Source organism: Oculina patagonica, chromosome 7, assembly GCF_052425735.1.
Source record: "Oculina patagonica isolate OP01 chromosome 7, crgOcupat, whole genome shotgun sequence".
Taxonomy (NCBI): Eukaryota; Metazoa; Cnidaria; class Anthozoa; order Scleractinia; family Oculinidae; genus Oculina; species Oculina patagonica.
Window position 1 is genome coordinate 18,040,538 of NC_135764.1, and position 254,505 is coordinate 18,295,042.

Genomic DNA, 254,505 nt, shown 5'->3' on the forward strand with positions numbered 1-254,505 from the left:
CTAATGTGAACACTTTTCACAACGAAACATGTTTCATTCGTGATCAGACTAATCATGTTTCGGCCTAGTGTGAACGCAGCTTTACATTACGATCAGTTTTCTAGCAACAGCAACAGTAATCTTGTAAAGTTGCTTGCATTTTGACAGTTTTACCGAACAGTTGAACAAACCACTACCGGCAACGAGAGCGACACAAAACAAAAGGCTTATGAACAATGGCTATGCAATCTCCCAGTTTGTATGCAATTGCGAATTTGAGCGATTTGGGGTAAAACTATCCTAGCAGAGCAAGGATATATTTACCGTCTTTTAATGTCTTACTGAAAGTAAAAAAAATTAGTAAAAAAAGTAAAAAAAATTCTATCCTTTGAGACTGTGAGCTATGTGAAAGTTCTTTGTTATTACTACAGACTGTAACATTCGAATAACTGGGAACTAGCTTAGTTAATTTTTATTTTTATTGAACTGACTCAAGCTGACTTCAGTGAAAACACCCAAATTCAAGTATCACTTGTTTTATTTTGTCTCAGGGCTTGCATCGTTGCTGAAAGCATTGCCTTGCCTTGTAAAAGAAAAGAGGAAAGGAACTAAGTACCAGTACAAGCATTTTTTTCTAATATTATAGACTACATCAAAAACAGCAAAGCTACTGCAGATTCAGAGGTCAGTCTTGAAAATCATCAGCAAAATAATCAGGAATCTGTGCCCATGCATGTCCTTTTCTGCGATCAGAGGACGACCTGCAAACAATAGAACTGACAATTATACTAAACAAAATAATTTCTTCTCTCCACGACACCTTCCCTCCCATGTATGCAGACATACGTTTGGTTCATCATTCAGGCAGAGATAGTACATTGGACGCAAAAATCAATTCAAAACTGAAGTACCAGGGATACCCTTGTCCAAATTGTCAGTATGTTCGAAAGTTAGGGTTTTACGCCTTTAACCGTGCAAAAACAAGGACAAAACAAAACAAAAAAACAGGATGCTCATAGTAGTTAAAATCGCCGCCTTACTACGAGTAAACCAAAAGTCGACACGAAATACGAGATTTGTTTACCTAGTCTAAGAAGAACTGCACGTTATACAAAGAGGATTCACCTGCGAACGCATACATGATGCAGTAACCGTATCGATAAAGTGAAAAGAGTGAAATAAAGATATTCTAAATATTTGTAACACATACACGGTAGCAAACATTACTAGCCTTAGCTCGAGCTACTGAGTGAGTGGAATGGCCATTAAAACCTGGTGCATTAATGTGTATTCTCCCCAAAACTTACTTTGATGGGAGCTCCTGTTTGGAGGGCAAGTATGGAATTGGCTGAGGAGGAGGGGGATTAATTTCTCTTTCAATCTGAACTGACAGCTTCACCGATGGAAGATAAGATTCCCTGCAAATCACAAATAAAAACAGTTAACGCAAAAGGACATGAAACAAAGATGTGAAGCCGGCACATGTAGCAGCAACAAAATCACGAAATGATATACACACACAAGGAAGTGCAGCGGGGACATGTCCCAGGGACAACATAAATAAGCGAAAACATAAATTTACAAACCCTAAAAGCGAAAATATTAACATAATTTCAGAATTTCTCGTTTTTTTATGAAAACTTTACGGTAAGTTAATAATGGCCAATTTGCTTGCCTTCTGCGTGACCGATATCAGCCAACACGATGTTTTCTTTTTACAATTGTTTCAAATCATGATACGTTATTGAAACGATGCAAATTATTTGCTGAACGCAAAAAATAAATAAATTGATACATTCAAAACCCATTGACTCCCGGAGTCAATACTTGTTAAATAAATTCATACGCTTCTCAATTGCACTTCGTTTTAAACTGCAATGGTTTTATAAATACTTAAATAAAGAAATCTCGAAGTACTTTTGAAAATATTGTAGACGTGCTCTAGGAGGCACGCTTATAATTAAATCAGTGATATTCAGAAGTGTTATTCATATTAAGTTCATGTTTCCAGACTGAAAACTATAACAGCCTTTGTCCTTTGCGTGTTCCACACGCATGCTTCATGCATGTCCTTTTGTTTCTTTTCGCGCATACCACATGTAAGAAAGCCCCTTTGAAACGATGCTATTTACAACTTTGATTTTAATAATAGCTTATTCTACAACTTCACTTTTAATCTTTGCCGGTACGTACAAAAGCTCCTTGTATCCAATGCACAATACCCTACCGTACCGTAACACAAAACAACGACACAACTCAATCCACAAAATGAAGATTTTTTTCATCTTTTCGTTGCCTTGCCATGCTTGTGACAAAGTTCCATACAAAGTTGTGCCGCGGTTAGCTCGGGCACAAACTGGCAAACTATCGCTTATTTAACAGATAACCGTAAGTATGCGTTTTGTTGTAAAAGTAGTTTACAACTGCACGCAGCTCAAAACAGTGTTTACAGCTAACCTTATAGGTTTTAGAGTAGTTGAATTGATCAAATGTCAACTTTCAATGAAACAAAATACATAGCAATGAAAGTATAGAAATGGAAACTAACTTAGTGGCAGTGACCACTGTGTTTCTCTTTGGTTCTTGATCATAACTTCTACTGGAACAGTTGTAAAACACGGCAAGCTCATGGACAAGTCGTCGCTGATTTGAGTTCATTGGCGGAAATGAATGTGATCTTTGAGATGCTGACATCTGCAAAATGAGAAAAAAATGCATAACGAAGAAGACTATTAATTTTAGTCGTTTTTTTAATCTCTTTTTTATCTGTTTGTTTGTTAGTATAATTTTATATTAGTAATGTTACGTTAGTATACCTATAAGTAATATTGTTAAACGCTGTTGCTGAATCCATGTTTTGTGAATATATAACAAGAATTAAAACAATCCTGTGAAGCGAAATGTTTTCCCAAGCAGATTGTCATTCGAATTTGCAGGATGGTACCTTCACAGTGGTTTGCACTAAATTTTCCAGGGTCTCTTCTACGGACTTCACAAAGCCCAAATGTTGTCTGTAAAAGAAGCATTTCTCATCATTAAGAGAAAAATAACCAAAAATATGTCTTCTGTAATTAGATATCAATAGACAATGCTATATAGAATTTAGTTAAAATAAACAGGAAAGAAAAGAAACTTAAAACATCGTAAGTTTTCAGTCATACTATCGTTCGGTCTGTACTCACGACCGAGGTCAAGATTCTGTGGCCTATGGCCAAAGCTTCAATTAATTAAACGTAAATGTGCTTGATGTAGCCGGTTCACACTCCCTGACATTTTGCTTGCGAACGGACAGGAAAATTTCGTCAAAGGAAGCTCGAGCTCACTAGCAGGTATGTTTTTAATTTCTTTAACCTCTTTTATTAACTGACAAAATATTGCTACAAGCAATTAAGTCGATTTTTATTTATCGTTGTGTATCGCGTTTTAACACGATTAAAAATGTTGGTCTCTTCCATTTAGTTTTTTTAGCGGAAACAAGACATTGGTTTTGTATTTTTTGTTTTAAGTCGTTCGCAGCAAATGTAACAGCTACACCCATCTAGATGAACCTTGATTAATATTGATTTTAGCTAATCAAATTCGTGAATTCGGTAGTTCTCAGTCTTTGCGAGACACGGCTATATAATAACTGTACTATAGCGACAAGACTGAAAGGTAGAATTAGAGGGCTGTTGAATACTAATGAGCAAACGTGATTTTGGATGTTTTGTTTCATCAGACCTGTGAAAACTAGGTACTTTAGCCGCACTAAATTCCAAACTAAAGCCATGTAACAGTGAAAGAAAGCGGTCTTATAAGAAGAAAATAAATACTTCAAGTGCAAAGATAAACTTGAGATTTCTTCCACACCGATGTTCATAATTCTAATGAACCCAGAACACCATTCGGTCTTGTTACGTAGGCTTGTTAACTGAAGTGACTGTATGATGGACAGGTGAGAGTAGCTAGGTATGTAAGGTGAGATCTTTGGACTGCTACGTTGAACTTACTTTGCCTCAGCTATAAGAAATGGCGAAAAGCGAATTGTCGTCTCCGGTGACAAATCTGCATTCTCGATATTAAGTGCTTCGGCCAAACGTCTGTAAGAAGAAGTCAAGAAATATGAAATGAGCTTCTGTTGAATGAGAGAACAGAGGTCATTTAAATTAACGCGAATTGAACGGAAAATTAATTCTCAATAAAGGAACGGAAAAGACGGCTGGAGTCAATCTACAGAGTTAAAAAACACGATTATCAGAAAGAAACACAGTTCTAACAGCCAAATGCTTGACAAACAATGTTAGTAAACTTTTGCTTACAGCCTGTAGACGCAGGGGTCAAGAAAAGGGAACTTGGTCGTGACGTTATGTGTGCCATGCTTTGCCAACTATACCTGAGAAGTTATTTCAGTGTAGACGAAAAATTTAACGAGACCTTGAAATCTGAATGACCGTAATTGTCCAGTCGAGCGATTCAGGAAGTATGGCAATTTTGAATGAGGTCTCGTACTCCGTCGAGAAAGATTATGTTGATGATTGGAAAGTTGTCATGGCCAAAATGTCGAGACTTGGTCTTCAGAGAGTGTCCATGAAGCACAAATATCAATGTGAAAGATTGAAATAAAGTGCGTGGAAAAAAGAAAGCAATTATTTCCTATATGTCAAGAATGTTTTGAACGGATCGAGAATAGTAATGATAATCAAAGAGCTCTTCGAGCCACGACTGAATTTTTTTCACCAAGTTTTACGTTTAGTTTTCATACCTTGAATATATGTGAGCAGCAGGTGATTCAAACATTTCTTTGATGCAATTAAAAAAACAGAAATGAGGAAACATGCGTGACCTTTAGATCATCAGCAGTTTAGTCGACCCCAAAATGTCTATTACATTGATATAGGATGTATCCGTCTCGCACAATAAGGCCTGTCAGATTAGGTATCAGGATGGGATGCTAGAGGCCGTGAGTTCAAATCTCGGAGGTGGCATTTTTCTTTCTTTTCTTTTTTTCTTTTTTTTTACCCCGTAGCACTGAAATGGTTTGTTTATTATATCGCTCCGTAGGTATGCATTGCAGAATAAAAGCATTTACATGTAAGCCGTTCAGTAATAATGCTGTAAATAAATTTATTATACATTGTAGTAACTCACTGTCTTCTTATTGGCTAAGAGCCTACAGCTAATTCTTGCAATCCGCGCAACCTACAGATTAGTGGATAATCTGCTAGCAGATTGTTCACTAATCTGTAGGTTGCGCGCGCAATGCATGATTTCCAAGAGCAATGTGTCAGGCATCTGGCGGCGAAGGAAATTGAAGTTCGTCGCTTCGCTTTTTCAACCGAGAAATAATTTGATCTAAGTTTAAAAATTGCTGGAAAATAAAGTCTTAGAAAACACAAAATGACTAACAAAAATTGGAAAGGAACTATTCCACGAAATACTTTGAGGAAAAAGCATTCAGCCGGAATTAGCACAAGTTTTCAAACAGGTAGAAATCGTTTTTCATTATTTTCTTTATCAGAAAAACAATGTATAATAAAACAATTATTAGATTCGGTTTTTGTGATATCCGGAATAATCAAGGTCTCGGTAAGTGTTATCAGTTACCTTGCCTACACACTTACCTTGACCTTGATTATTCTGGATATCACAAAAACCTCATCCAATAATTGTTTAAAGGAGAAGTTCACTCCAGAATGGCCATTTATTTTCTTCACGCCAGTAAAAAGTTTATACAAAGATATGTTATTCACCAAAATTTTAGCCCCCAACGTGCGCTATAACCCTACGAAATCTTATCCAAAACTCGACAACTGGACGCCGCCATCTTGGGGCTGGTAATGTATGCGTGACGTCAATGAGCTCAGCCTGAAGTTTGGCGGGATAATTTAAATACTCGAAACTCCTTGTTTCTTCGAAGTGGCTTTCGTTTGACAAAATGCCTGTTTGTGCAGCTCCATTTTGCTCAAACAGAGCTCCAAGAAATACAAAAAACAAGGAGTTTCGACTATTAAAATTTCCCCGTCAAACTTCAGGCTGAGCTCTTTGACGTCACGCATACATTACCAGCTCCAAGATGGCGGCGTTCAGTTGTCGAGTTTTGGATAAGATTTCGTAGGGTTATAGCTAAAGTTGGAGGCTGAAATTTTGGTGAATAACATATCTTTGTGTAAACTTTTTATTGGCGCAAAGAAAATTAATGGCCATTCTGGAGTGAACTTCTCCTTTAATATCAGAACTTAGTATAATTTCCAGAGGTGAATTCAATTCTGATTGGTCGAGAAGCTCAAACTATGACGCAACAATATTCACCGCGCTAGGCGGTGAATATGGCATCCCAAGGTTTGGCTACTAAGCTATGCCACGTTTGCCATACAGGCCAGTGAACATGGCGGCATTTGCTGAATGAAAAGTTCTCTCATTTAAAAGAAATCACTCCAAGTCCTGGATATTTAAAACATTGGAAATTTTGCAAGTTGACTACCAAGGATTTTGGACCAAAAATTTTTTCCAAGAGATGGTTTTAAAGGCATTAGAATTGATCGTAAACATGGTGGTTTTGGAGTTCGCACGCGGTCATGTACCGGCTCAGTCAGATCGACTGGCAAAACATTGTTTAGTTCTCTTCTCACTGGAGCTAGTAATTTCGAGAGGATTCACACAATTGCTCAGCAGTCACCAACGATTAAACAAAGGTACCAGATATCTATCTATTCGTAGTGTTCGTTTTGTTCCGTTGCTAAAACTTGAGTGTAAATTACGATTTCAATCCATGAATAGGCCTACTCTTGGACCCAAATCACCCAAAGTCGCCCGTAATTTTGGATAAATTAAGCTAAAATCGCCTAAAGTTACGGCGACTTTGGGTCCTATTGTAGGCCTATGAATTAAACTTTCGGTTTACACGTATGAAAGCGAGCACTTGTTTTTGTTGTTTTCGTGTTTTTTATTGTTATTTTGCAGTTTTTGATATTCACCTTTTAAAATTATATTAAAACAATTATTCGCCTCAGGCTCAGTGATTATTCAACAATAATCACTGAGCCTGAGGCGAATAATTGTTAAATATAGACTGATTCAGGTAAAAATGTACTTGTACTTTTACATCTGAATAGCTTTTTATTTTCTTTCGAACAAGCAGCGACGCACTCGATTTAAGCCAGCGCTCTGGTTTCTAAATATATCCATCGTTGATGGAGCTTGTGTAAAACCCGATTTAATTTTCGAATGCTTCTTCATGTATGACGCTGGCTGTACAGATAGGTCAACAAAAATCATCGATCGACTAATGGCTCTCAATGTCTACTTTTTGGCGGTCGATTACTTTCTACACGTAATTGTCAGCCATATTTTCTTTTTTGCTTCTGGTTTTTCTTGTCAAACCCCTTTAAATTTAAAAGGCCGCCTTTTTACCGCCGCTTTTATACGGCCGCCTTGCTACACTCTTTCTACAAGTATATCTGCTGGTCAGCGGAGTTGCAAAGAAAAAGTTTACAGTTGATGGACCGACCATGTGAGTGACCAGGCTGGCCCCTAAACATCCTGAATTAAAAATTCAGTCGTAAAAATAATGGTCGACGAAAGAAACGCTCATAAAAATTGACGCGAAAATTGATTCTTGAACTCAACATGGCTCATTGAGCAATAAGGTTGGTCTTAGACTTTTAATAAAGTCCTACTTCGTCACTCGCACGGCCGCTTCGCGACCTAAAAGGCTCGCTTCGCTCGCTTATTCACTGTGAAAACTCGTGAGGTCGACTTGTGGCAAGTCTAGGTTGGTCTAAAGGTGAAGTCAAATTTAGAGAATGCTCTATAAGGGCTGAACCGAGTTATACCTAAATAGAACATAATTGAAAGTTTACAGCAGTTTATTCAAATAAATCAAGTACCTGTTTCGTTCGTAGACAGCACAGTCGCTGTTGCATTCAAGCCTTAAAAAAGAAAATTGTTATTATTTCTCTGCTAATGTCCTTTAAATAACTATCAACTTCCCTGGAATAGTATATATACTAGTGCATGTAGAATACGTGTCAAATACCATTGAATATTATCTATTATTCGTTGATTATTTTTAATAAAACAGTCATCACGTGATTGATTGTGCTTTAACTAATTACACTTTCATTTACAAGGCCTGCAGGACTTCATTCACTAGCATAGCTCTCTATATATATATATATATATATATATATATATATATATATATATATAGCACGAGATAGATTCATTTTAATCGTATACCCGCCCCCTCTCCTCCCCGGGATAATTATTCCATTTTCTGTGTAGCGTAAATTGCAATACATTTCTTTGCTCGATCATCTTCAGCTGCATTCTCGTGTTTTAAACAAGAAGGATTTGGGTACTTTTTCTTTGATATAGAAGCAATTCTAGTAACGGTGCCAATGGCTCGCGTTAGGTGCATGGTACATGATAAAAACTTAACATCGACTTTCACGAAACTTCCTGCGAGTTGTTGTGTTGCCGGTGTGAAATTCGGAGTTTTAGCAGCTGTGTGATAAGAAAGCCGTGTCCGATAGCCCTGTTGGGCTGTTGGATTTTATCCATCACTTGTCATCGGGCAAGTAACATTTTTGGACTTTTTTGTTGGCAAATGAAGCAAGGCCACTGAGAAAACCCTTCGGGGTAGCAAACAATGTTCCCAGTTTTCCCGAAAATCAATTTTCTTTGCACCCTTATCATAGTAAAAAAAAACAACTTCAGCAAATCCATACAAAAAAGCTGTAACTTCCTTTTGCACATTTCTCAATTTGATACATGAAATACATTTACCATTAACAAAGCTCGGGGGGTGGAAGAGGAACTATTGGAACTGACTTATTCATTATTCCTTCACATTTTTCACGACTTATTCATTATTAAACTTTTCTTGTTATTTATTATTCCCTATTGCCTAAATTGAGTAACCGTTTATTTTGTATGGGATTCGAATGGGATGGGGGTAGAATTTGATCGACAGTGCCTGAAAAATACATTTGCCCTCCTTTGTCATCAGATATTTTTGACCTGCTTGTATTGATACTTTTTTGGTATTCAACACTTTTATCAAGTCCTCTTCTCACATTTTTTTACTCGTTTGTTTGGAGTTTCATTCCCTAAATTTTCAAAATCCAAATTCAGCGAAAAATGTGGAAACTCCGACTCCATGTTTGATGTTTCAGTACTCGTCGGCAAACATCGCGCAATTGGCGAGCGCGCTCAAGTTTAGTTTTGGCGGGAAAGTTTTTCTCATTTTACGACCGGTAAGCACCAGCTAATTTAAAATACTCGTTTCTGTTTTATTGGTAAAACCTCTTTTCAATTCATAGTACGGAAACACTACTTTTTAAATTCAAAGTGACCGTGATATGGTGGCATATCAGGTCAGTGACTTGATATCGTTGGATATCAGGACAGTAGATCGCGCTTCTGATTGGCTACTTGCGAATTTGGGTACGGTAATGTAGTGTATTGATGGGACGTGATTGTTACTGTGTCGATAACTAGATTGTTGGTAGGATCGACTTAGCCTGCGTGGCCGGCGTTCAAAGGGGAAGGAGAAGGGGATCGATCGCGCTCGAACTCTCCTTCTCCTTCCCATTTGAACGCCGGCCACGCAAGCTAGGATCGACTGAACCCCAGAAACGCTATTTTAGGCATTCTTCTCTTAAGATGCCATCATACAACACTTAAAGGTAATTAGTTTGAGTGTTGCACCCTCTCTTTGGCCTGAAGATAAGAAGATAATGTTTGAGCACGGTGAATAACCACTATTTATTATTCATTTACTGGAAATGACTTATTCATTATTCCAAGCATTGAAACCTTAAATATTCCTTATTCATTTTCTGTTTTAGGTTTTAGTCCGTTATTCATTACTCCCCTTCCACCCCCGAAAAGCTATTGAAATTTGATTTATCTTTCTATTTGAGTGAGGGTTAAAGGGTTAAGCTGCTTACTCTCTTGACTTCTTATCATCCATATTCATAATACTGCTGATGTCCACAGACTGGCCAGATTGTAAATCCTTCATCTTGTTAGCTAGTGACTCTGTGGCAAGACTAAAAAACATTAAAATAGGTTGAGATACTCATCCTTTGCAAGTGAACGAGTTTCTAAAGAAAGTCAGTGGTTTGTTTGTTAATGAACCAGCTAATATTAAATAAATGTAGTAGTTAGAGTAATTTTCACTTGAATGTCAAAAGTAATTCGCGTTTGCATTACCACTATGCCATATAATGACATATTTTCATAAAGAGCAAGCCAGGTCGGCCTCGAGATAAATTCCATTGAAGTTGCATATCGCATTACGTTTTGCAATCTTTGTTTTTTAGGGTGGATTTCCCTCATCTTATGCTTCCGACAGAATAGGCAAAGTATTGGTAGTCGAAGCAGTTGTCGAAGTCATTGTTGTTTATAGTCGGGCCTACGCTTGATGCGTCACTTTCACTTTTAATTCTTCAAGCATCTTTTGTTCGCACTGTCGTTCCACATCGGGCAGATGAAGCTATAGTTAAAGCTCGCCGGGTTTGTAGCCGTAGCTGAAGCCGTAGGTATCCACAGGCTTGTGTAGTTTGCATTTACCGCACTTTCAGATTAACCATGAGTCGACCCCGGGTAGGCGGGTTACCCCACCTTGAAACGTTTACATGGCAAAACACGACCCCGGCTGGGAGGGTTACCCTACCCAGCAGACCGGGCAACCCACCTAGGCGGGTTACCCCACCTATGATGTTAATGCGATCGAAAAAAAAAATGAGATTTTATATGGACAGTCGGGTTACCTCACCTATCCGGGGTCCCCCACCTCCATGTAAACAGGCCCTTAGTGATTTGTCTAAAAACAACTCACGCCACTCTCTCGGCCAATAAGAAGTAAAACCAAAATATCGTCACTCTCTCGCACCGGCTATATGTATTTACTTCGAGATTTGATTGGTTGACTGGATTGTCTGTGTCCTCTGGGTGATTAATTTGGTTTTGGTTTTACGACACCCAGTCGAAAATCGATCTAGTGTACTTAATATGATTATGACGTATCCTACTGCTACTGAGAGCAACACTTGTACAATATTGTTATCAAAGTGAAGTCGGCAGGTACGACAGCATGAATTATATGAAATGAAAACTTTATTGTGTCAAAACCACATAGCTAGGGAAGATTCCCTCACTAATTTTGGGACACACGATTAAAAAAATACAAAAATGACAATTAATAATATTAAAAACTGTGTAAAATATCAATAGTAATATAAAAATCTAATACTAATCTAAGTGTAAAAATCGTATTGCATATGTGGTATTGTCTGCAGTGCCGAATTCTCACTACTGTGTTCCAATGACAACCATCAACAATAGCTCTCAATTAAGTATCTGAGTAGTATATTTTCCTATGAAGATGTACCGTTGATACGCTTGAGCGACAGCCACTTTCTCGCCTCCTTGTAGACAGGGAAAGTTTTCAGAACGTCTCCCACATTTGCATTTCACAGTCACCTGAAAAAAAAAACTTGATTCATTTGCCTTTCTACACCAGTCAAGAACCTCACCACAAAATGTAACCACTTAAGTCTGACTTCACATCTTAGTGAACATAAAGAAATAACACACTGATAAATAACCATATGCGAAACGTGTCACATGGCTATTTAAATTTCTTACTTAAAAATCTCGATGATTTGGTAAGTGCAGAATGCAATATGGAACAATTGAAAGTATGATATTTTATATATGTTCGTGTTTATTTGCTTTATTTGACTTTCGGAAAAACTGTTCACAGGCTACTTGTACTCTTTCCCAGGTGTTCCTTACGCTAATCTTTGCAAACGTAACACGACACTTTTGTTCGTTTGTAACAAAATACTTTTGTCTTCCTTGAAAATGCGATAACATGAAACTTTTGTTTTTTGTTTGTTTTACGGCGGCATCGATGACATTTGTTTAATTTAATTAAGTTACGGTTTAGACTGCACGAAAGACGATTCTCAAAAACTAAAGAAACAAATCTAATCAAAAAACATCTTTTTCGACAGGTTTTTTAAAACGCAGTACAGCTAGGATATTTGTTTCCTGGTTATCAGGTGTTCACGCCGAAAATCCCGGTGCAAGTTTTTGCATACCTAATTACGAAAGCGCTGTGAAATTCTCAAAATCTTATTTAATTAATTTGCGGTTTTTACTTGGCGCCACGAAGTCTGCAGGAATCCTACCACAAACACGCAATACAAGCGATGTTCATGAGAGTTCCAGCAAAAAATGTAGACTAAACTGCGCATGCGTTTGGCGTAAAGAACGTTGCCCTAGAACGTCGAGTAGTACCACAAGGAGAGCAAAGGGTTTTCTGAAACAAATATATACGTTTGAGATCTTCATATGAAAGTAACGTAGATGTGCTCCAGGTTTTACCTAGGGGTACGGTCAGGTGCTCCCCACCCCCACCCCCTCCACAAGGAATAATTAATTAATTGATATTAATTAATTAATTGCTGATTAAAAGTTTACACCATAGTGCTTTAGCGCTTGAGGGGTTTAGGGGTTTATCACACGACTGCCCACCAAACCATCACAAAAGTGCATTCTGCACTAAAAATGAAGCGATCGTCGACATTAAACGTTCTTTCGCAGTTCATTTGACAAGATACATTGCTTGAGAAAACTTCAGATACAGTGTGACTACTCCAACCTGAAAAAAAATCTGTGCAAGTTGATAAATGAAAGCCTTGGAAGTTAAGAAGAGACAAATAATCAATCTAAGCAAGCTGCAAACTACAGAAGCAATAAATTTATGACCTTTTTTTATCGTTTCAACACTCAAACACTATTGGTAATTTTGCAAAGAATTTGCTTGGGTGGCCTTGGTTGGAGTAGTTGCACTGTAATCTCTCGCGCTCGTACTCCTAAGTTTGTACTGTAATTATAAATAAAACATTTATTGGACGTGATTGTGATTGAAGTGTTGCGAGCACTTGTAAAACGAGCAAAAAAAAAAAACAAATCTGAGAAATTGCTAGTTGTGATTCAAAAGTTCATGCATGCCTTGTATTACTCGCTCCATGGTCTACAGTTTTGGTTTTGCTGACTTGCACAATAACATACCCTGACTTTACACGGTGATGGAGGACATTCCTTGCCAACATGGCACAGTGCTGCACATGGGTGGCCACACTCCTTACGTGCAAGTTCACATTGCTGTAAACAAGGTTCATTGTCACCCAGACATGGTGGCTGAATAACAAAAACACGAGTAAAATAAAACTAAAATTCCTTATGGTGGCCTGAAACAGAGATTTTATAATATTAACAAATTTCGCACACATTTCTATTCTGATTGTCTATAAACAGCTACTTGGCAAAATTTGATAAGTATTTTTTTTCGATACATCTGGGGAATCTGGGAAAGAGTTGGGTTATCGTCTTGCGCAAGCGCATTTGACTCATTGCCATGGAGGTTTGCCCTCGTGGTTTGCTTGAGTGTAGCTTTACTCTGTTTGCCATTTGTTTGCTCCCACCCACCCACCTCTTGGTTTCTGGCAGGAATTCCATTCAGGTATGTTTCCTTTGTTATCTTTATTCTCCATTGAGGGATCAGTGTGCCAGGTGCCAGGGGGAGATGACCCATGGGAGGTTGGCACCTATTGGCACGTACCCTCCATGTGAATATTGCTTATGATCGAGAAGTTTAACATACCAAGCGCTTGATTGAAGAAGTTTTAATCTTGAACATTAACTTTGCAAATCAATTTAGCATTTGTTACATTGCGTTGAAAAGCAATACGCTAGATAAATTTCGAAGTTAACGGAATTAAAAAGAAGCGCGCGCGCGTGCAGCTATAGGGAAAGCGTGAAAATATTGAAGGACCGCAGCCAGGATACAACATATTATAAAATTTAAAACGATCTCTGGCTTAAAAACTTTAAAAATACAAGCTTTCGGCTGTTAGAACTACAGCCTTCGACGGATAAAATGTAAAAAGGTAAAAATATGTAATGTGTGAAGTTGCGAAATAAAAATGCTAATAACTAAGAATATTTGTGAAAAAGAATGTTGTACTGTCCAGGTAGAGGACAGGAATTGTTACCCGAGAAATGTCACCTGAGAAATGTCAAAACCGCGGCATAAGGTTCGAGAATCGCTAATCACGTCTGGTCCAATGATCACGCGATTGACTTTGATAATGCATCTGTCATTGACAAAGGCGGCTTTAGAACAAGAAAAACTTTGGAAGCGTGGCATTCGAAGCTAACTCCCAATGCGGATAACAATTCCTGTCCTCTACCTGGACAGTACAACATTCTTTTTCACAAATATTCTTAGTTATTAGCATTTTTATTTCGCAACTTCACACATTACATATTTTTACCTTTTTACATCTTACCCGTCGAAGGCTATAGTTCTAACAGCCGAAAGCTTGTATTTTTATTTAAGCCAGAGATCGTTTTAAATTTTATTATAGGGAAAGCGTCAAATTGATGTGTTTGACCTATTGATTAAGGTCCGGCTTTTCCCACTTGATGTACATAGACTCCTTAAGCTTAACCTGGTACTTAGTAGATCCTCTCCCTGACAGGCTCCGTACGCGCATCGTGTACAAATTTTCTTGTGCAAGCTGTAATGCTCGTTACGTTGGCGAAACAAGCCGACATTTCTCCACGCGCGTGCACGAGCACTTGTCTTCGGACAGAAACTCTCACGTTTATAAGCATTTGCAGGCTTCAGAGTCATACCGTACCTCTTGTAATTTAGACTGCTTCAAGATCTAAGACTCTGCGCCTACTAAGTACCAGGTTAAGCTTAAGGAGTCTATGTACATCAAGTGGGAAAAGCCGGACCTTAATCAACAGGTCAAACACATCAATTTGACGCTTTCCCTATAGCTGCACGCGCGCGCGCTTCTTTTTAATTCCGTTAACTTCGAAATTTAGCATTTCAATTTGTTTATTGGAATTAAAATTTGCTTGTTTTGCAAGGGGAAGATAATGTACTAGCAAATTGTTCCCAACAGAACAAGCAAATACACTATACCCAAGGTACAAACAAATTCTTTGATGATCCATTCCAATGTACTCGCAGGACAAACCATTACCTTATGGCAAATCTTGGCACATTTGTGCCCACAGCTCAATTGTTTTCCACAGTTCTTTCCACATGAGACATCAATCACATGGCATGGAATGTTGTGACGAACCTAAAAGATATCGAATCAAATCTATCAGAAACTGTATGCATGTTGCTACATATACACAATATGTAGAGCAGCTAGTATCATACATGTAGGAAAAAAAACAAGACAAAATTCATAAACAAGGATAATGTCCCATGACCCATTCATCTGCAACTTATCTCAATCTCTAAATCTTGGAACAGTTTGCTCTGTTTCGATAGTGAGCATTTGCTGTTGAAATCTGTGAGAGCATTACAGTTGATCTTCACAACATTCTTCAGAACCCTTGCTCGCCATTGAGTCTCCAGTAGCTCAGTGGTTAGAGCATCCGTTCTAGGACACGGAGGGTCGTGGGCTCGAATCCCATCTGGTGCTCACAATTTTCTTCTGGGTATCCTTATGGTCGATTCTTGAACAATTTCTTATTTTTTATCCTTTCTATCAGCAGTACGGTTGGTTGGTGCATGGCCTCTCATTGGTGATACATTATTACCATTAATGTAGCTGCACGATGCAGCTAGGCCATTAATGTGTTACTAGTGATAGGACTGCGTGACTACGTGATGCAGTCCGTACGTCCAACCCACAAGAATAACCCCTGCTTGCCATCGAGTCTCCAGTAGCTCAGTGTTAGAGCATCAGTTCTAGAACACAGGTATCCTTATGGTTGATTCTTGAACAATTTCTAATTTCTTTCCCTTTTTCCCATTTCTTACTTCAGACCATTATCTAGCAAATGTTTCTAATCAACTTATTTTTGTTAATTGTCATCCCGTGCATGTAACTGTATGTCCAGGTTAAAACATTGGTGGAGTTTTAATACAGGCAGCGTACGTAGAGTAGGGTTGTTTTGAGATGATTATGGTGAATCCAAAACCAAAGCAATGACAATAGCCAATCAAACAACGTAAACAACACAAAGAACCAATTATTGAAGTCAGGTACATGAGGCTGGGGACAATGCCTAAGTTGCAACTAGTTTTAGTTTTGCATTTTATTCATTAAGTACAAGCTGTAAAGCAAAACCAAAGATATTTTGCCTTAGCTCAATGCTCAGTTGAAAACCATTCTAGAAGGGTCAAGTAATAATAGTTATGCTTAAGTCACCTTCATGTATAAAAGAGGTGTTATGTAACAGAGTAAGCTTACCTCGTGCTCTCCCATACACATTTTCTTGGTTAAAGCTGTACAAGGAGGGCATGTCTCTTCACTGTGGCAACTATGATTCACTGTTGGTTTCAAACAGTCACTTAGAAACTAGATTAGAACGATGTCAATTCAATCATAGACATTTATCCCATTCATTTATAACTGTGCTGTTTGTTTTAAAGATTGAATGGATGGGATAATCAACTAGGAGTAGTTCGAGTAGTTCTCACTAACATTGCCCTCGCTTTCGGCTAGTCCTGCTTTAAATTTGATTTTGCAAATGTCGTCTTTTTTTGCGGCTGCATGGAAACTTTTTATTAACCGTCCGTCTTTGGCGTGAATATGTGAAATTTTCTTGGATGTTTACTCTAGTGCTTTTATAGCCGTGAGAATGCTTATTAGGAAAAAGTTAACAAAAGGAAACAATGCGATTAGTGTCTAGCGGTATCGATTTGTGTAGTAACTTTTTCTCGGTGCAAATAGTCAAGTCGTATTCGTTTCTAAGAAAAAAATGATAATAACAACTATCGAACAACTGGAGCTAACTGTTTTCATTAAATTTTCTTGGCATGGAAGCGGAAACCACAGGCATCGTCTCGACAACTGATCGAGACTGACTTGTCAAAGATGCGGCAAAATGTTCTCACCTCTTTTGACGAAAACGTCTCGCGCGTCTCAGTACTCAATCCCTTTTGCAAAATCTTTTTTACAATTGAATATAATCTCTGGAGTGTGTTTCGTCGAGAAATGGCAAATCTCAGTTGTGAGTTGTAGCTGGGTAGTCTGTTTTGATTGTGACTAAGTCTTTCGGTCTGATGTGATTTGTGTTTGACCGATCGCGGTTTACAAACGAGTCTTTCAATTCCGCGAACTTATCTAACTTTGAGACGTTAGACTGCGTTGCAGCCGGACGTCTCACAAAACCTCGGGGTTTAATTCGTCTGCAACGCACGCTATGAGACGTTTGAGTCGCAAATCTTCAGCTTGTTGCTTGCAGTATGGCGGCGAAAACACCCAAATCACCTTGTGTGCTTGCCACAAAATTAACCGAGACCACCGTGCGCGCCTATTTTTTCAAATCGGGATCGCCTCGCATATAGACTTGCTCCAAGTCGCCCTCTGTAGGCGAGCGCAGCGAGCCAAAAAGCGTTGTGAAGCGACGCTCAGCAAGTCGCGAAGCGACGTCCGCAAGTGACAAAGTACACATACCAAACCGTGGGTCGAAGGACTTTGAGAAAGTCTACTTCGCATACTACCAGACATTTCTTGTATATTTCTTCATATATCTTCTATTTTTTAATCCCTTATATATATACACGCGGGGACTTCAATGATGCCTCCTCGGGTTTTGGCCTCTGGGCCAAAACCCTGCGGGGGCAATTAGCGAAACAGACATGAGCTGCATTTGTAAGTTTGCATATTTTTGGCAAAAAAATTGTTTCTGGCTTTTTAGTTTATATGGAAGCAATTCAAGCCACAAGGGGTTTTAATGTCTTCAGCACAAACCTTTGTTAATTGACCACAATCGGACAAAAAAGTAAGGAAACACTACCACTAATGAGTTCTTTCAATTGTAGGCTTTAACGGACGATATATAAGTCAGACACAAGTGTAGTGTGAATAACCAAGAATTTACTACTGCTGTGTAGCGACCCAAATAACAAATACAGGTAATGAACAAGGCAGCATGTGAATTTCACCTGAATGGGAGCATGCATGTGTCCTGGAGCAAGGCTTGTTACAATCGGGAGGTAAAGTTCCACATGGGATGGGTGGGTACAAAACTGCTGACCCACAATGACATGTCAGCTCCTCAAAGCCTGCACAAATAAATTAACATAGTTACGACGACATGTAACTACCTGTAAGCAATACTTATAAGTAAAAACCAGTTTATTGTTTGGGTGAAGAACTGAACCAGATGTTAATAGTTTTAGGCTTTGCTATGCTTTGGATATATGAGAACCTTGCACTTTATTAGTTTTGGTTGATGTTGTCAAGAAGGGACTGTCTAGTAACTGCAACCAAGAGCATTGTTAAGTTATATAGAAGCAGGTAGGAATTTTTGTAAGAAATTAAGAGAAATTATGAGGCACAGCTGAAAGCTTCTCGTACTTATTAAGTGTTCTTGAAAATACAATACACAAGGAGCAAGGATGCCACTTTCTAAAAAAGAAATTTGAGATGATCAAACTTGTGATATAGGCCTCTTTCACTTTAAGTTCAATAATGAACACGCATGACACAAGTGGTGTACATTATCAAGCTAGATAACAAACTCAAGCTTAGCAATTTTAGAATGTAGGGATGAGAACTTAACTTCGACAGGGCTTCTGTACAAAAAATGTAGAACAGCCAATAGAATACTGGACCAGGGCCCTGGGAATCGGGCCAAGGTGATGATGGGTGTGACAGGGCCTGGAATACGAACCTATGTTCTCACAAAATCACAAAGCAGTCAACATACATACGTGGCCATTGGTAAAGAGAAACAAAAAATGCCAAATTTGGCAAACAACACTTGAATGTGCATGTACATGTATGACATGATGTGTTACCTGACAATAGACAAGGTGGACAGTAGCCAAGATGGCAAGGTTCCAGACACTTGTGGTATCCACAACGCAGCTTTTTTCCACAGACAAACTCGCACTTGTGTACAGTGTCCTACAGTAAAGACATAGTCTTAATAAAGTTGCCATAAATTTAAATTGCTGTTGGCACCTTAGACACAAGAGCTGCTACAGTGTTTATTAAATATTTTGAAATTAATCCCAGCAACTGCGTATGGTTAAATAAACAAATAAAAACAATAATTTCTAAATAAACCAGTGTTTTATCGTGTTTAAAGCCTTAAGCCTGAGGTGAATTTTGGTGGCTTATTAGCTGCCTTCAGGTTAGTCAAATTATCAAAAACTACTTTGACAACTTTCTTCTAAATATTTTTAATTGGTCTAGAATTTTTAGTTTGTTTTATATGAGAAAATTGAGCTGAAATTTTGGCCAGATTTTTCATCAGATATATTTACTCATATGAAATGATAATGTGGCTGAAGCAAGTTGCAAAAAGTATTACCAATTGTTCAACAACCATGAAACTACTGTCCCGAGTGGTGCAGGGCTGAAAAACGTGGTGAATGGACTAGAAGTTTTCAAGATATATATCGCTTCACTAAAGACAATAAACTTTGTCAATTTTGTTTTCGTTTTTTGCATAGAACAATTGTAACGAAGAAAGAATTCAAACTATATCACCTAGCCGAAGACGATAAATGTATACCGTAAAATTCCGGTTATAAGCCCTGGCCTTATACAACTTCGTAAGGGGTTTTGTGTGGGCTTATAAGTGGAGGGGCTTATATCCGGGAGGGCTTATAAGCGGAATAAAAAAAACGTTTCGAAACGAGCCACGGGAGTGTTGATCGAAATACGTTTTTTAGTTAAAAACGCACAATGAGGCAACATTTAGCCCTGTTTAGTACTGTCGTCCGGCACAGGGGGGCTTATATCCGGGGGGGCTTATAACCGGATGTAGTTTTTTGTTTCCAGGTAGATGGGCCTATAACCGGGGGGGCTTATAAGCGGGGGGGCTTATAACCGGAATTTTACGGTATATTGTTGTAGCAGATTCAATAGAACATACATTTATTGACCGCAAGGAGACTGTAAAACTTTATTCACAAATTATATCATGGCTCAATCATCGTCAAGGTACTGACAGAGGTAACACTCTCAAAAGAACAAATTGCTTTTCACGACACATGTCAGGCAACTAATGTGCTCTCGGATCCCATAAAATGCAAGCTAGATTTGCTCATCATCTTGGTCAAACACTATATCTATTCTTCAAAATTTCTTCAGAAAGAATTGTCTCTAAATGAACTTCCCAATAAACTAATGGTACAATGGAAACTAGAATCAAAGTCTCTTCGAGATATCGACGTTTTTGCATGAAGTATGAGTCGAAGGTTTATCTTGTGCATCGTTCTTCGAACTTATCATTACAGTTTCATTGTAGTTTAGTTTAACAATTTCCTATCTTCGCGGAGGAAATGCAGCCATATAAGTTAATTTTGTCAAAAATGGCTCGTCCGCGCCGGGTATTTATACACATATTCCTTAACATTACACAAATTCCTTAACATTACACAAATAAACAGTGCAAATTTCACCGAGATCTGACAATTCTATACTTAAAAATTGCAAGGACCTTTCGAGGCAGTCGATTACGGCAGCGAAATTAGCAAATGAAACAGCAAAATATGCGTTCGACACTTTGTTTTTGCGACGCCATATTTGAATTGTTATAGGTAGACCGCTGTTCAATGTGTTCAAGGCCGTATCGTTACGATTGCTTCACGAAAAAGCACGAAAAAAATACAGATAATTCCGACTACTGTCGGAGAAAACATTGCGCATATAATTGCGGCGTAAACAAATCGTTACACTCAAGCTGCGTTTTGTCTAGGCTCTGCGAGGGTCGGATATCAAGACCCAGGATTAAACAAAAGCCATATATACAGTGAATGCTTTCGAATTATATTTGAAGATGAAATACGAAAGAATTTTGCTGTCTTTGACTGAAATTCCACTCGAACTGCGTAGATACGATCGCATGTTGTAAAGCCGATTCATGCAACATTGCTTTCAACGCGAGCTCTCGTCCCTAACGACCTAGGCTGATGACGAAATAGAATGGCGCTTGCATGTAGCGACCAAATTTGGCCTAATTTTTAACCGCTCCTAAGCTAAGAGAAGCCCCCATCTCCTGCATTTGTTTTAACTTCAATAATATCTTTGAAAAGAGCGAGTTTTTTGGTATGGTTTATTTTTGACGTTTGTAATTTTTAAACGATGTAAGTACTAGCACAGGCAGACCACCCTATGTGTTCGTGGTTAATAATTGTTCACTTAAGACGAACAATAGAAATATGTTGAAATCTATGAGAGTTACGAATAAAGCTCTGAATAAAGCTCTGAAAATTACATTTATAAATGAACCTCTTTCGAAATATTTCAATAAAGGTGACTTAAATGTTAATCTATTCATGTGTGGTGTTTTTTTCGCGATCTGGGCCGTATTAAGCGTTTTTTTTTTCGTATGTTACGTTCGGCCGGTGGTCGGACGTAACATACGAAAAAAACGCTTAATACGGCCCAGATCGCGAAAAAAAACACCACACATGAATAGATTAACATTTAAGTCACCTTTATTGAAATATTTTGAAAGAGGTTCATTTATTAATGTAATTTTCAGAGCTTTATTCAGAGCTTTATTCGTAACTCTCATAGATTTCAACATATTTCTATTGTTCGTCTTAAGTGAACAATTATGCTGTGGTGCTAGTGATTATTTATTCGTGTTTTAGTTACTCAATCCATTGTTTGTGCGACGCTTTTTATAGATCGCCTTTCAGACACACGTGCGTTGAGATAAGAAAGCTGACATGTCACTTTTAAAATTGTTATATAACGTTTGTAAATGTGACAAGTCACGTTTTTTCCACGAGATCGCAAGTGATCACCCACAGCGGAAAGTAATCCCTTGAGAAATTAAAACAGTCCCTTGAGAAATTAAAAAAGTCCCTTGAGAGTTTACAAATATGTGGTTCCAAATTTTGTCCGACATAGCCCCTATTCTACCATTTTAGCTTGTAAACAAGCAAAAACGTCGAAAAAATGTGCTCAAATGTAAAACTATTTATCTAAATAACAACTTTAATGGTGTATTAAGCTTATTAATAGTGCTATTACAATACAAGGTCACTGTAGCAAATTACAAAAAATGCTCTCAAAAAATATCAATAACGTAGTGTATTTTTTAAAAAAATTGTAATACTTTAAGCTAATGCATGGACTCCTTTTTGTACTTTTTGTGATTTCATTTAATTTGTCACCTCTTTTTTGTTTGTTTATCTAGTTGTCATATTTTTTTAATCATGTAAAAGAAAAGTTAAATAACATTGTATAATTTCCAATAGTGTATGTAAGTGTAAGTAATGTACATGTTTTTAAGTGTATCAAAAAAGTGTGTTTATCTTCCAAAAAATGAAATAATGGTTTTCAAAAGAAATTAATTATTTCTTTTCAACTTTCATCGTGCCTTAAAAAGGAGTTTTATTGCACTCACCACACAGCACTTCTGATTGCATCTATGACGTCCACACTGCCTTTTCTTGTTGCAGCGTTGCTCACATGAATATTCTATTCAAAAATGGAAAAAATAACCAAGTGCTTGAATCTCAATCACAATAACATTAACACAGACAAAAAAGCTGAAACATCAGCACCATTAACCTAACATAACTTTTAAATTAAAGAATGAAACATGCATTTTGTACAAATGTTGAGGTGGCCATTAGTTGAGGTTCCTGGTGTAATCACAATAAGTGTGGGTTTGGTGTTTGTAGGAGCTTTTTGTTTATAAAAATGCTGTATGTCAACAGCATTCAGTTAATCTGGCAACACCCAATCTGGAAATAAAAGAAATGAATTAAATCACCATCCCTGCTTTTTGACATCTTACACCAAATTTACAACTGAATAACACAAGCTCAGTCATCTCGGTTCTGCCATCTTTAATTTCAGTGTTTTTGTCCAAAAGAAAACAACACTGCCAAAGGTTATCCTAGTAAACACGCAACGAAGGTTTGTCTGTCACTTCGATCGCAGAGCGGTGTCCCCCCTTTACGCCATATATGGTGTGGTTTTTGTGTCTGATTATTTTAAGTGTTTTTAAGTATAACTTCATGTGAACTGTAACATTAATTATTATTTATTTTATTTAAGCTGTTAACTGTCATTATTTACCTTCTATGTTTCTCTCCACACAAGGAATCTCCTGTTACAGGTAAAACAACATGTATATTTCAACTTCTCAATAATAATTATTTCAAAGTCAATACTCAACAAATATCTCATGAGAATTACATGTACAGAAAAAAAAAATAGCTGAGGTTTAACTACAGTTGAAGTTGATCTCAATGCAACCACTCTCCTTAGTGACCTAGTAACCACTATTGTAAACGCCATTTGAATTATCACTCAAACTCTGTAATTAACTGCTCTTGCAAGTAACCACTCCTGTAAGGAGCTGTCGCCAATACTGAGAATTACAAACTGATCTTTTTTTTTTATTTTGAAACTCTTAAAAGCAACCACCCAACAACCTGCTTTGTGAAAAAAAAATCATCTATCAAGTCTTAGACTTAAAAGACTTTTGAGTGAAATCCATGTGGTAATCTATTATTTTTTGTGACAGTTGTTGTGACACTGCAATCATCTCAGTTAATAAGAGAATCGCATAGCTTGGAGAATTCTCGCCATCTGATTGGTTATCGAGGCGAGGTATTCAGAGTGGAATTGCGACTTGAAAGCGAGGTTGACCGATATTGCACCGAAGCAATGCGTAGCCTCGAATAGCAACGTACGCAAAATTAGAATCAATTTATGTTTTCAAAACGATTTTCTCCGTTTACAAAGCAAAAACCTGACCGAAGTGAGGAAGCAGAAGATTTTCCTCGTTTAAATTTCAATCACTTTCACCGCATGAGAGAAACGGAAAATAAAAATGTCTGTAGCGTATGGACAAACTCGCGAGTAAATAGCAGCTACGCTTACACGACCACTGTAAAAACGTTCGCTAAAAGAAAGAAATACAACAAATTTCTCGTGTAAAAGATTAACTGTTTATTTTGTTGAAGTAATACTGTTGATAGTTTGACAGTAATGCCGTGTTCGTACAATAACTGATCCACACGAAACGAAAGAAAACAATGACAATAAGCTTAAGTCTACTGCGTGCTATAAAAACAAGACAGTTTGATAAAAAATTGTTTTACAGTGAAAAGCTCCAAACTTTCGATAAAGAATGACTTCTTATATTCTTTAACTGATACTCATGATGCAAAAAGCGGTTTCTGGAAAATATCAACAAAACACACACAGCGAATCAATGTGCTTGTTAAGCGACCGGCTAATAGCGGGTTTTTTAAAAGCAGCCTTGCTCTTCCTCAGAAATTGTCTGCGATGGACTTAGACATTTAACTTATAAATGTCGAATTTTAATTGTTGAGTTATTCCAAGGTACTTACTTCATCGGTCCACGCCTCCTTCAAACCTTTACCTTGACGTTGTTGAGTGTTCAGTGCTTTTCACTATGGATGCGTGTTGTCTACTACTTACAGGCCGAAGAGATAAAATATTTCATAAGTTTTCCTTGTGCTGATGAGACGAAAACTTGAAATGGATGTTCGATAAACAAGAATGTTCTGTAAAATACTACCATTCCGTCGTTAAAAGGATTAAAAGCTTGGGTGGACCGTTGAAAAGCGATGGTCAGTGTCAACCGCGAGGTTCAAATGAAGTTTTGTGATCGATTTTAGATTGACTCCGATTCACTGGCTCATGACAGTTGATTTGGAATGGCTTACCTGACTCGTGAATTTCACGTTAAATTTCACGTGAAAAACCGATATCCCACGAATCGCTTGTGCGATATCGGTTTTTCGCGTGAAATTTAACGTGGAATTCCCTCGTCGGGTAATGGATTTTCCTATAGAATGAGTTTTCAATCTCTGTTGATGGATAACCAGCCAGTACATTTGAGAAACTCTTTACTGATAGGCAATAACTATAACTGTCTTTACTACCGACAATAATACTAATAGCACATCTAAAACTTCATTCTAAAAGCACTTGTTAGAGACCAGCCTCTATTGTTTCATTGTGTTCTCACTTACAAGAGCCCCGTCTTGTCAGAAGCCAGCTCTAGTTACATGTACATGTACAACTGGCCACTTTTCTGAAATCTGAGGTGGTCGTTTATGAGAGCTTTGACTGTGGTTGCCCAGTCAAAAGGTAGCTATGTAAGTTTACCTTTGTATTTGAACCACATCTACATTTGATCTTTGTTATTCCATCACAAGGACCACAGTCACCAAGATGGCACTCCTTTTTACAGCGATGCTCTGTGTTAGTGATGTGTCCATTACTTTCTGGTGACAGAAAGATTGTATTTATTACATTGCATTTCAGCCTGGTATTGACAATAGTTAGAGGCTTACTGAGAAGATAAAAATGTTTGGGTTGTAGCCAGGCATGTTAAAAATTTTATAGAAAACAAACTAAAAAGTTGACACTGGCTAAAAATATTGTTTTTGGACGTTTCGGCCACTACTGTTGCCTTCTTTGAACAGCAAGATAAAAATGCAAATGTTCAACGAATAATGCAATCTGTTCGCCCTTAATCAAAACTATTCCAGAATATTAGGCGGCACGTGCTGAGTATTTTGACTGTGAAAAGGCTTCTATAGGTCTATAATCCTTTAATTTATATTAACGAAAAATGCAAATAAAAAAATTCTGTCAAAATTATCAGTTGTATTAGTACACATTACACATTGTTGCATTAGCAAATTGAAAGCCCCCTCCCCACCCCCCCCCCCCCAAAAAAAAAATACAAACAAAGAAACTAGTGCCAATTTATAGCATTCTTCCTACAAGAAGACTCTACTCTTGACTTACGTGTATGACAATACAACAACAATGTGGTCAGGGTTTTTCACCTTTTCACCAAGAAAGATTTGACAGTTAGTATGTGAATAAAATAGTGAATTTTACCTCCAGGATATTACAAATCCTTCAAGGTATTTTGTACCAAGCAATAATTATTATCGGAGCATTTTTTAATGCTAAATGGTGAATTTCAGTTGGGGGAACACAAGCATTGAAAAGAAAAAAAACAACATTGTACAGTGTACTTGCATAAGTAGTGCCAGTCTCAAAAAGAAGCTAGAGTTCCAAGGCTGCAAATAACAGTCGGTCATCAGACATTGGCCAGCCAAAACTTGCTCATGTCCAAAGAAAACCCAAGTGTGGTCGGACATGATGACCGGACAATTTTTTGATTGTAAATCATTTTATGACAACGATGAATAAAAAACTGTCTGACCACAATTTTGTTTTGTCCAACCAAGTTGGTGTCTTAGTAGGACATATGTCCTTTCAAGTGAAAAAAAATTATTTGCAGCCCTGGAGTTCTGAATTTTTTTTGTCAATCAGAGATAACATAACCTTCTTCTTAATTACGGTATACAGTTTACCTTTAGAAGGACTACATGGAAGAGACTTGCCACAGGTTGATTTGCAGGTGGGTACTGGATCCAAGCATGATTTTCTTACGTCATTTTCACCAAGCAAATTAAACAGCAGTGATTTGCCACAGGGACAGCAAGAAACAAGTGAAGGTTTCAGTAGACATTCTGCACAGGCCCCACCATGACAAACTTCCTGACAGTAATGATTGCCACAATCCAGAACCCTATTATTGTTAAAAAAATAACAAATTTAATTAAATGCTATGGTACTTTACTGATATTTTTTAACATTTTTGGCTTGGAAGTTCATTCATAAGCTCAAATTTAATATCCATAATGTAATGCACAAGAAACTAAACTTTAATGTTCATGTGACTATACCAAGGCAAGTGGGAGATTAGCAACAACAATGACAGATCAATACTTCAAGCAGATGTATGGTGTAAGTGGAGAGTGGAAAGTGTTGAGAGTATCATAAGGGTAACAACAAAGGCAATTTCTAACAAGCAATGTTAAGATATCAAGGTGGTCCATTTTTGTGTGAGTAGGCTAGACCACAACACCAGATATGATATGATCATGATCTAAACTGAAGCAAGGTGTTGAGCACAGCCATCATGATGTAAGTGTAGAGTGTGAAGTGAAGTGGAAAGCACACTCTTGGCATCCACATCTGACAGCCAAATCAAGTCACTAGTCTGGCCAGTTGCTTGTTCTAATTACAATTACAGCAAGTAAAGAATGTTAACCGTAGAAACAAGCAGTTTTTATGGTGTGATCTTCTGGATAAGAGTAGACTGTTGTTGGCGTCTGTCCTTTCGACATTAACCTGAACAGATTCATCTTCACAGAAAAAGTCGTCAGTTAATAATGTTACAAATCTAGTCCATTGAAACTGATTGAACAGTTTAGCTGTGATGTTATTGGCTGTAACACTTGTGTAAAAGTTTGTCAGCAGTAATCGTTTAGTTTGATCCGTCTATTGTTAGCTAAATTAAGTAGTGCTGTTTGAGGTCTTTACGTCAAGAACACCTGTAGGATGGTTAGTGAGTCAATGACATTCAGAAATGTGACTGTTGGCATCACCATTTCTTGTGGCTTGTTTGAGTTCAGTCAGTCAGAGAGTGCATTTGATGCTATAAACTGGTCCCTGTCTCCCATTAGGTTCATTCCCGTCTTACATGTAAACAATAAACCAGTGCCCTCTTTGGCCAACAATTATTTTGTACAGGAACTGTTACTAGGTCTACTGCTTGGTAACCCCCCACAAGGAGTATATAAAAGTGTGACGGGTAGTATATCAAATTCCATTTTTCTTTATCTGACTAGGAAATTATACTGTAATAATTGTACATGTATGTTGACAATGAGCATTCCAAAAATGAACCTTAAGATTGGAATGAGGAAAGGCAACACCACTATTTTTATTTTCCATACTTTTTAAACAGCAGTAAAATACTTCATACTTCTGCTCTGAAAGCATGGTTTAAAGTATACCAGTAATATTTTTGGTAGGTTTTTAATCATGTAGGTTTTATTGTGAATTCAGCTAATGTTACAATAATTATTAACAACTACTAGAAAACATCTTGGAAGAAAGCATGTGCCGGCGTTATAATCGACCACTTTGGTCCACATCCGCTGAAGATGGCGATTTTGCAGCAAAATTGAAAATTCGCAGTGGCTTTTAAGCATGTTAGAACGGGATTTGTGACGATTTTTGGCACAGATCTTTGAAAACTACCTTTAACTTGCCCAAGCCTGAATGGGGAGTGATGCGTGGAATTGGGGAAAAAAATCCGGGAGGCTTTCGGTCTTGGCAGGCAATCGAAGTTGCCTGCCTTGTCTGTTTCTATTACTTTTTGTGGCGGTGACGGCTAGCGAGGAATTCATGACGCTTACATAACATGGCCTCAAATACAGAGGATTGTCTGCTGTGGTTGACCAACAGAAGCGTACAGTTTAGAATATAAACATTGACTAAACATAGAAATATATAAAACAGAAAACAGACAGTGTTTGCTTTAAGAAGTTACCAGCCTTATTGTGCTACCACGGGCATCCAAACAGATTGGACTATTAACACTAAGGGGATAATAGCCTAACAAAGTATGCAAGAGGAACAATGAAAATTTTTTGGTTGTAGTGACATGGCAGGAGGACACAAGAAAAAAATAGTTATTGTAAAATACCCACACACTTTTTGGTGCATTAATATCTGATCAACATTTCGGCCAAGTTTTGTTAAAATCCAACAAATACTTGGCATGTTAATTCATTTGAACAGAAGTTATTCATGAAAAAGCAAAGTCAAGTTTTAAGCCTCAAAAGAAGTTCACAGTTTGGCACTTTAAATTTAGCTGGGACTAATGCAGTCATGCTACTGACAATTAATATTGAAATGCAAAATAGAATCCCCGTCGAGTCTTGTGACCAAGACATTGAACAAGAAAATCTCGTCAACTTCTATTCAGATTATGACACTGTAAGCTACCTGAATTTATTATCAGTTCCCCTCAAAACATTCTTTTTTATGGTGTGGCTAAAAAATTAATACAGGTCTCAGTACAAAAAAAAGTTGGAGGTTGTTTGGTGACTACAAAAACAGACAACCTGCAAAGCTTTTTCTTGAGAAAAAAAAATTGTGCAAATTGAAAGGAGGCAAATAAATATATCTTGAAAACGTGTAAAGGAGGATTCCCAACAGCCTCCCCAAAAAACTAATAATGGTTCTTCCCTTAAGAAATTAAAGTTATCTTGAGCTTTTTTTTACTACTAGTTTGTGCCTACACTCATTTCCATCATTTTTAACTTCCTTACCTATGTGCACTAAACAGGAGAACAGACCCTACCCTAGAGGGGATGTGGTCATGTGATCAGTTCTCAAACACATGGTCAAGAAACATGAACTTGACCATCAAGTTACAATGTATATCCTTAATTGTCAGTATCCAAGCAATGCCCTGCACTTTAATAACTAAGCAGTCAAAACTATCACTGACTTTTCTCTCTTTATTTCTCGGCATATTAGCATATGTTTGCTAGCTAGGGGCCTAGTCAGCCCCCGTCAGATTCGAGATTGATTGATTGATTGATTGATTGATTGATACCATTTCAGTAACTGCAGCTTGTCAAAGAAATCAATGAAACTAAAACAGCCAGGAACTTCACTTTTGTTCTGACTAATAAGTTTTTGCATGTCAATGTGCAGTAAGATTAGTTCTCAGGTCTTTTCTGTTAAAAGAAAATAAGTTTATCAAATAGTCCCCTGTAATACAAATGTACTGAGCTGAGATCATGCCAATTAGCCTTCCATGTGAGCCAGGTACTGTGAAAACTGTGACCTATGACCTGTATTTTAGCCCTGCCCTTCTTTTTGGCATATCTTGGGTGCTTTTAGGGATTTTTTAAATTATTATCCTTTCGACAAAATTAATTTTACTTTACTTTAACCCACTGACTACTAAATAAGCCAAAACTGACCTGTAACCATGGCTCTTAATATGCTTCTTAATGCGATGTCATCAGTTTTTGCTCTAGATTCATGATTATTTTGATTGGCTTGGATTTATAAGGTAGAAAAGAGGTCTTTCGATGCACATGTAAGTGCCTCACCAATCCCCTCGCCCCCCCCTTCCCCCCCCCCCCCAAAACCCCAAAAGATTAGCCTAAAAGTGAAAGGGAATGTTAGTGCCCATCTTCAAATGTATTGGACTGTTTGGCTTCAATCTCTTACAGAAAAGAGCCAGAAATAAACCTAATGTGTGGATTGGCCTTTATGCCAATCCGCCGGCACACATTTTTAAATTTTCCAGTAACTGGATTTGAACTGATGCCATACCTTAAACATTTGTCTTGGCATGAAAAGTATCCTGATTTTCCATTCATATTCACAAAACCAGGTTCCCCTAAAATTTAGAAGAACAAAGAAAGTATTAATAAACATTAAGGGCCGATTATTTAAACGAAGTTTAGACCGCGGCTAAGAAAATCGTGATCTAAATCGGGATTTAGCCTGCAATTCCAATTATTTAAACAACGTTTATCATAAGCCGCGTTTAGACGAAGTTTAAACGTTGACTTACAAACAATAGCAAGTTAGACCTGCTCCTGAATAGGTTTAAACGTCATTTAACCGTTGATTTTCACTGATTTTAGCACGTTGCAGTCAACTTGTTTCTTGATTGTATTTTGTATGCGCTTCCTGATCCTCCGTGCTAGTTTAAAGAGATTTTTGATTCCATTTTTTTAATTTCCTTTTAAAACACAAGTACAATTTCTTGAAAAGATTTCCGCACAGCTCTATACTACATTTTGTATGCAGAACTTTTATAAAAAGAAAACAACAGTAAGACAATAGTGTTCCTTTGGGAGTACTTAGCACGCATGCATGCATGCATGATGTCAAAACAATAGTTTTTCTTGTTAGTCGTCGTCTAAATGTAGTCTTCATGAACTCCGACTTATCCGCGTTTAAATAATGAGATTTAGACTTCGGTTAGCCATGGTTTATGGAGTCGTTGTCTAAACTCGATTTAGCCTTAAACAACGTCTAACTTGGGCTACGTTTAAAGGAGAAGTTCACTCCAGAATGGCCATTTATTTTCTTTATGCCAATAAAAAGTTTAGACAAAAAAATGTTATTTACCAAAATTTCAGCTTCCAACGAGCGCTAAAACCCTACAAAATCTTTCTCTAAAGTAGCCCAAAATTCGACAACTGAACGCCGCCATCTTGGAGCTAGTAATGTATGCGTGACGTCAAAGAGCTCAGCCTGAAGTTTGAATACTCAAAACCCCTTGTTTTGTTTTGTTTGTCAAAATGCCTGTTTGTGAAGCTCCATGTTTCTCAAACAGAGCTCCAAGAGATACAAAAAACCTTTCACCGTCTTTCAATATCTAAAAGAAAAAATGCTCACGAATGGATTATAAGAATGGGCAGACATAAATATTTGTGTGTTCCGAAAACTATACGGAAGACTGCTTCGAAGAAGATCACAGATTTACTTTATTTCAGGGAGGATTTTTAATCAACCAGAGAAACTCTCTGTTGTTGGTGTTGACTTCGTCGTATTTTCTCGATTAAACGCGGGTCCCCGATTAAACGCCGGCTTCGTATAAACGCCGGGTCAAAACTGATAACTTTTAAATAAACCCTGGGGGCGTTTGATCGAGGTCCCGGCGATTATTTGTGGTCAAGCAAACAAGTAAATATATTCTTTTCATTAGCACTGCTACGACAAACTGGTACGGTCTGCTACTTTGGTAATTTTTTATAATGTTCACTGAAGGAAACGTCCCGCGTAAAATAACTAGGATGGATGCTGTAAACAAAACGAAACAGCAATGTTCGCGTTCATGTCGTCATGACTGACGCGAACAGTGGAAGAGAACGTTTATTACCGCGAAGGACATTGGCGACATTGCCGTTTATGGACTTATTGGTTGTTTATGTTCTGTTTGTCACAAATCTTGATTGCAACATGCACGTACCGTATGCAATACTGCAACATTGGTGACATGATCATCCTCGGAGACCCAGAGACAGATTGTCGAGTGGGACGACGAGAAAAATCGAGGATCTCGAAGGATGGGTAATAATAGATCATCCTGAAAAAGTTGCAGAAAATTGCACTTCGATAACGAACTCGGTCGGACCCCGATTTAACTCCGGAACAACTTTTGAGCAATTGTTCTTTAAATATTGAAAGACGGTGAAAACGGAAATACCTCTTTTTGTATTTCTTGGAGCTCTGTTTAAGCAAAATGGAGCTGTACAAACAGGCATTTTGACAAACAAAAGCCACTACAAAGAAACAAGGAGTTTGAAGTAATTAAAATTTTCCCGCTCAACTTCAGGCTGAGCTCTTTGACGTCACGCATACATTAACAGCTCCAAGATGGCGGCATTCAGTTGTCGAGTTTTGGGCTACTTCAGAAAAGGATTTCGTAGGGTTTAAGCGCTCGTTAGAAGCTGAAATTTTGGTGAATAACCTATCTTTGCATATACTTTTTATTGGCGTAAAAAAAATTAATGGCCATTCTGGAGTGAACTTCTCCTTTAAATAATCGGCCCTAACTGTTGGCATAAGGAAATGCAGTGTTAATGAAATGCCCACAGTATCTACCAAAATGTCATGAATTAAATCAGACCATTGAGATGGTGTACAGTACGTGCTTGCATGGTGTAACCAATGTCTTACTCTATGTACACAGTTATCCTAACCTGTTCCACAGATAGCCTCTCTGCATTGTTTTCCACAGTAACAAGCTGTCAAAGTTAACAAAGAGAAAAGTGGGTGGAAAATTAACATTGTAGGCTGATATGACATACATTGTATTAAATAAATTGCCATTCAGGCAAATGGAGCCAACTTACTCTGTTTCACTGTGACTTGGCAGAATCCACAGGGATCTGAAATCAAGGATATCATTTCACTCATCATCATTTTTATTTATTTATTTAAATTTCATTTACACACCACACACCATTTACAATAAATATTCACAATATAATTTTATGACAACAAAGCTACTAACTAGCGACAAAAACTTACTGACTTAAAGGAAAAACAGAAACAAAAAAGGAGGGAAAAAACATAACAACAAAATAACCTAGTTTACAACACTTTTTTTCTGTTCCATAATCTTAGGTGTAATACATAACAGCGACTAATAAAAAAACAATCCACAGGGATCTTAAATCAAGGATATCATTTTAAATTTCATTCACACACCACACACTATTTACAATAAATATTCACAATATAATTTTACGACAACAAAGCTACTTACTAGCGACAAAAACTTACTGACTTAAAGGAAAAACAGAAACAAAAAAGGAGGGAAAAAAACATAACAACAAAATAACCTAGTTTACAACACTTTTTTTCTGTTCCATAATCTTACTAGGTGTAATACATAACAGCGAATAATAAAAAACTACCCAGGACAAAAGCCGGCCCATTTTTTTATTAATTAAAATTGATTTAAATTAAATTGAGTTTTTTTGCATTAAAATGATGATTATTGACTCATCATCATTTTAATGCAACCCTCACTATAGTACACTGCAGTTTGGCACCATTAAAAGCACAAACTTGCAGAATTAAGTCTGGTCTGAGACTGGTCCATCTTTGTTCCTCCCTGAGAAGAGATGGCTGGACGCGTGAGTGGCCAAATATGTCTGATTTTTATTATTATTATTTTTTATTGCAACACACACAAACAAATACATCACAAAAAAGTGAACAATACAGCTACTTACAGACCAATTGCATACATGTACAATACTTAAGATAAAAATAACTCACACTTAATTTACACTTGTCATGTAATATATACAAAATAATACAAAGAAAAATAAAGGGAAATATATGTAGGAAATAAAGGAATATGAGGGCTATGCATTAGATTAATATTTGAACATATATTTTCAACTATGTTATTATTTGTAATTTTTTGTGCAAGCAAATTAAAGTTATCTATTTAAATTTAATTCATGTGTAGTTAATGGTCACTGGAAATGCCATCAGAAACCAAACACATGTTTTTCCTGCACCAAATCTGTTCAAATTACCTATCATGCTTTAGCACTGCAGATGTACTTTTTACAGCATATGCACTGAGCTCATGTTTTAGATGGATTTCTTTAATGGCTAAGACAAGTTTAATTTTTAGCAGTAAAACACCCACAATATTAGTGGATAACAACACGGCCAATTGCAACTGTTCCTTTGTATATTTGCATGTTCTAAACAATTTAGTGTACATGTAATATGTACATTGATCCCCTCCCCACCCCCACAACAGCAACAGCTCACAACTTGATGCCTTAGCACTTTGCAGACCCCTAAACTATTACAATTTACATTTAAAGATGTCCCAACTGTTGTCAGTGTTGACAGTGTCTTCCAGGAAATGCACACTGTTCTCAGAGCGAAGGGATATGGGAATTTAAACACGTATCTGCCTTTACTTGAGGAAAACAGCATAACCAGCCAACCTACACTGGTTGAACCATAACTGTAACAGTACAAGGGCTACTTCAAAAAAAAACAGAAATGACAACAACCCTTGGCACTCCCATGTATGAGCTATGTGCCGCTGTGAAGGGTATGGTTTTAAGTCTGGGATAGGGTATAGAAATCAGAAAGTTTTGGTCTAGAGAAGGGCATCATTTGAGGGAAACTGTTTTTGGTTTCCCTTCAGAGTTCAAGTTCCTGGGGTTCTAGACTGTATCTAATGTTACTCTATCCTTTGAACAGCACTTGCTAGTTTTCTAGTATACTTGATTCAAATAAATAAGGAACTTTCATAGTTAAGGACTAACTATTGTCTTTTTGTCAACACTTATAATCTTATAACAGTGGTTCCTTAAATCAAGGTTCAATGTTCTCTGATCAATTACCTTATTTACAAAATCCTACATTTTGCTGGAGGGAAATGTAATAAAATTGTACAAGCAGGCACGGCGGAACCGGGGGGGGGGGGGCTTTCCCCCCCAGAATTTCCGAAAAAATAAAGACTTACTAAGAGAAAAGTCCTTTAAGCCCCCCCCCCCACTTCAAGTCACTAGTCAGCCCCCCCACTTGGAAAATTACTCCGCTGTCCCTGACAAGAAGCATCTGTGTTCCTGTTGAACAATGCTTGAAACAGTTCTTTCTCTGCACGTTGTTGTTTTTTTTTCTCCACTCGGTCATGCTTCAGGTCATGCAATGTTTAGAAGCTACAAGTCAGTTACAAGTGGGAAATTTTCTTATTATTTTCGTCTTCACAAAGAATGTTTAGTGTGAAAAATTCAATTTTGAAGCGTTTGAATCAAAGAAAATACCTACTATAATTACATGCTATGAAAGAAAAATACGCTTTAATAGCGGGCCAAAATTTACATTTTATTTAAACACCATTACGTTTGTGTCGTGGAATGTGCTGGCGCTGCAAGTTTCACTTTCACAAAACATTGAAGACGATCGGTTAGAATCACACAATGTTTTTAAACCTATAAATCTGCTACAAAGGGAAACTTAACAAATCCTTTGAACTTAACCTGGCATGTCAAGTGTAAAATGTTCGATTTTTAAGCGTTATCTATTTTTCAAGCCATGTCATCTAGAGGATTTCAGAAATCTGTAGGTAAACCACCGAGACAAACATGCCCTGCTCTAGTGCTTCATGCTCTGCTTTAGTGCTCTAAAATCAAAGTCTCTTCGAGATACCGACTTTTTTGCATGAAGTATGAGTCGAAGGTTTATCCTGTGCATTGTTCTTCGAACTTATCATTACAGTTGCTTTGTATTTTAGTTTAACAATTTCCTATCTTCGCGGAGGAAATGCAGCCATATAATTTTGTCAATCAAAGTCTCTTCGAGATATCGACGTTTTTGCATGAAGTATGAGTCGAAGGTTTATCCTGTACATTGTTCTTCGAACTTATCATTACAGTTTCTTTGTAGTTTAGTTTAACAATTTCCTATCTTCGCGGAGGAAATGCAGCCATATAATTTTGTCAAAATTAAATGGCTCGTCCGCGCCGGGTATTTATACACATATTCCTTAACATTACACAAATAAACAGTGCAAATTTCAGCGAGATCTGACAATTCTATACTTTAAAATTGCAAGGACCTTTCGAGGCAGTCGATTACGGCAGCGAAATTAGCAAATGAAACAGCAAAATATGCGTTCGACGCTTTGTTTTTGCGACGCCATATTTGGATTGTTATAGGTAGACCGCTGTTCAATGTGTTCAAGGCCGTATCGTTACGATTGCTCCACGAAAATGCACGAAAAAAAATACGGATATTTCAGACTACTGTCGGAGAAAACATTGCGCATATAATTGCGGCGTAAACAAATCGTTACACTCAAGCTGCGTTTTGTCTAGGCTCTGCGAGGGTCGGATATCAAGACCCAGGATTAAACAAAAGCCATATATACAGTGAATGCTTTCGAATTATATTTAAAGATGAAATACGAAAGAATTTTGCTGTCTTTGACTGAAATTCCACTCGAACTGCGTAGATACGATCGCATGTTGTAAAGCCGATTCATGCAACATTGCTGTCAACGCTAGGTCTCGTCCCTAACGACCCAGGCTGATGACGAAATATCTTGCATGTAGCGACCAAATTTGGCCTATTTTTTAACCGCTCCTAAGCTAAAAGAAGCCCCCATCTCTTGCATTTGTTTTAACTTCAATAATATCTTTGAAAAGAGCGAGTTTTTTTGGTATGGTTTATTTTTGACGTTTGTAATTTTTAAACGATGTAAGTGCTAGTGATTATTTATTCGTGTTTTAGCGTTAGTTACGCAATCCACTTATAGTGCGACGCCTTTTATAGATCGCCTTTCAGACACACGTGCGTTTAGATAAGAAAGCTGACATGTCACTTTTAAAATTGTTTTATAACGTTTTTTGTACGAGATCGCAAGTGAACCCCCACAGCGGAAAGTAATCCCTTGAGAAATTAAAACAGTCCCTTGAGGGTTAACAAGAATGTGGTTCGAGATTGCCCAACTTAACTGCTATTCTCCTTCCTTTTGCTTGTAAACAAGCAAAAAAGTCGAAACCAGCTTTAGTGTTTTTCTCAAATTTGATTTAATTATTTACATCAATATTTCATTTTTGGAGCGAGTTATTCAACGTTTAAACAGGAATTTGATACAACACTGGATGCTGATTTAATAGATTTGTTGGCTTCACGGATCAGGATCGTGGGAATTCCATGAATTAAATTTGGCCAGCATTAGCATATAAGAAAAATAATTTAGTCAAACATGAAATGTCACACAAGGTGTTTTCTTACCATTTTGTTTGTCAGTCACAACATTGTTTCACACGGGTAATGGGGATGGCAGGGGGGTGCATTTTTTGTCCCCCCACATGGCTCCCCTAGGGTGGTCACATGACCAGCGCAGTTTTAAGCTCTAAGAGCTTCTTGTTTCAAGTTGATTAACTGCTTGGGGTTGAAAGTTTTTTAAGTATGACAGTAATACCTGTGTGACAAATCCTTGTACACCTGTGAGTGAAACAGTTGAGAACCTTGTTACACACTTGTTCACATAGTACCGTTGTTGCCTGGCCACATCTCACTCGATTCCTAATTCAAGTGTAAAGGAATTTACATCACAGAAAGAGAGAAAATATAATCATTAGAGCGGCCACTGAATGTTAGAGAAACCATCTGGAACTCAATTTTGCTATAACAGCAACTATGCTGTAACAGGAGACTGCAAAGTACATAGCAATCCTGTGAAATATTCCAAACAGCAGGTGCACAACAAAACCACATGCACCCTCTGGACTGAAAAAAATGTCCAGCTCCAGGGCTGTCATCATGACTACAAAATTATTGTGTTGAAACAAAGATAAGCTCGTGCGTTTTTAACATGAGCCCCTGGCTCGGGAGATTGGGCAACCACTCCCAACATTACCGACTTTAGATAAAATACCTACCTACCTCAGAATCAATAAACTTCAATACAATAAAGGATGACAAGACGCAAATGTACATACATGTACAAACTTTTAAATTACTGAAAAGCTGTGCCTAATTTTATGACAAAACTGTATCAGATCTTCCTGATGTTTTCAAAGTCCACGAAAAACAGTAGACAGAGTTGATTTCTTTCACCCCTCATGGAATTTTCTTGATGAGAGCAGGTGGCCATACACTGGCTATCATTACATGTAGTGCTAAAAAAGTATTTTTTTCAAGTTCATTGACAAAATGATGACTGATTACTACATGACTAAGTGATCCAACAATTCAAAGCTTGGCATGCACAGCCATTACAAAAAGATACTTTGTTTTTCCACAAGAACATGCTTTTGTTATCATCACTGGGCAACTGGGACAGGGACCAGGATGACACAACCTGCAGCAATACAACAACAAAGGCTTATTGACATGTTCAAATAATAATATTTAACAATTACTCACTGAAGTGGAGGCACGGTGAACAATGGCGAATATTTACCTCACACACAGCTCGGTAAATATCCATCACATTTACCGACACTGAGGTGAATAATTGTTTTAGTATATACCATACATTTTGAATAACTAACCGACCACAACATCACTTTCTGTAAACAAAGCAACACGCAAGGGCACTTTGTTTCTCATCACCTCTGAGTTAGCCAATCACCATCATGAAAAGCACTTTTCACTTGTGCAGGGCTGCAAATAACAGTCGGTCATCGGACATGGCCAACCAAAAATTTCTCATGTCCGGCAAAATCTCAAGTGTGGTTGGACATGATGTCCAGACAATTTTTTAATCGTAAATCATTTAATGCCAACAACAAATAAATTTCAACCTTTTGTTTTTGGTGATGTCCGACCAAAATTTTGTTTTGTCCGACCAAGATGGTGTCTTACTAGGACATATACAATGTCCCTTCAAGTGAAAAAAATTATTTGCAGCCCTGCTTGTGTGGTACAGTGTCTGTATATACTAACAAATGATTATATTTAATTTATGGGTTGATTATAGTTAAATTGAATGAAGAGCTAAATGAGCATGCATTGGGGATAACATCACTAGTGACATGTCAGTCATAAAAACAGCCAGGATCAGCACCTGACATAATTTTGTTGTTGAATACACTGTATTTAACTCAGCTCCTGTGAAGTTCTTGAAAAAGCACCCAACAAAATTAATTAGTAGCCCAAATTTGTTCGTCAACACATTAAGTATACATTAATTAAGTGAAATTTGCCAAACTGCCAAGAGTCATACTACAAATGTGCCATTTACAGTCAAAACCAGAAAGTCACTCAACATTATCTCTTAAATTGCAGTTCTCAGCGAATTTGTCTTAAATTTTTACTCTTATTACAGCTATTTCCGTGAGTGTATTCTACCCTAATAATCCAATATTATTATTGCAGAAGCTCAACTTGGAGCTCTTTGATTTTTCCACATGGGGTACAGAACTAGTGGCCGACAAAACTGACAAAATTATTTTGTTTTGTGAACTGGGCTCACCTCCAGGCCCAGTTAAAAAGGCTCAAATTGACTGAAAAGATATTTACAATTTAAAGCAAATATTTTTTTAGAGAAATGAATATTTCTTACTGATTACACCGATGTTGGCATAGCGAGTCTCTCTGTCTTCCACAGAGTTCTCCACAACCTACAAGTAAAAAAATAGATTACAATGAATCATATATACAAAAACACACAACATCAATAGCTGCATTCTACTGATTACTATTAGTATAATTTAATAACAGTTACTGAGTTTAATAAATGCTTTTGAATGCAATATGCTAAACTTTATTACCGGTAAGCCTCCAGTGGGCTGATTGATTTTTAACACCTTTTGAGGTGGATTTATTTTTACTTTTTACTGCTTACAGCTATATATGCAGCAAGGTTTGATTACATTGTATTTGGTATCAATTTTCAATTACATAACAAATTACAACTGCACGAGAACATTCCATCTGTTCTTTTGCTACAATGTCCATGTATATACAGTAGAGTGATTACTTACTGTGTGGTGTCAAACCTTCATGGCGTCTCCACTCAGGATCAACAACTTTTCCTGTTAATGTGATTAAATACACTTGCATGTTAAGATCTGGACAGGTATAGTATTGTATAATTACACCATGTATCAATTGAAAACACTTTTAATACCAGTGTGGTGCACTTGGTTACACTACTGTAGGCACATTCCGCAAAAGATTTGAGAAGAAGGACCATTTAAGGAGACGCTTGTTCATATCCCAAAGGGGCAGGAGAAAATAATTCTTATCTTTTGTGTTTTGTCAAATTTGCTTTAAAATATGTTATTTTTTTCACTGACATCAACCAACAAGCCCTTTATGTAATTAAAACTTAAGAAGGTTTCATCAGAATTTGATAACAGGTTCCAATGCTTTTAGAAAATGTAACAGCAAGAATCTCAGCTATTTTCTTATAAAAGATCAAAGTCTCTTCGAGATATCAACGTTTTTGCATGGAGTATGAGTCGAAGGCTTATCCTGTGCATTGTTCTTCGAACTTATCATTACAGTTTCTTTGTAGTTTAGTTTAACAATTTACTATCTTCGCGGAGGAAATGCAGCCATATAATTTTGTCAAAAATGGCTCGTCCGCGCCGGGTATTTATACACATATTCCTTAACATTACACAAATAAACATGTTGTAAAGCCGATTCATGCAACATTGCTGTCATTCCCCCCTGTCAACGCGAGGTCACGTCCCTAACGACCTAGGCTGATGACGAAATAGAATGTGGCCTAATTTTTAATGGCTCCTAAGCTAAAAGAAGCTCCCATCTCTTGCATTTGTTTTAACTTCAATAATATCTTTGAAAAGAGCAAGTTTTTTGGTATGGTTTATTTTTGACGTTTGTAATTTTTAAACGATGTAAGTGCTAGTGATTATTTATTTGTGTTTTAGTTATGCAATCCATTGTTTGTGCGACGCTTTTTATAGATCGCCTTTCAGACACACGTGCGTTGAGATAAGAAAGCTGACATGTCACTTTTAAAATTGTTATATAACGTTTGTAAATGTGACAAGTCACGTTTTTTTCACGAGATCGCAAGTGATCACCCACAGCGGAAAGTAATCCCTTGAGAAATTAAAACAGTCCCTTGAGAAATTAAAAAAGTCCCTTGAGAGTTTACAAATATGTGGTTCCAAATTTTGACCACATAACCCCTATTCTACGTTTTTAGCTTGTAAAGAAGCAAAAACGTCGAAAAAACCATGCATGCATCCATACCACAAAAGCATTTGTACACATTTGGAAGCCCTTGATTGATATTTTGACATCCTGGACATCGCCATCCACCATTTTCACCTAAAGTAGATAGAAACACAGTCAGTCAATACTACAGTTATTGCAATGTGCTGTTGTTGGTCAATGCTAAGATACATCTCATTTCTCTCTGCCTTCTAATCCAACTTCTTATCAAAATAATAAGTTTATGATTCTTTGTTTCATCGTCTGAGACAGTCAATGAACACATCTGTATGAAATTCTACCACCAACTTCTTGTGATTGCACATTGTAGTGTAAACTAAATGTTATTAATGAAAACGTCTATTCAAAAGGCTTTACAGAATGGATATAAAACATCTGAAAACTTGCTGAAAAATTTGAGCTTAGAAACCATTTAAGCAAGTTGAACACTGTCTGTAGATATGACACAATGACACAGTGCTATCTAGAATTATAGCTGAGTGCGTAATCAAAAGTGAGACAGCTGTATAATGTATAATAAAAATCAGCACCTTGTGTAGCTGCAGTAGCAGCTGACGATTTGGCCCACTTTCTGACACAACCCAAGTGAAACAAATGATGACAGCTGTAACAGTTCCACACTGCAGCACTGCATCGAACCCGTTCACAACAAACCATACACTCATATGTTTCATTCCTTAGCTGCTCTATTAAAGCACTGGCTTGAGATGACTGCACTGGATTGAGATGGCTAAGGGTACGAAGAACATCTTCCTTTTGACTTTTGTATTCTCTTTTAATAACTTTTGCTGTAGCTGCTTCTCCTTTGGGTCCCTTTTGCCTACTCCCTGTGTTGATGGGTTTGTATGTTGGCCTTTTTTGTATTGCTGGGTCACTTGGCATTTCTTGGTCATAACTGTATGCATACATAAAGTCTCTTCTGCTATCATGACTACTTCTTGTTCCCTCACTTTGCCCATGCATTCTTCTTGTACCTTGTGGATAATTTCTTTTGCTGATTTGCCCTTTAAAAGCTCGTGTATTTTGTCTAGTAGCTGTAGATCTCGCTGCATGTTTTTCACCAGTGTGATCATAATTCCCACCTATTTGAGTTGCTTCTGTTCTCCTGTGTTCTGATATAGCTATTGAAGGAGTGCTATCATGGTAACATGCACCTTGTTCTGAAACAGACTGCACAGTCTCTTGATCAAACTCATTGTTACCGGTAATCAAGTCTTTGCCTTTTTCGTCATGAATATTCTTTACCTTGTGTTGAGCCCTTTCTTCATTTCTAGCACCAGGATGTCTCCTACCAGATGTGGATGACCACTGTCTATCATTCTGATTCTTGTTGTTAAAATTTCCTCTATTTGCCCCTCTTCCTTTAAACTTCCTTTGTCCACCTGCTGAATGTGATCTACGGGCATTTGGTTGCCCTTCATCATCTCTGGCTGAGCTCTCTGATGTTAAGCCTGTAGCCAAACCTTCTTCTGACATGACAAATATCTCTGCCTGCAGTAAAGATAACATCAGATCAACAATCAAGAAAAAAAAAACATGTAAAAAGACAACTACTATGAGCAATTTAGATTACGATGTTGCTAGTGTGGAGTGGAAATGTGGTTCTAACAGTTTTCCTTTGTTAATTAGTCTTACGCTGATATGCTTAAGAGTTGATCTATCATTATGGTATAACCATAGTTCTTAAAATATTGTACATAGTTTTTCATATAATTTTATATATATTTATAAAATAATTGTACATTGTATATTCCATTATTTTTTAATTACTATTTAGAGAACACCATGGGGCCAACTTCTAATTTTCCTTTTTAAGATTTGTTTAATTTATAGTCAACTTTTTTTTTATAAAATTTTTATAAAATTCCATTAAAGGTCACTTTAACTTGAACCAGCCTTGTGGTTCTTGATGTTATCGCCTTTGATGATCAGGATGAATTGGGCCAGAGATTATAAACTGTGCATGAATTTGCCTCAAAATCAACTGAAAAACCATTGACACATTTTGTTGAAAATCTCCCCTTTCCTCAAAGTTTAGGGGAACTTTTTAAAAAAGTTAAAGCATAAACAGGCTAGTGCACCGATGTGTCATACAGATTACTGACACTTACATCAATACAAAAATTTTATTGAGTCACAAACTGACTTTTTGATAAGTTTGCTTTAAAAGAATTATGATCATGATAAAATTGTATAAATGGAACATATTTTATTGAATGTCCCTTTCAACATAGAAGTCTTCATAGAGCTCTACACCTCTACATAAACATTCAAACAACAAAATAAATCTGTCTTGATTAAAAAATCAAAGGCTCCTAAGAGCTACTCATTCGTACATACCACAAAAATTCTGGCAAAAATGTAATAACTTGTGGAGGATATTTCAACTCGCAATGCACCCTCCTTTCCCAATCAATATCGGGACTTAAATTGAAGGTTACTATTTGTAATTATGCCTTTATTATCAGAAGGAGAATATTGATCCTCTGCGAGAGAGCCTGGGGATGAGGTCGGCGGTGTGTGACGAGTAGGCCATATTGGATTTTGGCGTGTCGTTTCGTGTGGTTTCTTTGATTTCAGCTGTTCCTGTAGTTGCTCGTCATTACAGCAGCTGACAAAGTCATACTAGCCAACATTTCATTTGGCTGGAAGTCTGTGCAGGTTGCACATTAATTCAAGAGGAGCTTTTACGCTTACGCAAGCCAATATCGAGAGCCGCAAAAGCTATGTAATGATCGATCTCTTTCGCATCTGTCCAGCTAGCGTCGTACATGTAGGAATATTCGAAAACTAAATCGGGTTTCACATAAGCTTCATTAACGATGGATCTATCTAGAAACCAGAGCGTTGGCTTAAATCAAGTGTGTGGCTGCTTGTTCGGAACAAAAGAGCTTTTCAGATGAAACAGCACAATTTAATACATTTGTACTTGAATCAGTCTATATGGCTATATGTTCTGATATATGTAAATTATTCTGCAATACATACCTACCGTGCGATATATTAAGGTATCAGTGTACCCCAAAATTGACCATTAATTTTTTTAAGAAAAACATATTTTGGTATTTTTAGGTAGATCTCATTAAGACCTTTCATACAAAAGAAAGAGCATGGAAAAAGATTGACTCTACACAAAGTTATGAACGAAAAACTTTTCTTGCCATTAATTATTTGATATTTTTAGCTGTCAACAGATTGTCTAAAGAAGCGCGGCGATCTACCGTTGCGTGATTTTATATCACAGTTCTTGGTTTTCGACGAGATGCTTTGGGTGTTTTTCGCTGACAAAATGCATAGTTTTTCAGACGTGAAAGAAGAAACATGAATGCTGCAACAACGGAAAAAGACAAAAGATTTAGCTGATTCACTAGTAGATAGCAACAGCGAATTATTTTTCGCCGCTTGAAGTGGTAACGACGGTAAAACCACGACCCGGCATCACAACCAGTTCCTCGGATTACTTGCGACTCGATCCACGTTTTTGTTGGTTTAGATTTAACATTTCTAAAACCGTTGCACTAAGACGAAAATTGTTATAAAGCGAGCGGTAGAAATAAAATTATGCAACAGACTGTTTCTGACCAGAAGCAACATTTGACACTGCTTTGAACAAGTTATATTGTTAAAGTAAAATGAACCTTCATTCTATCGCTCAACGCGTGATCATTTTCACACGTCTTGTGTAATTAATCTCATTAAAGCGGAAGCGTGCCCCAAAATACATTTTCTCTCGTATCTCGTAAACAAAGTTTCGAAGAGAGAGGCACACATTTTAAGTTCGTTTTCAATGGGGTTTCAACAATTTTCGCTGAAATTTGGCAAGAATGTTGCCCGATAATTGAGCAACATAACTGTGTCGGCGAATTTTAACTTTTTTCTTCTTTCAAAAGTTATGGCTGTTTAAACGCAGACAATAGTTGTTCCTTACACTCTTAAAGTTTATCTGCGTGTCAAAAACAAACCAGACAAGTAATCAATATTCCCCGACACAGATTCTTAGAGAAATGTGTGAAGAACACATAGCGATGCTAATCGCTTTTTCCCACTCAAATTTGTCCGGAAACGAACCCGATTTATGAGCCTCGGTACTTTTGAAAATAACACGCTCTCTTTGAATAACATTATTATTTTTACTTAAAATAAATATATCTCCGTAATCTACAATTCCTAAGCTTTCTGAAAATATATACTTTGTTGGGGTTTGCGTTAATTACCAGACGGTAAGGCAGCTCCAACGCATGATGGTCATTTGGGGTACACTGATACCTTAAACAAACCATTTTAGTGCTACTGATCAAAAAAGAAAAAAAAAAAAGGAAAAAAGAAAAAAAATTGTCTCCTCTGGGATTGGAACTCGGGACCTCGCAACCTATCATTCCCCAGTCAGATGTGTGCCAAGTGTGCTACTCTAACATACTTAATGACGTAAGGTGAAAATATCTTATAACAATGTAATAGACATTAATTTTCGCTGTTTATCTGTTATCATGTGCATCAAAGAAATGTTTGAATCACCTGCTGCTCATAAATTTTCTTGGAATGAAAACTAAACTTTTAAATGATGTAATGGTCAGCATCCCGCTCTGCATGTATTTGCATCAAGCACTCGTACGATTGTGTGAAACCATTTACATTTTTCTTTGTTTAAATGATGTAATGTATATGAAATAATTCATATATGAACTGCGGATGGATAAGAAAGTGATAAATGATCATCGCAGTGAATTTCCAATTAATTTAAGCAATTGGAATAAAGAAGCCTGAAAAAAATTCAGGGCTTCAACGGGATTCGAACCCGTGACCTCCGCGATACCGGTGCGATGCTCTACCAACTGAGCTATTGAAGCCACACATTGGGAGCGAGGTCAAAAAGTAGCCTCAAGGTAATTGAATGTACTAAATGAATTCACAAAAAAGAAGAATCAAATTTGAAATTATCAAGCCCCCACACGTACGCATCGCGGACCGATTTTTAAGTTTCTTTCTAACTTCATTTATCAACATTGTGTAGTTCCACCCCCATGGAAGGGATTTTTTTCTAAGATCCCCCCACCCCTAAAGAAGTTGCAATTAAGCCTCGTACATTTCCTTACAGTTAAATTCAACCTTTGAGATCTCTCACAGGAATTTCCAGTCCCTTCTGTGGGGAAAGTATGGACATTTTCTGGAACAGCTCATAAACAAGCTATAGGAATCAAATAGATAAATATGCAACTACATACTTAAAAAAAAATAGGCATTTGCTAGCTATCTTCTAAAAAGATTTAAAAATGAGTTTTCATACTAAAGTGTTCTTTAGAAAGCGAGTACAGTTTGCATTAAAATCAACATGCAGGTGGAAGATACTTTCACAGGACTGGTATGGTTTCACACAAACACTTGTTGTCACTCTGAGGCAAGAAATAATTAATAATTATTTTGGAAATGGTCTATTCTATTGATGCTCTTGTACATTCATATGTTTGTGTTTACAGGTTACTAACATGTTTACAGGGGCATAGCCAGGGTTTTTCCAGGGGTATGCACAATTTGCTAATTCCCCCTCCTGTCTCCCTTCCCCTTAAGTCTCAAATCTTCCTTTTTCAATTGCAAAGTCCTAAATTTTCAGCGAGTCTCTTGTTACAACCACAGAGCTATAAATCTTATTTCTTTCTTCCCAGCAAAGTAAGATCAGAATGACCCAATTTAAAGTTCTTGTTAGCCTTTACAATATGTTTACGAACATGTGCCGCAGATAGTGTGATACATGTACAGTACATATATTTTAGTTTCTTTCCTTTTTAAAATAATTATATTTTCTACTTTTTCACATACGCATGTGCGTACAGGTGGCTACATCCCTGGTTTATTCTTCATATAAATAATACAAATTACCCCACCCACTTTCATTCAGAAATGCCTGTGGCTCTTATAATGCATTATTTGTTGGTTGCTTGAACTGCAGTGGAAACCTGACCTTGGTTTTGGCAGCAATCTAAAAAAAATAGCTTGTTTGTAGTATACAAGTTTCAAATTGTTTTTTCTTGTGGCAAACAATAATAAAATAAACTCTGCAAGATTCTTACATGTATATTAAACTGTGTTGGCTACAGGTAGGTAATTTGTATTTACCCCCATCCCCTCCCCCCCCAGTATGTTTTAATTGTTCTGATTGGTAGGACTAGGATTATTCTCTACATCACCAATGAGTGAGATAATATGACTTGACACCTATAATGCTTTTACACTGGAAGATTTCAATCTAGCTAAACCTGTCTGATTAGTAATGCAGTGCTCGAAATTAGCGGTTGTCTGGTCGTCCGAGACGACTAAAAGTTCGTTCAGGCAACCAGTTTTTTAGATTAGTTTTTTACATTTCCGTGATCACCCAACAGAATAAACCAAAGAAAATGTAAGTTTAAACATAAAAATAGCTCTCTTCTAATCGATGGAATTCATCACAATTCTTAGGAAAAGGAAAGCAAAGGTTGAAACAGTTAATTGGACGTTTGTCGAGCGCAATAAGCCGAGATAAGCTTGCCGTGTTGTCTTAAACACGTACAGACCTCGTTGAAATATTTTGACGCGTGTTGAAAGTGACTAGTAAAGGTGATTTCACGGAATTGCATTGCGCATCCTTGCTGCGCATAAGTTTTCGCGTCATTTGGCGTGCGCACGAGCCAAGCACACAGAACACTGCGAGATTCCCTTCAGGCTAAGCTCGGCAGGGAAATAAACGGTCGTTTTCTCTTAAACAAACACGGTGACCCCCATTTTTTAATTTACATTTCATACGGTTGTCTACAATATATCGCGATGTAAAGAAAAGTTTAAAATTTCACATTGAGATATTTTAATTTTAATGCCGTAAAAACACGTTTTTAGGTAGTGCCGTTAACATGCGCAAAAAGCAAAATCTTTCATTTCTTTCATTATCTTAATTCCTGTACAAAAAAATAGTTTTTAATATAAGATTAAAGTCTATTTTGTTGAACTAAACTAATACTTTAATGCAAAAATGATTTTTGCTAGAAACAATAGCTAATTGTAACCTGGACCAAGTTTCAGAAAATTTTTAATACTCCTTCTATTTCAGTGGAATCACATTAATTACACATGCAGATTTGCATGAATTCAAAATTCAAAATATCTTGGCACTTTGGAATGCATTTCTTGCCTTTACCTTAAGTGAAATTTAATTCTGAGCAAAGTTTAATTCAAGTTTCTTTCATATTTCAAACAAAAGTTCAGAATTTTTGGCTTTTTTAAGCGAACAGATTTGTGACCCATGTGTAATTGAGACGCATCTTGTCTGGCTGTTGTCTGGGAACAATATATATTTTAGCTGTTTTGAGTTAGGTGTGTTTTTGCGTGTGTAGGGATTTGTAAAATGACTATATCGCTTCTGAAAGTACAAAGAAGTATTTTCATTAACGTTTAAAGTTGGTGAAAGTGTTGTGTTCATTTACTATAAAGGAATTCTGCAGTTTTGTTTAGGATGAGCAGTTTCACACCATGTGAATTGTAAAATAAATGTTATCGTCTCATGACCTGAGAACAAAAATTGTAACAAAAAAATACAACACTTAATACGGACAACCAAGCCCTCAGCAGGGCAACTAAACTCAGGGTTTAGGTCGTCCGGCATTTGCCATAAGGACAACCTGGATTTTTTTCTAATTTCAAGCACTGGTAATGTAACAAACAATAGGTACTTTCTTGTGTTTAGGACTTTTGTCAGTTCTGTATGTATGTAATTTGAGGGTAAGTTTTCGCACTGACTGTTTGACTTGTCTACTCTTTTGCAAAATGTGTTTCAACTGCATTGCAGGTATCCTCAAGACTGCTTTGTCTCTTGACTTATAAATGTCACGGTGCTGGCTTGGATTAATAAATCGGTGAAAGTGAGATCTTCTAGTTATTTCTATATTTACCACTATCATCAACTTGACTTTGTGATTTATTTTTGTGGTACCAACAAATGGAAACAAACATTAAGTGTTCTTTGAAAACGATTACCGAAATGGCGTGTAAAAGCCAGGCAAAGACGAAAATTACTGCTAAAAAATAAGGCTGCCTTGTTGAAGGCACAAGTGTAATAACTGGTCACAAATGTAATAAAGTCACAAGTGTAATAACATTCGGTCACAAATGTAATAAAGTCACAAGTGTAATAAGGCTTTGTCACAAATGTAATAAATGTTCCACACAAAGGCACAAATGTGAACGACACCTGTCATTCAAACTTATGTTGACAGTCACTATCGCTTTACATCTAAACAAAATTTATATTGGAGAGCAAGTCTAAATGGACTTATTAATTATTTTTTCAGTTAAAACACGTCAAATCATGCACTGCTCTCAACTGAAAGCATGTTCAAATGGAATTTTAATTAGCTTTCGTATAGAGCAAAGACTTGATCACCATCCAACAAAAGTAGTAAAGTAGTATAAAGGCAATTAAGTCCCCTATGATGGCACCAAGCCTAAATAAAACCACATCTCTTGGAGTGTGGTCGGTTTGCCATAGATGGGATTTATTAAAGAAATGGCTAGTCAGCGTAGACTGGGTTTCATTTAACCATGGCTAGAGTTTAGTTCGAGTTTATTGTAAATACATCAACAGGCGAAATATGCTGGCCTAGTATTTGCTATCACGATAACACTTTTCAAAGTTAGTATAGTCGCATTGTAACTTGTGCGTTGAAGTTGCGTTTTAAGCTAAAATGACTCTCACTGGGTAAACAGACTTCTTAAACATTCTTGAGATCGTTGATTGGTGATGAAGTATTTTTATTGAAAAATTTTGTTCTTATCAAACCATAGGCAGACCACCCTATGTGTTCGTAGTTTGTAACAATTGTTGACATAAGACAGACAAAAGAGATATTTTAAAATTTATGAGGGTTATGAATAAAGCTCTGAAAATTACTTATCTAAACGCATCTCGGTGTGAATACCTCAATAAAGTTCAATAAAATGTTTATCAACTCATGTTGTATTTTTCGGCCTTCCTGGGACGTTTGAAGCATCTCTTTAATATAAAACGATCTTATAAGTGACTTATTTGTTCATTTAGACAAGCTCTCCAATATATATGTTGTGTACATGTATAGCGATGGTGACTGAAAACATAAGTTTTAATGATAGTTCTTGTTCACATTTGTGCCTGCGTGTGAAACAATTATTACATTTGTGACCAAACCTTATTACACTTGTGACTTTATTACATTTGTGACAGAATGTTATTACACTTGTGACTTTATTACATTTGTGACCAGTAATTACACTTGTGCCTTCAACATGCCTTCCTGCCAGAAAATATGGCTGTTTTGGCTAATGGTCAGCGGCTGTTCGCATATTCTTACGTCACTTCCGCTATTTCTGCTAACGCATCTACGCAGATTTATGCTAACACTGCTAACGCCGTTTTCTCCCTCTCCACAATACTCATTCCAATGAATGAGTAAAAATATGGCATAAGAAATTCAGCCACAGACATGCATAGTGCCTTTTCTTCCTGTTCTCACAAAGTGCACCTCCAACTTTCTTTGTTTCTACATTACATGATCAAGGTAGTGGTAAACAAATCTCTTCTAAAAATAACTACAGCTGCTCTTCTTCCTTTTCCACCCTCCCCTTCACGTTATTCTAGCAACTTCCTCATTTCAAAATCGATGTTTCTACAACTCTTTGTTTTCATTCTGAACTGTACTCTTCTATGGGTCTATGTTTTTATTCTAAACTCTGTGCTTCTACATGGCTGTATACTTTTATTCTAACTCAACACCTCTACAACACTACATTTTCATTCTAAACTGTGCGCTTCCACAACTCAGCGTTAACTTTTTCATTCTAAACTCTATACTTCTATGACTGTACATTTTCATTCTAAACCTTCCGCTTCTACACTTCTTTGTTTTTTGTCGAAATTTCAAGCTGTTTTGTCCCTTGCGCATTTATATGTATTTTTTTTCTAGTTGCTTATTAAATAGTCACATGATTTATTGTATTAATTCTTCTACTTGGTATTTAACAATATAATTCCATGGGCACATACATATGAGATGGTAGATAGCCAACGTTATTACATGGTAGGTAGATAGCCTGTATGCAATAAGCTTCATATATATACAGCACTGAGGTACATAGCGCTGAGTTGGCTATAACTATCACATATCCCACAAGCCTAAGTAGAATAATTGAATGGGAGCGTAACTGTGTAACACTCAGTGCACGGCTAGCCTTGATTGCTGTTTTCTTGTGGTTAGCTTTCACTCTGGTTTGCTTGCAGTTAGCTTTCACTTCAGTTTGCTTGCAGTTAGCTTCCACTCCAGTCTGCTTGCAGTAAGCTTTCACTCCAGTTTGCTTGCGGTTAGCTTTCACTCCAGTCTGCTTGCGGTTAGATGTTGTTTGTTGTTTGGGGCAACACTATTTTGATAAGTTTGCTCAATAAGCGGCACGCACAATGTCAAATCTACTTCTGTGACATGTGCACGGTTGATCCGATTTACACTGACAAAATCACATTCCGCCAGTTTTCCGATTAACATGCATCTTACTGTTGCTTTCAGTAAAGCCCTGTTTGCTCTTACTTCTCCAGTCCTTATATCATCACATTGCTGTTTGCACATACATGTACTACAAAAAAATATGGCTGCAACTAAATTAGTAACTACGGTTTTGAAATGCCTTTTACCTGCCCAGACAGTTAAGAAACCCTACAAGGAAAGATTTGTATGCGATGCGATGCGTCAAAAAACTCATACTGCGCTGCTGGCTGACTGTGGACAACGTAAGCTTGTTTTTGTTTTGCACTTGTTATTTCCGAAAAGCTCCCTGGCTGTTTCGCTGATACCGATACGTACATCTATTTGCGGCATACCAGGTTTTATGGTATATGAGCTCAGATACCATGGCCTGGATATCTGGAGTGTGCAACTGTGCCCAAAAAAAATTGGCCGAAATTATGAACCGGCGTGGCCCCCAAGGGCCCCCCTGGTTAATAAATCATCGGAGGGTTTTAAATCAAGAAAATTTCAAGAAGGAGAGTTTGTAGTTATATTGCTTGAGCCAGACGCGAACACAAAGTAAGAATGGTCGTAGAAAGATTCCTAATACCGTATTTTCTCGTTAAAACGCCCCCGGCATTTATTTCAAACTTGGCCTGATAGAGGCGGCGTTTATTTGATTCCAGGAGTTTGTTCAAGCCCTATGTTTCTTAGAAATGATTTTTATTTATTATTTTTAACAGCAATATATTTAGACGTTATTTCTAAAGCATGTTAATTGTTTAAGAGGTTTATTTTCAAATACAGCTTGGAGACCCGGCGTTTATTCGGGGCCCGGCGTTTAATAGAGAAAATACGGTAAGCTTAAATACAGCACTGTATATCTTATAGAAATAGTTTTAAGATAAGCTTAAAGATAGGGCAAACTTTTTTACTGCCGCCTGTACAGCTGTCTGTGAAGGTGCAGGCTAAACCCAGATAAATCTACACTTGTTAAATAAAATACCGTTAGCTTTCTTCCTCCTCAGTGTGCACCTTTCTTTATGGTCACATGGCTTGGTATCACTGGGTATTCACCATATACAGCATATAGAAACCACTTTCTATAACAACGTATCTCTTGCTTCTCTTGCGTCGTCTCTTGCAATCCTCTCTTCCTCTATCCTCCGAGTCTTCGGTCTATATTATCAGCGGAAAGTCAAACACCAAGTTGCTACTTCTTGTAAGGGAGCATATATTATACCCTTTTGTAGAATACCTTACCTTTTGTAGAAAACCTTATATATCTGAACAGACACACACCATTCGCCTCCTATACCCACTAGTGAGTTTGCTCACAGGCTAAATTTTTATTTTAGCATCACACACAAATAAAAAAAACGGAAGTTAAACAGTTAATTATTGGATTTGCGCTGGGTACCAGTCGCTTAAAGGTTGCGCTCGGTCATAATTAAAATGATAGACCTGTGCACCGACACGAACGATCGAACGTTCTTCTCGCGTAACTTCTTCTGCCAATTTGCTTTATAATTTATCGTGTGCTTGTACTTTAGAAACGGTATTTGATGATCAGTGGTTAAGGTTGTCTTGTAGCAAAGTACTGTAAACAAAACATGGAAGAACTTCAGCAGCTTGAGCAACTTTCACTCGTGTCTAAGATTTGTACCGAGTTGGACAATCACTTAGGCATCAATGATAAAGATCTCGGTGAGTAGCATGGCTATTTTGTTTGATACTTATTCCTTTATTCAACGAGTTATGACCTAGTTTTTTACTTATAAAGGAACTAAAGAAGCCTGTTTACTTGTACATGTGTATGATTCAGTATATATGGCGCGTTTATACAAGGAGTTAGAGTTCAGTAGGTTTTTGACAAAAAATGAAATAAGCTTAAACCTGTATTTATCATGAATTCGCAGTTAAGCTGTATACAGACAACAACAAGATTTGTTGGATGAAAAGTAGTAATAAATGGGAAAGCTTTGTGGGATATTGGTTTAGTTGTCAGAGTATAAACCTTTGTCTATGAACATTGCCAGGCCGGGTATCACTCTTATGTATCAGTCAATTCCAAGCGAGATCACCCCCCCCCCCCCCGGGCAAACCCCCGGGCATTTGACTTCTTTCAAAATGTTTGATCAAATTCCCCACTATGTGGGCCAGTTGCACGGTCAAATGCCCCACTAGTCGCGGCCGAAATTTCTTTGTAAGTCGGTTTTCTCGATGAATTGCGGTTGTTTCGCCTACGTGTACGAGTGGATTCGCTAACGACCAGTTACCTTCTTGTTAACACTTGATCTAAACGGACACTCATGCCCTATTTATCAGCCAATTTTAATAGGAAAAGATAGATACGTTGAAACAAGGTACTTTACATTAACATAACCAAATACTAACTTCAGGGGCTTGAGCTCGCTAGCGTTTTATAGTTTATGACACATTTTGTCGGCGGTCAAATGCCCCACCATCTGGGCTTCTATTCGATCAAATTCCCCACTATCTGGGCCTCAGTAGCGGTCAAATGCCGGGGGTTGCCTGGGGGGAATGATCTCGCTTGGAATTGACTGATACATTAAACCTGAAATCTTGTTTTAAGGGCCCACAACAGTATCTCGTTGCCAAGTACAGTTATGCAGTTGCTATGCAAGTGAAATTTTGCTTCCGGTTTCCTCATACCGTAAAGACTTGTGTATAAGCCGCACTCGTAGATAAGCCGCACCCCCAACTTTGAAGCTTGATTTTGAGAAAAAAATAAAAACTTAAAAACTTGAAATCCCAATATCTTTTAAAAAGGATGCTCGTTTGACGATATATTGTCTTACAGTAATTGCTAAATCCAATGTGAAAAACGATGAAATTTGAATGGAAATAGTATGAACACAACAGATTGAGAACGATACAAAACGATTGCTTAGTAATCACACAGTCACTTAAAGAGAGAAGTCTGGGGTCGAGTCACGTTCGATCGTTCGGTCCGGTAAACAACATAGAAAAGCCGTCACTGAAAGTTCGATTTCTAAACATATCTGCTGTGTGTTGATAAAAAGTTGTTGCTCAATGGGAGTTTAGCAAATAGGCAGCTTTGTGGAGGAATGGAGATTCCATGTCAGCTCAAGTGTAGCTGCTCAAACAAGGTGCAAAGAAATCGTTTGAAAGAACAACTGACGAACAATTCGTAACTGAGGCATAAACGGCTTCTTTAGGGGCCAGACCTTTTACCAAAAGCAATGATCGACAACAGTGGGTTTCAATATGTTAATAAAATATTTATTTACTCTATGTTTTTAGTGCTTTTTCTGTCCCCAGACTGTATTTTACACCCCTCAAAAGCAATGGTCTCGTAGATATGCCGCACCCACGATTTTGAGCCCAAAATTTCAGCAAAAAAGTGCGGCTTATACACGAGTTTTTATGGTATTTTTGTGGCGCTGCTTATCAGCCAAATTTTGCGTTAGTTTGATACTTTTTTTCAGTTATGCTATTTCCAATCACGGAAACATGTTCTATAGTAAAAGCAAACATAAGCATGCGTTTTAAGAAAATCCAAAAAACCCCTGTAGAAGTTGTGTTGAAAAACATGGTCAGCAGAACAAATCAAAGCTGCGATCTTAGAATAATTGCAGGGTGCCTTGAGTCTTCTGTAAGAAATCTTGGATGCCCAGCTCTTAAAAGCTTTCATGATAGCAAAGTTATACAAGTTGTCTAAAGATAAAAGTAAGTCGCCTGTGGCACCTCTACTAGAGCACAGCCCTGCACATTTATGTGCCTATTGTTAAAGTGTTTGTGCTAATGATAAACGCATGCTTGCAATTTTTAAGATCAAAGAACAGATTGACATGATACTACAAACTATGGATAAGACCATAAGTTTTTTGTCCAAAAATAATTTTTTCCCTGGGTCATGTGACATTAAGTGAGCTCTGATGATGTTATCAACAGGCTTGCACCCTTACCCTACAAAAACTACTGAGTCCAAATTTTGATTAAATTAAAGAGCAAAGTTTTGTCAAGTTACAGCCAATTGAATTTTCCCTAGCAACAGCCCAAAAAGATACTGTAATGGGGCCCTTAAAAACAATTACTCAAATCAAATCATAGGATGAGAGTTTATTTATCTTCAATAAATCTTTAATCCACAGTTGAGATTCAAAACTTAGTTTAAGAAATATAAACTCTCATCCTATGATTTGATTTTTTAAAACAAAATTTCAGGTTTAAGAGTTGGTTTAATTTCCAACTAGCAACATAGCCCAAACAGTAGTAACAGCACATAAAAATAATGAAATTGTAACAAACAACATTCTTTCCTAGATTTCCTTTCAATTTCTGATAATGAATATGAAACAATCAAAAATTAAAAATAAAACAGGTTTTAAAAATTTCAAACTAAAGATACACTGTAAATTTAAACCACATAATTATACATGTACATGTCGAACACATTCTTTTAACAGTCAATTTTTTCCCAATCAGTGTGGGTTTTCTTTTAATAACTTGTCACTTTCATTAACTTACATGTAGTGTTTCTTTTTAGTGCAGAATGCACTATTGTGATGGTTTGGTGGGTTGGCGTCTGCTAAACCCCTAAACCACTAAACCACTAAGCCGCTAACGCGGTGTAAACTTTTAATCACCAATTAACTAATTAATATTAATTAATTATTCCTGAGGAGGGGTGGGGGTGGGGAGCACCTGACCGTACCCCTAGGTAAAACCTGGAGCACATCTAGGTTACTTTCATATGAAGATCTCAAACGTATATATTTGTTTCAGAAAACCCTTTGCTCTCCTTGTGGTACTACTCAACGTAATTTACACCAAACGCATGCGCAGATTAGTCTACGTTGTTTTCTGGCACTATCATGAACATCGCTTGTATTGCGTGTTTGCGGTAGGCTTCCTGCAGACTTCTTGGCACCAAGTAAAAACCGCAAATTAATTAAATTAGATTTTGAGACTTTCACAGCGCTTTCGTAATAAGTTATGCAAAAGCTTGCACCGGGATTTTCGGCGTGAACACCTGATAACCAGGAAACAAATATCCTAGCTGTACTGCGTTTTAAAAAACCTGTCGAAAAAATATGTTTTTTGATTAGATTTGTTTCTTTAGTTTTTGAGAATCGTCTTTCGTGCAGTCTAAACCGTAACTTAATTAAATTAAACAAATGTCATCGATGCCGCCGTAAAACAAACAAAAAACAAAAGTTTCATGTTATCGCATTTTCAAGGAAGACAAAAGTATTTTGTTACAAATGAACAAAAGTGTTGTGTTACGTTTGCAAAGATTAGCGTAAGGAACACCTGGGAAAGAATACAAGTAGCCTGTGAACAGTTTTCCGAAAGTAAAATAAAGCAAATAAACACGAACATACCGTAAAGTTCCGTGTATAAGCCGCACCCGTAGATAAGCCGCACCCCCGATTTGGAAGCTCAAATTTTGGAAAAAAAAATATACAGACCATAAAGTTTGAAGTTCAAGTGAAGTTCTATTGGTAAACAAACAAGAGCAAACAAGCACGGTTTCGAAACACTGACACGGTGGTTGTTGCAATGTTTAATATAAATTAAGTCTTACGAAAGCTAAATTTCACTTGTCATACCTCCTTTTTAGTTTGAGTTCACAATATCTTAAACTTGGATGCTCTCTTGATATCATTTTTTCGAGATTATCACTTCTAAACACTTCTGAAACACTTGTAATTCGTTCGAATCGTTCGCGAATGCTTAGTAGCCAAGCTCTGAATTGTAGAGAGGAGTCTGGGCATTAAAAACAAACATGGCGGCATTTTCTTCGGAAGAAACCACGTTTTTATTTCAAGATTCTTGGAAACTGCTACCCGCAACAGGATAAAAACTTCATGCAGAATAAGAGTTTGTTAATCCAGCAGATGTATTTGCTGTGAAGGTCAATAAAAAACCGAAGCGGTCGGCCATTTGCCTTATGAGTATTTGCGTTTATCTTGGTGCCTTCTCGCACGCGGTGGAAAGACATGATTCGAAGTGACTGGCAGGCTTCACTGCAAACAGCTTTGCAGAGGAACTAAAAGGTAGTGAACAACAACAAAGTTTTCAGGTTGTTATATGTTTATTCAATGACGTCTTGAGAAGTTTTTATGAATATTAATTAGGCCTTTGAGAACTCCAACCAGAGATGTTTCCGTAGATAAGCCGCACCCCCGATTTTTGACTTGAATTTAGAGGAAAAAGGTGCGGCTTATACACGGAACTTTACGGTATATAAAACATCATATTTTCAATTGTTCCATATTGCATTCTGCACTTACCAAATCATCGAGATTTTTTCATACTGCAGTGAAACTCTCGGGAGCACTGTGTATTAACCCTCTCAATCTCGCTCACTGCATATGGTTATGCTGTAAATATACATTGTAAAATTAAAGTGAAAATCAAAGCCCAATCAGTTTAAAGTAAAACTTTTATTGATGAATTGAATTTAGTAAATTATTAAATACATGCATTTGAAGTATGATAAACACAGATTGAATTCACAGTAACTAACCGGATATTTGGGTATTTTACAAGTTTTATCCATATACACGTAAACCGCTGGTGTGACAGTAAATACTATGTATTATTTTAGTGCCCTTGTTGCATTATTTACTTTTTGTTGTTTCTGCTCATGTACATTTAGCTGAGTTTATAATCATGCTGGGAGAAAGAAATCCAACGCTTGACAAGTTTCAGGCAGCTTTAGCAGAAAATGGTGCCGAATTTCCAGTAAGTAAATGCTGTGTGCTTTTAATAAATAAAACACATTTTTATCTGCTTCTTTACCCGTATTGGGAAGGCATGTTTACACAACTTAAAAATTAATGGTTAATGAGCTGTCAGTAAAACAAAAACACTAGCCACTCTCCTTGTATTATGTTCTAATAATTATTCAAACTATTCTTCTGAACAGACTATTAACTTAGTTCTTAATTCATCTATTAGAAATCAGAAAGTTTAAAGTGCTAGTATGATGAATTTGGCATCTGTTTTATCTAACCCTTGTAAAAAAATTTACCGCGATTCGTGCCGCGTTTTTGGCCGCCGCGATTCCCGGCTCATAGCGTTTTTAAAATATGCAATTAGCAAAATGATGACATCATAAACATAACCAAATTTGGATCAAATACGAAGAAAGAGATACATTGTATGTCAATCAATTATATTGGAAATGTTTGATTCTTTTCAGTAACACTCTACTTGTTGTGTTCCGCAACATGAGCTTAACAATTTTGTTACCATGGCAACACACTGGGTACCAGATCCCCTGATGCTAAAGGCTTTTCTGGCCAATTTTGGTCTTCTCTTCTGATATTTGCCATTGATGCGTCATGTGCATGTTCTGGCAAGCATATAAATGGGTTGATTAGAAGTGTTGGATTGGTGGGGATTTGAATAGAGTGAGTTGCCATGGCAAGTTTCACTTGGACCTCTGCAGCAAATTATATAATAAGTAGCCCAAAAGTGTGACCACTGTTAGTTTATCCACATTTTTTCTTGAAGATTTAATCCAATCAACAGTCAACTGGAAGCTGTCCTCAGCTTCTGATTGGATAATGACTGCACAGTGGAATTAATATTCTTTATGATACGCCTAAAATTGCAAGGGGTAAAAATTTGATCATAGAAGCACTTAATGTATAAAAAATGCACATGAATGTACTTCCAGTGTACACGTAAATTATTAAATTACAGTACTTAATAAGTGTACAAAAATATCATTAATATATTTTTGTTTACATACATGTACAGTATTATAGATATTTAATTATGCACATAAATATATACAGTTTCTAACTGGGCTATTTTTTATATTTTATAATTATTTCTTCTGCAACACTAAAATCATAAACTTTTATTACTTCAATGCCACATATTTTTGATTGTTGTCAATCAAAAATCAGCAGATGACAGTGGCGGATCTATAAAGTGTAATTTGGAATCATTCTAGTCATCGTGTAGCTCTGTGGTAGGGTATTCTGATTACCGGTGCATGGGATGCATATGGTCACTTTGGATATATGTGTGGAAGATGTACTCTATAAACAAAACAGTTATACACATATGAACTTATTAACTTAAATGTGCAAGAATTATTGGAGGTACATTCAAGGATGTAAGTTTTCGATTAGAAAGTTAATCAGACAGATAAACCATGGTTGTACAATGTTAACCCTTTTTCAGTTATACAATGTACAGCTGCCTTCTGTCTGCCTTGTTTCTAAAATGGCTAAACATTGCACACATTTCTCTGATAAGATCTTGCAGCTGTGTTTATAACCATCTAATATAACTGCAATCCAGTAATCCCTGTAATTTGTTTGTCCAGGAATCATTTACATCCAACTTGTTACGACTGATTCAAAAGATGAAACCCAAGCTGGACACATCTGATGATCAACCAGGTTTGAACTTGACATTGCTATTTGACAAAAAAACCACAGGCAGACAAGTCTCTTTATTTGAGGCCGTGTGACGTAAGCGTCACGGTGTGCGCTATTTGATCCCATACATTCACTGTAATTTGATATCGGCGTTATGATCGACCTCTCTTCCCCACATCCTCTGACGAGGGCGATTTCGCAGCGAACTTGGAAATTCGTGGCAGCTTTTAAGCGTGTTAGAACCGAGCGATTGCGGTGATTTTTGGCACAGATCTTTGAAAATTACCTACCTTTAACTTGCCCGAGGCTGGATGGTGAGCGACGCGTGGAATTGGAGAAATTGGACGAAAACTGGGAGGCTGTCGATCTCGGCGGGCCACCGAAGTTGCCAGCCTTGTCATTTTTTCTTACTTTAGCTGGGGGCGGTGACAGCTATCGAGGAATTAACGGCCTCAAAACCCCATAAAAACACAAAAGATGAAAGTTAAGTGAACTATATTTATCTGGCTTACAGTAGATCAAAGTTTGGGATGAAAAGATACGAAATTCAGTATTTTATGGAGCAGTTCTCAAGATCAGTTGACTCAAGCGGAGGTCAATCGTTACAAATTACAGTGAATGTATGGGATCAAATAGCGCATGCATACCATAACGCTTACGTGATCACGCGGCCTCAAATAGAGACTTGTCTGCCTGTGAAAAAACATTCCATTTTCCGTGCATCTGTTCAGTTGTAGATCACAGATGACACATTAAACCATGTGTGAGAACAAAATAATGAAGTCAATACTAATTAGAAATAGGAAAGCAGACAATTTCTTTTATGGTCACATGCTGATCTTTGTCATCGACAAAGGCTCTTTCCGCATTAGAAAAACTTTGGAGGCTTGGCACACCTCTGCTACTAAGCATGCTGACAATAATAAGCCGATTCCAAACCAGTATTGTATTCTTTTTATAAAATAGTCACCAGCCCTAATTACAGGGCTCGAGTCTATTTTTTTAGCCAGCTAGCCTCTTGGCTAGTGACAGCTTTGATTTCACTAGCCAGAACCAATTTTTTATTAGCCAGAATTCTCAAGCTAACTTTGGTTTGGGCAGAGGCACTTTGCCATCTTTACTGGCTCTGTTAACATTATCTTTAGGGTAAATATTGTATGAGGTTACTTTTTGGTAATTTCAGCTTGTCCAAAGTTTAATAGTTTTATATGCGACGACAGTGTACTTGTGAGTTCTGTTCTCTCGGAGTTGATTTCGATGTATGGTTTTCTTCCAGTCAAATTCCTGAAATTTTAACTAGCCATTTTGGCTAGTGAAAGCACAGGGGGCCCATACAAGCGGCGTGACTGTTTGTATGTTCGAAATATAAAGAAATGTATAAGGATTTTGAAAGCGTCTTATTATCGTTAATTTATTGCGAGTAATGTCTATGTTTAAGTTCAAAATAAATGTAAACCTACCTCAACTGTTGTATTTTGTCGTTTCTGCGGCTCAAAATGGCGAATTTGAGCGATTTGGAGGGTTTTGCGTTGACTGTTGCTTCACGTAATAAGAAGAGAACAAGGGTGGAAAGCTCGATTTCGACTGCTCCAGCGCCAAGCCAATTTTCAGCCAGAAATCGGAATCGCCAGCAGGCTTCCTGATCAAACACCAGGTAAACTGAAAGATTGAAGCTTCTTCTCAGCGCTTTCAATCGAAAATCCATTCAAAATCCAAGCGCTAACCGCCGAATAATTTTCGAGAAATGCAGCTTTCGAAGCAATCAGAAACCAGGGACGTGATTTGGTGTTCCAGTCACGCTGTTTCCTCCGGCATTGTTTACCATTATCCAATCAGCGCAGAGCAAACAGCATGACGGTTGCTCACTGGAACACTAAATCACGTCCCCGGTTTCTGGTCGTTTTGAAAGCTGCATTTCTCGAAAATTATTCGGCGGTTAGCGCTTGGATTTTGAATTGATTTTCGATTGAAAGCGCTGAGAAGAAGCTTCAACCTTTCAGTTTACCTGGTGTTTGATCAGGAAGCCTGGCGATTCCGATTTCTGGCTGAAAATTGGCTTGGCGCTGGAGCAGTCGAAATCGAGCTTTCCACCCTTGTTCTCTTCTTATTACGTGAAGCAACAGTCAACGCAAAACCCTCCAAATCGCTCAAATTCGCCATTTTGAGCCGCAGAAACGACAAAATACAACAGTTGAGGTAGGTTTACGTTTATTTTTAACTTAAACATAGACATTACTCAAAATAAGTTAATGATAATAAGACGCTTTCAAAATCCTTATACATTTCTTTATATTTCGAACATACAAACAGTCACGCCGCTTGTATGGGCCCCCTGTGGTGAAAGCCCAGAACCTAATAACCAAAATTACATTTCTACTAGCCTGTGGCTAGTTGGCTACTGTTAGTCTCAAGCTCTGTAATTAGCACACTTCTTTTGTTCTTCTTCTTATTTTTCATCTTGCCTTTTTTGTATATATTATTTATTTTGCATTCCATTTTTATTTGTCGAAGGCTGTAGAGCGACAGCCGAATTGTATTCTTTGTACAATGTTAAGCCCCTTTTAAGTATTTTAATTTGTTATAATTACTTTTTAAGTAACTGTAGTATCTACATGTAGCCATAAAGAAATAAATTTTTTGTATTCATTTTCTTGACATCTTGAGCAAATAATGACTATTTTTATTGTGACATCAAGATGTTGTATAAGAAATGGTGTAGGAAATTTCTGTAAGGGATTTTTTTCTGAAGGTGCACCATCCAGTAGTTGTTTAATAGGGTTCCAAGGTATTGCTTATCCTGTTTGTGCTGCATAAGGACTTTATTATTTCACACAAATTCAAGTGGTCAGGTACCAAGACTAAAGGGGATGATAACTGACAAAACTGATTATCTTAAGGAAAATGTCCCGAGTTAGACTGAGACCTCTTCAAAGATGAGTAATAGATGTATGATCAAAACAGTCTAGGGTCAATTCTGTCGCAGGTACATCCATAGATGACAACAAAGAAAATAAGGTTACAGCAGGCGTGGAGAAGAAAAGAACAGCATTTCCTGGGCTTTGCATTCCAGATCAGTTGACTGAGGATACAAGCAAGGTAAGGGAAACAGTGAAAGTCTAACCCTTTCAATCCTGCAGGAAATACCACTGATATACGGAAAAAAAGGAAGGAGAAGCCATGAGCCAAGCGGCCCACACTGCCAAAGCTTATCCCGGTTTCCGTAGCATTAAGCGGCTAGGAATATTTCTACTCCCCCCTGAATGGAATCCTAGTCCATTGCAGGGTTTCCCCCCAGCATTATGTCACCGGTACCTATTTATACACCTGGATGGAGAGAGGCACTATGAGAGTAAAGTGTCTTGCCCAAGAACACAACACAAGTGACCCTGGCCGGGGCTCGAACTCGGACCGCTCGATCCGGAGTCCGGCGCTCTAACCATTAGGCCACCGCGCCTCCCACTGATATACAATGTAACTTAATTGTGAAACAGTGACTATGGAACTAAATAACCACATCTATAATAATATGTACAGTTTTATAATTTATACCATTTGGATTATCATAGAATGGTTTATGTAGTTTGTCATAGCAGATGTTGAAGAATGCGGTGCAATGCTGGGGAATGACCTTAATGTATGGGTTTTTCATTTGTGAGGTATAATTTTATAGTGAAAGAAGAAAAAGTTTCAAATGTCCCAAGGCTGGTTATAATGAGCTCTCTTATTGGGGGATGATTTCATGCTTTAAAAGACAGATCTGTCAGACCATTTTGCTGTCCAAATCTTGTGCCATATGGCATTCTTGGGAGTGAGAGGGTTACTACAGACTGCATAATTAATTTCAACTCAACTATTTGAGAGGCCAAATTCTGCCAACAAAGAAATACACTTGTTTCTCTGTGTATTAAAAATTTCCCCGTTTTTTTTTTTTGTCTTATTAATGAACTTTAACTTTCACTTAATTCAGAGCACTGAAGATGATGAAAAAGTGGCTTCAACAGCTCTTGGTGAGGTAAGCTGCATACTGGTTATTTAGGATTAATAACTTCAATTGTACACAGGTACACAATGCTACAGCAAATGGGCCAGCTCTTGACCACAAGAGTTTTGTAACAAATGATATCAAGAGGAGATAAAATATTCATTCCCACCTGTTGTTAAATATCTTGTTGTTTCTTTATGATTCATGAACCACACACTGATTTATAGACGCTTGACAGCTCAACTGACTGCTATAATTATACTTTTAAGATGACAATCCATTTAAAATACAGATGCTCAAATACAATATCTATTATTTATAAGATTCTCTTACTGACCTACTGACTGAGTGACACTTGCTACATCAGGGACTGACTTACTCAGTTATCAAACCTCGTCACACACATTAATTTGGATCCTTTTCCAGTAACTTCTAGCGACTCCAAAGGCTTAAGGCTAAAAACATGTGGAGAAAAGAGCCTTTGGTTTTGCACTGCTTGGGCTAAGATCTAGTGTTTCCACTGACATTGTTTAAAATACATTTAATTTAGAAGCTTACAATACAATTCATGTACTACATGCACCTTTAATTATTATTATTTTTTAATTTTTTTAAGAGACATTTTGACTTTTTTTGCAATTATAATGCTTTTTTTAACTTGCAGAATTTTAGTGTTGTTGTTGTTTTTTAATTTTTTAATTTCTTTTAGTGTGAAGTGTCATGGGCAATTAGTAGATTAAGTGCTCTATAAATATGTGATATAAAAGCAATTGTTAAACTGTTTACTTTCATTGTGGTTTTATCTCACATCTGTTGTCAAAATCAAATCCTGTTTTGACTTCCACGGTCAGTTGTCACACATTCTTGTCCAATTGTTCATGTTTCTGCTTTAATTGGGAAGACGTACATGTATTAAAAGCAATGACTGCTCATATAATAAAATTCTGTGAGACATTAAGTATTGGTTCAAGAAGCCCTCTGATTGTGTGTGTTGGTAAGTGTGATTAGTAACTGGTCCTAACAAGCATTCCGTACTCTGAAAATATTCCTGGACATCAGTTCAGGGCTTGAAAAAAACTTGAATTCCAGCTTGCCCTCTGGACAAGTACCTCTCAAATTTTGCTTGCCCACGGAGTTGCATGTTTGTCTTAGTATACTTTTCAGTATGATTTAGTTGGCAGACAACTTGTCCCACCCTTGCCCATTGCATAAGAAGTTACTTACCCCACACAAATATCTAGTTGGTGGACTGGACAGCACTTTTTGGGGGCAAGTACTAAAACCCGAAACAACAAAATGAAACCACCAAAACGAAACCACCAAAATGACCGAAACAACCAAAACGGCTGAAACGAGCGAAACGAAAAAAAATCACTGAAACAAGCAAAACTTCAAGAATTCTGCCACTTACCGTACTATACACTCCGTTTAGCCTCTTATGCACTCCTGTTAGCCTGTTTCCGTTTAGCTCTCAATAATGGTTATGGGTTTTGCTTGTTTCGGTGATTTCGTTTTGGGTCACTTGTTTCGGTTGTTTTGGCGGTTTTGTTTTGGTCGCTTCGGTGGTTTGTCTTGTTTCGTTTCGGTGGTTTTGTTTCCGTTGTTTAGTACACGCCTTTTTTTGAGCCCTGCAATTGGAATATGGGATGGACTATTGGAAAATTGCGATTCTTACTTAAACAAAGAATTACATGATTCAAAGAAGGACCCTTATCTACAAACTGGACAGAGAGTGCTAGTTAATGTTCTTACAGAACTCTTCAATGAGTCTGTAAGTATTAAATTAATTTAATAAAACACAACATGGAAATAACATTATTACAGTGTATAAATATTACAATACTAACCTTTGTATGTTACTCTGTCTTTCAGCTGGAAGCTCTGATGTCCAAAGCAAAACATTCATCTGCAGATGCTGATAGGTAAGGTGCTAAAGTAACAACATAGTGATATGTGTGGTTTTGTGTTCATGTTATGTCATGTGCCATTTTAGACTTAAGAAAAATCAATACCCTGTAAAACAGGTTCCAAAAACTCTGTAGAACTTTTGATTTAATTATTTGATAGCAAAAGCAAAACATGCAGGTCACAGAAATACTTGTGAAAGTTTGGGAGAACTTGTCAGTAAAAACATGCATCTATGAATCAAGTTTTCAGAGCATTTCATGTCCTCACATACACGTATTCTGAAACTCAGCAGAAACATAGCATTGCTCAAGCTGCATTTCTTTAGTTCTTTAATTATTTAGCTACGTAGGTACATACAGTGTAGTATTTTTTTAACTTTCTTCTTTTTACCTTTTATTCATATTGTATTTTTTACTTTAAATATATAATGCGCTTTTGATGATTTTTTTTATGGAATTAGTTCATACTTTTATAAATACAAATTATTATGCAGGGCTGTCACTAATTTTTCAAGTAGGTGGGGAAATAAAAAATGTAGCCGAGCGACAAGATTTTTCTGGTGTTGGCTGTTGATGGGGGGCGGGGGAGTAGGGTTAAGGAAACAACAAAATTGTTCCCAATACGAATAATGGTTTTTATGCAATTTTTACACCACTGTAACTAACTACTTTCTCTTTCTCTATGGCATTCGACAAGACTCTGACAGGTTTTGGAAAGTTATAGTTATTTTGGGGTTTGAACGGCCTGACTTGTGACTAATGGAGTGACAGAAAAGAGAAGTTAAGGAAGACTCAGGGACCGGGACCCGGAGAGGGAGGGGCTAGGAGAGCTTTAGCCCCCCCCCCCCCACTTTTTTACAGTAATAAGAAAAAATATATAATGAGTTAAAAACCAAACAAAAAATTACTGAAAATATTTCGTTTCTGGAAGCCATATTATTGATTTAGTTTATAAAGGACGAAAGTAACAGCAGTTACTATTGCCAAAATAGACTCGCCTTCAACTTAGATACATAAAAAAACAAGTAAAATTTTCCGCATTTAATGCGGAAAATTGTCTTAAAGGTTTTCAGTTATTATTGAAAAATGGTTAGGCTACTACAGGATTATGCCCTTTATTAAAAACTGGCTATTTAAGGGCAAGTGGACTTGTCATGAAAAAGGCCTGTTTCATTGTTGGTCAGTTTCGATCCGACCAAATGGGTTAAGTTTATTAGGCGATACGGTTTGTTTTCGAGTTCATGATAAAGGTAATTCATTTTGTAACATAAAGTAAAGTTGTCTTTTCTGTTTTCATTCGTTCAAGTAGCATCTCAGTTGCCAGTACTTCAACATAGGGAGAAAGATTCGTGAGTAGTCAGGGTCAGTGAGTAGTTTTATCGAACGTTTTGTAGAGCAACGTCTTTTTATCGCAACGTTTTGTCGTTTCAAGCAATAGTTTTACCAAAACTTCTTAAGCGCTGAATGTTAAAATTTTTAATTTCAAATGCATTTTCCGGTATTTTAATAAGTGAAATTGAATCCAAATTTTCCCGGGGGAGCATGCCCCCGGACCCCCCCTAAGTTTAGTCCCTCCAGGGTTCGACTTTAAGCCCCCTCACTCAAATTCTTCCTGCGCAGTCCCAAAATTCACACAACCAAACTTTCTGCACCTATGTAGAATACGTGGACAACCCAAATTTTTGTCAAACAAAGTAATACCGTAATGATTCGATTTAGCCCTCCTTCCAATAAGCGCCCCCTTCCGAATAAGCGCCCCCCTTCGAATGTGTTTTTGTCAATAAGCGCCCCTATTCCAATAAGCGTCCCCACTATTATAAGTGCCCATATTCTAATAAGTGCCCTTATTGTGGATAACTGTCCCTACTGAAGTCATCAACGTCGAAACAAATAAACTCATAAACATTCACTATACCCTACATGTATATATTTACTGCTAAAATGTACAATTCGTTTAAAAGTATTAACTGAACTTTTAACAATTTGTTACTGTTACAGCTTCTGTTATTGTTAGTTATTTTAATATTAATTAAATTTTTGTTTTCAAAATTTGGTTGTTTTTCAAAAAATTAAATATTAAGCGCCCTGTCCCGAATAAGCGCCCCCCCCCCCCCCCCCCTTGAGGTGCCAAAAGTAAATGGGGAATCATTACGGTAACTGGAATGCATACAAGCCCTGTATGACTGATCTGTGTTTATTGACATGCAGGCATAGCTGATTAACAGCATTAAAACGGGCAAGAGGAGGACACACATGCATAATGTTGCAAGTTTGCAGTTAACTGATTGGCGTCTTTTTTTGTGGAAATTAAGTGTTCATAGTTCAACTATGGCAAGTCTACGTCTTGTGCAAATTTGTTCACGCATCATGGTCGATTTGAAAGAGAAATGCTGAAGCCCAAACTGTTTTTTCTTCAGTGAAATGTTATCTTACCTTGAAGCAGAGCCAGAAGATAAGAAGGAATCCAGTTTTCTTTGTTTATTAAAATCACTTTTGCCCTCCATTTTTCCGATGAGTCAGACATTATTTTTCACACGGAGCCAGAAACTCTGACAACAAGAGAATCCAAATGAAACTTAAACACGTCATAAAATCATGCGCTTTCAAAAGGAAGATTGCATTGCTCAACATTTACGTGTTTTCAATCACAGTATTGCATAAATGGTAAATCGCTCTCTTTACAGTGCCACTAGTCCAACCAAGGCCACCCCGACAATTTTTTTGCAAATTGACCAATAGCGTTTGAGCTGTGAAACAATAGAATAGTCACAAATCAGCGTTACGAGCAAGGAGCGCACTCATAAAAATTTGTTGTTTCCTTTGTAAAATGCAACAGAATGTTTTCAAGAACTTCCTCTCCGTTCGTTAGCCCTGCAAGATACTTATTCATACTGGTAAAGAACTATTTCAAGCTGGTCGGAGGTTTCCCGTTAGCTCGCCACTTTTCTTCTCAAGATAAGTTGTAGACCGCCCGGTGCTATCGTTTACCACGCTGTGTTTATTTTGGGTTGCACTACCAGGGCCATCAACGAAATGTTTGAGCACGAAGGCCGGGCGAATTCTCTAATTCTGCGGCAAGCCTTTCGAGATTTAATCCATGCGAAATTTGGCGACAACCAGCTAAAACGTCCGAATTTCGACCTGCCATTTTCGCAAATGTGAGTTTTTCATTTTTCGCACATTTTCGCACATGTGAGCAAACAAACACGAAGGATTTCACATGCAAAGCACGAAAGGTTGAATTATTTTTAAAAAATTGCAAGAACAAAACACTGTGATCGAAGACAAAGACAGCAACAAGATTTTTCATGCGAAACAGCGTTTCATGACAGATATTTCTGTGATTTGTATTGTATGTTGTGAGTTATAACGAGTCTCTTGTTTGCTTTTTGGAGAGCACTTTCCTCAACGGCTGTAAAATCATTCAAGTGTGAAATCGCCTGAAACATGTCAAAATGAATTTTAGCAAATTTCTCAAGTTTTACAGTTAAGTTTTTTTTTTCTATCATAAATGAGTGTCTGCTGTTTTTGCTTTTAGTAATATTTTTCGAAAAAAATAGCTATAAATATTATAGTGGGACTATGAGACAACTAAACAGCTGCCGGTGGTTGTGTAAATATTTATTCATCAACAGTCACGTTTAACAACGTTTCATCCACGCACACACCAGCGTGAAGCATAAAAAAATCACAGAGCTACCGGCTGTTATGTATTACTGTCCAAACCTTCTTGGGATTGATCAACCATGCAAGTTGCTAAGAGCCAGTGCGATCGTAATTGGCTAACACATTCTGTATGGAACAGCCGCTTGTCTTGAGCTCGCTAGAAATTCCTCGCTGTTGCATTCCATTCTGGCTTATCTCAAGAACTTCTTAGGTTTAGGATAATAACGACCGTTGTCAAAGAGTTTTCCGGCTCTGTTCCTACAAAGCTGCATTTTGAGTTTGATCAAAACGTTCCAATTGTTGAAACTGTACAAATTTGAATTGGAATTTGTGACTATTCTATTGTTTCACCGCTCAAACGCTATTGGTCAATTTGCAAAAAAATTTGCCAGGGTGGCCTTGGTTGGAGTAGTCGCACTGTAAAAGGTGAATAATCATTTGTACAAATAAACTATTTGTTTGTTTTTCAATTCACAATTTTGTTATATGTTGTATTTTTCACTTTCCAATGTTTTGGTTTTGTATCAAAGTAACCAGGGCTCAAAGTCGTTGTAGCCGGGGAAAATCCCCGGCCCCCGGCCCTTAGTGACAGCCCTGATTATAGTTATTGTTATTGTTATTATTATATTTTTATTATTATCATGATGATGATGTGTAGCTGCCACGTCACTCTGTGAATTATTGTGCAGCACATAAAAGGTTCTTTCATTGAGTGAGTATATCTGGTTGCGAGGAGGTGATGCAAAATGATAAAGATGAGGCCTGCAATTCAAAAATTGTTGACCCTTTTTACCTAAATAGCAACCTGTACACTCATTCAACTGAAGTGTACATATACTTCCGCCACAAATACAGTCTTTTTAATTATAGTGTCAAAAATGAAACATGTAACAGATTCAATCCACTAACTGGGGGACACTACTTTTAAGACTAGTTAGGTGTAACAATAATGATGATGATGATAATAATAATAATAATAATAATAATAATAATAATAATAATAATAATAATAATAATAACAACAACAACAATAATACTAATAATATTAATAATAATAATAACCCTAGAATTTATGTAGAAATTTACAACTAATACTATTACAGAGAATAGTAACATAGAAAGTTATCTACAGTAGTAAACACTGAATCAACGAATGTGTTTTGTTATACATGTAAAACTATACAATACATTTGCATGTACATGTGTCACATTTTGTCAATATGATTTACTGTGCATTTTCATGTAAACCTGTAGCAAAAAAGAAAGCAGACACAAAAGACAAAGAAGTAGAAGCAGAAGCAAAGAAAGAGGAAGGTAGTAGAAGTACACTAAATTAGTTTTTTTTTTTTATTTTGTTATTGTAATAACTCTAAGTATACAGTATTTTGGACTAGCAACCACAGAGTGCAATCTTTCATGCTACATGTATATATATTGTTCTTGTCCAAAAATGTTCTTTAAAATGGCAAGACATGTTAGGTGAAACATTGCAAAGTTTGGTACATTGCGGAAAGAACAAACTTAACGTCAAGACCAATTTATAATTTTACATGAAAATGAATGAATGCATGAATATATAAATGCATGCATACACACATGCTTGGTCAGGCAAGCAAATCCATCAACCATAACAAAAGAAGAATACAAGATAGTCCTATTCTAATGTGCAAGGCTAATAAAAATCTTTTACTGCAATATGTCCAAGATCTTTTCTGTTTACATGAGAATCGCAAAAAAATATAAATAAATTATTTAAATTACATGTATGGAAAACACTAAAGCATTTTCTGGGGCCCATGTTGTGGTCACGTTATCAAAAGAAGGAAGTGCTGCTTACAAATGCTGAATAAGGAAACAAGAGCTGGTGGATTTAATTGGAGAAGGCAACTGTAAAAACTGTTATCTTTGTTATAGTTAATTCGTGTGATTTTTCACATGTGATAGGATTTTCATAAATTGCTTTTGAATAGCATTATTTTAATATTTTTAAATTCTAACATGTGTATATTTTAAGAGTTTTACATTTTTTAACATGAAATATTGTGACTGTTTTTTTATTTTTCAAACTTGTACTTCTGTAGTTAGTTAAATTTGTATGTAGTGCCACTAATGGGTAAATCGAGTGCTACAAGACTTGAGGGTTACGGTTAGTAAAGTTAGTTGCTTGCTTATGGAGATGGTGATTATGGTGTATTTACTCAGCAAATACAGTCAAGAATATCGAGGAACTTACATGCATTTTTAACAAGATAGTGTCACATTTGAAAATGATGGCAACCTTTAGGCTGTAATGCACTTTCTTGTTGCAGAAGACGACCCAGATCACGATCACAAAGCCCAAAACGAGACAAAGACAGAGACAGACGAAGAAACAGAGAAAGGGATAGCTACAGAGAACAAGAAAGAAGGTACATGTAACAGGTTTGACTTAAGACAAATGACATTAGCGAGCAGTATAATTTACTCGCTGTGCTATTGTTAGTCAATCAAAGTTTCAGTTATCAGACCAGGTTTTTATTATCAACAATTGCTTTCCATCTTGCTGCTGTGGTAAGACCAGGGTAGTGGCCACAAGACAAATTAATTGAGTTGGCCATTGGTATTCTTAATATGAACGCAGCCATCAGTAGCCTGCCTCACAGACCAACTCCACCACTAGTCAATTCCATACTTTGCTTGTGACTGAGTTCGTCTGCAAAGCAGGCTAATCCACAAACAAAATGAAGTGTAATTCTTTGCCACAAACGGAAAATTTGCAGTCGAATATAGATAGATAAATAGATAGATAAATAAATCGTTTATTTAAAATCCCAACTAGCGGCTATAAGCTGACTTACTTGTGTTATGTACATTTGGTAAAAGTTCAAACTTATAAAAATTCCTAACAATATCATAAGAACAAAAAACTATTATATAATAATAAAATACATCAAATCAAGTATAAAAATATACAGTCGAATATATAGTAGAACGTCTCCTTATTGACACCTCACTGTTACGGACTGTTCACTTGGTCCAAAAGTAACCAACATGTAAAAAATTATAATTTATGAAATTCTACCGCTGTGATAAGGGCACCTTTATAATACGGACACTCTTCCCTGTCATTTGGTTTTCGACTGTATATAGAAACTGTGGGTAGTTGTAATTTCTATTTAAACAGTTGCAGAGATGAAAAAAGTTAAGGGCCTTTTGAATGGGCCATGAACTCCGAATGAAGGAATTTAGAGTGCAAAAACAGCTAGAAGTATTATTTCTTCACTTTACAAATTGGCTTATGCTTTGCCCAGTTGAACAAGATTGATTTTTCTCAAGAAATACCTCATGAAAAATATCTTTGAAAGAGATTCTTAGCTTCTAGATTTCAACTTTTCTGGAGGGCATGCCCCCAGAACCCACTAGCAAGTTCTTGCCTCGTCTATGGCAAAGGTCTGGTTACGGCCCTGCACTCTCTACGATTAGTGTGTGGGTTTTTTTTACATCCCCTGCTGACCGTAACACTGAAGATGTAGGAAACAGGGACAATGGTTTATTGTCCTTATCCGAGAAGACTAGAATAGTATCTAACCGTTTGCTGATGTCAGTGCAAACGTGTATATTATAAAGAGTGACAACTGACGACATTTAATGATTTGCACAATAGGAGAAGCAGAAGTAGGTCAAGAAGCAGAGAAAGAGAGCGTCCAAGAGATAGACATGGTACTAGCCGTGTGGAGAAAGCCCCACCTGCCACTCCACTTGTTAACCAGGTAATCAGCTCTCATAATGCTCCGCTTTTTATTTGTGAATATCTGCCGAATTACAGTCGTTCAGTGTTAGAACTGTAATGTTTTATTCTGTTTTTAGATTTACAGTGGAAAGGTCACCACCATCATGCAGTTTGGCTGCTTTGTGCAACTGGAGGGTTTACGAGGACGCCATGAAGGCTTGGTGCATGTCTCACAGGTGAAGTTGTCATCACCTGTAACTTAGATTTATGTTTAGAAAACAAAGGGAAGATAGCATTTAGTTGTGCTGCAGTGGGGTTCAATGTCTGTGTAGTTGGAAGGTTGATATTTTGTTTAATTTTTCATACAGCTGCGTCGCGAGGGTCGAGTGGCTAACGTAAGTGATGTGGCTCACAGAGGTCAGAAGGTTATAGTAAAAGTTTTGTCTATGGCTGGCAACAAAATCAGCTTGAGCATGAAGGTAAGAGTATTTCTCCATCTGAATGTACGAATTCTAGCAATGCTTTCACGCATAATTGTGCTGGGATTTTACTGTAATCAAACGTTCACAGGATGTGGATCAAGATACTGGAGAAGATTTGAATCCGACCAGATCTAGACAGCATGCTGGAGGAGAGGTCAGCGACATGGCACGGAACCCAGACAGGTACGAATACAGCATAAAATCCACACGAGATAAAGTCAGTTTTATTGCCAGATAATGTTCCACATGTACACTTAAAATTTATCATGTTTATTCAGATAAGGACAGAACGTTTGCGTTTATGTATGACGGGTTAAACAAATTTAGCAACACAGTAGAAGTTTACAGACTTCACATGCATCTATTAACCTCTCTAAGTAGAAATATTTTTTCCTAAAGCGCAGTGGGGATTTAAAATAGAGATTTAATGGTTTACCGTAAATGATCTAATAAACGAACTCTCAAATAACCCCCTCTAATAAACGCCCCGTGTCTAATAGACGCCCCCTAAGAATCGCCTCGAAAACCAAGGAAACGCTCCATAAAGTGAAATCACGTAATTTATTTAGTTTTTGCTCTACTCGGACATCGAGGAGGCCAACAATGCCACCGTGGTTGACTCCTATGACGATGAAAACGTCGATATCGCCGTCTCCAGGCTTTGCATTAGCGCAGGTTGGACAAGTCTCCCATTCGCAATCTGATTTCTATATTATTCCGCGAGCAAACTACATATCTTTTTTTCGACTTGTTTGCTTGTTTGCAAGCAAAAGGAAGGAGAATAGCCGTTACGTTGGGTAATCTGGAACCACATTCTTGTTAACTCTCAAGGGACTGTTTTAATTTCTCAAGGGAATACTTTCCGCTGTGGGTGATCAAAGCGCGTGACTTGTAAAGTGTCACTCTATAGTTGTGCTTCAGCACTTCCGTTCTTGTAGAAAAAACGTGACTTGTCAAATTTACAAACGTTATATAACAATTAAAAACGTGAGTAGCCCAAATGTTACGTGACATAACCAATTAAGAATGCGAGGGGTTCAGCGCTCGAAGGCAGCGAAGTTTAACACGATTAAGAACGCAATTTTTACTGGTACAAGTCTTTAGGCGCTAATATTAATTTAACCTAAAACGATTAACAACGCAAATTTGTACTGGTACAAGTCTTTCACACACTAAAACGTTGCTAATAGTTAACCAAAGAGAACTCATTTCGTGACAATTGATTATTTCTGCTGAATTGCACAATTTAGAATTGCAACATTCAATGCAGGTGTGAAGTGATATTTACAAGTTTTTTTGTAGCCTGTTGTGAATTACTTCCGGTGGAAGCAGTAAACACTAAAAGTTTTTGCTTGTGTTCAGAAGTTAATGCATCGCCATTAGAAAAAAAAAACAGCAACTGTTTTACTGGAAATGTAGTCGTTAGAAATGGCAGTGTAGCCGTAAGGTAAAGAATAACGCCAGGAGAAGCGGCTTTTGGTAATATCCAAAGGAAAATTTACTTGTTAGATGTTATTAGGGCGATCAGTGTTTGACATAATAAAAATTTGGTTTTTATCTGATCTTAAAATCGGTTTAAAAATGTTGGAAAAACGTATAAAACTGAATTTTCGGTAACTCTCTGTTACCTTCATCAGAGTTAAAATTGGTTCAGTTTTTTGGGATGTTCCCAATGTTAAATATACTTGTGGGAAATGCACATGCTCATTCCCACAGTTAATGTCTTGGATAGTATGTAGCGCTTCTAGAAAAAAGCGTTGTTTCCTATTGTTGACAATTCTTTCTAAAATTTCTACATAATCCGGATGAATGTAAATCCTTCTCAATGTGGGGTTAAGATTGCGCGACGAGACAAAAGGCAACTCTGTCGTGCGTAAGCTTTATCGGGAACCCTGCATTAAGCCGAGTAGAAATCTTTCTAACTCGAAAGGAAACAACTATTTCGATTAAAGGCAAGCGTCAAAGTTTACCATTTTTAACCAAGCCAAAGTATATGAGTCGCAAAGCGCCCAGCCGTCGCGACTGACAAATACAGCATTTCCTCCGTGAAAATAAAAAAAAATGCTTGAACTGAAAGACGTTTGAATTCTTCCATGATATGTTCGAACAACAATGCCCAGGATAAACCTTCTACTCATACTAACTTCATGCAAAAAAGTCGATATCTCGAAGAGATCTTTGATTGTTTTGTTGACGTTGTTGCATTAAAATTGTAATAAACTCCTCTCTCTAATAAACGCCTCATATCTAATTAACGCCCCCCTCAGGGCGCCTGAAATCTAATACACCCCGGGCATTTATTAGATCATTTACGGTATTGTAAAAATGTTAATAGAACTTGCAAGTGACCTGCTTCCAGTGATTTTAAAGCTCCATCAGCATTTTCACTAAAACTGCTGAATTCTAAAAAAACTCAATTTGCGTTTAATAATATTTTCTTGATTGCATCTAGCCAAATGTATACAATATCAATTGAATGCAAACCTGTTATTGATCGGTTTACTGTGGCTTGTAGGCCTGCAGGTATCCCTGTGGTACCAGTGTATGAAGAAGAAGAACCAAACTCCAGGCGTAAAGTTCAGAGGATAACTTCACCAGAGAAATGGGAAATAAAACAGGTAAAAGGTGTAAAGGAACCATGTCACGGATTTTAGCCAAACGTAGGCATGGCAAATGGTCACCAAATGTTGTGAAAAAATAAAAATAACCGCTTTAAAGAGTGAAGGAACATTTCAATAACACAGCAAATACATTAGAAGGCACGGATGGCCAAAAGCCAAGAAGATTGAAACCAGCATTGCGGCATGGGTTTTTGAAAAATGGTCCGGCGAAACAGTTTTCAAAGTTAATAATTTATCGTTTGCTTTTAACTTTAAATTATAATGCCCGGGAGACACATTTGGTTGAAAGGAAACTATGTTTTCCTCATTTAGATCCATATAGAAGTAATTTCTTTGCAAACATTTAGTTTTGTAGCAAGTATTTGGCAAAACTTGATAGAATAAACTTAACTCAGCTGTAGTACAGCTCATTTAAAGGAACAGTGAGGAAAAAAAAACACAACAAAAAGGACGGAAATTTCATTTCCCGGGCAGATTCCCAGCTCAATAATGTTATTAATGACTGTTGTGGTAATTTTTTTCCAGCTGATTTCAGCTGGTGTATTAGACAAGGCCGACTACCCAGATTTTGATGAAGAAACTGGTGTGCTACCCAAAGACGACGACTCAGGCAAGTGACATGCAGGCCACACATCTAAGAATTTAAAAAGCAGCTTCAGTTTAACATGGAATGCAATGATTCTAGACTACCTTTCCTGTGGCATGAAAAAATGACAATAGCTGGAATTAATCGTGTTAAGCGCGATGCTGTTGGGCTCCAATTTTGTCTGTTGTAGAATACTCAAGTGTCTGGGAAATACTTGCGTCATTTCGAAAAAATTGAAAGCATTTCACTGAGATTCGCGGTGATGATTTGAGTAAAACTAAAGAAATAAACCCTCACCCCTTTCCCCGCCTTTCTCCCATTTTCCCAGCTTAAGATATAACTAGTTCTGGTAAGCTAACTCTGTGATGATTTCGAACAGATGAAGACATTGAGATTGAATTGGCTGATGAGGAGCCCTCTTTTCTGCGAGGACAGACTAAACTGAGTGTATCCATGAGTCCTGTCAAAATAGTCAAGGTATGATAACTAATAACATCTAACCTGAACTACATACATTCTTTGTTACGTATGCCGTTCCGTTTTGTTTACTGTAACAACTCGGTGTTTCGCCCCACGTAACGTTCTTCCTTGCAGTTTGTTTTCCTACCGCACCCAAATGCAGTTAGCTAATCAGAAACCGTTTTCTACCGCCGGACCTATCAAGTCACAGACCTGATATTTAGTAAATAAACCCCTTCAAGCGGCTGGTATATTGGAGGATAATGCCCGAGGCTGAAAGATTGTCGAAAAATGAACAGTTGGCCGAGAAGCGAAGCTTCGAGGGCAACTGTGAAATTTTGAGGACAATCTTTCAGCCAAGGGCATTATCCTCCAATATACCAGCAAGCCAGAAAGGGGGTTTATTTGTTTTATAACCCTCCGATTAAGTTCTACAACGCGCTTTATAGCCAGTAAACTTATAGGAAAAACCTACGTAATAAAACCGGCGTAATTGTGGTTGAAACAAATGTAAGTTGATTGGTTTACGTGATTTTTTAACTCTGTGATTATATTAAAAGTTAGAATACCCGATTCCCTCTATAGCGCGTGCCTGCAGGGAATCACGGTAGTTGTATTCATCAAACCATGCGCGAGACTCAGCAGCGTGTATCGCTGCTTCGCATCGCTGCTGAGTCACGCGCATGGTTTGATGAATACAACTACCGTGATTCCCTGCAGGCGCGCGCTATAGAGGGAATCGGTTATTGAATAAGGTCACTTTATTCGTTTGTTTTGTGCTTGCCTACAAAATCGGGCGACGGATATCAAATCGGACGGGGTATATTCGCTGATACCGGTCGTCCGATTTTGTATCACGTGATGCGTTTTACCCAATGAGCGCGCGCAAAAGTTAATGGGTGGGTTATAATTAACAATTATCCTGCGAAATCGCGCGGAATATCGCCTGATACTTAGCCGACGAGGCCGTAGGCCGAGTTGGCTAAAATCAGACGATATTCCGCAAGATTGAGCAGGATAATTGTTTTATTATTCAACAAATTGTCAATGAAACACATTTTGCAGAAAGAAAAACTGTAATTATGCAGCGCTTTACGAGATTTCGGACGAATCTTCGCAACCTACGTATATCGCAGGATATCTGTTATGTACGGATGACAGATATCGTTAACATTTTGACCATATATGGGCAGCGCGCGCATGTGTTGAATAATAATGCCGGATATCTGGCCGCATTTGGGAACTGTATATACCTTATCATACCTTTTTGCTACGCTTTGGTGATTTATCAGGCTCGTTTGATCACACCTTGGATAGTTTGCCTCTCGCCTGATATGCCGCTAAACCGAACCAAAAAGGTATAATAATTCATTATAGCAATTTTCTCTTGGGTATAGCTAGGCCATATAGGCCAAAAGCGATTAGCACCTGCGATCTGGTACGGCGGACTTGATTAGGTCACCCACTCCCAAGACTGCGTGACTTTAAGGTCTGACAGTCAAATTCTAAAACTGGGGTCTTGCTAAGAACTGAAAGCTTAGTGACTGTACTTTCATTCATTCATCCATCCATCCATCCTTCCGTCCACATATTAACGTGTGTGTGTAGCGTAGAGTATCATCAATCTCATAATGTTGCGAATCTTAATATCACTGTGAGCACTTCTTCAAGCTCACTGTCTAAAAAACCTTTCTATTAAAACTCTTATCAATCCGCGAACCTGTCTTTTCACATGTGTATCCACAGAATCCTGATGGCTCTTTACAACGAGCAGCTATGACTCAAAGCGCGTTGGCCAAGGAAAGGAGAGAATTAAAACAAGCTCAGAGAGAAGCACAGGCGGATAGCATACCTAAAGACCTTGGCAAACTCTGGGTTGATCCTGTCCCGGATGGTTAGTACATCCTCTCACTCTCGGTACTGGGACGAACATTGCATACATTCTTTTAACAGTGTAGGTTGTTAAAATGGGACTTCTTTCCAAACTGTTTACACATTAAAATAACTTAACTCCTGTCCGAGTTTGTCAAATATCCAAATTACACAAACCGAGGGGAAAAGTGCTGTGCACTAGGTACACTTACTCCCAATATCTTCACAGCAAGTAAATACCAGTTTTTGCACAGTAATTTAATAGCCTGTAGCCTGAGTGTACGTTACCGATATTAACCATGACTGTTTTGTGTCCTTCCTATTTAGTTAATGGTGATAAGCCAATCTTTGCTCAGGACATGAGGGGAGTCGGATTGGCAAATGAAGACATGCCTGAGTGGAAACGAGCCACATTTGGTGGAAATAAAGCTTCATATGGAAAGAAAACAAACTTGAGTATACTGGAACAAAGGCAAGGATTGCCCATATACAAACTACGAGAACAACTGCTCAAGGTTTGTTGACCACCATGATTGAAGATTGCTCTCATCTGATATTTTCTTTTTTCAAAAAACTTAACGATTGTGAAGTAACGCACATATATCAATAGGAAGAGGTTTATCATTTAAGGAAAAGTATGGCTTTTCAGTTAAACTATTTACAAGTTTCCGCTTTTTAAAGGTTTGTGCCCGAAAAACAACTAAGTATGTTGCAAAAGGCAAAACGGCCGGTTTCGTTGTCACAATAGACACCCTTCATGCAGGGTTACAATTGTCAAAAAGTATCATGCACGGGTGCAGTTCAGCTTTTAAGAGAAGCCTGTGACCGGGAACCTCGAACATTGGACCTTAAACAACTCTAGCTGTCTATCAACGAATCGATTACCAGAAAGCTAATGCCCGCTCAAATGCTATCAAGTCAGCGTTAACTTAACAGCTCAACTGACTGTGCTATTACTTGCTAACAATAGATTCAATCTGTTTTATCAGGCTGTCTATGAAAACCAAGTTTTGATTGTCATTGGTGAAACTGGCAGCGGTAAAACAACGCAGATAACACAGTACTTAGCAGAGGAAGGACTTCTTTCTGTTGGCAAACTTGCTTGTACCCAGCCCCGGCGAGTTGCCGCCATGTCTGTTGCTAAAAGAGTGTCGGAAGAGTATGGCTGTCGACTTGGGCAAGAAGTAGGATACACGATTCGATTTGAAGACTGTACTAGTTCCGAAACTAAGATCAAATATATGACGGACGGTATGCTGCTCAGGGAGTGCCTTCTCGACCCTGATTTAAATCAATACGCCATCGTTATTCTCGATGAGGCTCACGAACGCGGTATCAATACGGACGTTCTCTTCGGATTGATGAAGAAAACTGTGAAAAAGCGGCCTGATTTGAAACTAATTGTCACTTCGGCTACGTTGGACGCAGTAAAGTTCTCGACGTATTTCTTCGAGGCTCCTATATTTACAATCCCTGGACGAACATTCCCTGTGGAGATTTTGTACACAAAAGAAGCGGAGACGGATTACCTGGACGCCTCCCTTATCACCGTCATGCAGATCCATTTGACGGAGCCACCAGGGGATATTCTCGTGTTTTTAACAGGTTTCTACATTCCTCCATTTTCTTTTCTGCCTCTATGCCCGCCTTATATTAATCTTTTGGTTTGATCTTAAATTTCTACCCCCTAAGACTCAATGCGGCCATGCGTAACTGCACGTTAACTGTTCATTAACTCGGAAAAGAGTTGTAGTGAGCGAAGTGAATTTCACTCCTTCCCTCGTTTCCTGTTAAACATAGGTACGCAATGCGTGCAAGCGTTTTAAGGCCCCCAGAGAATTAGACCTGTTCTCTGATTACCTTCATTATTAGTTAAATAACATAATATTAATATGCTTAATCAACAGCCGAAATATGGAAATAATGTCAGTTTAACATCATTTGTTTTGGCAAATCTTTTTTTGTTCGTTAATTATTTTCGTTCTTTTTAATAAATTTTCCGAGTTTACTCAATACTGGTTTATCGCCATTTTTTCCCTTTTTATTGTTATTAGGTCAAGAGGAAATTGACACGGCTTGTGAGATTTTGTACGAGCGAATGAAGAGCATGGGACCCGATGTACCTGAACTTATTATTCTTCCGGTTTACAGCGCTTTGCCATCAGAGATGCAAACCAGGATATTTGACCCCGCCCCTCCTGGGAGCAGAAAGGTATACTGAGCCCAGAGTGCTCTGCTGTACTGGTTTTGTAGTTTATTGTTCAGGTTATTTCGTAATGGCATTTACCTTATTATAGGAAATTAACGCGTCATGAAATTAACGCGAATTTCAAAAATTCGCGTTAATTTAAGTCGCGTTAATTTTTGTTAACGTTAATTTCCGCACCATTAATTAAGTGGAGCGTTAATTTCCGTGACCTTAATTTCCATTATTTTGGCCCCAATTTTTCGTTACAGTCCAGACGTTCTTGACTCAAAGGAAAAATCATTATTTTATCAGGGTGGTCATCTACCACTTTCACTGATACTGCGAAGAACGCTCGAAGTGGGAAAAATACCATGAACATTGTTTGCGCTTAAGATTAAACGCCTACAAGTGTTGAAATGAACTTGTTCCAGTTGTGTACGTTGCGTTAATTTCCTTCATTTTGAAGTGTTACCCTCTCTTTCGCGTTAATTTCCTTTATTGGGAAGTAATTTTTCCTTCAATTCGCGTTAATTTAAGTCGCGTTAATTTCCAATACCTTAATTAACACAAGCGTTAATTTCCTATAATAAGGTATATTTCAACTGGTGTAATAAGGCTCCTGGGTGTCTTCAAAGAGGATCCAGAACGTCGACTTATCCAAATTTCAGGCTAAAGAGGGTCTTAAATACAGGGTGTCTAACCGGCAAATTTTAGCCTAAAAGGTTCTTAAATAAGGTTCTTACTCTCGGGTTTATACTGTATTGCAATTCCCGAGTTTTGATTGGTTTAAAGACCATGGTATATGAGCTCATATGCCATCGACTACAAATATGGTAGGTTTACGTGTCAGTGAGTCAGCCGGGGAGCTACAATATTGCAACCCTTTAGGCGTTTTTGATAAAACAATTATTCCACTCGCGTTTGTTGGATATGAGAAAGTTATGACCAACTCGGCGCTGCGCACGTCGTTGGCTATTACCGTCTCTCCAACGCACGCCCATGGAATAATTGTTAAATATTACGGACATTTTCAAAAAAAGACAAAGTTTGCACAAAGTTGCTGCTTTTTTCGAATTACAAATTCGATCATTACAGGAAAATATATTGAACAAGAGGTAATTAGTTGGACATTTACGAAGAAAAAGTTAGCCAATTTTCGCACCGAAAATTCTTCGTGGAAGGCGTGGTGGCCTAATGGCTAGCGCGCTGGATTCCGGATCCTGCGTTGTGTTCTTGGATAAGATACTTAATCAAGAGAGAGGTAACCCTGGCGGTAGTGACCCTGTGATGGATTAGCATCCTATCCAGAGGGGGAGTTGAAAGTCAAACGTGTAGAGATACTCTCAGTTGCTTCTTGCTACTGAAACCGTTGATGAACAAACATAGACCTTACCGACCGAACGTGCGCGGCTGCCTCGTCAAGTGCTACAAAATATGAAAAAGGGGAAATGGAATAAGAAAAAGCTTGGAGAAAAAAACCCAAAAAAACGCTACAAAATATCCGCAGCCGGTAAAGTTCGACGGCCTTTATAACGAGAATTTCAACCTGAAATAGTTAATTTTCAAAAAATAAACTATCAAGACAAAATTTATAAATCCACACCGACACACGGCACATTTTAACTCTTGCCCGTTTGGTCTCGCCTTGGGCATGGACCTAAATCGCCTAATATTTCGGAGAAGCGTACCAAAATTGCATGAAAAAGTGACTTTGTTCCACAATGTCGACAGAGCATAGCTACCCCTTCTCGTTTATGAAGGAGAGTCAAGCTGTTTCAAACATGTTGTTCCATTGTAAGTTTACTCTTAATTGTAATTTTAGTTTTTATTTTTTTTTTTCTTTTTTTATTTTTTTATTGGTTTTTAATTTTTTTTTTTTAAATTTTGCGCAATATAATTTTTTTTTTTTTTTTTTTTTTTTTTTTTTTTTCAACATGCAGCTATTTTCCTCAATTCAAGGCCATTTTTGGCCATTTGATAATGGAACGCTGCTTTTCAATAACAGTGGATAATTTTGTTTTTCTTCCTTGGCAGGTCGTAATTGCTACTAACATAGCAGAGACGTCGTTAACAATTGATGGTATTTACTATGTGGTTGATCCGGGATTTGTCAAACAAAAAGTCTACAACTCCAAGTCTGGAATTGACGCTCTGGTTGTCACACCCATCTCACAGGTTAATGTCGTCTTTGATAACTTTTGTTGTATACCTGACAAATGTAGAGGACTACCTCCTATGTTGGAGTTTTGTGGTATTATTGTAATAGAGCCGTCGGTATAGGAAAAGAAAAAAGCTTGTATAGAAGCTTGGTCGTGGTATCCGGGTTGGTCTAAACCACTCTATTACTAATACAGTTCAAGCCCGGCTAATAATCGGGTCCCAGACCCATACATTTTTAATCTCCCAATAGCAGATACCTCTCTTAAGTGGACAGTGAGTTATAGTCCCAGCCACATACAAACACTACATTTTAACCTCTTACAAGCAGACACCTCTCCTAGTGGACGCTAGCCTGCGTAGCCCACCCCCACCCCATTCTGTTTTCACTTCTCGAATTTCCTCAATCCTCCTTTTACCCCCTTCCCCTTTTTACGCCTACTACGCAGGCTAAGTGGACTTCTTCTTATCCCGAAGGTGACCGCTTACAGTAGGTTTGCTGTATTTAGATAAAGGTTAGTGATTCCAAAAAGGTGATCGAGATGGTCACATTAACAAGGTTCTCGTAAGACAGCGTTCCACTGTTGCTTAATCCATTTTAAAGTTTTTAATATAATGGCTCTTTAAAGCTTTGCTGATTAATAAATGTATCAACTGAAAAGCGATTTATCTGGTGGATATCGTTATCAAAACAACGCCCGGACATAAAGGGAAAACAGCAAAAATAGTAAAATTAAATACGTAAGCGCACCATCTTGGATGTCCTTATTTGGAGCCGAAACAGAATGCTCTTAGACTCTTGCCTCTTGAATCAGCACTAAATGTCTAATGTAACCTTGCTTCTACTGCATTATTTCAAGCAAATAGTCCTCATCATGAGTGAAATTGCCATGACGATATAATCAAATATGTCATGGCAAAAACCTGTGAACTGGAGAGATCGCTTGGGTTTCTAATGCACTGAATATTGCAGGCTCAAGCCAAACAACGTTCTGGCCGAGCAGGGAGAACGGGACCTGGCAAATGCTATCGACTGTACACGGAGCGCGCATACAGGGATGAGATGCTGTCGACCGCTGTACCAGAGATCCAAAGAACTAACTTGGCCAGCACTATACTGTCACTCAAGGCTATGGGAATAAATGATTTACTCTCCTTTGATTTCATGGATCCACCGCCTATGGAGGTAATTGTTTCCGAAAAAAATACACGGTGTTTCGCTCTCCATTTCAGTGGTGTGCTAGTTAAGTTCCCACAGTTGGTTTCGGTTTCAACTTGTTCTTTGTCTTATAATAATAATAATAATAATAATAATAATAATAATAATAATAATAATAATAATAATAATAATAATAATAATAATAATAATAATAATAATAATAATAATAATAAAAAATAATAAAAAGTATTTTTATAGCGCCAAAATCCACTAATTGCTCATGGCGCTTTACGCTTTAGTTGTGAATGAACTTGGATTGTTCAAAGTGTTTGCGTAGCGTCGGTGTCGGTTGGTTCGTTCGTTTGTGCATTTATTATTTGCTTTGTTAAAGTGAAAAGAAAACACGTCCCTGGAAATCTGTGTAGATCAAGAATTTAATGTCGATCATCTGAATGTATTCACAAGTTACGAATAACACTATAAAATGAAATTGATAACGATGATCGGTGAAAAAACGCTTCCGAAAACAGAATTTGTTAATGGATTTGTATTTTGTTCTCAGACCATGATATCAGCCATGGAGCAGCTACACTCCCTCAGCGCCTTGGATGATGAGGGCCTGTTAACGAGACTTGGCAGAAGAATGGCAGAGTTTCCTTTGGAACCACAGTTGTCCAAGATGTTAATTCAGTCTGTTCATCTTGGCTGCAGTGACGAGGTCTTAACTATTGTTTCTATGTTGTCCGTACAGAACGTCTTCTACAGACCTAAGGTGAGCAGGACTAATGGGAACTAAGGTACAAACTAACAGTTATTGTTTAGTTGTTAACCTGGTGTTAAACTGCAGTATTTATTAATAGTTTGGCAATACAAAAGACTACAAGTATTGACAGGAGAACTCTTAACAGGAACTACTGTACTTCCTTCACTGAAGGGTTTCCTAAAGATTACAATAAATAAGAAAAATGACAGCTAATAATGTTAAGGATGTTCTTAGTAAGAAACGCGTTCGTCGACCTTCACAGGACAAACAAGCAATCGCAGACCAAAAGAAAGCTAAATTCCACCAGGCTGAAGGAGATCACCTCACATTACTTGCTGTCTATAATTCTTGGAAGAACAACAAGTTCTCTAACCCATGGTGCTTTGAGAACTTTGTGCAGGCGAGGTCACTCAGGCGGGCTCAGGACATCAGGAAACAAATGCTTGGAATTATGGACAGGTAAGGGTTAAGACCAAACACTAAACAGTGAGCGAGAAATCAACTCAGTCAGCAAGTATATTTAGATTAGGATATTTAGATTTTGGTATTTTTCTTTTACTTTAAAGTTTCCCCATTTAGTGGTTTTATTACTGCTATTTCAGTTTTGACACTCAAATAAAGGTTTTATTGTTTTATTATTATTGTATTCAGTTCTGTCGCGTTAGCTTAGTTTGGTTGTAAAAGTGTAAAAATGTCTCCATAAATTCACAATTAATGTTGAATTGCAGTACACGTGCTATTCAACAATGAAAGCCGTGGCAAACAAACACACATTTATCGGACAAATGGCCCCGCCCTCGCCCGCGCGCGCAACATTTGTTGCGGACACAAAGTTTGTGTCCAAGACCTTTTTTTCTTTTTTTAAGGAACATTTTGTGTCCGCAACAAATGTTTCCCGGTTTGCGCAGTAGGGAACCAAAACATTTGTTTTGTGTCCCGCTCGTTTGCTCACCCAAGAAACATTACGGGCAACAATTTGTCCGCAACAAGGTGTCCGCCAGCTTGAGGACAAACTACTCGCTCCTCCTCAGTTTAAACATTCTATTTGCAGACACAAGCTTGACGTAGTGTCGTGTGGCAAGACAACATCCCGGGCGCAAAAAGCTATAACAAGTGGTTTCTTCCGCAACGCGGCAAGAAAGGACCCACAGGAAGGATACCGAACAGTTATAGATAACCAGGTGGTTTACATCCACCCCTCAAGTGCACTGTTTAACCGGCAGCCGGAGTGGGTGGTGTACCATGAACTGGTCCTAACAACCAAAGAGTACATGAGAGAAGTCACTACTGTGGATCCTAAATGGCTAGTCGAGTTTGCGCCCGCGTTCTTCAAGACGGGCAATCCCACCAAACTTAGCAAGCGCAAGAGGCAGGAGAGACTAGAACCGCTGTATAACAGGTGGGGACTGGTACTAGTAAGAAAGCAAGTCCAGCAGGCCTGTGAATTTTTTGTTCGTGTTGACCGACAAATTTGTCGCTTTGCACGAACACCCTAACGTACACAATGCCACTATACATTTTACCAGAAAGATCGAAGAAATGGCAAGATTTCTTTTCCTAGAGTGTTCGGTATACTGCGTATTTATTTGGTATTTATTCTGCGACAAAAAAACAAATACGGACGATGGACGTGACGAAAGTATGGGTGGGGCCTGGGACCTTTACTTCGTTTTGACGAAAGATATAAAACCCAAATTTCCCCTCCTTTTTTAGTTGAACAATAAACTGCACAAAAACAGGGTCCATTTTCACTCTTCACTCCTCGTCCTCTCCCCCTCCCCCCTTGTGTACCTCTTGTTCTACCACTGGACGGCAGGCAGACACATATCATTCTACGACTCGTCGACCCTACTTTGCAAAAGACTAAGACAATTAAGACTTTGACGAGTCTAGTAGATATCCGATAGATGTTTCTACAGGGACAATTCCCTACATTTAGGGCACTTCTGAGACGATCGCGCGAATCCTACAATCTTCAATATACTCGCAGGCCACAAACCTATTGCTGAGATTTATTACCCGTATGGCCCCCCGTGCTATTTTCTTGAAACACCATATGAAAAAAGGTCCCGTATGAGCCATACGTCACGATTTGGACCAGAAAAAGCCGCACAGCCCTACCAGAAATGCCCACGGCCCCGCGACTTCCGCGTGATAGCATTTAAAACCATTTGATTATACAGTTTTGAATTAAAAATGAGCAATGTTAAAGATCAGTGCGAAAACGAAGAACGTCCGACGGATGTGTTTAAACTCTACTATCTAGAAAGCAATATAGTTTGCACGTGTTCAAACTCGGCAAACGATAAAGAAGTGGATCAACTTATCCGAGGACAACGACAATAAAAGCTGTCGGAAGAAAAAACACTTGATACAAATGCCATGTTAATTCCTCTGCTGTGTAACTTGAACAAAACCAGACAGTGTCCTACTAGTTCGACATCCACCAACGAATTAAAGTACTAAGCAACAATGGCAAAGTCCACAATTCTCAGTGGTCAAGAAAATAGCTTAAAGCCGAAAAGAAACGAAGCAAAGCAAAATCCTCAACTGCCTGTACGATCCCTTTCCAAGTCATACCATATTTTCAGAGTTCAAGACCTATGAACGTTTTTAACATCCAAAATGCTAGATGGACTACAAGACAATCATTGTAACAGAGTTTAGAGTGTACGAGTCAACTCTCTCAATGATTTGTTTTACAGGTACGAGGAGCCAAACGCTTGGCGTATATCTCGGGCCTTCAGAAGAAGATGAAATACTGTCATTGGGATTGCCGCTGACCAGCTGTGGGCCTCATGATACTATGGAAGGAATCCATTGTTTATTAGTGAACTGGAAACTAAAAATGCTGCTGTAACTTTCGAACGCAGAACGTTTTCAGAATTGATGGATTGACTGCCGACTCATTTTTAAGTTCGTTTTAAGTTCTGAAACAATGACATATTTGAAAACGAAGTTTGACAGCGGTTTGTTTTGTTCTGCACTTTTGTTTGGCGCCAGTGACGTACAGTGTTTTACCAGTATTGTACCCCCGTCATCCTTAAGACTTGTTTCAGTGTATTTTTTTTTTATGTTCCTGGAGTTTGATATAAATCAGTCATGTAAATAAATATTCATAACAACAATTTGAAACGTATGGGGTGTGGTATGTGGTGATATTCTTGCCAACTGCAGCTTGATACTTGGCTTTTGCACAAATTTTAACCGAGAGTCACAGTCTTGACAGGAGTCCCCTGAACTTTCGGTCATGCGCTGTAAGGGAAGAAGGTTTGGGTTCGGTGGAAATGCTGCAATGCACAAGAAATATTCACAGCTTAGCGACCACTTCTGTGCTTTTGTTTAGTTACGCTCCATATCCAGGCACCGCTACCACCGTTACGGGCTTATGTAGTTAGCTTGATATCAAAAACAGGCTTAGGGCCTCTTCACATGAGCCCGGTTTACGAGCTGTCTCAGTTACCAGAACGGATTTTGACCTCTGTTCATATGGAAAATTTTAGCCCGGTTGACGGGGATAGAATTCAAGAAACGAAGGCAAAATGGCGATACATAAAGTTGCTCTTTCGCGACTATCGTAGCTTTATTGACCCATGTAACTTTATTAATAAAGCTAATTCGCATATTTATGAAGTGGAAATAGATACAAGGCAAAATTAAACCATTTGGACCGCCCAATTACGAAAGGGAAGCTATTTTCTCAAAAAAAGTTGCGTCCCGGCGAGCGGGCTGGAGCGTTCATATGGGAAAATATTCTTCCCGGTTGTCGAGATCTCGGTTGCAGAAACCGAGATATCGGTAACCGAGCTGGCCCACCTTCTCATATGAACACATCCAAAATTTTACAAGAAAATAGGAGTGAGCCGAGATCTCGGTAACTGGGCCAGCCCGGTCAACCGGGATCATATGAAGAGGCCCTTAGTTGCCCCGCTCCCGCCGGCCTTTTTTTTTGCTTCCGGCAGGGGTCTCCGATTTCCGAAAATCGTACGGGAATATTCCAAAAAATCTAAAATCTTAGCCAAATACAACAACTATCTTGATAATTTTAGCCGTTATCGAGTTTTTGAATCTTTAGCGACCTATGAGTCTCGGAAGGGATATTTAACAGAAAACCATTGATTGCCCCTGTTTTTATTTACGATGTAGGATGAATCTCTTTTGAATGGGTGGGTGGAGGAGTAATAATATAGTATTTTTAGAATGAAGTTTTAAACTTTTGCATGAAGTTTAATAGATTGTTCCTGAAATTGTTATGTCATTATTTAAAAGTTTGTGCAAGCTGCTTATTTTGAGGTTTTCTTTCTATATTTTCCCGTTCAACCCAATCATTTCCGAGTAATTACGTAAAGGAAGTGTTTAAATAGCGCCTGCTGCTAAACTCGATACCCAGCATTGACCATGGACTTCATCGGACGTCCATGCATGCATGCATATCATTGTGCATTTTTCCTTCCTGACCTTTATTCAGGACCACTCGAAAATTTTTTAAATGTTTTACTGTCGGCTGTAAAATAAGTAGATTATGAAATAGATCTTAAGAGTGGTAAAAAAGTTTATTAAATTAGTGTCATCAAAATGTTTCTATGAGAAATACAATCACTTGATTTTTTTGTCGTTGTCATCGGGGCAGTAGACCTCATTCTAACCCGACCCCGAAATAGCGATATTTGAGCTTCAATTCAGTGTGTTTACGTGCTGCACGCTTACCACTGGATTGGAGATGAAAGCTCAAATGAGATTTTGCATGTCCTTTGACCAAGACACCGGCACTAGCAGTCTTTGTGCATGCCTGCAGGGTGTCTATAACCTCAGTGGGGTATAGTGCTTTGATACTTGTCGACAGAGCTATGAGGCGAAAATGAACAAAACTGCATTGACTTGAAAATTGGCCTATATGGTTGTCCGTCACAACTTGAACATTTTCTGCATGATAGATCAGAGCTTCGAGTTCCCCAGGCTGGCATCAAAGGCCACCAAAGCCTGTTTTATAACTTGATAAAAAGATCCTGGAACTATTAAGCTGTGTCATGATATAATTTTTAAAGTGAAGACATACTTACCGGTTAACGCCTTAAAAATGTATGTTAACAAATACTTAAATAACTCCAGATGAGAGACTGAAGAAGTGAATGAAAGGCAAGTGTTCAGTGGCTCTTTATGATGAAACCTACATTGATAGTGTTGTATTAGTTCTGCTCTAATCCCGCTTGCCGGCAGAAAACTGACATGGCGTGGCTGATATATTGGTTAGTTAATAGCAAGGTGCAGAGGTTTCATTGCAAGCGTGGCTTGTGAAGTACGGTAAGCCGGTAAGTAGATAAGCAACTGATTAGTTTTATGACAAATTTGTTAACCAGTCAGGTGACATTACTGATCACCGTATTTACATGGAATTCCTGCACCAATATGTTCTGAAAACAGATATGCTGATATCTTTTTATCGTGTACCTGTGTGTTACAGTTCACAAAACAGAACTGTATTTTGCCCCATAATTGATATAATTCGTTCCCCTTTTAAAGAAGGAAACACTAGATCCTTCTTTTTTAATAAACAACCCAAACGTTATTTCCATTTATAGAGATTTATATATACGGTAAGAGGATTTAAAACAAAAGGAGAAGAAATTCTTTAAACTGAATTCATAAGTGCGCGCCTTAAATCCTTTCTCTCTGAGATTTATCGATCTCAAATTTATTTTATTACCAGCAGAGTATAATATATTCCTCCTCGGTGATGGAAAATTGACAGATATTGGGGAATAAAAGGATGTTTATATGTTTCGATATTGTCGACTGATGACATCTCAGACAACTAATCCCAGACTAATTGACAAGGTGCGATCGACAAACACTGAATTCGCCCTGATTAAACAAGCATGCCTTTTGTAGGCAACATAAATTGATGTATAAAAGTTCAAACGAAAGGTTGGGCGAAGATGCTTCGTCGTCAATGTTCCTGAGCGCTGTACTCTGCTTTTTCTAACCTGCATTAAGGTCTTCTTTTCCCCCTCTCTCTCAACAGCAAAGGTGCGCAGAGTCGTGCCAATATATTCATTGACCCTTCCCTCGACGGAGTAGTTTAAAACGGCATCCAGGTTACGTTCTTACGTTACGCCTGGGGACCGCTTTTTTCCTCTTGGTTCTGCATTTTTCTTGTTGATATTGAAGCAATAGCAGTGGAATGAAAGAAACAAAATGCAGAGAGTGCGGCAGTTGCGACTCATGCATGTAGAGTATTGTATCTTTTTACCAACTCGTCCATTTTCAATCATTTGATCACTTGAGAGGTTAAACAATATTTTCATTGGAAGAACATTTTGACTCCCGGGTAAAGGCCTTCGCAGTTAGTGCTGGCAATCGTCTTGGAATTAAGGGCTTTTGAGAGTTTCATAAGGCTCCAAGCCCCATCCATAACAAGCGTGTATGGGAATCTTTTCATGAAGAAAACCACCAAACAATAGGTAGAAACACTGAAAACGTGTCAAACGAACACCAAACGACTGAAATTCAACAATCAATAGTCGTGAACACCCTTAATCGCTTGATTAACAACGATTTTGTACAAATTCAGTGTTAACATATTATCCTTAAAAAGTCGAACCTGTACAGTTTTACGTCAGCCGCTCCATAATACAGACTGTCACAACTCTACCTTTATGATAAGAGTACCTTCCAAAAAAGGACACTCAGTTTGGCCCATTCGCTTTGACTGTGCAACATACAGCTAATATTTAATCATTTAATCAGCATTGGTCTGAAATGGTTTGTAAAGCAGTTCAAACATATTTGGCATAAATCAGTTGCAGTTCCACGAGAGCGATCGAAAGCCACTCTACCCTGGTCCCGGAGAGACTTTTTTCCTTCTTTCTTTTGCTGTCGTGAAATAACCGCTGTTGCGGCTGCGAGAGAAGAAAAGCTCGCTTTGCTATTTGTTTTCGGCGCTTCGTAGCTCAAATTTGATTGGAAAATAGAATTCGAAGAGCAAACCTCCGCAACCAAGGTAACGCCAGACTGGTCGCTTGTAAAATCACACCAAGCCGTAGAAATGGCGTTGCGGAGTATCGACATTCATCAACGACCAGAAATACAATATACGACATTTTTGTCTTAAAGTACAAACCATAAAATATTTGAAAGATGCTGTCAGCCGCTAGGAACAACTGAGTCTACCTATCTTGCCTTTGTTTTAGTCAAAGCCTGAAGTAATTAGGCGAAACAAAAATTTTGCTCATCCCGAGACCAAAGTTGTTATTTGTCTGGTACTGAACCGACGCTACAAGTCAGCAAAAACGCGATTATGTGAAGATCAGACATGAAAATAACACTAAGTCAAATTCCTCTTCTGTAAATCCTCTTCACCTAAACGGAAAAAGCTAAACGGGAAAACCCTGCAAAGATCACTTTCAAATAACAATGTTGGCGGATACTGTTCCTTTTTTAATCCGCTCTATTGTGCGGGGTAATTCAGTATAGATAGATGTAAGTCTTCAGTAGTATGGTTTGGACGTCATTATTGATAAGTATGAGTGGTTCTTTTTATATACATTAAAGTTTGACAAAGGATAACCTGTTTAGTTACCTTCCATCTAATACAGACGGAAAAACCTCAGAAACTCAGCAAGAGGACAAAAGTCGCACTAATTTGATCATCACTTACATCATGGCGAGGTTTACTGCTTGTCACTGGGTAAGAACATAGCCATGTGATTTTCATTACAAATACTTTCTTTTGGCAATGAGATTTACAAGAATAAAAATGCTGTGTTTAAGGTAGGTTCTTTCCTTAGCAACAAAAGTCACACGACCAACAAAGTCACACGACAAAGAATATGAAAAGTATCAATTGCAAATCTGGATTTCATGAAGCCAAAAGCTTCATTGTACATTATTCAAGCTTAGTATTCTTAGAGAAGTTGTAACGCTTGCACTTCGAATTAAACTCATTGAAATAATAATTTACTCCAGTGAAATAATGTGTTCGTGTTCCCAGAAAGGAATTTTCAATGATAATGAAATTTCTAGGTATCCTATCCATTGTTCATAATGTATGAAACCTTATCGTTGTCTACAAAATTCACTCCCTTTGCGAACTCCACCCTTTTTTCACAGTATGTGGCTTCTAAAGAACGGCAACAATTCCAAAAATAAGAGTAAAAATCCTCATTTAACCAAGCCGCAGCGGGCGTGACGGCGTCAATGATGCAAAGCCTGAAACCAAACGTTAAGTATGTGAAAACTCATGCGGTAATGCGTGAAAAGGAAATTTCCAGGTGTCTTATTATGATCCAATGGCTAATTATGGTGTCAGTGTCCTTATGTAGTTTATGACTGTCCCAGTACATTAAATTAAGCAAACTATACAATTTTTTCAAATGCTAAACAAACTGACAAGGGTAAAGAAGTTTGCCCAATCAGTCTGAATATATCTTTATAGAAACTGTTCATTTTACTGGCTAATGTTGCTATTTTACTTGCACCATCACTGGGTACAAGAGTTTCTCTGTGATGTAAAGCTCATTGAAAAGTTACGTCAGAGGTAAATTGGATTTGTTCAAGTGACGTGGATTTTTTTTTCTGAATTTTAACAAATGCGGAGCTTTCCTTCCTCTTCTAGTATCCGTATCAGCCGAGCCAGGTTTGTAGAGTCTGTCTCGTCAGCTGAACAAGCCAAATGAGCAGGTTTTGTTTAAACAGTAGCTAATCAGATAGCTGAAGTAAGTCAGATTTGTAATATTTCGGTTTGAGGCTCTATTGACCAAGAAATTTACAATTTATTATGGGCGTATTTAACTTTAAAGCCATTATCTTTAAGTCGATATATGTTTCGTGCACAATCAGTTTAAAGAATCCATTTAGACCGGACGTAATTGTATTACATTCCTTGTTATGCTGTCGAAAATAAGGAAACCAGACTTGTGGAAATCCCGCCGTGTTAAAATATGGCCAATTAAGGTCGAATTATTGCGAACACACCTTAATAAAAAAATGACTGGAAAAAGATACTTTCTCCTGAAGATTTAACTAACTGGCATCTCTAAATAAGAAACAGAAAATAGAAAAAGAAAACTTATAAGTTATCTGATAAACAAGTTAATGGCTCTTAATGACCAAGTTGCCATGATCGTTTCTTGTTTTCTGCGTAAAATTTGTTTCTCTCACCGCAACTTCCGGTCAAAATATTAGATATAGAGACCCAGCTCTACTCGTCTTGCCTTTTCCTGTCGGAAATTACGATAACCGGAAGTAAACAAGGACAGACACTTTCAGTCTAAAATTAACCTGACTAGTCAGCAGTCTTTGTAAAAGGTACAAATACCAAGCACCGAATTGTTGACCTCACAACTATAACATATAGTTACAACTGAGTTCTCGAGAAGGTAACAGCGGATCAAAGGAGTTGTTACAGTACTTTTGATTTTGGTTGGAATCAATACTGCTCAGAAACCTCACCTGTCCTGCACTGATTGATAGGATTAATTAGTCTTTAGTACGCAGGCGTCAAGTCTTCGGTATACTTAGAGTGGAGACCTTGTGACGGGGTGCAAAGTGACTCGACCGCCCAAGCGAACCAGTAAATTGCTCTGACATGGACTTCGCAAAGAGCTCGCAGTCTTTCGTTTGCTCTCTGTCTCCCAACAGAAATTCCTTTTCCATCAAGAATATTCTAAACCTTCGAGATGAAAGAGACGTGGTGGAATTTCCCCGACTTTCAGGTGAAGGTTTAGAAAATGCAAAATGTTCGATGCCGAGACCCACTGTGGCTCCAGTGGCTTGTGCTATGAGTGCGCCGCCATTGATGTACCCGTGTGCTAGTTTCGGCTTGCCACTGTTTGGCCCACCTTTAAGTTGGCCAACGATTGCTATGGAGCACGACATTCCCCCCTGGATTTCCAACTCGCATTTTATACCGAGGCATGAATTCTTCCCTGGTAAGTACAGTTATGTATCATTTGTAATCAAACCGTTTTCTTCTTCATCATCGGTGCTGAAAATTTAAAACGGACAAGAAAGGAGTGCGCCACCGAGTGAGACTTGCAGTTAAAGAGATTTTTTGGTTTCCGCACTTCTTTCGTTCACGATCTTATGAGGAATTAGAGAAACTGTTAACATTCTAACGCCTCCATTCGCTGCTGCTAATCGTGTTAAGTGCAAGTTTGACCTTGTTGAATGAGAGGATGTGACCACCTGAAGTCAAGATTTCTTTATGTTGTGTTTAGCAACAGTCGAACCTGTCGAAAGTTAAACACCTAGGCTAGGTCTTCGATAATTCACTGAAATAGCTCGATTAAAGAAACGGATGCATTTCATAGCTCTGCAGAGTCAAACGAAAACAAACAATTCTCTACGAATAACTGATTTTTCATCAGTTTTGGCAACTGTCGATTTTAGGGACTTGGTCTACAACTCCGCCATGTTTTTTAACGTTTACAAATCCCACAGTCTTCCTTTTTATTGCAGCTATGTTTGAGGCAAACTACCTTCTGCGAAGCTGTTTTTGTCTCTCAATTACATATCTTCGGTTTGCGTGTAAATGGCCCAGAGCCATAAATATTTCAAGTTTCTTGCTTACAGTTTCGCAAGCTTTCATGTTTGAAAAATTGCTGTCCAAGGTGTTGAAACCTTTAATTACTGGAACAAATTGCGATTCGTTCGTTACATTGAATGCTAGACAAAAGATAAAGCTCTGTTGCAGCTTTAATCCGAAGCAACTTTAATCCTTAGAACAAGCGTATGAAAAATGTGCTTGTATTTTTTTTTACTCTAACACTCAACACACATACTCGCTGGATACGCGCCACAACTGACTCACGGAAGTGCATGGCCTTTCGTCCTGAACTTTGTTACGGAAGAAAGCTAAATACTCTGTCACACAAGACATTAGTTTCCTTTCATTTATTGACCTCAAGCAGCAGTGATAGTAAAGCAGAATCAGTTAACTCGCATATCTGGACAGAAGGGAAGCACCGAACAACATACAATCGGAATTCCGAAGATCATCGAGGTTCTAGAAAGTGCAGATACACGAAATCACGTTTACAGTTGAGCTGAAGTTGATAAATTTAGTACTTTTATCAATAGAATTCAAAGAACTGCGAAGAACACGACATAGACTGTCAACTAAGTGAACGATTACTTAGGCAAGGGAAAAGTATATTAAATATGTCTTGACAAAGTAGATGCACGGAATGAAAAATATGCTTATATTGAAACACAAATCGGACTGAGTAATCATTTTGTTCTGTTGCTTGCCTTTCAAAAATGTTCAGGAAACCAAAAGATAATCTAAAGAAGAAATCGACTTAGTTATTTTGCATTTCTTCAACTCTGTCATGCAGGTTTTTTAAAAACTGGCTTGCATTTGCTAGAATTCTCTTTTTGTTATTGACCTGTCACAGTAATTACCGTAATCGAGTTAACTGTACTTTTTACTCATTTCAAGGTTTTGCACCATACATGAACCTCCGAAGAAGAAGAAGACTTTCGAGAAAGAAGAAACAGCGGCCACTGTTTTCACAACAACAAGTCCAAGCAATGGAAGACGAATTCACAAAGCATCGCTACATCACTGAAAGCAAACGTGCTGAGCTGTCCACCGAGTTAGGCCTTACAGAAACGCAAGTTAAAACGTGGTTTCAAAATAGACGAACCAAGTGGAGAAAAGAGATAAAGGACGAAGTGGCGACAACAGTAGCCCAAACAAACAAGAAGTTTCAAGAAAGATTGTCAGGTAAACCTTCTTCAGATGAAGAATCGTGCTTAGAGTCTCGAAGTGGTGAGAGCCATGCATTTGATTCTTGCGAGAAGAGAGGGATTATAAATAGCTCTTTTCGACCTCCTGCTGCAAGCCAAAACACTTTGACAGACTTAAACATGATGTTCCAAGCAACCTATGCTTAGAATATACAAGGGTGCGACATCATTTGACTGACTAGCTATCCAAACCAAGTCAGACCTAGGATTGTCCCTTTGAAGAAAGAGTTGTGCGTGTTGGTTATTGTTGTCACTGAGTCATCTTCCGTCACCACGTTGTTTAAAGGCAAAGTTAGATGCCTTCGGCTTGCTTTACAGAAAACGATTGCTCAGTAAGTTTTTCGTTCACAAAACTTAACTCAGGTTTCACTTATTCAAGTTTTTGTATAAATATCAGTGGTAAACTACAAACTGATGGTTTGTGAAAATAATTCACAGATTTTATCCAGCTATGCACATATAACCTGAAGAAGGCTAAGCCCTTTTGATAATAAGTGGTATATTAAGTCAATTTTTATATTCATAAAATTATTCCATTTAAATGAGCTTTCACATTTTTGTGTTGTTGTTGTAAAATTATACTATAAAAGTTGATGTGAGTTGTCAGCATTTGAACAACATGCATGCAAGAGTGATAAACAATATTGAGTTTAAAGGAAATTTATCAATGAACATTTTATACGAGAAGCATACCATTATGAACTGAAATACAGCCAAAACATTGGATGCCATGCTGTACTGTATATCACCGAGAGGACATCGCAGGTCGATTAACCTCTCAAATAATCTACACACCCCTGTATATTGGATGCGTTTGTACATATATGAGAAAATAAAAGTTTGTTGTAAAGCTCGACTTTGTTTGTCTCAGTTCAGTTTAATATAATGGACTCAGTGCTTCCAGCAAATTCTTGAACTGTTAATTGGGACGCTCGTCGTTGTTCAGTTTTAAATTCGCAGTTAATAGTTGCTCCTCGGAATTAAAACCTTGAAGTTGGTCTTCGAAACAACAGCTGCTCAAGACGGATTCTGGTTTAACAGATAATAAAGCCCAGTTTACCAAATTCCTCTCAAAGGAAATAGGAGTTTAGTTTTTTACACTATTTTGAATATAAACTCGTTCAGCAAAGAACGGTAAGCAGGAAACAAAAAATGCGTGCACCGAGCAAAGAAACGAAATACTCTTAAAAGCTCAACAATATTTAGAAAATAATTGCAGTATAAAGGAAAAATGAATTGTATTCAGGTACTTCGTGGAAATGAGGCAGCGATATATCTTGCAATTCTCCCTTGGCAAAACGTTCAATGATAAAAGAAGCAGATCGTACATTGGGCGGGTTTTAGCCGCTTTATCATGGGACAGAAGTCTTTGGCCCTAAATAGGCGAGGTGTAAATTGCCTCAGTTTTCGGTGACAAAGAAAACGAATGACTCTGATGCCAAAATTGACTTAGTTAATCCAGGAGTAGGCCATAAAATCTGCACATGTTCAAGAACTTTCATCATTTAGGAGCATGCATCAGGGATTAGAGTGCGCTGTTGTTTTTGCAACTCTGGGCGTCGCCAATGTTGACATTTGCTTGTCGATAGAATAGCAACAGGAAGCAAACTTCTGTGATATGCCAGTGCGGAAATTCTCGAAAAAAGAAAGCTTGCTGACGACTACAAACCACATCTTCACGCGAATTAAAAAACAGTGTTACACTGATGTGAAATCAGAAAGGAAAAGGAAGGATAGTTGCATACTGAGCACTAATGAAACTAGATGTAGAAGAGTATTGTTCATTGCGTTTATTGCTGAGCTACACTGTGGTGTCCTGACTAATAAATACTCGTGAAAGAGAGAAAAAGAACAGCCGATCTTGTAGAAAAGATAGCAGTTGAACGAGGTACGCCAGTATCGGATTGGAAACGGTACAATCATGTGAAGGCATTTAAGAGGAGACTGGGAAGTTGTATTCAGCTATGGAAAATGTCTTTCCTATAAACGGCATACAATCTGCTACTTTATTTTCAATCCTTTTGTTTATGCGTTAAAGGTAGTAAAACCGTATATCCCGACATTCAAGGTTCGTATTTTGGGGTTCCTAATGGTCCTGGCCTTGGCGCTGTAGAATTGGGTACACGTGAAATGCGATATTCTTGTTGGCTCCTGATCGGAACAGGAAAGATAACTGGTATTAGTGGTCACATGAATTCGTAACTCTTAAACCAATAATTCTTGGGTGATAAAATGTAGCTGCTGTTGCAGCGTTAGTAGTCATTTAATTCGTCACACGATTCGAACAGTTAGAGTTGGTTACTTCTTTGTCTGATAACGATGAGAATTTTTTTTAGCAAAAACAGAAAAAGTCAGTAGTGTCGAAGAGGAGCTAAGTCGATGAGAGAGTTCCAATGAGGGGAGGAAATACCAGTTGTTTATCTCTCGACAAAAAACCGCAATGATGTCCTAAACACACCGGCATTTTCACCCGGGCATTTTCACCGATATCAGGCCTAATGTGTTTATTAGCTGGTCTTACTCTGCTGCTTTATTTTCATGTTAAAGCTTGCTCTAAAGGCTCAGCTAAGATATCTTTACTTTCTTGCCGCCAAGTTGAAAAAGTCTAAGAGTATGAAAACTAGTTGCATTTGTTGAGTCAGTTAACAATTTTGAATAGTCTTGTGTCCTTTGCCAACACATTTTCATCATCATTATCATTATCATCACCATCATCATTACTGACCGCCGCTATCGTTATACATCATCTGTACTGTACCCGCTTTCTTTCTTCCGCAAGTTTCTTTTTTAACACCAGTTTTAGGCCTTGCTTTTCTTTCCCTTCCATTTTTTGACTTCCCTTCCTTTCGTATAGTTCATTTTTCCACCATAACGATATCTCAAGACAGCCTCATTTAATAAAGCTCATTTGCTTAGACCTCTGTAGTGTTCTGATTTTGATAAATGAACAAAAATTGCACATGTCTAGTGATTAGAGCAAGGTTCTGACTAACAATTCATTAATATACTGACGGCCATGGCTCTTTGACCTGGTTAACAAGTACGTCATATAGAACAATTACAGCGTTTTCTAAATAGGAGTTAAATAAAACTGAAGGTACGAGATTTTTTTTGAACCCTTATGATAAATAACTTTAAATAACTTGATATTGTGAATGTATTCATTTTTTTAACAAAGACATTGATGTTCTAGAAAAGGTAATCATGCAAATTTTATCTGTTCAAAAGCAATTAGATCCCGGAAATGCCTGCACTCAAATTCCATAATTTCTCAGTTTGACGAGTTAACATCTGTGTTATTTTCTCTGGTAATGTGCCACGTGTAATGGCTTCGGGAAGCCTCTTGAAAAACTGACAGACCCTAAACCGACTAAAAAATATTGAATACTCCAGTTGAAGAATTCAGAAGCACAGGCGGTCATACATAAACAAACGCGCAGTATGGCGGCGGCGGCCACAGACATCTTGGCGAGCGGCCACGGATTTAGCGAGAATCTGTCACTTATAGATAATTATCAGGAAGAATTAAAGTATTTCGTGCCATGATTGATGGCCTTTTTCTCACTTTCTAATAGATTTACAGCTCGTAAACACAAACGGCATAGTTATCTTCTTGGCGCGCGTATACATGAGTACAGATAACGTTTATCATGTGAAGGTGAAAGACCTACCGCACACTGTACCCTACACGCGTGAAGGACTGAAAGTTTCTGATAGCCTGCGTTGCAGAGGAATTCAATGAATTCAACCCAAGTGTGCATTTGTCAGCGACGCAGGCTAGACTTTTACGGACAGCTAAAGCAAACAGTACCAGCATTGATGTTTGTTTTTAAAGGAGATAAGATATAAAAATTAATTCTTAATAAAGACGATTGTTTTTGTTTTCGTATGATTTTTTACAAGTTGGCTGGCTGTGGTTTTAGGAGAACGCGAAGACTTTGGTGAACGACCATCTTATAAAAAGCGTTAAAAGTGTAGGCTGGAAGTCTCCTAAGTTTACTCGCTTGGGATACCTGCGGAATCACTTCCAATTTTGTTCAGCTTTGATCTCATGTAGCCTAACAAAATCGTTTCTATGATTTTAAAAAGGAGCGATTGCCAACAGCTGAGTGCACCCTTGATTTGAAGAGTTCTTCTGTTCAGTCACAGTTGAAGTTAGGATGCAATCTTTTTTTGTTACTCTAGAGCACTTACCAGATAATAACCAAACAATGTCTTCATTTAACTCAAGATATGGCTGAATAAAATCGATTAAGCTTAATCCATTATGTTATTTCGTTTTAAAAACCATTTAGCGTTGTTTTTTCTGACTTGGACTCTATTGACATAAACTCTTTTGTTCAGTGAAATGTAGACAAAACTTTTAATAGTTAGCAACTAAATTCATTACAGTTAAACAAGAAGCCAAAAAGATTGTCACAAAGCTGGTTTTCTAGATTTTATTAAAAAAACTCATAAAAAATCGACTTGGCAATCATATTCTAAAAGAAACTGATAGACACAACAAAACTCCCCCAAAAAACTTGCGAATTTAACATAGATGCTCATAATTTTCATCAGTTTTTCTCCTGTCTTTTATCCTTTTAATCATGATGCAATTGTAAGCGCATTGAGAATTTTAAATGCGCAATAAGAACCTTTTTATTATTATTATTATTATTATTATTATTATTATTATTATTATTAACATAAGAAAAAATGTTTATTAGGACCATCGCTGTTTTTACTTATGATTTAAGAGGATAATAACATGTAGGAATATGATAAGTAGTGGGTTTAAGTGGTAGTAATCTGTGCATACTCATCTAGCCGTTGCAGAGAGGCGGCTGCTGTAGAAAGGTGACCGTTACTCAGTAGATGTACAACTGTACTCGACAACAATGCAGCTATGAACTACGTACTCAATTCTTAACTTCTGTTGACTACTCAGCTTTTTGCAGATTGATTGAGTCTAAAAAAGCACTCTTCATTTTATATTGTTCAAAGACTGTTTTTAAATTGTATGATATCAGAATGTAAACGTCTAGAATAAGATATATAGATAGCCAGTGCATTTGCCACTTTTCTTTCATGTATCACTTTAAGGAGGGTCCTTCTTAACTACAGAGGTAGAGCAGTTGCTAAGGAATTGATTAAGATGGTTTTTGGTGGCAAGCTATTTTGGAGTGCTCGGCAATGCTTAACGGTAAATTTTTTGTGGGGATGACAACTGCATTGAAAAAATTGATATTGCGCGCGCGTAACTAGTGCCAGTCCTAAACCGCGCCCTTGAAGTAAAAAATCCCTAAAACTTTTGAGAAAAAGGTAGAGTTCCGATTCCTTTTAAAGAATTAGAGACAACATACCCGAAAGCCTGAAAATACGGGTCTTTATTACGCCAATGCGAATTTCATAAAAACAATACAAAGCCTTTAGCAGGCGCACGTTCTTAATCTGTTGGCACTGATTTTAATTTTTAGATCTATATACCCTTTAGTTGTAGGGTTTTTCTATTCCGGTCATGTGACTTGTCAAATGGCCGTGATTTGAAACTCTTGAAGTACTCTTCAATAGAACAAAGTCGTGCAAAACTCTTATCCTAATGAGGTTTGAATTTCAAAAGTTCACGGTCAGAAATCTTTCTTAGCAACAAATTTGTAGTTAAGAAGGCCCCCTTAATTGCTCAATTTACACTTATTTCGTAACAGGAAGATCTCTTTAAGCTCGTTAGACCTTTTTTTAAGGAGACTCCCCCCCCCCCCCCCCGAAAAAAATTCCAATCATTAGACCTCAATACAACAAACTTCGTAATCATGTAAATGTTTGATTTTCTGTTTTAATTTTTATGTTTCTGGAAATAAGGATTCAGCATACAAGTTTTGTTTTGTAGCCGGCATAGTAGGATTTCAGTGCTCCTTTTTTCATTCCAAATTTAAAATTGTGAGCCAAACATGTTAGCTAGATTTGATTATTAATATAATACATGAATACAAGTGATACCCAACTACATTCAACATTTTTTTCACTTTTTCATCGACTAGGTTTTCTAACAAAACTCCTGTTATGTTCATCGTCAAAAAGATTTTCTAACAAAACTCCTGTTACGTTTTTTTTTTCACCTCTCATTTTAGTCTGCTTTCCAGCGAAAGGAATGAAATCAAACTTTCTGAGCTATTTTAAGCTTATAACTATCCAAGTCTATAAACACTTGAGACTGCCGAGCAGAAGAACTGGTTTGACTGTTTGGCGTTGAAGATGTAGGCAGGCTTTGTTGTTTTTCGGCTTCGTTTTTCCATCGCCTCTTACTGTCCATCAAAGCAGTTTCCATTTCGTCCCTGGCTTCTTTTCTCCACTTTGTTCGTCTGTTTTGGAACCATGTTTTCACCTGTGTTTCAGTGAGGTTCAGTGTTGAGGCTAGTTCTGCTCGTTTCTCTTCTGATACGTAGCGGTGTCTGGTAAATTCCTGCTCCAAGGCCTGCACTTGCTGCTGTGTAAACAAAGGTCTTTGTTTCCTTTTTCGCACATTACGCCTTCTTCGTAGGTAAGGTGTTACGCCTACAATAGAATGAAGGGTCCATAAGTTAAGATTTGTTTGTTACCTGTAAAACAAAACCTGCTTATTCTTTGAACAGCTAACGAAATTCCAAATACGGGATATAATATGGAATCAAAGGTGAATACAGGCCAAGTAAACATAACTAAAGGTTTTTCAAAACTCTCTTTACACTTGCTGTTTCCTTCACGTCTTCAGTTAAGCGACAAAGTTAGCCAATTTTTGCCATCCACTATGGGGGCTTACATGGGATCAACACATCCAAAATAAATCAACATATATCTCATGGAAACTGAATATATCTCATATATCAGTATCTCATATCAACATATGAATCATGGAAACTGAAAGTAACTTGAGACAAGTTATAGAAAATAGCTGAAACATGTAAAAAAAAAATCTCTAATGCGCATGCTTCAAGTGCAAGTAGTCTCTCTTGAGTCATTTTCCTAGACTAAAAAAAATATTTGAAGAATTTTATTTTTTTCAACTTTCCAGGTGATGCTAATGATTTCATGAGCTATGCTGTACAGTGCTCATCTGTTTTGTTACTCTCAGCAGGAATTACAAGGCGTTAACTGCGCAAAGCTCAAAGAGTTGAACTGCTGAAAGGTGAACTGAGATGTCGGGAGAAATAAAAGAGTTAATTTAAGTTGTTAATACGTTCTTCAGAAAACCACTAACAGAATTCAGTGTCGAAAAAAGCTTTTCTGTGCCCTTTTGGAAGGTTGAACCCTGATAAATTTAGCATCGGCATCGTGATAGAGCTGGAGATGACACGTTTTAAATCAACGCTTTAAATCCATCAGTAATCCGTAGGAGAGAAACTTCATTTTCGCGTTTAATATAATTTGATGAGAGCCACATGCCATTACAACAAGAAGTCTCGTGCCCGGGTTTCATGTCTTATTTCAGGCGAAAAGATGTAAAAAAAGAAAAGAAAAACAGGGAAAAAACATCTCTACATCTTGCGTCGGATTTTGTAAATACAACTGAACAGCGATAACACAAAAGCCTGAGAGTGGGTCATTCTCCCGGATGATGTGCTCTCAAGATTAGTACTAAATTCAAATACATCTTCTTCAAAAAGGACAAAATTAACAAAAGAAGAACAAAAAACTTCGCAGTTGAAGTAGCTGCTTAACCAGCACGACAAAGCTTAGCTTTATGACTGCAAACTGGAAGCTGTGTGTGGTTTTGATGATAGTTTCAGTGTCTAGTTATTTGTCTCTGTTGCTAAAACTTTACACTTTTTTGCCATTAATAGCATTAAACACTACCACAAATAGAGATTTCTTTCCTCCAAGTTTTAAGAAGAACTTGCGCAATGCTTGTCAATCGAGGGTAAACAATGAAAGCTGCCTCGGCAAACTTATGACGTTCAACTGCTGTTCATAATCATCAACATCTGCATACCTTGGCCGGCGCGCTCTCAATCAAATTCTACTTCATCAAAAGTCTTGTTCGCACTCCATAAATCATGAATCAATCTGATTGAAATTCATTTTGTGTACAACAAAAGCTTGTGAAGACAAAGCACAGTCGACTAACAGCGCACGAACTACTTAATCCTGATAAATTATACACCTATCTGAGAGCGCTCGCACCTCTAAACTCGATTGAAGCTCTTACTTCTCTAATTCACTAACCTGGAAGAAATCTCATAAAGCGAGTACCAAGTAGCCAAGGAGGAAAATGACTCGCTGCATTCAACCACTGTGTTGTACAGTACATGGGCGGCAAAGCTCCGTCCATGTTGACGGTAACTGGTCTGATGGCTTGAGGGACGATAGGAAATCCAACCACGGAACAGTTTTGTTCGCAGTTCGACACTTGTGCACGTTCATCCCTACAAGGTTCTTCTGGAAGATTCAAAATGCTTTTTATGGAAAAGGAGTTAGATACTGGTTGCCGCGGCTGTACGGGCGGGAACTCCTCTCGACTCAAAGACGCCATAGTTGTTTGTGAATATTACAGGGCGGTGCACTGGTGTGAAAAGTGGCACTCTCGGTCGTCAGAGGGACTCCGTTAAAGCGAGACACAAAGCCTGTGTATTGTTGTCCAATTAGAGCTATTAGTCACAACTGCACTTGAAAATGTCAATTACTGCAGTGTCGATTTCATAGTCATTTCAATTTACTGAATAAAGCCAGAGCAAATATTTTCTCACTGCGATTTCACAAGATGCTCGATTTTCAAGAAACAGTTTTTAAAAGGATATCGGTTAAATGCCGAAAGCTTATTTCTTCTTTAAAGTCCGTTGACGTCAATTTTTCATGAGCCTTTCGGCGGAGAAATACTCTTTGACTTTTTAAACTTCCGGCTAAGATAATTTCCGGATCGGAAGAGGAAAGTTCACAGTTTTAACGGAAACTGGTGCGTAACGGCAAGAAAAAGGTGTTGCTTTTTTCTGAGTTTCGTGTCCTATCAGGGGACATTCTTATAATGCAAAGAGAACAGTGACAATTCTTCATGCAACCTTAAATCCAAGTTAAAATCACCACAATGAACGAAAGTGTGTTTTATAAAGCCACCCGAATTTGCTTGTTTTAAATCTACAGGGTATTTCCTTTTTACAAATATATTGAAACATTCAGATAAACTCATTTCCGCCGTGACTGCCATTTTCGCATTTTCTTGTGTGAAGGCCAATATTGTTCACAGGCTGATTTTGCTGCTTTGAGAGGTAGAAAAAAGTTGACTCAATCCAGTTGCTAATGAAAGGGTATTTTCTGCGAAGGGAAAACATTGTTAGTACGTCAGTAGCTGTTTGTAAAATTGCGAAAGATACAGTCGTTTTCAATTAAAACTATTCATTTAAAACATAATTGTCAGTTAAAATGAAGTTTTGTTCTTACTTATTAACACATCAATAGATCAAAATGTACTTATTTGGAGTTAATCATATCAAGTGGATGCATAATAGAGCCGAAGGAAACAGTTGTTTAGTCGTGTTCACAGCTGTCTTGCACGGAAACAGCGGAACCAAGACGGTTCCGAGGGGCTTGGGTATGAACACGAAACGTTACCTGTTTCGCTTTCAGTTCTGTTCAGAAGTGCTTAGCAATACACAGCCGCAGGCAAACAAGTGCAAAACAAAAAAACACACCAAGAAAAGCATGATAAAAGCGAAAGGATTAAGTGATAAAAAGTAATTAGGAAATAAACACCGGATAAAAAGGAAAGAATTGTAAAACAAAGTGAGAGTGATTTTATACATTAAAAATTCGTGTGCTGTAAATGATAGTTTTCTGTGCACGACATTTTAGGAGTATTCCATATTACATGGTATGCATATTTAAAGACTGCGTTTTTTTGGCATTAGAAATAAGTGAACGATATTTTGGATTCTCAAAAAACTCTTAATTATTGTTATCGTGATGAGCATTGTAAACTATGCCTGCTTTTTTGTCGTTTGCAAATTATTACAGCGCCATTTTAGATCCGAAATCAACCAAGAGGTCGTGTTGATGATGGCATAGTTGGCGGCGGTGCATTCTAGTAAGAGATGGCGATGACATTAATCTAATAAAGACCCTACTTATATTGTCTGCTTCAATAAAGAGAGTGAAAACACGTCAGCATGGTGTACTATGCTGTGCCCTTTAAACCCTCACCGGAGGCCTGGACCCCCCAGGGATGCTCGATTTAGATTTTTAACACCTGAACAAGGCACATGGCATGGAAAAACCATGTCATCATAGCTCTCTCTCCACAGTCCTTTCATCTCCCCATCAGTGTATATTAGTTCAACAACTGGATTTTTATTTGTATTTCAGTGTCTCTCCAATCCAACATTTGTTACAACAACTGTTAAAACAAGTTGATAAAAAGGAGATACTGACGAGAACACAAACCACTTGAAGTGTGGTTGAACATGACTTTGCTCGTACTCACACAGACACCTGTTAGCAAAATATTCAGTCGTCACGGGAAGGAAACTAACCTAGACGTTTCCGAGATCCTAGTTATGCTTCTAGCTACTCGAGAATAGTATAATTTTCTTTAGGTTTAAGTTTCAAACTTGTAAAAGAAATACACTAACCATCCGACAGTGATAACAGTCGAAGGATTTGTATATCTCAATAAAAAAAAACGTCATATCCGACGACGCCCTTAGTTTTAATTTAAAAGCTAATTTCCGATTCATTTTTCTTAATAAGAAAAATAATAAGTCTATTTTAGCTGAAAACGAAAATCTTAAGAATTCTTCGTTGACGAGTGACATTTCCGTGAGTGAGTGATACAGGAAATACTAGAATAACCACATAATAATTTATGTACAACTGTCACTTTTTCGGTTTCATCGATCACTGTCAAACACATAGGCGTTATAAAAGTTCATTTGTAAAATATCCATTTTGTCACGTGTTATATATTGCCCACGATTATTGACGCACCCCACTCAGAATCCGAAGTGAGCATGTCGACATTGTTTAACTTTTAATAAGTCACAGAATCTGTCGCTTCGCGGTTTTTTATATCGACACGAGTTTAGTATTAAACAAAACTACTCCTAAAATACGAAGCTACATCCGGGATCCTAGAGGCATTAATGACAACATTTCCCGTCTTTGCACGGTTGTTCGTGAAAAGCTTCCAACCACTATCATGTAAGGCATTATTTGCTTGCAAACTGGAAGACGAAGGGTCCGAAAGGAGAGTTCAAGAAATTCTAGCTATCAAACTGCAAGAGCAAAAAAGTTTCTTCTATCGATTAACTTCAGTGTTTGTCTGTATAATTAAAAAAAATTACATCAGCGACGGCTTGAAGATGTGAATATTTCATTAACAATTTCTAGTAACAAAAACAATATTTACTCATTAGCTGCGCTCATTTCTCTAAACTGAGCGAAGTTTTAAAAGACACAGTTCTGCCAAATTAAAACAATAATAGTTGACATATTGACCCCAAAATCCAAAACATTGGACACGCGAAGTATAACTGTGCAGTGATAGGATTTGCTATCAATGACGATAAAGTCGTGGAAAAACTGCACCGCTCTGTACCGTCTGACTGGCCATACTTTTTTATTGCTCTTGATATTAAACGATCCGCGTTAAAAAATTGTTTGAGAAGCAGGTTTATTTTAAAGATGCCATGTAATAAACGGGTAGTTGTTCGGCGCTATCTTGTTAGCACAAGCGTGGCTTCGGCTCATACCTACAGGGCTCCGTGCTCCAGAAATAATAATAACAATTAATAGTGATGATTTTCATCAAAGTTACAAAAATTGTTTGGTTGCTTAAAAGGTATCAGAAAACTAAATAGTTTGTAAAGCAGGCAAAATCGATACCAAATTTGCATAGGTCTAAAATATGTGAAAACAGCTTTGTAGGACTAACAAATCAGATTTTAAAATTTTGATGAAGTCAGAAAAAAACACATATTGTTCTGTGTGAAATATTGTGAATCGATAGCAATTTCTACATTTATCATAATCTTGACTGATTTTTTTCAGCGATCGGCTAATGATTTTTACTGGTATCAACAATGGACAATGGATGTAATTGGGTCATAATTAATAACTACCACATGAAATTGCTTTTAAAAGTAAAGTCACAATAAACTTCACTAGAATGATTCATCAGATCTAAGTTTTTTAAACACTAAATTTTCGGTGGCCTCTGTTCACCGTTATCAGAGTAAAATGATTTTACTCTGATGAAGGTGGACAGAGCCCACCGAAAATTTAGTCAAAAAACTTAGATCGGATGAATCATTCTAGTGAAATTAAGTCTACCGATCGCCACCGACAAAGTGTTTAACAATTAACTCTATATGTTGCCTAAAGGAATATAGTGTCCTCGAAGAAATAATGAAATACACTAAAACAGTTAAAGCCTCCTAAACATTCAACTGTTTCTTTAGCCGGAAGTACACTATAGTGGGGGGGGGGGGGGGGTGGAGGGGACAGGTAAGGAGGGTGTTGTTGTACACAAGTTACATTGGGAAAGAAGTAAAAAAATTCCAATTAAACATATTTATTGTGGTATATAAGGAGCTTTAACAGAAAAGGTCAGTGACAAGGACATGATAGGGAGAAAATCAAACGATGATACGGTTACAGTTCTCAGTTCAAGTTTGGATAAATGGCAAGAAACTGTGCACGAAATTCCTGCTGCTAGTACTTTGGATGTAAAAACTGAGGATCTGATCAGCCAAAAACTGAGTTAAAAAACTGAACAAGAAGTCTACCACAGCAAAGCAACGATGTATATTTCGGCTGGCCAGACCTGCATACTTCAGGTACATAAATTGAGACGTTACCAATAAAGTGTGGTAAAATGATATTTACTGTTTGACAGTACACTGCTTCACGCATCAGCCAGAAGACACATTTTTTGTTTTGGGGTTTATATCAGGAGGCAAGCGTGGCCGAGCGGTTTAGGGCGCTGGTGTTGTAATCTGGGGGTCCCCGGTTTAAGACCTGCCCCTGGCACTAGCTGTATTTGTTTCTCGGTTGTCCCGAGTTCAAATCCTCGACCACGCTTTGTATATAGCCAACTGGTCTGCCTCCTGCTAGTTGGGATTTTTAACCTTGTTACGTTTATTTGAAAATAATTATTTCCTCTGTTTCAGTGGCATGCCTGTAAACTAGCTATCTCGTAGAGATATGAAGCTAAGTGCATGACCACTATAAACATATATCTATTTATTTTTTATTATTTTATCTCAGAGGAGGAGATAATATCCAACATTTTCGCAGAGCCGAACCAAGAGAAAACGACAACTGACTGTCATTAATTGAAGCATGGTTTGCCAGGTTGGTATCACTGAACACCAGTTTCGAATGTGTACAAACTTGTAGCTGTTTTAGTAATAAAGTAATATCTGACAAACGGGTGAAAGTGTTTCATTTGTTATCCAAAGACAAAGAAACAAGGGAGTTTGGAAACGCAATGTAGTAAGAAGCAAGACTTTTTGAAATTACTTCCTGCTTATTTAGCTACTTATCATAGCGAGGTGATATGTGTGTTGAGTATGAAGTTGTATTACTAATTCCAAGGGAACGGCCAGGTACTCTTGTTGTGCACGTTGATTTCGACGTTTCAAAATTGCCTTGACTGGTGAATCATCAACATGAGAGTTTTCAAGTCAAATGAAAGCGAATTGAATAACTTACCGGATTAAGACGAATGTGTGCAGTGCAAATAATGACAGCCGAACAGTTACTTACGGTAGTCAAAATTAATTAAGGGAGTCGCAGTCTTATCTGTTGCTTATTTTTTCAGATAACAGTTGTGTTTCTGTAGTGGCGTCAAACTTGCTAATTCCAGCTGGGAATACATTTAGTGCCATGAAGACATAAACCAACATAATTGTTGTGTAAGTTTACCGTATTTATTCGATTAAGCACCCTGGGTGCTTATTAAATTTTTGGACCTTGAGAGTGGGCGCTTATTCGAGGCTGGGCGCTTATTAACTTTTCACCATTTTCAGCAAGTATTTAGTTTATTTTTGTAACAAAACAATAAATAATAACAAAACGTGAAGATGTACCAAAGCAGAATTTTAACTGTTGATTCAAAGTTTTTGTAAAATACTAAAAAACTTGGTCTTCGGGGAAGTCTCTTAGTAGTACTTAGTCAATTTAAATAATCAATACTCCTCTTGTGCACTTCACTTCAGTTTTTTGTGGTGTGGGGGTGGGCGCTTATTTACTTTTCCTACCTTCAGGGTGGGCGCTTATTCGAGTTTGGGCGCTTAATCGAATAAATACGGTATTTGGTTTATTATGGGAACCCACGGATCATTCGGACACATTCAAATTATGATGAAAAACTGGATGTTTTATTTGTAGAATGTCATTTCGAACTTTAGTAATATTACAGGAGGCTTAAGTTCGAAATACTAGCGTACTGTGTTTTTACACCAAAGTCGAAAAATAAGGATTTGTATGTGGAAAACTGCTGTTTCTTCAACCTTAAAAAATATGAACGAGTTCTGAATTACAAATACCGTAGAATTCCGGTTATACCGATATTCAGTGGCGATGTTTTGTTGGAAGTTCCGTGCACTTGAATAAACAATTTTTTTATGCTCTATTCTAAACCAAATAGAAGATAGTTTTTCTATGCCCTATTAAAAATAATGCACTTTTGAGGTCTAAAACAGCAGCTCGCCTAACGGCTCGTGCATCCACTAGCAGCATAATAACATTTATAGTGCACTTTCTTAAAACAAGCCTGAACATGAGATGACTTATTGAAGAAAGTAACGGTCAATGAACCTACAACCGAAGACAAGTTTGTTAAGACAGATGAACTCTCCCCTGCCCTCCTAATCAGTTGGCTTACGAGTTTTTAATAACAGAATTGCAATAAAGAACATTGCAGAGGAGGAAAGGGGGAACTGGAAAGAAAATATGTCAGGTGTGTAATCTGTTATTAGAGGGTCAGCAAATTAACTGATAGCTGAGAATTGGCCAAAATTTGAACTGTCAGCTGAGAAATGATTTTTTTAACTGTTGGCTGAGACCTGAAAAATTTACTGATAGCTGAGAATTAAGTACCCCCATGCAGACCATCTTATTCAAGAGTTGAATAAGTCAAGTGACTTCACTGAATAAGTTTAGTTTGGCTTGCAATTGATTGATTAAATTAAGAAAATCTATTCCCTCAAGAAAGGCCTAATGGAATAAAGCATCTGACTATGACTTGAACAGTGCGTCGACGTTTCAATGTGTTTTACCGAACGCCATCAAGTTGTGAACGAAATGAGTGTAACGAGTGTAACGAAATGAGTTCTGGGCCCGGTTGTTCAAAGGGTGGATAATGCTACCCACCGGATAAATCACTGTCCAGTGGATAGCGCAGTATGCTTTGTCAGCACCCATCCACTGGAAAGTGATTTATCCGGTGGATAGCATTGTCCAACCTTAAAACAACCGGGCCCTGGGCTAACTTTGCGTGCGGAAAAGCTGGTCACTTCCGGGTCAAGTCGTTTTATTCGACGACGTCTGGATCAGTTCAGTATAGACCTCTCGTGAGACAAAATAACATCACGTCCGGACACACCTGCAGCTTTGTACTGCAGTTGTTTCCTTAAATCAATTATAATCCAAGAGCTGCGATCATATTTAGTCAGAGAAAGCAGGCTGACTTCCCGGACTTGACTGGCGATAGGAGATGATGGACGGTGCTTTGACTTGTATTTTCACCTTGGAAGGTGTAGTAAAAGATCGCTGTGTAGTGCATTAGTAATGGAAAGGACTCGTGGTGGTCAAGAAAAGGTCTGGCCACACTTAGTTCCACTGATTATTGAAAGCCTTAAGGTACGTTAAAAACTTCTTAGTGTCCACAATGAAAATGTTTGCATAGTTTAACCTGTCAGTACACTTGTGCCTCCACTAGAAAAAAAATCCATTATTTCATATCAGACCTTTTATAGTAAAAAGTCGAGTCAGTGCCATCAAACATTTTTCTTAGATGCACAATTTTTTCTTCTTTTGCTACCCAAGTTAAATAGTTTTAGTATTAAAAAAAAACACTGCAATTCTATTCTAAAAATAACGCAATTATTATTATTTTTCATTTCTTATTAAAATTGATCACATTTCTAACAGTCAGGTCAACCGTCATGTAAGTTTGAAAGCAGTGTGAATACGGATTCAGCTCCTGAAAAAGCAAAATGCAATTTAAGTTTTGTTGGAATGTACGTACATACAGAAAAAAAGAACAAAATTTGTTCAAAAGTAGCATAACATATTTATTTTGATTACGGAAACTCGTTATGACCTGTGAAACACTAGGAGGACCCGGTGTAGAAAGTAGGCGATTTGTCTTCCTTGCTAATACTGTAGTTCAGTCGTGGATAAGTGCAATCTGTTCGAATAATGATTTGTCAAAATCATGGGTGAAAACCTCGGTACTTTATTGGTATTTTTTTAATACTGGTATCTCTCAACTTAACTAGATATCGTATCTTGGTTGGATGTTCAGCACTGAAGAACTCGAATCTGAACTCCGCAATTTAGTGGCTTTCCTTCACTTATCTTCAAAGAATTCGGCCAACTTTTTACTTCCTCGCGACTTGCTTGTGACACACGTCTTCTGCATTGCAGACTACATAGTATAGATGCCTCAGTTTGTAAGTTAGTCTCGGTTCTACGTTAGTTGATATTTCCTCCATCCTTTTGGCGTTTTATACTTTTTGAGTGAATACAGGCTGAGTATCACAGGGTTCAATTCAGTGTACAACCGAAATAGTTGCTATTTCACGGTATATTAAATCTTTGTTTGGTTATACAAGATTTTAAGACATTCCAAAATAATGGCTTACCAAGGTTGGAAAACTTCAAATAGGTTATAATGATGTAAGAGGGACATAAATAGTTAAGATTGAATGGAGTGGTTAAAAGAATGATTACGAACGAAAACATTGTAACTTTTGGCCAAGGCTTAAGAGATGCCCTAACCGTTACGTTCTGAATCGCTCTTTTGAATATGTAGGACTCTGATGGTATTCTCGTAATAACATTTTTATGATCTTTTTTCTGACTTATTTCATCAATGCAACTTGTAGTCACAAACAACATCAAACAAATAAGTCATATAAAAACAAGACACGGAAACACATTCTATTATTGGTGGTTTTATTGTACTATGCGATAACAATATATCTTTTTCAGCAATATATCTTATTGATTTGCAGTTAAAGCTAGAATATTGTAGTAACAAATATTTGAAGAGAAACACATGGCACTGAGGCAAAACAGTTGGCCTCCGATCGGACACTACTTATCCTTTTTTCTTATTTTTCGGAAATATATACAAAAAGCAAGGATATATACTATACAAACCATTTCCAGAATTTTTTAAAGAGCTGGTTTCTTTTTTCTTTGTAAAAAAAGGAACACAGTTTAAGAAATAACTTCATAAGTGGGATGAGTAGGGTACAATAATTTATAAGAGGAAACATCTTTGCAACTCACTAGCAGACCTCAAAAACAAGAAAAAGAAAACAGGCCCTAACAGAATTGGAATAAAACAAGAAGCTTAAAGAAGCTTAAAACTGGGCGGGAAATGACGTCCACATTAGAGATATCACATTGTTTGTGTTGAAATGAATTGGCCTTTCAGTGTATCGGTTTAAGACACTTTGAAAGATAATTGTAAAGGTATAATTGTGATTTTTCTGAATGCTTTCGTGTTCGTCCTGTGGCGAAATTTTGATATTAGTTATCTTCAGTCTGAAAAGGCGATTCTTTTTGGACGGAAGTCATTTCGTATATTTTTGTATAGAAAGGACGTTTCGGTTGCCGGTAAGGTGCGGTTAGAGAAAGTTTGAAAAACTGTTTTAAATTTTCTAAGTCATTTTCATCGACGCTTTGTCAAGTTATTCATGACGTCGTGAAGTTCTTAGTGTATTATACAGGTCTATATATACATGTATGTCGGTACAACGTGAAAATGGTAGGTTTTTTGGCCGTGGTTATTCTGTATATTCGATTAATATAAGGAGTTGTTTCAAAGGAGTAAAGACGGTTGTGCAAGTCATACAGAAGAAATGGAAAAGTTACTGTTGGTTTGCTTGATGGTGAGTGTGGTTGCGAGCTTTATGTAGGTAATCGTTGGCTGGTTTAGACGAGGGACAAAACCTGCGGTTGTGTGACTTGCTGGGAGAGAGACGGTATTTTTTAGGTTTGTAAAAAATTTATGGGGAAGATGGATTATTATCATGGATTGTTGTCAGGCACAGTTAATGGCTAGAGTGTGAAATATTATGGAAATAGCAATATATAAGTAATATATTATATACAGAGTACAATCATTGCTTTTCATTGTAATCACCAGCTGTGAGTACAGTTCATTGAGATTTATTCATTTTAAATAAATAAAAAGTGTATTTCATTATGTAAGTCGAGTGACGTTTGGGCCGTGACGTTGTTAGACAAATCACATGGCTCTAGTTAACTTCAAGTGAGTAGCAGAATTTACAAACTGAAGACTTTTATCCCTGAAACAGAAGTACGCGATTGCGTATAGTTCGTGTGTCGATTAAAAACATTTTTATTTTAAAGCAGAAGGCAAATGGACTGAAGCAAGAAGTGTAATTCCTCTACAGATGTGAGGTATTAATAACTGCACGGCAGTTTGTTCTTTGGCTTTTTGTTTACTTTGCTTTATATTTTAGTTGCTTCGCGAGTGTGATGCATTACTCTGTAGAGGTGAAACGTCAGATCAGCTGATAAAGTTGAGTCAGAATCCATTGGTTTTGTTTGAACTATAATCCTTCTTGATAATTGTGAGATGGTTCTTTCTTGTGGATCCATTTCGTTAGTTGTTGCCTTTAATTCTTGTGTACTTGACTTGTTGTGAACCATGTATTTTCTTGCTCTGCAACTGAATAAAATGAGAGAAAGATCCTTTTAAGTTTTAGAACGAAGATAAGAAGATAAGTTGAGTTTGTAGGAGGCTAGTAAATTTCTTTAAGATGAAACTGGCTGACATTTAATATTTTGGTTATCAAGGACTGGATAGCAAATTGATTTTGTTAACAATAGTTAAGTGTCTGAGAATTATGTTGGAGATATAGAGACCTAGAGTTAAGGAATGGAATGGTGTTGTTGAAGGATAACTGCGTTAGAGACGAAAATCCGGAGCCCCCCGCGCCCCCCGGAAGGCCCACACCGAAACAACATCCGGAGCCCCCGGAAGCCCCCCCCGGAGAAGACGAACAGGGAAGGCTGTGGAAAAGCGACACACCCCGAGGCCGTCGACGCGGCCCCGAGCCCGCCCCCAGAGGAGCCCAGGGAGGATACGTATTCCAAATATGTGAGGCAGCGGGGTATGCGAGGCGAGGCAGTGAGGCATGGGAGGCGTGTAATCCCAATAAAAGGTACAGTAAAATAGAATAAAAAAGGGGACCAACACAAAAATGTGGCGCTTATTAAAAAATTGGATGCGCTATCTGTATGGAAATTTTTTTGTGTCACCATTTGTCTACTCCCGGCACTTCCACAAAATGCCACTAAAATTGTAAGTAAGGCCTTCACAATGGAACTATGTATTGCAAGAATTCTGAATAGAGACCTTAAGGTAATTCCCTTGAAATAGAACTGCTCATAGATTTCCAACCAAACTTTGCCAGTTGGTTGTTTACCTGAAGGGAAGTTAAATTTTGAGATAAATCAAAGATCTCTTCGAGATATCGACTTTTTTGCATGAAGTTAGTATGAGTAGAAGGTTTATCCTGGGCATTGTTGTTCAAACATATCATGGAAGAATGCAAACGTCTTTCAGTTCAAGCATTTTTTTTTTATTTTCGCGGAGGAAATGCTGTATTTGTCAGTCGCGACGGCTGGGCACTTTGCAACTTTGGCTTGGTTAAAAATGGTAAACTGACGTTTGCCTTTAATCGAAATAGCCTTTGGGGATATACAAACAAGAAGAAAACATAACTGGCAACACGTGAACAAAAGCAGATTTTAGCGAACAGATGAAATGCTTCCACACACAACAAGAAAAATTTTGTTCGAAACAACACAATGTGCTGCCGCCCTCCCCTCCATGGGTGGCCCCCATAGTAACAAAAATATCAATAACTTCGAGTCCAAATCAACATAACTTGATCTATTTATCATGCTGGAAAACACGGTGCAAAAATGTATTTTTCTTGGCGTTTACTGTCTTTTTATACCACAGCTCTGTGCATAACTTAATTAAAATTGCAGATTTTAGGAATGAGAAACTCCGTTAGCCTATAGCCTTCTCAGCCAGCAATCACTACCAAAGAGCTTTATCAATTTCAAGTCTGAAGCGGCTTAACATAAGATTCCAAACAAACCTACAACAAAAATCGCACTTGACATCAGCTTCATACATGTACCTGAAACTTTTCGATATTAGTATTTACTCTGATGCTCTACCATTATCAAAATTATCAAGGGATGCAAAATTATCAATGTTGGTTCAGTGGTATCTAAAAGCATCATACAGTACTGCATTGGTAAGACCAGGTTCCAACTTTAAATCCCATCTCGAGTAATCCTTTTAACTTACTATTAAAAGGCTAACTTTATAGAATCACTGCAAGTACCCACAATTACTTATACAAATTTTACTCAACATAATGTTCGCTAAGACGTATTTTTTTTAAAAAAAGGTTAAAAGGCTATAATATGTACAAATAAAAACCGAACGTTTTTTACTATAACGTCTGTTTTCCACTTTTCTTTATTAAAGGAATTTTTTGTAACATTATTATTAATCATTAAGTGACAAAAAAAGATACAAAATCAAAAGTTCTTTATTTTATTGTTGTAGAAGTTGCACCACATCATCCCCGATGTTTGTTGTTGATAATTCATGATTGAGACAAAAAAATCCCTTCTATTACCCCACCAGAGACAACAGGAAACCAAGTGATCTTTGGGGAATGGGAAAGGGACACTGTGTGCATCTTTAGTTCTCAAAGGGCCAATTATCTCAGCACCTACATGTACCCTTCAACGGAGTTTACACCCCACCTTACCCACCCCTACACATGGTCTAACAAAGAATTCAAACAATTGTTATCGCTTTTTGCTTCAAGTTGAACATCATATTGTTTCCAGCAGTTAGAAATATTGACATCTGACACCCTATTTTTTTTATATCAGAAAATAATATTTTGCTTAACTGAAGAAAAATGATCCATAACTCCCTCACAGAAGGAATTTTTCCTAAGACCCCCCCCCCCCCCCCACCCCCAACCTGAGGGAACCCTCCGGAAATCCAATTTAGCTTCATACTTTTCCTTACCGTTTTGGCCTTTGAGACCCCTCCCATCACCAGGAATTCCCAATCCCTTCTGTGGAGGAAGTATTGACATTTTCTGTAAACATAATTGAGAAATAAATTATAACATAAAACAGCCTTGCAATTAAATTCGGCACATGTGACCGCGCAAAAATGCAACAGTTCACGCTGATATACTGCTAAATAATTAAGAGTGAGTAAAGCACTTTCTCTATGCAACATTTTGGTGTATTAGTTTAGCTCCACACTTCCAGTGGCAGTGAAAAAGCCAAACAATATTGGTTACCGTAATGATTCGATTTAGCGCCCTCCTTCCAATAAGCGCCCCCTTCCGAATAAGCGCCCCCCTTTGAATGTGTTTTTGTCAATAAGCGCCCCTATTCCAATAAGAGCCTCTATTCTAATAAGTGCCCCATTGTTATGAGCCTCTATTCTAATAAACCCCCCCCCCCCCCTATTGTGGGTAACCACCCCTATTGAAGTCATCGATGCATTCTCGTTCCCAAAAGGATTGCGGCCTCTGGGGACGAAAATGTCATCAATGTCGAATAGATAAACTCAGGAACATTCACCGTACCGAACATGTATATATTTACTGCTAAAATAAACAATTCTTTTAAAAGTAACTGAACTTTCAACAATTTGTTACTGACAGTTTCTGTTATTGTTAGTTATTTTAATATATATTTAAGTTTTGTTTTGAACGTTTGGTTTTTTCTCAAAAAATTAAATAAGTGCCCTGTCTCAATAAGCGCCCTTCCATGAGGTGCCAAAAGTAAATAAACCCCCCGGGTGCTAAATCGAATCATTTCAGAAATACTATTAGCTGTGCACTTATGAGTTATGCAGGTGCACTGACATGAAAAGTGTATGCCAAAGCATCAACCAATTCATATCTAACCATAAGTACTGCCGTCAATCTGTAGAAATTGTCCAACAGTTCATCGGCTTATTTGAACATACAGTAATACATATGGAAAATCTGCCATAGAAATGCATTTATTAATCATTATTAGCTGTTTTGATGTTATCTGCTCACTCACAAGAATTGTGATAGCTGTCATTTGCATACTGTAGTGAAGCAAGTAATTAACTAAGACACCTTTCAATACTAGTAGATATGAGAGGCTAATTTCTGTATTCTGAAGCTTGAATATCAAGTTTATAAATCATTTTAATGATTTATTAACTTGATATTCAATAATTAAAATTTTTAATGACCTTGACAATTGTAGTTAACACACCACAAGGTCAAATTATTTAAACAGCAAAGACACAGAAGCACCATTTATCCCATTGACCTCAATAAAAAAAATCGATTCAGCACTTGAAAATATTCAGTATAATTATTTATAAGGTGGTAAAGGCATGTCATTATCAACTTCACTGGTTTTGATCAGACGGACTAACTAATGGTGAACTTCACTTCCATTTCATCTCTCCCTTCAGGATATCACCTCCATATGATTGACAGCAATAATAATATTAATAAATAAAATATACCAGAAGATATATCATGTTAATTAATAAGTGTTGGATACATGAAAAAGTTAAAAAAACTTGTATTGAAAATAATTAACTGGTTAGTAACAGCGTACAATAACTGCTAGTAACACTTACCTGTTCCTGCCTCCTCCTCAGGCGCCTCGATTTTCTTTCTCCGACGAAGCGAGAACAAAGCGAGCGCAAAGCCCTTGCGCGCCCATGTCCCCAAACAAGAGAGAGGCGTCTGGGTACGAGGCCGTACCTGTTCTCCATTTTAAATAACGTTCCGGATAACAACTTTTCCATGGGTATCATGTGGAGCAACATGCCTGTGCTGTAAAGCCAAAATCTCTGTAAGCCATTGCCAACCCCATCGCCTGTATCTTCACATAAAAAGCAACCTTTTTCTCCCTTCATGTGAGCTAATACAGCCTTTCCAGATTTAGGTATGCAGATGATAGCAGCAGTGTTCCTTGCACCACTTTGTTCCCATCAGTTGTTGAAACTATTATAACTCCTTAAATAAACAAAAACAAAATTGAGTTATTGAAAAAACTTTTCAGTAATTTTCAGTAATAATAATGGGCCAAGTCCATTACCACCACCCCATTAATACAATCACCTACCTATAATAATTATAAAGCCCCTTCAAGTTGACCTGAGCAAATGCTCAGTATCAGTCATTTTCTTGTTTAAAGAACACCTAGCTTTAATACTGTCACCTTGTGGCTCATTGGTGGCCACATGAATGGAATTACAATGTATTTATGATGAATGAGATGACTACATTGAATATATCAAACTCAATTGACAACACTACAGTGTGTTGATTCTGTTCTTATCTAAGACAGCTAATTAATATATCTTTTTTGCCTGATCATGTGGAATTACCACTTCAGATAATATGCGTAGAGACCTAGAATTAGATGGGATTCCAGCTGAGATCCTGCCTAGAACTAGTTAGGATCCCAGGTGGGATCCCCCCTCGGATCAATGCACAGCTAAAATTCCATGTGGAATTAGCAGCAGGTATCTCGAGTGGGATCCCACCTGGAGTAATTAGCAGGATCCTAGGTGACACCCCACCCAGGTCATTTTAGAATCCTTTAGGCAGCATCCCACGTGGGATAAACATACAGCAACCCAAGAAGGACTCACACAATCTCACCTTGCATTTTTACATGAGTTCACCTGTCAAATATTCTTTTTAAATTTTCACAAGTCCAAATAACACCTTTAAAAAAACAAACGATTAAGTATAACTTAAATATCTTGAAAGCACCACAATTGAGAAGGTAAGATAAAGAATTCATTTTACAGCTACCAACAATGTTATCATCCCTTATCCAGGGCTGTCATTAAGGGCTGTAACACGTAACACCTGTTACGGCTGATCATGAGCTCACTCAATGTTACAGGTAAACATTTTGATTGGTGTTACTTTACAAGTTGCATTCAGAATGAAATGCTACGGGTGATAACTGCAATGTTTGGCTGCATAAAAACTTAATGACAGTCCTGCAAGTTATCGTCATCCACCTTTACACTTGATTGGTATAAGTATTTTACAAAGGAGTTCCATGGTGGGAGAACATAAGAGGCAGGGGAGTCCCCCCACTCACTTTTCTCCCAGGTACCTGGGATTTTACTTTATTTCACTTGCATAACAAGTGAATGGCCTGCTAATGGCTGAGGGGAAGGGAGGAAAAAAAATCACTGGTCACAGTGCATACAAACAAAACAACACTAAACAAGAAACCCACTAAATGCAGTGAATTTTTCCACACACGAGTACTATGTATACACATGAACACAACACCAAAAAACCTTGCTGTAGTGATCTACAATTTACAGTTCTGTTATACCCATATTTTGAACGACGACTTCCACCGGGTTAGTAAAGACAGTCTATTATAAGGGGTCATACAGCAGGTCGTCACAAAAGTGCGAGGCAGCAAGGTGTGCGATCCATTCTATTAAGCCAGCTAAATAGCAGATCAGTTAGCTTAAATATAGCACTCTGATTAACATTTTCATTTGGAGTAGGGATTTTTGCCTCATATACCTCGCTGCCATGCCTCACACGCCTTGCTGCTTGCACATGAGGGCCTGTTTACATATAGTTCCAGAATGACTTATATTTCGGAACAAGTTCACAATGAAGTTCGTTGACTGCATACATTCCACATGACATAATCGACCAGCTCAACCAAAGTCGTTTTCACGTGCGTAGTTTTCACCCAAGATCACAAGTTGACGCATGTTTTGCGCAAACATGTTATTTTTAATGCTCATGATGGCCATATCTGCAATTTTAACAAGCAATTTGACCATAGGGCTGCTTCTTCGGGCTAAACAGTAAACGCTATAATTTACATTTTTTTGCTCTGAGTTCAAACTGTGATCTCTGCATGTGGTTTCACAAGATGCGGTTTCATCTCGGAATCAAATTCATTTAAAAACCGGAATGAACTCATTCGGGAATGACTTGACTTTTGTCTTGGTATCATGTAAACACTCAGATAGAGTGAAATATATCGGGATGGGATTAACTTGTTCCGGAATGAGTCATTCATGAATCATGTAAACAGGCCCTAAAACTCTCCCAAAGCAGCAAACCGCCAGGTTTTTTCTTTTTAAAGAACAAATTGCTTGTATCGGTGTATGACCAATATTCAATAGGCTATCGGATTTTAAACAACTTCATTCCATTTCGTAGCAGATCTATATGTAGCGACTATAATGGGAGCATGCACCAACATGAACTTAGGCAACTATTTTTAGCCATGCAATATCAGCTTCATGCAGTTTCAAAAATTATTTCCGTTTTGTAGCAAGTTCCCCGAGCTTATAAACAGATTTGAAGCAAACGGATATCGGTAACAATTAACCCTCTTTATCTTTATATCACCTTCAATGTTGCACACAGTAGCCAAAATAACTTTGCCTCCAAAAAGCGAACAAAGGGTAAAAGAAATATGTTACTGAAGCTTATTTCAGTAATTTTCTGGCCAAACAAAACCAGATCTAGCAAACACAGCCAAAAACGTAAACCACGCATTTCTTCCAAAAATATACATAATGCAATGCCGATAAAATGCTCTTAAAGAACCAAAAACAATAACCCGATCAACGACCATTGCTTTGAGTATTCTTACTTCACTAAACAGTTCAAGTTGTTTTAATCGGATCGCCGGTCCAAAATAAAAGCGAAAGCTGGCAATAAAGGTCAATAAACATAGGAACGCGCAAACTACATTCTATTATAAACACATGTCATACCTGAACTCGTCTCTCATAACCGTCTGCCTTCAGTGCACAGCCTAATTCAACCTCCTCTCACAAGAAATTCTTCTTGTCATCCTTACAAAATTCCTTTTCGGTTCATTTGGATTCCAAACGCACACTCAGGCTGCGACTCGCCATTCTCGTCCCCAGAGTCCACGATTCCTCTAGTCTTCACCGGTCAAATATGTCCGCTATTATTCAAAATGGCGTTTTTTGAACAACTTTTTCAATCTTTTCGTCCCGAAAACTTCGCATTCACCTGCTTCCTCCCCTGTCATCCAACTCATTCCTAGCGTTCCTCCTAATTCTACACAACATAACATGACGTCTCTCCTTTTCCTTCAAAATATACGCAAAAAACAAAACCCTCATTAACGAAACAACAGGGAGAATGAGGTATAAATTGTATAATGAGCTACCGAATCTATGAACTGGACTAAACGCCCAGTTAATAAACCAGCTGTGTTTTTTACGTAAAATTGATACAGTCATAATATAATTATATAATTGGTCCTTAAACCATGTATAATCCGAATACATTGTCAAAAACATGGGGTGTATTTATTAAATTAACTATTAGAAAAAGTCCTAAAATATAATTGTAAATCAAAATCAATTTTATGAACGGCGATTATACCCGGGTTTTTCTAGACCCTGTTAATGCAGTTTTCATTGAATTGTTGTTGTACGTATAGTAAACAAAATATGGCTAAATGCTTGCTTTACAAGTTACGAAGCTGTACCTTATAACAAAACAACAATTATTTGTAGTCAGTTCAAATACTATTTTGTCCCATTTTCCTTTGTGAGCCTCTACAGTTCCAAACCTCTTTCCTAGCTATTTCAAAGAATGAACTCCTTAAACAACTGCGTAGTTAAGTGTAGCACTGAGCTCTTCCAGACCCAATCTATGGTTGTAATCGAAAGCACAGTTTTATAGCTTAAAACCAAGTTATAGAAATCCTACCTATTCGATCTCTGGGTGAATAACTGAGTTGAACAAGAAAGTTGAATCACTCTGTAATGATAAACAGAAAATAAAAATCAGCGATTCCATTTTTGTTACCAATGTTAGATTTAAATAAAGCATTGGATTGAAAACCATATGGCGACAGCTAGTGAGACGTCGTAACAGCACTATTCACATTCACATGTGTTTACAGGGGCCGAAATTGGAACAACCGCTTTGACAGAAATGGTTTCCTCTCATCGTTAAAGTAAAAGTTGTTCGATAATTTTCTGTAGCGTGCTCCATGTTTTCCTGGGAGGTTCTTCGTGTAGTTGCACTCGCTTCATCTCTCGTTTCCTTTTTCCACTTAGTTCGCCTGTTTTGGAACCATGTTTTGACTTGAGTTTCGGTCAGGTTTACCTCTGAAGCCAGCTGGGCTCGCTTGTCCTCTGTTACGTAGCGTTGTTTGGTGAATTCTTTCTCCATGGTTTGAATTTGATTTGGCGAGAACAGGGGACGTTGTTTCTTCTTACGCATGGGGCGTCTTCGTTTTTTCGGGAACACGTTGACGCCGACTAAAGTCAAGAATATACATTTGGGTTAACGAAAAGTAAAACTGTTTATTACGTAAACAATAAAGAGTGTAATGCTTGGGAATGCTTGTATGTAGCCAAATTAAATTTCAATTTATAATACACCCGCTTTGACATGCATTCAATTTCTTTACTGATTTGAGGTGTATGTCAGAATGAATAAATACTGTACAAGAAACATTACGCACGAAGTTTATAGACGTAACATGTTTTATGAAATAAACAACAAAACGATAAATTAAAAGTTACAACTTCAAACCGTGTCTACGTGTTTATCGTCAGACCTATGACAGCTTACACATACATACAATGCTCACCAGCATTTTTTCAGCAGTTTTAAAATGAACTTTTATTGTATTCCACATCTTAGGAACTGTCTCGATTTTATCATCAAAAACAAAACAGTTGGTATAGCTTGAAGATTCGTGCGATCAAAAGACTGTCCCAATGTCTTCGCTTGTTGTTTCGGTCACCCACCTTTAAAAGGTATTTCCCTTTCTGCTAACGTGCTCCAAACGTTTTGCTGTGGTGTGCATCCAAACTGCTGCTGATTTATGAGGCCTTTACACAGAGGATGACCGTTGTAACAGTTCACCATAGGCAACACCACTCGAGGAACGAGCGGAGGGCACAGCCAAACAGGGCTACTCGCTAACATGTCGTCTAAAGCTTGAGTGCACTGTTGGGATTTCTCGGCCTCTGGGAGATTCAAAATACTTCTTATTGAAAACGAGCTTGAGCTGTTTGAAGCAAAACTTGAATGATTAACACGACGAAAAGCCGAGCGGGAACATTGACCAATAGACGCCATGTTTTAATCGTGCTGCGGTTTCCTTGGGTATGTGAAACACTTGCTTATTCGAGGAACTGCATTGTTCGGATCGCTTTTCACTAAAATGCCGACTATGCTATTTCCAGTTAAATAAACACAGGCTTCTCCAAAATATCATTATGAATGTCTGGACCAGAATATCTTTACAAATATTTTATTACAGGTGGGCAGTAATTTATGCTCGATTGTTCAAGCGACCCTTCAGTAGACTCTACACTGATCAACACAATGAACGTTTCCTTGTATGTGTCTAACCATGAGAGGCCGTCTCTCCATTTTGACCTGTGGTTAGGTGGCCTTAGAACATAACGGCGGCGTGGGAACTGGTGCACTTTTGTAATATCGATCAGCATGAGCATAGACCTTGTTGCTCTTTCTAGCCAAGCAGACGTCTTAAGGATGTGGCTGGAGTGGCAAGGGTGGGCTACTCTCTGCTTCCCTCTCCCCCTATGCTGGCAGTATCACTGCCAGCATGTTTCTTCTAGAAATTTCTGCATGGTTGTACCACGTGATCAATTTTGACCTACAGTTGATCAATAGATTGATAATCGGCTGATATCCTATAGAATATCTATAGCCATGTATATTTTTATTAAAAGCGATGAAGATTTATAGCCGTCGGAAGTGTCTACAGATTTGTGACTCTGTGAAACGGATTTGCTTCAGGGCGGCGGAAGAGCGCAACATAATCTGAATAATACATGCTGATCATGGCTCATGGGACATCAGGCTGATCATGGCTCTCGAGGGACTGGGACCGTGAAATCTATAGCCAGTTTACCAAGCTGTTATCTGTGTTTTACCTTCATGTCTCATGGTCAAACATCTTGTTTGCCATTTCAGTGACTTTAGTTATCCATTTTAACTTAAGTGAAGAAAACTGATTTCCATAAAGTCTAAAACATTAACGACGTAAAAAAACAACCCACGGTATTCGAGCTACGTTGCATCAGTATCGGTTTGGCCTGTACTGGAGTAAATGAAAGTATGGGTTTGGACGTTATAATTACAAGCCGACGATAAAAGATAGTCGGACCTACAGAGATCCGTCCCCCCGAACTCCCGCACCGCCTCCACCCGATGACCACTCAGTCAACCGCCGACCGGATGACCCCCCCCCGAACGTGCCGAGTCCCCCGCCGAATCCGCGGCCACGGGCCATGAGAGCCGCGACCGGACGCCACCCCCGTCATTGCTCGCCCCCGCCCCCCCCCCTCGAACTTCGTTCCCCAGAGCGAACCGGGGTTCTACGTACTTGTTTCTGATCATAGCACTCAACAAAGGTACGTGTTTATCATCTCATTCTGGCTTTGCTGGCGGGCGGAGACACGAAAAACTCTCTTTCTCTCTCTCCTGTTTTTTTTAATCGCCACATTATTTAGTTGAACGATTTTTAGGGATTTAAGGATCAGACTTAATCCGTGAAAAAGGTGTCAAAGGCTATTAAATGTCTGTCACCAATGGATATGATATTATAATTTGATTTGTCATAGTTTGCAAATGTTTGACTGGATTATCAGGCCCGGAGTGTAATTGGCTTGTCTATGACTTAAAGTGGAGATGTAAATATGTGATAAACATTTATAGAATAGATGTCAGGTCATTAATCACACGGGTAAATTAAAGACACACATGGACATCCGCACGTCTTGAAAATAGAAAAATGATACCACTATGAATGTACAGGGCAGGTTAATATGAAATTTAGTATTATAAAAAGGCATTCCTTCCCCGGACAGTTTCTTTCACAGGAAATTACAATACTGCTCACAGTGAAAAAAAAGTTTCATAGATGTTTTATTTCTTTGATTACAATTAGAAATAAACAATTCGCCGGTATGAATTTAGAATGTTTTGCTAACAAACACACACAAACACCCTGCCCATAACTCGAACTCGCGGGACATCTCGATGCGCTCTCTGATAAGGCCACTCGCAAATATGAAAAGTCTCGCTTGAAAACAACAACAACAACAAAAACGAAAACGAAGAAGCCGAAAAAATAAAGTACAATTAAAACGCCATGTTCCGTGAAAATTGGTCAGTGTGCTAGTCCGAGACAAGAAACGTACTTGCCTCTAGTCTTGTTTTTAAGTTATTGGTTTACGCACAAATAGACCACTGCATTATTAAGCAATTTCACCTTATGTCTTGCCTTGCATCAAGGCCCCTGACGAACCAATTATTTGAACCTTGAAGATATTCACGTAAATGCTTTTAAACTTACTTGAGTTATTACACCAGGCTAAGAAAAACATCTACCAGCACTAACTTATCTATTTTTAAATATAAGGCAACACATCAGTGGAATACACATCCCTTTAACTTAGATGATGCCGTGAAAAACGCGTTTTTTGTGTTATGGGAGAAAAATGCAATGCCACATTTATTATTATTCTGAACGCAATTTTGTTTTTGTTTTCTTCGCTTAGTCAAGAGCCACGGTGACCACTGTGATATATATTTACTGTAGGCGGAAGCAAAGACTTGCTTAGGTAACCAAAGAAGAATTTTGAAGGACTTCAATGAGGACTTAAACTTAACAAGATTATAAAAAGACACTCTACGTATTGTCTTTCGACCAATCAGTGAATTTTCCGACCGGACGTCGCTGTAATTCGGAAACGGAAACCGAAGCCAACGATTCGGATTTTTTTTTCTTATATACTGATGAGGCTACCCGAGGTCAGAAAGTGAGGTCCAAAAATTGGCTTGGCGTCACCTTGAGAACACAAAAGCACCGAGTGATTAACAACGTTTTGCAATACCGCGCAGTAATGAAACCATAAGAAAAAACATCACAAAAATATCTTACTTCACATGTCACTGTTAACGACCCCGAAAAGTCAATGATTGGTGCATTGTGAGTGACAGGCAAAACGTCATTTGAGGAGTCCGCAGCCACCATGTCTTCACTTTACTATAGAGAAGCCTTTCCAAAGAGCAACTATTTCACACACCCAAGGTAACCGCAGCGCGCTAACAAGATGGCGTCGAGAGGTAGCAGTCTTTCGGCTTTTCAGCACGTTAACCCTTCACGCTGCGTTTCAAACAGTTCGTTTTCAATACGAAGTATTTTAGATCTTCCAGAAGAGACCGTAGAGAAATGTCATGGTTCTCTGTTGAGGAATGACTCACCTGTCGCTAGTTACTCCGTTTCTCTACCGCTTGTCCCTCGAGTGGTTCGGCCCATGGTACACCATTATGCTGATAGTGTACAATGTTCTTCGCTCAGGAATTGGCAAGACATAGGACTCGCACCTTACGGCCATCATTGGGGGCAGGGTGCTCTTTCTTTTAGGGAGCAAGCATTTCCAATAGGTGAGTGAATCAACAGCATTCAGAACAGTGGTATTTGTTTCAAATGACCATGTATATCATGCCTTTTGCTTAAACTGACAACCATGCGAACTACATTTACTGTAGTTGTAATTTGCAATCATTATATGACCTTTGGATTTATTTCTGACCTGTTGAAATGAAAATGAAGAAAGTGGAATTTTAAACCAGTTACGTTGGATGCAGAAATTCGTGAAAATGAAGATTGAACAGCCTTTCATTATTTTTATAGTAGGATCCTGTCTTTTTCAAAACATTTTTTATTTATTGTACAACATAAGAGATTTTCAGTTTAATTGTTGAGCTTTTTGTTTATGGATTAAGAAATCGCGAATAGGCTGTTCACGGCAGAACATAATATTGTCGGGAAGGATTATCGTTTTTCGAAGGCTTTCACACTGAAAGATATGGAGCATGAAATGGAAAAAGTTAATTTCAACCCACTGAAGAAAATAAAACGAGGCTATCTTATTGTCCTCTCGGTGATTCCCTAAAACAACTTCGATTGCCAGTCTGTTTAATGCAAGACCTTTCCATTTGAAAAATCCAACATATTTCAACGACACACGATGTTTTTATTCTTTAAATTTCAGGAAAAATTTCCACACCATGTGTGCAAATTATATTATTTGTCGATTTCAGTATCCTCCTAAACGACGTTTTTTTGCTTTACAATGTAATCAAGTGGTTACCAAATTGAAGGGAAAAACAGTTTATCCAATGTTGACATGTGGAAAACTAGACAATGTTTGAACTTGTATGATTTGTCTGGGAGGATGAGATTGAAAGGTCCCCTTTACCTTTGGAAAATACTTTAATATATTACTTGCTAAAGTGAGAGCTTGCCTCAGCCTCATCTTTAAAGGATGCCATAGAAAAACCTAACACTGAAGTATTTGTTGATATTTGAAAACTGTTTGAAGCAATCGAGTGTTTGTCACATTTAACTTGAAACTAATTCAACCGGAGAGTATAATTTGATTCCTGTCCCATGAAATTGAGAGAAAAATTGCTGCAAAACTGAAAGAATTGTTTCAGTTTAAAATCAAAAAACATTGTGGGTCGTCTCTTGTATATTTTGTGTGAAGTTGTAAAACATATTTTGTTTTCAAAACAATAAAGACATAATTTTGCACTGCATGGGTCGTAAGCAACTTACCTTTATCACTGAAAAACACGAGGATTGATGGCTAATCAGTTAGCTTAGCCTGAACATACTAAAATTATATAAGTACTGTTTCCAATCAATAAAAATATCTTAATTATACCCCATACTTTTACTGCTTCATTTAGGAATAAACATCTTTCCGAAGAAACGAAGACGTCCCATGCGTAAGAAGAAACAACGTCCCCTGTTCTCGCCACATCAAATTCAAACCATGGAGAAGGAATTCGCCAAACAACGCTACGTAACAGAGGACAGGCGAGCCCAGCTGGCTTCAGAAGTAAACCTGACCGAAACTCAAGTCAAAACATGGTTCCAAAACAGGCGAACTAAGTGGAAAAAGGAAACGAGAGATGAAGCGAGTGCAGCTACACGAAGACCCTCCCAGGATGACATGGAACATGTTTCACTCGCAGCCCAGAGGATGAATCCTTTTTGTCAAAACATTTGTATTGATTCACTAGTTAATCCGTTCAGAGTTGTGGCACCGTATTGCACAGCACCCATATTTTCCACTGTTGCCTCGAATCCTACATTTGTTTCGTAATTTACCCTTGAACACAAAACGCCATTGATGAATGTTGTTTTCAGCATGTGCAGATCATGTTTAGTTGTGTTAGCAAGTCATATTTATAGATCAGTGCTCGTTATCAATTGCGTATAAAGAAACCTCGTAGAAACACATACAAGAATAGAAACTTAGTTTTAACGCAGGTTTTGTGTATTTTCCAGGATATCCGTACCTAATATTTATCGATTCATGAACAGCGAAGTTCTCAGGTCGAAATTTAATCCATTGCAATTACGTATTTTTCATTGCAGAACATATAGCCACGCATTTTATATTTGAAGATTGTATCATTTCAGTTGCTGAACTAGTATCTGTATACCCTTATGATATATCAGCATAACTAGATATATTCACATTCAACCTTATAATATTTATTTCTGTACATTGGCTAAACAGACATTTGTTCATAATCAAATACATTCCTTTTCTCTCCAAGACACATATATTTTTGTTTGGTCTCAGGCAAGAGAGAATATGTTTTTAGTCCTCTCTTTTATCTTTTTGTACAGTGTTTATAATAAAGCGAGAAAACTTAATTACGTGAATTAAGACGTGATATAGACTTTTTTCACACCTACTTTACACTTAGCACCTTGCCAGCTGATTTAATCCATTCCTAATTCATTGTTGCCTTGAAAGAGGAAGCTTACTACTCAGATTATCAGCTTTATCTAAATAAGGCAACTAGTAAAAGCTGTTAAAAGAGTTTCAAACACTTCCACGGTCACGGTAGCATGTATTACAGTAAATTCATTAGACTATGATCACAGTATAGCTTCAGTACCCTGCACCGGCCAGTGCTCATGTAGTTACTATCGAAGGTTGAGTAATAAACCAAAGTTCATGTTTTACTAATTGTGGATTTCCTGAGTTTGAGGGAGAGAGGATTTGGATGCCTATTTCTGCATTAAAAACTTTTATTTGCCGATTAATCTGCTGGAAGAGGTAAAGTTTAGTTTTCACTCCACGACACTTAAAAATTAACAATAGTTCTAGGTCGAAAGCAATACACGTCGTTTTTTGTTTCATGTGCAAATTCTTTACATTAAGTTCTTATTTAGAAATTGACCACTTACTTAACATTTTTTGGCAAGAAATGCGGTGAGTCAGGATTCTCGCGCAACAGTCTGTAGCTTCCTAATTAATTATTGGAAAAGAGCCAGCAATAGTAATGGAAAATATGTTTCCGTAGATATATAAGTTTGTTTAAAGTGGCAATAATTAAAATGCCTGTAAGATCACAGTGCTTATCAATGATGATAATCACTTAAATTAACCCGCAGTTTCGCGAAACATCGACCTATTCAGACATCTTTATGCATCTGATCTTGTTTTGGCAGCGCTTTTTTCTTTCCAGCTAATTAAACAAAGAAAACATTTCTCGAGGCGAACAATGTTTTAATAAATGACAATGAGCCGAAAGGACTGATTGTCTGTTTACATAAGGGCATAATTCCTGTCTTACTCTCCATTAGCAAGATTGCCTAATGTCGAAAAGGAAATCGGCAACTTTGAATTTCATGTTGACTGAATTTCAAGTTGACTGGGAGATGAGAGAACCTCATATATTTAACATGGAATAGGGACTTCTTTTCATTTCTGCTGGGTATGATTACAATCTTTGGTTTGAAAGGTGAAAAATTCTTATGACAAGTAATTTTATGTTGTAGTCTGGCCTTTGTGGTTTAGAATCGATTTAGAGAATTAAAACTTGATGAACACACCCATTCATTTTTCGTAATAAATAGCTATATTGATTCTATTTCAATATGTTCAGATTGTTTATTTTGTTTATTCGACTCTCTATTAAATATCCTATAGTAGAACTTGTGAAGGTTGTGAAGATTTGTATGGGAGAAAACGCACGGAAGAGAATTCCGCAATTCCGAATCCAAAGTGAGTAAAACAAAATTAATAACTGAACTGCTCTGTTAAGTTGTCTCGAAAAAGTGTTTTCGGTACCATACTGAACATTTCAAGAGAACTCATATTCTTTTGCTTTTCAACCGTCTGCTCTTCATCAGATTAATATGAAAGTTACACTAGTTATTGCTCTTAGATTGAAGATTGGCAAAGTATATTTTTTAAAGAAATCGATATTACCATGACAGCGATAAACAGAAAAACTAGGAATCAGTAAAACTGAGAACAAAATAAAAAATAATTTTGTTTGTTCGATTTCAAAAAAATCGCAAAAACAGAACAAACCGTAGTTTTACATCATCTCTCGTTACAATTTTGAGTTAGGTATATCCTCAAAGAAGTATTCATTTTCGTTTCATCTACTATCAATATGCACAAAAAGACGGTTGGAAATGTTTTTGCGATTTATTATTGCATATTCTGTTGGTAATACACTATAGATTAAGATATCGCACAAAATTCATGTTTTTATGACTTTGAGATTTTCTATTTATTGTCAGTAGAAACTCACCCGTGTTCTATATTGGAAATCCGCGAATCTGATTGCTTCTCCCACTGTTTTCTCAGTATTCGCTGATAGAATATGATCGCGCGCTCGTTGCTCATTTAAAGATTAATTTTTCTTCATTTTTAGCTTGTAAGTACGTAAAATTGTAAGTTTTGGACTGCAATCCTTTAAGAGTTTCTACTAAAACAATTAGACTACTCGCCCTCGTTTTCTATGAGCGATATTTTAAACTCGGCTGCGCCTCGTTGACTATTTTAACAATAGAGTGTTTCTGTCGAGGAACTATCGGCTGATAGTGCCCCGCGGATTGATGTTCTTAAAACAAATATTAGCCCGAGAAGCGAAGCTCGAGGGAATATGTAGTTTAAGAACATCATTTCCAAGGGGACACAACTGAAGTTCGAGACAGAACACTCTATTTCTTTATTGTTCACCACTAAATTTTCTTCCGCGCGCACATACAACAGCTCGTGAATTGTTTTTACTTTTGAGGATAAAAAACTCAATTGAAAGCCAAAATTTAATAAACGAAACAAAACCAGACGAGAAACCCACTAAATGCAGTGAATTTAGTTGGATTTTTTTGTCTGTAGGCAGCTTGTTTACAAAAAACAGTCTCGGGCGGGCACTATCGATCCGGGCATTTTTTCACGGGAGGGCACTATGGGCTGATAGTGCCCTCCGGCGCGCGGGCACTATCGCGTCACGTGTTCAATTTAAACCAATCAGAATCGGAGAAAAATTAGTGGTGAACTATAATTGCTCATAGAAAACTCGGGCTCGTATTCTAATTGTTAATTAATAATTTATTTAATAAGACATTGAACCCATTGTACCTAAGGTAAATACTGATTACAAATAGAGCGTTATCCTTTTAAATTTCTATGCTAACGTATCTGAGCTCGTTGTTTCTATTTAATAATGGGCGGTTTTTGAATTGTTCAAGAGCAAAACTCCCTAAATGAATTCCACCAGTGGAAAAGCAGAAACTGGTTTCGCACACTTTTACTTCTCCGGCCAAAAGAACACTTTCTTGAAACGCAACGTCATAACCGTTACCGTCTCGACTCGGGGGAATATTAGATCTTAGCTTACACCCGCTTTCATCCATCTTTCGACGAGCTAAACAAACAAGACGGATCGAGATCCGCCAATCACAGCCCACTAGCTGACCTTCTGAGCTTGTGGGATCATTTGTATAAAACCAACACCGGTTTGCATCGGTTTTGATTAACTTATTTCAAGCAACACGTCGAAAGACGATGTCGAAAAATGGATGTAGAAAGCTAGCTATGCACGTAACACTGAAAGCGGGTGTAAAAAGTTTTAACGAGCAGCGTTGTTTCACCATGTTTGTCACTGCAGTGTGTGGGCTTCACACGGGCCTCCTGGGCATACGAGCTTGGGACTCAAAAGAAGAAGAAAAAGAGGAAGACGAGCCAAACAGGTTTCTTTGTTTGCCCCTCGAACAAAACCATTGCTCCCATTTTTGGAGATATTTGGTGGTAACAGATACTGACCTAGAAATCAATCGTAATGGCCAGCAACCTGTCGTTCGACTCTTGTACCATACGATCCACAAGTGGTAAGTACTCTGCGCCAGTACTACTTGGGCGTGTCTGCTGGCACATTGACACGGTGTTCCTGGGCTACAGGTATTCGCAGCATTCTTGGTTCTATGTTACATTCGGCTGCCAATCCCTCTGCGCCCATAAAGATCGTCCCAAACCATCGGGTCAGAAAAAGAAGTATAGAGAAAAACATCACAACGCCTATGCGACTAAAAATTACACGACTTCATCCGTTGCATTTCTTCTATAACGTAAAAAAAAAATCTGGAAAATTCTGGTACGCAGTTGCGTACTTCGCGTAAAGGCAGGCACGCCCCTGAAAATAGTTCAGTCATGTTTCAGAATTTCACTACATTAAGCTTATTGAGCACTGATCTTGGCAGTGACCTCACAGCATAAATAACGACGTCTTCCATCAGTCCACATGTGGGGTTAAAAAAAGCATTTGCAATGATTGGCACTGAAAATAACCGTCCAGCCAATTTCTTGTCATCTCCGACCTGTGTTAATAATGAACGTTCCAGTGAGTCAGATGCGCGATAGAGAGTGGAAAAATTAAACTCAATCAGTAATGTGGAACATTCAATATTTCAGGTGTACAGTTGTAAGTGGGACGTTTGCTTCAGCGGCAGCCTGCGGAAACCTGGCCTCGGTAAGTCCGGAACAACATACCATTTAAGTTGGAAAGTAAATGGAACAGTAATTAACAGGAAAATTTTGTTGAGAATTGTGGACTTTGTTTTGTGGAAGGTTGGAACAAACCGTCAAAAAGCAAAATTCTGTACCATTTTTTATTTCTTTCAGTTCCAGTCTTCCATAAAGGAATCAAAGATCTCTTCGAGATATCGACTATTTTGCATGAGGTATGAGAAGGGGAAATAATAATATTAAAAGCGAATTGCGATGCATTAAATCAACAGGTTAAGGTCGCACAGGACCCTTGCAATCATTAGAATGTATTTATTTAAAGAGTATGCACGAACTGCTGGACGACTGAAGCCGACAACAAGCGAAATATTCATGAGAATGTTTGTTTTTAAAATCTTTTGTACAAGTAATTACTAGTAATTGTTCTTAGCTTTGTGCACGTGCGATGGAACATAGGGAATTATCATAATTAGATTCACAGCTTTGAATATATCATATATGTTGTAAACATTGACTCGGAAGGTCTTCGGAAGCCTCAAAACCTGCAATTTTGTGTCCAAGTTTTCTCCGCCGATATAGAATTTCAAGAGTTGATTCGCGAGGAACATAAACTTGGTGTACTCTATTGTGCTATGACTGGAGCGAATTTTCAAATGAAGGTAGCACGTTTCAAAGTTTAGATTTCACATTTTTGCTCTCTTAGAAGCTATTAACTTGTAGCAGTTTTTGAAATTGAAAATTTCGTTCTAGTCATAGCACAAAAGAGGTTATGATTTATCACTAAGCTATATAATCATTTAATTTGGTGCGCTGTTTTAGCTGAAAACTTGGAAACAAAATCGCATTATCTGCAGTTAAACTTTTAAGGGCTTGTAACATCACAGACAACGATCATCTCTCAGTAAAAGGACAATCATTATGTAATTCCATCATCCCCAAAATATCCTTGTTAAATTTTCGAGGAATCGATGTTCACAATGTAGTGAATTTAAGATGGAATCCGCCAGGACTTCGAGTAGTTATTGGTACCAACATTATTTACACTTTATTGCAAGCTTTTGTGATACTGCTTCAAAATATCTTATCAAAAGAAATCTTTTCTAACAACACCAAACATCGAAAACACATTTTGAAGTTCCGCTGAATTCCACTGAATCTCTTAAAAGATGTAAGCTTTTGCCCATAGCTTGTGAACTTTAAATATCATTTTCTAAGACTCTGATAAGAAATTGTTGTCCCAAAATCATTTACACCTTATTGCAAACTTTTGTGTTACTGCTTCAAATATCTTATCAAAATAAATCTTTTCTAACAAAAACTTCCACTGAATCGCTTAAAGACGACTTACAAAATGGCTACACGTGAGATTTTGCCTATAACTTGTGAACTTTAAAATTCATTTTCTCATGCTCTGATAAGGAATTATTGTTGGTGTTATCACGGATAATTACTTACATCTTTACCTTTAATAAACGGTAGAAAATAAACGCAATAGGATTTAAATTGTTCTGGTAGTCGATTTTTGTCCAATTTAAATAAATATTACTCGACTTCCTGGTGGATTCCGTCTTAAGCTTAACAAGATAGCATTCCGTCAAGAAATTTAGCTAATGAATTTATTAATGAGCAAGGGTCCCGCACGACCTTAAAACCGATCTTAAAGTTTGACTGCCACTTTGCTCCTAAAGAAAGGTTATCAGTTGATTGATTTTCCTGATTATCAGCTGGCTGGGAATTCCCCTTGTCAAATGCCTGCTTAGCCATAAACCTGCTGCTTATTTGACCCTAATGTTCATTAAGCAAGGGTTTTTATTCCTTACTTTTGACAAACATGTATCTGGATAATTATACCTACAGCTCATTATACCTCGAGCTCAAATAAATACCTGCGGTGCCTTTTTCAAGCCCACCTTAGAGACCCGGCGTTTATTCGGTACCCGGCGTTTAATCGAGACGATACGGTATGCCTGCACCGCATCTGTAGATAAGGGAAGTCTTCCTCCGGCATGAACTCCGTTCATTTATTCGAAATCAAGTGACCCCTTCCGTACCCCTGATAAAATAAACGGCATGCAATGCATGCTAAGGCGGTGACGTTCCAGTAAAGCAAGTCGGTATGTTTGAAGCCCAGACAGAGGACTGAGAATAGACCTTTTGGGCTTCGTTAGTTTGTTGTCCCATGTTAGACTATGTGATGTTACGCCTGAGAATTACTTTTTTTCAAATTTAAACAATTCTCAATATACATTAAGATAGATAAAATGAAATTCTCTAGGGACCATCATGTGATTTGTAATAGGCACATACAAAGCTAAAAAGGTCTATTGTTGTGAGTGAAAAAGTTACCCCAAGAGATCTTAATGCTTTTCAGTAAAAAGTACTAAATTTGGCAAATAGGTCTTCTCGTACACAAAATGCACCTAGTACATCAAGATGGAGATATAAAATAAATTGTTGTTGAAGGAAGAAGGGGGCCATAATTATTTTTAGGTGTTTTTCCAGTCCACAAGGACAAAACTTGAAAAAATCAGCCTTATTTTTAAGTTGAAATCTAAAGTTCCTGATGGCATCACAATAATATCTAATATCACTTGTTTATTGCTTTAGTACACTTGCATGGTGATGATTTTTAACAAAATTGGACTACTATTGTAGTTTCCAGATGTTTTTAGGCTCTTAAGTTTTTGAAGTGAAACTGGTGACAGTGCCCCTTTAAAGTGTGATTTAAGTTGACAGTTTAGAGACTGACTCATTTGCTATCAACGAGAAAAAGGGGTTTGTCACTGAGTAAATAAAATTTTGCGATAAATTGCTTTCGGGTGGTGTTCTTTAGGCCGTGTTCACACTTAGTGCCCGAGAACTGGTTCCTGGGCGCCGGCAAAAAATAGCGTCGTGTTCACACACAGAATACCAAAGTACCCAAGTACCATTAAGTGCCCGAGTATTACGGCGTAGGCAGCGAGAATCATACTAGCTTAGGCACTGTGCCCAGGCACCAAGTGTGAACACAGCCTTATTAAGTTGTGCATTTCAGGGAAAGAAGATTAGTTTCTAACCAATGTTAATAAACAAAAGGCAAATATTAAGCTGCTTTAATCACAAAATTGATAATATTTTATCTTGTACAATTCTAACTAAATGTCTTTTATTGTGACTTTCTACAGTGGAATGCAACAAAATATGCAACTGTACTAGACAGCCGGGAAGCTGCCACACCTTTGGCAGAAAAAATATATCTTAAAATAATGTATTTTGATGTACTCTTGTTTAAATGCAGCGAAACTTATTATTAAATTTTGGAGGTAATACACACAGTACAAGTAAAGTCCAGGAAGAAAGGTTGATACATTTAAACAATAGTCCAAAATATTGTTATCATTTGTAGGTAATACACACCTACAGTACAAGTGGAGTCATGGAAGTAAAGTAGAAGTTTGCAGGCTATCTCTGTCAGAGGCAATGAAATTGCAACTTTTTTTGTATTTCAATTTTTTTATTATTTTGCTTAAATTACAAAACAAACTTGTAATTTATTGCATACAAACAATGTGATGCAATAAGTAAAATTATTATATGACTAGCTCCGTGAGCGGTCAAGATGAAACGAATCCCGTGCTCTGATTCGCTACCCGAACGGTCAAGATCAAGATGGAGCCATCTTGACCGCTCGGGATCGCCCGCTGTGTTCCCGCAAGCGGAAAAACTTTTCAGTTCCGTCGACGCTACTACAAAAAGCTTTTTCGTCTTAAACTTGAGCTATGAAACCATTTTCCGAAACAAAACAAATATTTTCTGTCTGTTTCTAGCGAAAGGGAGTCCGATAACAAAGAAATAGGTCTTGAAGCGAACGAGAACAAACTAATTAAACAACAAATGTTAACGAGTTCCGTGAATTTTATTTGCCACAACAACCAGCTCATACAAAAAGTTAAAACGCAAAGCGACTTGAAGCCATGATATCGGTTTTGTTCGGCGGAAAAGGGTGAAATGTCAGTGAAATACCTGAAGAATAAAGAATTCGGCAAACTTGTCGTTTGTGTAAATCTTGATGGAAATCTTGATGGAAGAAAGCGGACGGCACAACGAACCAGGCACTGTAAGCTTTTAAAACATCTTTTCACCGAAACCTCCTACGCTCACGTCGAATAAGGTCGGCTCGAACATTTAAATCAATAATGTAGGAAAGTTCAAGCCTTTCCCGTGAATTTGTAAGTCCCAAACCCTTTCAACAATCACAATTTCAATATTCAGCTCGTGTCACCGTGACGGCAGGTTAAAGCGGCAGAAGCGAGCAAATACTCTGCAAAACGTCCAATAATCAAAAGGCTGGCGGCCAGATGGAATGGACATTCTTGTTTAAAGGCTTCAAACTCAACGTTGATTCGCAATTTAAGCCATTTCAATATCCTTTAGAGGGTTAAAAAAAGAGGCGAATTTCGCTGTTGTCGTATCGTTTTACTTCGTCTCAATTCATTCAAGAATTTGACAGTCACTCGTTAAACTTTTAAACCAATGAAATGATTTAGCGTGCGCCATTGAATGTGCATGCAACTGGCTTCCTTTTCAGTACTCGAAAAGCTTGTTCGGTCAAGAAGGCAGGATATCGGCCTCGTTCTTTTTTTGCGTGGTTATGGACCTCGACTTCGTCTTGGTCCATAACCACGCAAAAAAAAGAACTTGGCCAATATCCTGCTATCTTGGCCTCACGCTTGGTCAATAACCCATATGTATTGACCTTCGTCAAACAGAAAGGCCTAGGATTAATTTGCATACCATTGGCGAGGTGAAACAGAAGATTGTGTGGCATTTGCGTGTGTAAGAGTCGCCGAAGGCGTCGTGTAAACAGTGTAAATTTAATAGTCTTAAATTCAAATCAACAGCACTTTGAAATAAATATTTTCAGTGCACATTCAAGCAAAACGAGGATTTTATAAAGTCCACCTTTTTAATCTGTTGCAAGGAACTACTATCGGTTGACCTTTTGGCCCGGGGGGGGGGGGGGAGGACTCGCATATAAAAGTGACGGGGATGCTCGTCGTCTCGCTTAGGGGTGTAAATTTCGGAATTTTGGTCTCGCTTAGGGTGTTCCGGGCAAAACGCCAATATTTTTAGCCATAATGGTCTCGTTTAGGGTTACACACGAATAAATATACAAATATAAATTATAGTCTCAGTTTTTTTGGTATATTTTAGGGGTCAAGAAAACCTTAAGCCACACCCAGATTGGTCTCTTTAAGGGGTTCTATTCAAAATTTCCGACGAGCATCCTCGTCCGTTTCATATAGGAGTCCCCTCCGGGCCTTTTGGTACAGGCTTCTACGGAATAGTTACGACACTAAACTTCTTGTCGATCGTGTACAGTGATGTCAGTGATTTATACGAACACCTCAGGACTGATGTACACGACTCGTGCGAACTCAGATTTATCCGCTGCCTGATAAAGTACAACACTGACTTCAGGCCTAAAAACCGGCTTAACAGCTGATGCTGTAGCAATGAAAATTGTAAAAGAGAATTATATTCTCACTCGCCACAACTCAAGATGGCGAGTCGCGTTGAAAGCAAATAAAATAAGCTTAAATATTATCGATAGCAATGCACGGCGCTCAAGCAAACAAAGATTTCAGATAGCTCACCTTTCAAATGCAATCTGATCGACAGCATAAGGCCGCCTTAAAAATGAGTTACCCAAACTAAAGGAAAATAAATACTCTGATAGAACTATTTACATCATCTAATCAAGTGGGTTTTAATAGTTTTCACGGTATATGTATTTTAGAAAAGCCTGATACTCGGGCTACATCTAGAGTGGAACGACCCAACCAATCAGAGCACGAGCACTCAAATTGTTTCCAATGAGGTTGAGAAAACAGCGAGCGGCTACTTTGCTCCCCTGCTCCGAAATCACGGCTACACGTTTTGTTCCTTTCAAAAACTTTGTCTTTAGAGAACTTTATGGAAACGCAAGCAAACAGGAATTCGCTAAGCAAAACCGAAAGAATACAGTAATGAGATGATAACGATAAAAATCATTCTTTAAAGGCAAAGACAAGCGAAGTGTCGATAAGTGGGAGCGAAGACAAAAATTCTCTTATAAACTTTCAAGATTAAGGTCTTGCAACGCATCCACGGACTTTCTACGAATATTCAAGCACTCTTGGGAACACCATGGTAAAGTAGATTGCATTTTTGAATTTGGATAAACGTCGAAATTATTGCTTAACTAACCAACTTCTTGTTTTATCACAATTTTGTTCAAAATTCGCCTGTGTGTTTAGTTGATTCGCTTGTGGCGACGCTTCCTCGATGCGACACCAAACGTTTTGCCTTTAAAAAGTAAGGCGATGTGTTTAATCAAATAAAGTTTTTTCCAGGCTTTGTACGGATTTTAATTCACTCGTTGCAAAACTTTGGAAAACTTACTCGTTCGCTGCTCACTCGTTCGTTTTTCCAAAGGTTTGCAACTTGTGCATAAAAATCTGTACGTCGCACTTTGTAGAGGGTCCTGAAGGGGTAAAATGGGAACTGGGATTTGCTTATTTTTACTGGGATTTGCATATGTTTTTACTGGGAAAATCGGATTTGGGTCACTGGGACTGGGATTCAAAACCAGAAAATGGGAATGGGAAGCAAGTCAGTACACGAAAAAAATGCATATATTTCAGGCTCAATAATATTCCTCAAGGCATAGTTACAATGTTGAAAACTCTGAACGAAACCAACGCCTGCACGCAAGTGTCTTTCAAGTGGCGGTCAATTTTCCTGTCAGTGATTTAGTTACTCAGCGGAACAGCTATGACTGAGCATGCTCAGACTAGCGTAATCCAATATGGGCGAAACACATCCTCGTACCCAGGGTCTTCGTTCCCTTTGAACAGCGGTCTGGAAACGAGCGAGCCTGGAAGGTTCTGATTGGAAGTCCAACAATATCGGACTTCTTCCGGTTGAATTGCGCATGCTTAGCTTTAAAAACCATTACTCAACGATCTTCTTGGTGTTTACTTCAGGCCATTTTATTGTTTTTAAAACCAATCAAAATCAATCTTGCAACGGAGCTTTTGAGAGTCGCTCGTGTCGTCAAGATTGCGCAGTATGGAACGAAGACTCGAGGTACGAGATTGGACGAAACATGTGACGGCAATTCCTCTTACTAACCTAGTAACACACACGGAACTAGCAGAAATAAAAACAGGATTTAGGACAATTAAAACAAACAACACAGTTACTGCACGTATAGTGCGTTTGAGCCTTGATTTATCATGCACTGGGATTTACCAAAAATTTAACTGCTGGGACTGGGATTTGAGCAAAAAATAGGCTGGGAAATGGGATTTAGGCAAAATTTTGGCTGGGAAATGGGATTTAGAACCCCCCCTTCAGGACCCTCTTTCTATGAAGTAAACTATATTGCTTCACCACCATCTCTATGAGCTCCCCCCCCCTTCCACATCCGAAAAGTCACGCAAACTTTCAATCATGCGAGCTAACATGAACATCACACGCGATTTGCATGTAAACTATTATGGGTTAGCACAACAGTGCAAAGAACGATCATGGCTGAACAACCTTTTAGCGTCGAAAAAATGCTTGATAATGACAATGTATACATGTGTCGGGAAAAGTTCTTTGACTCACCGAATCAAGCTAACATTTGGCTTGTTCAGGGTTCGAGTCAAGATTTAGTGATCGACACGGGACTGGGCTTGTGGGACCCGCCTGGCTTTCTCAAACAACAAAACCTGATCGGTGATAAACCAGTGACTGCAGTCGCCACTCACATCCATTTTGACCATTCTGGAGGATTGCATCAGTTCGAGAACTTTGCAATTCACAACCTCGAGGCGGAAGCCATTCGCAAAGGTGACAATTATGAAACTGTCACGATTTTCACGAGCACGGATGAGATCTCCGTGCCACCCCACGACGGATGGAACATTCGCGACTACAAAGTGAAATCAGCCAACAATTTTAAAGTTCTAGAAGAAGGCGATGTATTTGATCTTGGAGACAAAAAATTGCGCGTGCTTCACTTTCCGGGACACTCTCGTGGGAGTATTGGATTGATCGATGAACAGGCGAGGATTTTATTCTCAGGGGACACAATGTACGATGAATATCTCATCGACTGGGCACCTCACAGCGGCATAACTGCGTACGTGAAGACTTGCAGAAGGCTGCAAGAGCTATCCAGCCAAGTAGATAACGTCTTCCCGGGACATTATCACCATTTTGACGAGAAGTAGCTTTTGTCATTAGCCACCGGTTACATCGCCAGTGCGGGAGCCCTTCATAAGGTTTCGTCGACGTTTATGAAGGGTGTGACCTCTATGGTGATGCAAGCAAAGCACTCTGGTAATATCCCTGCCAAGGCTGTTATCACGCTTGTTGTTGCAGTTGCTGCTTCACAAAAATTTTGCAAACCTTGCTACGTGTACCAGACGAGCAGTAACTATATAAGTTACAAAAGTGGGTGGGTCTCACCTGTAAGTCACTGGCTTTCCCCTGGGGTTGACCCCAACAAAGGGGGTTGTAAAAAGGGTGAAGCAATCTTTATAATTTCCCAGGTGTAAAGGCAAGACTGTTGGTTTGGTATTTCCTTCATAGTCACACCAGAAACCCATAAGGGTTTCTGGTCACACTCAGTCTACAAATTCCCCTTCCCTTCACTGTGACTACCAAAAAGATCTAAATTTTCAATTTCCAAATGGTGTGATTCCTGTATGAGTCTGTTCAGAGGCACCCATTTCCTCTGTGTTTGTTGAGAGCATGCCAGAAAACTATAAAACTCAGGGAATTGCATGAATGCAAATGGAAGAGGATCTGGGATAGGGGGTTGCTTGTGGTTCACACATATGCTCACTCACACATGCTCACACTTGCACACCCCAGAGCACTTGCTGGCATGCCCACTACTAATCTCGTACCCAGATCTTCTCAACCCTCGGAGAGAACATATGGTAAAGTCGGATTTTGCTCGCGTCAAATGTGTCAGAAATGTGACACACAACGCGACTACGCATGCTCGGCAATTTAGTGGTGAAAAGCTCACTGGGCACTGTAAATAGCTCATGAACTTCTTTCCTATACAAGGAAAGACAAGTAACACAATCTTGAGATAGAGTTGAAGAAGAAAAAAAGCCGCTACTCATGTTTTGCTGCTAAATTAAAACATTCAACCCAGCCTTTAACGGCGGGGAAAAGCGCGCGCTGTGTTTGACGCGTACAAGCTAGCTGTACGCGTCAAATACGCGTCAGATTTGCAAAGTTTTTGACCCTTTTTTACCCACGATTATCGTCTTTTTAAAACATTTTGTGCTGACAAGTTTGAACTACAAACTATATGTAGTTAATTCGCATTAGCAGGAGCCCATCAACTCCTGGCATTAGTAACGTTCAAAACACGAACGCAAAAGCCTTCAAATCCAAATATTTTCTTACTAGATAACGTACGGTTGTTACGGTGCGCGCGTGCAAAACAAATTTTGCATCATCCGCGCGCAAATCCTGAAGCTGTTCATCAACCAATCAGATTGGCGAACTGAACGCACTTGCGATATTGTTGGACCCAAGCCCGGCCGCCGCCAGACCGCGCAAAGGGAACGAAGACCCGGGACGAGGATGTGTTGCCTTGAACTACCGTGGTAAGTAGACATCTGGGTACAAGATTAGCCCACTACAACAGAAAGAAAAAAAAAACAAACATCGTAAAGGTACTTTTTCTGTGTTTCCCAAAATTATCTCGATGTTTGAAATGGTCCAGAGGTCAACTTCAGAGTAAGCCAGTGGTATAAATTATAATTAGAGAAATGTAAAAATTGGACGCAGTAGATCCAACCTTCAGGCATTTTTTAAGCCTGGACTAAATGAGAATAAAAGTAGCCAGGAGATCATACTCTCCTGATGCTTGTTTTGCCACTAATTCTCTAGTTGCCTTATTAACTCTGGCTTACTGACATCAAATTTGAACCTGGCCCAATTTTTGCGAGGGTTGAAAAGTTTGCTGCACACTGCTTGAATTTTGTCAACTATTTTGAACTCTCTTCTCCTTGAGGCAGCGCCCTGGAGAGACGGGGTTCTTCCTTGTTAAAAAGGATGGGGACAGTCGATGTTGGATATGTTTGTACCTCTGAGTTTGTTTCTTCTGTTGAGCCTATTGTCCTTAATTATTAACTTGTAAATTCCAATATAATGTTATCATGAAATCGCTTGTAATTTATTCCTGTTTCCTACGTTAGTCTTTTTTGTTTGTTAATGTAAACTTGCAATGTGGGCTTGATAAGCAGGGTGGGAACCAGAAAATTCAGAAAGGGGGGGGGGGGGGCTAAAAAAGTTACAGTGAGAGTGCAACCCTGCCCCATATCCACAACACAACTCTAATTGCATGCAGGCTATCTGGGTGAGTACAGAACTGAAACAACTTTACAGCAGGCAGTAGGTTATATCTGAAACAAGAAACCCCAAGAAAACTGAATGAACTGAAATCGATAGTTTTTTTTATCCCTAATATTCACGGGCATCTTGATAAAATCATTTTGTCTCGGTTTACTGACCAGGCGTGGGAAAAGTCTTTATTTATTCCGCTAACAACTGGCAGTATATTTCACCTGTCTCAGAAAGTGTGAAATGTCGTACAGCCGGAATGCAGTGTGGCGCCTGCGGGTCTGCCTGGACTAACAAGCTACAAAACAAATGTGACAAAGTTTGCAAGAGAATTGTTTTGATATTACTATTTGCTCTGTTCCCAAACGCTTTGTTTCCTTTTGTCGGCTGAAAACAAAACAGCAACACACAATACTTGCGAAAATAATTTTCAAGCATTGCATGCGTCTGCTCAGGACGGTTCAAGTTGAGCGAGTGGCTACTCTCACAAGAACAGCATGAATAACGAACAAAGGCGCAACAGGAAAACAGTGAAAAGCATTAATCAATTTGACATTCTAGCGATGGAGCGTGATATATTCCAGGAACATTTATTTCACAATGTTTCATTTTTACAACTGCTCTCGTTTTATGTCCGTGAAAGTGACTTTAATAGACGAAAAAGACTTTAACCTTATCAGAGCGCGCAAAACGAAAGAGATCTATTTCCTAATCCGAAAATCAACCAATGGCGTGCGGTTTTCCTGAGGGATATTTAAACCAAACAAACGTTCTTGAAAGGTGCCGCCGCAATTAATCAAATTTGACAGATTTTATTAATTATCGCCATGGATAGGCGAAAATCTGATTAAATATGTATGCCATGACAGAGAGAATCCTGTGAGGCTGTGTTTTACGGACTTTACGGTAGATTTCTCTGTCTTTTATTCAATAGCGATGATCGAAGGGATTGTACTCACGGACGATTAGAACGGAAACGGTGGCAAAGCAATGCGCATGAACATAGTTAAAATATCCGAGCTGACTCGAATCATTCTGTACCTCGAGTAGATCCGTGGATTGCAAAACTTGATCGACACACGCAAAGGGAACGGGAATTTCTCGATAAGTAAGTTAAACTGTTTTGTTGTTGTTGATCAGCTTTTGTCCGTGATTTTTAATTAAACGGACATGGAAATGTACTGTACTTCTTATCTGTTCAAGCCACATCCAAATTAGGTGTTACCGAGGGGGGCTTCGATTTCCGGTAGCAAGGGAATCATTTGCTGGCAAATAAAAACATCATCATTATAAACGATTTTACCAATTTCTGAGCGATATACTTAGAAAAACATACTTAAGTTTAAACATGCTTTGGTTGCCCCTTCGAAGATTTCGTCGCCTCGTGTTCAGTTTGTTTTGGACTCGACTGTTGACCATTTGTCGCATTATCTTTTTCCTTTTAACAAATTTTGCGAAGAAATTGGAAAATAATGCAATATATTTGTGTTATTTGTATGAATTGGATTGTACCTCATTTTCTTAGTAGGCTCAGGATTTCAAAGCTTCTAAACTTCAGTTTGGCGCTCCAGATTTCGGCACGTAATAAATATTTATATTTAGTTCAAATCGGTTTCAAAATAGCTTTAGTCCATCATAATTTCGACACGCTTGTGCATAAATCTTTGAATAGCCAGTTTTTTTCTGACATTTTTCTATTCTATCGCCTATTAGAATGAATTACTACTGTGGTTACTGCGCCCGTAGATACATGTCTGTATTGCGCATTTGTGTAGAGACTATACTTTGCCAACGACGTCTATAAAATCTATACAAGACTAAGATTAGATGCATATAGAAATTTTATACTTTATTTAAAATTGTTTGTCACGATAAAGTTATTTTAACTCTTTCGTAGTGTATTTTGTCAGAGTATTTCTGATCAAGTCAAGCGGTAGAAACAAATCGAGTGCAGTGTGAAAGGTCGAGCTTTAGTTAAAAATTTTACTTGTCAATAAGATCACATTGCTTCAAAATAGAATTCGATTTTTTTTAATTACTTCAAAAAATCAAATTTTAAGTTATTAACAAGAGGTCGTCTGTTGCATCAAGTGAATTGCCGTATATTTCAAGAAACTTGTTAACCATTATGAAGCCAGTTTAGTTGAACAATCACCGAGAAAACCATTCAAATGACACCCCTGTGTCAATTGACAACGAAAATAGATTCTTTATGGTGTTGTTAGACTCCGTTTAATTTTGAACAAATAAAACAATACTGAGGGTCTTTTTTTTCACTTCAGACCAGTGACGAGAAAAAATACATTTGCATATCTTTAGTAAGGACCCGAGAGTAGCTGACTATTCAGTCGATTTGCAGTTTGTGGACGACAAGTATTACTTGTTGATACACGTATGTTGAGGCACAGTTCCGGACAAACGTTTCATCTGAATTTGTTTGACATATGAATAGAACAAGAAAAAAACATTTTTCAACATTGATTGGATCCCGTGTTATTAACAACAGAGATTGCACCATAATATTCTTTAACCGAGCAAGTTATGAGCAAATTAGTCCATTAACAACCTTGTGACTAAAAAATGTTTATCGAATGAACACGTTTACGTGGCCGAGCAATCACAAGCACCTATATCTTTTCATATTACAATTTTTCTTTCCTAGAGTGACAAACACAACTGCTTTTATAGTATAAGAAACAGCATAAAGCATGAAGCTGTCAAACATTTACCAGCGATCGTGCGACTCATTGAACATTGTTGTTTCGATTCGATTTTCCGAATATTTTATGGCTAGAAACCCCACCGTTTTAGTTTCTTCAAGTGTGAAGTGCCAGATTAGTTCTAAATTAAAAAGAATTACTGCTTATTAAAAGATGTTATTTTCACACCCTCCAAAGTTGCCGCAAGATTCCCAGAGCATTAAATTGTAGACACGCTGGCGACTGAGGTGCGAAAAAGATAGAGCAAAAATACACAGCCGGAGCTCAAGCGAACACTTGTAATACTCCTGTGTGGCATAAATGGTAAAGATAAATTCGCATTCAGAGTTCATCAATGCTTCTCATAAGATTGTGGGAATTTTAATAACATGTAAAAGATTTTAATATACTGCCTTGCGTTTTTCTATGCGTTCGAGAATCAAGACGAAGTGTACGGCACTAGAAGATAACAATGATTGCGGAAGAAATAAAGTACTGTTTTGGTTTAAGAATGGGATCAAACGCCATGACTTGCTGTTCATCAACGTCCTTCCTTGCCAAAACAATAGCGAGCACAAAGTACAAATTTACGTTATCACGTAAATATCCATTGGGTCATAAGAACAATTTGAACAAAACCGTTGAAGAGAAAGTACGTTTATAAGCCAACAATATGCCTTGCTGACTGTTGTCACCGACACCAAGACATTTCCACGTCGAGAATTGCCGTTCAAAAACTTCCATCTTTATCATCCCTGATAAAGAAATAAATAAAGAAATGTATTTCTCAAGAAATGTAGAGTTGATTATTTGTGCCGTATCTGTTCACATGAATAGGAATAGGGACAACAAGTTTAGGCGAATGAAGCTTCCTGTTGCCATGAGCTTGAACTCCACCGAGCGTTCTTACTCGCTTCCATTTTGCGCGTCTGTTCTGAAACCAAATTTTCACTTGAACTTCACTAAGCTTTAAAGTTCTCGCAATATGTGACCTTTCTTCTAGTGAAAGATATTTTTTTGTGTGAAATTCTCGTTCAAGTTCCAGGAGTTGCTGGCTCGTAAAAGCCGTTCTTTTCCGTCTTGATTTGGTTCCTCCCTCGGAGTCTGAATTTTGATCTCCTTGTTCGTCCTCTAGATCGTCACTTCCAGTGGGCGAATTTGGACTGGCTTGGCGTTCATCTCCTAGTTTACAACAATGAAGCGATGTTTCAGTATTTTGCGTTAAACTGATATTTCTAGATGCTATAAAACTGTTAGTGCTGGTTATAGAGAACGAGTAAATCAAAACGTAACAACTTGTATGATTCATCCAAAACTACTCCATAGTAAACATACTCGCAACGAGGAAAACCTTTTTCCTGGAGAATGACACGGTAAAACAGACCGTGAAAACACGCCATTTTGTTGTTAAGTGCCCATGAACGGTTACAAAAAATTTTCAAAGATCAATCTCAACAAATGCTGGCATCCTAAAGTAAGAGGTAGTCATGAGGGCTTTCTGCCTACACATTCCAATAGTTATTGAATTCAATTAACTCACTAGTAATTGGACTGAAAATTGTCAAAATGATACTTACTTGATGGCGAAGCAGAAGAGTGATTCATAAAATTCTCTCCGTGGAAACGTTTGTCCAATGTATCTCGCTCCATTTCAGATATTGGGACGGTCTCCTCCAAATAATTCAAACCACCCCGCGCTGTGAGCTCTACCAAATTCTGCATGGCACTCAATGGCCCACGGCTTGCAATTCCTTGAATCGCCTTACTTTCATCCTCTTTTTGTTTCGGAGGATCTATTCTGGAAATAATCGATTCTATGGAGAAAGAAATCGAATTTTGCATCGTTAATGTCGCCCCTCGTCTCTTTCGTATTACATCCACGAGCGGCCACGAATTAGTGACTGGCTGAGTCGGTATTGTTTCTTATCGGATTACGGTCTCTCTCTGGCAGACGTTACTAATTACAGGGGTTGAGATGTTTTACGTCAGTTGGGTCCATCCCATTGGTCGATAAGCTGTTAACTGACAGGCGTGAAAGGTAAACGCACTCAAGTTACCCATACTCGGAGCATAAGGGCAAAACGCAGTGATGCCATAGGTCCAGTGCAGAGTAAAGAAATAACTCGGCCCCGCCAAGCCAATCAAGTATGATTAATCATGTATAATAAAATACAATTTCTCTCATCAGTTTAAATGCTTAATTTACAATGCACTTTTATTCCTTGACTGCCCAGGCGGTATTTTTTTCGTTTGACCAATAGGAATTCCACGGTTCGGATTTGACGAAGGGGTTAATTATTGGTTGTTTGACTAAAAAACAAAGCCAAAGTTTGACAACAACCAGCTACCTTTATTTGTCTAAAGAGCGCGTTAATGAGGTTTTTAAAAGACGTTTTACAGCCTAATCATAGTCTTTCTTTAGTCCGTGAAAAGTAATATAGCAGCGAAACAGCATCAAAATTACAAAAGTACTGAACATCCGTGAAAAACGTAACACCAACAGAAAGGAAAAACAAATTCCTCGTTTGCAATCCGGTATTGCAACCAGTCGCGTTTGTAAAAATTTGTTGTAGGACAATGTGACGAACCTTTGCGTCAAGTAATTCGTTTAGTTGTGAGCCGAGATTTCTTCAGTTCCGCAAAGCCCCCAATTTTCGCCAGCTGTCCGTTGTCACCTTGTTTAAACTTCCGAATGTTTTACCAGAACAGACAAGAATGAATGATGTAATATTCCGGCTCACAGAGAAGGAAGGAGGCCAGTTCCGATTGAAATTACACTTATTTAGTCACTGGTAAGACGTTTCTATTACTGTTATGTCCAAGCTTGCTTCAGCCGCTTAAGTATAATTTTCTGGACAAAGTCTTAGATCTGAGACCTACAAGAAGGGCTGATGTCCGGCTGATGTGCACTGCCAATCAAACGTAAAGAATGAAAAGTGCTGTAATATTCGATCTTATTTTACTCCAGTAAATCATTCGAATCGCACCAAACTTCCCTGACACACGATGCACTTGAACATGTTGAAATTGTTTTACAGTTCGCTACCAAATTCAGTCGTCTTTGAAACTGACCAGTAATTTACGATCTGCCAGTGCAAGTGTGAAAAGTTCTTAGCAGCGGCGCCTTCGGGTCTGGTTGCCCTTTTACAAAGGAAATGAAATCAGATTAAGCGGTAACACGCTGTTTCTTTGGGTAATTACAAGAACTGATGACATGATTCATTAAAGTGTGCTGTGTACACAGCAAAAGACACCGACACCATTGATTTGATAATCCCTTAAGCTGTTCCAGAACAAATAGCAGTGATTTTGATACAGCTTCAGCTACCAGACATTGTTATGATCGCTTTTTCAAGTTTTGCGCTGTTAAAAACGAAATTCTATATTGGAACACATCGGCTGATGTCTTGTATTATGTATTATTGTTTACCTCAGAAAACAAAATAACTCGGCGGGGTTGACTAGTATCCTTGGCCTAGGATCCTTGGTCAAGGATCTTTGGTCAACCTTGGTTAGACTGTTCACAGCTCTCTTTTTTCTCGTATTTTATCTCGGCGATCGTTGAACGCGGGAAAAGAATCGCGAGGGAACTGGGCGCCAGCATTAGAAAATAGAGAGGCTGCAGGCCTGCTGTGGACAGTCTAGCCTCGGCGTTTTCTCTTTTTTTTTTCGGACTGGACTTACACACCTGAAGCCGTGTCCTTGTAATTAGAATTTACATATGGGCAAAACTCGATATACATTTCTACAATTTAGTCAATCAATCTTTTTATGTGCTATCTACATACTCCCCTATTTCAACTCTGACATTTTTAACGATCTTGAAAAAGACATTACCAAATCAGGAGCCAATTAATAGGCTCCTAACCAAATTTAGTACGGAAGGACTTATTATACTATCAGGTGAAAAAAAAAAACAGTTTGAATCTTCAGTTGGTCGCAATTCGCCAAGTTGCGACCAACTGATACAATTATAGGTCCTCTTCTTCTTTTTACTCTATATAAATGATTTGCCTAACTGTCTGTTTATTCACAAACTAGGATGTATTGGGATGATACGCACTTAACTTTTGCCAGTAACGACGTTACGCATTTAGAAGATAGTATGAATGAAGATTTAACTAAAGTCAATTAATGGCTAACTGCAAATAAACTCACTCTCAATAAGTCCAAGACTGCGTTTATGTTGCTAGGTTTAAGGCAAAGGTTAATTACTTTCATCAGACCACCGTCTTTTGCTATTGATAATGATCCTCTAAACCAAGTTGAATTTACGAAATCTCTTGGTGTATACATAGATGAAAATCTAACTTGGAATGTACAAATCGAAAAAATTTCCAAAAAAATTGCCTCTGGCATTGGCGTCTTGAAAAGAAGCAGGTCTTTTGTTCTCTTTGAAAAGCTTCTGTGCATTTATAATGCTTTAGTGCAACCCCATTTCGATTACTGTACTGTCGTATGGGGTAACTGCAACAAAACAAATGCTTTTCAACTTCAAAAGCTACGAAATCGCGCTGCGGGTATCCTGACCTCTTCTTCCTATGATGCCAATGCCGACGATCTCTTTTTGAGACTTGGCTGGATAAAACTAGATGTCCAACGAAATTAAAAACAGCTACTATGGTCTAAAAGTCATTAAATGGTCTTGCTCCAGAATATATGCGATCTATGTTCACTGACCGTAGTGAAATACCTACTTATTCACTAAGGGGCTCCGAGGGCAAACTAGCTGTTCTACTGCCCCGCACCAACGTTCTAAAAAACAGCTTTAGCTTTAGTTGTGAAACAGTTTACTTGTGAAACTGCGGCAAGCACAAACTCTCTCTAGCTTTTAATCTGGCTGCAGCGGTTTCTTTTCTAGTTTAATAGTACACGGCATTCATGGAAAGCAAGCATTTTAGTAATAGTTATTGTTTTAATATTCAATGTAATGAACTTTTATAATGTATAATAGATTATTGTAAGTAATTAATTTAAATAAGGGGCCTGATACTTCAACAGATTAAGCAGATCAAGCGGGTGAACTTTAAATGTCATCAAAACAAAACAAAACAATGTGCTGTTACCAGTATTTGTCGAGTATCCTCAATCCAATCAAACTCTTCTGAAATGGTTTCTTTTAGCAGAGAAGTCGTGGTATTATAAGTTTTCGGTTTTTAACAAAAATACTACATCCAGCCGATTTCTGTCAGATCGTGTTACAATGTTTACCAAGCCCGTGGAAACGATCGCTTCTGATTGGCCAGTTTGTGGTTGAAAAGTCACGTTAGCAGTGATTCTGCAATTTAACTAAACTTTAAAGAAAGGAACGGAAGGAAAGGAACAGAAACAGTCTCAGGCAGAAATAATTATTGTAGAAGAGATTGCGAAGAAATTGTTTAAGACATGCGGGATTTCGAATGCTCTCGACAATTCAAAAGACGATCACGTACGCCGACAAAATAAATAATATTCCAGAGCGAGCGGATGGACGACGAGTTCCAACCTAAATAGCGAAGAAAAGACGAATAAAAACTTAATTTCTAACTTTGCTTCATTAAACCAAATGGCTATTTAGGAGCTGCCACTAAAGTAAAAGGTAATGACCAAGAATAAATTACCAACGCTTGTTAATTTTCGTTTGTTGATGATCGCTCGGCTTATCGATGAATATTTCATTCAAATTCAACTCTTTTCTAGTACCATGGATTTTTTTTTTCGGAAATACTCGGCTATAAGCCGAACCCCCAATTTTGTTGAGTTTTAACCAGTTCTCAGTAAGATTTGGTGAAAAAATTAGAGAAGAGGTCTAATTCTCTAGAGGCCTTTTTTAAAACACTTGCACGCATTGCGTGCATATGTCTAACAGGAAACGAGTGAAGGAGGAAGGGTGTGAAGGATTAATAATAATAATAATAATAATAATAATAATAATAATAATAATAATAATCGATATTTTAACAGGGTGACCACTTCAGTCGCGGGACTGGTATCAACGGGGGCCCTGTGTAAAATAAAACAAAATTAAAGTAAAAGAGAGTATGTATAAAACATATATCTATCTATAAAAACTACTTTAAAAAGATACCGCTAAAATGCTAAAAAAAAAGTTAAAAAGTTTAAAAGAAGTACTAGTGTTCTCATAAAAATAAATAAATTACGAATTAAAAATGTTCTAAAAATAACCTAAGAATAAAAAGCAGAGATAGCTTGGAAACGTTCCTTACGATGAAGACGCCTAGAATTCCTTACGATGCAAATCTTAGACATACTTTTACAAAGCCTTTAAAAAAGTGAAATAAAAACATCTAAATTCCCAAATTAATGACCTGGTTAACCACAAAGACAGTCATAAATTTTGGGATTACCTCAAATTACTAAAAGATGGAGAAAATACTTTGTCTGATAATCATGATATTCCCGTTGACAAGCTGTATAGTCATTTAAAAGATGTACACTCTCCTATACTCTCCTTATTCTTACTTATTTCCGCGAGTACTAAATTTCACGATTTTAGCGATTTCAAAATAACTGCGAAATTTAATACGCGCGAAAAAAAAAAACATTGCGCGAAATTTAAGTTCCTTTTTTGCCGCTTTACATGTTTTTTTTTTATTATCTAGTTCGCTTTTTAAGCAATACAAAACCCTATGCTTGTCCAATAAATCTATGTTTAGGGGTGTTGTGTAAATATTTGGGCAGAAGTACATAATCTAGAAGTCTACATCTAGCACTGGGGCGTGTGCTATCAGATTCGCGTGTAGGCTATTTTTAGAACATCCTTGCGCGCGAGACGCGCGAGAAAGTGCTATGTGACCTTGCCACTCAGAAAACAAATTAAAACTAAAAAAATAATTCAAAAATAGTCCGAAATAAAGGCAAATCATCGACCAAATTTAATGTGGTCTGTGATGGAAAAACATCCGATTATAAGATGGAAAAAAGTAGCTTTCCGCTTACATTAATAAACTCCCTAAATTTAATATATGCGTGCTCGAAGGGCGAACAAAAATCCATAGAAAACGCAACCTTATTTATTTTTGGCTAAAGAAAGTATGTTTTGCTTTGCTGACCGTCTTTACATCAGAAAAATTATAGTGTCTTGCTCCTGAGCTACAAAAACAACCACGACTCGAAGATCGTTAGAGTTAACTCGTTTTCTAATTTTCGATAAATTGCTAACTGAAAATTGTTTGGGAATATTTTTGGAAAGTGAGCGATACAACAATTGAAAACACATCATTTTCATTGGCCATTCCCGTCGCCGGTTTCCATAGACGAGCTCACAAAACAGAGAAAGAGTTATGAACATAAGTACCTTAAACGTTCATATGGAAAGTATGTCCTTATTAAGTTTCGTCGTATTTAATTACTGAACAACAAATAGAAAATTTATAATTTATTCATTTGGGGCGCCGGCAGCAAGACAAGAAATAAACTAGCTGCACACTTTGAAGTATATTCGAAAAGCATGAATGAAATCATGATTGTTCAGTGAATTTAACTCGTATTTTCATTTGTATAGGTAATCACATGATTTTTCCCGTGCAATTTGGGATAAATAAGCACTCGTAAATTTTTCAAAGACTACAAATTGCACTCGCCCGTATACTTATTAATAATATTCATGAAAAAATTGCGAGAAAAAACAAGTGCAAATCTCGTACAAAAAATATTTATTCAAACTCGGCAAATATAATCACGCGTTCATTCAAAAGAAGGTCAAAGCCCAAACAACGTACAGGCCGGGTTTCTCAATGCTTTAAAAGTTTATTAGCCGAAAAATCTGGCTAAACAGTTCAATGAATTATCTAAATACAAGATTCTGAGTTTTACCTCTTGCAACTTCCGGCTTGTCGAGCTTTGCTTGAGCGCTTTCGACTCGACGACGGCCAGCCAAATGAAGCTGCTTCGCTTTTCATTTTAACACTTCCTTGGACGAAACAATTCTCTGTCCCGTACAGTTCTCTAATTACAGTGTTTTTCAAGTGATGTAGTCATTACTTTGAGGCTATCTGGTCCATAATCTTCGCCAATGCGTAAATAAATTCGTCCAAGCAAAGCGTGAAGCTTAGTGGGCTTGTAGCTTTGATTTCGTCGGCAATTTCCTTCTTAAGAAACCAGTTATTCCAAAACGAGAACCAAAAACCAATGCTTTTCAGTGCTATGGTTTTAGAGCTTTCTATTGGTCCTCTACTGTGCTCAAAACGCCAGCCATTTTTTTCACTCGCATCTCGAAGCAGATCCAAACTTCACGCCATTCAGGTCGCGTGGAAGCGTTTGATTGGCCCTCTGTGGGTGCCTTTGTTTATTAACCAATCAGAATGCTCTGTTTGTTTCCCTTTTTGCACCGAAATTCCTTTTTTCTGCATTATATTTCCTCATTTCTGCATCGAATTTACTAAAAACTGCATTTCTCTAAGCCAATCAGATTTGAGGAATTTTTTCATGTATAAACAAGTACATTACCTTAAAGTTCTCAGATTTACTTCTCGAAAAAAAGCTCCAATTTCCGAATCCGAAAAGCAGGGCATTAGGCTTGCATTTCTAAAATGCGGTACTCAAACTTCCCTTGCAATTGTTTGAGTTAATTCAGGTCTACAAATTATGCTTTCACCGCTCTGCACGCATAAGGTCGACAAAGACACCCTTTAGAACCACAGAAATAGTCACTAAAGTATTTCTTTTTCTTGTCTAGCCGTCCTGTCCTTATACTTCGAAAAAGAGCTTGAACGTGAAGCAGAAAGTTGTTGTCACATGAATCAAGTACTTTGAATTGTATATAGTCGTCGCGCTCGATTTTAACCGCTCCAGGGACAGCCAGAATTTTTCCACCATAGCCTGATAAACCTGTGCCAAGATGTAAAAAGACATCTTCAATATGTAATAGCTGTCTTTTTCTCTTGAGTTCCATTCATCTAAAGTGTCTTTACATTTTGAATTTGAGTCGAAGCAGTCAGTTTCTTTTTCGCTCGCTGCCATCTCCACTCTGATCTGAATCCAAAACACAACACATTCTACTGGATGCTCCGATTTTTTTTAGCGACTTCAATGCTGTGTCATCATCGACAGAAGGGGAGACCAGTGATTCGAATCCGGTAGGTTTAAATCCTCACTTAATGCACGTTTTGATAAATTAAACAACAACTTGAACAGTAAGACATTTCGTGGTGCCGTGCGCTTGTTTTCAGCAGTTCGGCTCTTCTTGCTCAACTTCAAAAATCTGTTCAACCAATCAAAGGCGCGCTATAAAAAATACTTTTACGCTATTGGTTACTAGGTCGCGGCAAAAGCCGTCTACGTCATTTTCTCGCGAGCCTCTCGCGCGAGGCTTGTTCTAAAAATAGCCTACACGCGAATCTGATAGCACAAGACCCATTACTAGAGATGTAGACTTCTGGATTATGTACTTCTGATTTGGGTGAATTTTGGGAGCAGATAATTTTTCTTAAAGAAATAGTAACATTAAGAGAAATAGGAAATATTGGAGATTTAATGTGATTTTAAAACTAGAATTTGAAGTTTAAAATTGGTAGACGGACGCCATAGTTACACTGAACCAAACCTTTGTGTGCTTCTAGTAGTTTCTTTTAGTCTTTGACGACTGAGCCATAAAACACTAACAAAATCGCAAAATTTAATACACTTTTGCTCTTATTTTTCTTGCAATCGCGAATATTAATACTCGCGAAATTCGCCTCCCGAGTTTTCGCGAAATTAATAAGTACGCGCGAAAATTAGTAAGAATAAGGTAAAAACTCCAATTTACAAATCGGGAAATAAAAACGACCCTGCCAACTACAGGGGAATATGCATAATTAGCTGCCTCGGAAAACTTTTCACCTCGGTTCTCAATGCCAGGCTGAAAAACCACGTATTTTCAACAAAATATATTACATCAAGCTCAAATAGGTATCTTACCAAATCATCGCACATCAGATCACATTTTTACTCTAAGAACATTAGTCGATAAGTACGTCAGTCACAATGCAAAAGGCAAATTGTACACTTGCTTTATAGATTTCAAGAAAGTTTTTGATTCAGTTTGGCATGATGGTCTATTTTACAAACTTTTACATTATAAGATAGGTGGAAAATTTTACGATTTGATTAAAAACCTTTATTCGAAAAGTCGCTTTCCGACTTTCCTGTCAATCAATTTAATTTCAACTTTCTGCACTGTTTGGGATTAATTGACGTCCCTCAGCCAATGAGCATGCAGAAATTTTTGTATGTATATTATTATTCTGCAAACGGCAATTTTAGAACCTTTTAGAGACTGTAAAACAAACTTAAAAGATAAAACAAGAAGAACTATCTTTGCTACACGTCAGCGATAGTCGGATTTTCCTAAATTGATTCTTTTGAATCTTTATTTCTACTGTACGGTTCAGAAGTCTGGGGTATCTACGATAAAGATTATTTTAATACTTGGGAGGAAGACGACATCGAAAAAACACATATATATTTCTGCAAACAATTTCTAGGAGTCAATAAACAATGTCCAAATGTTGCAACCAGAAATGAACTTGGACGACTCCCCATAAAATTAGCCGTTTAAACTTCCATATTACATATGTGTAAAATTCTGGATTCATCTTCAAAGCTTGCCAGAAAATAATATCGCTAAGCAATGTTTACAACTCTCTAAGGTGACGGCTGAAAAAACCCAGACGGGTCTGGTACATAAAATTAATCAATTATGCGGCAAACCCAACGGGAAACTCTTTCTTTCCCACATTAAGCAAAACATTAGCAAAACAGCTCATTAATTAAATTTAATTGCCACAAACAGTAAATTAGATTTTTATGCTTTATACCAAAAAATCCGGTCTACTGGACGCGATAAACAATCCTCATCACAGGACTGCTTTAAATAAATTTCGATTAGGGAATCATAAATAACGTTTCGAAACTAGTAGACACAATTCCCAAGACTCCTATAAAGTCTATAAATTCGAGCATCTGTTCTTTTTGCCATTCACATCAAATTGAAAACGAAATACATTTTTCATTCTCATGCAAATTATATGATAGCATACGCTTAAAATTCTTTAATGAAATAACCGTACAAATATAGTATTTTTTATGAGTATGATGTTAATGCAAAAATTTTGTTCCTTTGTAACAGCATTGATCTTGCTGATGTCGATCAACTGCTGCTTTTGTTTTTCATGCAACAGCCCTTAGGCACGACACTTTGTTTTCCAAATGAGAACATTCGTTTGCTTTTGTTTCATCTCTTATATATTTTTTAGTGCATGTTTTTTTTTTATATATAAATGTATATACTATATCCTAGTCGCAATATTTTGTACTGTCTTATAGACCTTTATAATAATAAGCATTACATGGCTGTCACGTTACGTATTATCCACTTGTATACTTAAATTTGAATTTTATCGAAATTTTAGGACTCGTCAAGTTTTATCTCACTCTAGCTCTGGCCCTGTAGAAGACTTGCCGAAACTGATCGGCCAAACCCAATTAAACTAACGTTACCTTCGTAAAAACAACGAATGATGTGAAGCCTCTCGAAAAATTATCATCAAAAAACAAACATCTGCAGTCCGTTACAGTAAAACGATGTCACAGAAAGTTTTCAAGTAATGCGGATCCGGATTTGAACGAAACTAGTGTAGCCACGGAGCCCGTTATTATTCGTTTTTATTTGTCGAGTCCTTTCACAGGTAGCCCAAGCTCGATATATGAGTACAACTAGTAATAGTTCTCACTACAGCTGCCCCCTCCTTTATATATTTTTATTTAGAGCAATAATCTAAGATAAGTGGAGTCCATATGATGCCTTTATAGTTATTGGAAGTCCATGGAATACACAATTAGGTGATTTTTATACTGTGCCTAGTACGTCGTGACATTTTCTGCTGCGCCGGAATTTTTCCTGTTGCGTGACACCGCTCTATCTGTCGCATTTACATGTTAGCCTGCGTTGCAGACGAACAAAACCCCGGTACCTTTTAAAGGTATATAGAGAGAGGAAGGCAATGGAACTATAACTCACTGGAATCGCGCTCAATCGGCTAAAAAAACACACAGCACACAAGGGAAACAGCAAAGGAGCTAAGGTGACTGATTTTTATTGTAATTCAACGGTTAATTTTTCGTTCTTTTCGGTCAAATTTATTTCCCCATACAAATCCTTATAAATATGCAAATCGATCGAATTACGAAACAATGAAAAGGTCATCTTTATGGTACTCATATATCGAGCTTGGGCTACCTGTGGTCCTTTGTTTCCGTTTTTGTCGCGCATATTTTTCTTGTAATTAGCCAGGCATAACTAATCGATGATCAATGACATCAATTGGTAATCAATGAGTAATCGATGAGTAATCGAAGCCCAAACATTTTGTGGCCTATCGATTACTCATCGATGACATCGATTACTCATTGATGTAATTGATTACCTATTGATGTTATTGATTACTCATCGATGACCCATCGATTACTTATCGACTATTATACTGCACACAAAAGACACAATCCTTGCTTTCTTGTACCATTTTTTCGTGTGTGATTTTTTTATAGTCCTATTTTGCTTTATTACTAGCATTCTTGTTGACGAAATTACGCCTTCACAAAAGCTCAAATAAGGGTACACTTTACCCAACTCTTTATTTAATAACAAAACAACTGTACAGCAAAACCAACCAGTCTGAAAATGAAACTAACAAGTACTCAGACAAGAAACAACTACGTGGTTATAGCTTTTGTTCGGTGGATGTTTGTCAGCAAAGTAAAACTGCTTCGGCTTAGGGAGACATCCGTCATAAGCAGTTACATTACGCACCGGAACAGCTGCAAGCACTTTTTTAATACTTTCTGTGCTTCTTTTTTCACGTGTAAACTTGATATTACTAGACGTTATGGCGTTGTACAAGCTTGAGTATTTAATACTTTTACAAGTTCCGGTTTTCAACCACGAGATAATATCGATGAGTTGATTAGTCATTAATCAGTTGATTAGTCATTAATCAGTTGATTAGTCATTGACTATTGCCGATGATCAATGAGCAATCGATGAGTAATCGATGACCAAAAATTTTGTGGCCTATCGATTAGTCATCGATTACTCATTGATCATCGGCAATAGTCAATGACTAATCAACTTATTACCTATCGATTACCTATTGATTACTCATTGAATTCATTGATGTCATTGATGTCATCGATTAGTTATGCCTGGAATTAGCTTTGTTAGTTATTTTTGGGTTACGTTACTTGTTATATTTTCGTGTGCATTTTTTATCGGCCATTTCTATTGTTTCGCTTAGCGTTTTCTGCGGTGTTTTTTAAGTTTTCGTTGTCAGTATGTTAAAGTCGCCGAAGTGTTCGCACAAATCTTGTAAGTTTCGTATTTTTTCCATTATTTTTTCGCTTTCTGTTTTAGTCTTCCGTTTGTTTCTTTCGCTGTAAGTTTAGTTTGTCTGTGTTGTTTGTTATTTCAGCAAATCGCTGGTTAAAGTGCGTATTTTTGAAGTTGTGCGTGTGGTTTGATTACATATATCATTTGAAGATTTTGTATGAAACTTCGTTATGGAACGCGTTATGGATGAGTTTGGTCGAAGGAGAATCCATTCCGCAGAAGCCCTCGACAGTCTTCGATTAAAGAATTCAAGATCGGGACATTTGTCGAGAATTACAACGTTGTATCGGGCAACTGAGGCCCTCCTTGTGGATGCGAGAAACGTTGAAGAAGTCTCGAAGAAACTGTTAGAAATTAATGAAGCATTTAGCCGCTTCGAGGAATCGCATTATTCATACATCGCATCGCTACCCGGAGATCTCGAAGAGTGGACAAAAGAAGGACGTTATTTCCAAGAACATTGTCAGAGAAAGGACCAGTTCGATCTAAACATCAAGCGAAGCTGGATCGATGATGTCAAAATTCGTTCTGAAACTCGTGAAGAAACGGACATCCGTCCTGAAGATTCCGTAAGCGCGGCTGGCTCTCGTCAAAGTCGCATCTCTTCTAGTGTATCTATTAAGCAGTTAAAGGCCAAGGAAGCGTTGGCACGCCTCAAAGTGAAACAACTGTTAGAGGAACAAGAACTTTTAAGAAAGCAAGAGGAAATGAAAATGGAGCGTCAAATTCTGGAGGCGAAATATGAACTAGAGCAGGCGGCTCTTCAAGTAAAAATCCTCGAAGAAGATCATTCCGTTATTGATGGAGCAATACCGAAAATGTTGAAGCAAACTGGTTCATCTTTTGGAGAACTTGGTTCACAGCGCGATGGCGGATCCAAAGTTAAAGATGTCGGAGTTGAGACCAAAACCAAAGACGACCTCAAAAGAGTTCCTTACGACAATGATGTTATATGTTCTCGGCTGAACCCGCACGCGAGGGAATTTACGTACGCCCCGCCGATTCCAGATAATGAACTTTCTCAGACTGATTCCGTGGATTCCGAATTTGCCATCGTTGAAGACGTGCTTGATAAACTGGGCTCGACAATAAGACAGGGATTTGCCTTGCCTAAACCTGACCTCTCCACCTTTGATGGCAACCCAATGGAATATTGGAGTTTTATCCGGTCGTTTGAGAACACTATTGAACGAAACGCAACGAGTGAAAGTGAGAAGCTCATGTACCTATTGCAATACACAACGGGCGAAGCGAAGAAGACGATTGATTGTTGCGTCGTTATGGATCCTTCAAGGGGATATCAGTCCGCGAGAAAATTGCAGAAAGAGCGTTTTGGCCATCCGTATACAATTGCGGCTAAGTTTATGAGCGAGATTACTGAGGGTCCTCCAATTAAGGCGTCTAATCGTTCGGGATTACTTGCGTTTGCCGACCAGCTAAAAAACTGTGAACACACCCTCGAGTCCATAGGCTACATTGATGAGGTCAACAGTTCTGACAACCTCCGAAGAATAGAACAAAGACTACCATTTCATCTTCGTACAAAGTTTGTCGAAGTCGCAGACGGTATCCAGAAATCTGGCAAGAGACCAAACATCAAGGACATCTCATCGTTTGTTGCAGTCAAAGCAAGAGCAGCAAATAATCCAGTATTTGGAGGCGTTATGGACGTGACAGCAAACGGGCAACTTTAAAACAAAAGCAGCCGAGTTCAAAAACGAGTGAACCATCGCCTAACCGTGTCACTACGCTTAACACCCAAGGAACTGTTAATTCAAGGGTGAAGACCCGTGTTTGTCCAGCTTGCAGCGGCAATCACATTTTGATGAAATGTCAGAACTTTGGAAGAAAGACCTTTGATGAACGTGTTCAGATTACGAGAAGGGCTCATCTTTGTCGCAATTGCTTCCAATATGGTCATATCGCACGGGGTTGCCTGTCCAGAGGTGCATGTCAAGTTGATGGTTGTACGAGAAAGCATCACACTCTGCTCCATCCTACCTATCAACAAGTTCCGAACGGTAACCATGCCAGTGGAGGTAACGCTACTCAAGCTACCCAGATACCGCAGGCTCCCCCAAGCTACTCAAGCTACCCAGAGACCACAGGCTCCCCAAGCTCCGCTCCCGGGCTCCCCAAACTACTCAAGCTACCCAGATATCACAGCCTTCCAAAGGTATCCAAGCTACACAAGCTACTGTTCCTACGCCTACTCAAGGTGCCCAAGGTGGACAGTTGAACAGTACCCAAGCGGGAAGTGGTAAAGTGTGCCTCAGGATCGTGCCAGTGAAAGTCCAATGTCAGAACTCGAGCGAGAAGTTGTTAACCTACGCCCTTCTTGACAACGGGTCGGATGTCTCCCTGTGTACTAAAGGCTTGGCAGCGCGGCTGGGGGTTCAAGGAGAGCAGAAAACGTTTTACTTAACAACGCAAGAGAAGGAAGACAGTCCGAAGTCGGGTCAAGAGATAAGCCTAACGGTTGAAGCCTTGGACGGGTCAGACAAGTTAGAAATTCAGAGACTTTGGACAGTTGACAAAGTAAATGCATCTAGCCACAGCATTCCAACCAACCAAGACATTAGCAGTTGGCCTCATTTGCAAGACATCAATCTGTTAAGCATCGAAGAGACTAACATCGAGCTAATTAGGATACAATGTCCCAGAGGCCTTTTGGGTATTGGAAGAAAGGCGTGGCAACAAAGGTGACCCGTACGCTATTCGTTCACCGCTGGGATGGACGTTAATGGGCCCCATAGACAGAATGGAATGTAAGAAAAGCCATCACTGTGTTAACTTCACGAGAATTGCAAATGTTGAGAAAGAAGATGTCCTCATGCAACAACTTGAAAGATTCTGGAAGACTGACAATGCTGGTCTGATCCCTGATTGCAAGGTTTTCATGTCCGTTGAAGACAAAAGAGCTCTAGCAATGATGGAGAGTTCAGCCAAGTTAGTTGACGGTCGTTATCAACTGGCTCTTCCCTGGAGAGAGCAAGTGCCTAACCTTCCTAATAATCGGGTTTTGGCGGAACGTAGGTTGATGTCGTTGAAGAAGAGATTCCTGCAAGATGCCGAACTGTTTGAAAAGTACAAAGCAACCATAAGAGATTACGTAGACAAGGGGCACGCAAAAAGAGTTCCAGAGAATGAGCTTGTACTCGAAGGTTAACCGTTGTGGTACTTACCTCATCACCCCGTGTTCCATCCTAACAAGCCCGGAAAGACGCGAGTGGTCTTTGATTGTGCGGCAAAGTTTAGAGGAATGTCTTTGAATGATCATCTCCTAAGTGGTCCAGATCTAACAGGCAGTATCGTGGGTGTGTTGACAAGATTTCGTCACGAACAAGTCGCACTAGCAGCAGACGTGGAAGCCATGTTCCACCAGGTGAGAGTATCGCCAAACGATTATGACGCGTTTAGATTTCTATGGTGGCCGGACGATGACCTGGATCAGGAACCTGTCGAGTACCGCATGGAGGTTCCCTTATTTGGAGCCACGTCGTCGCCGGCTTGTTCCAACTTCGCCCTCAGGAAAACTGCAGAAGATAACATCAATGAATTTGAAAAAGAGGTTGTGGAGACTGTAAAGAAGAACTTTTACGTGGATGAGTGCCTCAAGTCGGTAGAATCATCTGCTCACGCTGTTAACCTTGCGGGTCAACTACGAGATCTTCTCTCCAGGGGTGGGTTCCGTCTTCACAAGTGGCTCAGTAACAGACCCGAAGTTATGGAGACGATACCTGAAAGTGAGAAAGCTTCGTCAGTCCTCGACCTCGACTTGGACAAGGAAAGACTTCCTGTTGAGCGGACCTTGGGTCTAAGATGGGACATGCAGAAGGATATGTTCATTTTCAGTGCTGTTCTGAAAGATAAGCCCAACACGCGCAGAGGAATATTGTCTCTGACAAGCTCGATCTACGATCCACTGGGGTTCCTGGCGCCAATCATTCTTCCTGCGAAGAAATTACTTCAGGATTTATGCAAGCTAAAGCTAGACTGGGATGATCCGGTTGGCGAGAATGAAAGTCAGAGATGGGAGAAATGGAAAGAAGAATTGCCCAAACTTTCACAGTTAGCTGTCAACAGGTGTGTTAAACCTGCCGATCTCGGAGAATTGAAGACCGTCGAGTTACATAACTTCTCTGACGCCTCGCAGTTTGCCTTTGGTGCTGTCTCGTATGTAAGACTGGTGGACACGAAGGATAATGCTTGCTGCTCGTTTCTCATGGGTAAGTCCCGTCTTGCGCACATCAAGCCGATGACAGTTCCGAGACTAGAACTTTCAGCTGCGGTTCTGGCCGTCCAATTGGACAAGACCCTCAAGACCGAGCTTGAAATACCAGTGCACCAATCTGTATTTTGGTCAGATTCTACTACAGTGCTCCAGTATATTAGGAACGAGTCTTCCAGATTCCATACGTTTGTATCTAACCGCCTCACGGTAATTCACGAACATTCCGAGCCATAGCAGTGGAAATACGTGAACTCTGAGGTTAACCCCGCTAATCACGCTAGCAGAGGATTGACAGTTGATGGGATGATCTCAAGTAAATGGCTGTGTGGCCCAGAGTTCCTGTCGAGAGAAGAAGACCTTTGGCCTCGTGATCCTTCCCACCAACTGAAAGAACTATCTGCAGACGATCCGAAAATCAAACGAGATGTTCATACGTTCAGCCAGGCTGTATTAAATCAACCAGCAGAAGATTTTCTCTCAAGGTTATTTCATCAGTATTTCTCCTGGGATAAGCTGAGAAAAGCGTTTGCATGGCTGCTGATATTCAAGAATTGGTCGGTTCAAAGGCATCGTGGTCTTTCAGTGAACAGCAGTTCCTCCGTTAGTCAATCACCTCGAGGAGAATTGTCTGTCGATGAAGTTCGAGTAGCCGAAAGGGAGATAATCAGGCATTTACAGAAGCTGTCCTTCCCGAAAGTATTTGAAGCTCTTCGAAGAATTTCCAGAAATCAAGTATCAGCACGCCAAGTTAAACCCCATCTAAGGAAATTGAAGTCTGCCTTACCCTTACGCAAGCTCTGTCCAGTGCTTGATGGCGACGGAATTCTTCGGGTTGGAGGAAGGCTAGAGAATGCTGGCATCAATTTTGACGCAAAACACCAAATAGTTCTGCCTTATCGTCATCACGTCACGGACCTGATTATTCGAAAGTACCATCAAGATGCAGGTCATCTCGGACAAGAATACGTTTTGTCCAATCTCCGTCAACTATATTGGATTGTTAAAGGAAGATCGGCCGTGCGTCGAGTTCTTAGTGAATGTTTCCTGTGCAGGAAACTTGGTGCAGTCCGTGGTGAACAGTTAATGGCTAATTTACCCAAGGAAAGGTTGTCTCCTGGAGATCCTCCATTTACCTCTGTTGGCCTGGATTATTTTGGTCCCCTGTACGTTAAGCAAGGGCGTTCCAACGTAAAGCGTTACGGCTGTTTGTTTACGTGTTTAACGACCAGGGCCGTTCATATCGAGATTACGTGCTCTCTGGATACAGATTCCTTTGTTAATGCTTTGCGTAAGTTCACCAGTTTCAGAGGAAACCCAACGACAGTCTACAGCGACAATGGTTCCAATTTTCGCGCCGGGGAGCAAGAAATGCGTAAAGCCATAGAAGATTGGAATCAGAGAGCCATCACTGAGTTTCTCCGTCAAAGGAACGTCACCTGGAAATTTAACCCACCATCCGCATCGCATATGGACGGCGTTTGGGAGCGCGTGATCAGATCAATTCGCAAGATTTTGACGGCGTTATTAGGGCAACAACTGGTAAACGAAGAGATGTTGCGTACCGTGATGGCTGAGGTGCAAGGAATCCTTAACAGCAGACCTTTAACGCCGGTCAGCAATGATCCCAAGGATCTAGAGCCCCTGACGCCCAACCATTTACTGCTTCTACGAGCAAACCCTAACTTACCTCCTGGAGTCTTCGCAAAGGAAGACAATTATTGCAAGCGTCGTTGGCGACAGGCGCAATACATGTCAGATGTATTTTGGAGCCGCTGGCTAAAAGAGTATTTACCAACTCTTCAATTGAGGCAGAAATGGTGTACTCCTCGTCGTTGTTTTGCGGTTAACGATTTAGTCCTGGTCGCGGATGAAAGTGTTCATCGAGGCAATGCCTTTGGCCAGAATTGTTAAAGTTCATCGTGGAAAGGATGGATTGGTCAGATCGGCAAGAGTTCGCACAAACACCTCGACATTCGTTAGACCGATTTCAAAACTGTGCTTTCTTGAGCATGACGAGTAACAAGTCTACAGTGAACTGACCTCGTTTAGAGACTATTTCAGAGAACTTTGCGAGAACATTAAATTAGAACATTCATTGTTTGGGACTCATTTAAGTTGCGTATTCATTAATTCAGTTTCTTAAGGACAAGCTCGTGTCTATAATTATGTTTATCAGTTAATGAATAATTAGAATTTAATTGGTTCATTGGGGCCGGTATGTAGCCACGGAGCCCGTTATTATTCGTTTTTATTTGTCGAGTCCTTTGTTTCCGTTTTTGTCGCGCATATTTTTCTTGTAATTAGCTTTGTTAGTTATTTTTGGGTTACGTTACTTGTTATATTCTCGTGTGCATTTTTTATTGGCCATTTCTATTGTTTCGCTTAGCGTTTTCTGCGGTGTTTTTTAAGTTTTCGTTGTCAGTATGTTAAAGTCGCCGAAGTGTTCGCACAAATCTTGTAAGTTTCGTATTTTTTCCATTATTTTTTCGCTTTCTGTTTTAGTCTTCCGTTTGTTTCTTTCGCTGTAAGTTTAGTTTGTCTGTGTTGTTTGTTATTTCAGCAAATCGCTGGTTAAAGTGCGTATTTTTTAAGTTGTGCGTGTGGTTCGATTACAACTAGTGGCAGATCGACGGATTGGGCTAAAAACATGACATGGATTGGCGGATTTGCACAATTTTGTACGACCACGTACCCCTATTCCCCCCTCCCCCCCCCTCATGACTAGTGCTCCTCAGAATTTACCGTCTGCTCCAAGGCTAGACTTGCACCAAGTCGCCCTCTATTGGCGAGCGAAGCGAGCCGAGAAGCGTCGCGAAGCGACGACCGCGAGTGACGAAGTCGCGAGAGGGCGACTTGTCCCGCTTGAAGGATTTTGAATCAAGTTTCCCGCCAAAAGCAAGAGGTATCAATTATCAGGAGGCGGTGTTTCTGCAAGCGCGTGACTTTTCTAGCAGGAGTCAAGCTTCAAGAATTCTTGTTTGTGATGGCGGAAAGTAGCGCGGGTTCAACTCCGACCAAAACGATCACGCGAATTTCGGTTGCTCGAAAGAGCAAATTTGTATTCTTTGCGCTCAGGAAGTCGTAAAAAACGATTACAGACGAAGATTGATCGGCCCAGGTGGGAAAAAAACAAGGCTTGCTTAGACCTGGAAATCCTCGCCGGACGGCAATTCTCAGAACCTGAACTGACTACAAATATTATTTGTAGAAACTGGGCCGACAAAAACGAAACGATCGTGAAGAAAGCAGAAAAAAGTAAACGTTGTGAGAGATTCGTAGAAGGCTGGTCATGAAGCGATAGCTGAACATTACTTGAATACACAATAAATCGCTTCCTAAACATAGATTGCAAACACTTTTAATCGCCCGCTTCCGTGGGCGCAGAAACGAAAGCATTTTTCCGCAGAGATACGCTTCTATGGCCTGTTGATATTCTGTTAAATAATCGTTTCCCCTGACCTGTTGAGCAATTTTTCAACGCTTCCTTCGCTGTTCAGCATGATGTGACCTCGACGTGACAAGAAATGATCGATGCGTCGAGAAGCATCGATTTACATTTGAATGACACTTTCTTTGAGATCTCGACTCTGATTGGCCGCGGTTATAATTTATTCACCGACCCGTTTTTGGGTCGGTAAAATTGGCGCGCTGCAAGTTGGAAAAGTCCTTCGTACGTGACATACCTAAACCGCGCGTCGAAGGACTTTGAGAAAGTCTACTCCAAGGCACGCTACTTCAGATAGACACATTCAAAAGGTTGCTTATTATAATTTTCACATTATGCGTCAATTTCTACACGTACTATTTTCCTCGCGCCGTTTTTTTATCATCACAAATTGTCACTTTATAATACTAAATTACTTAAGATCAAAGATCTATAACTACAATTAGCCTAATTTCCAGAGGTGAATATAAGAATGCGACATTGTGTTTCTGACCAAGAAGCTCTGGTTTGTGACGTTATATATATTCACCTCGCTCGGAGATGAATATAGCGTTTTAGGGCTTGGTTTCTAAGCCACGCCAACTTTGCCATCCAGGCAATAACCTGCGATCAGGCGTTATTTTTCTCGCGGCGGTGTAGTCAATTACTTGTTGACAAATCAACAAGTAATTGTATCAGGCTTTCCTTTTTTTTTTCGCCCTCTCTCCGCCGCGAAAAAAGAAACCTGATCGCAGGTTATCCAGGCAAGTATACATGGCGGCATTTGCTGAATGAAATTTTCGTTCATTCGAAAGAAATCACGTCAAGTCCGGAGTATTCAGTTGGAATTTTGATAATTGGCTTCCAAGGCTTTTGAACCGAAAATATTTTCAAGAGATGGTTCTCGAGGCATTTGAATTGATGCTAAGGACGGTGGTCTTGGAGATGGCACGCGCCGCCACATGAAACTCAGTGGTAGATATCAGTTGACAAAAAATTTCAGTAGAATGATTCATCCAATCTGAGATTATTAAACACTAAATTTTCGGTGGCCTCTGTCCACCTTCATCAGAGTATTGAAAAATGAGTTCGTTATAATATTAGCGCGCGCTAGTCATGTTTGAATACTCCATCCAATTTTTAATTCAATTTTAATTCAATTTTTAAGACTCCAGATGAGAATCGCAAGGTATATCAGAGACTTGTTTGCACACCAACTAGGCGCGCTTCCTTGGTCTTTAGCAGCACTTAATGGAATCACTGCTGGCAAAGACAAACAAAGCTGTTTTGCCTAAGCTGCTGGATAAAAATGTTCCTGTGTTGCCCTCTTCACCACTTTCTAGCTTTGTTATCATTGATGCCATGGCTGTGATTCAAGCAATGACATATGTGCCAGACAATTTCAGTGCATATAGTGCTATTAGCCGGGCATCAGTACCCTGTAATTTCAATCAAAAATGCTGAAAGAAGCAAGCGCAGTCGGGATGGACAGACTGTGGAGATTAGTAGCTCACAGCAACGTTGCTCACGACAATGGAAGACATTTCTGAGCACTGGGAAGACTTGCCTGCTTTATTTCCTTGCTTGTGAATGAGCAAGACATTCGTATTCTCACAAGCTCAAAGGACGTGTTGTGTACGTCACAGATGGCTCCTTGTGTACAAGACTTACGGGAAGCGATGGTCGTGTGTTGTCAACAGCAGTCCCAGAGCTTTATACCGAGCAGGAAGAACTGGGATGTTTTGCACGTTCTGGATGCATTCACAATGGTCATCGGCAATTAAAGTGCTGGCAAGCCATCATCAAACCCAACGTCAAATTCAGAAAGCCTTAATGGTATATAAATCTTTAAATGGCTTGGTTCCTGAATACCTTTCGTCTAAATTTCTTAAACGTAATGGAACGCATTATTCTCTAAGGGATTCCGAAAACAAACTGGTTGTACCTCATCCACGAACTAACTATATGAAAAATAGCTTTAGTTACAGTGGTGCAACTCTCTGGAACAGCCTACCCTGCAATCTCAGGATGATAAAATCCTTTAATGAATTTAAAAGCAAAGTTAGACACGGCATTCATGGAAAACAGGATTAGTTTAATATTTAAATTAGGGATTTTTTCAATTTTATTAATTAGTATTATGCATGTACTGTTAAATAATAGTTTATTTTGTATTAATTTTTATTATAACTTACTAGAATCACCTGATGTTTTTACCGTGTATAAAGAATTGTTAAATAAATAAATAAATAAATAAATAAACAGCCCAGCAAGAATTGTCATCGTAAGTAGGACTCAGAATCATTCTCGAATCGTGGACATTTCCAGTACAGTCGCACCACCTCCCGCCACTGAATGTCTGCCCTCAAGAAACATATACAGCAACCTTACAGGCTTATATTTGGAGAAATGCTTTGGAGGCAAACCCGACAGCCCATAATTCAGTTGGTAACGGATGATATATAAAAGGACCAGGAACTGAATATTGATTAGACAGACCAAGCTCTAGCACCTGAGGCGGTGATGAAGCTGGTTTGTTGTGGCTTTAAGGTACAGTGCCGGAATCGGCGCTGATCCTGGAAAAGAAGTGGTATGCTTTGCAGAGATGCATGTCTTTGCGAGGACAGTAGTTGCACCAACTAGTCAAGCAAGGAGGACATAGACGGGGATAAGAGCGACCCCGAAGATACTGACTTTTAATTAGTTAATACCTAGAATTAATATGTGTAGAAAAACACATTTTTTTTTAAATTTGCGACTCCATTGGAAAGTTTGAAATTTTCTTTTTTATGTACTATTTTTCAAATATTGTGATTCTTTATACATCTTGTTAGATCTTTTTCTTTTCAGGACCTGTATTGATAGTAGTTTTTTTCTTAAAAATGATGCAGTAATCTTGTTTAAATGTGTTTTAATTATAATTATTGTTACCATTTTTATTGTTATTGTTATTTTTATTATTATTATTACTACTATTACTGTTATCATTATCATTATTATTATTACATGTTGAGTGTAAAAGAATGATTAGAGCCATTGTAGGCATTATCAATAGCATTTTGTATGTACCATGATTTCTGTAAATAGAAGCTGTCGTTTTGTTTGAATAGGAATGTGTTAGCGGTTTCTCCATATTTTTAACAGTTTCCTTATTTCTTCATGTTTCGTGGAATTTCAATGAGTTTAGGAACATATACAAAACTAAGATGGGTTTGTAACGTCAGTTTGAAGACTTTTCCTCGAAGCGTGGCATTCAGTCCGAGATGTTAATTCCATTACTGAATGAACACATAGCATTCCCGAACATTTATAAGAACCTTAATAATTTTTAATTGCATGCCACTCCTTATTTTTTGTATCCTTTTTATTGGCGTTTTAGAATTTCAACCTTTTTTTATTCAGCAATTCATTATCACCTTTTTCTACATTTTTTAGTTTTTATTCTTATAACATCAGAGACGCCGTTTGAAATTTACATATTGCTGAAAAAGGCTACAACAGTAGCCGAAACGTCCTCCTCGCATTTTTAAGCCAGTGTCAAGTTTTAATCAAATAATTTTTAAATTTTTATCATGCCCGGCTACAAACCATTAATCTTGTGTATGTCTGTCTGTATTTCACGCGCACATGGGCACACATGTTGCAACCTATGTTGAAAAAAATCAGAATCAACTCATGCGAGATACAAATATCCTCAGCCAAAAATCCAGAAAACAATCTGTAAGACAATTTTTCATCCCCTTAACGGAAAATTCGAGATTTTCTTACCTGTCCTGAAATTTAGAGATTTTCGTCGTATATTGTATTTACAATTGTTTCATTTTTTCTAGACTTCAAGGAGGTACTCCATATTAATTAGAGTCAAGATCCGACACACGATAGACGAAATAGTGCCTCCAAATACCACTTCACTAGGGTCTTTATCTTCCCGGCCCCCTGGAGCGAGAAAAGAGGAGGGGGCGAGGGAGAGAGAAAATCCCGAGAAAATTTCGTTAGGAGAGGGGATGAGATCCAAGGTCGCACACATAGATCACGTAGAACTGTTTTACAAGTAATATTCAGTGTTTTATCCTCCCTTGTGGTGATCGGCGGGCAGTTTTTATACATTTCAATTCCGTTCACTATTTTCGGCATGTCGGATGAAATTCCATTCGTAGAGAAAACAGCTTTGGAATGTTCTTCTTTTGTGCTTAGTAATAATATTTGAGCATTTTCGTCAATGTCAGTGTCAAACTCGCGCGAGATGTACTGTACATTAAAGCAAGTCTTGACCTGAAGTGCTTCTCGGATTTCCTGTTTCTGAGATACAACTCTTCCAACTTTCTACGCTGCAAATTAACAAATCTTGCTTTGTTAATGAAACACACTGATGATGACCTTCGAGTCGAAAACGTTTTGTTTTAAAGAACTTTATAACTTTTATCTCTTTTTAGCCTTTTTAAAATTATTTTTTATTTGATGGTAAGCATCTCCAGCTCCATGGAGGTTATTCCGCAATATTGCATTGCGCATCCCTACTGCACATAATTTCACGCGTAATTAGCGCGAGGCATTCTCGTTCCCAGAGCCCGCGTCTCCCTAGACCAGCGTTTCCTAAATCGTCGTTTTCTCGAAAACGAGTACGGTGACCTATCGTTTTTTTCTGTTGTTTTGAATTAAATAGTTACTTTCTTTCTGTAGAATAAAGATGGACCAATTCTCAATGTAGAATAAGAAGTAATCGTCGGAAACGAGTATTTAGCAAGCAATCGTAACTATAATCATGGTGATATTATAAGAATTTACTGGGTATAAACAAGGTGCTGTTGCTCCTAAACGAGCATGGGCACCCCCATTTTTGTTTCAAAAATTTAAGTTCCTAGAGAGACTGAGAGTTTTGGTCTAGAATAGGCTATAATTTCTGATTTTGGCGTCCAAAATTTAAATAAGCACCGCCCTCGAATAAAAGCTGCACTTGAGGCGCGAAAAATTTAATGAGCGCCGCGGCGCTTATTCGAGTAAAAACGATACGAGCATGTTTTTCGCTCGTTGGGTGAAGGAGGAAAGAGAAGAGAAAGAGATTTTCCTCTGAACCGAAATGCAGTTTTCAATTGGCCGTATCTAGGGTTTAACTCACTAACTGTCAAGGGCAACAATAGCTTGACACTTGGACTTGCACGTGGAAAAGCTATATTTGTTTATTCTGTCGTACCTATTTTGAAACCAACTGTTAAATTTAATACCAAATTTGTACGCGCAAAAATTTAATTTGACGAAAGCGAGTAACAACCTTCCCACCCTCGTTGGCTAACCATGTTCGATTTAGAGATAAAGCTTATACATGTGCTTATGAACAGCCTTAGAGAAGGATTTCGTGTAAACTTCACGCAAATGGTCGTATTGAGTAAATCTTTGCAACTGACATACAGAAGGACACTGCGCTTGTCGACGGAATTTTCTCTGTCTTTCAAGGAGTGTATTCACTACTCACCTCTTGTGTTGAGTGGGGTGATGCGAGTTGAAATCTAGATACTTGTAAGTGTGCCTTGGTTTTCGGTAGACTTTTTTTGGCCGTTCAAACCGAAGAAGTCCGAAGGTTTTCGGCCGAAACGTCTCTTAAAGAAAAAATGCATCTCGGAAATGGCTTATTCTAATTATCTGAATGTTTGTTTCTTTTAGCTGTTTATCTGGTAGAGGAGGCCCTAATAGGAACATGAAAAATTGTATGTTCCCCATAAAATCTTTTTTTTTTTCTGTCTCAAGTTTTGTTTTGCGTACGTGGGGAGATCTCGAGTAAACGACTAACTTTTATTGTTTTGTTTGGGGGGGGGGGGGGGGGGGAGTAAATTTGTAAGCAACAATTTATAAATGTCGAAAAATAGTTGAACAATACGTGTTATTGCTAAAATGCACACTGATGTTCTGAGCTGGTGTTTTCTTTGGACAGGAGACTGGATGTTTATACGGAAATCTTGCCAGCTAAAGCTTCATTACTTGGCTTTTGCTCAAATTTTGAGCGAAACTCGCAATCTTTGCAGTCACAGTTCTCCAAGCAGCAGAACTTTTGGTCCCGTGCAATACAGGATGCCGTTCTGTGCTCGAGTATGCCAGTTAAAACTACTTAAGTGCTGCGAATCTAGATATATATCTAATTTAAGGTTATTTTCGCGCCGATAAAATTAGGGCTGCAGCAAACACGGTGAGCAAAATATACTATGTTTGAATAAGAATCCGCTATAACACATAGAATTGCCAATTAAATATAAATTCGGCAACGTCAATGTTTTGTACTGGAATACTCATGAACTGAAGATGCCTGCAAAAGAGTTTCAGGGGGGAGTTTCTGGTCAAAGTCAGGAAAAACGTTAACAGTTAAATCAAGGAGCATTTTTTAGTAAAAGTTGGTAACAGGAGTTTTCTTAAAGTAATTTAAGGTGTCAAAAACGAAAATTCTTCTTACCAACGTTCATTTTGCTATTTTCAGACTTAAAATGACGTCACAAAAATGACATCGAATATGACATCATCGCAATGATAAATACGTGGAAATGGGGGGAAATGCCAAGCCATGTTTTCATGTTTTTCAAATATAATGTCAATTCACTCACAATTGTTGTCTCGTGGGGCAACACATGACGTCATTTATGATGTTACAGTATTCTTTCACAAAGAGAAACATGTTAATTTAAACTAGTCAAATTAAAACAGAAAACCGTTTCATGTGTACTGTTATTCTTGGTTCAAAGTGGCGTTTCTTTATTTAAGGTTTCTTTATTTAAGCTGTCTAGTGTGTAAACAGAAACGCGTTTCCAACAGCGCTTTCCTAATTTGCTTTCAGTCTCAGTGTCAGTCCAGTCGCTAAGCTGATCAAATTTTACGCGCTCACAAGATCACTCTGCAGTCATTGTGGCAGCTGCTGATGCCTTCCCTGCTAGATATCTGTCAGACATCGTACCCCTGCTTGCTCTCTAGAAAATGCTGGGTTAACATCTCTAAAAACATCAAGAGTCCAAGAGGAGCTCGACGCCGAATCTGCAGCACAAAGATCTTAAGAAAACGTCAATTTCACGCGCGTTTTGGTAGAACTACATGGAAATGGTATCTGTCCTCCTAATGTTCACACGGGTTCAGTCGCATGTTGCCATGTCTTTTCAGGTATGAGCATCTCAATTATGCAAGATAGGATTGGAGATGGAGCAGTTACCGCAGGAAGTCTTAGAAGATTTTAAGAAGAGCAACTTTGTTGTCAAATGGAATGCAAGCAAGTTCAACCAGGTCAGTCCTGATTATAGTCTTGAGTCGCTAAATGGGATAGGGAAAAGCAGAGGAGTGATTGTGGGCAGTACCAGCACGCCATAAGCACCGAGCAGATGGGCTCTGTCCTATAACCTTCGGTCACGGATTGCTGATATTACACACTACTGTCAGCTTGGATTGAACCAAGAAGTCCCACAATAGGTAGGAAATATTATGACAAGAAGGATGAATCTTCATTGCTCACCATTCCTAATAGTATGTTCGCATCTGAACATCAAACCTGTCTTTACAACATTGCTGCGAAAGACCTGGCAACAGATGAAATGCCGATGAGCTTGGTCACAAACAGGTGAAAGAATTTGTGGAGCAAAGGTTGCAAACTGTGTCTCAACAACGTCAACCCCCCCCCCCCATATCCTTCATATTCATGACTCATTACCCATAATACGGATGTTTGTAAATGAACAGAGATGAAGAGACTTTTGTCAAGACGAAAGAGACAAAAGATGAATAAATTTATTTTTAAGAAGTGAGAAATCAAGATTGATTCCCTTAGCAGGTCAGTGGATCTGTTGGAGCCAGGGTCAGAGCGTGAATTTATGTGCTATTCCTTATATAAATCACGACTCTTGTACATGCGTTTTAAATTCCACCAAAAACGTGCTCCTGCCATTAATCTCCTCTAACTCAGTACAGGCATTCAGAGTAGTATTAAAATATTAATTTATGTTTCGCCCAAATTTAAGTAAGCAACAGGCATGTTTGCTCTTCCTTCCGGATTATTTCATCAAAACGTAAGTTCGTGATGGAATGTTTTATTGTTCTCAGTTCTTGAGACCGTATGAAAATATAAAATGACTGATCAGCAGACTTATGTCCTGCTGCAGGTTGAGGTGTAAAGAAGGAAACATGTTTAAAAAAATGTTGATCATTCTTGTGCTTACAGCAGATATTTTTTGTGGATTTGATTTTCTTACAGATTTTCAGGTTAGTAGGTTTGACAAGTTAGTTATCAGTTTGTAGGATATGACCTTTAGTGGTTTAAATACAAAACCGCAAGTGTGGTGTTATGTTTAAATCAGGGGAAAACTCAGTTGAATAAATCGTTTATGGCGTGGCATAACTAAACACAAGATGACTGGAGTAGACTGTCCCCCGCTACACATACAGCTAATAAAAAAAGACAAAACTTTGTTAAAACTGACTTACGTGGTCCCACAAAACGGTGCAATAAGCTGTACAGTATATGGGTTTGATTATTTATATGTTTGTTTATTGATTTTAGTAAGCGAGTCTTCCAAAGAGCAATACAGCTCTTAACTTTTATTAATAACCTAAATAGCTCAGGTTGAAATATTTAGGTAAAAAATGACACACAACATCAATGTTGTGAGGTAAAGCGATGGCGTTGTTGCACGGCTTAAACGCCCTGGGTGGAAGAAAAACCTTTATTTGGCCTAGAGGGGAATTGTCGCTGAATAGGGTACATTTTTTCGAGACTTTTCCTTGCGTGCACGGATTACTGTAAGATTCCGAATAATAAGCGTTGGGTTCAGTCTTGTTCGAAAGGCCTTTAGGAGGAGGGGTTGGAAGGCTTTTAATTTATTATCAAAAGGAATTCTGCGCTTCAAAAACGTGTTTAGTGTATTTAAATGGGATCTTGCGAACGACAAAACAAGCGCGGGGGTACGGAATTTTACGATATGCAGTTTCACCGTTGAAAATCGCCTTAGACAGGGTAAATTCTGTCTTTGAGTTAAGTGCAAGTTTATCTTGAGTAGTCTGAACGAAAAAAGCTATGTGTCATTGAATAATTTGCACTGAAGCTGAGAACTACAGCTTATCGCGCGTTATGAATAAGTGCTTACTCAATTCAAGTCTTTCCATAAATTTCAGCCTTAGCCTTGGCTAATGACATTATACAGAAATGTCAGATTCAGCGGAGTTCGGCCTTCACAAACGGTCGCAATGAGAATAGCTGTTTCGGTGACTGAAGATCAAAGAAGACGTCGATTATACGAATTTATTCAATCCAGATCAAGCAAGAAACAAACTTGGAGTTATGAATCTGGGTCACTTAAAACTGAGTTCAGTCGATGTACGATCCGGCTTAGTTTGTGGGTACTGATGAATGGCAAGTTAGCTAACCAAAGTACTTTTGGCCCGGTGATGTCAGATACATGAACAATATTAAAGACAGGCTAAAAAAGCAATTGCTTTCATTAATAACACAACATGTTTTTCGTATTTTTCCAGTTTGTCTTTAGTATGTACGTCTGTCATATATAGTCATTTCGAAAATTATACTTTTCAGTCTGAAACTGGTTTCTCTTCTCCCAGACATTTTATTTTCTTCGTCATAACTGATGATAGTGATCTACCTAATTCAATTTATTTGCCTTTAGACTCGTTCAACTGAGGGACAAACAAGAGAGAAGTCTGCACCTTAGTCCTAGCCACCTCTGACATATCTGGTGTCGTGAAAAGATGCTTCGAATGATGGTCCAAAATGATTAGCTGAACACCAGTTTTCCATCATCGTTTTCTCAAAAGAAAAAAGATATCTTTCAGTGACTACTTTTGCCACTAGAAATTTTACTGAACTTGATTCGTGATATAAAAAAAAGTAGACCCTGCATTCAACAGTGACATGCATGCAATCCCGGTTGGTAAGCCAAACTACCAGTCATGCCGCCTTTCTGCATTTCCTTGCTGGAGCTATTAGTTAGTTTTGTTATTCAGGAGCTGGTCTATTGGAAACAGCTCAATTTTATTGCCAAAATCTAGGGAACTGTGCTAACAGAATACTGAACCCTTGTACAATTCATTCGCTAAATGAGTTAATTCGGCAGTATCGATTAAACGCAATAAATCAGCAAAACGTAGTTACTGTATTTGGCTCAAGTGTGCTTGAAAAGCTTGTGAAGGTTAAGGCTTTCCGCCGCAGTTCAGTTCAAACAAAAAAGAAAAAACCTAGATTCTAGAAGGTCCTCCCTTCCGGCTTTATCTTAAAGAAGCCTTTTTGAATAAAGGTTCGTGATGGAATGCTTTTATTCTTAGGCATGTGCACATATACTGCAGCTGGAATCATAAAATAGTTATACATTTCTTGTGCAGACGTTCAAATTGTCTTAATTTCTGAAAAGAATACCTCCAAATGAGTTACAAACCAACGCCAGTGTTTTGTCGACGCAATACGGCATTTTTTGATTTCCTGCAAAACCTCGTGTTTATCAACTGAGAACCAGAGAGATGGCGGCAAGTTACCCCGGCTACATCAGTGGTGTATCAGCAGTCACTTCTTCAAACGCCTACGATACAAATTGGTTTATTTTCGTATCACGAATTTGCACGTGTAAAAGTTAATAAAATCGAGTAACCATTTAGGTTATGTCTTGATATGTTTGACTCTAAACTCGGGTAGAGCGTTTTTCAACTTCTTAGTGCGGTTTCCCATGTAAACCTGCAGGCTACGATGCATAGCTTTGTTAAAACGTTTTTGCTCTCGATCGCAAATTATAATTCACTAAAAAAATTACATGCAACATTCTCCTAGCTTACAAACGTTATTTTTTTTAAAACTTTATCATTGTGTATGGGTGTTTTTCTTATGACTCCGTGTGCATATTACTATCATGTACTCTATAATGAACATGTGTGATTTACTTCGCTTCCAATACAGTAAAAACCTGCTAGTAAGAACCTAAGAACCTGTTAGGCTAAAATTTGCAATTTAGGCCCCATTTTTATAAGAACCTATTTAGCCTCAAATTTGGAAACAGGTTCTTATTTTCTAAAATTGATTGAAAATGTTTACCTACAGGAAATAAGTTTGGACAAAGCATTACTGTGCATGTATATAATGCCATATTCTATATGTCAGTGCTTTATTTTTACATAAACACTTATGTGGTATATAAATTAATAACAGGAATAGGCCAAATACAACTCAAAAGTTATATAAGCATCAATGTAAATTTTCTTCAGAAAATTATAACCTACAAACAACCCGAATAGCCTAAATTTGTGTTAACTACCATTTATATAAGAACCTGTTTAGGCTAACCTGGGTTCTTACTCGCTGGTATTTACTGTATTCCAAGTTCAACGATTCTCATAAGATACTCTAATATAAAGAAACTTCAAGACAAACTTCTGTCTTGCGCTCGTGTGAAAACGTTCAAAGGATGTACCGCACTCATGTTGTGTGCCAGTGAGACAAATTTATCAACTGCTGCCTTGGTGCCGCCTCGGTGACTCGATCGGTGTGGCATGTACTTTATACACATCAGCACTTGTTAGTTAAACCACAGGCGGCCCAGGCTCTCTCGATATAACCGACCAAGCGACGAATATGCTCAAAGAATTGAGATCTTCGTCCTAATACAAAAACTGTAACCAAAAATCACTACCATTTTTCTTTTGGGATCAGGGGGCGGCGACGCCCCCTACTAATAGTAGGGGGCGTCAGCGGAGGGGGACGCCCAAAACCTGAATCACACAGACAAACAAAATAGGTTAGTGATCTTTTATGCTTAAGTGTATTTAGGAACGAAAGACATCGTCTTTATGAAGCATATTTTTGATCGCTTGAGTCGAACCGACAACGACCGTTGCAAATAATTAACGAGAGAGCCTGGGCCGCCTGTGGTTAAACTGCCAACAACAGTTTGCTGCAAATGGAGACGCTGTTTTGGCAATGCCATCCTTTTCATAGCAGAAATCTTTTAAAATATTAAGGCTTTCGTTTGTGTAAGACCTGAGTTGCCTCAAATACAATGAAAGACAATTCTGATTAGAACATTTTCGATATTTAGCCAGAATAGCAACGTTTGCGGTTATTGTACATAAGTGACAATGACAGGTTCTCCATGAAAAAGTACATGAACACAGCCTTACCATGTCATCCCGCAAGAGAAGAGGTTCTGCTAGCCAGTCTTCTGATAATCGATCGAAGACAAAAGTTGGTTTTAGCAAGGCCTGATACTCAGGTCAAAGTTAAAGCCGGTGAGCCGTGGAGAAGACAGTGTGCTTTATGGAACACACCATCATTTAAGAACCCCATGGTGCTCAACGTGAGTTCACTTTTGTATCTGTCTTGTTAGAGCGTTACCTCAGTGTAATAAACATCAGCATACACAAAAAAGTTTAACCTTGTAGCTCGACGTTTTGTTTTATTTTTAAGCAGTATTATTCTGCGAAATAAAAATATAACAACTTTCCATTCGTTTCCGAATTGGATCACCAAATGCAATGCGCGCAATCCCCAAATGAAAAACAAATTAATTTGTCTCTATATTGATATCTTTTCAAATGCTTTGCGAATTAGGATTTCCCGTCCGGAAAATGGCAGAAGCAATGTAGTAACCTTGCAAACGTTTGTTTCCTTCTCAGAACATGAGAAGAGAACCGGAAATTTGCGGCATGCGCTTAAGCACGAAAGTGTTGTGGTCAAAAGGCAACGAATCTGGGAGTCCACATGTCACGAGAATTTAACCACTGTAAGCTCCTACACTCTTTTCTCTTGTCACTGAAGCTAAATACCTAATCAAATTTCACAGCATTGTGCATTTTTTTAACTTGTCGCAACAAGCGATGACAGAGTATTCCGACGAAAGCACGGGAGTTCAAAGGGAGTGGAGTTGTCTGCTTCCTGACCGCAACTATTTACAGTAACCTAACGAGCCAATTAAGTTACAGTACACCGTAAGAATAATTAGCCAGTTATCAAGGCGCGAGACTTCAGTCTCCAAAGTTACTTAAACTGGTGCCAAGCAGCCGAGAAGTTGATTGCATGTAAGAAGGTGAGCTGGCTGGAGATTCACTACAGTGTAGGCAATATGTCTTCCAGAGTGAAATATGGCTCCGCTTTTTCGCCTGTCATCCCTTCCAAATCCATCTTAAATCATCCTTTCTCTATTAAAAACTTGCTAAATCTCGACGAACAAAGAGGTGAAGACAAGGAGGACAATAAAACAACCACTGACCTTCCTACACAGGGCGACAATTTGCCAAGAAAAACACGCCCCGTAAAAGAGGACAAGGGTCTGAGTTTAGCAGCGGATAACTTGAACCTAAATTGTCTATGGCCAGCATGGGTTTACGCTACAAGATACTCAAGGCACGGAATTCCTGCAGGTAGGTTTTGAAATTATAAATTATTTAAAAGCTTTCTGTGACTTGTTAAAAAGATATAACTGCAGTAACTGGCCACACATGTATGTCATGGTTAGTGTGGGACTCCATGTGGAATCTCATACTATGATCCTCATGATATTACGATACAGTAGTATTTAGCAATCGCACCTACTTGAAATCTATTACTTTTTTTCACGTGATAAACAGGTTTAGACAATTTGATTTTTTAATATCGGAGCAATAAAACTAAGCTGCATTTTAACAACATATAGTCCCACAATTTCTGACTATTCAAACCATGATCTTTCTCTACGCGAAGCTTTGCTTCGAAGCAGTGAAAACAGATGTATTGAAGAATAATTTTTTTGAGATCGGGGTGGGATGTATTTTTTGCAGTTTGTACAAATTTTGAAATTATCTAGTACGATGCGTTTGCGTGAAACAGATCAGCCTTTGTATAACTGTCTCCAGATATAATCCTTGGCAAGGTTCCTCGTATATTCAAATAGCTGGTGAGTTTTTGCAGTTTGTTTTTTTAGGCGGAACTACGGGAAGTGCATATTCTTCGGGTTATCATAGGTGACATTTACCAACCGGTTTAAATAAATGCTTTGATTGAGGAAAAAAAGCCATAGGCTACAGGTTTACCCAAATTGCAAACAGCCCGTCTTTCGATCGTCGAAAGACCATGATGATCTGCAGTTGTTTCTGTAAACATTCCTTGGAAGATCCCCAAAACACAGATCCAAAGTGTAAATGATGACACTTGACCAGATAAAAATGACACAAATGTTAAGAACTATTGTCAAACCGATTGCGACAAACGACCGCAGAGGTGCTAACAAAATTAGCCAATTACCTAAACATGATTAGCAACGGCAAAATTATCAATCTCACTCGGAAATATTTTGAAAAGTTTTAACTGATTTCCTGATGCGTAAAATATCAGCTCAAGTGGACAGGAGATAGACAATGCCAGCAAAAATAGTATGACGTACAAACATCACACGCGTGTCGCGCGAATGCACGCACGCGAACACTTCATTAAAACCAAGAAAGAAAGAAAAATTGTCAAAACTAAATTTCGTGTCAAACTTGCTTGGAAGCCACAAAGAAAACTCCACCGAATTGCACTCGTTTAGTTTTTTTATCTTTGACTTTTAATGCTGTTCATCCAAGAAATCCTTTCAGTAGGCATTCGAATTCATTGTCATGGGATTATAAAGTATAAACAGCAGGCGACTCACTTAGCCTTTCTCGTGGCCTGGCAAATTTGACCTAGCTTGGATCATCTACTGCAAGGTCTTATTAGTGACTATGACTGAACACAAATTTAAACTGAGAACATCACTGAAATGCAGATTAACTGAGAGCAACGAGTGATTTTGGACGATTAAAAATCTAACTCGGCTTTGCATGCATTCAGAGCAGTGAACTGATGGTGGGTCTACGTAACTTATTTTCTGGTTGACAAACTTTCGTGTTAAGTTGTAACCAATCTTGTCAATGTGACATTGATTTCTAAAAATGTTTATTTTCGTCGAGTCAAAATCGACTTAAACCGTACGATGGCTTCTGACCATGTCGTATTAACTGCTTTCCTTTCGTTTTAATTACGCAGCTAACTACTCAAATCCAAGACGGCCTCGAAAACCCATCAAGAGACAAAAACAGCGACCACTGTTTTCGCCAGAACAGCTTCAGAAACTTGAAGAAGAATTCGTCAACGAAAAGTATATATCTAAGTCGCGGCGGTGCAAGTTAGCTTCAGAAATAAGCCTCACGGAAGCGCAGGTACGCACTTGGTTTCAAAATAGACGCACAAGATGGCGGAAAGAAGTACACGAGGAGGACGAAGATCCCCGTTGGAGCACGCACACTGGAATGTATGATGCTGCAGCCTTGGGTGGTAACAGTATGATAGTACGTGGATACTGTCCATCATGAGAAAACCTGAGCCACATTTGACTCAATGCGCTACTACTTACTGTTTTCTCCGACAAGACTAGTTAATTGTCAATAACTGACGAATGGCGGCCACGTCAGGTATTTGGATCAGAGTGAAAAGAGTACAGCCTGATCCAGTAAAACCGGGCTGATTCGCGTCTGAAAAATAAACTATGGAAGCAAATGATCATTTTTGCAGCCCGACTAGGTGAAATTTCCACTATAGTGATTCGATTATAGTCATTCCTCCATATCGATTCATTTCAAGACCATCTTGAATCTTCCATGTTTTCAATCTGTCTCTAGTTGTGGTTTTTGACGGTGATCGAATCCTTTTTTCCAAACCAGTTATTGCGTGTGCATATGTACAGATCTGTAGCATCAACAATATCACGATTCTAAGTAAAAACCATAATAAACAGCATGAAATAAGGTAGATAATGAATCCGCCAAGTGAGCATAAGCCTTCATGTAATTCGGGGCGTTTTGTTGAAAGTTTTGTAGCTTTTTTGGTAAACCGAGAATATGATAACATCTTACAACGTGACTCTGTCGTTTTCTAAGCGTTGATCAGTGATAAATTTTTACAAATGAAACAGGTAGGGAAGTAAATACTCAACTACATCCTCACAAGATGCAGCTAATCACGAACTTTTAACTGAATTGTATATACCCGCTTTCTGAGTCAGTTATGAGTTTTGGCAATGATGGATCTAAAATAACATGTAATGACTTGTTCGAACTTGTTCACAAAATGATTGTACACGCCATGTTTGCAAGTGAACTGGAGTGGCCTGTGTTATCGATGTTTTTTAACTCAAAACAAATCACGAACATAACTTTAATGAAATCGCTGTTACATGTTATACACATTATACTTAAATGCTATTTAAAATGCCGACATAATGACCAACATTACACCTGATTATAGCTCCAGAATATAAACATTGTAAATCATTTGACTATTTCATTGTGTTTGCTATTTATTGTAAAAAAATAAATTATCGGAGAATCAAATAAAAGCGATCAATTTTACATGAGGTTGAATGTGAAATTTCTTACGAGTTAAAATAGTTTGAGAAAGACAACAATCACCAAAACAACATTAAAGCAGCTCGTATTCATAGGAAATGTTTCAAAATTGTACCTATTGCACAAATCCGGTTTTCAAGAAACAACAACATCAAAATATTGTTTGTGTTTCTCTGCGTTTTATCCCCCAATAAAAACACATGCAATATTCCTTTAGCTTGCTCCTGTTCTATTTTAGGTCCACCAGCTATCATTGTACTGCGCATGCCATATTCACACACTTTTTTCCGCACTGAAGCTGAATTCCCGATCAGCTTAGACGTCTAAGGTACCACTGAAAACTATTTGCTCAGAGTCAACGGCTACAGTGGAACTGCAACTGTATTATATATATCACAAAAAGAGATTTTCAGTTACAAAAACTGCTCGTCCACCAAGATGACATGATGCCAAATATATCAGCATTTTTAGATTAAAGGAATTCAAACATAGCATATAGAGAAAGGGAATAAGGAAAAAATAGAGTATATCGAAACTGTTCGATAAAGATGGGGGAGGGGGAGTTGGAACGTTCAGAGCTCAATGTCAGGTCAATCATTGTCATTTATCATATTTGGTTTTAGATCCTTTTTACATTTGGGGGAGATTGGGAAATTAACGGTGAAGGGGTGATCATAACTATGTTAAACAGTGTTTTAAAGATGGCGGACTAAATAAAAACAGAAAACATGATGCCTTTTGATTTGGCGGGCGTTTAGCCATACATCATATGCACATTCTTCGGAAGTTCTCAGTAATTTCATATCGATTTGGGCCCATTGAGAGTACTATCATATCCGGCGAAAGTATAATGTTTCATAATCCGTTTGATCACATCTTGGAACAAGAACGCAAATGCATGTCCGTTTGGCCGGTGTAAACAATCATGTCAACAAACAACACTGAGGGGTGAATCTTCAAGTACGTATGGCTGATATAAAACTGATTACATTTCTGGGGCTGCTGCATTTGGCCATTACTGCTATTAAGGACTAACTAAAAAACAACAACAACAACAATTTATTAAGGTATTCCCACAATATTGCATGGAATTACCTATTTAAACTTAAGAAAATGAAAAACTAATATAGTAAATACTGCCAGTACAGTCTCCTTCATTTATAAAGAATTTCAAACACAGAGTCCGAGCGAGCACTTCCTGGTAAAAAGATATCTATAAATTACTTACAAATTCAAACAAACGTTCGCTTAAAGAGAAAATCAATCAAAAGTCAATCAATTAACTGTTTGTTCCGGTGCATATCTCCAAAAAGGCATGGCCGTTCAAACAGCTCGCATAGTACTGAATACAGGAAGCAGAAAAATGTTACCCACAGGATGTTTTATAGAGAAATTCACCGCATGCTATCAAAATCAAACAAGGCGCCACCGAGCACTACAGACTAACAGATTCTTTTTACTGATACGGTGAAATAAAAATAAACAGTACAACAACCATGTTTCCGGCGTATCCAATCGAACAAAATCGAACCAAAAAGCAATCGAACCCAATCGAACACCAATCGTTCGATTGGGTTCGGTAATCGAACAAAATCGAACATCAATTTTGCTGTGAGTTCGATTTTCGAACCAATCGAACTAATCGAACACAATCGAACACGATCGAACTCAATCCGTTTCGATTTTGTTCGGAATCCGTCTCTTGATAAGTAAAACACGCAGGTCTGATCAGGGGGACGGTGTACCGTACAAAATGTCCGCAATATTAACAAACAGGAGCTCGGAAATCAAACGTTCGATTGAGTACGATTGTCGACTATTCGGTAATCGAACGTTTGATTTTGTTCGATTGTCGACTGTTCGGTAATCGAACGTTCAATTTTGTTCGATTGACCAAATTTTATTGTGAGTTCGATTATGTTCGATTACCGAAACCAATCGAACGACTGGTGTTCGATTGGGTTCGATTGGATACGCCGGGAATGTTTAGTGTGTATGTTCATGTATTTACTGTTCATGTAAATCTGGCTCGTTCAGCCAGTAGCGCGACTTATATTATGGCCTGAGGTTTTATATCGTAGCAAATTTGCTGTTACTATTAAAAACATAATTTTCCTTATTTCATCAAGGACCATAATTACACTTTATTTCTGCCGTCCTTTTTCCTACTGTTGTTACTAAGCTTTCCTTCTGGTATTTATTCATGCTAATTTTCCGTTAGGAAATACCTCAAATATATCTCAAATACCTCAAAATTGAATGAATCCAACTCAGTGCCAATGAAAATCAGGGCCAAAATTTGTGCCAGCATCCGGGGCTTCAAATAAGCTTCTTATGACAATTTTGGTCTTGAATGCTTAATGCCAATGAAAAACAGGGCCAAACTTTATGCTAGCAGCCGGGATTTTAAAGAATTAGCGGCCTAATGAGGAGTTCAGTCTTGAAGTGTCATGTCACATCGACATGCGTTGTCTTGCCATTTCATGTCACCACAGTGTGTTTTATTTTTATTTTTATTGAAGTGGCCTTAGAATAAGAATGTCTTATCGTGCCGTTGATGGGGACGCATTTTTTTGTTTCTTCTGGTTTCATACTTCTTTAGCATGAAAGGAGGTAGGATCCGTTATTGAAATACACTTTCAAGGTTCATCTAAGAACTGATAACATGCAAACCGAATGATGGGAGTTTGATTTCAGGGCGATTTGTCCTACTTGAACGTGCGTAGCAAGTGTTTCCGTACAAACGAACAGCTACGGGAATGCTTGCTATGCATGCTACAAATGAACACGATGCGCATTTACGGTCAAAAGTGTGTTGTTATTCGTCAGCCGTACGTAACATATAGAATAAAGATAAAACTTTATTTACCCCGACAAGGCCAATCAGTTTGGTCATTAATGTATATTAAAGACTTCTAAATACACTAATAATACATTGGATATCCTAAAAAACTACTTAAAATTATCTAAAAGGTATACGTAGAAAACCGTCGTCGATAATAAAAAAAGAACGCCCATTTAATTTACACTGCATGAATGGACTCTCAGAAGTCTTGTAAAACGGTGCACTAGTGCTACCACAGTATTTTTAGTTGTGAAATGCATTTCGTTGTCGAATAATAATAGTCGAGTCGGTCCACTATTAAGTTGATTGAAGTACCGTAAAATTCCGGTTATAAGCCCCCCCGGTTATAGGCCCATCATCCTGGAAACAAAAAAATACATCCGATTATAAGCCCCTCCGGATATAAGCCCCCCTCTACCGGACGACAGTACTAAATAGGGCTAAATGTTGCTTTATTATGCGTTTTTAACGAGAAAAACGTTTTTCCATCAACACTCTCGTGGTTCGTTTCGAAACGTTTTTTTCATTCCGCTTATAAGCCCTCCCGGATATAAGCCCCTCCGCTTATAAGCCCACCGAAAACCCCTTACGAAGTTGTATAAGCCCAGGGCTTATAACCGGAATTCTACGGTATAACATATAGGACTTGAAATTTGAAAATCAGTGCAAGAATAAGTATAGTCCAGTCCCTGAACTCTCTCTTACGCGCGCCCTTTAGGGACGGACCATTATTTTCTTGGAGGGGGGGGGGGGGATGAAAAATTTTCCTCTGCAAACTTTTTTTTTTAGTTTATGCACCTCTGCAAACATCTTGATCATCCTTTAGTCCTGGGTTAGCGTTAACCGTCTTTCAAACAACCCGGCCCAGGGTACGAAATTACTGCCAAATATGTTTTTCCCCCAATTTTGGGGGAAAACTGGCGCATGCGCATACAAGTTATCAGGCAAGCGGAAGAGAGAGAGTTCAGGGACTGGACTAGAAGACTAGAATAAGTAGAACCTTTTGAAATTTTACCAGTCGGGGGAACAAGTGCCAGTTGATGGCGCGACATCACTTCTCCGAGAAGTGACTGAGCCCGCGAGTTTCGTCCCAGAAGTTGCTAAGCAACATAACGTATTTATACGCGCGACGGCTTTCAGAGTACTCGTGAGCGCTCGCGCTAGGTTTGATTGGATGAAATGATTCTGAAATCCTTCGAGTGCTTCAACGAAGATTTGCGAAAACTGGCACTTATTATCCCGACTACACGCCGATGGGATTTTATAAGCTGCGCTCCCGCGCGCAAAATTTTTTTTTGGGATCACTTTCTTGGGGAGCTCGGAAACCAGGCTTGATTTGGTAGCCGAGCCTTCTCCTCACAATATGAGCTCGTTTACAGACAACAGCGAAATTTTCACAGAATATCCACTGAAACTTCTTGAGAGTATCAGATGTTTGTTTAGAAATGTCAAGCGATTCCAAAAATTATTTTGTTTTTCTAGTTAACGAAATATCCGAACTTCGGTATACCATAAAATCGCTATGTTCTCGACAAGTAAGAAATATTGAAACAGCAAACCGATGTTTGTCTAGAAATGCCAAGCGATTCTTAAAATTCTTTTGGTTTCGAAGTGGACGAATTTTTTGAGGTTGTGCATACCATAAAATCGCTTCGTTCACTTACACCCGCTCATCTTTCGATGTGCTATAAACACGAGACGGATCGAAATCCGCCAATCACAGCTCACTAGCATGACCTTCTGAACTTGTGGGCTCATTTACATGAAATCAACACCAGTTTTCAAGCGATTCTTTTCGTTGTTGTCTGTAAACATGCCAAGTGATTCTTAAAATTATTTTGGTTCCCAAGTGAACGAATTTTACAAGCTTGCGCATTCCATAAAATCGCTTCGTTTTTGACACTTAAAAACCGGTGTTGCTTTCATGCAAATAAGCGTTTCCCGACCGCTGGTCAAGGGGAACACAGGCTCTGGGGACGAGATTGGTTACTACTGGTCTTACTACTGGTCGCGGACTCTATCTTGGCGCATGCGTTGCAACTCAAGATGGCGGATGCTGCTGGCAGCAGCGAAATTTTCTAATTTTCTTGTTGATCTTGATTCTAAAATTTGGTTTGCTTTAGCTTATAACCTTTTTTTGAGTAAACCAGCTTACAAAAGCTACACAAATGACATAATAATGTCATTAGATCACAATCCACAATGCTCGGCGTGCAAAATAGGAAATTCTTTGATGTGGAGGAGAGGAGCTAACGGCGAAGTTCTTTGTAACAGCTGTCATTTGAAGCGTGTTAATTCAAGTATTCGGACTCAAAGACAAAGCTCAAAGGAAAGTAAGAAGCTTATTGCAAGAATTAAGGCAGGAACAAGAAAGGGTTGGAATGGAAAGTCGGGTGAAAGATCGAGAGGTCGCCGAACACTTCAAAAGATAAAACGAAAGGTAGGCCTAAATAAACAGTAAAACAGTAAGATCTTACTGTTTTACTGTTTGTATTGATTTGTTGATTTACCGGTACTAACATTTAACAGTATGCAGCGCAATGGTCATTCACCTACAGATCTAGCTAGCGAACAAGCAGGGCAAACAATTTATTTTTCTTTGATATTCCCTATAGCAGCTCTATATCATGCTATTTTTGACGTGAAAGATGGGCTTATAGAAGGGTGTCTGCCAAGAAAATGCACATGTTTAATTAAGCAAGAGAGGCCATATGTTCCAGAGGGCACCAAGATAGAAAGACAACAAGCTCCTGCACTCAATTCTGTGCTGTAAATAAGCTTAATAACATAACGCTACAAATCATCTTCTCTGACCTTATCTCTCTTGCCTTTCTGCCTAACCACTTTCTTGTAATGCACCTATCAATGTTAAGCCCAAAGGGGGGGGTGGGGTGGGGATTTTGACATTTTCTTTTAAAAAAAGGCAAATTCCCCACCCCCGGGACAAAATAATTGGTCAAAATCCCCACCCGGGAGCAAGGGCAGGCTGTCAGATGTCCTTCAAACCTTGTTGCAGGGGATCATATATGACCAAAATCCCTACCCTGGGGACACCACATGCAATCAAAATCCCTACCCTGGGGATGACCGGAACGGTCGTGATTGCGTTACAAAGGAATGTTATATTTAGTAGATGATTGACAATTGAAGTTGAAATAAGAGACAAACAAGTATTGTGTAAGACTAGGTTTTTGAGATACGAACATGAGGTAAACAACACGAGGAACGCGAGGAGATTATTTTGTATTTTTTGTTTTATTTTTACATTAAATCCGGGAATTATTAACATCAAAGAAAAAAAAAAAAAATTACGGCAAGATTACGGCAAGATTGCGCTTACGTGCAAGCAAACGGACGAAGACCGCCTAAACGACCTTATGTCAACACTACAAGAACTTAAAATCGACCATGGAATTTCGACGCAGAGAGAAGTAAGGCAGTGGAAAAAGGACTTAAAGGCCACATACGCGCTGCTTCTGGAGATGAAAACCAAACTAAGCAAGGTTCTGGAGGAAAGAGAGAGAAACAAAAGTCAAAAGGCCGAGGAGGAGAAACTCAGAGCAAAATTCGAGCAGGAGGAGAAATTTAGACGAAGATCCAGCAACAAGAGAAGGAACTTTGGGAAGAGAAAATGACGGCGGAGTTAAAATTGACGGAAACGAAGATCGAGATGGAAAAAGCCGCGAAAGCCGCCCGTGCAAAGCTGCCGGAGCTCAAGATAAACCCTTTCAACGGCACTTCAGTTGACTGGATCAGGTTTGAAAACATGTTTATTTCGCAAATAGACAGCAAGCCATTATCAGACAAGGAAAAATACGGCTATCTTTTGGAGCTGGTGGCCCCTAAGGTAAGAGATAGACTACAGCCAATTTAAAGCCGGGTACGCTGGAGTACAAAACGGCGTGGGACAGGTTGAGAACTGAGTTTGGACAGAGCAAAACTGTCGTCGCTACGCATATGGAAGAGATGATCAATTTACCAATTACCATAGGATCAAATTACGAAAGGGTGCGCAAATTTTATGAGAAGTTAAGCAAGAATTTTGACGCGTTGCAAACTCTGGGGGAGGGAGAGATGCTCAAGGGTTTTGTGCTGTCTACCTTAAACAAGCTTCCCCATGTGAAACCCGATTTGGTGAGAACTGACGAAGGGTGGGAAGATTGGAACATGGAAAAGTTGATCGATTCTATCCAAAAATGGCTCAAGCGCAACAAATCCGAAGACAATCACAGAGACCAAACGGAGCCAAAGAAAAGGGAACGAAGTTATTTTGGCCAGAAACAACCCCACTGCCTGTTTTGTGGAAATAACCACTGGGGAGAATCGTGCCCGACGTACGACACAATCGCGGAACGGAGAGAGTTCTTTGCAGCAAGACGGCTATGTTTCAATTGCGCCCGCTCAGGACATACTGGGAAGGAATGTCAAGGCAGAGTGTGCTATAAGTGCAAAAGCAAACACCACACCAGTCTATGTGATAGGCCCAAAAGGAGCGAGACGCAAGATCCCAATGCCACGCTAAGCGGATACATGCCTTCTGTCGAGGAAAGATCCCTACCTGCCATAGTACTATTGAAAATCCAAGGGAGTACGTTTTGGGCTTACCTAGACACGGGGTCGGGAAGGAACTTTATCTCCAAGGAAGCAGCCAACAAGTTGAAGCTAAACCCAATACGTCACGAGTCGCGCCACATTGTAACGATTAATGGGATGAAGAAACAGTCTATGCCAATCTATGACGTGACAATCAACTCAATCGACAGTAAAGCAAGGGAGAAAATAGAAATTACAGGAAGCAAACTTGCAGATTTCACAACTATCAAGAGGCCCACCCTGTCAGAACTGAAGGAGAAATATCAACATGTGCAGGGAAAGATGTTTTACAGAACCGCAAGCGAAGAGTATCCAATCCATTTAATACTCGGGGATGCGACCTACTGCAAGATCAGGACGGAACAAGTATACAAAGGCAAACCGGAAGATCCAATCGTTGAGGGAACCACATTTGGCTGGATTGTTCATGGTGGGAAAGAATACGCAGACAGCAAATGCATGTATGTGAGAGAGACTGACGAGTATGAAAGGCTGTACTCCCTCAACGTTTTGGGAGTAGAAGATAGAGGAGAAGACGATCAGTTAGACATCTACAAGGAATTTCAGGAGAACATAGCGAAGACGAGTGATGGCAGGTACAAGGTGGGCGTGCCTTGGATTCCAGGCGCCAAGCTCTCGAACACGAATGAGGAGCCTAGCAGGAGACGCCTTCATAACGTGGAACGAAAACTGAAGAGAAACGAGGAGCTGAAGACTGAGTATGACAACATAGTTCACGAACAGATCGACCAGAACATTGTCGAGAAAGCACCAGAGCAGCCAACGGGTGAACGTGTATTTTACATGCCCCACAAGCCGGTGGTGAGAGAGAGCGCAACTTCAACCAAGGTGAGAATGGTGTTCGACGCAAGCGCAAAACCACATCCACTCGCCAACAGTGTAAACGAATGCATGCACATCGGTCCTCCGCTACAACCGCTGCTATGGGACATCATGATTAGGGCGCGAATGTCATCCGACAAACTGCTGGCGGACCTTCAAAAGGCGTTCCTGCAGATTGCAATCAAGGACGAGGACAGAGATGCGTTCCGCTTCTTATTCAACATAAATGGCAAGGAGGAACATTTACGTTTTACAAGAGTGCCCTTCGGAGCAGAAGCTAGCCCATTCATGCTGGGGGCTACCCTTCAGCATCATTTCAATGAGCAACCGCCAGAGTTAGAGGATACTGTCCAAGCGCTTAAAGAAAACACTTACGTGGACAATCTCATGAAAACCGGAAGTGGCGTGGAGGAACTAAAGGAGTTCAAACAGGACGCAACTGAGATTCTTGAAGGCCCCAGGTTCCCAGTACACAAGTGGGAGTCCAACATTCCAGAATTACATGTAGACAGTGGGGAAAATCCAAGCAAGTTGCTCGGCCTTGTGTGGGACAAGAGGGAGGATGCGCTAGAGATCCAAGCAAAGATACAGGGTGAACAAACACCAACGAAACGATCCATTCTCAGTCAACTCTCAAGTATCTATGATCCACTCGGCATAATTTCACCAACCATGGTAGAGGGCAAGCGAATTTACAGAGAGGTGTGCGGTGAAAAGATTGGCTGGAACACTGAAGTGAACAGTGTCAATTCGCGAGATTGGTTCAAGTGGAGCAGTCAGCTGAGGAACATCAAGGTGCCCAGGAGTGTAGCCAGAGACTTTAGCAAGATAAAGGCTGTACATCTCCACGTTTTCACAGATGCCAGTAACATAGCGTGTTCAGCGGTGACCGTTGCAGTAGTGGAACATTCAACAGGGTTTGTGAAGGGGCTGCTAACGTCAAAGTCGAGGATTTCAAAACGTAACACATCGATTTCAAAGCTAGAACTGGTGGGCGGTCAGATGGCCGCAAACATGGTGAAGAACTTGCTGACAGCGCTGAGGCGGTGGCCTATTACTTCAGTGAACGTGTGGATGGACAGCATGGTTGCGTTATTCTGGGTCTGCAACCCAGGAAGAGCATGGAAAACATTCGTATCCAATCGAGTAAGGAAGATTGCAGGGATCACTCAAGAAACCGGAATCCAGTGGAGATATTGCCCGACTGACAAGAATTTGGCAGACCTAGGGAGCCGTGGTGTCTCAATAGAGAAGATGCAGAAAGGGCAGTGGTTTGAGGGGCCGGAGTGGTTGCTACATGAGGAGGAGTGGCCCGAACAACCGAAATTAGAGAAGACAAAAAGCGTTAGTGAAGAACACAGACCAGAAAAGGAAGAAACGTTTTATTCAGCCAAGAAGGAGCCTGACGAGTGGGACTCACTCCTTACTAGAAGCAAACTCTGGAGAACCTTCCGAGTGACTGCGTGGGCGCTACGGTTCAAACACAACTCACTAAGTAAGAAACACAAAACGAAGAAGATAACGGGGCTGTTAACAACGGAAGAGTTGCGCTACACAAGAGACCGATGGATAAGGAAGGAGCAGGCAGGCGTGGAACCAGATTTGGAGAGCCCCGGCTGGAAGTTGGTAACAGAAGAAAACACCGGTATTCTCAAATGCAAGGGGAGGATCCCTGGTTACCAGCCGACGTACATTGAGGGAGGAGTATTTGCAGACAAGCTAATACGTCATGTCCACGATGACATAAAGCACCTAGGAGTCGCAAGCACAATGGCAGCAGTGAGAGAGGAGTGAAGGATTCCTCAACTGAGATCAAAGGTGAAGAAGATAATCAATAGCTGTTACTTGTGCAAGGTGTTTAGCACTCAACCATACAGGCCAACAGAAACAGCCGCACTACCACCGTTCCGCACAGAATGTGGAAGACCATTTGAGACCACAGGGATCGACTTCGCAGGACCCCTTAGTTACAAGATTTCCAAGAAAGAGGAGGGCAAGTGTCACATCTTGATATTCACTTGTGCGACATCACGAGCAGTGCACTTAGAGGTGACTAAATCACAAACAGCAGAGGAATTCCAGAGAAAGCTCAATGGATTCATCACACGCCGTACCAGCCCAAAACGCATAGTGTCAGACAACGCAGCCATCTTCAAAACCACAGCCTCCTGGATCAAAAAGATACGCAAGAGTGAAGAGCTACAAGACTTCTTAGCGCAACAGCAGATAACGTGACAGTTCAACTTATCAAAGTCGCCCTGGTGGGGAGGATTGTACGAAGGTAATTAAAGAGGGAAGAGAACCTTGTAAAGACAATGGGGAGAACACACTTAGAGTACGCGCATTTGAAGCTGTAGTGAGGATATCGAACGACATCTCAACAACCGTCCCTTGACATACATGGAAAGCGAAACAGGAGAGGAACAAGTGTTGACGCCCAACACAATCATGTGGGGTCAAGAAGCGTACACCATAGAAGACATAGAGTTGGACGGAGACGAAGTCACCAAATTACAAGCACGATTGAATGAGAAAAGGCAACATGTGTGGCAGAGGTGGAAGAAGGAGTATGTTCATGGCCTCATGGAAAGTCATCGAATAAAGAGAGGCGAGAGTGATTTCCCAGAAATCGGAGAGGTTGTACTCATTATCGGTGATGAGAAGAACAGAGGAGAGTGGAAGAAAGGTCGTGTTCTGAAACACATCAGAGGCAGAGACGGAGTAGTAAGAGGAGTTGATTTGCTACACAAGGGAAACCAAATCCAGAGGCCAATCCAGCTGGTATGTCCTCTCGAAATACGGAGCCCGCTTCAAAGGAACACGGAGGAGTTAGCAGAGACGAGAGTGCAGGGGAGAACCGTTGAGAGAAGAAGAGCAGCAGTAGACGCAGGAGCTAAAATCAGAATGATTGCCGAGGATGATTGAACTTTGATTCGTTTTTCAGCTTTAAGTGACATTGATCGTGATTAAGTAAAATTTAAGTGATACTCAAAATTTTAGGGGAGCGTTCACGACCGGAACGGTCGTGATTGCGTTACAAAAGAATGTTATATTTAGTAGATGATTGACAATTGAAGTTGAAATAAGAGACAAACAAGTATTGTGTAAGACTAGGTTTTTGAGATACGAACACGAGGTAAACAACATGAGGAACGCAAGGAGATTATTTTGTATTTTTTGTTTTATTTTTACATTAAATCCGGGAATTATTAACATCAACGAGAGACTCTTTTGTGTACCGTACAACTTCGGGACAGGGACACCACATGCAATCAAAATCCCTACCCTGGGGACCAACCTCACGATCAAATTCTTGTTTAGCCCGACCCCTTCCCCCTCAGGCTTAACATTGATAGGTGCATAAGCTCAAGGCTGGTTTGCACTAGCAATGGAGTCAGTGTAATAATAAGAAGCCCAGTGCTACAAATTAGTGAAAATCGAACCAATGGAGTTGTAAGCACTGTTCCGATTTTGCTTGTAACTCCATCACTTATGATCTAGTGAAAACTTGCGAGAGTCACAAACAGAAAGCGAGCACTTGGGGCCATTCCATTTTAAATCCACACCCGCCCTGTTGATGAGGTAAGTCAAAATTTACCCACTAAGAAAAAAAGATCAAAGTGCCAACATGATGCCCCCCCCCTTAGAAAAAAAAAATTTTTTCTTAACCCATCAGAAAAAAGCCAACTTTCCCCTAACCCCTTCAGAAATATTTGAATGATCAAAGAATGCTAACGGAGCTACCCCCTCAGAAATGACTTTCAAAAGCCCTTCAGAAAAACGCGTCACCCTCTTTTTTTATTGGATCAGAATTGACAGAGTAATAAGGAAAAATGGAAACATTCTGATTCTCTGTCTCTGAATCTGTCAAGCTTATGACTCCATTTCTGATTCCAGTTTTCACTGGGGTTTAGTGCTCACACGACTCGGATTACGGCTTCAAATCTGACTCTGTTGCTAGTGGAAACCAGCCTTCAGTTACCAATGAGATAGGACATATGCATGTGGGAAGTTATTAGATACATGTACCTATATATATATGGATCATTCCACTGCAGTATGAAATGGCAGAAAATATATAAAGAAGCTGTCAATTGACAGTGATGTATTTTGTATGTAATGTTCAATCCAGCTGATTTGATAAACTATGCTTAACCCTTCAGTTGATCTCACTGAACATGAATAGTTGCAGCTATTGTTATGTACTGTGACATGTAAATGCCTTGGTCATGAAGTGGCTATTGGGTATTCTGTAAGAAATCCCAAAGTTCTGTTATTGTTGTTACTGGTGAAATTCTAGCTGGTCCCACTTGAGGTGTATTTGTTACCGGTATGCAAATATGTAGAGGGGTTTGCTGGTTGACATTTAATTTATTGGTTGAGGTCACACTAGTGCTTTTTTTACTATAGTAAAGTCAAGTTTACTATAGTTAAGCCAATTTGTAGTGTGACCGGCTTTTTTCAGTTTACTATGGTTAAAGTTAATCGTAGTCTGTAGCGATAGCAACAGCGGCAGGATGAAAGCGAAGTTTACTATAGTAAAACGACCTGAAAAGGCATGGTTTATCGCGCGTTTATCTAAACTTTGTGAATTTAAGTAATGGATTGTCTAAGTTTTGACATGAAAGGTCTCAAAGCTCTGGAACCATGAAATAGTTGCGCCATTTTCATTCACATGCTCTATTCTTGTGTTCGGATCAACACAGAAGCAACGCTAGAACTTTTATTTCAGTTGTCCTAGAAAAGTCACTGAAAATATGTCTAACAAATGTCAAATGTCTGCTCTTCTTCGCCGCGCAGAAGCTTGTCTTCTCAGCATTCGCCTTGCGAGGAGAGCAGTGGGTAAGTTGTGCCGTCATCTGTTCGGAAGAAAATACATGTTCAGGACAATAAATCTGAATCTCTAAGCTTTCCGGATAGCAGCAATTAATAGAAGAAGAGCAATAATCGTAAGGACCACGCGTTCTGAATCCATGGCTCACTGCAGGCGACATGCAAGCGAGTGAAAGTGGAATGTCTGAGCATATTTGTTTTAGTCATCAAATTGCAGTTTGATTGACAACATTTAAACAAGAAGCCATCTGGGAAATGTAAAAGTCAACAACACAGTTTACCATAGTTAACTTTTGTTTAATATTTTTTTACTATAGTAAAAGCCCTTCAACACAGGAAAAGTCTAAGTGTGACCTCAACCATTGATACCATTTAGTTTTTTTAAAAAATAATTTATATTTTGTATAGTTGTTTTAATTACCTTATTGTCATTTTAATTGCAGCCATATAAGTCACCAGAGGGATTTGCAACAGTGGTTGCAGCAGACAGGATTTACTTCAAGGTAAAGAAACTTCTATTTAATACTGACAAAATTGTTATTTATTAGCTTCTCTTTACACCAACAGAACTTTCACTCTTTAGTTTTTACTCCCTCCAGGGCTGGAAATAATGGCCGCATGATCAATGTTCGAGATTTTCGACCAAATACGTTTTAGCTCGGTCATACTTCGTTTCTGGCCAGTCAAATATAACATAACATTTTCTCCTAATTAAATACACAATATAACCCCCCACCCCAATACAATATTGGTGCAGTCCATTGTTAATATAAAATATGCATATATATTAATGTCTACAGCTGTCAATAATCCAAACAAATGCAAACCCTATTTAACAATTAGACTACGAGCCCGAGTTTTCTATGAGCAAATAGTTAACGAGGCGCAGCCGAGTTGAACTATCGCTCATAGAAAACGAGGGCGAGTAGTCTAATTGTTTTAGTAGAAACTCTAAAGGATTGCAGTCCAAAACCTACAATATTGTGCACTTTGAAGACAAAAATCAGAGCTGGCCGGGAGCAGGGGAACCCAGCGCGGACAAAGAACACAGCTGAGTTTCTACTAATCTAGGTTATATTATTCTTTTTTATGCACTTTTTACCTATTAACATCAAGAAAACAAAACTAAATTCTGAAGTGTTACCTGAATTTTCTAAAACAAGAACATGCTAAATCAGGTTCTTATGTAAAGGGCACATTTACTGGAAAATCTAAGCCTCATAGGTTCTAAATCACTAGGTTCTTATATGTGGGTTTTTACTATACGATGATGTTGCTGTTACTCTATGCAGGGTATTCTTTATCAAGCTGGTGACATAGTATCTATTGAAGACATAGAGGGTGATTTATACTATGCCCAGTTGAGGGGATTCCTACAAGACCAATATGCACAAAAAACTGCAGTCATTACATGGCTTATTCCCATGGTTCCCAAACCAGCACACTTTGATCCTGCTCTGTTTTTACCAGGTAATTATTCCGTTATGCGTGTAACACTTACCAGCTGTGCTAAGGACGGACTGGTCATAAAGTCATTTACAAGTAATAACAGGGGTGTTGAATGATAAATGCGAGACTTTGCAAGACGGCGAGACTGAAATGTTGTTTTAATATGAATCGCTGATTTTATTTTAAAGTGCTTTACAAAATGTTCCAAAGCCTCTCTAAAAGAAGCAACAAGAGATAAAGAAGAAGTATTGTCTGTAGGATTGAGACCATAGGAGCAAAAGCACAAAAGAGTTTTACTATCATAATATCATTTAACGTGATACTTATTGATGTATTTTATTTTCCAGGGCCCGAGGAAGACACTCCTAGACCCATGGAATGTATGGAGTTTGTTTGCAGAGCTCCTACAGAACTGTTTAAAGCAAGGAGAGAACACCCACCTTTTGTGGTCCCACGACAACCTGACCTTAATGACTTAGCCACAGCAGCAGAACAACTTCTTCAAAATGAGCAATCCGTATCAACTTCAATTTAACACCAGTATGTTGCAGAGCAGCTTATCAAACTGAGCTACTTGGAACAAAGTTAACTGTTCAAACAATATCAACAGTAGTTCAGTTTATGTGTTTGACAAAATATGAAACCCAACAAAGTTACAGACCTCTTTTTTTAATAAGGGAGCTATGTCACTTTAATTTTATGTCAAACTGGAGGAATCCTCAAAAATAATTATAGTTTTTAATGTAGAAAAACACCAATGGAGTAATAAAAACCTAAAAATTAACAAGGATACGGGGACATAGCTCTTTCAAGACACTGCAATTGCCATTTTTATTCTTGGTAAGTTTTGAACAGTTTTCAATGGTTTCGGTTTAGTCATCACAAAACAAGTGTTAACCAGCTATTTTCTTCAAGCAAAGTAATTATTATTCAGTGACAATTTGCCATCAAGGAAGGGAACTGTAGTGTATTGAGTTTGATAGTATGAGAAATTCAAGTGAAACAAACCTTTATTTGCCTTAACTTGTTTTCAAAATTTGTTGTAGAATGTTTTTTGGCAGAAAAGTTGACATTTAACAGTCAGAGTTACACAAAAGATTCCCTCTTTACTGCTTCTTTTTTTCTAAACTCTTCAACATGGGAAACATGTACATTCAAACAAGGACTGGTATACAAAAATAATACCATTATTTTAAATAGTTTTATTGGTCTTATTATCATCAAAACATAACTGTGGATAAAAGAGAATGTTCAGTTATCACGGACTGCCAACATGCTATTTTGTGGAAAATTTTATTTGTTCTCATTTTCTACCCTTGTGAAAAAGGAACTGGAATCCCACCAAGATTCCTGGCAGGAATCGGGGCGGGATCCCACCAAGATTATGGCCGCCAGGATTATCATTCCTGGTGGGATTCCCACCAAAATCCCGGTAGGAAACAAAATTCTAGGTGGTCATAATCTTGCAGAGAAGCAAAATTTGTGGCGGCCTAAAACTAGTTAACTACCTCATTAACTAAGATCTCGAGAACTAAAACCTTGAAACCTAAGACCTGAAAAACTAAAAGCTCAAAGACTAACAAACCACGAAACCTCGTAACCTAAGTTACTGGATCTAAACGGTCCCCCCCCCCCCAAAAAAAAAAAAAAACAACAAAAAAAACACCATTCCGATGATCCTGCCAAGATTATGACCACCGAGATTTTTATTCAAGGTCCCTAGATTCCAAAATAATTAAAGCATAAAGCCCTGAAACCCAAGACCTCGAAACTAACATCTCGAAACCTAAGACCCCAAAAATTTCCCTTGAAAAAAAGAGACCAGGATCTTGGCTGGATCCAGCCAAAATTTCCATTGGGATTCATGCCTGGGTTCCCACCAAAATTATGGCTGCTGGGATTATGGCACCTGGCAAGAAGGAAAATTCCTGACGGGAACCAAAGTCTTCATCGGGAATCGCAATTCCCGGCAGCCTTGATAACTAAGACGTCAAAAACTTTTAGAAGAGAGTGTTCATTGTTTACCTTTGGGGAGGGGGGGTCAATGAAATCATGTGAGGGGGGGGGGCAGAAAAGTTTTGGGTGCATCCTTAGAGGGAGGGGTGGCACAGTGACCTAATGGTAAGTGCACCAGACTCCGGATTGAGCGGTTGGCCAGGTGTATAAATGGGTAACCAGTGAATTTACTGCTGAGGGGGAACCCTGCAGCAGACTGCAGCATCCCATCCAGAGGGGGAGTAGAAATACTCCTAGCCTCTAAATCCTGATGAACCACTTAGCTCGCCAGCAGGCGTTACTTTTATCTTTGAGCACAGGCAGCCCAAGCTAACAATAAGAGCCACAGTACTCTAAGACTCAATTTATAAGGATTTGTATGGAAGTGAAGCAATTTTCTTTTACGATAAAGAAATTCGAATGTTTTATGAATAAAGTTGACTTACACTGTTGCTGTGTAACCATGCTGAGATTGATTTTGTCGACCTGATGCCAATTTGTGTCTGGTTTGATGGGCTGTGCATAACAAGAAAAACAAAAATCGCACTTTGGAAGAATTTTCTACGCTTCACTAGAGCACTAGGTCCAGGGATTTTTTGGGGGTAATGTCGGAGGACTTACCGGTAGGGATTTTTTGGGGTCCTGAGTTTTGCCTCCATTTGATCATCCCCGTCATTTACAAGCCGGAGTACCCCCCTGGGGCACTCCCCCATATGGTCTATAGAGGGACATGCTGCTAGATAGGGTATGGTTTTTGACCCCTCAGGCCCTAAACAGGGTATATCATTTCAAGCTCCTTTGTCATAATCAGGGTCTGAAACTGTCCTAGACAGGATATGGTTTAGTCTGTAGGTTTTCTTTTCTGCCTCAATGAAGAGCATTTAGAATTACAGGTTACTCCTGGTGAAATAGAGCCCACCAAAGGATCTGGACATTTTCTAAGCTAGAAATTAATTCCAAATGCTGTTCTTGCTGAATACAAACATTCCCAATAATGCCACACCATGCCGGTTGTCAATTAGAATTTATTTGTCGCTTATTGGTATTTTATCCCTCGTTTTGTTGGTAGTCGGTAATAGCAAAGCTCTCAGCAGCCCAAAGGGCCGCAGAGCAGAGCCCCATACCCATAGAAAATTAACAACCATACTTTTGGTTTTTCATGGTCATCATGGCTAGTGGCATGGTTTGCGGCCGCGTGTGCCTAGCGATGACGTTGCCCCAACATGACGGCCATACTTCAGAAATAGGTTGGTAAGGTTAATCAGAGCATACAGCTTTGATATTTGATATCCATGTAATGGTCAATTGACAGCTGTCAAAACAAGGTATCTGCTGACCAGTATCACATGACCACATAGCGGGTCAGATATAGAACTCATCGAGGTCTAATGTTTTTTTAAGTTTACTGCTGACCAAGTAATGATTTGCATTGGATTGTGGGCTTATTAAGTGCTATATTTTTTCTGTTAACGGTCAGTAAACTCTTATTCAGATGTTACATAAACTGCTAAAGAGTACTGACCATTACCACTGTAGTAACCCACTGACTGACGGTATATATCAACTTCGTCACCGGGGAGCTTTTGGAAAAAGTGACCGAATTCCAGTAACAGAATTTGTGCACTTTGGGAGTATTTTTAAAATAGAAGATCAAAATTATTACTGAAATAATTAAAGTAAGACTTTAAATGTATACTTTTATTCAAGTGTAGACTATATCTATATTACCGGTAGACTATTTATTATAACTCTAGACTGGTCCCGAGGAAAACAGTTAATTTTATTTTTCAGAGGATCTCAATATTTCCTGAGACAGAGTCGAGGGAAACAATATAAACTGGTTTCCCAAGGGAAAAAGTATATAGCACAACAAAGACAAAGAAAAATGGCAGTGTGTCGGTCAACATGCGTGAACAGTGCACTGTTACTCTCTGACGTCATAAATTTTGCAATGTTGCCTGTTCATCATACCTGCCAACTCTCCAGATTTTCCCGGGAGTCTCCAAGTTTTTCATCTCCTGGTCTGATTTTTGGAGAGTATTCATACATTGTCTTAAATGATATCCTTACAATGCAAAGATTTCTAGACATCTCCAGATTTTTGTACCCTGGGGGTTGGCAGGTATGCTGTTCACAGACAGTCTTGGTGGTAAACAGATTTGTTAGATGTCATGTGACCTCAAAGTAATGAGAATGCATGCTGTTGAGGAAAAATTCCACCTATAAAGCAATACCTAATATTTCAAATTGCCATGTAAAACTTGCACTGATCTGTGTTTACTTTTGTGGAGATCAAATCTACACACAAGTCATTGCAAGTTTTTTACAATTGTTCCACCTAACGTAAGTCAACACAAGTCGAACTTTTTACTTCGAGTATTTAATTGCAGCACATACTGCAGTAGCATTGTAATGGCTTTTTTGACACTTTGCATGCACATGCGAGTAAACTCGTGCACATGGGAGTTAAGTCTGTTTGACCAGCAAACGCATGTCTGTATGCAAGTTCAACTTGCAATTACTTGAGTCCACTTATGTTACCGTTTGGCAAGGGCTTTAGACAACTACTGCCTATTGTGTTGTGTACATTTGTTCATTATTGGTCATTATTCTCTCAAGGAGGGCTGACTCCTGTTGGGTAACCATGGTCTTGATTGAGATTTTCTGCTATAAGTGTACCCGTCAATCTCCTCCGCGAATCTTCTGAATTACATTGCTGGTACAAAAATATCCCATGTGATCATGTACTAGTAAGTACCAACTGGTGTTCAGTGTTGTCTCTACCACTGCCTGTGTGTACATTTTGTGAGCCATGTCACATTATTTTCATGTTTTGCTTGAATTGAACATTGCTTTATTAAACTATCTCAGACACTGTAACTGATGAGACTCTCTCCCTGTTGTAACCGCGGAAAAAGGACTTGGAGCATTCATAAGTGCTGATCATGACTGCACATGCTGGGGCAACTTTCAGAACTCTTGCTGTCAAACCTAACAAAATAAAGTGGGCAAAAAATCAGTCATCTTTAAATGTGAGTAGCTTTTGCACTGCTGTGCTTATTAAGGACACTGTATATGTTTTTCTTGTAGGACAGGAACCTATCAAGAATCTGACAGGAGGAGGCTGAACAGTTGGCTATTTACATAGCACCATCAAGAAGTTGAACTTGGGACTACTTATTCTTGTTCCCCAAACCTCCGGTCCCTCTTATCTGGCAGAGCCAGCTGGGGCATGAGGAACAAGTGGCTCGGGGAACACATTTTGATTGGCTAGATTTAAATTCTTTCTTGTTAAAAATCTTGCCAATCAAATCATGCGTCCCCAGAGCTAGTTGTTCTTCGTGCCCCAGGCTCTGCTGGCTAAAAACAGGTGGTTCTACCGATGAAAATACGGACTACTGGTACAACTCCAGTAAGTGCCAGGCCTCCACTCTACCACCCTAGCTAGTGCCTTGATTTTTTTATGAAAGGGTTAAATGTCCTGCACCAAACTAGCAAAAAGCTTTACTTTATCATTTAAGCTTTACAAAATTGGATGATGACCCTGCAACTTAGGCTGCAGGCTTTTCAATTGATTCACTGAAACATTCTTACTTTCTCTCTCATATGCTTCATACACACTGTACATGGCACATGGTACATGGTGCACAGTATCAAAGCGATATTACAACACATTGTAATATCGCACCCAAAGTCAGGGTTGATCAGGGTTGGAAATATAATTTTGATTGTATCTAATATTTAGGCAAAAGACTCAGTCTTACAAAAATGTACTTAGTATACACAGATTAGTTTTTACTTGCCCAAAAGATAATTAAAAATTACAGTCATCTCGGACTGCCAATTTATCATTTGTTGGAAAATTTCATTGTTCTAATCTTCTAACATTTGAAAAAAACACAAAGAAATTTGTCATGGATCTACTGGGCATTTCTCATTGGATAGTTTAAAAACTCCTGGAAGATTTATTTTCAGAAGCCATCAAGAGAATAGCAGGATGTAGTTGCAGAAAATTCATGTTGATAACACTGCACAAACATTTCACCAGCAATGCTGTCCAGCAGGAAGCAATAACGATTGATGGTTCAATGAATACATTGTAATTTCTTAAAATCCCAAGGAAACACAACAGAGACACTTATTTTAACATAATAACATTTTATTGCTGAATCTCCACGAGATCGCAGCTGGTAAGTGCAGGTAAGTGTAGGTACTTGTAAGTGAATACATGTACTTCACAGTAAAAAGCACTGCTCATAAGAAACTTGTTGATGAATATCATACTGGCTAAAAGGGCAAGTGATGTGATTTGTATTTGTAACTGCCCATCCTCTGACACTTGCCTGGGTGAGGGGGGCTGTGGTAACAGCCATTCTGGTCAACTTACCAGCAAACAGACTCCTCCATCCACTTGTTCTGTACAGTTCAAACATCAATGAGAATGTGAAAGGCAACTTCTTGACAGCACTTGCATCTTCTGCAAAGTTTATAAAAATTTATTCCGTACAAACGTTTAATGGCTTTAATAAATGATGCCTTCTCGGGTTCCGGCCTCTGGGCCAGAACCCTGCAGGGGCAATAAACTCTTAAATTGTTTCAATGACTTCTGTGATACTCTTAAAAATAGCCGAACACAGCGATTTTCACCTTTGTTTCTTTCAAAAAGTAGGTCCATGGCAGGATTTTACAGCTGTCACAAAACTGGTGATAAGTTTTAAGAGTTTATATGGTTGTTGGAGACGCGGTCTCAAAATAAGAGACGTTTGTATGGATTTTAAATCATGTTTTAAAGTCCAAACTTCGTCTCTGTTCATCCCAAAAACATCAAACCTGGTCAAATGACCAATCTCACCCTGATCTTCCATGTGATGGTGTCAGTTTATCGATTGGTTGAAATTTGAACCTCGCCCCAGTTGCCTGCCCAACTTTGGAATGGCTAATAATGAGCAATGCTTCTGTGTTCAAGAGCAAGAGCGTATTTAAAAGTAACGCTAGCAAAGCTGTGTACATACTTAAGACAAGTTCTCCAAGCTCCATCTGCCTGTGTGTCTTTACCACATCAAATGGAGTTGTAATCAATGCTGCCATCTGTTAAAAGTAACAAATTTAAAATTTGTTTTATAACATAGCTAATAAAGCAGTGAAATCAAATTAATGATAAAATAATGTATGCTGATAGCATGAGCAAATCACTTCGCCAGAATATTTTTCCTCATGCATCTGGCCCATTTTAGAGTGGGGTAAAGTAATTAACTTTTAGGGAGCAGAAGAGAAATAACTATGCAAACGGAATACTGATATCAGGGCCAAAGTGCTCCACTGTTTTCTGGGTTTTGATTGTGCATTTCCACTGTCAATTTTATAATCCAATTGGTAAATGCGACAATCTGATTGGATGAGCTACTCATACACCGAATGCAAATATGGCGGACCACTCGGTCGGTGCCTGGGACGAGCTTCATGAAAGCGAGGCTAGTCAGGCTTCGGTGTTTTGTTTTGACAATGCTTTCCTACTAAAGTCTTGCTTATTCGTCGATCTGGTGTGTTTATTTTCGCTGCTCCTACGAGTTGCTGTGTTTCTGAATGCCAAAAGAAGTGATAGAAGTGTTCATCGTTTGCCTCTAAGGGAAAAATTTGATCAATGCAATCCGTTGAGACAAAAAGAAAGGAGTTCGCGATCGCCGCGGGAACTATTGAGGTTTGTTCGCTACATATAATTTCAGGTTATATAATTAGAAGATCTGAGAAAATTCGTTTAAATGACGAGCTTATGTGATGTCTGGTGGTGTTCCAGCACGGGTTGCATGGCCAGTACCTTCCCCAAGGTAAAGAAAAGCTCCACTTCCAAGACATCCTCTGTCTCAAAAAGAATTTGTTCATGTCCGACTTTGTTCGCGACCGATCCACTCGCACGGAATCGCACGATCAAATACTAACCAAGTGAATGAAATTCAACTGCCCCCACAGTTAAAGTTAGTGAAAGCATTGAGCCAAATAAGAACGACTTGGAGCTAAATGTGATCGCTTACACATTTTCTAAGGTCTTCTAACCTGAAATGTAGCGAACAAACTTTATAAAAAGTTCCCGCGACGATCGTGAACTCCTTTCTTTCGTCTTAACGAATTGCATCGATCCACTTTTTCCCTTAAAGGCAAACAGTGAACACTTCTATCACTTCTCGTGGCATTCAGAAACACAGCAACTCGTAGGAGCAGCGAAAAGAAACACACCAGATCGACGAATAAGCAAGACCTTTGTAGAAAAGCATTGTCAAAACAAAACACCGAAGCCTGACTAGCCTCGCTTTCATGAAGCTCGTCCCAGGCACCGACCGAGTGGTCCGCCATATTTGCATTCGGTGTATACACTATCAGCCATAAGTATACAAGATCCAAGAGCTCGGGATGTGTGATGATTAATTATACTTCATAATGCAGACAAGATTGGGAAATCATTAAGTAGAGCATATTTTAGTGGAAATTTTACAAAAAACTTGGTCTCCAAGATAATTCACTCTCAATTTGAAGTTCAGTAAGCACCCGCAGATAAGCAGCACCTTTTTTCCAAAAATCTTCACTCGAAATCAAGGGTGCGGCTTATGTGCAGGAACATTTGGAAAAGGTGCCATAAATTTTTGTCAATTGACGCTATAATGGAAAAGTATGTAGATAAATACCGGTAATACATAAAACAACAAAAGCATAAGGCTAGAGAATGAGATAACTTCTATATTGGTGCAAAGGTTCAAGATAATCAACTTATTGATTTAAAACTCAGGATGTTATTCACACAGTGCAACTCTTGGTGTACTCTTGCCCACCATGTATAGTAAATCAGCTTACTCATACATGTATTATACCAAATTAATTAAATATTACTGCAGTACAACAAAACCTGTAAGCATTGCCCACAAGAGTTTATATAACATCTGGGGCTGCGTAAAAAGCAGTACACACAAGCTCTAGAGGTTCTAGTCCATTTCAAATTAATGATGGACCAGGTTTATCTGAAATGTGAATTTGAAACTTGAGACTGTGTTTACTTTCTTCAAGATTATTAAAAGGTAACAATATATACAAAAGATGGAGAACTAAGAATGTATGTACATGATCGTCGCAACCCTAACTAATCTTGACAGTGACCAGCGGATTGCGTATTACGTGTACCAATTTCTAAAAGGGCCGTTCAATTCGGGAAGTTGAAAATTTCTTCTTCCACCAAGAACCATCAGAAATGCGAAAAAAGTGTCAATCACAACAGTTTGTCGAAACACCAGAAGTTGAAAATCTGTTCTTCAAGAACGATTAAAAGGCAAAAAATGTGTCAATCTTAACAGTTTGTCACATAAGATCAAGGCTTCTGTCACATGGAAGATTGGAAACATTATGTTTTGCAGATGTTGTTTCAGCGTTGGTTTTGAGAAGATTACGGTAACTGTGATTGTATCCCCGGCAGTGCTCGACACTAACGCTAGTACACTAGCCCAGGACTAGTAAAATTTCATGCTTGGCTAGTAAAAGTACTCTCCTACTAGCCCATAGACTAGTAAGATTCGTGAAAAAATAAATCAACTACAACTCTATAACTTAGGAAGTTTTTCTCCCAGAAACCTTCATCAGGATCTAGTTTCCATAGCTTGAGTAATTTAAACCAGAGCGCTTGCGACCCACATCGCTACGGAAACGACGATCACCGCAAACCTGACGCACGAAAGACCCCTGTCCGCCGAACAAGGGACGGGAAGAGAAAGGGCACGGGGGGGCGACGCGCGAGATGATCAGCGAACACACCACAAGAAAACGCTCAGGGCCGAAACGGAGCAGAAAGCACCAGAGGACACAAGAGAAGGAGAAGTGTGAAGGAGAACCACGAGGGAGAAGCGGGCGAGGAGGAAGAGACTGTGAGACACAAAAGGCAGAGAGCGAAACGGCGAAGGGGGGGGGGGGGGGGGCAGTGACGCCTGTGGGCGTGAAGACCACAGCCAATTGCCTAGTATCCAAAAAAGTTAGTGTCGAGCACTGCCCGGTAAACCACAGCAAAACGAATGATTCCAGCAACGGTTAATCCCAAAAATTCCTTACAACACTGACAACATAGCGAGTTCACCGACCGAGGAAAATCACATCTTAATTACACCGCGTGTTCGATTAAATCATGCATTCCTTGCATGCCGCGTTACTTAGAATAATTGTCTCTTGTCCAGTGATTTATCGACACCATAAATTTTCGCGACCTGTTGGAATATATTGCCGTGAAAATGAGGTGACTTAAGTTATTTGTTCTTCCACCATGAACGGTTACAATGCAAAAGGACCGAACTATGTCGTTCAAACAGGAAGATGAAAATTTTTTCCCTCCACAAAGAACGATTAGAATGCAAAGGAATGCAAAGTGTTAATCACAAATGTTTATCAACATATATCACAGCTTCTGTCACATGGAAGGTTAAGGTGACAGTGAAGGCTCTTTAAGTGTATCTAGGCCCGCACTTTCTAACCTGTGGTTACCACTAGTCTAGTAATAAAATGTACTCACAGCTCCAGACAATGCTCCAGATGAAAAATTAGCCATTAGACCTGGCTCAGCAAACTTTGACTTCAGGAGCTCATAGCCTGTCCAGTACACAGCTGTGGATACACATCAAGTACAAAGAATTGATGACCAAAATATAAAATGTCAATTTGCAAACAATTTAATAAATTTGATTCAAATTTTGTCAGTGAGTCTGTAACAGATTGTTATTACATATTTGAGCCCTAAAGAGCGCCCAGCTTTTATTGTCTTAAATTTTTAACTACATAAATTAATAACAAATTTTTGTATATTAAATATTACCAAAAATGAACATTTATGATGTCACAGTTCCATAGGCCGGGGTTCAAATGTCAATCGAAATCTCATCAACTATGGAAACTAAATAATGTGCCCTTAAAAACCATATATAATTTAAATTACCATGCTTCAAATTGTTTGTTATGCTGCTAATACCAGTAACAACAAGCATTCTTAGAAAAGCTTGGGCACACAAAAAAGAAACATTGAAGGGTTATTACCTGAAAATGGCACATCCCTTAATAATGTAGGCCCCAGTCCTTGCCAGAGGGACAACACTCCACCTTGCTTAATTGCATTCTTTATGACACTTGTAAGCTCTGAAGGCAAAGTGAAGCAATTTTATTTCAGAAATAAAACAACAACCAAACTTTACTGCATAGTCATTTGTAAGGTGCAGGTAGTTGCTGACATCTGTTGATCGGCATCTGTTCAGTTTGTGTACCAGCTTTCCAGTGTTAGTCGTTGAAAATAGTTAGTACTGTAGGTTAAGCATTCAGCAGGGTCCCAGTCAATTTTCAAAAATTTTTTTTTAATTTCTTGTTCATTGTGCGGCCAGCGCGTGTGTGTATTTGTAAACAAAACACTCACAACAGTCTCTAACCCACAAATAAATTAAGAAAATAAAATGGCAAACACAAGTTAGTATAACTGCTTTGTATAAGTTTGTCGTAACATTATGACAAAAAGTAATGCTGACTTCTATATAATAGTAAAAATCTATTATAAATACATGTAGTAAACATTCTCACTGCATACAATTGCCCTGACACGGGATGCTAAGTTATGGGAGGATACCCATGACTGCAAGGGCAACTGGAGTTTTGAATGTAGGTTACAGCTGTGATCGACCGCTACCAGAGGAGGAGGGAGGGGTGAAACTTTTACTGTCACTTTACCAAACTCCATTGAACTGACCACAATTTGACTAATACTGTGATAAATGATTTAAAGCAAAGATCAGAATGCGTCATGCTACTACTGTGCAGGTACAACACACTAGAATTTAATGAACTTAAGCCTTTCCCACATGACAGGCTAATCGAGAATAGGGTTTAATCTCAGATTGAAGTAAGTTTCAAAAAGTAATATAATATTTTTTAAACATTACTTTTTGAATGGTGTTATAAGTAGTACCTTTATAAGAGAACTGTTTCTTTGCCTGCATTTTGGTTCTGATCATCTCTATTGGTGAGATGCAGGTTATAGAAATAGCTGCAAATAGTAAAAAAAATGTAACATTGCTACAAGTCAACTGTTAAACTCAACAGAAAAATGACTTACTGACAAAGCGTAGTGAGCATATACTAAAACAAGAGTAATAAAATTTGGATAAAATTACACAAAGATTACAGCAACATTTGGCCCCAGTAGTCACGTTAACCTTATGTAGAATAGTTTAAAAAATGCTAAGGTAGGAAGTTTGCCTGACACAATCAGGTAGATTGTTCCACAAGTGTGAAGTAAGATGATGTCCACAATAGTGGCATGGTCAAACTGATTGTGCAATTTTAGAGTTGTTGTCACAAACATGGACTGCTCTTCTGTGTTCTTTGATTCTAGTAGCTAAAGCTCTGTCTGTCCATAGAAGTAGCTCTGTTTGCCATAGTCAGAAAATTTTGCATACCAGTAAAAAAATTATCGCTATTTTTATATTGCACAAACTATCACCATCACCCCCATTTTAGGTAGTCACCACCAACCTTTTTTTGTTAATATTTACATACCGGTACATGTAGATCTTAATAGGGTGGTCATTTAAAATAAATTATTTGAATTAGGAACCCTTTTTTAACTGACTTTGTGTCATGGATGTTTAAGGACGGTCATGCAATGCCCAAAATGAAAGAATAGATTTGAATTTCTATCTTTCTTCAATCAAGTTGGCTGTTGCGGTCTAACAAACTTGTTCCCTATGCATTACCACACTGTTACTTATTTTCGCTGGACTTAATTTTCGCGATTTTCACGATTTAAAAAAAAAAACACGAAATTAAAGACCCACGAAAAGAGGTTCTCGCGAAAAATGACAATGCGAACTTTAATACCCTTCTATATAATTTGTTGTGATTAATCAACGTTGCCTTAGTTGGTACAGTCAACAAACTAGCTCTACTTGTTACAAAGTAACATGTCAAACTGTTTTAAGTTTCGTTTTGTTATAATAGTTTTGTTCAGTGTCATTTGAAACTTTTGCTGGGGAAAGTTAAAATCAGTTGTGCCAATTTTGAGACTGACTGTTTGTTAATGCAGACCAGTATTTTGAAAATTTTCGCGAAATTTAGTTCCTTTAAACATATTTTTTGGTCAAATCGCGAAATTTAAGTCCCGTGAAATATGCCCGTTCAATTTTTTCGCGAAATTAAGTTTCTGCGAAAATAAGTAACAATAAGGTATTATAAGCCAAAAAATTAACATACTGCACAGATATATCTCACATACAATGCGGGACATTAATGATGGGACACTTAGCACATTTCTGTGCCAAATGACTGCTAACCCCCTTCCCCTCAAGCAATGTTGAGAATTGACCATCTTACACACCAAGATCAGGGAATATATGTTTGTCAACATTGCTTGGGGGAAGGGGGGTTAAGAAATGAACAAGAAGAGTGCCAAACCTGCTTTTGGACTACAAAAAGGTTATTTGGCATGATTAAGAGATCGCCTTCATAAGTGTCCCAAGTCTTTTTTACCTCCATTGTAGCTTCATACTCTCTTCTGTTTTCTGGGGTCTGACATAAATGACCTGCACTTCAACTTCACTTGATGAAAGTTGTTTAATCGGTAAGATTTCTTCATTGATGAAAGTACTATTAGGTCTTGCGATTGATTCCCTCTTTTTATATATATTGTATCCCTTTGGGGTAAGATGAAATTGAAGGTAGAGGATCAACACCCGTACCTACAAATGGCCAGTGTTAATGTGCAACCAGAGAAAGAAATCTCAAAACAATTTTTGTGAGTGAGTTCTTGGGGTCTAAGTTTTTATGACACGGGAGGGCAGGGTTCTCATTAAGTTTTAAAGTAGACGGCTGAGAGCTAATAGTAGACGGCCAGCAAATCGAGTGCCGAAGGCACGAGCCCCTAGGGGGGTCTGGGGGCATGCCCCCCCCAGGAAATTTTGAATATGTAGAGGCTCAGATATGCCATTTCGTGCACTTTGGCAACGCATTTGTGATTAAAAAAAGACATTTTTTAACAAGAAACTAAACAGATGAATTTTGCTAAAAATCTTTTTTCTAACAATTTTATTGTAACTCCGTAACTAACAAGGTCAGACAACACCCTCTAAAACAGCATTTATGTCCTCCTCAATTACATTTTCCTCATGCTCTCTATCCATGTGAACATCCACGTTCCTATCAACCAACGATTCCACGTTTGTTCGGGACTGTATGTTTGAAGCGGCACTGACCATCGATGATTCTACGTTTGAGTTTGTGGCTGCCGTCATTTCAAGCAAGTTTTCCTCGTCAGTTCTCTTCTTTTTTATAAAAGCCAACATATCATCGTTCTTTGTGGCATAGGCCGTTTCATTGAGTTTGGGTCCATTTTAATGGCTTCTCGCTCGTTTAAGTAATATAACACAACTTGAACCACGACAGTCGAACCGAAGCCTCAACCTAACACAGATGCATGATGGGAGTGGATTGTGATCGCGGGCGCACAAACTGAAAAATATGGCGGCTCGCGGATCGGCGGATTGACTCGGAGGAAAACACCAGGTGAAAAAGAGAGCGTTATCATTATCAGTGCTATGAAAGTACAAAATTTTATTGTGATATGTAAAAATATTTACGATAAAGCTGTCTTCATTATTTTTTTCGCACAAGGTTACTTTTTTATTCATATACACGACTTTCTGTTTCACGGTAGTGCTTAGTTAGTAAACCATATCATCAAAAAGTAGGCGGCTCAAAATTCGAAGTAGCCGGTTTTTTAGCCGGTTGCCGGCACTTAATGAGAACCCTGGGAGGGTAAAAGTTTTTTGGGTTCTGAGGTCTGAGTTTTCAAGACCTGAGTATTGGACTCACCAACACTGTGATGTTGCAAAAAAAATCTATAGGACCAATATATATATATAAAAAAAAATAGATTGTCCAAAACATCCCTCACTTGGTGAGAAACTTTGAAATATAACTTCCAGTATACCAAATATCATTACAATGCAAGTCATTATCTATTCTAACTGTTATCTAAAAATCTTACTTCGAGCAGTTATTCCAGCACACATTGGTGACCAAACATTTTCCTCTCCTTCTACGAAGCCATACATCACTTTGAGTTGATCATAAAGCGTAAAATATATCATAGTATTTGGAACAGCCATCACACTGCAAATGAACCAAATTTAATTTCTAAGTATATTTTTACCTATTGCAGGGATATATACCGGTATGTTGTGGTTCAAATTTTTTTTTTGGTTTAAAATTTTTCAAACCAGTTTGCTTTTCATTTTTCATTGTCTCAAATTACAATCTTAAACAAAGGGAAATGAAAATTAAACTACTGGTAGTTTGAAAAAAGATAAATAAATTTCAACCACAACAATGGTTTAACATATTATGTGCAGTGGCCTAATGGGTAAAGCACTGGTCTCTGGATCAAGCAGTCCAGGTTTAAGCCCTGACTGGGGCAATGTGTTGTGTTCTTGGGCAAGACTACTTTCATAGTGCTTCTCTCCACCAAGGCCCCAGTTGTACACAAAGGACAGATAATGCTATCCACCAGATAAATCACTATCCGCTGGATAACGTAGTTTTTTTTTTTTTTGTCAACACTTATCAACTGGACATTATCCGGGGAATAGCTAGCGTTATCCCCCTTTTACACCCCTTCTTATTAAAGTGTGAACACTTTAAATATGTCTGGAATGTTCTTTGTCATGTGTTTTAACCAATCACATGCGAGAACTTCAGACCTCAAAAACCACAGACAACGAATGGTTTCCATCAGTCACGGAACAATATTCGGTTCTCGTTTCACTTCAATTTTAAAGTAAACACTAATTGTAGTTCCTTCCTTTTTGAGAACATTTACTGCCCTACTGAATATGTTTGTTTTTTAAAGAAAAAAATTGAAAACCCGATGCGCCTGATGCTACGATTTGCCCCAGTTGTCGCTGATTTTCAAAAATTGTAACAAATTCGTATTTGCAGTTACCATTCACCTGATGGCATGTTACAATTTGTACTGAGGTAAGCTTGCATTTTCCGGTTTTTATCTCACCCCAACTGTTGTAGCAGACCTAAACACTGATAGGATGGAGGTTCGTTTCTTTGACAACAGAGAAACGAGATGGCAGAAAGGAAAAGCGAAAATCAAAGGATTGAGTGATTGAGGTGTTTACTTCGCACCAAACAAGCCAACATTTCGAATAATTTTGTCTGGAGCCTTTGCGGTTTGCAGTCTTACGATCATGGAACCTCTGATTGCCTAAGGGTTGAAATCGTTTGGCAAAATAAATCAAAACCCTTGCTCTACGGAAAAATCAACAAGGTTTACAATCAGTAACGAAAACTCCATGATTTCGCATTTTATATTCGGTAAAATCGTGTTTATTTATATCTTTTGTCCAGATGTGTCTACAACACACTGAACCATGTCAAAGGGATGATAATGTTGCTAAAGTAACCATCCTTTTTTTCTTTCAAAAATCCCTGAAACTATGTTCTAGATGTGGCCCTCGATACGAAAGAATAACAGTTCTTTAAATTCCTGAAAAAGACAGGGCGTGATCCTCAAATAAAATAAGAACTAAAGTTGCTCTGTGACCGATGGAAACCCATTTACTGTTTGTGGTTTCTGCAGTCTATAGTTCTCGCATGTGATTGGCTAAACACAAACATTCCAGACATATTTTGTAGTGTTCACGCATTTATAAGAACGGCTGTAAACAACTGAGGCCAGGTTTATAAATGGGTACTGGTGAATTAAATGCTGGGGGGTAACCCTGCAATGGACTGACCTCCCATCCAGGGAGGCAGAGAATAGAAATACTCCTAGTCGCTTAATGTTATGGAAACCAGGATATGTTCTGGCCTGATGGACTACTAAGCTCAAATGCAGACTTAACCTACCCATGAATGGATGGTAAAAAGCTAGTTTTTCAATGAAATAACAAATTACTAACTAAAAGTAATAATATTAACTGAATCCTGCGGGACTGCTAAAAATTTGAGTTAGCTACATTAGACTACCAAAACTATTATGATTATATATTGTTCTTTACAAGCAAACAGAAGTTTTTGCACCAGACAGCCTTATGACAGATGATCTTATAAGCTATGATAAACAACTATAGCATTCTTCTTACAGGGTTGGTGGTAGGCCCCTCCATAATGCAGACAAGCCTTCATAACGTGGGATTTTGATTAGAGCATCCTGGAAGAAAATGGTATATTCAGTTATTTACTTTTTAACATGTTAAGTGAGGTGCTTGGTGAGGCTACTTTTTAATGTTAATACATACTGTACATTGTGAAATTTGGAAGAACCCTAATCCTTCAGGAAATATTTCAGGCCCTGCCCTTCCAGAAAGAATGTTTAAAGAGCTGTTATAAAATCATACATCACATGTACTCATGTACACATGACAAGGTTGGAGTGAGACGATGCAATAGGAATGATAAACATACCACCGTTGAATTAAAAGGAGGATGAGGAGTATGAGGAAAAGGTCTGAATGGCGAGCCAAGCTGGGTGCACAGACACAGATGATCCATAAGGCCATTGCAGAACAAATAACATGGAGCTAAAAACAACAAGAAACAAACAAAATGTTCAAAAAACACCTATTTTTTACTGTACATTTTTAATGAACTTTCTAGGTTTTTCTGGCTGTTATTTCCTGTTGTAATTTTCAAACAGTAAATAATTGACTGATTTACATGTGTGTGCCATCACCGCTATGCCGTAAAGCAAAATGATACAATTCCACAGGTCACTTAGATATTTCTATATCATACTGTCATAACTGATCCATACCACAGTCATATTACGTATGTTCAGTAAAGTATCATTACATTTTGGAATAGGTTTGAGCTGGGCCTGCAGTCTTGTTTTTACCACATCTAAAGGAGTCACTACAAAACAAAAACAAAATGACACCAATTATTTAGATTTCATATGTTGTGTGGTACACGTACTAGATCTTATCCTTAGGAATTCTTTAATTTGCTTAAGCCTTCATAAATAAGCATGTCAAAGAATGCAGAGACAAAATTGATGCTTGAATCCACAGCTATCTGACAGTTCTGAGTAAAACATAAAAAAAATGAGACCAAGTTAAGTTATCATTGTAAAAACCAAGATTTGGTATTTTACAAGATGAGATGAGATGAAAAAAACATTAGTTCGGCTCTATTTCAAAGAAATAATCACAAAATAATAACTTTTACAAGTCCTTGAATTCATATAGCTTCTTGATCCCCACCATGATTCATATCAGGAGCAGCAAACGTAACCGTGAAAAACTATAAACACAAAATCCAACCCCCCACCCCAACACTGATGTCAAATTCTTGCCCTCTAGACACATTGATGTTAAAGTCAAATGCCTGGGATATACCCGGGGGGGGGGGGTTGGGGGTTGTGATTTTGATTTGATTAGTACATAATCTGAACAAGTCCATAGCCATGGCAAGATTGCTTAATGAAAACCCAAGCTACAGGCAAGGGTTCTATCAGCCATTCAAGGGACTGAAATGGCATGCTATGATCTTGACGAAGATACAAAGGGTTTTAATTCTTTTATAAAATTGCTATGGGATAATAAAAGCAAAGGAGTGAGGTTAAAAGAACACTTTTGTTCATGAATACACACATGAAAACCAGTTGATGCATACTTTGATAATTAAACTCATCGCCAATAGATAAGCTTGGGGAAGGTGTCTATGATAGTGAGTGGTGGTTCCACCGCGAAAAACGAGCTCGAGCAGGGCAAGCAGGTATCCATAGCAACTCTGAGAGCAGCAACCACCCACCAGACACTGACACACTGACCAAGTCAGTGGAAATACTTAGGAACCCTATACTTATCCATCAATGAGGGAGGAAGGGTAAGGGAGAAAACAGCAACTCACACACGTGTTTTGGAGCTAGAAACGAACTGCACAACCACATGCAGCTGGAACACATGCATGATATGTATGAATCGGGAAAACCAAGTACGGGACATGATGGCGCATGGTCCACTGATTTCAGCCTAAATTACATTTAGCCACATAGAATAGCCTTTTTATGATAAAGATACACGCGAAAATCACTGCTTTTTGCACGTGTTTCATATAAGACCACACAATCTGTGTATATTACATCATCCAGACCTAACTACTGTAATAACTTGGGGAGTCCTGTATTTAAGCATCGGAAAGCTTTGTCAGAGCAAAGGAAACTATAAGAACTAATGTTAAGTCTAGCAATCTAAAATAAGCAAAAGAAAATTGATAATTAATTGAAAACTTACCTAAGAAACTGGTTATCAGAGATCCGGATCCAGCAGATATCATTTGTTGTAGTGGCGTTATCTTTTCGCTGCTTGGCCTGGAACTGCTCATTATGATAGCCTTTTGTGAAGAGGTTTTAAGAACAAATGAATCATCAACTAGACAGATCGTAAAAGGGTCAAATCCATGGAAAGTCTCTCTTTAGCTGCAAACAGTAGCTGCATTGACTGCATCGTGGAAATTGTAAACTCACGGGCCGGAAGACTGGAACTCGCGCACTGTGACCGCAATGCATTGATGGTAGTCCCGTGTGCATGGTGCGCTCGCAGTGTACCATGGTCAAGGCGCCCTGATCATGGTACAGTCGGTACAGTCAGGGCGCTAGCGCTGGGTTGGCCAGGGTTTTTAGGTAGGGGGATTTTAAATAGGGTATTCAGCACTTTAACGCTAATAATGGGCCTTTTAAAGTTATGAAGTATACTGTGTTTTTCCAAATTTTGGTATTTTGCATGATTTTGAGGGGAAATTTTTCAGGTAAATTGGTATACCACTTTCCCCGTGCTAGGCATGAATAGATTGTGCTAGTAAATTCAGGAAAAGTTGCTTCACAATATACACAAAAGTTGCTCTAAACTCTGCTAAACTTGCTCAAATATCAAAAAGTTGCTACTAAAATTTAGAAAAGTTGCTTGCTCTAGAGTCGTTTAGTTTTTGATAAATACTCAAAACGTGTTTGTTTGTTTGTTGCCATTTAAACATTTTCATTAAATATTCTTACAATCATTGGATTTTTTTTTTTTTTTTTGGTTTTATTTTTTTTTTTTGTTTCCAAATTAAAAGGGACCAAAAAGCCATTGTTATATAAGAAATACAAATACTTTGTTGTAATCAATATACTCTTTAAACTCAACATAACTTCAATGATAGATACGTATTTTCTAGTTAAAGTTCCTAACTAGTCAACCTTACAAAGTTTACTTGGATGGGCATAATAATGTTTACTATAACAGGGGCACCCAATGGCCGAATCTTTTCTAAATAGGTAAGAAGTGTCTAAAATGGATTTCTCTATGCTTGAGAAGCCTGTTTGGTTAATTTGGAGCTGCCCTAAAAAATATTTATTTGTTCGGATATTTAAGGGGAACTTTGGTCTTTTCGAAAGTTCCAGGGGGCTTTTTTTCTCATCCGAAAGTTTTAGCTATCCTGATGGGTCTTGTCGAAAGTTCAAGGACACGGAGTAGCGGTCATTTGATAAGACAATTTTAGGGGACGTTTTTTCTTTATACGAAAATACTAGGTACCAGGATAGGAGCCGTAATGATTCGACTTAGCGCCCGGGGCGCTTATTTACTTTTGGCACCTCAACTCCTCAAGGGAGGGCGCTTATTCGGGACAGGGCGCTTATTTAATTTTTTGAGAAACAACCAAATGTATCTAACAATAACAGGAACTGTAACAGTTAGAAATTGTTAAAAGTTCAGTTACTTTTAAAATAATTCTTAATTTTAACAGTAAATATATACATGAACTGTACGGTGAACGGTCAGTTTATCTAGTTGACATCAGTGACTTCAGTAGGGCCAGTTATCCACAATAGGGGCACTTATTAGAATAGGGGTGCTTATAAGAATGGGGGCGTCAATAAGAATGGGGGCGCTTATTGGAATAGGAGCGCTTATTTACAAAAACACATTCGAAGGGGGGTGCTTATTCGGAAGGGGGCGCTTATTGGAAGGAGGGCGCTAAATCGAATCATTACGGTAATACAAACGCCCATCCGAATACGACCCACAGGGGGGACTTTTAGCAGCTTTTAGAATAATTACGACACACGAAAATTTTAGCGGACAAAAAAACATCCGAAAATTATGGGACATTGTAAAACGTGAGCCGAAAATTCTAGGGCAGCTTGTTGGTTTTCCGATAAACCTTGAAAATTTTAGGGGATCCTTCTGCGAAAAATCCGAAATTGTTAGCCAACCTTCCATCCGAACAGATATTTTAACGAAATATTCCGTTGGGTGCCCCTGCTATAACCAAAGTTTTAATAAAATCCTTCGAAATGAAACGACATTTAATGGTTTAGATGGTTTTATATCAATTTGTTGCTCAAAAGTTGCCAAGGAAGGTAAAAGTTGCCCTAGGTTGCTGGTACTACAAAAAGTTGCTCAAAACGCTAAACACCAATTTATGACGTCAAAAAGCTCAAAGCTCGTTCCATTCCAGCGCGCGGTCATTATGAAAACGTTTTCGTGGAGCCTTCGCAAATCTTCTTATTAGGGGGAGGGGGGGGGGTTTTTGCTGTTTATATTTCGCGCTTAAGGCTCAAAAAGTAAATTTTTTCTTAAATTGACTTAGTAATGAATAATTTTAGTGTTTTGGGTTGCAAAAAGAATTTCGAAATTTCGGCTCTTTTGACCTTTAAATTAACGGTATAAATTGAGTAAGTTTCGCTTTCGTGTTTGACACAACTTGGCTTTACTTGATCTTGCATATTTATAGCTTTTTCTGCACTTTGACTGACTATTACAAGAGAAAGCGACATGTTGGGATTAAACACGCTCGGAAGTCGTTTCTCGAATAGTATTGCACGGATCAAATCGAGAAACATCTTCTTCGGTTTATTCCAGAGATTTTTTAAGGCGCAGTGTGGCCCAAGTTTTTGCTTCCTATTTGTTAGAAATTTAGCTCTGAAAATGTCAGGGAAAAGGTACTGAACAGAAGTGAAAGCGGCAGCGCTTCAAAATTTAACTTCTTGCTCTTTAGTATAAAGGACATTACAAACGACAAACACAGCTTCCACATTTTACATGCTGCTGATCATACGTACTGCATGTACTCAAAATCATCGCCAGTGAAAAAGTCGAAAATCGACTGTGTCGCATATATAAAGCGCCCAGGCCCCAGGCCATGCGGACAGTCAAAAATAGTGTGCTGCTTCGCAGCAATAATATGCCATAATCAGCATTAATTACTTAACCTGGGACACGCGCGCTAACGCATATGCTCGTATATCATTTATGACGTGTTATTTAGTAAATAGTATTAACAGTAATTATTTAATTAACCCCTTTTCAGAGTTTAAGCCCGTACCAAGTAGACTGAGGAGAATTAACTTGTGGAATGTCTCTTTCTCGGGTGACCAGAGTACTAGAAAATCAACACGACAAAGAAGTGCAAGAAAGGCGAAAGAAGCACGCAAAGAGAAAATCCATTCCAGTGTTCTTCAGTGGGCGGCGTAACTCTTTGAGTGAATACTATGAACATAGCAAGCATTTGAACTTTATCGGCGTCTTCACAACCAGCTTGGACGTTCCTGATGTTCGATCGCGTTTTATTCGTAAAGTTATTTCCACGTTAAATTCTAGCCATCAGCAACGCGTTTGTGAATCCAAAATTGCATTCGACCAAGGATTTGTCAGGGTTGATTCGATCGAGCAAACGGATTGTATTCATATGAAGTACGCTTTAAAGGATGTCTGTGATTTCGGTCTGGAACTTAACTCTTTGACTAAGAGTGTTTTCTTTTTTGTTGTATTAGATGCCCTGAAACCGATAGCACTGTGTCATGTGTTTGTAGGTGAAGAAGATATGGACTTACGGAGAGTGTATCGATGTTTTCAAGACAGGGTTTCTCTGCGGTAACTAAGTTTGATTCACTGAGATTTGGGTACTTGGGAGTGTCATCTTTGATAGTCGAAACAAAATTCGACGGAATTTAATTATTTCTAACAACACATCTCACCGCAATAAAACAATATATTTAGCTTTATTTACATCTTTTGCGAGTTGTCTGTCGCGCAATCGGTCTTGGGAAAGTGCTAAAAAAACTCTACGCTCGCTGGTTTACGAGGAATGTATCTTCTGTTTTTTAAAAAGTCATTCTTTTGTGGCCACCGTGACTTGTCAGCGCAGTGATTAGTAGTTGAACATTTTTATCTTGTTATTTTCTCTTGCTTGTACATAATTTTATTGTCCCAGGGCCCCAATTTATACCAGCCTCGTTGCTGAATGGGCCACCCTGGTTAAATAAAGTTTCCTTTCCTCACCCAGTGCCAACACTGACTACCGCGGCCTTTCACATTCCTTGGTGCGGGCCATCGGAGGCTAAGAGGTGAGAGGTACAGGAGAGGTCATGGGTTTCTTGATTATTCAAGGGTAATCAGTAGCAGTAGCAGTAGCAGCATGCAGTAGCAGTAGCAGTAGTAGTAGTGGTAGTGGTAGTGGTAGTGGTAGTGGTAGTGGTAGTGGTAGTGGTAGTGGTAGTGGTAGTGGTAGTGGTAGTGGTAGTGGTAGTGGTAGTGGTAGTGGTAGTGGTAGTGGTAGTAGTAGTAGTAGTAGTAGTGGTAGTGGTAGTGGTAGTGGTAGTGGTAGTAGTAGTGGTAGTGGTAGTGGTAGTGGTAGTGGTAGTGGTAGTGGTAGTGGTAGTGGTAGTGGTAGTGGTAGTGTGGTAGAGGTAGTGGTAGTGGTAGTGGTAGTGGTAGTGGTAGTGGTAGTGGTAGTGGTAGTGGTAGTGGTAGTGGTAATGGTAATGGTAGTGGTAGTAGTAGTAGTAGTGGTAGTGGTAGTGGTAGTGGTAGTGGTAGTGGTAGTGGTAGTGGTAGTGGTAGTGGTAGTGGTAGTGGTAGTGGTAGTGGTAGTGGTAGTGGTAGTGGTAGTGGTAGTGGTAGTGGTAGTGGTAGTGGTAGTGGTAGTGGTAGTGGTAGTGGTAGTGGTAGTGGTAGTGGTAGAGATAGTGGTAGAGGTAGTGGTAGTGGTAGTGGTAGTGGTAGTGGTAGTGGTAGTGGTAGTGGTAGTGGTAGTGGTAGTGGTAGTGGTAAAAATGGTAATGGTAGTGGTAGTAGTAGTAGTAGTGGTAGTGGTAGTGGTAGTGGTGGGGGAGTGGTAGTGGTAGTGGTAGTGGTAGTGGTAGTGGTAGTGGTAGTGGTAGTGGTAGTGGTAGTGGTAGTGGTAGTGGTAGTGGTAGTGGTAGTGGTAGTGGTAGTAGTAGTAGTAGTACACTGACATGCAACGTAGATTTGTGATCATTGAAGGGTACTATATTTCGCTGGCAAAACCAGCCTTTTTCAGGTACAACGAAGAAGTACAATTGTGATCACCAATGTAAATTTAGAGCTGACAGCAATTTAGGCCTCCTTAGTCACTGTGATCCCACACTGTACACCGGATACAAAACTATCCATCACCATTAATTGCCTATGTTTAGCAGCTGGAAAATCGTTACATTTTATTTTTAATACACCATCGTCAGGACTTTGAACAGAGCTTCCTTTAGTTTATACACTTCGATCGATCGTGTCAATTTGACCACGTTTCGCCAATACAACAGCCGTCCACTGTCAATGAGCTCCACGAAAGCCGTCCTGAGGTCAGAAAAAACGTACGAAGAAATTCAGTTTCATGAAATGAATATATGAAATTCATATATTTGTACTGCGGATAATCTTATCTGCAGTACAAATATATATGAATTTCATATATTCATTTTATATCTTCTCCATCCACGGGTATATTACGAACTCACAAGTGACCAGCTCCCAGTTGGCTTGATAGCTCAGTTGGTTAGAGCGCTGCACTAGTATCGCAGAGGTCATTACTTATTACAACATTAACAGCAGGTCGCTGGCTACACGTTTTTTTCAGGCTTGCTTTTCTCAACTGCTTAAGTTGAGTACATTACTGCGAGGATCTTCCTTTGCTTAAAATTCAGTTTCTTTGTCGAAAAAGTACACCTCATTACCAATTACAACATTAACAGCAGGTCGCTGGCTACACAGCAGAGTTTCAGTCGTCAGATTTTAATCTTGATCTGCATGACCCGGCTCTGTTTAGGAGGACCAAAACCAGTAACCTTTCTTGACCTGATAAACCTGATATAAGGTGAGAACCTCACGAGCATAGGCGTACGGGCAAGTTTTTTGCCAGGGGGGAGGGGGGGGGGGCGAGACATTTGCCCAAAAAAATTTCGCAAGTTGCCCAAAGTTTTACGAAACAAACGAGAAGAAACGAGGGTCATTCGATGCATTAACATAGGCTTACAAATGAAGTGAGAAATTCTTACACAAGAATCTATCATATGAGCTCATAAAACACGTTAAAGAAATAGCTGTCTCTACCATTTCGACGGCCGAAGATAATAACAATACGATCCATGTCATTGTTGACTACAGAGTTGGAATATGCCCATCAAATGCTAATACAAGTGTGATGACAAGTAATAATTTAGGCCAAGTACAAAAAAATGTTTCTCGTCCGGATTTCTATAAAAAAAGAGAGCGGGTGGGCGCATTTTTTGTTATATTTTAATTTTTTCTTATTTTGTCACATTCCATACCTGTGTTGTTCGAATATCGATGTTTTTTCCTCCATCGTCAAATTCTCCAGGCCAGAAGCGAACTTCCAAAATAAATCCTGCAAGGTAATTGACCTAGCCAGTCGAACCTAGCGTAACAAGGATTTAAAGTTTTGGCCTTAGTTTGTATTAAAACGCAGACAAAAGTCATGTCTTACTCCGATACAAAGTGAAAGTAAACATTGTTGGTTTTTGTTCGTTCTAACTTTTCCAAAAACAAATAATAAAAAAGAGAGGCGACCCCAAAAAAATGAAGTAGGCGGGGACGAGAAACATTTATTTTGTTTTTTTACTTGCCCTTATTGACACGTTGTCGCGCCATCAGGTGCTGCGGAGGTAGGTTTTCAATCTGTGCAACGCACTGAATGATCGTTCTGCAGAACACGATGTAGCAGGTATCACTGCATGGGTATGAACCACGAAAGGAAACTCTGAAAACTTATCAAATAGATCATTCTCTTGCATTGCCTCCAGCATTTCTGAAACAGTCATGTAGCCTTATCCGCGCACACGACGAAAACTCGCGCGCATTTTCTGCTCGGCTTCCAGAATCTCGCCGTCGATTTTGTAAAATTTAGCAACGCGGAGAAGCTTTCTTTATCAGGTGTTTAACTGTGACAGATATTTGCAGTACAGTGCCCAACAGTAAAAAAAATTACAAATATGTATATCAACAAATGACCCCCTTCACTATCAACCAGAAACTCATCAGGTGCTTAGAAACCACTGTCTCATGTGAATTTAACTGGCTTTAACTCGCCGACTTCAGGTTAAAATAGAAAATATCTATCTCTTCGAAGAAAAAAACTTCTTTAAAACTGGCTGGGCTGCCCGAAATTTGGGGGGGGTGGGGTGAACCCCCCTGCCCCCCCCCCCCCGGCCCGTACGCCTGTGCTCACGAGATAACAAGTGAAGGTAACCTTGTCTTTTCCTTAAAACAGTCTTTTTTTTCAAGGCCTAGTAGATCATTAGTCCTTGCGCTTAACTGCCTCCGATATTTTTGATAAAAGAAGTGAAAAGGAGATTAATTACTCCCCTCCCCCCGGATGAAAAGCTAGTCCATTGCAGGTTACTCCCCAGCATTCTGTCAGGTTGCCTCAACCGCACTCATTCTTTACTATCAATCCAATCTGAGTAGCTTGATAACAAGATAAATTTATTTTGTTATTTTGTTCGGTACAGATTACACACTGTAACCATTTTGGTATCCATTTATACATTTGGGTGGAGAAAGACACTGTGAGAGTAAAGAGTCTAGTGCAAAAAAAAAAAAAAAAAAAACCAATGAACAAGGACCACTTAATCCCGTGCCACGGCGGCAGTCTTTCCTGTGGTGGTGCTGGTTGGCGTTAGATCACTTAGATGTTACCGTGGTTCCATAGAAACGATAGTCAAGCTTTGGAATGTTATCAGTTTTCTTGGAAAAACATTGTTTGAAATTCGTCATTTTAAAAATTCAAAATACTACCCGTTAAAACCTTTCAAAATCGCACTTTTTATCTGTTAGTTTGCTTCTTTACACCTTGCTCTTTTTCCTCTTCCAGATTTTTCATTTTCCTTGTTACCAAGCAACCGCGACAGATCAAATTAATATTTTTCTGACAATTTAATTTACAGGAAGGTAATTAATTTTCCCAAAAACATTTGCATGTCAAAGGTTTTTTCTATCTAATAACTCAGGCGCCACAATCACCACCAAGAAAATGTATCTCATATAAAGAATGCTGAGGACTTTTTCCCTGTTTTCCGTGACGAACCGTGGCCGTGGAAAAGAGAACGTTTCCTTGTTATGAACAGTTTCTCCCTACCCTCCCCACTCCTCTTAATCAGATTCACCGGCTGGTGTTTTGATTGGTTGAATTCAATGACGTGCCTGTTTTCAACCAATCGATTTCCCGGCGAGAATAGGGAAGATTTTCTGTAGGTTTGTAATATGGAGGAGTAATGGCGTTTTCCGCCCAGACAGATCATGGGCAAAATGAACGAAAGGACGCAGTTTTGTGTGAAATTGGTAAAGAAACATCGAAAGATAAGGGGAAGGTTCGTGTTTGCTCTATAGCTTTTTATGGCGCTCCAATCTGTGTAATTGGCAAGCTGTTTTTGTATGCAGACTGCGAAGGAGGGATTGTATATTCGCGTTCGGTGCATTAGCAGACAGAATCTAGGGCTTTCTGTGCTTTTTTTGTTCTAATATTCTTGTAATTTGTAAAGTAGTGCTATCAATGGAGAATTGAGCCAGTTATTTAATCTATTTTCCGGTTTTAAAACCAGTTTGTGCCGAACCCTGCTGCCAAGCCGTTTATACCTTCCAACTTGAATTCAACCTTGGGTCGCTCAAACAGGACATGGACAACTATCGAAGGACAACATTCTAAAGTAAGTAAATTGCAGCATTTTTCTTTTACTTGAGTTTAACAGTTGCATTGGACACCTTTTGAAAACAATACCAGTTGCTAACGTGATTTAGATTACAATGCGTCGACTTTCGGGTCACAGCGCAAGTACGCTTCGCTCCGTTTCAGGCTGATGTTTGTCAAGAAACGAGAGAGGGCACATAAACGGTCTAAGCCTTTCTGTATTGATTTCATTGCATGCTAAAGATGTAAGGGTTCAACTTATGTATTCGATGGAGGACATAAACTTGGATTAGTCGTTATCTATATGTTGTATTTCGATATACAGTTCATGGCAGTCAGTAATCATTCGGACCTGTAGACAATTTCGAAATGCTTGTGCTAACAAGAACGTATTGAATCAATCGATTGTAGCTGTGTTCAATTTTTATAAAAAAAAAATACCCATTGGCTGGGGTTTTCTCGATTTCCTGCATTCGCTTTCCATTTTTAGGCGCATTATTTGATAATTTTCTTTTGCGATAAATACATCAATAGTTGCAAAAATAATATCACGAAGGGGTTTATTTGCTGTTGTATGGCCGACGTCCAGTTGGTTTATAATGGATTTGCCCTGCGACTGATTTTTTTTCCCACTATTCGGATAATTCTAACCGATCTAAATTTCTGAATTAAATGTTTTATTTTTGTGGCGAAAAGATCGTTACGATTGTGCTGTATTTTAGATCGGATTTTAACAATAATTTCACCTAATGTATGTTTCGTGTTTAATATAGTCACTGTGTTGTTCTAATTATAGAATCGGCGAATCTCAAAAGCTAACGATCCATTGTAAATATCACCCTGGGTTCGGAAGTGAAAGATGCTGTTTCGTGCAAATAATTCTCATTTTGATTGCATGGGCTAGTTTTCCTTATTTTATTTTCTGGTCAAGCCTTGTATTCGTCTCTTTACCTCTGTGGTTTTTGTGGTTTAAACTACATGTTTCGAACCAAGCAAAATTAAACAAGTGCAAGTTTTGCCGTGTAGCTTTGTTGTGTATTGCAGAGTTTGGCTTATGGTTTTGCTAATGAGGAATTTAATTTTTGCCTGATTTGTGTTTGCCAAAGGCAATTTGATTTATAAAACTTTCCAAGCAATCTGCCTTCCTCAATTGGACTGTATGGGTCGTTTGAGTTTTGTGTATTCTATCATGTGACAAAGTTACAATACAAATTAATTTCACTTCGATTTATTCTTAAAAGTCTCAATATAATTTAACGAAAACCAAAACTTTTCCAAATAAAGTGAGATGTTTTGTGTTCAGGGAGATGGTGGAAGCCATGATGTGATCACACAACAAAGATTCACAATAATATCTTTATTGCCTTTGTTAAATATATCAGGTGCCATAGAAACAGCTTACATTCAAACAAAGTATTCAAGTCAAAATATGCGGCAAGGTTAAATCAACAAAATTACTGTGCAAATATTAAACAAGTTTGACTGAATCAGGAGAGTGAAGGTTCATCTTGTGCAATTTAAAAGGTCAAGTTGAAATCAGCACAAGGTCAACAACCTTTATAAATTTTGCAAGCAGATAAACTCACTGTTTATTGTAACTTTTATTTTCCTATGGCAAACAATTAAGGCTACATCATGCATAAAAATCTAGTTTTTTTTTTATTGAGGTCATCAGGTGGGTGGGCAGTTGGATAATTTGTCTCACTTTTTTTCAGTGCTAACCATCTTTCTTCCTTAATGGTTTCTTTATGTTTGCAAGCTCACATTGGCATCACAGTAGCTAATGTTTAGCATGCTGACTCTGGATCAAGTGGTCTGGGTTTGAAGTTGACTGCATTGTGTTTTTGAGCTGCGATGGACTAGCATCCCATCCAGGGGGGGGGGGGAGGCGGGGTAGAAATACTTCTTGTTACTTAATGCTGCTGAAATAGACCCTAATTTTGCTAACCATTCTCGGGCTACTGGGCTCACAGAGATGGCGAACCCTGTCTTTCAAGAAAATGTTGACTTGAGAGAGAAAAATATATTTCTCAAAAGATGCATGTGAACATAGCTTTTCAAATGCATCCAAATGCTACCACTGGAAGCAAACTTGTCTACCTGGAGAAATTAACTGTATTTGCATCTGCTATTGATTTTCTCCAACTGATAAAATTTTATTTTCTTGGATGGGAAGTCAGAGAATTAATTATCTCCTTTGTTAAATTTTCTGTGTGCTGGAATAAAGGATAGAGGTTCTCCCATTTTGAACAACAACCAAAAAAGAATATACATTGGATTATAATACATATGCATGTTACTCTCAAAATAATCACTATAATATTGTTTTGCTGTTCTTTAGGTATTTGGTTTGCCGGGTGGGAATATTGCCAATCTGAAGGCCGCAAGACACATACAGCCACACATGAATGTTCCATATGGTACCATTAACAATCATTCCCCCAGCAGTGGAATCCCTCAAGAAGAAGGTCCCAGAACCCCTACAACCCCCCAGTCAAACAACCACATAGCTCTTCACCTTGTTTCTAAAGTTCTTGAGGATGAGAGCATCTTTAATTTCACAAGCTTTGAGGAATCAACGAGTGTAGAGCCATTCTCACCTCTTTCTTGTATTCATCCTGATGGGTAAGGGTACAATTGTTATGACATTAATATCTGGGAATGCTGTAAATTTGTACCTATTTTCTGCCTCTGTCCAGCACGCCTCACCATGTAGAATCATAAATTGATCCAAGGCTTCAAAAGTCTAAGTATAAAAAATTGTCAAATCTGTTATTAGATTTTTCTAAATCAAAATGCAACGTGACCCAGAAAAACATACAGTGTCAACCTACTATAAAACTGTTAAAAAAATTTAAATTCACATTTTTTTTTATTAAAACTGTTGGTTGCACCAGTTATGACAAATATTATAGTTTGTTGATAGAAGTACAGCTTTTTGTATGTTTGTCGATTGCAGGTTTGATGGTACAGCTCATTCCTGGCCTCTTTCAGCTCCACCCAATGGTTCTATTCCAGTCCCAGCATCAACATCCAATGGCCGCAGTACAAGTGTAGCAGCTGGGAGTTTTGGTTCCTTTCCAGGACAGACCATCTGGTCAACTGAAGTGAATGCTCATACCACCCCTCCCTTATCACCTCTTGACATATCCCCACCATCCAGCCTGACAAATTCTTCATTAGGTACTACTCCACCATTCCCCCCAACTCCTTTAATACCTGCAAGCTCTTTAACTAATTCATCAGGCAGTGCATCACCTACGGTCAATGGTTATAATGATGAGCTTTCTCCATATCCATCCCCTACTGGACAACAATTTGGTTCACAAGACACATTGCCTCATGCTATGTTCATGCCCATTAAAGATTCCTCAACTGGAGGCAAAGGATGGAATTCTTCAGAATCTGGCTACTATTCAAGTAATGGTTCTTGTCGCCGTTCTCAACCATCTCCAAGCTCAGTCCCTGTTCATATGCAGTTTAATGGTTCTCCAAAGGCACGTCCACAGTCGCTTACATTTACCAATGGTCATCATTACAGCAGCTCACCCAGTATGTCACCTTCATCGCCACCAGGACCTGTTCATAGTCACTCAGCTCCAAAGCATTTAAATTCAAGCCATGATATGAATGGTGGGCCTTGGTACAAACATGCAGTGTCAGGCAGAGAGCGCATTTCACCAAGCCCTTTGCCAAGGGATGCCCAATCTTCCATTAAAGAGAATGGGCACTCAGGTCATGTCATTTTGCATCGCACGAAGAGTCCACTGACCAGTGACCTACATTACAGGCTTGAAGAATGTTACGAACAACTGCGTTGTCTGGAGAAAGAGAGAAAGAAGGTACATAACTTGCCACAATGTTCACTAATTTGATTGTGTAATGGGGGTGTTTCTAATAACATTATTTTGGGCACTTTACATGCAATAGCTTACAGGAAACGTTTTTCCTTTTGCTTACATGATTTACAATGTGTGTGATACCATGACCTTATTCACGTCACCCTCAAAGTGAGTTTAATTAAGTATTTTTTTAAAAAAAAGGTTTTTGCATTAATTACATCATTAGATTAAAACCCGTCATCAATTTTTCTTCCATTATTTTTATTATAATTATAATTGAATGTTAACTACAATACTACAGCTTTTAGTTTATTCAGGGTTATACATTATTTTCAAATAAAAGTACTTTATATGTTTTTGTGTAATACTAAAGTTTAAACCTCACTGAGAAATACTGTCAAGTTTTTTTCACACATGATTTCTTGGCATAGACTGAGGCAGAAATCTCCCACCTATGGTCTGGTCGAAGGCTGTCTTCTGGAAATGCCACGAACCTGAGACTTCCTCCTAATCCATCAAGAGTGGACAAGTTAATCGTGGAGCATTTGCGGGAGCATGCCAAGGTATGTTTGGCAATAATTCTAACTATACAGTATTTCTTGTTGCCACAAACAAATAGTTTAAAAATATGAATGGCATGTGGATTTTTTTACTTTTAACTCATTGTTGTCACAACAAAAATAATACAAAATTGACCATGTCGCACGTTTTACCAAAAGTATTTACAGCAATAAAGTCTCCAATATCTCATTTGAAAGGGCACAAAATATGCTTTCTATAAAAAATATAACCTCCTTCATGAATACTTAAAACGTTTCAAAAAAAGTTTTGAATCACGAAAAATCAGTAAAAATAAGTCACAAAATTTAGGCAGAACTGAAATCGTGCAAAAACGCTCCACTGTGTAAATTTTAAGGTCCAAGTAATCATTTTCCATGTTCTAAGACAAAATTGGTCCTGAAAACTGGAAAAAAAAGACCAAACAGGGAATTTACTATTATCTTTTTCTTACTTAAACAGAAGGATCGCATTTCAGTTTCTATGGCAACGACTGGTCAGAGCTCAAGTTATGTGCGGCTACTCAAGTCTGCATAATCCCTACAAAACAAGTGATTATCAAAGAAATTGAGCTTTACATTTCCAAACTTGACAAAGGACAAATTGTTTATGATAATTAATGGCGAGTTTCTAAACATAAAAAAAAACCGTGATCTGAAGGGTTTTTTGTTGCATTTTGAAGAACTTGCCCATATCGCGAGCAGACAAAAACATGTGAGAAGCAAAATAAAATATCATTTACCTCAATTTTTCGCTTCGAATTTCGAGCTAACTGTCCAAATAACTTTGTTTGAGACTTGAAAAACCTTCTGGATCAACTTCCTCCTCAAAAACCATCTTCACTGGCTTTTAAAAGCTGTTAAAAGTTCATTCCACTTCGGCCGCCATGTTGATTTATAATTCTCAGACGAGTCACACTTCAAGTGTCTTGGCCCAAAATCACTCTGTAATTGGCTAATCATATCAGCTTCCTGTTCTCCAAATTTGGAGAAAAATGGAAGTAAGGCAAATTTTCTAGGAATTTCCGCGCTACTGGTCCAAGAGGACCGGTAAATGGCCGTGTGTGACAAGAAATAGTTGAAGGGTTGCAACTTTCCAGGGGTTGGTACTTTTTAGTGCAGAATGCACTATTGTGATGGTTTGGTGGGTTGTCGTTTGCTAAACCCCTCAGGCGCTAAAGCACTATGGTGTAAACTTTTAATCACCAATTAATTAATTAATATCAATTAATTAATTATTCCTTGTGGAGGGGGTGGGGGTGGGGAGCACCTGACCGTACCCCTAGGTAAAACCTGGAGCACATCTACGTTACTTTCATATGAAGATCTCAAACGTATATATTTGTTTCAGAAAACCCTTTGCTCTCCTTGTGGTACTACTCAACGTAATTTACACCAAACGCATGCGCAGATTAGTCTACGTTGTTTTCTGGAACTATCATGAACATCGCTTGTATTGCGTGTTTGCGGTAGGCTTCCTGCAGACTTCTTGGCGCCAAGTAAAAACCGCAAATTAATTAAATTAGATTTTGAGACTTTCACGGCGCTTTCGTAATTAGGTATGCAAAAACTTGCACCGGGATTTTCGGCGTGAACACCTGATAACCAGGAAACAAATATCCTAGCTGTACTGCGTTTTAAAAAACCTGTCGAAAAATATGTTTTTTGATTAGATTTGTTTCTTTAGTTTTTGAGAATCGTCTTTCGTGCAGTCTAAACCGTAACTTAATTAAATTAAACAAATGTCATCGATGCCGCCGTAAAACAAACAAAAAACAAAAGTTTCATGTTATCGCATTTTCAAGGAAGACAAAAGTATTTTGTTACAAACGAACAAAAGTGTCGTGTTACGTTTGCAAAGATTAGCGTAAGGAACACCTGGGAAAGAATACAAGTAGCCTGTGAACAGTTTTTCCGAAAGTAAAATAAAGCAAATTAACACGAACATATATAAAACAACATACTTTCAATTGTTCCATATTGCATTCTGCACTTACCAAATCATCGAGATTTTTTGTTATTTTTTCATGGAGATGTGTTGTGTGGATTTGTTAAAATTAACACAAATGCAAAATTGTTGATTTATCATTAGGTTGAGGCCTTAGTTGGACGCATTGAACGTATTCGTCACTCCCCTCTCCACGTAAGCATTAGTGAGGGAGTAGATCAGTGGCAAAATGGGATACGTGAGCTACAGAATCGGCGCAAAGAAGAGCTTAGTAACAGTTCGAGGAGCAGGCTAACCTCTTCTATACGGCATCAAGATACTGCAGGTATTTGATTGTATGAATATAGTTTGTTCAATATTGCATTTTAATGAGTGGATGTTATGTTTTTGTCCTTCAGTTTTTAAGTTGACTAATCTTAAATTTATTGCAATTAACTTAAAATTTGTAGTAGGAAACGTTTTTGGGAATGAAATCTGGGATTAATAATTATTCCTATTATCAATGAGTGGTCAATAGTGTTGTCAGAGTGCTTTAAATGCTGTATAAAACAGATGTTAACCCCTTCATCAGTGCGAATAGTAAGGAAGACAAGAGCTTAAAGGAAATTGATGTCTTCTTTTTAACCGTGCGTAGCCGGTTTATAATCTGGCCGGCGTTTTTTGTCGTTTGTCGTTTGTTTTGTCGGTAAATCGTTCCAGACCCACGCAGCCCAGCCAGCTCCTTGGTCACGGTCAAGCAAGATTTGATGTTTACTAGCGATCACTCATTTAACATGATCACTCTGCTCTCTGTTTAGAGTGAAATGTATATTTTTCATTCGAGTGTTTTACCAGAAGAGAGGACAGAATAATCACATACCGAAACCAAAGGCCGCTTGGACATGTCCAAGCTATTTAAAAATACTACTACGTCGCTATAAATAATCACTCACCTATTTAAAAAATATTTACGAATACTCTGCGCTCTGTTTGTGTGAAATATTTATTTTTGTGTTAATCAAGTGTTTGGCTCGGAGCGAGTACAAGTCGTACAATTTACCCGGAACGTGTTGAAAATTGCAAATCAACAACTTGTTTTCTGGATATTCCAATTTTTGTTTTGAGTTTATTTTGGGAATCGAAAAGAAAATTGCAAGCTCATCAAGAATGCGTCAAGGCACGGGAACACGTCATCGCGTCAGGGGAATTACCTGCTTGTTTACCTTTATTTATACTTGCAAAAGCTTGTCAGAACGATGCTAAACGAAGAAATACAACGGGATGGCATTAGTCTACTCTCTATTTTGGCGTGAAATGGACTTCTTTTTTATGCCATTTATGAACTGGTTTGGGTTTATTTTATTGAACATTCAGAACAAAATAAATATTGACCAGGCATGTGGTTTAAAGCAAGAGATGACGCGGTGAAGGAAATTCATGTCACGCATACTCCGTGACTCACGCAAACCAATTTGTGTGTTTCTTAAGTGACTGCTTTTCTAAAGATTTTTTACTGTGCGGTGCTGTGCCTTTTTAGCCAAAGAACTGAAAGAGGTGGTCAAACATTAACCGCACGGTTATAAACTGCTTGAAGTTCTTGTTATCTACTAATACCATGATGTTTGTAAATTTTGTGTATGTTATCATCATTTTTAGTGCAGAATGCACTTTTGTGATGGTTTGGTGGGCTGTCATCTGCTAAACCCCTAACGCGCTAATGTGTAAACTTTTAATCACCAATTAATTAATTAATATCAATTAATTAATTATTCTTTGTGGAGGGGGTGGGGGTGAGGAGCACCTGACTGTACCCCTAGGTAAAACCTGGAGCACATCTACGTTACTATCATATGAAGATCTCAAACGTATATATTTGTTTCAGAAAACCCTTTGCTCTCCTTGTGGTACTACTCGACGTTCTAGGGCAACGTTCTTTACGCCAAACGCATGCGCAGTTTAGTCTACGTTTTTTGCTGGAACTCTCATGAACATCACTTGTATTGCATGTTTGTGGTAGGATTCCTGCAGACTTCGTGGCGCCAAGTGAAAACCGCAAATTAATAAAATTAGATTTTTAGACTTTCATAGCGCTTTCGTAATTAGGAAGGCAAAAACTTGCACCGGGATTTTCGGCGTGAAACTCCTCATAACCAGGAAACAGATATCCTAGCTGTACTGCGTTTTAAAAACCCTTTCGAAAAAGATGTTTTTTGATTAGATTTGTTCTTTAGTTTTTGAGAATCGTCTTTCGTGCAGTTTAAACCGTAACTTAATTAAATTAAACAAATGTCATCGATGTCGCCGTAAAACAAACAAAAAACAAGAGTTTCATGTTACGGCATTTTCAAGGAAGACAAAAGTATTTTGTTACAAACGAACAAAGTGTCGTGTTACGTTTGCAAAGATTAACGTAAGGAACACCTGGGAAAGAATACAAGTAGCCTGTGAACAGTTTTTCCGAAAGTAAAATAAAGCAAATAAACACGAACATATATAAAACATCATACTTTCAATTGTTCCATATTGCATTCTGCACTTACCAAATCATCGAGATTTTTACATTTTATCCATGCAAAGCCCATTTGGATCTTTTTATAAAATTGGCAACAATATTTAATTTAGTTATTATTGTAAGTTATTATAATTTATTATTATTATTATTATTAATTTTGTTTTTTATTCTTTTTTGAAGAACTCTCTGCCTTAATATCAGCTGTGAAGACTCTTACACTCAGTACTCGAACAACTCGTACAATAATTTGGTGTGCTCATCAGCTTGTGACAGCCAATTCCATGCCAAGCCGTAGCAGTTTTCATGAGGGAGAGAACTCAGCTGTGCTTTCCAAGGAAGGAACTGGTGATGTATCTTGACAGAGAGTTGATTGGTGATCACTGGGTTTTATCTTCCAGCTGTAGTTGGTGTACATCACATAATTTGAAATGCATCCCTTGGCATTCGTTAATGGTTCACTGCTTCTGGGCATTATCAAGCAGCAAAAATTGGTCAAGAAAATCTGGCATCCATGGCAGTAATGTCAACCACTTATGGTGGAAGTATGTGACAGTATTGCGGTGAAAATTACAAAAAAAATAATTAAAAGTGGCTTTCTTTATGGATTCACACTCAAGATACTTCACTATGAGAACAATAATTACATGTGGCTTTATTACGTCTAATTTTCTGTTGCGGGTTTTGACAAATCCAAGCTGCTGGACTGCAATGTTAAACATTTAACTAATGGATCACCTATTCATTACGTGTTATTGGAGTTAGTAGAGGAAGACTTAATAAAGCAAGGTTCAGGACAAAGCACTGGTGCTGGGAACAATAATCACCAAACATATTATTTATCAACCATTTAGTGGAGGGGTTTGCTAAGAACATTTGATATTCTAGGGCTATTGGAATGGATGAGCACTCAATTATAACTTTCACACTTAGTATATTGAAGGTGGGGTGACATGTTTTCTAGTGTTGCTAGGCAACAGACAATTTATTTCATAAAATGATACTTTCTCAGGCAATTAACCCATATTTTTTGTTCTTCGATCCAAACATTCGCAAGTATATACTAACAAATTAATGTTGTGCATTTGGAATTGGATAAAATTGTAAGTAAGAGTCTTGGCAGGCCAAGTCATACCTACATTGTCTAAAGTGCTGAAATAGGCAATGATGGTTAACTCTCTGAATATTGACAACACTCATTTCATTCTCTCGGTTATCCTTTTTCTGTGTAACTTAATGCTGTTTACTTTCACTGCATTCAATTTAGATTTTGAGAATTCCTAAAAGTAATAATCATATAAAAGGTCTAAGAAAAATTCATCTAAGTTGTCATTATCTTCAAGAATAAGATCCCTGCTAAATTCTAATTATTTTCTGGTTTACATGATTGTATTTAAAATATAATAATAATACAGATAGTCTTTGCTCCCTATCTAATTGCTAAGCTGATAGGCCTACTTTAAACAAAGTGTTTGCATTGTAGATCAGAACAGGGCACTTTGTACCAATTCACAATCCAACTCTCTTTTATGTGAACGTTTACTGAAAGTTTTCTGCTTTTGATAACAGTTTTCTAACTCCCTAAATAATTTAGAATGACAGTAATATTCTTTGTGCAAGAATGTAATAATAGTGTTGTCTTGAGAAAGTAAATTTGTGTCAAATGAACCGGTGCAAACAGAAACAAGTTCTACAGCAACAGCTAGTATCTTATTCATACATTCCAAACTGTTCATAACATTGTGGTAATGCTTGTATGGACAAAGTTATAAGTCAAGTCAATGCCTGTCACGAGCCTGTTCTAATGGCTTTGTCGCAAAATGCATCCAGACATCTGTCAGTGAAGATGTCAGAAAATAAAGCTCATCATTGCAGTTTGCTTGTGTGTTTATTGAAGTTGGTACCAGACATAAACTCAATAATGACATTGTGGAGTACATTACAAAGTTAAATAAGCTAGAAGCTGAGAAGCTGTGTACACAGAATATAAAATTCAACAGTCTATGACCACTTGGAGTAGAAATAACAGCCCTGCTACAAATTGCCAGCCTTCACAAACCTCACCTTCAAATCAGTCATGCTAATTGTGCTAATACCTTAAGGTTGTTATAGTTAGCGGCTACTAGTCTTAGCGATTTAAGGGAGTTAAATGAAAATTGCTAAATTAAATACTCGCTGGTAAATACCTCACAAACTATCAGCCGGTAGAAACCTCGAGCTTGCCATCTATATCCCTCTATGGAGGCATCCCTACTAAGGGGACGTTAGACTATATAGGTATGTTCTTTCTGGCAATGCAAATGCTTGTTCAAGTGAGTTTGTTCTTTTTCTAAATATTATCATTCAGGCGGAGACTGGGCTGGCCCGGTTCATAAATTGCCCGGAATTTTTTCCTAGTCTTGTCGGTAAATCGTTCCAGACCCGCTCTGCTGCTTCCTTGGCCAGGATTCAAATCACGCACTTTTGATATTTATTAGGCGGCAAAAATAGAAAAATTGCCCTTTGGCGCTGATAATTAATTGAATTTTATCACGGCATGCTGATTTCACGGCTTTTATTAGGATTCAAAATTTTTAATGCCATTCAAATGTTTCTTGGCCTCAACTTGAATCTTTTTTTCACATTTGGTTGGAATTTTTTAACAGCATCTGTTATCTGATACCCTGTGATCTATGATGCCCTTTTTAGTTTTTTTTTCGTTTGTTTTTTTTTGGTTTTCTGTTTTCTTGATTTTGACTCGTTTTTTGTTTTTTTTATGTGACTCGTTTTTTGAGAGGAGCCAATTAACTGTAATTTTCTGGTTTCCTCTGCTCTTTTTAGCGAGAAATAAATATATATTTTTTGTTTTTCATTCAAGGGTTTTGAGTTTCCGTCGCAACCGAAGGGCGATGGACAAATGACATGCAATGAATCACGCCAACAAGAACTAGCGTTTGCATGACTGCTTCCCAAAATGCAGCATATAGGCAGGATTTTTGATTGAAAAATCAACTTGATGTGAAGAGCTTGCCTGTTTGAAAGCTAAAAAGCTTTTTAATTTTGTTCTTATTCCAATTTTTTTTGGTGTGGTAGATTTTCAAGAACGCTTCTTAGTTTTTAACGAATTCTTTTTAATTGTTTGTCGTCAGAGATTACTTGTGGCGAAGGGGAGAGAAGGGGAGATATTTGAAGGTGAATGGCTAAGAAAAGGGGAAATAGGGGCAGGTGGAGGCTGAATAAAAATCTATGCTTAATTGTATCGCACAACCTTTGAATTTTGTTTTTTGTTTCATGGTTTTCTTATCAGAACAGCTGTTCAAAATTTTATGAGTAGTCTGCAGTTTGTTAAGTGCATAATAATAATAATAATAATAATAATAATAATAATAATAATAATAATAATAATAATAATAATAATAATAACTAGTGGTAACCACAGGTTAAAAAGTGCGGGCCTCGATGAAGTTAAGAGAAGGTACTGGGAGGGAAGTGTTTTTAAATCACTGGACAAAAGAAAATTATTTCCAGTAAGGTTGAGTAACGCGTCACGCTTAAGTCACGAATGTTTTTTATCGTTTCCTATTGCTGCGAACCAATCAGAGTTGTTTTTTTGATTGACAGTTTTGCGAAGTGTAGTCGAGCACGCGGTGTGAATTGAGATGTGATTTTCCTCTGTCGGCAAACTCGCTTTGTTGTCAGTGTTATAAGGAATTTCTCGAGAATAACCATTGTTGGAATCATTCACTTTGCCGTAGTTTATCTGTGATACAATCACAGCAGATCTTCTCAAAAGCAACACCTATAAAACAACGTCTGCAAAACGTATTTATGTATGCAAGACAGAAGCCTCGATCTAATGTGACAAACTGTTGATTTTTTGCATTCTTATCGCTCTTGGAGACAAGATTTTTCTCTTCCGGTGTTACGACAAACTGTCGTGATTGACACATTTTTTGCATTCCGATCGTTCTTAGTGGAAGAACAAAATTTTCAACTTCCGGTTAACAGGAGGGCATTTTGCGTGCGCATGCGTGCAACCGCTGTACAAAGACCGCGTGACATTGGGAATAAAAAATGGCGCCGAAGATTCAAATTGTGTTTTTTTGTTCTGTTTATCATTACAAAATTTAATATAGACGTAAATTTTGCTAAGGAAAAATGTTTTGTGTGTGGCAAGGCTCTAATCAAGCAGATTTTCTAACCTGCTCCGGAACCGTTGTTGCAAATTATGAAAAAATATGTGGGACAAGGGGACAAGTAGGAAAGCCTTCATCGACAAACGTCAAACAGCCCATAAAAAAATTATCCATGTAAGTGTGATATACTAGGATCGAAACTTCACATCATTCAAATCAATTGCTGTAATACATGCAGAGTACGCGCAATATTATAGCTTGTCGGGAGATTTTTCCGACTAAAAGGACGGCCACCAAAGAAAGGGTTTTCCCTGAGGGGAAGGACGTGTTTGGGTCTTCTGCACATGATAATGCACCTCACTGATGACTCCAAAGCAAAGCCAACTTGCCCTCGACTGGCAAACAGGGTTTCCTGGGACAGCCACTGCGGTTCTTTAGAACACATTTGGGCGACACAGAAGGAAAACAGTCGTTATAACAGAATGAACATCAATCTTAAAGAAATAAACGTTGAATGAAGATTGAAAATAACATTGTTTATAGTTAAAAAAAATTTCTAAAGACATTTTAAGCAGCAGTTATTAGAACGTTTCTGAAAAATTTATATATCGCTTGTTCGTTTCGTGCTATTTTTGGACTGGAGATCAAGGTTAGATTTTGATAAGGAAGCCAAAAATGCACTAATTAACATAGTAAAATGTAAACAAACAGTCTACCAGCAAAGAATTACCATAAAACTTTAGAATTAAGACCGATCGCAGTCGTTCTTTCCTTGTTCTAAGGAATAATTGTGGCATCATCGAAATGTGAAGTTATTTTGAGCAATGCTCAAGTTTAAGGAAAGAATCACAAAGGATAGTTCCTCTGTTTAAATAAACCAGCGAGAACGTACGTTAAAGAAAGCTAACAGTTTTCACAATTGGCCATTTTTTAACGCTACCTTTGCAGCATGTGATGATAGTTTAAGTACTTTAGGCTCCATATATCATCAGTAGACGCTGGAGATCAAGGCTAGATTTTGAGATTTTCGCATCGTGAGAACGATGAAATTGCAGTTTTATGACAAATCTAAAATAAACCATGACCGCTCGCCAAACCCGGGGATACTTGATTATAACATCATATAGTTAACAATGTTATATTATATCTTAGTACTAAGTTGCTGTAGCGCTTTGTCCGTTTAGATCTTCCGGCTATTAAAAACATGGGCAAGGCATTTGGGCTCTCGACATGCGGTCGCCATTTTGTCCACCCGCAATGTTTAATACACGTAGCCAAAGTCGATCTAAAGAACGGCACGCCGACACCAAGCTACGCTTGTTGTTGTCAGAAGATTAGGCAAGGACTCTTAGTATCGTATGCAGCAAATAAAACTTTAAAAAACGTTCATTCTATTCTAAAAATTAGGCCATAAATCGTGGCAAATATGTAAACAATCGATAGCAGAACTTCTCTGCTGGGCGCACTAGCCCATATCGACGCATGCGCGCGCAAAATGCCCTCCTGCTCTTCCGGTTTGCAGATAGCCTTTATAAACGTGGCGCGCATGCGTAATACGCAATCCTCTGGTCACTGTCAAGATTAGGGTTGCGGGCCTCTCTTGGGCCCGCAATAAAAATAATTACAACAATAATAATAATAATAATTATAATAATAATAGTAATGATATAACGTTAAGTTCCATTTCCTAAGGTAAAAACTAAAATCTAAAAATACCGAGGTTATGCAGTATTCAGAAAAAAATAAAAATTTGAAAGCCAAAGCAGGAATTTGTCCAAGCATGGACAAACAATCCACAGACTTACGTGGTACTCAATTAAATGGTATTTTAAAAGTTTTTGCTGTACTTGTCTAATCAAGTAGTTAAACATTAACCGCCCGGTTTTAAGCTTTAAGCGTCTTGTTTATTTCCATCTTAGCTGCTTGTTCATTAAATACCAATACTGGTTTACACAATATCACTAATTGTTTAGAATTGTCAGAAAATCGTGCGATGCTCAACGAGATTGCTGCCACCAAAACATGCTTGCGAACGGGACTTTGGGCGACTGTTGGTCGACAAACGGCCAACAGATGGCCGACAAACATCCGTCCGCCGACCATCGGCCAACAGACGACCGACAGTGGACCAACCGTCGGTTACGGTGAGCTGTTCTTCACAATTACCTATCATTACCAGACTTTGAGTGCGATGCTCAACAAGTTCCTTGGGAGTGATGAAGCCCTGCTTCAGACTAGACATGAACATTTGTAATTGACACAAACTGTCAGAAAATTGCTTAATTAAATAGTTGCCAAATCTCCTTAAAAAATCGCTAAAAATAAGAGCTGCTAACAGTAATAACCTTTAGGTTATTTCATACTGGATTTTAAAAATAAGTTACTTCCTTCCCAGAATAATAAATAATTCTAATTGTATTTCACTTTATCCAGTTTTACGTTAAAAATAATTTAGAACAGAAAATTAACATGCTAGTTGCCAACAGTTAGTAATACAAACTATGTGAGTTGTGTACGAGTCTTTTTCAGCTATGACTCTGGTATTTCTTTACTGGGAACTAACTATACAGGAATAATGTTATGTGAACAGGGATCAAGTTTAGCTCAACAAGAAATCGCCACAAAGCAAAATACTCCTGGAAAGTTAGAAAGGACTAATACAAGAAGTATAAATTATGAAAGACACGATTAGTTATATTTGGTGAGTTCTATTTAGATTCAGTCAACAGACATCTCTACATTATACAATGGGCCTGTGTAAAAATTATGAGACAGCATTTAATTGCCATGTATCATGATACAAGATAATGCAACTTTTGTTGAACAATCATTCAACATAAAAGTTGTCAGCTACTTTATATTAATTTTTTGACAAATTTCCTAAAATTATTTGAGATCATGGCTTCTGCATGCATTGCATGCCCTTTATTTCTATTAGCTGTAGTCTTTTTATTAAATGGGTTATATTCAATATAAGCTGTAATTTGTGAGCCAAACATGTTGTGTACATCTGTTAAATGTGGCATCATTGTTTGTGCATTAAAGCATGACTATGAAAATTGCCCATTGGCTTTGCTGTGACAAAAAATTATATGCTGACGAAGAGACAGAAGTCTTGAAATGTCTGAGAAATTTTGTATTTCAACGCATTACCAAAAAATTTTGTTTAATTTTTGGCATATCGTACATGCGCTACACAGTTTTTCCTGATTTGTGTTTTCCATTGACTTTGCTGCTGTCTTGCACTTTTACTTTACTTTACAATTTGAGAGTTGTGTGAAATGAATATACTGTGTTAGACAAACAATTTGGCAACAACAACAACTGTCGTAAGTTTGTGTTTCCCCTGATAACTGGTTAGTTGGGTTTTGAACTTCAGAGTTCGCTTGTTATTAAAAGGCACTGCAACTGCTGTAGTATCAGCATTGCTGATCTGCAATAAAACGTGAATGTCTATATTATTATTTTCAAATGAGCTATCTTATAAGTTTATTGTATTCCATTTCAATCTTCCCCAATCTATCACCAGGACTGTAATTACTTCTCAAGTTTAGGGTATGTTTAACATTATTGATCTTACTCTGGAATGCCAATTTCAGAATACACAGAATTTTGGTAAACATTCTGCTACTTCGTAATACTTAATTTTAATTCTCCCTCTATTTGTTGCAGCCTCTTTCAAAACCATAATATATTCAAGTTTTGTTATACAAAACATGGGAAATGATTGCATTGCTGCAACAAGGATGTTAACGTGCAACTAACCCCAGACAAAAAAAAAAATAGTGTAGCGTTTTTCGTTTCTCTTTATGGGTATCCAAAGATTCAAATTTTGGCGCTTTTTCGACTATAACTGGCCATGGTGATTTGACAGGGCCTCAAGGAGAGTAGTTTATAACCTGGCTGTGAAAATATTCCACTCTCATGCAGGGGAAGTGACTCTTGACTTCCTAAATTGCACAGGAACCCATGACTAGGATAATTTATTAAATAATTATAAAAAATATCCTTTTTTATACAGCTGGGTAACCACATCAGTAATAAAAAAACCCTGCAGCTATCAATGTACGTAGGCCCTTTAAAAAAAAAAAAATCTTGAAAAGATAAAAAAGTACACAAGGAACTTAAATCACAAATGGATTACCGGTAATCATTTTATTAGTGTATGGAATCACTATCTGGAATAATACCATTGGAAATATTTTTATACTACTAAAAGATCAAGCAATGCACCCTTTAACTTGGTAACCTTAAGTTCATAGTAGACTATATAATAATAATAACTATACATTACAAAAATGACTTGATATAATATTATAATTATAAAGAAAATTGTGCCTTGCCCTGTCACCATGAGCAATTTAGAATTTTTGATCAGCTAAAATAACTGATTAGCATTAGTATGGTAAGTCTCTTACAACTTGGATAAAATAGTGTCTGAATCAAAAAATACTACTGTTACAGTTATGTCATCTCTCCACATGCGTCGATACTGCTCTGGAACCAACAACATCTGAGCAACAAAACTGTGGTCATTACCACCCAAGGCATGGCGAATAAGATGAGTGGCTGCATTATGTTCCAACACCTCATCCTCAGTTGTGACATCACTGGTAGCCAGCTGTGTATCTTGTTTATCTTTACTTTGAGTCTGAAGAAAATTGGCCACCAAACCAACAGCTTGTTCATTGCTAAGTATGTCCCACAATCCATCAGTGGCAAGGATTAGGAATTTATCATGAGGTTGTAAATAATGATGTGTGATGACAGGTTTTGCAGTCAGATACGGTGGAGTTTTGTACATACTGGGTGGTACTATAGGACCACCATACACCTGTGTTAGAACGTGAGAATGCGTTACTTTATCCCACTTGTACTGAATGTCGCCAAAAGATCGCAGTGGCTGCAGTTGTCCTAAGAGACGGCTGTTCTTGATGACAAAGTGCTCCTCACCAGGGTGCTCTAATTGTAACCTTTGCACTTCAACTGGATTCTGTGCTGTCTGATCAATTGACAGTGGAGTGGCAAGCCATGATCCATCTGCTTTCATGCTTCCCAGAACTGCTCTGCAATCACCTGGGAACAACAACAACATAACATAAAACTTGTCAGTAATTCTTTAGGTGGTATTCCCTCCTTTACTTCTTGCTTTATCAGGAAAATGTAACTTTAAGGTGATTAAGAAGGATAACTGATCACTCCGTGGATAAGATGCTTGTAAATTATCAGTTAACACAACCATGAAAAATAGAACAACAATATTATAGTGGATTCCAGACTGTATCAGTTACAGTGAAACTGACAGCTCTATTATATTCAAAGCTACTATTTTAATATTTGAACAGCATTGTCCCTTTTCATGTTTAGTTCCAAGGAAATTTCTACTAAAGAAATTACTAACTCAATATGTTTTCTATGAAAACTATTCATTTATGCATAGTCTGTTAATAGGTTCCTTGGTGAAGAGAGCAAATAGAAAAGGCTGGGAGCAAAGTGACCCAATTTTCATTTGGACCAAAAATACTCATGAGAATGGATCAACTTTATGTGCTTTTGAATATTAACAAAACTTGAATATTTGTGGAGGAACTCTCCTGATATCACCAAACACATTGCCTGTAAAATCAAACAGCAAATTTCCAATTTTTGTAATAAACAAACAGGACAATGCTACTTTTTCATCAGTGCTGTCAATAACACCATATAGGACTGGTGCTGCCAATAACAAATGTCACACTGACCCAAAGAATGTTTGCTGCATTCTTGGACTCGGGATCATCTGACAGGTTTGTGACTGTTAAGCAATACCATACTCGAATAAGCGCCGCCCCGAATAACCACCTCCCTTGAAAAAGCGCTGTATTTGGGACAAAAAAGTTTATAAGAGCCGCTCCCGATGAAGCACCACACTCCCAATGCGGCTCTTATTCAAGGAATTAAGTTTGACTAAAAACAGCACTACAAAGCAACTCTAAAACAGCCTTAAACATTTCGATTCATCAAGAGCAATGTTTTGAAGTTCAAAGTGATTGTTTTACCGCTCGCCAATGAGTTTTTCTATTCAACATTATAGCACAACTAAAGTAAAGCGCGCGTTCTGATTGGTTAATTTAGCGTCTACTATTTGGCCATGGGTGCACGCTGACGTATGCCGTCAACCTGAGCGCGCGTGCTAAACTGATGCGACATAACACAAGAAAGTGCCACTACTTCACGAATTTTTACATGTTTTCCTCAATTTTCCTGTGAATTTGAAAACTAAACATAAGAAAAGCCATTTCTCCATAATGCTGAAAGACTTTGAGGTATAATGCAAGTTTGAAATAATTCAAAAGTTTGTTTGTTTTTTCTTTTAGGTTTTCATCAGCGTTTACGCGAGCACTACACGCAATTGTTTAAATAAGCGTGGGCACCTTTACCTTAAAGGAACTGTAATAAATCGCCTAAAAATTGTGCTATAAAACAAATGGTAAACGTCACAGCATGCACTATTGAGTTACAGATGCACTTGGGAGGTTTGCTAAATACTCAAGAAGCTAGAGTCGCCCTCGGCTGTCACCTCGGGCGACTCTTACGCTTCTTTCGTGCTTAGCAACCTCCCGCGTGCATCTGTAACTCAATAGTGCACGCTGTGACGTTTACCACTTGTTAATTCTTACAATACGTAGTTCTGTAAATGTTGTGAATGCCGCAAACTTTGCCAGGACAGCCACTTCTGTCTCACTAAAAGATGGATATTGACAATTAAAAGACGCTACTTTCAATTACTGTAAAAGATAAGATTCTTTGTTGTGTCCAAAATTTAAATAAGCGGCGCCTTCAAAAAAGCACCGCCCTAGAATAAGCGCCGCACTGGAGGTGCGAAAAATTTAATAAGCGCCGCGGCGCTTATTCGAGTAAATACGTTGATGTCATTCCCGGGGGGGGGGGGCACCCTGTATATTTTTGGGTGGGGGTGTGCCGCTGGGAATTTGAAGCCCTTGCCCTATACCAGACCATGTTCAGCTGATTTTTGCAACCCTATACCAGACTAGACACCGTAAATCCCTACCCTATCCCAGACTTGCATTTTTTAGAACTGTATCACTATCAGTGTTTTAATGGAAAACCATCTGTCAACAACGATGCTGCGATGATTTTATTTACGTTTAGGAAAGCCTCTTTCTCTTCTGAGTTTCTATTCCTATTCTGGACTAAATTCGTCATAACACAGATCAGTTTTCCGGCAAATGCTACCCTTTTCTAGACCAAAACTCTCTGATTTCTTAACCCTATCCCAGACTAAACTGCTTGAAAACCCTACCCTTCACAGCGGCACATACCTATATAGCTCATATATGGGAGTGTCCCCCCCGGGATGTCATTTCACCAAACCCCTGTGATCACTGGATGTCAAATAAAATAACTCTTCTCTATGGGCTGTGAATTTGAGTCAATTGCTCATGTATGCCCACCCTCCCCCAGTTCAGGCAAATTGAGCACTGACAGGTGCACAATAATTATTCATTATTTAATATAATTAAAAAACTGTTATAGTAAGGAAGCTGTCAATATGTGTTTTCCATCTGACGGCACATGTGGGCAAATATCTGAAAGAAAGTATTTGTTATAATATTGTTGTAATACCTGTGTTTGCAACAAAGAGGTCTTGACCCTCAATGTACGACACTATAGCACAAGCCCCTGTAGCTCCAGAGGCAAAAGAATCATCAAGAACTTTCACTGGTATGGCCTCGGTTGAGATATCGTCATCTAACTGAGTGAAAGCCAGACTTAGGGATTCTCCGGTAGCCATACGATCTTTATACGGCTTTTCTATTAAATTTTTAACCAGATACTTTGGCCCCGTGTGGAAAACTTCTTGTTTCTGACTTAAAGTATAACCAACATTGTTTTTGGAATTATTGTCTCTCACTTGTGATTTGTTCTGTTGAAAACTTGCAACAAAGTCGTCTGCTGAGAAGCCTTTCGGAAGATTTCTTTCCAATATTGTCAAATCCGATTTTGAAAGAAGGGATAAAGCCATGTAGATAGGTAAGCGGTTTTTTACTGCTTCAGCACATTGCCAGCCACCGTGCCCATCAAACACACCGAAGGCAGCACCGTTGGTTTTTGATAACACCCACTCGTTGTTCCGATCTTCGCAAGGATTGTTCGAAGCAAAGTTATTAGTTTCAAAGTACGACACTGCTCCAATATTCACGTCTGTTCTTTTTTCATTCCTTCGTAAGATTTCGCTTGCCTCCTTTGGACTTAAAGGAGGTTTCTCTGTACCTTTGCCGCCCTGTACAAAGTTGTGTATCAATTTCTGCAAAAGGTCTCGTAAACCAAGAGAGTTTGAAGTGTCGTCTTGTCCGCTACTTGCTTGAAGAGTAAGGGACCTGTTGAAACCAAACGTGTACATGGAGCCAACGAAAGCGGCTGCTACACCGACTACTGGCCATTTCCATTTACTCAATGTTCCAAATACCTCTGCTCTATTCATGAGGGACATAGGACTATATTAACCATTCAGAAAAAGACTATAAACGAGAAAGACGGCCACATGTAAGCCACATGCTCCCAATCGACCTACGCCATTTTGGATGTTGCAATCCACTTTTAATCTGGGCTCCAGACTCCGCTCTCCTAACACGTGATCACGCCGATCCCGCCCCCTACCAACCCCCTACCCGCCCCCACATCATTAGGCATGAATAGATTGTGCTAGTAAATTCAGGAAAAGTTGCTTCACAATATACCCAAAAGTTGCTCTAAGGTTGCTCAAATATCCAAAAGTTGCTACCAAAATTTAGAAAAGTTGCTTGCTCTAGAGTCGTTTTGTTTTAGATAAATACTCAAAACGTGTTTGTTTGTTTGTTGCCATTTAAACATTTTCATTATATATTCTTACAATCATTAAAAGAGGCCAAAAAGCCATTGTTATATGAGAAATATAAATATTTTGTTGTTATCAATATACTCTTTAAACTTCAATAATAGATAAAAAATGAAAAATAAAAAAATATATAAAATAAAAGATAAAAAATGATAAAAATCCTTCGAAATGAAACGACCGTTTATGGTTTGAATCGGTTTTATATCAATTTGTTGCTCAGAAGTTGCCAAGGAAGGCAAAAGTTGCCCTAGGTTGCTGGTACTACAAAAAGTTGCTCAAAAGTTGCCGAGCACAATCTATTTATGCCTACCCCACATCCCGGAAATAACTTCTAATTTCGTTTCAACAACCTGAAAATGACCTGCAGCGATCTTACTAGAATCAGTTCAAAACACCAAAAATAAAGAGAATTCCCCTCTAAGATACCTAAATCACTAAATTATCATTTTAATTGTCTTATCTGTTTTTTCTCTTTTTTTATTCACTTCTGTTTCAGGTTATTAAATTTGGTCTGAAATTAAAAAGTGATGCATCTGTAAGAGAATGCAAGAAAGAGAAAACCTAACTGCAATAAGAAGACTTGCTGGTTTCAAAGTCGACTGAAAAACATGGTCTTTTGGCTTGCTTTCAAGGAATAGAAATTTTTCGTGTTTACAGCCGGGTAATTGGCTCCTGAAAAACCACAAATGAAAGTTTGGCTGAATGACAACGGAGGGTCCTGAAGGGGGTGGGGGGGGGGGGGGTGTACCAATCCCATTTCCCAGCCCATTTTCTCCAAATCTCACTTCCCAGTGTTCAAATCCCATTCCCACAAGCAGAATTCAGAAACAATCCCAGTGTTATACATACCAGCTCTTTTCTCTTTATAGCATCCGCAAAAATTACGGCTTCTATAAAATACGACCCAACAAAGGCAAGTAAAAATAAACGATAATAACGAACGACGTTTCGGAGTCGTCACGACTCCATTAATATTATCAAGTTAACAACAAATGAAAAAAATAAACTGTCAGAAAAAGTTCGCTTAAGATTAACATAATAAAATATACAATGTCACGCCAATAGTTTGGCTCGGATTGAGTCTGATTGGACATTTAGAGATGGTGACAATTCTCTGATTAGTAGCATTTCATGCACTATTAAAAAAAAAACAATCAAACTTATTCGTGTTGATTGTTTAGTGCATGAAATACTACTAATCAGTAGTCGTTCGTTATTATCGTTTATTTTTACTTGCCTATCATGTATATCAAAACCCTTGCTTATAAGGACCCAACAAAGGCCCAAAAATTCACGAGAATTTGCGAAGATGTTCTGACTGACGGGTAAAACATGCAAGTAGGGAAGTTATAGTGATTATTTAAGTTACAAGTTCCTGCCACTTCACATTCCTGCATGCAGGAAGTCTGTCATCGTACTTGTAAGTAAGCCTGGTCGGAAGGATCATGATAAGTGTTGTTTCAAGAGCGCTGTCTACCTTTTCTTCGGAGTCGCTGTCACTGTCACACTAATGGTGGATTTCCACTGACGCGTAAATTTTTACGTGCGTGAAAAAAATTAGAGACAATGTATGAACGGCCTGCGTAAACGTGCACGCAAGCCGTTCATACATTGTTTCTAATTTTTTTACGCACGTAAAAAATTACGCGTCAGTGGAAATCCACCATTAAGCTGTCTACCTGTTCGTTATTTGGAGATTTTAGTGGTAAGCTGACATCCTCATTTGAATTACGCGGCTCATCACTTTTAGGCCTGTCCCGACTGTGCTCGTAAAATGCTGGAAAGTGGCTCACTGGAATGCCAAAAAGTTGCTAAAAAATTCTCAAAAATCCAAAAAGTGCTACCTAAATTTCTTGATATTTTTATATTAACGTTAATTAGAAGCTTTATTTTTCGTTCTGCACAATAATTGCTAAAACGTTGCCTGAAACTTAGCTTTCAAAAGGTTGATAAAAATTCAAGACAATCGCATAAATTGAAGTTTTTTTATGACATCGTTGACTTTTTCGTACTTGATATGTGCTCTAAACCTTTTTTTGCTTAAGAAATGCTCCGAAAGGCCAAAATTGGTCGAGGTTGCTAGATGCGCAAAAAGATACTCAAAAGTTACCGAGCACAATTGGGACAGGCCTTATCACTTTCGCTTGGAATTCTTTCTACAGAAGACTTTCTGGAGACTTTTGGCTTTACACGCACCGCTTTACACAAATATCGTTGACCACCAATCGAGATCATTACGGGGAAAAACGTGATGGCTAAACATGCTAGAAATTGACACAAACGAGGTGCTTGAACAGTTTTTTGCCGTCTCAAAGGCCATTCCCTTTTTTTTTCTCTGTTTAGCGTCGTCCGACCGACCCAGATTTTCGCGTTTTCAAAAAAAAAAAAATTTATACAGAAGTTATAGAAGGCAATGACACATTATTTTAAATAATGTTTCATCCTTTTTACGCTGTTCTTGTTTGAGTTTAACCACGATGTCGATTTTTCCTTCCTCCATTGCCGCCATGTTGACTTTGTAACCATGTCTTCTTGTTTCCAGGCTCCACGGACATTATGCTGAGGTACCGGGCCTCCTAGTTCCAGACTCCTTAAATCCACTTTTTTTTTAAATTTTTTTTTTTTAATTCCGACCGACCGACCCAAAATCAGAAAACACATACGACGATAAACGAAAAAAAAAGGGGATGGCCAAACCCAGGAAATAAGTGATGTCTTGACTGGTCATGGTTACAAAATATTTATCCCATTCCCATTTTTGACATTTTTGTCCCAGTCCCAGTGACTTAAATCCCATTTCCCAGGTCAAAAACAGGCCAATTATCCCTCACAACGGCATGAGAGGCAAGTGTGTGGGAAAAAAGGTACTTTTTATTTTAGATAACACTGAGAGGAAAAGAAAGAGAATTCACTCATTAATTTGTTGGTGACTATTGTGCTGGCCTGGTTAAAAATAAAAGCCAAACTTTCAATGCATTCAGAAATTTTAAGAAAACAAATCCCATTATATATATATAATATTTACATAAACATGAGAATAGAAAACGGCTAACAGTCTCAGTTCTCCTGTCAAAGGGGTTGTTGTCAGCCCGTTTCATGCACAAATTTTAACCAAATTCTCCTGTTACATAAGCTTAAAACAGCAGAATTAACAAATCGCGTCTTTTCTAACCATTTTCACGCCTCACGGTCTAATTTTTGCCATATTTTCAAGTGTCACGATCTAATTTGTGCCCTTTTCACACGTCATGCATAAACCCTTTGCTACCCTCGTAGGAAGACTACTGTCTTCAGTTACAATCATTGAATCCATCATTTGTGTTTTCTGAACTGTCACCAGGAGTCTGAATAATTACAACTGTCATGACATGTTCACATTTTATTGAAATCTTTGGATCAAAGATTTAAAAAGCTTACATATGGTTAACTTCTCAAATTTCTTTTCAAGATGCCTTTTTTAATCTTATGTTTCATTTAAACGTATATACCGTGTATTTAACAATTATTCCACGAGCGCAAATTGGATATGACTGAGTTGGCTATAACAATCTCATATCCAACAAGCGCGAGTGGAATAATTGTTTTATTAAAAACGCCCAAAGAATAACAATATTTGAGCTCCCCAGCTGCTTTCATTGACGCCTATCGGCTAATATATTTGTGGTCAATGGTATATGAGCTCATATACCATTGCCTGTTATCCAATCAAAACTCAGGAATTACAATGTACCATTACTAGTTTTTAATAAGTATAAATATTCGTGACATTTAACACTTGCATTCTGAATAAAGTACATCATTGTGTTATGTTATGTTATGTTATGTTATAAAAGCAATAAGGTCTATTTGGTGTGAAAATATGCCCTGATAATTGTCCTGGGACATTATCTGTTCCGAGAAGCAAACAATTTTCTGAGAGTAAAGCTCAAGGAAAACTGTCACCTATGAGAAACGGATAATTTCCAAGGACAAATATCAGTGCATATGTATTTTTGAAGCAAAGTGGAAGTTGTTGTTTTTATTATCCACTGATTGCCCAGTTTTGGCTAAGTCATGTCACATGTTTAGGCCAATTACGCATGTGAAAAATAAAATACAAAATAATTTGTTCACTCTTGCAGCTTGGATGTTCGAGCTTTTCTACTTTGATTTCAGGGATAAACATCAATAAGTACTTTTAGTCTGAATCAAAAGCTACAAGGCCTGGTACGTACTTTAAAGCAAATGAAAAATACTTTAATTATAGC

The 254,505-nt window shown here is 38.4% G+C and overlaps 16 protein-coding genes and 1 pseudogene across 24 annotated transcripts; 11 read left to right on the forward strand and 6 right to left on the reverse strand.

The window, feature by feature from the left end:
• Positions 1 to 440: 440 nt before the first annotated feature.
• Positions 441 to 52,759, reverse strand: LOC144661455 (transcriptional repressor NF-X1-like). The gene is made up of 27 exons (XM_078522230.1): positions 52,587 to 52,759; positions 41,621 to 42,581; positions 41,109 to 41,186; positions 39,866 to 39,916; positions 39,445 to 39,502; positions 38,167 to 38,238; positions 37,357 to 37,460; positions 32,738 to 32,773; positions 32,585 to 32,629; positions 30,201 to 30,267; positions 26,366 to 26,583; positions 25,140 to 25,258; positions 23,073 to 23,103; positions 22,393 to 22,466; positions 18,821 to 18,929; positions 17,963 to 18,082; positions 16,263 to 16,342; positions 15,036 to 15,137; positions 13,048 to 13,176; positions 11,357 to 11,448; positions 9,912 to 10,013; positions 7,845 to 7,886; positions 3,969 to 4,058; positions 2,924 to 2,990; positions 2,528 to 2,673; positions 1,287 to 1,397; positions 441 to 740 (listed from the first exon to the last, which is right to left on the reverse strand). The coding sequence occupies exons 2-27, from the start codon at positions 42,564 to 42,566 to the stop codon at positions 665 to 667; spliced, it is 3,165 nt and encodes a 1,054-aa protein (XP_078378356.1). The 5' UTR covers positions 42,567 to 42,581; positions 52,587 to 52,759; the 3' UTR covers positions 441 to 664.
• Positions 52,760 to 53,021: 262 nt separating this feature from the next.
• Positions 53,022 to 88,663, forward strand: LOC144661453 (ATP-dependent RNA helicase DHX8-like). Of its 3 annotated transcripts, none has more exons than XM_078522227.1 (25): positions 53,022 to 53,287; positions 58,233 to 58,318; positions 59,919 to 59,994; positions 62,957 to 63,069; positions 63,941 to 63,985; positions 65,828 to 65,877; positions 70,783 to 70,842; positions 71,838 to 71,936; positions 73,172 to 73,277; positions 73,375 to 73,473; positions 73,606 to 73,716; positions 73,808 to 73,902; positions 76,235 to 76,337; positions 76,866 to 76,950; positions 77,306 to 77,403; positions 79,132 to 79,279; positions 79,585 to 79,772; positions 80,247 to 80,862; positions 81,312 to 81,469; positions 83,480 to 83,620; positions 84,576 to 84,788; positions 85,324 to 85,533; positions 85,787 to 85,983; positions 86,576 to 86,923; positions 88,230 to 88,663. In XM_078522227.1, exons 1-25 carry the CDS (start codon positions 53,194 to 53,196, stop codon positions 88,279 to 88,281), a joined length of 3,591 nt encoding a protein of 1,196 aa, XP_078378353.1. In that variant the 5' UTR covers positions 53,022 to 53,193; the 3' UTR covers positions 88,282 to 88,663. The 3 variants fall into 3 exon arrangements, with proteins under 3 accessions (XP_078378353.1, XP_078378354.1, XP_078378355.1); XM_078522228.1 differs by lacking the exon at positions 53,022 to 53,287 and adding an exon at positions 57,253 to 57,627; XM_078522229.1 differs by lacking the exons at positions 53,022 to 53,287; positions 58,233 to 58,318; positions 59,919 to 59,994 and having other exon boundaries at positions 63,041 to 63,069; positions 65,828 to 65,890; positions 70,795 to 70,842.
• Positions 88,664 to 94,131: 5,468 nt separating this feature from the next.
• Positions 94,132 to 98,120, forward strand: LOC144660004 (uncharacterized). Its single transcript, XM_078520546.1, has 2 exons — positions 94,132 to 95,453; positions 96,965 to 98,120. Exons 1-2 carry the CDS (start codon positions 95,111 to 95,113, stop codon positions 97,420 to 97,422), a joined length of 801 nt encoding a protein of 266 aa, XP_078376672.1. The 5' UTR covers positions 94,132 to 95,110; the 3' UTR covers positions 97,423 to 98,120.
• A 5,144-nt stretch (positions 98,121 to 103,264) lies between these two features.
• On the reverse strand, positions 103,265 to 105,664 carry LOC144659468 (homeobox protein ceh-63-like). Its single transcript, XM_078519911.1, has 2 exons — positions 105,457 to 105,664; positions 103,265 to 103,809 (listed from the first exon to the last, which is right to left on the reverse strand). The coding sequence occupies exons 1-2, from the start codon at positions 105,560 to 105,562 to the stop codon at positions 103,412 to 103,414; spliced, it is 504 nt and encodes a 167-aa protein (XP_078376037.1). The 5' UTR covers positions 105,563 to 105,664; the 3' UTR covers positions 103,265 to 103,411.
• A 9,919-nt stretch (positions 105,665 to 115,583) lies between these two features.
• LOC144661475 (homeobox protein notochord-like) lies at positions 115,584 to 126,133 on the reverse strand. 7 transcript variants are annotated; one of them, XM_078522255.1, is made up of 8 exons: positions 125,345 to 126,133; positions 124,695 to 124,849; positions 124,293 to 124,343; positions 123,320 to 123,664; positions 121,206 to 121,271; positions 120,300 to 120,554; positions 118,556 to 118,628; positions 115,584 to 116,155 (listed from the first exon to the last, which is right to left on the reverse strand). In XM_078522255.1, exons 1-3 carry the CDS (start codon positions 125,676 to 125,678, stop codon positions 124,293 to 124,295), a joined length of 540 nt encoding a protein of 179 aa, XP_078378381.1. In that variant the 5' UTR covers positions 125,679 to 126,133; the 3' UTR covers positions 115,584 to 116,155; positions 118,556 to 118,628; positions 120,300 to 120,554; positions 121,206 to 121,271; positions 123,320 to 123,664. The 7 variants fall into 7 exon arrangements, with proteins under 7 accessions (XP_078378381.1, XP_078378380.1, XP_078378383.1 ...); XM_078522254.1 differs by having other exon boundaries at positions 120,173 to 120,554; XM_078522257.1 differs by lacking the exon at positions 118,556 to 118,628 and having other exon boundaries at positions 115,584 to 116,149.
• A 2,251-nt stretch (positions 126,134 to 128,384) lies between these two features.
• LOC144660572 (homeobox protein not2-like) lies at positions 128,385 to 131,625 on the forward strand. Its single transcript, XM_078521225.1, has 2 exons — positions 128,385 to 129,020; positions 130,332 to 131,625. Exons 1-2 carry the CDS (start codon positions 128,687 to 128,689, stop codon positions 130,748 to 130,750), a joined length of 753 nt encoding a protein of 250 aa, XP_078377351.1. The 5' UTR covers positions 128,385 to 128,686; the 3' UTR covers positions 130,751 to 131,625.
• Positions 131,626 to 142,931: 11,306 nt separating this feature from the next.
• On the forward strand, positions 142,932 to 144,969 carry LOC144660246 (acyl-coenzyme A thioesterase MBLAC2 pseudogene; annotated as a pseudogene).
• A 149-nt stretch (positions 144,970 to 145,118) lies between these two features.
• LOC144660064 (uncharacterized) lies at positions 145,119 to 150,420 on the reverse strand. Its single transcript, XM_078520623.1, has 3 exons — positions 150,081 to 150,420; positions 145,318 to 149,685; positions 145,119 to 145,283 (listed from the first exon to the last, which is right to left on the reverse strand). The coding sequence occupies exons 1-2, from the start codon at positions 150,343 to 150,345 to the stop codon at positions 149,291 to 149,293; spliced, it is 660 nt and encodes a 219-aa protein (XP_078376749.1). The 5' UTR covers positions 150,346 to 150,420; the 3' UTR covers positions 145,119 to 145,283; positions 145,318 to 149,290.
• Positions 150,421 to 162,511: 12,091 nt separating this feature from the next.
• On the forward strand, positions 162,512 to 163,563 carry LOC144660946 (uncharacterized). Its single transcript, XM_078521666.1, has one exon. The coding sequence runs from the start codon at positions 162,577 to 162,579 to the stop codon at positions 163,561 to 163,563; it is 987 nt and encodes a 328-aa protein (XP_078377792.1). The 5' UTR covers positions 162,512 to 162,576.
• Positions 163,564 to 182,307: 18,744 nt separating this feature from the next.
• On the forward strand, positions 182,308 to 185,883 carry LOC144660782 (homeobox protein engrailed-2-like). The gene is made up of 2 exons (XM_078521508.1): positions 182,308 to 182,901; positions 184,523 to 185,883. The coding sequence occupies exons 1-2, from the start codon at positions 182,604 to 182,606 to the stop codon at positions 184,846 to 184,848; spliced, it is 624 nt and encodes a 207-aa protein (XP_078377634.1). The 5' UTR covers positions 182,308 to 182,603; the 3' UTR covers positions 184,849 to 185,883.
• Positions 185,884 to 190,741: 4,858 nt separating this feature from the next.
• Positions 190,742 to 202,131, forward strand: LOC144660271 (GATA zinc finger domain-containing protein 1-like). The gene is made up of 4 exons (XM_078520878.1): positions 190,742 to 191,165; positions 199,438 to 199,497; positions 200,287 to 200,464; positions 200,791 to 202,131. Exons 1-4 carry the CDS (start codon positions 190,755 to 190,757, stop codon positions 200,976 to 200,978), a joined length of 837 nt encoding a protein of 278 aa, XP_078377004.1. The 5' UTR covers positions 190,742 to 190,754; the 3' UTR covers positions 200,979 to 202,131.
• Positions 192,158 to 196,255, forward strand: LOC144660269 (uncharacterized). The gene has a single exon (XM_078520876.1). It carries the CDS (start codon positions 192,683 to 192,685, stop codon positions 195,953 to 195,955), a length of 3,273 nt encoding a protein of 1,090 aa, XP_078377002.1. The 5' UTR covers positions 192,158 to 192,682; the 3' UTR covers positions 195,956 to 196,255.
• On the forward strand, positions 196,464 to 197,376 carry LOC144660272 (uncharacterized). The gene has a single exon (XM_078520879.1). It carries the CDS (start codon positions 196,562 to 196,564, stop codon positions 197,084 to 197,086), a length of 525 nt encoding a protein of 174 aa, XP_078377005.1. The 5' UTR covers positions 196,464 to 196,561; the 3' UTR covers positions 197,087 to 197,376.
• A 1,998-nt stretch (positions 202,132 to 204,129) lies between the features above and the next one.
• Positions 204,130 to 219,969, reverse strand: LOC144660270 (mitochondrial glutathione transporter SLC25A40-like). The gene is made up of 11 exons (XM_078520877.1): positions 219,742 to 219,969; positions 218,300 to 218,359; positions 217,913 to 218,028; positions 217,591 to 217,658; positions 215,484 to 215,608; positions 212,409 to 212,486; positions 211,493 to 211,591; positions 210,975 to 211,066; positions 207,451 to 207,526; positions 206,826 to 206,915; positions 204,130 to 205,429 (listed from the first exon to the last, which is right to left on the reverse strand). The coding sequence occupies exons 1-11, from the start codon at positions 219,830 to 219,832 to the stop codon at positions 205,296 to 205,298; spliced, it is 1,029 nt and encodes a 342-aa protein (XP_078377003.1). The 5' UTR covers positions 219,833 to 219,969; the 3' UTR covers positions 204,130 to 205,295.
• Positions 219,908 to 223,789, forward strand: LOC144660273 (uncharacterized). Its single transcript, XM_078520880.1, has 2 exons — positions 219,908 to 220,130; positions 222,800 to 223,789. The coding sequence occupies exons 1-2, from the start codon at positions 219,908 to 219,910 to the stop codon at positions 222,961 to 222,963; spliced, it is 387 nt and encodes a 128-aa protein (XP_078377006.1). The 3' UTR covers positions 222,964 to 223,789.
• A 4,190-nt stretch (positions 223,790 to 227,979) lies between these two features.
• On the forward strand, positions 227,980 to 239,139 carry LOC144661364 (uncharacterized). The gene is made up of 7 exons (XM_078522091.1): positions 227,980 to 228,113; positions 228,345 to 228,449; positions 230,772 to 231,055; positions 231,390 to 232,272; positions 232,704 to 232,835; positions 234,922 to 235,102; positions 237,449 to 239,139. The coding sequence occupies exons 1-7, from the start codon at positions 228,018 to 228,020 to the stop codon at positions 237,625 to 237,627; spliced, it is 1,860 nt and encodes a 619-aa protein (XP_078378217.1). The 5' UTR covers positions 227,980 to 228,017; the 3' UTR covers positions 237,628 to 239,139.
• Positions 239,140 to 245,516: 6,377 nt separating this feature from the next.
• LOC144661732 (pyruvate dehydrogenase [acetyl-transferring]-phosphatase 2, mitochondrial-like) lies at positions 245,517 to 249,975 on the reverse strand. The gene is made up of 2 exons (XM_078522552.1): positions 249,007 to 249,975; positions 245,517 to 246,456 (listed from the first exon to the last, which is right to left on the reverse strand). Exons 1-2 carry the CDS (start codon positions 249,872 to 249,874, stop codon positions 245,795 to 245,797), a joined length of 1,530 nt encoding a protein of 509 aa, XP_078378678.1. The 5' UTR covers positions 249,875 to 249,975; the 3' UTR covers positions 245,517 to 245,794.
• Positions 249,976 to 254,505: the final 4,530 nt, after the last annotated feature.

Excerpts from the sequence above, each read along its gene's own strand:
- LOC144661455 (XM_078522230.1), bottom strand. The coding sequence starts at position 42,566 with ATGTCAGAAGAAGGTTTGGCTACAGGCTTAACATCAGAGAGCTCAGCC. Across the intron at positions 22,467-23,072 it reads TGTGGAGAGAAACATAGAAG|AATATTCATGTGAGCAACGC; the intron begins GTAAATAATGAC and ends ATTTTTGAATAG. Across the intron at positions 1,398-2,527 it reads ACAGTGGTCACTGCCACTAA|GGAATCTTATCTTCCATCGG; the intron begins GTTAGTTTCCAT and ends TGTGATTTGCAG.
- LOC144661453 (XM_078522227.1), top strand. The coding sequence starts at position 53,194 with ATGGAAGAACTTCAGCAGCTTGAGCAACTTTCACTCGTGTCTAAGATT. Across the intron at positions 71,937-73,171 it reads TACAGAGAACAAGAAAGAAG|GAGAAGCAGAAGTAGGTCAA; the intron begins GTACATGTAACA and ends TTTGCACAATAG. Across the intron at positions 83,621-84,575 it reads TTGTCACACCCATCTCACAG|GCTCAAGCCAAACAACGTTC; the intron begins GTTAATGTCGTC and ends TGAATATTGCAG.
- LOC144660004 (XM_078520546.1), top strand. The coding sequence starts at position 95,111 with ATGGACTTCGCAAAGAGCTCGCAGTCTTTCGTTTGCTCTCTGTCTCCC. Across the intron at positions 95,454-96,964 it reads GAGGCATGAATTCTTCCCTG|GTTTTGCACCATACATGAAC; the intron begins GTAAGTACAGTT and ends ACTCATTTCAAG.
- LOC144659468 (XM_078519911.1), bottom strand. The coding sequence starts at position 105,562 with ATGGACGGAGCTTTGCCGCCCATGTACTGTACAACACAGTGGTTGAAT. Across the intron at positions 103,810-105,456 it reads CTTTATGAGATTTCTTCCAG|GCGTAACACCTTACCTACGA; the intron begins GTTAGTGAATTA and ends ATTCTATTGTAG.
- LOC144661475 (XM_078522251.1), bottom strand. The coding sequence starts at position 125,678 with ATGGCGTCTATTGGTCAATGTTCCCGCTCGGCTTTTCGTCGTGTTAAT. Across the intron at positions 124,850-125,344 it reads AAGGGAAATACCTTTTAAAG|TCGGCGTCAACGTGTTCCCG; the intron begins GTGGGTGACCGA and ends TCTTGACTTTAG.
- LOC144660572 (XM_078521225.1), top strand. The coding sequence starts at position 128,687 with ATGGCGTCGAGAGGTAGCAGTCTTTCGGCTTTTCAGCACGTTAACCCT. Across the intron at positions 129,021-130,331 it reads GGAGCAAGCATTTCCAATAG|GAATAAACATCTTTCCGAAG; the intron begins GTGAGTGAATCA and ends TGCTTCATTTAG.
- LOC144660064 (XM_078520623.1), bottom strand. The coding sequence starts at position 150,345 with ATGCAAAATTCGATTTCTTTCTCCATAGAATCGATTATTTCCAGAATA. Across the intron at positions 149,686-150,080 it reads CTCTTCTGCTTCGCCATCAA|GAGATGAACGCCAAGCCAGT; the intron begins GTAAGTATCATT and ends GTTGTAAACTAG.
- LOC144660946 (XM_078521666.1), top strand. The coding sequence starts at position 162,577 with ATGAAAATGGAGCGTCAAATTCTGGAGGCGAAATATGAACTAGAGCAG.
- LOC144660782 (XM_078521508.1), top strand. The coding sequence starts at position 182,604 with ATGTCTTCCAGAGTGAAATATGGCTCCGCTTTTTCGCCTGTCATCCCT. Across the intron at positions 182,902-184,522 it reads AAGGCACGGAATTCCTGCAG|CTAACTACTCAAATCCAAGA; the intron begins GTAGGTTTTGAA and ends TTAATTACGCAG.
- LOC144660271 (XM_078520878.1), top strand. The coding sequence starts at position 190,755 with ATGCGTTGCAACTCAAGATGGCGGATGCTGCTGGCAGCAGCGAAATTT. Across the intron at positions 191,166-199,437 it reads TTCAAAAGATAAAACGAAAG|CCATATAAGTCACCAGAGGG; the intron begins GTAGGCCTAAAT and ends TTTTAATTGCAG. Across the intron at positions 199,498-200,286 it reads CAGACAGGATTTACTTCAAG|GGTATTCTTTATCAAGCTGG; the intron begins GTAAAGAAACTT and ends TACTCTATGCAG.
- LOC144660269 (XM_078520876.1), top strand. The coding sequence starts at position 192,683 with ATGGAAGAGATGATCAATTTACCAATTACCATAGGATCAAATTACGAA.
- LOC144660272 (XM_078520879.1), top strand. The coding sequence starts at position 196,562 with ATGGAAAGCGAAACAGGAGAGGAACAAGTGTTGACGCCCAACACAATC.
- LOC144660270 (XM_078520877.1), bottom strand. The coding sequence starts at position 219,832 with ATGAGCAGTTCCAGGCCAAGCAGCGAAAAGATAACGCCACTACAACAA. Across the intron at positions 212,487-215,483 it reads TGCTGGAATAACTGCTCGAA|CTATTTCTATAACCTGCATC; the intron begins GTAAGATTTTTA and ends TACTATTTGCAG. Across the intron at positions 211,067-211,492 it reads AAGGGATGTGCCATTTTCAG|CTGTGTACTGGACAGGCTAT; the intron begins GTAATAACCCTT and ends GTGTATCCACAG.
- LOC144660273 (XM_078520880.1), top strand. The coding sequence starts at position 219,908 with ATGGAAAGTCTCTCTTTAGCTGCAAACAGTAGCTGCATTGACTGCATC. Across the intron at positions 220,131-222,799 it reads GGGTTGGCCAGGGTTTTTAG|AGTTTAAGCCCGTACCAAGT; the intron begins GTAGGGGGATTT and ends ACCCCTTTTCAG.
- LOC144661364 (XM_078522091.1), top strand. The coding sequence starts at position 228,018 with ATGGCGTTTTCCGCCCAGACAGATCATGGGCAAAATGAACGAAAGGAC. Across the intron at positions 231,056-231,389 it reads TCTTGTATTCATCCTGATGG|GTTTGATGGTACAGCTCATT; the intron begins GTAAGGGTACAA and ends TGTCGATTGCAG. Across the intron at positions 235,103-237,448 it reads ACGGCATCAAGATACTGCAG|AACTCTCTGCCTTAATATCA; the intron begins GTATTTGATTGT and ends TCTTTTTTGAAG.
- LOC144661732 (XM_078522552.1), bottom strand. The coding sequence starts at position 249,874 with ATGTCCCTCATGAATAGAGCAGAGGTATTTGGAACATTGAGTAAATGG. Across the intron at positions 246,457-249,006 it reads CCTCTTTGTTGCAAACACAG|GTGATTGCAGAGCAGTTCTG; the intron begins GTATTACAACAA and ends TGTTGTTCCCAG.